At 31.9% G+C, this 259,234-nt stretch overlaps 26 protein-coding genes, 3 non-coding genes and 1 pseudogene across 35 annotated transcripts; 14 read left to right on the forward strand and 16 right to left on the reverse strand.

Annotated features, from left to right (window-relative positions):
- Nucleotides 1-19,956: 19,956 nt before the first annotated feature.
- Nucleotides 19,957-21,269, forward strand: LOC125830864 (zeatin O-xylosyltransferase-like). The gene has a single exon (XM_049510041.1). The coding sequence runs from the start codon at nt 20,048-20,050 to the stop codon at nt 21,260-21,262; it is 1,215 nt and encodes a 404-aa protein (XP_049365998.1). The 5' UTR covers nt 19,957-20,047; the 3' UTR covers nt 21,263-21,269.
- Nucleotides 21,270-23,684: 2,415 nt separating this feature from the next.
- Nucleotides 23,685-25,664, reverse strand: LOC125831130 (probable metal-nicotianamine transporter YSL7). Its single transcript, XM_049510314.1, has one exon. The coding sequence runs from the start codon at nt 25,662-25,664 to the stop codon at nt 23,685-23,687; it is 1,980 nt and encodes a 659-aa protein (XP_049366271.1).
- A 2,356-nt stretch (nt 25,665-28,020) lies between these two features.
- LOC125831364 (dihydrolipoyl dehydrogenase 1, chloroplastic-like) lies at nt 28,021-37,485 on the reverse strand. Of its 2 annotated transcripts, none has more exons than XM_049510559.1 (15): nt 37,148-37,485; nt 35,019-35,165; nt 34,202-34,336; nt 33,997-34,114; nt 33,384-33,508; nt 32,080-32,205; nt 31,921-32,001; nt 29,994-30,056; nt 29,841-29,915; nt 29,685-29,763; nt 29,481-29,581; nt 29,127-29,240; nt 28,801-28,914; nt 28,569-28,640; nt 28,021-28,445 (listed from the first exon to the last, which is right to left on the reverse strand). In XM_049510559.1, exons 1-15 carry the CDS (start codon nt 37,460-37,462, stop codon nt 28,398-28,400), a joined length of 1,713 nt encoding a protein of 570 aa, XP_049366516.1. In that variant the 5' UTR covers nt 37,463-37,485; the 3' UTR covers nt 28,021-28,397. The 2 variants fall into 2 exon arrangements, with proteins under 2 accessions (XP_049366516.1, XP_049366517.1); XM_049510560.1 differs by having other exon boundaries at nt 28,335-28,473.
- A 1,410-nt stretch (nt 37,486-38,895) lies between these two features.
- On the forward strand, nt 38,896-41,843 carry LOC125831370 (scarecrow-like protein 14). The gene is made up of 2 exons (XM_049510565.1): nt 38,896-39,018; nt 39,577-41,843. The coding sequence occupies exon 2, from the start codon at nt 39,598-39,600 to the stop codon at nt 41,839-41,841; it is 2,244 nt and encodes a 747-aa protein (XP_049366522.1). The 5' UTR covers nt 38,896-39,018; nt 39,577-39,597; the 3' UTR covers nt 41,842-41,843.
- A 1,843-nt stretch (nt 41,844-43,686) lies between these two features.
- On the forward strand, nt 43,687-44,221 carry LOC125831148 (dehydrin HIRD11-like). Its single transcript, XM_049510331.1, has one exon. It carries the CDS (start codon nt 43,729-43,731, stop codon nt 44,002-44,004), a length of 276 nt encoding a protein of 91 aa, XP_049366288.1. The 5' UTR covers nt 43,687-43,728; the 3' UTR covers nt 44,005-44,221.
- Nucleotides 44,222-49,047: 4,826 nt separating this feature from the next.
- On the forward strand, nt 49,048-49,620 carry LOC125831367 (cyclin-dependent protein kinase inhibitor SMR4-like). Its single transcript, XM_049510563.1, has one exon. The coding sequence runs from the start codon at nt 49,098-49,100 to the stop codon at nt 49,320-49,322; it is 225 nt and encodes a 74-aa protein (XP_049366520.1). The 5' UTR covers nt 49,048-49,097; the 3' UTR covers nt 49,323-49,620.
- A 12,276-nt stretch (nt 49,621-61,896) lies between these two features.
- Nucleotides 61,897-68,502, reverse strand: LOC125831102 (E3 ubiquitin-protein ligase SDIR1). The gene is made up of 9 exons (XM_049510288.1): nt 68,395-68,502; nt 65,649-65,787; nt 65,481-65,535; nt 65,336-65,388; nt 64,997-65,225; nt 64,757-64,871; nt 64,100-64,145; nt 62,751-62,876; nt 61,897-62,282 (listed from the first exon to the last, which is right to left on the reverse strand). Exons 2-9 carry the CDS (start codon nt 65,724-65,726, stop codon nt 62,157-62,159), a joined length of 828 nt encoding a protein of 275 aa, XP_049366245.1. The 5' UTR covers nt 65,727-65,787; nt 68,395-68,502; the 3' UTR covers nt 61,897-62,156.
- Nucleotides 68,503-69,557: 1,055 nt separating this feature from the next.
- Nucleotides 69,558-71,997, reverse strand: LOC125831131 (glycerol-3-phosphate acyltransferase 5-like). Its single transcript, XM_049510315.1, has 2 exons — nt 71,436-71,997; nt 69,558-70,604 (listed from the first exon to the last, which is right to left on the reverse strand). Exons 1-2 carry the CDS (start codon nt 71,982-71,984, stop codon nt 69,558-69,560), a joined length of 1,596 nt encoding a protein of 531 aa, XP_049366272.1. The 5' UTR covers nt 71,985-71,997.
- A 2,466-nt stretch (nt 71,998-74,463) lies between these two features.
- On the reverse strand, nt 74,464-76,108 carry LOC125831332 (thaumatin-like protein). Its single transcript, XM_049510533.1, has 2 exons — nt 75,956-76,108; nt 74,464-75,302 (listed from the first exon to the last, which is right to left on the reverse strand). The coding sequence occupies exons 1-2, from the start codon at nt 76,014-76,016 to the stop codon at nt 74,629-74,631; spliced, it is 735 nt and encodes a 244-aa protein (XP_049366490.1). The 5' UTR covers nt 76,017-76,108; the 3' UTR covers nt 74,464-74,628.
- A 4,330-nt stretch (nt 76,109-80,438) lies between these two features.
- On the reverse strand, nt 80,439-82,936 carry LOC125831315 (L-type lectin-domain containing receptor kinase S.4). The gene has a single exon (XM_049510514.1). It carries the CDS (start codon nt 82,720-82,722, stop codon nt 80,650-80,652), a length of 2,073 nt encoding a protein of 690 aa, XP_049366471.1. The 5' UTR covers nt 82,723-82,936; the 3' UTR covers nt 80,439-80,649.
- A 3,943-nt stretch (nt 82,937-86,879) lies between these two features.
- Nucleotides 86,880-86,952, forward strand: TRNAK-CUU (transfer RNA lysine (anticodon CUU)). The gene has a single exon. It is a non-coding gene; the product is annotated as a tRNA-Lys (tRNA).
- Nucleotides 86,953-90,679: 3,727 nt separating this feature from the next.
- On the reverse strand, nt 90,680-91,804 carry LOC125831256 (AT-hook motif nuclear-localized protein 15). The gene has a single exon (XM_049510452.1). It carries the CDS (start codon nt 91,744-91,746, stop codon nt 90,823-90,825), a length of 924 nt encoding a protein of 307 aa, XP_049366409.1. The 5' UTR covers nt 91,747-91,804; the 3' UTR covers nt 90,680-90,822.
- A 4,667-nt stretch (nt 91,805-96,471) lies between these two features.
- LOC125831267 (uncharacterized) lies at nt 96,472-98,275 on the reverse strand. Its single transcript, XM_049510463.1, has 2 exons — nt 98,194-98,275; nt 96,472-97,207 (listed from the first exon to the last, which is right to left on the reverse strand). Exon 2 carries the CDS (start codon nt 97,151-97,153, stop codon nt 96,611-96,613), a length of 543 nt encoding a protein of 180 aa, XP_049366420.1. The 5' UTR covers nt 97,154-97,207; nt 98,194-98,275; the 3' UTR covers nt 96,472-96,610.
- A 5,872-nt stretch (nt 98,276-104,147) lies between these two features.
- LOC125831558 (protein phosphatase 2C 37-like) lies at nt 104,148-105,867 on the forward strand. The gene is made up of 4 exons (XM_049510716.1): nt 104,148-104,735; nt 104,813-105,130; nt 105,214-105,319; nt 105,407-105,867. Exons 1-4 carry the CDS (start codon nt 104,235-104,237, stop codon nt 105,739-105,741), a joined length of 1,260 nt encoding a protein of 419 aa, XP_049366673.1. The 5' UTR covers nt 104,148-104,234; the 3' UTR covers nt 105,742-105,867.
- A 4,720-nt stretch (nt 105,868-110,587) lies between these two features.
- LOC125831099 (probable methyltransferase PMT11) lies at nt 110,588-116,397 on the reverse strand. The gene is made up of 9 exons (XM_049510287.1): nt 115,528-116,397; nt 114,726-114,875; nt 114,363-114,633; nt 113,772-113,882; nt 112,997-113,156; nt 111,803-112,060; nt 111,559-111,681; nt 111,201-111,278; nt 110,588-111,089 (listed from the first exon to the last, which is right to left on the reverse strand). Exons 1-9 carry the CDS (start codon nt 116,203-116,205, stop codon nt 110,882-110,884), a joined length of 2,037 nt encoding a protein of 678 aa, XP_049366244.1. The 5' UTR covers nt 116,206-116,397; the 3' UTR covers nt 110,588-110,881.
- Nucleotides 116,398-121,449: 5,052 nt separating this feature from the next.
- Nucleotides 121,450-126,437, forward strand: LOC125831320 (BTB/POZ and MATH domain-containing protein 3). Of its 3 annotated transcripts, none has more exons than XM_049510518.1 (4): nt 121,450-121,951; nt 123,686-124,034; nt 124,673-124,943; nt 125,946-126,437. In XM_049510518.1, exons 1-4 carry the CDS (start codon nt 121,566-121,568, stop codon nt 126,164-126,166), a joined length of 1,227 nt encoding a protein of 408 aa, XP_049366475.1. In that variant the 5' UTR covers nt 121,450-121,565; the 3' UTR covers nt 126,167-126,437. The 3 variants fall into 3 exon arrangements, with proteins under 3 accessions (XP_049366475.1, XP_049366477.1, XP_049366478.1); XM_049510520.1 differs by having other exon boundaries at nt 121,480-121,951; nt 124,673-124,969; nt 125,946-126,170; XM_049510521.1 differs by having other exon boundaries at nt 121,480-121,951; nt 124,673-124,983; nt 125,946-126,076.
- A 3,332-nt stretch (nt 126,438-129,769) lies between these two features.
- LOC125831672 (ultraviolet-B receptor UVR8) lies at nt 129,770-136,075 on the forward strand. 2 transcript variants are annotated; one of them, XM_049510850.1, is made up of 11 exons: nt 129,770-130,035; nt 131,374-131,447; nt 131,533-131,617; nt 132,260-132,379; nt 132,471-132,704; nt 132,858-133,097; nt 133,378-133,421; nt 133,995-134,177; nt 134,498-134,588; nt 135,343-135,386; nt 135,486-136,075. In XM_049510850.1, exons 1-11 carry the CDS (start codon nt 129,813-129,815, stop codon nt 135,606-135,608), a joined length of 1,461 nt encoding a protein of 486 aa, XP_049366807.1. In that variant the 5' UTR covers nt 129,770-129,812; the 3' UTR covers nt 135,609-136,075. The 2 variants fall into 2 exon arrangements, with proteins under 2 accessions (XP_049366807.1, XP_049366808.1); XM_049510851.1 differs by having other exon boundaries at nt 129,791-130,035; nt 132,260-132,342; nt 132,488-132,704.
- Nucleotides 136,076-137,144: 1,069 nt separating this feature from the next.
- Nucleotides 137,145-141,564, reverse strand: LOC125831150 (CASP-like protein 5B1). The gene is made up of 3 exons (XM_049510332.1): nt 141,283-141,564; nt 139,325-139,457; nt 137,145-137,586 (listed from the first exon to the last, which is right to left on the reverse strand). The coding sequence occupies exons 1-3, from the start codon at nt 141,411-141,413 to the stop codon at nt 137,389-137,391; spliced, it is 462 nt and encodes a 153-aa protein (XP_049366289.1). The 5' UTR covers nt 141,414-141,564; the 3' UTR covers nt 137,145-137,388.
- Nucleotides 141,565-142,163: 599 nt separating this feature from the next.
- Nucleotides 142,164-149,493, reverse strand: LOC125831665 (uncharacterized). 2 transcript variants are annotated; one of them, XM_049510838.1, is made up of 6 exons: nt 149,231-149,493; nt 145,819-145,858; nt 145,655-145,729; nt 143,903-144,068; nt 142,762-143,029; nt 142,164-142,599 (listed from the first exon to the last, which is right to left on the reverse strand). In XM_049510838.1, exons 1-6 carry the CDS (start codon nt 149,282-149,284, stop codon nt 142,408-142,410), a joined length of 795 nt encoding a protein of 264 aa, XP_049366795.1. In that variant the 5' UTR covers nt 149,285-149,493; the 3' UTR covers nt 142,164-142,407. The 2 variants fall into 2 exon arrangements, with proteins under 2 accessions (XP_049366795.1, XP_049366794.1); XM_049510837.1 differs by having other exon boundaries at nt 145,652-145,729.
- Nucleotides 149,494-154,791: 5,298 nt separating this feature from the next.
- TRNAV-CAC (transfer RNA valine (anticodon CAC)) lies at nt 154,792-154,865 on the reverse strand. The gene has a single exon. It is a non-coding gene; the product is annotated as a tRNA-Val (tRNA).
- A 662-nt stretch (nt 154,866-155,527) lies between these two features.
- On the forward strand, nt 155,528-165,675 carry LOC125831145 (folylpolyglutamate synthase). Its single transcript, XM_049510328.1, has 17 exons — nt 155,528-155,635; nt 155,758-155,793; nt 156,138-156,289; nt 156,383-156,448; nt 157,339-157,448; nt 157,773-157,833; nt 158,956-159,039; nt 159,162-159,218; nt 159,328-159,388; nt 159,670-159,716; nt 159,844-159,921; nt 161,076-161,240; nt 161,330-161,629; nt 162,882-162,960; nt 163,141-163,290; nt 164,209-164,369; nt 165,401-165,675. The coding sequence occupies exons 2-17, from the start codon at nt 155,784-155,786 to the stop codon at nt 165,458-165,460; spliced, it is 1,641 nt and encodes a 546-aa protein (XP_049366285.1). The 5' UTR covers nt 155,528-155,635; nt 155,758-155,783; the 3' UTR covers nt 165,461-165,675.
- A 7,179-nt stretch (nt 165,676-172,854) lies between these two features.
- LOC125831372 (protein DA1-related 2) lies at nt 172,855-180,373 on the forward strand. 2 transcript variants are annotated; one of them, XM_049510567.1, is made up of 12 exons: nt 172,855-173,218; nt 174,019-174,170; nt 175,933-176,020; nt 176,146-176,275; nt 177,100-177,220; nt 177,378-177,461; nt 177,626-177,745; nt 177,832-178,044; nt 178,119-178,214; nt 178,296-178,411; nt 179,323-179,381; nt 179,769-180,373. In XM_049510567.1, the coding sequence occupies exons 1-12, from the start codon at nt 173,173-173,175 to the stop codon at nt 180,089-180,091; spliced, it is 1,548 nt and encodes a 515-aa protein (XP_049366524.1). In that variant the 5' UTR covers nt 172,855-173,172; the 3' UTR covers nt 180,092-180,373. The 2 variants fall into 2 exon arrangements, with proteins under 2 accessions (XP_049366524.1, XP_049366525.1); XM_049510568.1 differs by having other exon boundaries at nt 172,859-173,218; nt 178,119-178,181.
- A 687-nt stretch (nt 180,374-181,060) lies between these two features.
- LOC125831204 (ras-related protein RABA2b-like) lies at nt 181,061-183,348 on the reverse strand. The gene is made up of 3 exons (XM_049510391.1): nt 183,276-183,348; nt 182,968-183,166; nt 181,061-181,570 (listed from the first exon to the last, which is right to left on the reverse strand). The coding sequence occupies exons 2-3, from the start codon at nt 183,130-183,132 to the stop codon at nt 181,085-181,087; spliced, it is 651 nt and encodes a 216-aa protein (XP_049366348.1). The 5' UTR covers nt 183,133-183,166; nt 183,276-183,348; the 3' UTR covers nt 181,061-181,084.
- Nucleotides 183,349-191,081: 7,733 nt separating this feature from the next.
- LOC125831323 (uncharacterized) lies at nt 191,082-192,801 on the forward strand. The gene is made up of 4 exons (XM_049510524.1): nt 191,082-191,271; nt 192,101-192,203; nt 192,419-192,546; nt 192,727-192,801. Exons 1-4 carry the CDS (start codon nt 191,146-191,148, stop codon nt 192,787-192,789), a joined length of 420 nt encoding a protein of 139 aa, XP_049366481.1. The 5' UTR covers nt 191,082-191,145; the 3' UTR covers nt 192,790-192,801.
- A 12,315-nt stretch (nt 192,802-205,116) lies between these two features.
- LOC125831324 (uncharacterized) lies at nt 205,117-207,342 on the forward strand (annotated as a pseudogene).
- A 689-nt stretch (nt 207,343-208,031) lies between these two features.
- Nucleotides 208,032-208,103, reverse strand: TRNAD-GUC (transfer RNA aspartic acid (anticodon GUC)). Its single transcript has one exon. It is a non-coding gene; the product is annotated as a tRNA-Asp (tRNA).
- A 501-nt stretch (nt 208,104-208,604) lies between these two features.
- On the reverse strand, nt 208,605-211,833 carry LOC125831246 (7-deoxyloganetic acid glucosyl transferase-like). The gene is made up of 2 exons (XM_049510439.1): nt 211,262-211,833; nt 208,605-209,771 (listed from the first exon to the last, which is right to left on the reverse strand). Exons 1-2 carry the CDS (start codon nt 211,785-211,787, stop codon nt 208,849-208,851), a joined length of 1,449 nt encoding a protein of 482 aa, XP_049366396.1. The 5' UTR covers nt 211,788-211,833; the 3' UTR covers nt 208,605-208,848.
- Nucleotides 211,834-213,642: 1,809 nt separating this feature from the next.
- On the reverse strand, nt 213,643-216,763 carry LOC125831244 (uncharacterized). Its single transcript, XM_049510437.1, has 3 exons — nt 216,406-216,763; nt 215,113-215,484; nt 213,643-214,297 (listed from the first exon to the last, which is right to left on the reverse strand). The coding sequence occupies exons 1-3, from the start codon at nt 216,733-216,735 to the stop codon at nt 213,665-213,667; spliced, it is 1,335 nt and encodes a 444-aa protein (XP_049366394.1). The 5' UTR covers nt 216,736-216,763; the 3' UTR covers nt 213,643-213,664.
- Nucleotides 216,764-226,195: 9,432 nt separating this feature from the next.
- On the forward strand, nt 226,196-229,940 carry LOC125831229 (transcription factor MYB25-like). Its single transcript, XM_049510420.1, has 2 exons — nt 226,196-226,524; nt 228,813-229,940. The coding sequence occupies exons 1-2, from the start codon at nt 226,221-226,223 to the stop codon at nt 229,625-229,627; spliced, it is 1,119 nt and encodes a 372-aa protein (XP_049366377.1). The 5' UTR covers nt 226,196-226,220; the 3' UTR covers nt 229,628-229,940.
- A 447-nt stretch (nt 229,941-230,387) lies between these two features.
- Nucleotides 230,388-232,587, forward strand: LOC125831230 (tubulin-folding cofactor C). Its single transcript, XM_049510421.1, has 2 exons — nt 230,388-231,503; nt 232,325-232,587. Exon 1 carries the CDS (start codon nt 230,419-230,421, stop codon nt 231,481-231,483), a length of 1,065 nt encoding a protein of 354 aa, XP_049366378.1. The 5' UTR covers nt 230,388-230,418; the 3' UTR covers nt 231,484-231,503; nt 232,325-232,587.
- Nucleotides 232,588-259,234: the final 26,647 nt, after the last annotated feature.

Genomic DNA, 259,234 nt, shown 5'->3' on the forward strand with positions numbered 1-259,234 from the left:
CCCAAAAAAAAATTAAGTTTGTTTTTTAAAAAATATTTTCAATTTCAAAATTTCATTTTTTTCACCCCTACCCAGCCCCCCCACCCCACTCACCCCCTACCAGCACCCCCCAGCTCCCCCACCCACGCCCTACCAGCACCCCCCTCCCCACCACCCCCCAAAAAAATTTAAGTTTGTTTTTAAAATATATTTTTCAACTTCAAAATTTTATTTTTTCACCCCAACCCTCGACCCCCCTCCCACCCCCTACCAGCCCCCCCCCCACCCCACCCCATTCACCCCCTACCAACCCCCATCCCTCCAAAAAAAAATTAAGTTTGTTTTTAAAAAATATTTTCAACTTCAAAATTTCAATTTTTCACCCCTACCCTCAACCCACCCCCTACCCCTCCCCCCACCCCACCCCAAAAAAATTTAAGTTTGTTTTTAAAAAATATTTTCAATTTCAAAATTATTTTCTACCCTAGTAAAAATAAAAGATATTTCTCAAAAAAAAAAAATCATTCATAAATCAAACACAAAATCTTTTTCGGAAAATATTTTCTACTCACCAACAAAACATGAGAAAAGAAGTCAAAAATCAACTTGTTTTCCAGGAAAACATTTTCTAGAAAAACATTTTCCTTCATACCAAACACACCCTAAATCTCATTCAGAAATTTCATCTGGAGAAGTTGACTCATGTAACGAATTTGTCATATGCAATTTACTAAGTGCACCAAAACAAATCTAATTCATTTCGAGTGTGGGTTCAAATAGTTTTTAAAGTATATATAAAATAATTTTAATTTTAAAAAATTGTCAAAACTAATATTTTGTCTTTGACATATATTTAACAATTTATATTTGTTAGATTTGACGAAAATAGTGAAAAAAATTAAATCATTAAGAAAATTTCATCAAATTCTAAAATATGCAACACAAAAGATTATGTTAAATACTAATAACGGTATACATTTCACTGTTTGTGAACAAAAAAAGAGAATATGTACTACGTTTATAATAACATACCCAATGAAATCTCACTAAGACCTCATTTATTTGCACTTAATGAATGTCTTAATCTAAATTGTCCAGATCTCAATCATTAAGTATGTTTTGTTTTCAAGTTCTCAAATTTTAGTCATTCATATCTTAAGCATTAAGAGCATTCGATTTTCATATTTTACAACCACTTTAATGAGTCTAAGTAAGTCTGAATGATTAAGATCTATAGCAAAGTCTTAATATTATTAAGGTGTCTATTTACAAATTTTTACAAAGATGGCAGTTCACCGGTACACCATTTATTATCATCAACCAGTCACAACCACCATTTAATTCATAACTACTAATACCGCGAATCACCACCATCTACCATCCAAAATAACCATTCTCAGCCTAACCACAAGTACTATTACTGTCAATCACCAAAATCAATCACTATTGTTTGCAATCATCACTATCAACTATCACTGCATTCATTAATCATTGTTACCACCATTAAATTAATATTATACATAGTTAACGGTACGTCATCATTAGTTATCAAAATTATTCGACTACTAACTATCAACCATCAACTATGACCACCACGATTAATTATTATTGTGAATCATTGTACCATAAGATACAACCCACAATCACCATCATCAGTCAACACTATACTAGATCAACATACACAATCACTATCGTTAGTCATCACCATTATCAATTGTCATGTAAGACTTTAAAGAGATTTTTCTTGATATAATATTAGATCAATTGAGTATTTTATTTAAATTTTTTAAATTTATATGTTAATAAAAAATCGTCTTAATTATTTAGTATTCAAATCTTAATGGATATCTTAATATTCATATGTGTATTCAGATTCAAATCTCTAAATCGTAATGCACATCTTAATATTCATATGTGCATTCAGATTCAAACGTAACCTTAATGAAAACAAATAAGGTTTAAGTGAAGTCTGGAAAGGATAGAGTGTATGCAGAACTTATCATTACCTCATATAGGTAAATAGACTGATTTCGAATAATCCTCGACTCAAGAGCATCAAACTCAAGTAAAAGAAAAAGAAAACAATGAAGAAAGCATAACCGTTGATAAGAAAATTAATGTAAAGCCTATAAGAAAGAAAAATAAAAACAACAACGACGAAATAGTGTGAAAATCGAAACAAAATAAATAACATTTGACAAGAACTACTAGGGTACAACTAGTATTACAACATGCACTAACAAGCATGAACCTATGCATGGCAAGACATCACTACTCTCTTATTAACCTTATACCCTGACAGGCGACCTCCACACCTTCTTATCTAGAGTAATGTCCTTGGTAATATGCAGTTATGTCATGTTCTATCTAATCACATCTTCTCAATATTTATAATTAAAATATATTTTTTTCATATATTAAAGACTATTTTAGTTACGTGATGTCGAAAAAACTAAAATAATTATTCGTTTTATATATTAAAAGCTATTTCACTATATGTGTCGATAGTGTCGAAGGATTAAATTGATCAATTTATATATATAGGACAATTTCAATTACTTTTTCTGTGTTTTTTGACTTCATATGATTTTTTAAAAGTAAAGAAAATCTTTAAATTTTGCAGTATTAAAATAAAGTTAGGTGAATTATATTAAAGTATTTTAAAGTGTTGTGATCTTAAAAACATTTCAAGTGGAAAAGTTCATGTTAAAAAAGTTCCCAAAAAAAAGAGATTCTTTTGTCAAATGAATTGTAAACAGATTGAAACGAAAAATAAATAAATAATATATATGAAGAATTAATATGTATTTTAGGGCTATGGCTGAGAATTTATAAGGTATGTAACACGAAGACAAAAAATGCAAACTTGTGCAATAATATCGTAACAAAGTTTAATAAAACAATTCTCGTAAAATATTCTTTTTCCAACGAATGAAAAATAAAAATGACCGTCATAAAAATGAAAAGATAAAGTATATAATATGTTTCCCTATAGACTTTTATTAGAATTGTATATTTAATTTGTATTTTCATTTAAATTTATGTGATAATACTGTTTTTATTTCGTTCCGAGGAGAATAGTACTCTCACTAATTTATAATAAATTTTATTTAGTTGTTAACACATATCCTAAGAAACTATTACTTATAAAAAAAGATTTTTAAGTAAATTAAACTTACTAAATAATATAATTTTAATATTATAGAAATTGGAGTAATTTATCCAAAATGATGGGACTAAATATATATATATATATATATATGGAAACTAAATCTCATTTAGAAATTTAGAGAGGTAATAGGTCCTCATGAAAGTTTAGTATCGCAACAGCAAATACGACCAAAGTTAGGGTATTTTTCAGACCCTTATCCCTTTTTTCAATTTTATACTTTTATACTCAACATTAATTGCTTTTTTTTTTTTGAGAATCTTAGATTTTCAACTGATTAGCTAAATAAAATTTCACTTTATCGGTGAATATTTGATTTTCGAGATTGATAATCTTCACAACTATTTTTCTTTACTCGACCACAAATTTAATTTTTACCATTTAAAAAAAGGTCATGACGTTGAAAACTTGAAAAATCATTCTTAGATACCTAAATAGAAAGATCTGAGAAAGTTTACACATAAAACGCATTCTGCGAATGCGATTTATGTATAATTTTCTATCTCTTCTTATTTATTATAAAAATTACTTTATTACCCCTTCTGTGTAATTTTATTTGTCGACTATTTTTAAAATATATTTCTTTTATTTATCACTTTTATCCTATCAAGAAAAGATAATTATTTTTTCTATTTTATACTCAACATTAATTGCTTATTTTTTTTTAGAATCTTAGAATCTCAAATGATTAGCTACCTAAAATTTCACTTTATCGGTAAATATTTGATTTTCCTGATTGATAATCATCAAAACTATTTTTTCTTTACTCGACCCACAGTTTAATTTTTTATCATTTAAAAAAAGGTCACAGCGTTAAAACTTGAAAAAAATTCTAAGATAACTAAATAGAAAATGCTGAGAAAGTTTACACATAAAATGCATTCGGCGAATGCGATTTATGTATAAGTTTCTATCTCTTCTTATTTATTGTAAAAATTACTTTATTACCCCTTCTATGTAATTTTATCTGTAGACTATTTTTAAAATATATTTATTTCTTTATACTCAACATTATTTGTTTTTTTTTTTTTTTGAGAATCTTAAAATCTCAACTAATTAGCTACCTGAAACTTCACTTTATCGGTGAATGTTTGATTTTCGAGATTGATAATCCCCACATCTATTTTTCTTCTTTACTCTACCCACAATTTTTATTTTACCATTTAAAAAAATGGCATGGCGTTGAAAACTTGAAAAACAATTCTTATATACCTAAATAGAAAGAAAAGAGAAAGTTTACACATAAAACGCATTCGACGAATGCGATTTATGTATAAATCTCTATCTCTTCTTTTTTATTATAGAAATTACTTTATTACCCCTTCTGTTTAATTTTATTTGTTGACTATTTTTAAAGTATATATATTTCTTTTATTAAATACTTTTATCATATCAAGAAAAAATAATTATTTTTACTATTTTATACTCAACATTAATTGCTTATTTTTTTTGAGAATCTTAGAATCTCAACTGATTAGCTACCTAAAATTTCACTTTATCGGTGAATGTTTGATTTTGGAGATTGATAATCCCTACAACTATTTTTCTTTACTCAACCCACAGTTTTATTTTTTACCATTTAAAAAAATGGAATGGCATTGAGAACTTGAAAAATCATTCTTAGATACCTAAATAGAAAGAGCTGAGAAAGTTTACACATAAAAAGCATTCGGCGAATGCTATTTATGTATAAATTTCTGTCTCTTCTTATTTATTGTTGAAATTACTTAATTACCCGTTATGTTTAATTTTATTTGTCGTTTATTTTTAAAATATATTTATTTCACTTATTTAGTACTTTTATCATATAAAAAATAATAATTATTCTCTCTATTTTATATACTCAACATTAATTGCTTATTTTTTTGAGAATCTGAGAATCTCAACTAATTAGCTACCTATAATTTCACTTTATCGGTGAATGTTCGATTTTTCAAATTGATAATCTTCACAAATATATTTCTTGACTCGATCCACAAATTTATTTTTTACCGTTTAAAAAATGGTCGTGACGTTGAAAACTTGAAAAATTCATTCTTAGATACCTAAATAGAAAGAGCTGAGAAAGTTTACACATAAAACACATTCGTCGAATGAGATTTATCTATAAGTTTCTGTCTCTTCTTATTTATTGTTTAAATAACTTTACTACCCCTTATGTATAATTTTATGTCGACTATTTTTAAAATATATTTATTTCTTTAATTAATTAATTTTATAATATCAAGAAAAGATAATTATTTTTTCTATTTTATACACAACATTAATTGCTCTTTTTTCTGAGAATCTTAGAATCTCAACTGATTATCTATCTAAAATTTCACTTTATCGTTGAATGTTTGATTTTCCAGATTGATAATCTTCACAACTATTTTTCATTATTCGACTCATAATTTAATTTTTTATCATTTAAAAAAAGGTCGTGACATTGAAATCTTGAAAAGCCATTCTTATATACCTGTAACGACCCGCTAAGTCGTTTTGAAAAGTAGAAATCTTTCTATCATAAAAGACTCTCCCCGTAAATATTAATTAGGAATTTTAAACTATTTGTTTAACTATGGTTATTTAACTGACGAATATATTTTTTTATAATTAATTTTAGTTGATAATTATGGGTCAAGTTCATAATTTATCTATTAGCCTATATTACTTGGCCCATATATACAAAAATAAATTAGTGGGATTTAGTACTTTAGGTTTATAATTATTATGTAAAGAAAAGGAGAGAAAGGATGGCCGTGGGCGTACGAACATGAGAAGAAAACATCAAACGTGAGATTTCAGATTGGGAACACTATGAAGCTTACGAAAAGGAAAGGCAAAATCTTGAAGATTCGTGACACGTGTTCGGCATTCAAGGTGTGTTAAGACTTCCTAGACTTCGTTGAGGAATGTTTTCTAGTTAAAGATTAAAAATGGAATAGACAATGCGTAAGGGCGAAAGATGGGGGTCTCGTACCAATGGTGTGATGGCATCGGTACGAGTACCAGTTATTAAAGGGAAAGTTTATTACTATAATATGATAGATTGTAAATCGAGAATGCTAAAGCATATGGGCATTAGCTGATGTATTTAGTGATTTTATTTCTTTTGTGTGGTTGTGTTTCTTTATTGAACCCGTATAATTGTGATAATTGAGGTGATTATGTGTCATAGCAACATTTGATTTATTGAGATGTTGCATTATCCCTTTTTATTGATATCATATTGTGTACATGCATTGACATGACATTGAGTGTGAGAAAAGGTCTAACATGTGGAGATCGCCCGTGTTGAGATCAAGTTATAATTATAATTTAGGCACATGGAGATCGTCCGTGCGAGGGAAATTTTATAATTATAATTTGGTCACGTGGAGATCATCTGTGCAATAATTTTTTGATTTTATGATAGTGCATTGAGATCGTCTGCACAGACACGTGGAGATCATCTGTGTCGGTATATGGACCTCGATCTACATCTATGAAGAATTGAAAGGTCTGAATGATCAACTCTACAATCAGTTGTTAGAATCAATAGGTCTTCAAATTGTTCATTTGAAAAAATTGAAACCTTTCTTATTGGACGATCATGATACTTCCCAAAAATCGAAATTCTTGATCAATGGAGGAACAATATCACCATTTTTGTTCAATAAGATACCAAAGTGGATGATTGACTCATTTCATACTAGAAATAATCGCAGGAAATCCTTTGATAACCCGAATTGCTATTTCTCAATGATATTCCACGATCAAGACAATTGGCTGAATCTGTGAAATCATTTCATAGAAGTTCATTGATATCTTCTTTTTATAAGAGTCCCCTATGGGTCATGAACTCTCGATGTATTTCTGAGAAGTATCATGTATATACGGTTGAGAGAGTACCGGGCATTTGAGGCATATCATTTCATGGTGTCACATTGCATTGCGTTACATCTCATTACATCCTTCATTTTTGTTTGAGTATGTGCTTTATTGAAGTTGGACATTATGTGACATTGATTATCCCCATTTGATGGAAACTTGGTTGATAAGTATAAGGTGGACTTGTAAAATTAAAGAATTATTTTCTTATATACTCATGTCACTACTTCTTCGCTATCGGTCTATGACTTATACTGGGTACACATGGTTTCGTACTCATACTACACTTGTTGCACTCTTTTGTGGTGCAAATTGTATTCGAATTTGAGCGCATTTCTTGGAGCTTAAGTCTGAGTTTGGACTATCTTGGAGTTGTGAAGAGATGCTTGAATATTTTGTGGCCCATACCTTCATATATCTCTATTTATTGGGTCGCGTTGGTATTGGATATTTCTTATGTTTAGACTTGTTAAATAATTATAGACTTGTAGTGACTTTAGAAGCTCTTGTACTTATGACACTAAATCTTGGGGTGGTATTTTAGGTTTCCGCATGTCATACTTGTAAATGACTTAGTGTTTGGATATTATGTTTTCGCTTATCTTTCTACTTTAAATATTGAATTGAATTGGTAAAAGTATTAGGTTGATTTACCTATCGATTGAGAACATAAGTGCCATCACGACTTGTGATTTTGGGTTGTGACAATACCTAAATAGAAAGAGCTGAGAAACTTTACACATAAAATGCATTCGCAGAATGTGATTTATGTATAAGTTTCTGTCGCTTCTTATTTATTGTTAAAATTGCTTTATTACCCCTTCTGTGTAACTTTATTTGTCGACTATTTTTAAAATATATTTATTTCTTTTATACTCAACATTAATTGCTTATTTTTTTGAGAATCTTAGAATCTCAACTAATTAGCTACCTAAAGTTTCACTTTATTGGTGAATGTTTGATTTTCAAGATTGATAATCCCCACACTTATTTTTCTTTACTCGACCCACAATTTAATTTTTTATCATTTAAAAAAAGATCATGCCGTTGAAAACTTGAAAAACTATTCTTAAATACCTAAATAGAAAATGCTGAGAAAGTTTACATATAAAACGCATTCGATGAATGCGATTTATGTATAAGTTTCTGTCTCTTTTTATTTATTGTGAAAATTACTTTATTACCCCTTATGTCTAATTTTATTTGTCGACTATTTTTAAAATATATTTATTTCTTTTATACTTAACATTAATTGCTTGTTTTTTTTGAGAATCTTAGAATCTCAACTGATTAGCTACCTAAAATTTCACTTTATCGGTGAATGTTCAATTTTGGAGATTGATAATCCCCACACCTATTTTTCTTTACTCGACCCACATTTTTATTTTTTACCATTTAAAAAAATGGAATGGTGTTGAGAACTTAAAAAATCATTCTTAGATACCTAAATAGAAAGAGCTGAGAAGTTTGCACATAAAACGCATTCGGCGAATGCGATTTATGTATAAATTTATGTCTCTTCTTATGTATTGTTGAAATTACTTAGTTAACCCTTATGTTTAATTTTATTTGTCGACTATTTTTAAAATATATTTATTACTTTTATCATATCAAAAATAGACAATTATTCTTTCTATTGTATATACTCAACATTAATTGCTTATTTTTTTGAGAATCTTAACTAATTAGCTACCTATAATTTCACTTTATCGGTGCATGTTCAATTTTCCAGATTGATAATCTTCACAACTATATTTCATTACTCGACCCACAAATTTATTTTTTACCATTTAAAAAAAGGTCGTGACATTGAAAATTTGAAAAAATCATTCTTAGATACCTAAATAGAAAGAGCTAAGAAAGTTTACACATAAAATGCATTCGTCAAATGAAATTTATATATTAGTTTCTGTCTCTTCTTATTTATTGTTTAAATAACTTTATTACCCCTTCTGTATAATTTTATTTGTCGACTATTTTAAAATATATTTATTTCTTTAATTTATTACTTTTATAATATCAAGAAAATATAATTATTTTTTCTATTTTATGCACAACATTAATTGCTTATTTTTCTGAGAATCTTAGAATCTCAACTGATTATCTACTTGAAATTTCATTTTATCGTTGAATGTTCGATTTTTCAGATTGATAATCTTCACAACTATTTTTCTTTATTCGACTCACAATTTATTTTTTTATCATTTAATAAAAGGTCGTGACATTGAAATCTTGAAAAACCATTTTTATATACCTAAATAGAAATCGCTGAGAAAGTTTACACATAAAACGCATTCGCCGAATGCGATTTATGTATAAGTTTATGTCTCTTCTTATTTATTACGAAAATTACTTTATTACCCCTTCTGTGTAACTTTATTTGTCGACTATTTTTAGAATATATTTATTTCTTTTATACTCAACATTAATTGCTTATTTTTTTTGAGAATCTTAGAATCTCAACTGATTAGTTACCTAAAATTTCACTTTGTCGATGAATGTTTGATTTTCGAGATTGATAATCTCCACACCTATATTTCTTTACTCGACCCACAATTTAATTTTTTGTCATTTAATAAAAGGTCATGGCATTGAAAACTTGAAAAACTATTCTTAAATACCTAAATAGAAAATGCTGAGAAGTTTACACATAAAACACATTCGGTGAATTGGATTTATGTATAAGTTTATGTCTCTTCTTATTTATTGTAAAAATTACTTTTTTACCTCTTCTGTGTAATTTTATTTGTCGACTATTTTTAAAATATATTTATTTCTTTTATATTCAACATTAATTACTTTCTTTTTGTTTGAGAATTTTAGAATCTAAACTAATTAGCTACCTAAAATTTTACTTTATCAGTGAATGTTTGATTTTTGAGATTGATAATCCACACACCTATTTTTTTTTTACTCAACCCACAATTTAATTTTTTATCATTTAAAACAAGGTCATGGTGTTGAAAACTTGAAAAATCATTCTTAAATACCTAAATAGAAAAAGCTGAGAAAGTTTACACATAAAACGCATTCGGAGAATGCGATTTATGTATAAATTAATGTCTCTTCTTATGTATTGTTGAAATTAGTTTTTTACCCCTTCTGTTTAATTTTATATGTCCATTATTTTCAAAATATATTTATTTCTTTTATTTATTACTTTTATCATATCAAGAAAAGACAATTATTTTTTCTATTTTATACTCAACATTAATTGCTTATTTTTTTAAGAATCTTAGAATCTCAACTAATTATCCACCTAAAATTTCACTGTATTGTTGAATGTTCGATTTTTCCAGATTGATAATCTTCACAACTACTTTTCTTTACATGACCCACACATTAATTTTTTACCATTTAAAAAAAGGTCGTGACATGAAAACTTGAAAATTCATTCTTAGATACCTAAATAGAAAGAGTTGAGAAACTTTACACATAAAACACATTAGGCTAATGCAATTTATGTATAAGTTTCTGTTTTTTCTTATTTATTGTTGAAACTACTTTATTACCCCTTCTGTTTAATATCATTTGTCGAATATTTTAAAATTATATTTAACACCCCATTACGAGAAAGACTTAGAATTAGAAAGAAACCATTTTTGGAAATTATCAAATTTGTAAAGTTTGACAAAGTTAAGCTAAGTATGAGTTTTGGTAAACTTTAAACGACCATATATCCTAGCTCAAGATGAGTTAGGTGTGCTACAAGATACAATAGGAAACATGTTTGAATTATCTTTCCAACTCCACCAAGTTTGATCAATTTCGAGTTCGTATGAGGGAGATATGCTCATTTGAAGTTGAGATGTCTTGATAAGGAAAGTCAAAACCGGATTTTAGAAGGGTATTATGGTCTTTTCACTACCCAATTCAATTTTCTCATTTTTGGTAATTACTTAGGGTCTAAACTGAATTTGGTCAGTTTATGCACTCAAAGATTTCACACTAGGGTTTTTAGAGAAAGAACGCAAGAGGAGAAAAGTGGAGAAAGAGACAAAGTTCATCATTCTTGAGGTTTTACTTGTGGATTTTGTCAAGGGGTGATCCCTAAGAGGTATGTGAGATAACATAGCGTTGGGTTAGTTCACCCACGCGCCAATAATGATTTGATTCAGCGTAATTATGTTCTTTAAAGAAGAGTTAATGAGTTCTTGATGAATATTGTTGAAAGTTTCGCTTGAATCTTGATTGTTGAAGTTCTTGAGTTAGATTCATGAAATTAGGTGTCGTTTTGAGTAGATTCTTGCATATTTTGATTATGTAGTCGAATCTAAGTGTTTGAGGAAGAACCTAATTGAATCTAGAGGGTTTAGAGTTGAAAAACGACCAAGAGAATTCATCAAAAATCTGGGAAAAGGGATGGGGGTGCCGCGCCACTCAGAGCGCCCCACAAAGTGCTCTGAAGTTTGGCCTCTGGGGCACCGCGCCAGCCAGAACTCCCTAAGCCAAACTCTGAAGTTTACCCTCTGGCGCCCCATGCCACTCAGAGCGTCAGGGACACTAGGTCTTCTACTTTTTCCCACTTCTTTCCGTACTAGTTCCCTTGAAACGTACTTATGTTTCCTAGTTGATTCCTCCGCTCTAAGGTACGTCTAAACAACATGAAATCATCAATAAGATGAGATCATGAACCTTGAATCCATAATTCAATTCAAGGAAAGTTAAGAGTCAAGTCAAGAAAAGTTAGGAGTCAAGCCAAGAGAAGTTCATAGAGTTTTCCAAAAGTCTTTTACAAATGTTTTAACCTTGTTTTAAGACTTGAGTTTTGAGTTTAGTAAAGAGTAAAGATTGAAGTTCATTTCTTCAAAAGAGTATATGGTGACTTTGTATTCTCAAAGAGTAAAATGTTTTTACATTTAAACATGAAAGGAAACTTTGATTTCCAAAAGAGCTTTTGAGCTAGTTTTTCAGTAAAGAGTAAATGATTTCACAATTAAGCAAGAGAGGAAACTTTGTTTTCCAAGATAGCATTTTAGCTAAGTTTTGAGTAATTATCTCAAACCACAGAAAGAAGTTATGTTTTTAAAGATAAGAGCTAGTATTATATTTTGGGAGTAGTATTGAACACCGATATGGGAGAGAGTTCAAACAACTCTAGTCCCCATAAACATGTAGCCATCATGGGTAGCAAAGGGTCATACTTTTTAGATGATTCATTAGTGCTTTTTAGCATAGATTAGTGGATCCACTTATTAGTCAGGCTTTATACCCTCATCAAGGTATAGGGCGGCCCTGGCAGTGTGAGGCAAAACGTTGTATCATCACAATAGCTCTTAAGTGATGGTTGTCGATTAGAGAAACTCCCACATAAGTATTTTGTATTATTATATACACAACAATATTTTGTATTTTTATATACATTACAGAGTTTATATTGTATCTTTGGATACCTACAAAGTTACTATGGTATTTCCAAATACACAGAGTTGATACCCATGTTTTAAACCTTTTCCTTATAATGCACTTATTTATACTGCTTTATATTGAAATAAGTTCAGTTGAGTTGAGTTGAGAACATGTGTGTTCTTTTAGTTCCTTTCAAACTTATGTCTTGCTTTAGTATTCCCCTCGCATGCTTGTACATTCAATGTACTGATGTCATTTGGCCTGCATCTTTTTATAATGCAGATACAGGTAACCAGGATCAACATCCAGCGCACCGTTGATTCTAGTTGAGCTCCAGAGTTATTGGTGAGCCTCCTTGCTTCCGGGGGATCCCTTTCATTGCTTTCAGTTTACTTTTAAAAGTACAGTTATGTTGAGTTAAGTCTTCCATTGAGTAAGTAAGTCATACCAAGGGTTCGCTTGGGGCCAACAATGGTTCTCAAGTGCTAGTCCCGCCTAGGGTGTACGCTCGGAAAGTGACAATATATTTCTTTTATTTAATAATTTTATCATATCAAGAAAAAATAATTATTTTTTCTATTTTATACTCAACATTAATTGCTTTTTTTTTTTTTGAGAATCTTAGAATATCATTAACTACCTAAAATTTCACTTTATCGGTGAATGTTTGTTTTCCGAGATTGATAATCCCCACTCCTATTTTTCTTTACTCGACCCACAATTTAATTTTTTATCATTTTAAAAAAGGTCATGGAGTTGAAAATTTGAAATACCATTTTTAAATACCTAAATAGAAAATGCTGAGAAAGTTTACACATAAAACGCATTCGGCGAATGCGATTTATGTATGATCAGGACCCTAGCTTTATTGCGAGCCGAAAACCCAATTTATACGCCCCCTTTCTTTATTTAAGGAGATTCTATCCAATTATCAGCCCCGATGCGGAAAGTGTAACATCTCGCTAATTGAAGGACTAGAAAGAAGTTAAAATTTGGAAAAGTCATTTTTTGAAAGAATATAAAAATCTGGGAAATTTGTTAAGTATGTTAAGTTGAGTTTTTTGGTCAACTTCAAACGACGATAACTCCTAGCTCAGGATGAGTTAGGTGTGTTTCCAGATATCATAGGAAAGATCTTGGAATAATCTTTCCAATGTCCCCGAGTTTGTGCGATTCCGAGTTTGTATGAGTGAAATATGCCCATTTGAAGTTGGGATGTTCAATTAAGGAAAGTCTAAACCGGATTTTGGAAGGGTATTTTGGTCTTTACCATACCCAATTTAATTAATTCGTTTTTGGAATTACTTAGGGGTCTAAACTGAACTTGGTCAGTTTACGCTTTTGAAAATTTAGTTAGGATTTTGAGAGAAGAGAAAAGAAGAGGAGAAGGAGCAAGAATCGTCAAGTTTTTCAAGAATCGCTTATGGATTTCGTCAAGGGGTGATCCCTACAAGGTATGTGAGGCTTTCATAACGTTGTGTTCGTTCACCCACGTGCTAAACATGTTTATTTCAGCGTGAATTCGTCTTAAAAGAGTTTGAAAGTTTGATGTTCTTGATATGTATTCTTGAATTTGATGTTGTTCTTGAATTGGGCTGAGATTGAGAAGTTTCTGAGATCATTACGTCAAATCATTGAGTTGTTTGGAGTTAGGTTCTTAGGTATATTTGTTCGGTATCTGTATCTAAAAAGAATTTTGGAAAAGAATCAAGTTTAGGTGAATTAGGGCTGGAAAACGAAGAAGAAAAATAGTCGGGCAAATTTGGGCACTAGGGACGCGTCGCGGACCTGCTCCTCAGATTTGGGAAAAGTTTCTTCACGGAGCGGAGCGGAGCGGTCACGGACCGTTCTGCCTCAAAAAGTATTTTCACGACCAAAAATTTAAATACATCTCCACGTCGCGGACTAGTTTCCAGACAATGATTTCTTGATCTTTTCTCATATTTAACTATCAAAAAACACTCTTAAACATCATGAGATCGTTCTTATCACAATCACAATCCTTGAATCCATAATTCAATTAAAAGAAAGTTAAGAGTCAAGTCAAGGAAAGTTAAGAGAAGTTCATAAAGTTTTCAGCGTTTTAACTTTGTTTTAAGACTTAAGTTTCGAGTTGACTAAAGAGTTATAAGTAAAGTTCATTTCTTCAAAGATTATATGGGAACTAAGTACTCCCAAAAGTTAGAAATGTTTTCACATTTGAGCAAGAAAGGGAGCATCGATTCCAAAAGAGCTTTTAAGCTAAGTTTTGAGTAATTATCTCAAACCAAAGAAAGAAGTTTTGTTTTTAAAAACATATGAGCTAAGTATACTTTTGGGAATAGTATTGAGCACCGATATGGGGACGCGAGTTCATAATAACTCAAGTCTCTATAAACCATGTAGTCATCATGGATAGTAAAGGATCATACTTTTTAGATGATTCCTTAAGTGTTTTTTAGCATAGACTAGTGGATTCACTTAGTTAAAGCGTTTTATATGACGACAAAGTATAGGACAGTTCTGGCAGCGTGGGAAAGACGTTGTATCACCACTTAGGCTCATAGTAGTGGTTGTCGGTTAGAGAAACTCCCACCGAAACTATATTACTTTATTATATAAGTAAAGTTGAGTTTGTTATTGCATTTTCTTTTAACAAACTAAGTTGTTTTCCACTGTTTTACAAGCTTTCCATATATTGCATATGTTTTATTGTTTTATATTGAGTTAAGTTATTCATGAGTTGAGTAAAGCCAAGGTAAGTGTTTCTTTTAGATTCCTTTCAAGCTTATGTTATGTTTAGTTTTCCCCTCGCATACTCGTACATTCATTGTACTGATGCCATTTGATCTGCATCTTATTATGATGCAAACACAGGTAACCATGATCATCATCCAGTGCCTCGTTGATCTAGTTGAGCATTCAGAGTCAGTTGGTGAGCCTCCTTACTTTCCGGAGAGCTCATTTGTTAGCATTTGTTTTTTTTAGTATTTCATTTGTTAGGATGATCGGGGATCTTATCCCGACATCTATCTCAGTTGTTCCAGAGGCTTCTTAGATAATCATATGTTAGTTCTTTAGTCTTTTCATTTTCATTATCTTATGTTGAGACTTGAGTTTGCCTAATTGGCCAGTTGAATGTTTTCTTTATAACATTCTAAGTTTTATATGAGGTTTTATATGAGTTATCTTTGATAAGTAAGTATTCCGCTAAGTAGGCTCGGGGCGTGACAATAAGTTTCTGTATCTTCTTATTTATTGTTGAAATTACTTTATTACCCCTTCTTTTTAATTTTATTTGTCGACTATTTTAAATATATATTTATTTCTTTTATTTATTACTTTAATCATATCAAGAAAAAATAATTATTTTTTCTATTTTATACTCAACATTAATTGCTTTTTTTTTTAAAATCTTCGAATCTCAACTGATTATTTTTTCTAAGTTTATGTCTTTTCTTATTTATCGGTAAAATTACTTTTATTACCCCTTTTGTTTAATTTTATTTGTCGACTATTTCTAAAATATATTTATTTCTTTTGTACTCAACATTAATTGCTTATCTTTTTTTTTAGAATCTTAGAATCTCAACGGATTAGTTACCTAAATTTCACTTTATCGGTTAATGTTCGATTTTTCATATTGATAATCTTCACAACTATTTTTCTTTACTCGACCCACAAATTTATTTTTTACCATTTGAAAAAAGGTCGTTACGTTGAAACGTGAAAAATCATTCTTAGATACCTAAATAGAAAGATCTGTGAAAGTTTACACATAAAACGCATTCGTCGAATGCGATTTAAGTATAAGTTTTCGTCCCTTTTTATTTATTGTTGAAATTACTTTATTATCACTTTTGTTTAATTTTATTTGTCGACTATTTTTAAAATATATTTATTACTTTTATCATATAAAGAAAAGATAATTATTTTTTCTATTTTATACTCAACATTAATTTCTTTTTTTTTTTTGAGAATCTTAGAATCTCAAATGATTAGCTACTTAAAATTTCACTTTATCGGTGAATGTTTGATTTTCCAGATTGCTAATCTTCAAATCTATTTTTCTTTACATGACGCACAATTTATTTTTTTATCATTTAAAAAAAGGTCATGACGTTGAAAATTTGAAAAACCATTCTTAAATACCTAAATATAAAATGCTGAGAAAGCTTACACATAAAACGCATTCGATGAATGCGATTTATGTATAAGTTTCTGTATTTTCTTATTTATTGTTGAAATTACTTTATTACCCCTTCTTTTTAATTTTATTTATCGACTATTTTTAGAATATATTTATTACTTTTATTATATCAAGAAAAGATAATTATTTTTTCTATTTTATACTCAACATGAATTGCTTATTTTTTTTTGAGAATCTTCGAATCCCAACTGAATAGCTACCTAAAATTTCACTTTATCGGTGAATGTTCTATTTTCAAGATTGACCCTTACACAATTTTCTTTACTCTACCCACAAATTTATTTTTAGCCATTTAAAAAAATTCACAACGTTGAAAACTTGAATACCCATTCTTAGATACCTAAATAGAAAATGCTCAGAAAGTTTACACATAAAACGCATTCGTCGAATGCGATTTATGTATAATTTTCTGTCTCTTTTTATTATTGTTGAAATTAATTTATTACCCCTTATGTTTTATTTTATTTGCTGATTATTTTTAAAATATATTTATTTCTTTTATACTCAACATTAATTGCTTTTTTTTTTAGAATCTTAGAATCTCAACTGATTAGCTACCTAAGTTTGACTTAATCGGTGAATGTTCGATTTTTCAGATTGAGAATCCCCACACCTATTTTTCTTTACTTGACCCACAATTTTATTTTTTGTCATTTCAGAAAATGTCATGGCGTTGAAAACTTTAAAAACCATTCAAAGATATTTAAATAGAAAGAGCTGAGAATATTTACACATAAAACGCATTCGACTAATGTGATTTATGTATAAGTTTTTGTCTTTTCTTATTTATTGTTGAAATTACTTTATTACCCCTTATGTTTAATTTTATTTGTTGACTATTTTTAAAATATATTTATTTCTTTTATTTATTAATTTTATCATATCAAGAAAATGCTGAGAGAGTTTACACATAAAAAACATTTAGCGAATGCGATTTATGTATAAGTTTCTGTCTCTTCTTATTTATCGTCAAAATTACTTTATTACCCCTTCTGTTTAAGTCAGTCTAAAACAACTATCTCTACTCGGTCCCGTTCAATACATACAAAATGCACTAGCACAAGAAGTTGGAACTATATCATTACCATAATCAACATAAACTACATATAATCTTGTGCTACAATCGTACCGATGATATGTCCAATTTCCATCGTAGATTGTGAACAAAAAACCTTATACTTATAAGAACCGATGATTTTATCCTCTATGTATAACCTAAAACTCTATATACTAAATCGTCTACTATATAAGTAAACAGACACCATAAACGAATATATGATCTATTAAAAATGAATAAATAATTATTCTATAATAAATATTGATTCTAAACACATAGTTAATAGTATATATCCCAACAATCTCCCCAATACTTTTTCGGCCTACCTCTACCCTCATGCGTACCCCTACAACTAGACTCTCACACCTGTTTATTGGGGCGTCACCGCATCTCTTCTACGCATTTCCAAACCATCTCAGCCCCTCTTCCCGCATCTTGTCCGCCACAAAGTCCACTCCCACCTTCTGTCAGATAACCTCATTCCTAATTTTGTCGCTCCTAGTATGCCACACATCCATCTGAACATCCTCATCTCCACAACATACATCTTTTGAACCTGTGAGCTCTTGACTGCCAACATTTCACCCTTTGCAACGAGAACAATCTAACCACCACTCCGTCAACTTACCTTTAAAAATATTTATTACTTATTTAACGGGGATAATTTTTTTATGGAAATGAAAAGATTCCCTTTTTAAAAAAAAAACAAAATCATTTTCATATCAATAAAAAAAAGTCTTTCCATATCTTTTCCCTCTTTAACCATTTCTATTTTATTAATTAGTTATTGCTCTCTTCCACATTTATCTTTCATATTTATTTTGTAAATAAATATTACAAAAGATGCTAAGCTCCTCTCTTGGAATCAACGTACTATTAAGATAATTTTTTAAAATATTAAGCTTACATTGACTTTTATTTCTTATGATAACTTAAACATCACAAAAATATTTAATGTTATAAAAGATGATAAAGCAGAAATTATGAAATTAGTAATTAAGTTAAATATATTATTTTAAAAGTTTGTATACGAAAGAAATATCAAAATAATAGAGATTTTTTTTTCCTTTAGAACCATTTTCTTAATTTTACCTCTATAATATTTATTTTTTCAATCTATAGTAATAATAGTTATGATTTTGTTGGTTGGGCCTCACCCATCTAAGATGCCGCCTAGGGGTTTTGAATGCATTTCCCTATGTCAATATGGTGTAAGAATATTGTTAGCCAATTATGAGAATAGTCCAAATTTTCATCACATTATTTATTTTCAATGTCTAATATATACTCCCTCCATTACATATTAATTGAATTTTTAAAGTGTTTCACACCCTTTAAGAAAACTAGATTAAGACATAAATTGAACATAGTTTTCCATTTTTACCCTTATTAATTATTGTCAAATTTATTAAAGTTATCACATTGAAAATCCAAATGAAGGATAAAATTGGCAGAACACTCTAAAAATAGTCTTGAAAACTGAATAATTAAGTTAATTTGAAAAATGGAAAATGCCTCAAAAATTCAATTAATATGGAATGGAGGGAGTATAAAATTATATTAAAAAATTGAAATAATTTATGGATTTTTTATATTTATAAATAAAAAATATAATTTAAATAAAAGAAAAATCTTTTTGACCAGAAAATTTGGCCAGAACGATATTTTATATATGTTATTTTACCTTTTTAAACATTTTTACCATTTTCACTTTAATACCTTTTAACTAAAAAACAAAAAAAATATTATAATTTTTTTAATTTTCTGACCAAATTTTCTGATCATTTAACACTTCCCTTAAATAAAATTTTACTTTTCTTCATATTTAATTACAATTTCATCACACAACCAAACTAGGACAAAAAAAAATACCAACAACATGATAGTGAAACTAATTGTACAACATTTATTTAATTGCTTTGGGAAGTGTGGGAAAAAAAAATACCAATTGAAAAAGTTGAGGAAAAAGATCCATGTGCAATGAATGAGTAGACGCATAGTAGGTAAAAAAAGTTCGGGAAAACAAAATTATTGGAATCCAATCAAAATTTAAATTGTTTGAATTTCGAAAAACGAAAAATGCTACTAGAACAGAGAAAATAGAATTTTTTTGACATAGGATGTTCGATTAAACACGTTTTACTATGCCCACACACCTATTGAATGCAGCACACTTGTATCTCATCTTTATAAACGCTATCCAGCGCTCCTATATAAGGTTCACTCTCACTTCCTTTGTTCGCTATACTGAAAATCCAATGGATAACACTGAGAATATTCCAAACTTGAAGAAACAATTAGGTGATGAAGTTGTTGAGTTATGGTTCCATTCCAAACTCAAAGTCATCTTGACCCTTTTCTCCAATTTGCTTGCCTAATCTCTTCTTATGGTCTCTCTGTTCACTATCTTAGCCTTCCTACTTACAATCACGACACTAAGACTCGTGCCACGATGTTAAATCCTTCCGATTTAGCCAGCATTCATTTTCATGACCTCCAATTGACTCCTACTCCACTCGACCCTGAGATCCCGAGTGAAGTACCTAAACATTTCCATTTATTCTGGAATGTTTCCATGCATCTCCGCGAGTCCATTACTTCCTTCTTACGTGATATTTCGTCTAAATCAAGACGAATTGTCATGATTCATGATTGTCTAATGTGTTATGATGTTCAGGATATTTCATCTTTTGATAATGTAGAGTCCTACATCTTTAACCCTGTAACTTCAGCTTTTGGTATGTATTGTGATCACATATTTCCTCATGTGGGATTGCCTATCCCACTTGAACAACAACTACTTCAAAGGCTACCATCCTTTGAAGGATGGTATTGCGAAGAAATCATGCGGATAGGATCTTTTCAAGTTCAATATATAGGGAAGAGCTCCGCGGGTGATATTCATAATACAAGCAAAGTAATGGAAGGCAGTAATACTTTTATTGACTTGCTTGGAATTGGACAAGACAAGAAGCAATGGGCAATAGGACCGGTTCTCCGGCCTACTAAGAAAGAAAAAAACGGATTCCCCTGTTTGGATTGGTTGGACAAACAACCTCCAAAATCAGTTCTTTACGTATCTTATGATATGTTGACTTCATTTTCTGATGAACAAATTAAGGAGCTCGCGATGGGTTTAGAGCTTAGCAAACAAAAGTTTATATGGTTCCTATATGATCCTGATAATACAGATATCTATCTCGAGGCAGACCTCAAAAGAAAATTTGAGTTTCATGCAGGGTTTGAGGAAAGACTAGACGGGGTTGGATTACTGGTTAGAGATTGGGCACCACAAACAAAAATCTTAGCTCATTCATCCATTGGTGGGTTCTTGAGTGCGTGTGATTGGACTTCTTGTGTAGAGACCATTACTATGGGAGTCCCAATAATTGCTTGGGCTACACACTCTGACCACCCAAAAAATGGTTTTTTGTTAACAGAAATATTGAAAATAGGCTTGATCATTAGGGAATGGGACCAGAAACGCGAAGAGGTGGTCACTGCATCCACCATTGATAATGTCGTGAGGAAGTTAATGGCATCAAAAGAAGGAGACGAGATTAGGAAAAGAGCAAAAGAATTGGGGGAAGCCGTGAGGCAGTCCACAGAGAAAGGGGGTGCTTCTCGAATGGAGTTGGATTATTTTATCGCGCATATCACTAGATAGAATTTTCTATGCTTTTTAAATGCTCTTTCAATAATTCTTTCAACCCTGTTTGAAATCTCTGTTGTTTGATCAAACTAGTTCTTAATAAATGAATGATCTTTGAAATGCTTTAGTATCTAAATTTAGTGAAATTTTTAGTAACATCCAATATTATTGAATTTGACAGAACTCGCATATATTAATCTTTATATATTATTGGAGGCAAATGGCATTGAAGGAAGGAGAAATGGTAGTTCCCAGGAGCACATGGCAACTTGACTAATTAATTAAAAAATGATAAAACAAGGGACACCCCCCCTCCCCCCAGGAGCACATGCTTACTCTTTTAATTTTGTATTTGATCGTTTGTTAGTACAAACTTGTAGCATCATTTTGTTCCCCTGAATAATTAGGCCCTAGTCGTTGCCATTTCAACCAAGTGATGAAAAAGGACAGTCCGATGCATGAAACAAGTGACTGACTTATTTCAACGGATGATAATAGTCGCATTTATATATCAGCCTAGGATCTCTGGCATGCATATCGACTTTTGCACTCTTCAGCTCTCTATGGCTAAGGATGCAATATATTTTCTTTTGATCTTTGAACATCATTCGGATCTACTTATCTGAAGTAATATTTCATGATTTCATCAAGTATGGAAACCAATTTTACTGTTTATTCATTCTATTTGCATTTCAATTTATTGATTACTATAACTCGCCATGTTTTATTTTCTACCATGATCAGTGTAGTTATCTTTATTTGAATGTGTTTTGCTTAGTTCTACCACAGTGATGGAGCGGTCTAATTGGCAAAAACAAAGGAAAAAACACTTAATCAGATGAAGGTGGAGATGTGTGTGAGTATCGGTGGCTTTGTGTAGTGAATAAATAGAGATGTGGTAAGTGTCTGAGAAAATTATAGTTGCCTAATTAGTGATATTGTGTGCCTGATGCTGTGAATGAATCACTCTGTTAGGTTAGTTGAACTTCTGGAGTGATTTATTATGTGAATCTGTGTGTAAGTGTGAATATTTGCACACTCTTAAGTTCTTTGAGCCTTTTATTAGTACTACTATCATGTATCAGGTGTATTTGTGTGTGTTGTAGTCTACTTAATGGAACTATATATTTATCACAACAGCAGCCTCATCATCTTCAAATACTAACAATTACTTTTATCCTTCAATCGATCCCAAATGGCTTGAGGAATTTGAGGCATCACAACCTTTCTCATTCTAATTTGTTTCAGGGGAAAATCACAACAGAAATGAGAAATCTCATACCTTTCCAAGTTAGTTTCACTTGACCTTTCTCTGTTCCTTCTTATACGTATCAGTAAAATACATCCTATGTTAAACATTTCGTTGCACTCTGCACTAGCAAATTACATCAATATAAAGCATAAACCAAATAGAGGCAGAGCCTATGAGCCTCCTCTGTTCTGTAATTATAACAGGAAATACATCTTCTTACAACATTTGAAAACACTGCTTAAGAATGTCGATTTTCACTTCACACTGTCATTCCAAGGCCTCAGTAAAATACCCTGGAATCAATTTCTCATTATTGATATGCAGCAAGTTATCCAAATCTCAATGCTTTATTGAAGATGATCCTCTAGCTAGACTGGTGATGCAGTAGTTCCCTCGAAAACTTATAGGTTACAGAATTTCAGACATCAATTGATTCAATAAATGGGCGATATATGGTCGTGACTTGTTATACCTGGTCAATATTTGTCCAGTTCCTTTAGCTAGTGTCATCAAAAAGGTTGTAAATTAGTAAGTTCACAATTAAAGTCTGATTTTTACTTCGTCGCCTAGTTTGTCATATCGGTGATATCAATTATTGAGAATGAAAGGCTTACTTTAGCAGATTTGAATAGTTCATCAAAGAGCGTGCAGCATTTTGCTAGTTATGTGGTGCAAAAGGAAAGGGAGCAACAGATGTAGGAAACAAAATCATAAATTGTCCATCTACATGAAAATGACAGCTAAAAAGACGTGAAAGACGACTAGCAACGAAGGGTCTGGCTTAGTGATCGATAAAGTGAACTGAGCACCATGAAGTCTCACGTTCAAATCCCAACAGAGACAACATATATATTTGTATTTGACTGACTCCATTTGCGCCTTATTTTCATTCACATTGTGAGATATTCATAGACACCCAGAGAACAAAAGTACAACTTAGTATATGTTGAAGATTAAAAGTACAATAGAAATGAAACAAAATTGCTATTAAAACAAGCAAAATACGTCTGTAAATTTGAAAAGAACAAGGGTATATAGAAACAGAACTTGTTTTAACTTTACTAAATAACAAAATACAGATACCTCAAAATAAGATGCTGAGCTAAAATAACCTAATTTGGACTGTTAAAGACAATCAAAAGACTCTGATTAGACTTAAGTGGAAGGGCTAATAGTGGTCTGTGACTAAAGTTTCAAGCAAAATGGAGCTTTGACACCAGCTAGAGCAAGAATAGATGCTGGAATTCCCCACAATGAGTCGCCACAAATTAGACCAGAAGCCACTGCAGGTCCAAAATCTTTAGCCTTCTGCTTGTTATACATTTGCATACCGAATAGGATCAATGAGCCTAGACACATGTCGATGGCAAAGTAGCCTCCAAGGTAAAATGGAATGGCCATGCACATTGGACTCGGAATGAATCGATAAATTCTGTACTTGGTCTCAAATTTCTTCAGCAGTTGAGTCACTAGGTTGATGAGAATAGCAGCGACAAAGAAGCAAATAGAGAGGTTGAGGCAATGTTTGGGTAGACTTCCAAAACCTTCGACGCCAAGTAGGGCGATTCCACGATACATGAGAGCATATGGTGCAGGGTATGAACCTTCTGGATCACCTAATCGATAGGCAGAGTTAAAAATCCAGAAGACTAGAGGGGTTATGACACATCCCATTGCAGTTCCAATGAGTTGGCTAAAGAACATGGAACGTGGGGATGTAAGGGTTAAGTAACCAGTCTTGAAATCTCCCATCAAGCCAGAAGCTGTGTCTAGTATGCTCATCACCAAACCACATGAAGCAAGTCCAGCAATCACTCCACCATTCTCCAAACCAACCCAATAACTAAATGTAAGAATTGCAATTTTTCCGTAATTTGAGGCGAGGGACCAATCAGTGAGGCCTGCTCCATAAGAATTGCAGAAGGCCAAAATAGGTGCAATTAAATAGGCAACCAAAACATGATACCATTTGAGCGAGTGGAAGATCATGGGTACCACAATGATAGATACGACCGCAATACCAGCGTATCCCCCAGCAGCTGCCCAGTTGGGAATCTGATCTCTCAAGAAGTATTCGTTTTGTATCTTTTCATCTTCATCGTCTTCTTCTGAACAATCTTGCTGAGTACTACTCTTCCTCTTTGTGAAACTTGAGATTGTGACCACCAACATGTAGGCAAAATGGAAAAGACCATCACCAAGCATCATGGCAATTGCGATAAATACCCTGTATCCTTGGATACCATGAAGACTCGTTGCAGATAATTGGGCAGAGTACCAGTCGCCTTTCTTTGCTTCAATCATTGGCCACATGAAAGCCCACGAGACTATAGCACCCGTTAGCAATGATATGTTGACCATGTAGGGGCAAAGCATACCAACTCCAACATAGGTGGATGAGAAATCAAAGTATAACCTTTTGGCATATGCTTGGGAACCAAATGTATGCAAGCTAGCAAATCCGCAGCCTTCATCACGTGCAAATATCCACTGAACAGCCCCAAATATAAAGCTGAACCCAAACGATTTGAACAAGGAACCAACTTGTTTCTTTGCGAGCTCTGCTCCTTTAGGAGTGTGGAAACAGTTGATCAAGTATGCAGTTGCGGTTCCACTTGGATACGTCAACTTGTACTTCATTATCATCATCTTTCTTAATGCAACAATTGAGAATAGGCCAGCAAAGCTAACAACAAGAAGATAAGGAAGCATCCAAGTAATAGCAAGATTCTTAGTATTAATAGGTAAATTTCCTGCATCAGCCTGAGATGCTATGTATGGACTCATTCCCAACATATAACTTGCTGTGCCACTGCTAAAAGCAATGCCAGAAGAAGCAACGACACACGTCTGTATGACGGTATTCTCCTGTCTAGTAAAAGGCTGTTTCAACATTCCAAATTTCTGAGTAAGAGCCGTCCATGATTTAATTCCGGCGAATCCCAATAGTCCAGCAGCAACATTGAGAGAAGGGATAACACCAGTAGTGAGATTGAGTTTGCAAACAATGAAGTTGAAAACGACACTGAGGATGAATCCAGTAAACATTGCCCTCAACGTAATTTGTTTGTGCCAGGGAGGAACATATTCGTCTTTGAATGCATTCTCTGTTGATGATTCCCCTGCTGCTACAACTCCCAATTCTAGATCAGTATTTGTCACCATTATTAACTAGTAAGTAATTATATTTGAACGAACGAACGAACGAACAAAGAAAGAGAGAAAGTGAAAAGTAAAAATTTGGTGAGAATAAGTTTAGGTTGGATGTCACATCTATTTATACAGGTTTAGAAATAGCGTTTCCTGATTGAAGTAGGCTTTTGTTTAGTCTAATTTGAAATGGAGTCGGAAAAAAAGTTACAATTAAGTAAATTTTATCCTTGTAAATTTGAATTAGCTTATTTTAAGTGTTTTAAAGCTTAAATTCTTACCATAATTATTATCATTACAAACTATAAATTTAGAAATAACGTTTCCTGATTTGAGATGGAATGGGAATAACAATAATTAAACCACTTTAGATGGTTTTTGTTTAGTCTAATTTGACATGAAATGGGAAAATAAGACTACTTTTCCTCATCCCACTCAATCTGAATGGAATGGGATTACAATTACGGTTTCCTAATGGGAAACTGTAAGAAAAACTTACCAAAATAAACTATATTCCTAAATTAATCAAGGTCTTTTTGTAGAATATATATATAGTACTTTTGACGGTTACAAATACAATTAAACCTTTTTTTATATTTTTTTCTCTCACACTAGTCCTTCCATTTAATATTAGTTGACATTACTATAAATAATTGTATTAAATTATTTGTCAATTTACAAAACCAAAATAGTTAAAATTAATTATGTTTTATCCTTGTAAATTTGAATTAGCTTATTTTAAGTGCTTCTAAGCTAAAATAATTTTTGAATACGAGTATTTTGATAAGTTTAAAGAGTGCTTATAAGCACTTAGTTTTAAACTAAAACGCTAAAAATAAGCCACAAGTTAGAAATTCTAACTTATGACTTTTGGCTTATAAGTAAAAATGAAAAGCCAATCCATATAGGCTATATTCTCATGTTTGATTGGTAAGTGGAAAATATTTTTGAAAAATTATTTTTTAGTGTTTGGTTGGTAAATAAAAAACATTTTCCAGAAAATATCTTTCATTTTACGCTAGACAGTAGAAAATACTTTTTAGGAAAATAGTTTTAGACCTGGAAACCAATTTTGATAACCGATCCAAGATTTGAACCCGGTACCCGAACCAAGACACGAACCCGACGACAAATTCGAGATCTGACCCCAACACCCCATCCAGAAAATGATCCTAACTCTCGACTTAAGATTCAATGTCAACCTCGACACCTAGACCGGGACACGACCCCGACGAACAATATGGAATTCCACCCCGAGACCCGACTCAAGACCTCACCCTAACTCTCAATCGGAACCTCTGACATTCAAATTGGGACTTGTCCCGACATACAAACCTAGACAAAAGACGGACACGAGACCTGAACTTGACTCCCGACTCAGAATTTGACATTCAAACTAGACTCGACCCTAATCCCGACCCCAACACCCGGCCTTGATGAGTGATTCAAGATTTGGTCTCTGCATCCGACTTTGGACTCGACTTCGACCTCGACCATGATCCCGACATCCGACCCCAAATCAGGACCTAATACCCAATCTGAGATCTAATACCTGAATTGGAATACGACACTCGAATCGGGACCCAAAATCCAAATTCTGAACTGGATCCCACCTCGACATCTGACCTGAGATTCGACTTCGAACCGAGACCTAACTACACCATCATATATGAGATCCAAATTTCAAACTGAGACTCGACCCCAACACCCAATGCGTGACCCGACTTTAACATCCAACCCCGACTCTCGATTCAGGACCCAACTTTCAAATCGAAACTCGATCCTGACTCTCAACATGGGATTCGAATCCAATACCCGACCTGAGATCCAACTTTCAAATTGGAACCTGACTCCTAATACATGACCTAACTTTCAAATGTGGACTTGAACCCGACTCTAACTTGGGACCTGACTATAAACTACATTCAACTATTATTTTGTATTTCGTTGCTTTGTGTACCGTGGATTGTATCGACGAGATTTTTAACATACTCTAAATAGATGGAGTTGCATCTTATCTTTATGGTTCATTTAATTTCGATCACTTGACTTGGGACCGTGGAACTTGTTTTTCCTACTTCCACTTGGGAAGTCATTTTCTCATTTTTAATGAAGTTTTTTTTAGAAAAAATGTTTACCAAAGCTTATAACCAACCGAACATGATGTTTTTCTCCGTTCCGAACGCAGAGTTCTGTTCTCATAATTGGTTCAATGACTGCTCTTGATCTTTTATGATTTTATAGATTCCATATAAAATTTATTGCATTGGTACTACTTGGTTTCACTTGATTCAAGTGTCCCTTGTCATAAAATATGGAAAAAGAAAAATCAGAGTCGGAATTTACAAGCATTTGATGGTTACTACACTAAACGTTTCATTGGACTCTGCACTAGCAAATTACACATGAACTATCAATACAAAGCATAAACCAAATAGAGGCAGAGCCTATGAGCCTCCTCTGTTCTGCAATTACAACAAAACATTCATCTTCTTACAACATTTGAAAAGGCTTCCTGGAGCACTACTTAAGAATGTCGATTTTCACTTCACACCAACACTCCAAGGCCTCAGTAAAATACCCTGGAATCAGTGTATCAGTTTCTCATGAAAACCTGATTTGCAACTTAATTGATATGCAGCAAGGCAACCAAATCTATCCTTGTTACATCTCAGTGCTTTGTTGAGATGATCCTCTAGCGAGACCGGTGGTGCAGTAGTTCCCTCAAACACATTAGGCTTCAGAATTTCAGACAGCAACTGATTCACTAAGTGGGCGATGGTCGTGACTAGTTACCTGGTTGAATTTTTTCCAATTCCTTTAGCTAGTCAGAGAAAATGTTGTAAAATTAACAAGTTTACTATTAAAGTGGTTTACTTTTTCGCCTAGTCTATCCTATAACGACACACAAAGGCTTACCTTAGCAGATTTGAACAGTTCATCAAGGACTTCAGACAATGTTGGATGTGCGTGCACTGCAAACTTTATATCCTGCAAGATATCACAACAAAAATATAATCAGAAAAGAGAAAAGTTCAACATGTTTATGGAGAGATTGAAGGAGGTCAAAACTGAAGCTCCCAAGTCCCAACCCAAAAGAGGGAAAAAATAACATAATCTTGAGATAAAATAGCGTCGCATAATGGATAACCTGAATGGACGTTCCCAATGCTATGGCGTTGGACGCTTCATGAATGAGGTCAGCAGCATGCATACCAAAGATATGAACTCCAAGAATTTCCCCATTGTCTGGTCTGTATATCAACTATATATATCAAAGAAGCAGTAAACAGGTTAGGATATCTCAATCCAAAACACAATTTGAATGTGTCAGATTAGTGACGAAAGGGTCCGCAAGTCGGATTATAACCAAATATCTAGCTATAGGAACTCAACATTCGAGGACACATGAATCTCAACCATTATGGTTTCCGATGAAATGAAAACACTATTCAAGAGGTAAAAGACGAGTAGAACCTTTGCAAGTCCTTCCCCTTCATTTTCTGCCAGTGCCTTTGTGTTTGCCTTAAAGCTTGTTTTTGCAATGCTTATCTCAAACCCCTCTTTTTCAGCTTTCTCTCGAGCTTGCGGCTGCAAAATGTAGAAGCCAGTTTAAGAAAAAACTATGTAAAAGAAGTTTGCCACCTAGTTAATCCCATCAACCATGGAAAGAATGATTTGTGAGTATGTTGAAGTATTCAATATCCTCCTCCAATTATTAACAAGTTCGCAAAGAAACTTGAACATAATAAGAGCATTATCAACAAGGAGACCGCAAAATCTAAGTGGTCTCTCATCACAAAGCAGTCCAGAAAGAAATTCAGTTTTCACCTCTGTCAACCCAACCATGCTGATTTCAGGATGAGTAAAACAAGCAGCTGGAATGCTCAAATGGTTAAGCACGTGGTCTCTTCCCGAGACTTGTTCGACAACTATTTCATAAGAAAAGGTCATACTGAGTTGTAATATGATAGCGATTTTAAAGGAAAACGGTTGACTGTATAGAAGATATCCATGACATAATGTAATACACACCAGATATTCCCTGAGCACTGGCTGCATGAGCAAGCATCATTTTACCATTTGCATCACCAATGCAATAAAGGTGAGGTACCTAGTGGTAAAAGTATTATTAGAACAACACTAACAGCCATGTGGAAGCATATCGACAATAGTGTAGTTCCAACTAACCAAATTTCCATCAGCATCAACAACTCGCATACGCTCATCAACAGGGATAAAACCTCGTTGCGTCAACACGTTAATCTGCAAAAGTTGACCATTAAAATGCACAAAATCCTGGTATAGATGAATGCTATTGTATGTTTTTATGCGAAGACATACATTCTCCAGGCCTAGACCATTCGTGAATGGCGCTCTGCCAGTTGCAATTAGAGCTGCATCAACCTAAAAAAAGAAAACAGAGGTCACTCACTTGATTTTTTTCACAAACCTGCAAATTAATAAAAATATCATAATTCCGTTTCACGTTCTTTAGGATTTATGAAGTATAATTGTAAAGAAATGGATCTTGAGTCTAACTCAACCTCAAAAGCTAGCTTATGAGGGGATGATTGCCCAAGTTGATATAGAAGTTCAACTTTTCCTCATTTGGTGTTGTCAAAGCACGCTTAAGCCTTGAAGTGAGGCCATAACGTGTTGATCTCTTTGCCTTGCTTAATGTACGCTTCAGTGTCGTCATCAAGGTTCTAAGACATATTTTTTCTAGTGATTCGGCCACACTAAACTATTGATATTTCACTTTATCGTAAAAAAAATTCAAAATTCTTTGTCCATATATTTGTCATTCATAATTAGTAGTCTTGGACTAAACATATATATTTGTACTTTTCTCCATTTGCGCTTTTTTTCATTCAAATTGTGAGATATTTCATAGACACTCAGGGAACAAAGTACACCAAAGTATATGTTGCAGATTAAAGGTTCAAGTTCATTGGTTGTGCAATAGAAATGAAACAAAATTGTTATTAGGCATAATACATATATTGGACCCTAAACTTGGCTTCAAATTTTAACTTTGACCTCCAACTTTCGTAATGCACAAACAGACACTTTAATTATCCAACTTTTAAATAAATAAACACGCGATTTTTACAGCCAAAGAGCGTGAAATGCAAACGTTCCAACGTGTATTAGTGAGTCACTCAATGGCTGCCAACTAATAAAATATTTTACACATCGATTTTAGAACAAAAAAAATCAAAATTAATTTTAATTTATATACAAGAATAAAATGAATTCCTCCTAATGGTTTTTAGAGCTTGGAGCTCATTGTTTGACGGAGCTTAGAGGTTTGTTGATGGCTGACTTCTTGGTTTAGGTGTTTGTGTTTGTTGGGTCTGTTTTCATGGGGTTTGGGGGGTCATTTGGTTGCTGTTTTGTGTCTGGCTCGAGCTGCTGGTTGCAGCAGTGTTGTTTCGTGATGATTCTCGCCGGAGATGGCGGATCTGATGGGTTTGGGGTCGGGTATTTGGTGGGTTTAGTGAGCTCGAAGCTCGTTCGCTTCATGGGTTGTGCTCCGGTGTGGAGGAAGAAGAAGAGCGGCTGGGTTGGAGGTGTTTGGAGTTGGGAGCTGCTGGTTGTATGAGGTTGAAGCCAGCTCGTTGGTGGTGGCGTGAGCGGAGGGAAGAAGAAGAAAATGAATGGAGGTTTTGGGTGGTTTCAAGTGGTGTTTGTTAGCCGGAAAAGGGTGGAGCAATGGATGTGTTTATTCACTTGTTTGGGGGTCATTTGGTGGTGGCGTTTTGCCTGAAAAAGAAGAAAATGAATGGGGTTTTGGGTTGCCGGAGATTGGCCGGAATCCAGGGTGGTAGAGTTGTCAAATTACTCCTAACTCGCGCAAAATATGTGCCCATTATGTGTTTTGCCAGGTAGGACTCGCGTGTTTATTTATTAAAAGGTTGGATAGTTAAAGTGCTTGTTTGTGCACTATGAAAGATGGAGATCAAAGTTAAAATTTGAAGTCAAGTTTAGGGTCCAATATATGTATTATGCCTTGTTATTAAAACATGCAGAATACGTCTATAAATTCGAAACATCAAGAATATATAGAACACAACTTGTCTTAATGCTACTAAATATTCAAATACACATACCTTAAAAAAACATGTTAAGCAAAATAATCTAATTTTGATTGTTAAAGACAATCAAAAGACTCTAAAGCAATGTCCTCCAGACAAAATTTTGTGAAATGCCTGTACATGTTTTAATAAAAACCAAAAACGAAAAAAGCTCAATAATATTGTATTACCTCCAAAGTGTCCTTTACTTCTTTAGTCTTGGCGTCAGTTAGCTCAATAACAACTGGTCTCCCATCCTTTGCCGGGGTGATCTGTACGAATTATTAGGGAAGAATTAAGATATTTGGAAACTTGTGGTTGAGATAACATAAAACAAGAGAGATCAATACCTTCGTTGCAAACACTCCAGTGTGATAATCAATTTTCCTTGGATTTACCAGAATCCTTTGAGCTAACTTACTAATCTCTGGATCAAATCCAGGCATAAGTTGATCTAGAGCTTCAATAAAAGTAACCTGTGAACAAAATGACTGTTAGTTAGCTGGCGTTTTAAAGAGAACTTCAAAATCATTGTGGTACTTTTAGAGGAAGATTAAGCTCTAAGAACATTTCAAACAAGCAAAGTGCAAGGTTAAATAACTATTGTTGCTAGTGTTCTCTTCTCCATTATGTTCAACGTAACTAATTCATTGTTGTATCTCCCTCTTCATACTTGATTTCATTATGCTTTACTTGAGCCGAGGGTCTATAGTAAACAGTTTATAGGAGTAAGGGCTGCATACATAGAACCCTCCCCAGACTCCATTTGTGGGATTACACGGTATGTTGTTATTGTTAGTTTAATTTAAGAACAACTCCCCCACTTGTGTGAGGTTTGCTAATTTTGTCGGCCCAAGCCTGAATAAAAGAGGTCGTGGTAGGTTGATACGTCAAACTAGTTAATTAATGATGAATCCTATCTATACATATGAAACAGATCCAAATGGAAAGTTACGATTCATATAGCTGACCTCAACTAGTTAGTTTGATCTGACACTTTATTGTTTTCGTGCTTGAAAAAGTAAAGCAAGGCTTGTTCTCTTAGCAAGCAGAGATGAAGTATAACTTCGGTAAAGGTCAAAAGCTAAGCCATTCTGAACCTAGGATATACTAAGATTGCAATCAGCAAAACTTTCAATATGCAAGATTTTAGGATGGCAGTACTGTAGACAACAAGTAACATAAACAATTCAAAGATTGGACAATAAGACCGTCAGAATTTTGAAATGTAACGTTTCACAAAGAATGAAACGAGATGTAGGTACATAGTAACAAAAAAGAGAACAGTCACCACAACATATAGTGTGATACCAGGCAAATGATCACATCACAAAGGAAAGAAAAGACCTATATATTTGAAATGGCACATTTTGGTTCAGGTTCCTTTTCAAATGGCAAGTTTCGGTTTCAAAGGTTGATGACATTCTGAAACAAATTGAATAGCAGAATATTAAGTACATAAAAATTAGATTTCAGTTTTCACAATTGAAACAAAATTACCTGCGAAAATGGTCAAACCTTTTCGAAAAGAGTCATCAAGTTTTAGCTAGAGGTTTGATTTGGCCAATTTTGCCTAACAACAACATTCAAAGGTGGAAAGATGGAACAGCGGTCTTAAGAAAATGAATTAGAGATTTAAAAGTGGCGAAACTACCTCACTACCAAGTGCGGTATACACATCACTAAATTCAAGTCCAATATAACCACTTCCTACTATAGCTATCCATTCAGGTACAAACTCAAGTTTGAGAGCATGGTCGCTGGTAATCACAGTCTTCCCTGAAAATTTATATGAATTGTATGACTTAATGGTGAGGATGCACCTTCCAAAAGGTACCACATCTTAAAAGAAGAAGGCATAATCCTTAAACATACACTCAAACTTGGTCTCAGCTAGCAAGTAAACACTCCAACTTTGAGTATGCACATCTAGACACCTCAACTCATCTCTACTATGTCAGTTGAGCAATCCAACTTACAAAATGATCATCTAGGCACCTCCAATATTTATGTGTCACGTCAGTGTCGCGTGTTCCCGAGACACGGTGGGGACAATTTGGAGCATTTAGTTGTCAGTTGAGATCAAGTAAAGGTGTCTAGATGTGCACTCTCAAAGTTGGGAGTGCTCACTTGCTAGCTGAGGCCGAGTTTGAGTGTTTGATTATGTATTATGCCACAGAACAAAGCCTGCAATATCAGACCACACGTAATTTTTAAGGAATCTTGACAAAAATGTAGCAAGAACGGAAAGAATAAAGAAAATTTACCATCAACTTCAATGCCTCTAGGAACAAAAGGGACAGAACCGGTAGCGATAATTATATCCCTTGCGGTAACTTCACTGCCAGAAAAACCAACTTTTCCATACTTCACCCTTTGAGGACCCTGAAGTATTCCATCAGCATGTAGGTTAAGATTGAAAGTAGAATAAGTTCTTAATGGATATTTGTTTCACAGCACAGATTGACTTACCGTTATAGTACCCACTCCTGTCAAAATGTCCACACCAAGTGCCTTTAGAGAGTTTGTCAAGTTATTACGAATTTTCGAGGCAAGATTATTAGCATGATCAGCAACTGCTTGCCTGTCATAGCCGGCACCAGAAACCTGTCATTGACATGGAAGAGATTGATCAATCAGCAGACGCTCATCAATCAACAGACTTGGCCACATTTATGAGGACGTCTGGAACTGATGTGGATTATTCAAGAATCAAAATCGATCTGCTTTATAAAAAGGGAAATAAGAAGCAAACTAAAGAAAGTGGATTGGAAAGTGTATGGACAACAGACAATATTTGCCAATTTTCAGATTAGTTCTTTAAACGGCATACCAAGTTCTCCAAGACGATAGTCAAATGATAAATAGGATGTCATAAAACCATAAGTAACCAACTCTGTATGTTCCCCCGGTTCCTTTTTGTTCCAAACTTTTCACATTTTGGGACATATAAAATGTTTGAAATCATTCCACTAGTTATAGAACTCCGTACAACTTTCAAGAAGTCATATCATTTACATATTCAAATTTAAAACTGGATATGACGTTGCTCTATTAATCTTTTCGCCCACTATAATATTTTCTTCTGCTACCACAGCTATAATACATAAGTCAAATGGAGTAATAACTTAAACAATGTGTATATTGAAACAACTTACTATGTAATGCAACAGATATATTAATTTTTGGTCCAGAGTACTAATATAAACGAGGTCGAATATTTAACTTCTAGCTGCTGCAGATACATCCCTAATCATGCAGAGACATTTAGCATAATAAATGGAATCACCTGTATACCCAAAGCTTTCAAGTGATGCTCATTCTTAAGTTCCCGCATCCTACCGCTAACTGCAAGAAGTGCTTTAGATGGAACACAACCTCTGTTTACACAAGTTCCGCCGATTACATCTCCTTCAATGATAGCTGTTTTAAGACCCTGGAAGGAAAGTATAAATTTCCAGTCATCACAACTACGATAGAAGTAACAAGTAACTGTGGGTAGACAACATGCTCAATGGTCAATAATGCCATTTATGCGAGTGAAGTGACAAAGACATGAGGCAGTCGAAACTAACTACAAAAGCGCAGTGTGGATTGGTGTCCATAAAATATTTCTCTTTCTTCTACAGATTAGTATCCTTCCTATTCCCTCCACCCCGTCACGCAAATAAGTGAACAGTTAGTCATTGTTACTAGGATTATGTTCGTACAATCAGTTTGAGAAGGCTTAAAACCAGTCCTTTAGCCTGTAAAAACCATGTTTAAATGAGAATAAGAGACGGATCGTACTAGTGCTAAGAATCCTAATGCCAGTTAGGATATTAGTAAGAACTATTACTTTGCAGCAGTTTGGTGATACCCAAAGAACAAAGTTCTACAAATGTGAGAAAACTCTACAGAACACAAAATGAGAAGGAAAGAACTTGCACACTCAAGGTCTAAACGAGGCACAAGAGGCGGCCTATCAATTTAGTCTTCCTTGGCGCTCTTTACACTGGGGTTGGTTAATCACCCAGCCGGCACATGAGCACGCACCGGGGGTAGGAAGGAGATGCGCGAAGGGGGGCCAAAGCACCTCAACCCCACCACTCACCCGGTGGTTAAACAAGTTCGCTGGTCATTCTGCTTCGCGAGTTTCAACAATGACCATTCTGCAGGTTTACCTACATAAACCTCGTTATGAATTCTCCTTCCTTTAAATGACTATTTTGCATGTTCACCTACATAAACCTCACATGACTTCTCCTTCCTCTAAATGACCATACTGCACGTCCACCTACATAAACCTCGTTATGACTTCTCTTTCCTCTTATACGCGATGTCGCGGGCAGCCGTTCACATTGCTGTGACCTATGACTACTCATTTCCACTCATGAATCCCCTTTTCCCTACGAAAAATGTACAAAATTCATACTCCCTCTATCTCAATTTTGAAATGTCAAATTAACTAACTTTTGGAGTTAAATCAAAACCAAACTAATTTATCTTCTGAAATTAAAAGAGAGATATTCAAAAATTACACAAAGCAAAGTTCCAATGCTCCTAGTATCCAATTGAGAATTTTATTTTTATTTTTTTTTAAAAAAGACCATCAAAGTTACTTGGTTTGAATCACATGAAACAAAAAGTACCATAAATATTAGAGGAAAGGCCCAAAATAGTCCCTCATCTTTGGATTAAGACTCAAAGTCACCCCTGAGTTTTCACATGAAGCATTAATAGTTCTTCATGTTTGCAATATTGGTGCACTTTGGTCCTCTTTCAAAATTTTGCCTATTTTTTAACATTGATTTTATTCGTAATTTATGTATGAAATGTTTAATCGTCATTTTATATATTTAGTAGAAATAATAACTCCATGTGAGAGATTGTGTGAAAGAAACATCCTGTTTTGTTTAGTAGAAATCGTATTACAGGTAAAGTCAAGAGGTTCATCACGACAATTTCACGTGCAATAGTATTTCTTTTCTTGCAATGTCATATGTTAAAATATTCTTAGTTTAGTTGCAGTAATATTTATACTGAACAAAACAAAGTGTTCTTCTTTTCACCTTCTCTCACATAGAATATTATTACTACTAAATATATAAAAAGACGATGGAACATTCCTTACATAAAATTATGAACAAAATTAATGTTAAAAAATAGGCAAAAGTTTAGGGGACCAAAAGTGCACTAATATTGCAAACATGAGGATTATTAGTGGCCTATGTGAAAATTCAAGGATGACTTTGAGTCTTTAACAAAAAAATAAGGACTATTTTGGGCCTTCTCTCTAAATATTACTCCATCTGTTTAAATTTAAAAGTTTCTTTTAATTCTATCAAATTTCGTGTCAAAGTCAAAATCATAAAAACAAATTAAACCAAATAGAGTAATTAGATATGATCAAATTGCAAAAATATATAGTACTCGTACCTTCTCCACAGCATGTAATGCAGCACCATGACCACCAACACCAGCACCAATTATAACTAAATCATAATCAAACGACGTCGGAGCATTACCATTTTCAGCTACCGAAGCTGCTACTATCTTATTCCTTAGAAAATTCCTCACTCTCTGAGTCTCACATCGATTAAGCTTCAAAAACTCAAACGCTAAAATCTCATTTCTCAGTCCACAGAACCGAAGATTCTTCAATGGCGTAAAAGACAATTTCTCGATTTGATTTCTGTGTGATCTCTTTAGTACTGAGCAATTTGAAAGAGATAAAACAAATGGTGAATGCATTTTCAAATGGTTTTTATAGTTCAAAAATTCAACATGGAGAGAAGATAATAGATATTTTTTTTAAATTATATTCAGACAGTGAGATAATGGATGAAATGAGGGAGATAAGTCTAAGTGGATAACAATGGTGACGTGGCATGCAATTTATACGTAGTTCAATTGATTATACAGAGTTTAAGAAAGAAACACTTTTTGTCACACGTCCTACTTGACAGTTTGCGTGAATTGTACTTGAACTGATTTGTATGTATCAAGTAGGATATATATATTTACGTATTTAATTTTATATAAATTTTAGTATCGACTTATACATACCCAAAATTAAAAACGTAAATATCAACTGAAGTTGAGTTTCAAAAACATGTTTATGTATAATGCTTAGGGTACACAAAAATCGAACCGAACAATAAATTGAACGGGAAAAATGTTATTGCTTTATTGCTATTTGGTTAACAGGTATTTAATGGTTTGATAAAAAATAATAATTACAGGGTTATCGATTCAGTTTTGGTTTCTTAATATTGGGTTATAGGGTAAATCAATAACACATTAAGACCGTAGTAATTTACTACTTTACCCCTACTATATATAAATATTTATCTCAATACCTTACTGGTTATTGTGTTTTGCCTTTTGGCCTTCAATTCATACTTTATAGTAATTTTGAGTTCACAACTTTACATTATACAAAACGTCAAAACCTAAAGTAAGAACTTTATTCCTTTTAATTTCTCTTCTGTGTAGCACTTGTATAGTTTTTTTCAGGTAAGTGTTCTATAGAGTTACATTAACGTCATCTCGCATCAAATTGTTAGAGAAGTCATATATTTATTTTATAAGTATTTTCTTGTTTGTTAAATAGAACCGTTAAAAATCAAATTTAATAAATCAAAAATTAATAAATCAAATTGATAATATATAAAATCGAAACGAATGAACCGATGCACTTCAAATGATAGTCATACTTAAATGATTCAACTCCAAATGGGTAAAACTAACCAAAATTGACTAAACTTTTATCATTGATTGGAACAAAGAAAATTAAGGACACTTTTTTTTTCATTTTTATTCCTTTCCATGAAGACCCCATCAGTGGAAAATTTACAATGTCACTTTGTGGTGTGTTTATATTTATATTTTAAGGAAAAGATTCAAATATATCTTCGAATTTTGAGAAAAGATTAATTTATGTCATTTGTTATAGTTTGACTGATCTATATCATTTTTGTTTGAGCGAAAAAAAGTTCATCCATGCCATTATTTATTAACTGAAATGACTTAGATGAGCTATATTTAAAAAATATGAAATTCTCAAATCTAAGTATTTTTGAAAATTTTAAAATTTCATCTCATAAAAATCATATGTTGAAATACTAATGGGTAAAACTAACCAAAATGGACTACACTTTTTTCCATTTTTTTTTTCTTTTTGTGAAGACCCCAACAGTGGAAAAATTGCATTTGTGGTGTGTTTATATTTATAGTATTTTATAACCAAGAAAAGTCAAATACTCAATACCCTTCTTTCTCTTTCTCTTCTTTGATCAAAATTTCAGGTAATTTCTCTGTTCTTAATTTCTTCACTTTTTGTTTTTTTGTGTGTTGAACATAACGTTATCTTTTTTTTTGGATTGATAATCAATTGAGTTCTGGTGATGTAGTTTAAACATTAATTAATTTTCATTTTTTCTGGTTTTTAGTCTTATAGGTTCTTTGTTCTTTCGATTTTTTGTTACTATCTATTGTCTCGTGTAATTCTTTTATCGTATTATTCTGTTATAGTTACTATTCCTTTATTTAGTATGCTTTGTAATGAGTTGTGTAGTATTTTGTATTGGCTTCTTCACTCTTGTTATTTTACTGAGCTAGAAAAAACTTCTCTACTTCCTAAGAAAGTAGGGTAAGGTTTGCGTACACACTATTAACTTCCTCAGATTCTACTCGTGAAATTATACTGAGTATGTTGTTGTTGTTGTTTCCGGGGTTTAAGCTCCGGGTATTGTATTATTAGCATGTTGATCTGAAAAATTCTTCTTTTATTGATAGCTTTATGGTTGAAAAGGATTTTATTTGGAGATGACATTTTGGGGGTTTTGAATACTTGATTCTCGCAGATTTAGTTGAAAATTGATATAATGGGGCAATATCATGAAGCAGGATCTGCAATTAAATTAGAGGATGAAGATTGCTCATTTTTCCCTGATCCGAATCTGATTAATAATCTCAGAGTTAATGACTACTTTCATGAGGATTATGATCCGAATTTGATTAATAATCTCAGAGTTAGTGATAATTTAGTCAACAGGAATGTTGATATTAGTAGTCCATTTCAATCTGATTTCGGACGAAATACTTTAGTCCCATCAACTGCAGATGAATTTCATGAGGATTATGATTTCAGTGATGGGGTTCTTAAGTATATAAATCAGATGCTTATGGAAGAGGATATTGAAGAAAAGACTTGCATGTTTCAAGAATCTGCAGCTCTTCAAGCTGCAGAAAGATCGTTTTACGAAGTTATTGGAGAGAAGTACCCTTCTTCCGCGAATTGTGAGAAGCCATCCAGTTTAAGTCAAAATGAACGTTATGCTATGGACCACTATAGTGGAAATAGTGGTCGTGACGGCTTACTATGCCCAAATTGGATTCTTGATCTTGGTGAGGATGATGTGTCACATGTTCCCGATGGTGTTGCTTTGCATTCAACTTCTCGGTCATCCAACAGTTTGTCAGGCACTGTCCCGGATGTGCCTGTGGATTCTCCTGTGAGCACACTTAGGATTCCTGACATATTTAGTGACGGAGAGTCTGTTATGCAGTTTAAGAAAGGGGTGGAGGAGGCAAGTAAGTTCCTTCCTACGGGCAATAGCTTGTTTGCTGATGTGAGGTATAATGTAGAGGGAAAGGAGCTGCAGTATAAAGAGAGAAAAGATTCAGTAGTAAAGGTTGACAAGTATGGGGAAAAGCAATATACTGAAAGGTCGAGAGGGAAGAAAAACACCCTTCATGAAGGTATAGTAGATTTACCAGAAGGGAGAAATTACAAGCAGTCTGCAGTGTTTTCTGAATCAACTGTTCGATCGGAAATGTTTGATAGGGTGCTGCTATGCAGCGCAGGGAAAAATGAATCTGCTCTTCGTGAAGCCTTCCAGGCAATATCAAGGCAAAATGCATCAAAGAATGGCCCTTCAAAGGGATCTAACGGTAAGAAGTTACAAGGAAAGAAAAAAGGGGGTAAAAGAGATGTAGTAGACTTGAGAACACTCTTGACACTTTGTGCACAAGCTGTTGCTGTAGGTAATCAACGGACCGCAAATGAGCTTCTGAAGCAGATCAGGGAAAGTTCTTCTCCTATGGGGGATGGAATGCAGAGGTTGGCCCATTATTTTGCTGACGGTCTTGAGGCACGGATGGCTGGTTCCGGTACTCATATTTATAGAGCCCTTATTACACGACCTGTATCAGCAACTGATGTCTTGAAAGCGTACCACCTACTGCTTGCTGCCTGCCCGTTCAGGACTATCTCTAGCTTTTTCTCAAATAAGACAATTATGAATCTAGCTGAAAAGGCTTCAACAGTACATATTATAGATATTGGCATTATGTGGGGTTTCCAATGGCCTGGCCTCATACAACGTCTCGCTTCTAGACCAGGTGGACCTCCCAAGCTTCGTATAACTGGGATTGATTTTCCAAATCCTGGTTTCCGACCAGCAGAAAGGGTTGAGGAAACAGGGAAGCGGTTAGCTAATTACGCTGAGAGCTTCAAAGTTCCTTTTGAGTTCAATGCTATAGCACAAAAGTGGGAAACAGTTAAACTCAAGGATCTTAAGATCAATAAGGGTGAGGTTCTTGTGGTAAACTGTCTGTACCGTTTTAGGAATCTACTTGATGAGACTGTGGTGATCAATAGTCCAAGAGATGTTTTTCTGAATCTTATCAGGAGGTTGAATCCAGATGTTTTCATACAGGGGATTGTAAATGGTGGTTATAATGTCCCATTCTTTATCTCACGATTCCGCGAGGCTCTTTTTCACTACTCATCCTTGTTTGATATGCTTGAAACTATTATTCCCCGGGAAGTTCACGAGAGAATGCTGGTTGAAAAGAATATACTTGGTCAGGAGGCAATGAATGCCATCGCGTGTGAAGGTGCTGAGAGAATTGAGAGACCAGAAACATACAAGCAATGGCAAGTCAGAATTCTGAAGGCTGGTTTTCGGCAGCTTCCTTTAGATGAGGAGATCATGAGAATGACAACAGAACGATTCAAGGTGTATGACAAGAATTTCATTATTGACGATGATAGTGAATGGCTACTGCAGGGATGGAAGGGTCGTATCGCATTTGCACTTTCAACATGGAAGGCAGCTTATTGAAGGAGCACATTCAGCAGCCATGATACCCCTCTGCCCCTTGTAAACAACGAGCTCATGAACGGTACTCACTTTACCAAGTGCTAGTTATTAATTTGGTCATTTCTCTAGTGTTAATTCAACAAGCACAAATGTGAATTGCTATGTTCATAACACTGATTTGCTTATGGAGCAGTGGAAGCAGAACTTCATTTGCTGTCTTCCTCCCCTAACGCGTTGAACTGTGGCATCAACAACAGGAGAGAGGAATGACAAAACAATTTTTGAGCAGCATTTGTGTCTGGTACTACTCGTTTTTCTAGAACATAACATTATAAAGTATTGAGCAAATAGGCGATGTGTATTGCAATTGGTTTCTCTTCGTTTATGTTTCTCCAAATAATTCCAGTATGTTATAGGCCGGTATCTCTCTACTAATAAAGGTGAGTTCCGGCATGCTTATTCTTCATTGGCTTCTTCTTATCAATCATGAGTAGCATTTTGATATTGATATTGATGTTTAATATTTGAGCCGGGGGTTTATAGGAACAACCTCTCTACCTTTGAACCGAGGTTTCTATGATGAATTTTTTTGATGACCAATTAATTAAACAAAATTTGTGATGACCAATTACCTGATGTATAGATGATTTTGCTAATGTGAAAGATAAATAGGTAGCTTGCATATTGATCAGCCTTTTAGATTTGGATAATATGTGTAGTACTTTTTTTTTTTTTAATTTACCCACCCCTAGGAGCTCCCATCCCTTTTGCTCCCTTGGTGATTCGAACTCGCAACCTTCGAGTTGGAAGTGAGGGGTGCTTACCATCCGAACAACTCCCTCTCGTCATATGTGTAGTACTTAACTTACTCCTTGTCACAATTCTTTGGTTCATTCTTGGGCTCTTCTTTCACGATAAGCATCTTAATGCACACTCCTTGTCACAATTCTTAAGATCATTCTTGGATTCTTTTTCTAGGGTAAACATATTCTTGATCTCTCATTAAAGCTCAATAGTCTTGTCTTGCATCTCCTTAATTTCCAAAGCTTCTTCCAAGTTCTTTAATGGAAGTAGGACACCACAGATGCTATAAGGTCATTAGACAGGATATGACATATCTTCAGCTTACCGAGGACATGATCCTAAATATGAGAGCATGTAAGTGATTAGACAAGACACGATACTATTACTACTATTATCACATGAGAGCATGTAAATTATTGGACCGGCGATGATACTACTACTCGAATATTTTCTCTCAAATAAGACAAGTCTGCACGTAGCTTTCGATCTCCCCTCTAATTTGTGGCCAATAACTTGCCGACTCCAAAAGTGCTCGCGTGCCTTGTTGGCCCCGGATAACCAGTCCACTTATAACAAATGTCATGACAATTTAACTAAACAACAAATAAAAGTCGATTCGATTACATATTTTATTTTTCAAATTTGATGCCTATTTTTACTTTTACGAAATTATATTAACTATATTGTTCAGTCAAAAATTAATTTCACGTTTTGATTTATATAATATAGTTTGAATTTCAAAAGTACATATTTAAAATTTACATAAAAATACTACATATTATTAAAAAAAAATCAATTCAAATATCTAAACATGCATATAACCTAAATTTACGTCACATAAATTGAATGAGAGAGAGTAATTAAAATGGAATGGATTGAATGGAATTTGGAGGGAGTATCCATTTTCTTTTTTTAAAGTAGATGTTCGTGTTGGAACCATGTACACGTAACAAGGTTAAAAATGTAAATTTGTCAAATGAAATATCGTGCCGACGAATCTCCCTTTTCCCTCAATAAATACCTCGCTCTCACTCACCATTTTCCTCACACAATTGACAATTCTGCTGAACCCCAAAAAAAACTCATTTTCTCATCTGATCAAATATGGCAGGAATCATCCACAAAATTGAGGAGAAACTCCACATCGGAGGAGGCCACAAGGAAGAAGAACACAAAAAGGAGGAACACAAGGGAGAAGGACACAAGAAGGAGGAGCACAAGGAAGGATTTGTTGAGAAGATAAAAGATAAGATCCATGGTGAAGAAAGTGGAGAGCATCACAAAGATGGAAAGGAGAAGAAGAAGAAGAAAGACAAAAAGGAGAAGAAGGAGAAAAAGCATGATGGACATGATAGTAGCAGCAGCAGCGACAGTGATTAGATCTGATCTGCTCGTATCTGAACTGATTGATTTCCTATTTACCTAACAACAACTCATCTATAGTATTTTCTGCTATAGATCTATCTATCTATGTGAGAAAAAGAAAAAAAAAACAGAAAAAATGGAAAAGAAGATCTCGTGTTTATCTGCTTTTGTTGTGATTTGTGAATGTACTCGTCTTTTGGACGGTTTGTGAATGTGGTGATATTATAATAAAACTTGCAGTTCTTAAATAATTTGACTTTGTTTCGAATTATAGTATTTCTCTGCACGTTACCAAAGAAACTGATGTATTGACATCACAGACAAACTGATGTGTTCACGTTGGTCGGAATGACTCAGTTAATTTGGAGGATGATTATCTACACTATAAATCGGAATTGATCCCTCTGTCTTTCGAGTTGAGACTATCGCATAAGATTTGTCTCTAATGCACAATTTTATCATCAACTCTATCAATAATTTGTCTTTTGAGTTGAGACTATTTCAAAAGATTTGTTTAATATCATCAACTCGACCAATAATTTGTATCTGAGCAACTATAACAATTAATTCATTTATATGACACCTTATATCAATCTTCACAATATTGTCAAAGTTTCAAGTTGCCCTATGCCTAAGAAAAACACAATTTTATGTAGAACAAAGGCGTGTAGTAAGAAAAATTAGTACCAGAATCAAATGGAAACTCACTACAAACAAATTCAATTTTTATGTTTGATTGATGAAAAGAATCATCTAGTGTTTTTTGTCTCCATTGAATATTAAACCTGAAACCTAAAGGTTCTCAACCCACGCACTGCAAATTGCAAAATATCTACAAAATGGCTGAAGTTGGAAAGGATTTCAATTGCTCAAGTTAGCAATATAGTATATCTAGTTTTCTTGAGAAAATGATCAAAAATAGTCCTTATTATAAAGGGTTGTTTTCTTTTGGTCCTTAATATATTTGACATGATTGATATAGTCCTTATAAAAGGGGTTCAAGATGATCCTTTGCCCTAAAAGTAACAAATTATCAAAATTTTCTGTTAAGTTTGACCCTAGGTCCCATTAAAAATAAATCCAAAGTCTTTTTCCTTCTTCTTCATTCTCTATGTTTTCCTTCATAAGCTCCGGTTCAAAGAGCTTGTGATTCTTTTTTATTTTTTGCCTCAGCCATCAAAAGAAACTTTCTTCTTCTCTGTGAACAACAAATGTCAAAAAGAAAGGTATTTTTCTCTTCTTAGTTCATCAGTTAAGTCCTAATTTTCAAAACCTTCTCCAATTCAAAGGTGATGAGTGAACTCTAATAGAAGCAATTCTTGAAGCCTTTAGTGTCATTGAGAAAGTTTTTGAATTTAATTTTCGGAGGAAGCCAAGGTTAAACTTAACAGTAAATTTTGATGAATTTGAAACTTTTAGGGCAAAGTATCAACTTGAACACTTTTTATAATACATTAAGGACTATATGGATCATATCAAATATATTAAGGACCAGAATAAAGCAACTTCAATACATTAAGGATCATTTTGATCATTTTCTCTAGTTTTCTTTCTAGCCTATCTTCTAAAAAAAGATGAAAGCAGCCTATATAAACTAATAATTATTTTGGGAAAAGACACAAATATGCTTATTGAACTTCAAAAAAAATGTCCATTTATGTTATCCGTTGAAAGTTTAGTTAATTTATGTCATTTTTGTTTGAGAAAAAGATATGTTATTATTTGTTAACCGTAAACAGTTTCAATTTTGCAAAACCTTTTTTGACATGTGGACAATTATGATTCGATCACGTTATTAATTAATCATTTAAAAAAAAAAAACTCAAATATGTCATCAAACTCTGAGAAAAAACTTATCTATTCATCCATTAAAAGTTTGACTTATCTACGCTATTTTAATTAACCAAAAATGACATGACCGAATTTTTTCTCAAATAAAAATGACATGAGTTACAACTTTTAACTAATGACATAAATGAATTTTTTTCAAAATTTGATGACTTATTTAAGCATTTTCTCTTATTCCAATTTGTATATCATTTAATGTTGTGATTTTAAACATTGTTGGATTAAAAGTTGAATGAAAGAGAGGGAGAATTAACTGAGGATATAGAAAAATTAAGAGAGAATTATGCAAGTCTATTTAGGAAGAATCAAATGATTAATATTACTTCACCATTATAATCTCATATACAAGGAAAAACAAAGAATCAATAGAATAATAGGATCAATTACAAGAATAAAAGCCACCAGATCCAATCTCAATCATCCAAGCAAATAGAAAAAACATACATCTTTAATGCCTTAGTACAGCGAACAGGGACATGAGCAAGGAAGTTCCGATCAAAGCACCGGAAACCGGCAAAGAGAAAGCCGCACCGGCATCAGGCGCCGGAGCCGGAGCTAGACTAGGTTCCTGAGCTGAGACGACGACGGCAGCGAGAAAGACGGCGAGGACAAAAGCCTTGATGATGCTAACAGAAGCCATTGATGAAATAGAAAGGAGAATTTTGATGAATTCGAAGCGAATGATGAGAATTGAAATGGAGGAGGAGAGATTTGTGCAAAATTGATGATGAAAATTGAGTGTAGAAAAGGAATATTTATAGTAAAAGACAACAAAAATGACAGCTGAATTTGTTGAAGAAACAGCTCATGACACGCTATAATGGCTGAACTAGTCATGTTGTTAGGTGGGGTTAAACCAGCAAAGAGACGTTGTAAAAAGATTCCCACCCGTTAATACTTTTGGAAAAGGTACTAATCTTCTTTATAATTGCAGGCATTATACTTGTCAAAGGAGTATTAAATAAAGTATTAATAATTTTTAATTAATTAAAATGTGTTTTTTTAGTTTTTTTTAATTAAAAAGTATGTTGTATTTAAAAACTATTTTTTATAATTGTTCTCGAAAAATAGTGTGTATGTAGATCTTATTCCTATCTAATGATATGAAGATTGTTTCGGATAGAACTTTTGGCTCAAGAAGGGATGACATAGAAGTTGAAGTTGACCTTCACACCCTCCCATAAGGGTACCTAATAAGATGAAGTGGTATGATTTTCGGCTTAATTACTTTTTCTCAATACTTTTTTGGCCTGTCTTTACCTTTTATTTGGTTTGCTATATATGGACAATCTCTGATACGTGCTCACTGGAGTATTCATGCATCCCCTTTGCCATGGTCCGAATTGTCTCAACTTTTCTTCCCTCGTTATATTGATCACAAAAGTCACTCTCACCTTGTCTCAAATATTTTCATTCCTAATGTCCACATACATATTCATCTCAATATTATCATCTCCACTACTACTATTTTCTGGATATGAATGTGCTTAATTAGTTAACACTCTGTCCCTTGCAACATAGTTGACCTAATTATCACTATGTAGAACTTGTCTTTCAGTCTTGATGGCACATCCTTATCATACAAAATAGGGTTGGGCATTCGGTATTTCAGATTTTTTTATTTATTTTTTCAGTTTTTGATTCTTGTACCATGTGTACCGAACACCGAACCGAACCGATTTTTCGGTTCGGTTTTTATTATTCGGTTCGATTTTTTATTAGTTCGGTTTTTTGTTGCAGGAGGGTAGATGAAAAGAGAGTTGGTTTCAGATTCTTCTTCTCTACCTGTTGTACTAAGATGCCGCACTACCTGCTGGAGTGCTGCTGTTGATTGGCTGGCCGCTTCTGCTGGTCGATTGCTAGTCGGTCGGTCGTTGGTCGACGCGACGCCGTCGGAAGTGGAAGTGGGAAAGCGGATCAGTGAAAGCGGCGCTGAAGAAGAATGAAAACTCAAGTTAAAAGTGAAGCGTGGATTATTCAGTGACATAATTCAATTGTGCATATACTAATATTTATTATATAATAATTAATAGATATTGTAATTATAATATAATATATTTCGGTAAATCGAAATACTGAATAATACAAAGTCACATACCGAAATACCAAAAAATATGAAAATTTATACCGAATACCGAACCGAAATACCAAAAAAATTCGATTCAATTCGATATTTCGATATTTATGCCCAGCCCTAATACAAAAAACAAGCCTCTATTTCATCCGCCCATTCCAATACCATACATCATTGTCAATCTCTTTATTATAGATATAAGTTCCTTGAGGGAAAATCACAATTGACATAACTTTTTGTTCAATATGAGCAAACATTATATGCTCTTTAAATAGCATTAAGTGACTATTAAATTTCTTTTGGAATTAGTTAACCTTTTGGCAATTGACCCATATTCTTCATTGTTATTAACCCTATTTATTTCTTGACAATTAGTTGTTGGAGCCAAAAGCTAAACTCATGTTGTGATCTTCATCTATATATATTTGTTAGTCTTCTTCATTTGGGAAGAGGAGATCAAGATAAATTCCTCCTATTTTAGTATGCTTCGTCTCTATTTAATCTTTGTTCGATTCCGGCTTCTAGTTTATATAGAAGAGCTTGTCGAGTTTTGAGGGTTAGGAAATACATTTATACCACATGAAATATTCTTAAGGACACTGTTTTTGCTTTCATGAATTCGCTATAGTGTCTGTCAATCAAGTATTTTACATAAGATTTATGAAAATTTTCTTTTTAAGGCAAAATGGGCTAAAATCCAAAAGGATCCAACATTATCATCATGGGCCCATAGCCCATTACTTAATTGGGCCCACAAAGAAGGAATATGCATCGAATAAAGCCCATTATTCTCATCAACTTGACTAAATTCACATAATCACATTCCCTATAAATAATAAACCATAAAATAATAAAAAATAAAAAATAAGTGGTCCATATTCAAACTAAAAAATTTCTCAGCACTTTCGCGGGAATTTAAAAATTTCAATCCAACAAATCAAAATCAACCACGTGTCTAAACTTTATGCCACGTAAGATAATCAACAATTATAATATATAGCTTCCATCACACGATTAAATATAAGTCAAAATAACAGCTTCCTGAAGAAGTCTGTACTATTATAAAATCTCACACACACATACTCCTTGTTAACTCAATTTTTTCTTGATTCTCACGAGTCTATTTATAATCACGACTGTTATAACTATTTCCAATTTTTGGGAGAGATTGGCGCGTTACGCGATTATGGTGAAGAGTGATTATGAATTGGTGGAAATAGATGAAGGATGCAAGACACCAAGGCATGATAAATATAGGATTATGGTGAATTCTATGTGCCCGCCGCCAACGCCAAGGAAGAAAAGAATTTATGTGAAACAACAAAGTTCTCCACCTAAGGAAGGTTATTTTCACCCTCCTGATCTTGAGATTTTATTCGCTATCGTCCCAAGGAGGGAGACTCGTGTTTAAATATTGTCTATTGAAAATAACCTTTCTAGGATGATAATTTACTCTGTTTGTTTTTTTTAGATGTATCCAAGATTTTGTACAATGTAGAATTGGTTTAGCACTCTGTGAGGGGGGGGGGGGGGATTATTGTTATGTCTAATTGTCTATTATTATATCTATAGTGTGTTTTACTAAGCTTATGTGAAGTTAAAAGTGTTTATTTTAAACTGTTGAAGGTTTTACCTAAGATTATAAGAAAAAATGTATGTTTTTGTGATAGCAAAAACTGTCAAAAGTTAGAAAAAAGAAGTTTTCCTTATAAATGCTCTTAGAACCAACTAATTTTGTTTGTGCAATTATAATATAGTCCAAAGGAAATAAATTTATAAACGATTAGGTCATAGAAGTTGTTCGAATGATAAATATTCTTTGCCTCCAACCCCAAAGTTTATGGGTTCGAGTAAACAAGAAAACAAATCCACAACGAGTCATGAAACAATGGGCCTTAATCCACAAGTCAGTTCATTTTTGGAGTTCTACTTGGACCTTAATTGGACTTTGTTGTATACATAAAAGCCCATTTAAACTAGTTTGTTGCCTGCTCATTTTGCTCAAATAGTTTTTTAAGTGTTCTTTAATTGTTTAGAAATTTGCAGACTTTCTACCGATGTTTCCGTCGGTAATAAGTCTATCGGAAACAGTTTCCAACGAGCACATTTTTCGTAGATTTCGGAGGAAATATACGTATTTCTAGTAGATATGAGATTTATTTGAAATGAATTTGAGTTAATCGGGATCATTGAATTTAGAATAATATATATATATATATATATATATATATATATAATGGAATTAGTATATGAGCATGCTAGTCATCCATATGAAACTCTAAGATTCTCTATAAGAGAAATGAAGAGTTACAGAGCACAAGAGTATTTTGAATATCAAGATGCTCTAAATATCTTAAAAAATTATAGAATTTTTAATGCTTAAAAACAGTATTTCAATTAATAATCCGCAACCCTGTTTAATAATAAGCAGCGCGAAAATAATGGTATCAGAGCCTAGTTGCTAAATAAACATGGTACTAGATAGAAATCTAGTAGTTGCTAAATAAACATGGTACTATATATATATATATATATATATAAAAAAAAAGTAAACACGGACTCAAAAGTTTCTTTAAAGTTTCTAATTAGATGGCTATTGGGAAAAAATTGAATGCTAAGACTAGGAGTGCATTTCTATTGTATATGTTTAAGAAAGATGATATCATGTGGGGGTATATTTGCAATTTTGCATCTATTTTGTATTGGTCTTTAATTTTTGCTCCGAAAAACAAATAACGTTTCATAATATATAAATTTATATTTTCTCATCATAATATCTCACAAGTTTATCCCGCGCTCATAAATGACTTTTGTTCTCTTAGGCATAAGTTTGAGGGATAATTGTACAGAATGACAAACTTATAATCTAAAATAAATGGAGTAGCTACTGTTTGATTTAATTGCGTCCCGTAGCAAACGTTTGTCAGTCGCCTCTCTCCCTCCGAATTCTCGCTCGCCACTCTTCCTTTCTCGATCGCTCCCTCTGTGCTCGCCTCTCTCGCTTTATACAATATAATTGTATAAATTGCGTTTCTGTTTGTATAAAGCGAGAGAAAATTGTATATACACATGCAAATACATATATATTCGTTCTATACACTTATAATTATACAATAAAAATATTCCCCTACCCAGTTCTCTTTTGCCTTTCTCTCTTTCTCGTTTTATACAAACACAGATTATACAATATATTGTAAAATTTATGTTTGTATAAAGCGAAAGAAAATTGTATATACACATGCAAATACATATATATTATACTCTTATAATTATACAATACAAATATTCTCCTGCCCAGTTTTCTTTTGCCTTTCTCTCTTTCTCATTTTATACAAACACAAATTATACAAATATAATGTATAATTTATGTTTATATAAAGTGAAAGAGAGAGCGATTTTTGATATACAAATATTTTTGTCAACGATTTATACAAATGAGAGGCTAACAACAATTTATACAAATGGCCTGTCAGCGAAATTATGCAAATCTGAAGAGGAGCCAATGAATTATATAATTGCTTCTTTTTGTATATATGTATAGCAAAATAGACATAGCTTTTAATTGTATATGTATAGCGAATTATACATATATATGTTTGCTACGGAGCGCAATTATGCAAACTTTGCTATAACATACAAATATGATTTTTTTGTTTGCTATATGTGAAAGTTGCTCAAGGATAAATTGTGCAATTATATGTTGTATAACACTATCATCTCTTTATAAATTTAATGTTTAAATATTTATATTAATAGATTTTTTAATTAAAAAAAATCTCACTAAGGGTTCATTCTATCCCACCCCGTCAGCTTAGTGGGATGAGATGGGCCAACATTTCGTCCCTCTATCTCGTCCCACTAATGTCATGATCTCACCTATCATGTCAAGTCCTTATACTATCATGTCCAGTCTCATCCCACTACAACCCTCTCATGAATATTAACACGACTAGGAATAATATACATATAACGTCCATCCCTTCCCAGCTTAGTGGGATGGGACAGGCCTAGTGTTCATCCCCCTATCCCGTCCCACTAACATTCGGTCTCCCCTATCTTGTTAAGTCCTTATTCCGCCCCATCCCGTTAGACATCGGTAAGTACCCTATCACAAATATTCAAACATGACTAGTAACACATATAAGGTCCATCAAACTTTCCACAAATTAGGCCAATCAAAAAGTAAAATCTCATATAACTTTGACTATCTTTATTTTGATGTATGTAAGATTTATGACATGGACCTAACAACAACTAGTGCAATAGTAAAACCTTTAATGAAATACACTATTTCTCTTCTAGACAAGTCATTTAATGTAGCACGTCCAAACCTTCGACGAATCAAACAACCAAGCCAATGTATACTAGTGTTCCATTTCACATATCTCATAATCACAAACTCGAGGTTTTACGGCTTACTAAAACTAAAACATATGATTAAAAGCTACAATATATTTTAAGCATTAAATAATTTATGTAATGAGCTCTTCAGAATTCACATAAGACATTTTTCGTCACAAAAAAAAGGTTTTGCAAGCTTTATATATAAAGAGCTCAAAATTCTCCTTAATTCAATAACATTGATGTGTATTACCAAATATCCCATCTAAAATTCTTGTCCAAGCTTTATAACAAGATTTTGATATATATTTTTATATGATTGAAAAACCTGATAATTCTTAAAACCAATCGCAATTTATGAAACTTGAAGACAGTGAATTTATCTATTTTATTTTTCTTCACTTAAATATCAAAATTAGTATGCACTTGAAACCTATATAACAAACCCCTCTTTGTCACTTGACCTAAGGCCCTGTTTGGATTGTCTTATTGAACGTATTTTAATCTAAAATATCTTTTAAGCATTTATGAAGTGTTTGAGTAAATTAAAAAAAAAGTGTTTATAAACACTAATTTTTAAGCTAAAAATATAAATACAAGTCAAATGTCATAAATTGAAATTGGCCCGTATTCATAAAATGATCCACAATTGTTAGTTCAATATTCATTAAGAACATCGACAACAATAACATAAACGGTACACAAGTGCCTTAAGCCTCCAAATTTTAAGGGGGCTCATTTTTTAGAATCATAGGCTTATAAGATTTCTTAGTTTAAAAAAGAGATAACTTGTAAGAAAATGCATATGAATTATTAAGTTTTTGTGTGTTTTACATCTCGATTATCACTTATTCCTTTTTATAAAATATTGTTTTCTTGAAAAGACAAAATAAAGGACTTTAATTGAAGTTTGACTTTAGTTAACAAATAGTATTGGGCAGCTATTGATTTTATGCACAATTTTCCTTATCTTGAAATGTAAAAGGGTTGTTTCTAATACTATAAAAACTCATCTCAAGAAAAAGCAATTCAAGTAATTCTCAAGATATAACATAGTTTCTCTATTCATACGAACACAAATAGATTATGTAAATATTTGCTCGAACTCAAGATCTTACTTATCAAATATTATGGTGAAAGATATAATTTTTTTTAATTCACTGTGATATTCCTGATTCATACATAATATCAGAAAAAATGGGATACAAATTTAATGATGATTCTATAGGCTAGGTCAAAATATAATAACAATGAGAACAACAGCAACTTCAAAGTTTTTCTCAAAATCTTTGATGCACAAGAACAAATATTTTACAGGAAAACCCTAAAAATTTAGCAATTCACAACTCTTCATAATTTTCAAATCATGCATTTTAAGCCCTTCTGATAACCACAATTATTACGACAATATAGTCATCCCTAATTGCACTCCATAACTACATAATGTTATTTGGTCATTATAGTTCCTAATGAAAGTCGCGACTTTGTTAAGTTATGGGGTCATTAATTATGAGTTATGACATTTACGAAGGGTGAAACCCTCTATTTTTTTTAAAGAATTGTTTAAAGAGGAAATTCTATTCATGATCTTCAATACACTCTAATTGTCAAAAGAAAATGTTACAAACATTAACTACTTACTTTTTTTAGGTTGTTTTTTTCATATATAAAAGGGAAATTTGAAACTATTTAGCTTCAATCTTTATTTTACCATAAAGACATGCTCTTATATTCATGAAAAAATGTGACCTTTAAGGGATATATATAAGATCATGAGAAAAGCTTAATTCAAAATTTGAAGTACATAAATTTTGAAATTTATTTTTCCATCCATCTCAGTTTATTGGTCCTACTATTTCTTTTAGTCCATCCAAGGAATAATATCTTTTCTTTCTGACGACTCCTTAATTCTAACTTTCTCTGTTTCATTTCTAAGACCACAGATTAAAAGATATTTGAGGACATTCAACACGATCTTAGTTTAAGATCTCAAAATTTAATTATTTTTTTATTTTCTTAACATAGTGACAAAACAAAACCAGACATATAAATTAAAACAAAATATTACAATTTTCCAAACGAAAATGTCTAGGTTCTGTTGAATCAGGATTTATCATATCATATCAAACATCAAAAGTAATTCAGTATTTGATATCTACTTTTAATCAACAAATGGCCAAATTACCAAAAATAAATTTTGAAAATATCGAATCAAATACCGAACATCCACCCTAATGTATAAAATGAAACTAATAAGAGAATATTTGACTGACCTAATGAACTGTAGATGGGACTGCCCCATATGCAAAAAATGTGAAGGTACCATATGCCAAAGGCCCAAAATAAATCATCAACTGTAACAAACAATGACAAGAGATACTCATCAAGCAAAAGAGCTAGTTAGTAATGACAAAAAAATCAGAATCCAAAGAGACAAGTAAGATGCAAATAACACACACAAAAAATATATAAAAAATTCCTTTGTAAATAATGAAGTATAGACATCGCACTATTAGAAACAAAGATTTTTCACACGCTAATCAATGAAACATTTTTGTTACAAACATGATTTTTTTCCATTCATTTTTCATCGAATCAACTCAAAAATAGATTCTCATTGAAATACAGAAAAACTTTCTAATTTTTCTATCGAATCAAAAGATCTATGAAAATAGTCACTAAATATTATTCAAAGGAAAATAGTGATATTTTAAAAGTGTAAGATGTTGTAGCAAGTGTATATAGGTTAGTGAAATTCTTTCCAACCTTGCTAACGTGGGATGTTTTTTGTGTATCTACCTTTTACATTGGAAGTGCAGACATACTTACTGCAACATCAGACAGTACGGTCAATTGTTCAGAAAAAATAATTATTATGAACAAGAATAAGAGACAATTAAATGAAAAAAAATACATTATATATCTAGGCTATTTTTTTTTTCTGAAACAAAAAATAGATGGACTTCACTTTTATGGAGAAAATAAATATTAGATCGTAAAAAAAATAATCAGACATTCTTTATCTATAATAATTTTGATAAATTATAGATTATTCGTTTCAAAGGCGGATCTACAATGTTAATCTTTTCTAGAGGGTCAAAAGATGATTCATTCAAACCTCCTTTAACGAAAAATCACAACATATGTATTTTAGTGTAAATTATAAGATAAGATATTAAATACTTACATTATCACACGATCTGGATTCATGAATATTGAAAATTGTTTCTAGTAAAAAAAAATTAGTCATTATTTGCCGCTGCAGCATCATCAAGATTCCCACACATCGCCATAGGGCTTTTAAAAATTATAAAAGCCCTAATATAGCTATGTGAATCTTGATGATGCTCCACCCGCAAAAAATTGACTTGGAACTATATCATCACGATCTTTATCGATACAATTATAATAATAATAACATATTAGATGTAACTCGAACATGAAAATAAAAAAGGTACTTGACCAAAACCCTAACCCTAGGAAAATATTGAAAGGGAGAAATGGAAAAAAAAATAAAAATATTGGAGTGGTGATGAGAAAAATGTGTTAAAGAGTGGATGTATAAATACTAAAATATGTGATGATAAAAAAGTGAATATTATTATTACGAGATATTAGGGATTGGTTGGTGTGTGGTACACTGCAACAGTTACACATCACAATCTTAAGTACCAAAAATTACTCAGAAATTTAATACTATACTTTTACTCAGTCTGTTTAAATTACAGCTTAATATGGAAAATAAATATATTTACTATATTGTAATTGCGTCCTGCAAAAGAATTTTATCAAATTGATTGATGGTGAAGTGTATGTATTAAAGGAGGAAGAGTACTACACGTCAACTATTGTATAGGGTTTAAGGTTTGCATGTGTTAGGCTCGATTAATTAAGATTCGTGCTGAAAAGTTTTGTTCTAAGGGTAAATCATGTGATTCCGGCATAGTGATCTTTTTTACTCTTCAAGTACAATTTTTATTTTATAGAAGTTCTTTTTTTAAAAAAATTTATTAGAAGTCTATGGTTTTTAATACATATATAGGTAGGTCAAATATAATATACGCCACCATCATAGTGATTACTATTACTATTCCTTTATTTTTTTATAATTGTGGTGTGCGAAATTAATTTGTATCAATCTTGATTAATTTTACAAAATATCTATCTTCTCCCATCAACAATAAATATCATGAGATAATGACAAAAGAAAATACGAGATAATTTAATGTTAATGATATGATTTGTCCATAAAGTATAATAGATGACAATATTTAAATATAATACACAGAAAAATTTGAATATTTTCTCTAACTATTTGTATTGTTAAAACAAAAGGTGAAAGGACCTACATAAAATGTAAAATCATTTGATTGTTGAAAAAAAAAATATTTTACATGTGATGAAGATTCGACTATCTATGAGAACGGTCGATTGTGAAAAGATTGGGTGACATGACAACAGATATAATTAGGAAAAAAGTATAGTTTCTTGTGTACAATCTACTCAAAATATATTGTTATTGTATTAAAATTGCGTATAAGAAGTTGTATATAAGAATTATAAAATTATAATTGTCAAGTATTATATTGAATGTATTAAAACTGCTTATTATGAAATTTTATTGAATTATATTGTTATATAAAACTGCTTATTACAAATTGTACCAAATAGTTTCAAAATTATACTATAATTAAATATTTTTACCACGACTTAGTCTATATATTTCTCAGTTTCATTTTATATATCTTATCTAAATATTCATAAAGTTTAACAACGTAAAAGAAACTTTTTTTCAAACTTTCAACTTTAATGTATTGAAAAATGTTTTTTGCTATTAAAACATGTCATATATATATATACAAAAAAAAAAATTAAAAAAATAAATAAAATATATATATATATGAAATCCTAGGTAAATCCAGCTAATAGCAAGGTCAACACAAGTCTAATCAAATACAGTCTAATGTCTTTATCAAAAGCTAAATTACTAATGTGTATTAGTGGACCATTCGTAATGTTAAAAGAAATGAATTTTGAATCTAATATAATTGTCATAGAAATATTCACTCTTTAATTAATGTAGTGAAACTTTAATCTACTCTAACATTCTACAACACGTATTAGATTATTAATTGAAACTTGAACAATTTATTGGGAAGGAGGAGGCGAGAGGATAATATTTAGAAAATATTTAAACTTGATTTCACCTCACATCTATGCCTTCCAACTTTAGACGTGCATAAATAGATGCTTAAACTTGTATAAAATTGAATCAATAGACACACGCGTCCTACACAACATCCTACTTGGCAATTTGAGTCCTATATGACATTCTACGTGTATTATGTCACGTAAGACTCATATGTCTACTTCTTATTCAATTTTATACAAGTTTAAGTGTATACTTACTCAAAATTTACCTATTTTTAATTTAAGATCATAAAATTTATTTTTTTAACTTTCTTAAAATTAAACTTATCAAATTAAAATCTCGAAAAGTTAAAAGACAGAGACATTGATGAATGATGGGGGCGGGGAGAGGGAAACACGGGGTAGTGGGGAGGGCCATGTTCAGATACCCAAAGCCCAACTCTTCACATATCCTCTCGTTTCCGTACGGATTCTTCAATTATTATTACCCCATCCGTCGTATTTTATGTGGTATCGTTTAATCTAATATCAAATATAAAAAAAGAAAAAACTAAAAATATGTGGTATGACATGATTCTTAGATCATTAACGATAAAATGAAAATTTTACAGTTAGATTATCTCTAATTATAATAAGGTGATATTTTTTTAACAAAATAAAAGGGAGGGAGTATTATTTTTTCATTTGGTGTATGGACACCCACTTTGGACATTATTAATTCAAATTCGTATCGAAAATTTTCATTAAAGGTAGTAAAGTGCTTCTTGTTAAAGAAGAATATATATTCAGAGCTGAAATTCGAGATCGGAGTAATATTACCACAACTTTAGACGATACTCTTCAATTATTTCTCCGCTTTCTACGCCAACACTGAACTAACTGACGAATGTCTTATGCTCTCTAAATATCCACGCTACTTTGTTTCATGTAGGGATAGCATTATCACTTTTTTGATCGTGGTTGATTTGGAGGTGAATTATATCGATATTAAATTTTACGTAAGTTATATCAAGAAACGTGCGTAATAAGTGATGAGAAAAATTTATATATTATTTCCTGCAATGTAAAAAGCAGATTAACTAATACATGAATAACTAAATGTTGCAATTGCATAACTAATACCTGCATAAAATGATTTTTCTTATTACTAAACCCTATACTACTAATAATATCATATTCTTGATAGAAAACACTACCTCCCCAATAGATTTTACACACGTAATTTTGAATTACTCGAGCTGCAATGAGGATACCAAACACCAGATAGAAAATCAACACCGATAAGAAAATTAATAAATTAAGGCTAGCTATAATAACCTAAGGATTCTTATGAGAAACCTATTTTTGATTTCACAACCTTTCTTTCATGTCTTGAAAGGACAATTATATATATTGGTATGTCAAATCAATTTATTTTTACCCCATTTCATAGCTTGTAGCTTTGTATACGTCCTCAACTTGTATGTCCTCAAGGTTGAAATTAACTTGGATTTTCCTCGTCCACACCTAGCCATGACCAATTTTGATAGATACTTACACTTGATTTTTTTTAAAATCTCCCTATAATTTTAGGTCATGTCAAATCATTTTTTTATATACACTAAATTTTAGAAACGTGTGTTGCACATGTATATCTAAGACCAATTAACTATTGCATCAAAATGTTCCTTCACGTGTATATCAAAGAAGAATAGTGGTACCTCAAATTTTGATGAATTTCAAACTCACTCAATGACTACAAAAGTTAGAGGAAGAAGAGTAGAAAATTAAAAACATGCATAGTTTAAAAGTTAGAGGAAACCACTTTATTTATAGCTAACAATTAACAAAAGACATTATCAACAAGTGTTTATCGTGTCTTATCAAAAAAAATCACAACCCTTCAGAAAGTCACAATCCTTCAAAAAAAAATCACAATTCATCAAAACAATCACAACAAAATAGTCGGAGGTATTATAATAATTTAACATTCATAGCTATAAGAAATTCATGTTTTTAAGATATTATTATAGATTATCTAATTAAGACGAATTCAATGCATTAAACTTTCACAAAAGAGCCGTAATATTTGAGCGTACAATTAATTCAAAAATTAAAAGTAATGATTGGAGTAACGTATAAACAATATCAATTTCATTAAAAAAATAAAATTTTTTTACACTTTAAGCATGTGTAAATCAGAAAAGTGTAATATGTTTAAAGGTAAAAATTTCAAAATTCTCCATAAAAGATTGAAAATAATATTGTTTTTCTAATCGAATGAAAGTAAACATATTGCAAACCTTCACCATTAATACGAGGTTTCAAATTTTATTCTCGGAAATAAAAAAAAATCTTGAAACCCCTAGGTAGGAGTAAAGTCTACATATACTCTCCGCTCTTTAAACTTCACTTTGTGAAATTATACATCATAGCAATTTTAACAAGTCTTGTGCATTACAAATTTGAATTAGTCGGGAACCAAACATAGGTAAAAGAATCAAATTTTGAATTTTTTTTGCATTAAAAAGATAGCCCAGAAATCTCGCTGAGAAAATTGACAGCAACAGAAAATTAAATTCATAGGCAGTGCCCTATATATATGCTTGCTATTTAGCTTTCTTAATTTAGAAACTAAATTGTCCTTTTTTTTCTCAATTTTATTTTTATGGTAATTTTCACTATTTGTCCTAGAAATATTGATAAAATTAATTTTTTAGTCCATGTGATCTAGTTACTGTTTATCAAATTTTAGTCCTTGTGATCTAGTCCTTATCAAATTGGTTCAGTATTATCCTACAAATAGAGTATAAGTAAATTGTATTCCTATATTAGGGATAAAGAAGTTGTTTTCAATAGATCCTCGGCTCAAGGGAAAAACAGTTCAGAAAAAATAATAATACAAGAACAAAAAATAACAGATATACCAAAAAAATAAATCAAATAGTAACGAGAAAGTAACTACAACAAAATCATAAGATAGTTGAAGTACAAGACAACAAATAATAACGGAAATCGAAGAATCAGAAACTACAAGAGCAATACTATAATTACTAGTATAGACGGATAACAAGACAATGCATTGTAACCTACTAACTTTCTACGCTAATCTATATCTCCATAACCTCCTAACTAACGTTTGAACTGCATAATGTCTTGTGTAATCACATTTCCTCAATATTTCTTCGATCTACCTCTTCCTCTCTTAATAATTAATATTATCTATAGGCAGTCTTTCATACCTCCGCACTGGGACATTCAAACACCTCCTCTTCACATATAATGTCTCTGATTTGATATTTATTCATGATTTTCAGAACAATGAATCAAACCTCGAATTATTGTATTAACGATTAATATTAATATAAAACATAATTTTATGATACTAATAAAGTCTTCCAGATAAACTTCTATTTTTTAATCAATAAACTAAAGTCTTAACATAATGATGAAAGAACGTAATACCCCAGTGACGTGAAAAGGACTAATTCATGCATCTGAACGGAAATATTGTGAAGAATATTTTTAGGTGGTGCATCAACTCATACCAAAGTTCAATGATACAAATTAAAGGTGTTAAATAGATGGATTGAGTTGAATTTGAACAGATCAAACTGTGTTGAGTTAGTTGGAAAAAAAAAACGAAAAATACCGAAAAAAAACATTTATTTTAACTTAATAATAGGTGAATTTACAATATTTGAAGTGGAACAATAACATAGGTCATAGGAAGCATAATACAAAAGAATAAAAAATTCTTATGGTTCAATTATTTTCTTGTTTTATGTGATGATGTGAAAGACGAAAGTCTCTCATTGATTAGGAAAAAGTCATTTGTTCTCCTTATATTAAATTGTCTTTTATTGAGCTTGTAAAGAACTAACTGAAATGATTAGCCTCTCTTGCTACTAGACGGGGTTCATGAGTTCTTCCTTTTGTAGACCTTATATTTGTATTAGAAAATTAAATAAATATATGTATATTTGCATGTGAACTCCCCCCCCCCCCCCAAAAAAAAAAATTGATTTAGAACCCCCAAATTTCTAACCTTGGCTCGCCTCTGACCACAGTAACACCTAGTATGGTCAGCACCAATAGTGTGTCCAGGCAACAAAGCTTACACCAGGGCAGAGCCACCTTATACTAAGGGGTTCATCGAAAATTATCTTATTTATATAATTTTTTATGTATATATAGTAGATGTCGAACCTCCTGCGAATACTTTGACTGTCTATTACAGATTTTGAACCCCCCTTATTGAAAATTCTGGTTTCGCCACTAGCCTTACACTCATTCACATTGATTCATCTGCTACGCCTTGAACCTCATACACATAAGAAATGGGCTCAAAGGCAAAACTGATCGATTTGATAGTATCAAAACAAAATATATTAGTCATATCTCTTGAGGGTAAAAACACTAGATTCAAATCAAACTAAAAACATAACGAAGCTTAAGCAACATGAGTAGACAGAAGGATCAATTTGATGATAAATGTGACAAACATTCTTGACACAGCTAAAATTTCCAGATACGATTTTTCAGTACAATACAATGATGGGAGGAAACAGACACATTTGACGAAACGATTGTTCAGGCTCATGGGCTGTGTACCTCGAACGAGGGATCCCGCCTCTGTATCCTGATAAAATTTAAGACTAAGCTAATATTTACTAATGTGAGATATTTCTGCTAGTTTGCACAATTGCAGAGTGCCATAACAGACGTTTGACGATACAGGCTATATATATGTATGTGTGTATCGATGCTGAAACTACACCATATCATAAGCATCTTCTCCTCCTAGTCCATTCTCATCCCACCTGGACCCGGCCCTAAATTTGCAGACAGGGCAAGTTCCCCGCTGCCGTAGCCATGGGTCAATGCAGTTTGCATGGAACTGCAAAAACAAAGATAAAAATTGAAAGTATGTAACTTCTCTGAAAGATTATGTCCAAATAATCATACTGAACTTTACTAACTTCGCTGCTAGAAGGTTAAATTAGGCAAATTTTTATCCTCAACAACCACCCCATTCCTTTTCCCCCACACCCCTAAAAAGACGGAAAGAGATGATATTTAGCGGTTCTCTATGCAAGACTTTCTACAAGTTCTTCTAGATGCCTGACCATGTAGGTAACTAAACCATAATATTTTCTTGTCTAATACACTTGAATAATGAAGTGAGCTCCCAAATAGTTGAGATGATTGTCGATACTAACTAATTAAATTGAAACAAAAAATCTTATTGATCTATGGAAATGTGCTCAAAAAGGGATTTATGAAGGTAAGAATGTGTGATATACTATTATACTTGCATGTATAGAAGACTACCACAAGAATAAACGTAACTATCAAAATACTTAACCTGATGTAAGCAAGGCAAGCTACGAATGAGTTCACCATCATTGACTTGCTCCAAGCAGACACTGCAAGTTAGTTCGTCATCTGAGTTCTTTGTAACTCCTACAGCATTTGCAGGTTCTTGCTTCTTCTGCTTGAAATACAATAATAAACTACTTACATTTCTTGTGACAAAAAAATGAAGTTTTCACAACTACATTAGGCAAATAATAAATGAGTCTAGCACAGATAATGCAGATCGCTGACATGACTTGATTTTTATTTCATCAACAATGAAGGATGCCAATGCAGCAAGGTAATTTGTCTTCTGTTGTATTTATGAAGCTTATGTCTCCTTCAAATTTACTCCTCTTTTTTATTCCTTCTTTGATGGTTATCTTTTTATTCTCTAGATGAAGAAAGAGCTTCATTGCTATATGCTTAAATAGTCATAGAACAAATTGTCCTCCAATCTTTTGAGATTTTTGGTTTATGGTTGAGTTGAGGAGAAGAACCTCAGAATATGAAGTAATGAAAACAATTCTCATAGAGTCGGGACTCTCCTACCTAAGGTTGAGAACTTCTTCCACGAGGCTCTTATTATACTTTCTTTTCTAATATGAGCTCTAACATCTCTGGAGGTGCCTTTTAGAAAGACTAGTTTCAATATGAGGAGGAAAAAGACATCGCAAAAGGAAAAATCAGAATTGGCCAGTTTAGGGACACAGCTTAGGGTCTGTTCAAGGTAACGAGCATGGGATCAGCATCTACACTAAAACATGAAATGAACTCAATAGTTCACTTGAATGCAGGTGAAACACTTCTTTAATATTAGAATTTAATTTTGCGTATACACTATGGTGTCACTGGATAAGAATCAATTTGTCATCTAAACATACATTATGGTGAAGACATTTGGAACTTACCCAAAAAGTCATTCTCCCTACATTCCATTTTATGTGGCACTCACTCTTTCGTTTTTAGTCTGTAAGTCTGTTGTGAAAAGAATGGAAAATTTCTATAATTGGAAACATCGTTTTATATGTCCCATTTTACCCTCAATGACAAGCTTTTACAACCAAAACAATGTCTATGGCACATTTAAGACATAAGTTCCAAAAATATTCTTTTTTCCCTTTAAACTCCGCGCAAGTCAAACATTGCCCCATAAAATGAATTGGAGGTAGTAGTAAAAATAGGACGGATCATCACATTGTGTCTTATAGATAAATCATGTAAACACTGTTCCTGCAAATCAATTGTGCAAACGAAAAGGACACTAGAATGCGAAAAGTCAAAAACAACTCCAAAAGACAATCAATTGGGTAGGCATCTCTTTTACAAGCTTCGAGAAAGGGCTAGAAAATGAGGTACCTCAGTGGACCCTGAAGAAGATGTTGGGTGTGTTGATGTACCAGCACTGCCAAGAAGAGCAGTCATCAGGATCAAGAGAAGCCAAGATATTACTAAAAGGAGAGACATGGCACAGTACCAACAGATATACAGTTATACACTGATCTATAACAAGATTATTGCAAACCATATTACGAGGAAGGGAATCCCCATCACAAAAAAAGAGACAGAACTGACATACAGATAATATTGTCCTCAACTTCATCGGAGAAATTGAGATATAAAATTCCTAAACTTCCACTACAGAGCAAGAAAATGCAAAATGAAAGAACATCAGCACTCAATAACATAGCTCGCTGTGCAGAAATTATACATTAGGATTACATATAATACAAAATTATGTAGTTAATAAATTCCATCATGTATATGACCAAATCAAAGCACACCAGCAACCTAAAAAATCATCACAAGTTGACACCATGGTTCGGTAATCTTCAGAAACTGATTAAAACTGACAATAACCTCCTCAATTCCATTAATCACAAGCCACAGATGGAAATTAACAAAGAAGAGAGGAAGAAGACGTAAACTGATTTAGGAGTTAAATTGATATATCAAAAGCTGAGAACTCATAAGGGTGCAGAAGCAAAAACTAGAAATGAAATCAACATGACAGACCTTTGGGGTCCAGAAACCTTATACTTGTGAACAGGAAGAGCATTTATCTCTTCCTCAGTCATTGATGGGGTTGTAGGAGCATCATCAGAATCCAGTGCCCTCAACGTTTCATAATCTGCTAGTACCAAAAAATATCAATAAACTTCCCACACCTTTTAAGATCATTACAAGATAAGTTTTGGTTTCTGGATTTTCAAAAAGCCAGAAAACGCTCAAGATCAGAGATGCATGCATTGTCACCTAAGTCATCAAACTCCCTGTCAAGAAGTGCAAGCTGTAGTCTGAGGCCTCGCAACCGTCCTCTGGTTGCAAGTGCTAGTGATGGGGGCATATGCAGCCGCAACTCTGTAGGACCAAGAAGGCCACTTGCAGCAACAGCGTGAGCTTGTGCCTGGGCTTGAAGCTGCTGACATGTTGCATACATCCTTAGGGTTGTTGCCATGAAGAAGACACCAAGCACCAACCACAGCTGCAAGGTAGATTTAAGCCAAAACACACAAAGTTCCACATAATCAAAATAAGGGCCAGATTTAATTCAATCACACATAATCTGATATCACTCTTTAAGAGACCACTAACCAGAAAGTTCGGTGACATTTGATGAGAATTCAGAATCATGAACAGCAAGAGCACTGTCACAACAAAGTGGTTACATTGAAAGATCTAGGTAAATAAAACACATGACAAAAAAATAATAGAAAAAATTGATATAAGCTAGAGGTACCTGTGACAAGAAAAGCTAGTGAGTTAGTATTAACTGGACGGCCAGCATGGACTCGCTGAATATGGAAAAGGAAGAAAGTAAGGGTACATAAGTATAACAAATGTAACAAGCACTAGAAGGATTTAGCAACCAAGACCAAGATTATTAAAAGGAGATGTAGGAGACTACCACTGCACGGCGCTCAGGGATCAATCCTGGAAAACCAGGTTCTATATCTGCTCTAGCACCTCGGAAAACAAAACTCATGTTTGGAGTTGTACAAGATAGAAGGTCCAGCAACCAAATCCCACTGAAGAGCTTGAATTAACTGAAAATCCAGAGAATAGCAAAGTGAGAAACTTCTCCAGTACAACTATTAACCCACTACACTTTGTTTAAGAAGACAACACTAAAGCGAACTGTCATAACTGAAGATTAATGAGAATAGCCAAATGCCCTGCCTCCCCACCCCACCTAATCTATTAGCCCATTACCAACTACACACCTTTACATCATGGAGTCCTATTAACCCGCTGAACTACATTAAAGTAGAAAAATTATCTCTCATAAAGTCATAACCTTTACACTGTGTATACAATTTTAATATTTTTTTCTTTTCCTTTTTTTCTCTCTCTTTGTTTTCTTCTTTATTTGATTTCTTCCTTGCTTGCCGGAGCGACCATTGATGTAGAGTATATTCATTTGATTTATATTTCTTTCCTTTCCATTTGATCTCTTGAAATTCATGAAGTGCCGCCAGTTACTTTTATCACAAAACAATAGTGGTAAATGGCAAAAAGTTGCATATTGCAATATTTTCATGGCTGACTTTGGCTATATGATTCTACATATAGATCTCTCGAAGTTCGTAGCTCAAATGGGTCACAAAGTTTCCTTTAATTTCTACTCCTAGAAACATTGAACATCTCCCAAAACTTCCCATAAATCTTGCCCCTTCCCTAAATTTTGTCAAACTTCCGATTCCTCACATCGAAAAGCCAGCGGAAAATACAGAAGCTACTCTTCAATTTTGCTTCTTACAGGTTCTTCAATTGCTTCAAATTCAACACTCCGACAGCCCATTTCAACATATTCATCGCTGTGTTTCTGAGTTTCATCGGACTTGTGTGGGAATTGATCAACGTTAATGAAATTTAGAGAACCACCTTTGAAGGACTTCGAGAAAAGCTTGAAGAAACCATGAAATGAGTATGATGATTTTGTGATATTAAAAAAGGAAAAAGAGAAATTTAAAAGATTGAAAAAAAAAAGAATTAATTTCACAATCTCCAACTAGAAACTGACACATGGAGTATTTAATTCAACTTTAGCCATTTTAGACTTCTCCATCAACCCTTACGGACTTCCAACAGGTGTATTCACCTTCTTGGACAGATCAGCGTTTAAGGGTTACAAAATTCCGAAAATAAAAGGTTAGGGGGCTAATTGGACTCCCGTGAAGTTTAAGTGTGTAATTGAAAATTGGCTAATAGATTGAGGGCGCATTTGGCAATTTTCTCAAGATTAATAGCGCAATTCACAAGAAGAAACAAAGTATGGACTTGGGACAAAAACTACTGAGAAGAAAGGGAACGTCTTCATTTATGTAACTAAGGGTAAAATGGGGATGCTAAGAGTAAATTGTTCTCAAAAAAAGAAAGGTGTCATATTTTTTTGGTACAGACTAAAAAGAAAAGTATCACATAAAATAGAGCAGGGGACATGTATATGTGTAGAAAATTGGTATTATACATGCTTTACTCTTCTTGCATACCATTTATATACTGTACATACTCGTCTAAACTATCACGTCAGTCAAACACCTTCACACAGGATGAAAAGGAGAGAATGTGTTCATTCATGTTAGAGGAGTAGCGTATGTACATTAACTCGGCTTTATTGCATGTATACACATATTCCCCAATTGACAACACCCCTAACTGACTAACTGAATAACATTGTCTTCTATCCTCCCTCGCAGCCATCATCTAACAACAGAGCCATGCTAATGTATTTTCCAACACCAGCGAAGCTCGAGCATATTTAATACCTCCAGGCTCCAGGTCTAAAATGGAGTAAATGTAAGCTGACGATAGCAGCAGGAAGGACATTCACATTGACTTCCAATGTTATAGAGAACGAGGGACCAAGTAAACCACGTAGTATTAGCATTGCACTCATAGTATACATGAGTTCATACAATTCATATCATACACTAAAAGACGTTTTTTTTAGTATAACTGTGTTGTCTAACTTGCGCTCACCTCAACTAATTCCACAGGATACATATCGCCTCCTACCAGCAACAGATAGGCCAGATAGAAAGCAATCACCTAGTGTTTCGTCTCTACTAAAATTTGAACGTGAGATCTCATGATTCTTAACCCACTTCATTCACCACTAAGCCACACCCTTAGGGTTACACTAAAAAAAACTTGCATACTAAGAGACTCATAATTGGCAGCTAGAGATCCTCTTTACCAGAAAAGTCTCCTTTTTTGTCAATACAATATAAGAACCCATGTAATCATAATGTATAAAAATCAGAAACAAGTTAGAATCCCTGTACTTCCCACAACAACAAAAAAAGTAAGCTTTTTTAAGAGTCTCACAACATCAATTTTTACAACATGTTTAATGTTAATTACAGTCTGTACAACTAAAAATCAAAATATAATTCCGCCTAAAACCCCCAAAATTCATCAATAAGCAGCTGAAAATTTGAAATTCGCTCAGATTACATCATTTCGAGGAGAACAAACTAAACTTTAACAACTCAAAAAATTAATTAACATACCAGCAGAACCAATGCATATCCAAAAGTAAATTCAACAAGATTACAAAATTGTCGGTGCATCTAAATGAATCATATATGCTAACATATACAAAAATGGACAACATTTTTAGATAGAGAGAGCGAAGATCAATTACTTACAAGCTTGATTAATGGCGATTGATCGAAACACAGAACAAATTTATCAAATTTGATCGATTATGAGCGAACGAGTCGACTCTAGAAAGATCCAGAAATTGGACTCGAACGCCAACGCTAAAATGTTTGTGTCTTCAAATTAGAGAAAAAAAATGGTTTATGAATGTCGGGTTTGCTATATGAAACGACGTCGTTTGCATGCAAAAGGTCCGACTCCGGCCGAATTAACCAAATCTGTTTACTTTTTAACAGTTTGGATGGTTGGTGGTACTTATTATCTACTTGTTTATATATATTTATTTCTTTAACTGAGAGATTTTGTAATATTTTAACTTTAAAAATGTATATTTTTATGGGTTATATTTTGTAAAATAAGTGGGATACTGGGATTTAAGTGGATATATTATATATAAATAAATGATAATATTATTAAATATATGTTAAATAAGGAAATGTATCTTTTTTAGGATTGATTAAAAAAGTATATGTCATATAAACTGATATGGGGGAGAATGTTATTTTATTATATCATGTTGAATTAATTATTATGAAACATTGGAAATTAATATGTCATATTATATAATGATAAATTTGTTGTAGTTCGTGTTATTATCTCCCTTTTTTTTTTCACGACTATCAAGATAGTTGAATAAGATCGATGGAATAGGTAGATAGTTTGAAAAAAATGATTTTTTTCACCTTATAAATAGATTAAAACTTTCTCATTAATTTGTTTCTAATATATTTTTAATTCTCAAAATACCTTTTTTAGATAAGAATCTCACACTTTCTTTTCATTTCATTTCATATTAATTTGTTGTTCATTCTATTCCTTACAAGGAAACTTCTATAATTATAAATTTGTACAAATAAATTAAGAATATTTTAATTATTTTATAAACAGAACAACTTATTATTAATATTTTATCACAAAATACGTTAATTATTTATTATCAATTTCACTAATTTTATTCACGTAGTTAAATAGGAAACAAAAACTGTTAAAGAAAATAACAACATCAATTGATAAAAAAAGAATAACAAAACAAGATCTCTCTCTTGATGAAAAATAGTAGAAATAAATAAAATTCACACCCTAGCCATATATAAAGCAATTATAATCCAATATATTATTCAACATTTCCTTAAAAAAAATTAAAAGAACATTAAAAAAAGACAAAGAATGCAAACCCCTCCTTCAATTTGTACAACAAAAAAAAACATAATAAACTTAAATAAAGTATCTCAATAATCATCTTATTTCTTGTGCCTACCACATTTATGAAGGTGTTAATCAACTTCTTAATCCCATAATTAGTGTTAGAATTTTTTGTTAATACAATTCCATCATTACCAGCAAGAATTCTATACTTATCTTTTCTTGTAAAATTTGTACACTCAAATCCTAATGTTTCACCCAAAATTCTTTGCACATAATTTGCAACATCATGTGGACTTTTCCCAGATGAACACGTGGCATCTTCTGATAATTTATTCAAGAATGTTACCTCATAAATTGGTCTAGGATTCATCAAGAAAAAAATTGGATCCATAGTTTTCCATCCCCTAGCTGTTGTTCCATGAAAAAACCCTACTCTATAATTCATGGCCACTGGGACAATACTATTGGTTAGTTCCGCAAAAAGTGCACTGAATCTCAATAAAAACGGTTCCCTACATGTTGTCCCTTCAGGGCACATGATCAAATCTCCTTTTTCGAGCTGATGTTTGATTTTCCACGTGTCCACGTTTCGAACCCTCGTCAGACGTATAGTCGGTATCGGGGATAGGACCTCGGTGAGTCGGGAGACTGAGTAGGTTACGGCCGGGATTTTACGTTGGAGTACGGTTGAGAGGATGACAGGGTCCATGAGGGTGCGGTGAGTGCAGACGAATAGTACGCCTGGATTGGTGATAGTGATAGTTGATGATGATGGCGGTAATGGTGGATTTCCTTTGACTATGACTTTGCCACCAAATAAAGGTGTTAAATAGGGAATTGACCATATTGGAAATATTAAGCCAATGAGAATTCTTATTGTAGCTATAATAATGCCTAGTGGAATCCATAAAAGTATTATTAGGGCTAAAAATGGTGTTGGTCGAATAACAAGTCGACCATCATGGAAAATTACTGGTAATGGATTGATAATAATTTGTTGTTGTTGTTGGTTTTGATTTTTGCTTCTCAAAAATGGTGGTTGTAATTGTTCCTGTTCCATACAACATTTTAAAAATGAGTTAAAATACACTATGAGCTAGATCATTTGAACTAGTGAGGTAAAAAATCATTATTTTAACGATATCTATAAGTTAAACTTAAATATATCGATAAATTTAAACCAACTGATATATATAGCACATAATATTTCATATTTTCTAACATAAAATAAGAATAGTGACTTAGAAAATATGGCAGATTATGTGCTATATATATCAGTTGATTTAAATTTATCCATAGATTTAAGTTTAACTTATAGATATCGTTAATATAAATAATTTTTACATCACTAGTTCACCCAAAAGATATTTATAAAATGAAAAATTTATAATCTTGAAAAGTAAGCAGATTTCATGCTAGTCTGCAACAAGAAGTAAAAGTAATATGATATATATAAGTTCAATTCATAGATTTTCTTACAATCTTATTTTATATACATTATTTTTTTAATTTCAATTTATATGACATAAATGAAATTTAAAGAGTCAATTGAATCTTTAAATTGTTAATTATTGTAAGTTTAGTACTTTTATATAATAGATTAAAAAGAAAAGTAAGACGATTAAATTGAAAAGTTGAATTTTCATAAATACCATTGACTAGAAACAGACATGTCGACGAACAGTTGACTGCTTTTAACTAGCCGCTTATTAATAATATAGTTAAATCCTTTACTATATTTACGAGTTTAACTTCAATATATCAAACAGAAATTAATAACAACCCGATAAAAAGATAACCGAAGCGAAAGAAATAACATAAGGTAGTTATTGAGATCTAAGACTAAGAAAATACCAAAAAAAATAGGTTTGTGTGTACTTACCTTGCACAAAGAAAAGAAGGAAGAACCACATTTTGGTCTACCAAGACCTAAACTTGGTTGTTTATCACCAAATAATTCAATAATCCCATCTTTAATCTTGTCAAAATCATCCTTAATTAATCCAATTGCAAATCCATATTTACTAACAACAAGTTCACTACCAACAACTTCATCACATCTTAAATGCACTTTCACAAATCTCTCAACCATAATTCTTGGAATTTTAGTCACCACAACTTTTTTATCATACAAACTAAATATCCTCCATGCCTCCATATTAATATCATCAAAATAAAACTTAGGTAAGACAGCTCTAGACACTGATTCAATTTCGGATATTTTTACCCCTATCGTGGCTACGAAAATAGTAAGTTTTAATCCGTATTCCTCTCTCCCTAAAAATTCGAGGAATCGAATTATTGGCCATAACATTAGTAAAAGAGCATATCGAACTACACCCGATGCCTCGAAAGCTAATAACATGAAGTAACAAAAGGGATTAGGGTTTTTCAAAAGAACTCCTTCAAGCTCAGAAACAATAGAATCCATTGGAACTTTTGTGTTTTTTGTATAGTGTAATGTTTTTATTAGTGTGGTGTTATGAGAGAATTGAGGTTGTTTATTTGTTTCACAACTAATATTTGATGCATGGAAGACTTATTTATATTATAAGATCTATGCTTAATGTTGATACTCCCACCGTTACATTTTATGTGGCACTTTTTGAATTTCGAGATTCAAACAAGTCTATCTTTGACCGTAAATTTTTCATAGATTTTTTAAACATTTTGAATTATCAATATTGTAATTTATACTACTTTTAACGTAGTTTATAAATATAAAAATTTCATTTCAAAAAAAATAAAAATTTTATGTACAAATTTCCGATCAAACTTAAACTGTTTAAATCTTGAAAAAACAAAAAATATGTCATAAATGAGTACATAGGGAGTAACATTCATGGGATTGTTTAGACTATACGACACGTTTAAACGCAAAGATTGGTTACTTAACTCTACCAACTTTTTTAATCTTCTCTCATTTTTATAATATATTAAATTTAGAATTTAATTACTAACATTTAAAAGTGTTGTTCTAAAATTCAGAATCTATAAAATTGAAATTTTGAATTTGTCTTTAATCTCAATCCAAAAATGCTTTGCTCAATTTTAGGTGGCTAAATTAGATCTTTTCCATCGTGTTAGGTCACTAAGAAAATACAAGGTGAAATACAAATTTTTACTGAAATATCGAAAAAATTTCTATTTTTTCCGTATGAAAACACTACTATTTTTTCTTTTCTCATCAATTCAATTATAATGTAAGTATAAAAAATACTGAACATTTTTCAATGGTAAAAATAGTGATTTTTTTTAATTCAATTTCCCAGTAGAGCCTGGGTGTTGTATTAATCCCAAAATTCAGCACCAAACATATACAAAGAGGTGAATAGTCTTATCTTTGCCTCCAAAATCATAGCTGCACCTGAACAACTAGAGCTAGTTATTTACAATGATTTTAATTACCAAAAAGTAAGCTTCTTGTGCTTGAATCTTAGCGAGGGCATATGTGCTTGATCCATTTTAAAAGGGACTCTCGCAGTTTGCGGTAAGTCCTCCATGGTAAAGAAATTGTGGTCTTGAAAAATAGTAGTGATTTTTTAATAATGACCTTACATTAAAGAATTATGTCTTTTTAATAGTGTTCAAATCTCGAGAAACGTTTAATAGATTAGGATAAAATAGTAAAGTATACCTTTTATTTATTATTTATTGTTTTAATTTTTTTTCATGAGCCAAGAGGCAAAATAAATAAAGAAAATAAGAATATGTAAAAAAATGGTTGACCAGCTGCTTGATGCATAGTAGACTAGTAGTTAAATAAATAGTTGTACCTAATTAAACTTTTACATGAAGATAAACATTGTACTTGGAATATCAAAATCACACTTAAATATCACTAATTAAAATTAGTACTTTCTTGTAAAAATTACCAGCTGCTAGTTGCCTGGCTATGTCCATTTAGGAAAACTTTGAATTTGGAAAATCTAACCTTAGTTTTTAAGTGAAGTATCCTACGTTTCATATTATGTGACCTCCATATGTAATCTAACGCACTTTAAAAAAAATTGTTTCAAAGTGTATTTTATTAAACTAATCTTATTAATGACGTTTTGAAAAACTTTAAATTTGACTATTGCTATTTTACGTAGTTATTTAATGCTAAGAATAGTATGGAAAAAAAGCTATATCGACTACTTAATTCCTTTTTTTTTTATTTTGCTTTAATCACTACTAAAAATCACTATTTTCTCATTGAAAAATATTTAGTGGAAATTCGGTATATGCAATAAAAAAAAATCACTGAATTAACACTTGAACATACGTACATTGCGATTAAATATTTCTATTTTCACGAAGAAAATGGATCTTAGGCGTAATATGTATGTGCAAGTGTTAATTCATAACAATTGATTTTTTTTGTTGTTACATATATCGAATTGACACTTGAACATACGTGTTACTTATGAGGTCCATTTTCTTAATGCGACAATAGAAATACTCGCAGCTATTCAAGGGTATAACAGAAAGGGTGAAATTCTTGCCTTAATTGGGCCTGTACTATTAACAATTCTTAAGTATAGTAGTTTGATAGAAATAGCTTATTCATAAATAGACAGATCAATACATAGACTTATAAGTAAAATGGAAAGAAAAAAAAAAACTGCATACATTTGAATTAACACTTCAACATACATGTTACTTACATCCAAGGTCCATTTTCTTAACGTGACAGTAGAAATGCTCATACTATTAACAACTCTCAAGTATAGTAGTTTGATAGAAATAGTTTGTTCGTTCATGAATTGACAGATCAAAACAAAGACTTGCAAGAAAAATGAAAAAAAAAAAAGTTGCATAAATTGAATTAACACTACTTGAACATACATGTTACGTTCAAGGTCTATTTTCTTAGCGCGGCAGTAGAAATGTTCGTACCATTAATAACTCTTAAGTATAATACTTGGTTTGATAGAGATAGTTTGTTCATCAATAGACATATCAATACAAAAACTTGTAAGAAGAATGGAAAAAAAGAAGTTGCACACATTGAGTTAACACATGAACATACATGTTAATTACTTACGTCCAAGGTCCATTTTCTTAACACGAAAGTAGAAATGCTCGTACGATTAAGTAGGAGGGCAAAAGGTAATGAGATAGCGCGGCGCCTTACAACTCTTAAGTCCAGTAGATTCATCAAATGCATAGCTATAAGCCCTAGGACAAATAGTCTTAAAAAACTGCGAAAACGCAGTTGGTTTGCAAGTGTTTTTACTAGCAAATTCCCCTGTGCAGCAGTATCTTGGTGAATTAGTAGCTAAACAAGCACTTTTACATCCCACAATTTTGCCTTGACACTTGAGAGCTAAGTATTCTGGACAAGATTGATTCAAATCAGCTTCACAAGCAGCAACACCACACCCAATGCTACCGCGAATTGGTATCATTGAAACAGGAATATTGAATCCATCAACTAAACTTACATCATAGTAATGTTTTTGATTGTTTGAGGTTCCTAATGTCATTTCCACGAGCGTTGCAGGGGGGATTCCTCCGGCCCCTGAACAATTCAGGAGGCCGGAGCAATCCCCTGTTTGACAAGATCCTTTACCATTTTCGTCGAAACAACAACCTTGTCTGCCCCATAATCTTCCTGACCATAGGTTAGGAAGTTGAATTACTACTTGTTGGCCAATGTTGAGATGAAATCCACCATTGTTTGGTGTTTTATGCCCTGCTGTGCCAAGAATTCCTGGCCATATACTTTCTTTGCAATTGTTCACTATAATCAATTGAGTTCCATCTGCATATATCATAACAACATTAGACAATTTGTACAAAAAGACAACTCAATTCACAAAGCATTCTACATTTACGCTAGGTCCAGGGAAGAGCCTGTAATCTAGACAGCCTACCCTGACACAAGCATTTCCACTACTCAACCCACATGGAGACCATTATGTCAAGGTAGGCTGCCTTCCCTTCCCTAAACCCTGCATAACATAAGTGATTGATTCCACAAGGAGACAACTGTACTATTGCTCCAAGGCTCCCCTTCGCGACTTAACAAACACATGCAAATTTTGTGGATTGGGCATAATTCTAAGCAATTTAACAAGCTAAGATGAATAGAATTGAGATAATACCAATTAGTCTTTTTAGAATTTTCTTCGAGGAAAAAGTTTACCAATATTGATCTATGAAAAGTTTAACAAACATGACAAAAAACAACTTAGTGTACGAAGCATTCTGTATTTACACTAGGTCCAAGGAAGGACAACTGATCTAGACAGTCTACCCTGACGCAAGCATCAATAGTTGATTACACGGCTACCTAGATCATATGCCCTCGCTAGACTCGAACCGCAGGGAGACAATTGTACCATTGCTCCAAGGCTCCCCTTCGCGACTAAACAAACATAAAAAAAAAACTTATATAGGCGAGAGAATTATTACTTGAGATAGATAGATAACAGGACAAACAGAGGAAGAGCAAGAGATGTAAATTAGTTCTCATATTCTTCTGAATTTTTTTTGTTCTTGATTTTGAACAAAGTGAGAAAAAAATTTAAAACAAAGTTTTTATTTTGGAAGAAAAAATATAACTGCAAATATAATGTTGAAGAAGTGGTAGCAGTTAAAAGGGAGGTACTCGATGAGCAGTTTCTCCATGTTCCACTTTTCTAGAGAATAAGTATTATTATTATTATTATTATTATTATATCGGAGTTTAAGTTTTATATACTGAATAAAATTTTATTAAGGATAATATAACTTTTGGTCGATAATTGGTTATTGATAAATTTTTATTTTTGGTTCTTGTGTTATATGACTATGTATATTTAATCTTTAATTGGTTAAAAATGTGTTCTTTTGGTTCTTTTTTATAAGAAATATATCGAATTTGAAACTATTTTAAGAATTATAATATCCTCAAATATGTAGTAATACTACATGCTAGACTAAAATATTTTCAATTTATATAGTAGAACGATTAATAATTATGAAAAATTATTAATATTTACTAGCAAAGGGATTAGAATAGCATATTTTTAATCATATATCATTGGGATTAAAATTAGAATTTACTAATAACTGAGAAATCAAAAGAATAGAGAACCCTTTATGTTAATTGACATGCTATCACGAATTAAAATTCACCTGATAATGTAAAAAGTGTGTATGGTGGTGTACATTGTTGCTTAAATTCTTATTCCAAATTAAGGATAAAATGAGAAAAGAATAATTAAATTTATTTTAATCTTTTATATTAATAAATAATTTAAATTAATTAATTTTAAAATTCACGATAGATAATTTGAGATGAACGATATATTTTGTTTCAATAAGTTTGGAGTATTAAATTCATCTTTATTGGTTATCTTTACAGAATAATGTGTCATGATTGTGTCTACTTTACTTTTACTAATTTCTTTTATCTAATATAATTGGTTCATGGTGGATTTGGAAATGGTTTAGTAGCTAATTTTGCATTTTGGCATGTGAAAAAGTTAAGAAAAATATATTCCTTAAAATCTCATCCACTAAAAAAAGTGATTAATTTTCTAATGACACCTCTTACTTTTTTTATTTTTTAATATTAATTGGTGGGTTCTTGTTAATAAAGGAGTTTTTTAGTGTGCAAAGTGCAATTATGATTTGAGATTAATAAAGTAATTTTGCACTTATTCCTACAATTATAGATCTCGAGGAGAAAAAGAGCAAATTCTTGAAACTCCAAATAATTACAATTTACAATCTCATGGCAATTTAGCCTACTTGTACTTTTTTTTTCTTTTTTTATTTGTGTTATAGCGGTAGAGTTAGAATATCGCGTATGCATTTTCATGCCTCTAATTATTTTTGCTTAGATTTTTTATTTATATCGAGAATTAATTAAATATATAAGTAATTTATAGTAGAGAGAACTTATATCAAAATGGGTTGTTGATTTCATGATAAATTAAGTTGAAACTAGCTTATGCTTAGCTATGTCCTCGACATGCGCTTAATTTTGCTTCTTATTTTGTTAAACAAAGAATGATGAAAGGTGAAATTCATACCGTTCAAATTTTTAATTTATCTCTGATTTAATGCACGACCTATGTAAAAACATTTAGATATGGTATGATAAATGTTAAAGCCTGATAAAAATGGTTAAACTATATTTGATCCCGTAAAAAACTTTACATTATTCAATTTCATTTAATAGCATATAAATCAACCTCACATATATTCACTTTTTTAGCACAACTATTTAGTAAATAATCTCATTTTTCATTGTGAGTCCAAACTAGCCTCTTGAACCAAACCCTTCATTCACTTGAGTAGATCTAGATCAAAATTTCATTGAATGAAATCTTGCGCTATTTTTCTAGCAAGTTAAAGATTTTTAGACCATTCTTTGGAATATACTAAAAATTTTAGGAGAAAAAGTTAACACTAGTATCTATAAATTTTGTAAATGTTAGACCACAGTCTAATAATTTATTAGTCTCAAGGACAATATTAGCACTAAGCTTTAATACTATGAGCAAAATCTAAACAGTAGGTTAAAAAAAGGAGTATTTGCTTAAATAAGCCCTTTTCACTTGAAGCTAAAAATAAGAGGCCTGCAAAAAGGATAAAGTTTCATGGGCCGGGACTACAATCTAGCCGGGTCAACCCATTCAAATTTAGGTAGATTAATGTTCGTTTATTTATTAGTTCAGTCTATTTTAATCGACACAATACATCCATCTAAAGTTGAATTGATTTAGCTAAAACTATAGCTCAAGTTGACTCATATAAAATCTTATCAAAATTAATTAATAATATTTTTTTATTTGATATATTATAATAATCAGAGGTGGACTCATCCCTCCAGAATCATGTATATATATGTATATCTATCTTGAAAATCTGACAGAAATTATATAATTAACAGTGCACCCATGAAAAGCATATGAGTGTCATTATGCTGCTAGCACAAGCTAGAGAATCCACTCGCGAGACTTGGGTTCGAGTCCAGGTAGAGTGTTTATTTCACTATTTTTATTTTAAGTTTATTTTAGAGCTCATAATTGAGCTAAGGTAATATTGGTACACCTAAAGTCTTCAAATCCTGGGTTTACCTCTGTTTATAATAGCATTTACCCATTGTTTAGCTCATCTTGACTCAACTCAACTCCCATAACTTAATGAATCTGCCTATTTTATTAACTCAATCCCTTTTAACCCGCTCAAATTTAACCAAACTCGATCATTTGACACCCCTTCCCTACTTTATTCTTTATTACTCCTACTGAAGCAAGTCCCAATTATGTTCTATAATAGTAATTTCTTCTAGTTGTAAGGGTCCATTATAACATATTTAGCACAGTTTGGGCTTGGTGTTTTTCAAGGCTTTAAGCCACATGGGCTGTTAAATAATACTCCCATAAATTCTCCCATGTTCCAGCATGATATTTGGCTCTGCCCTTCATTTACCAACATGGTTTCTGGTCCATTCTTAATCAGAGATTTCGAGTTCGAGTCCTCAGAAAAGAAAAAGTATGAGCCCTGCAATATACGATCTTCAATGCGAATATCAGACTCCGAGTGGGGGGAAAGAATTCATTCATTTGAGAAAACATAAGAGATTTGGTGGAGGTTATATAAGCCTTTGGTCTTGAAGTCATTGGTTAAATACAAATATAATATTAGGGCAAAATCAACCTAAATATATTTTTAACATGATGTGATATTGTCTGTTTAAAGCTAAGTAGCCCGTGCAATTTTTCTCCAACATGTCTCACGTATCATTCAAGAGTATCATACCTTAGTATGTAGTTTATTTTTCATATCAACTTTCGATACTTTGTTTGCACGTCCAAATCTTTACTAGGAGATTTGACAACTATGAAGAAAGTTCTGTTTTTTTTTTTTTTTTGACATATATCTTAATCTTATCTTCATTTTTGTAATTCCCAAACGTGCTTATTTGACTATAAAAATTTGATTCTGTACAATAATAATTAGCTGGTGGAAACTGTCATAAAATGCCATTATTGACTTAGCTGCTGTTCTTTTGTTTTCTTCTTTATGAATATAATGAAGGTCTTGAAAGACAAAGAAGGAGAATAAATGGCAATATTTGCAACTTAACGTGTCTTACTTTTCTTTTTAGTCTGTTTCAACAGGAATGTCATTTTCTATTGTTACTAGCTTTTCAATTTCAACATCCTATCTAACATGTTTATGACTACAAGATTCAAAAGGACATTTTTATACATTGTACACATATTTAGTAAGATCACGAAATTTAGAAGCCTCATTTACTTTCTCAAACTTCACGCTCATTCAAATTAAGACATAAGAACTTTTATCCATTGATATAACTTGTGTGTCACCAATAAATATCTCTTGTGCTGCTGGTTTGTCCATATCATTTCAAGGTGGAAAAGAAAAGATTTGAGACAGTTCACCATATAACAAAATATTGCCATAATAGTTTTAAGGCATAATGCATAAACAAACACTCAAATTTGGCCTCAGTTGACAAGTAAACACTCCAACTTGACTATTCACATCTTAACACCTTAATTTGTCTTCATTGTGTCGGTTGAACACTCCAACTTACAAAATAATCGTCTAAACACATGTAAAATTTATGTGTCACGTCAACATTGAGTGTCTACGAGACACAATAGGGACAAATTGGAGGATTGTTTAGTTGTTAGATGAGACCATGTTGAAGTGCCTAGATGAGCACTCTCAAAGTTGGAATACTTACTTGTCGGGTGAAGTCACGTTTAGTGTTTGTTTATGTATTATGCCTTGTTTTTACATCTTAGTTATGATTGTTATTAACTTATTTTGCTCAATTTCCATAAAAGTGATGGATTGAGAACAAGAACATTAGAGAAATAGAAAAGGAACAAAATGAAGTCAGAATTCTTCTGAAATGGACAAAGCTTCATCAAGATTCAAAATTGACTTGATTGCAATAATATATTCACATCCTACTAACACCAATATTCTCAAAACCATAGAAATGGTTGATACTAATATCATTTTCATTTCAAAAGCCATAATTTACATTTAAGTCAAAAATCAAACCATAAAAAGAAGTACTAAAATATAGAGGGAGTTTGGGAGGGCAAGTAGAATGGTCCCTCCATTTTGCATGGCTACCTGTTGTCCTCTCTGCCAGAATCCGTTAATGGCGTTACTGAATTAGCTTCAATATCAATATCGCCTTCACCGTCATAACCTGATGACCATGTGCTTACTTTCTCAAAATAAGACGAAGACGGATAGGAATCTATGAAGACCTCTAACTCCATACCGCTAGTACCACCCTTCTTTCCATCATATTCATCGGGAGCTGCCAGCGTCTCTGGGAGCGACAGCTCCCCTTCCAAGTATCTCACCACTAGCCTCATGCTAGGTCTCTTAGATGGTGTATTATTTGAACACATGAGTCCTAATTTAAGCACCATTATGGCCTCCATCTCATCATACTCGCCATTTAATCTCGAGTCAACCACTTCAAGAATGGCACCTTCCTTCCATTTATCCCATACCCAATCCACAAGGATTAACTCCTCAGGCAATGCCTTTGCCTCAATTGGCCTCCTCCCACAAGCAACTTCTAGCAGCAATGCACCAAAGGCAAAAACATCTGAACTTGGTGTGGGTTTTCCGGTCTTGGTTAATTCTGGAGCTAAGTAACCCAACGTACCGACTACTCTTGTTGTGCTAGGATTTGCTCCATGCTCGTATAACTTAGCAAGTCCGAAATCTCCAAGTCGTCCATTCATATCGGAATCTAACAACACATTCCCTGCTTTAATATCTCTATGAATCACAGTTTGTTCCCATTCTTCATGTAAATACAACAGACCAGAAGCCACACCTTTAATAACCTTGAACCTCTGATCCCAAGTTAAAGTAACTCTCGGTTCATCATAAATGTATTTGTCTAAGCTTCCATTAGGCATAAAGTCATAAACAAGTAACAAATCACCTCTTCGCCGACACCATCCTAAGAGCTGAACCAAATTTCTATGTCTAAGGCGACCAATAGTCGCGATTTCAGACACAAATTCTTGAAGACCCTGCTTTGCTTCATGATGTATTCGCTTCACAGCTACAACGGTATTCGTCTTAGGCAGTGTTCCTTTATAAACTCGACCAAATCCACCATACCCGAGCAACTCTTTATCTCTAAAACCCCTTGTAGCCTTCTTTAGCTCTTTGTAAGAAAACCTATGTGGACCTATCTCAAGTTCCCAAGGCTCAATCACATCTATGTTCTTGATTTTCCAAATGACATACAAGGCTAAAATGAGTCCGAATACAAGAAACACAACAGCCGATATCGTGGTAGCTACAATCAAGACTGTTTGATCCTTCTTAGGCTTAGGGAGAGAAGGCAATGAATCAAGATCCAAAGATTGAGCTTTTCCATTCATCTTGAAACTCCAACCAAATATATAATGTGAGCTAGCAAGCAAACCAGTTGAAGCAGAAAATCCAACATACATGAATTCCTCAAAAACTAGAGAAAGGTCCAAAGGGAAAGACAAAATTGAAAAAGTTGGTTTTGTTGAAGAAAGTGAAAGTGTAACATTCAACACATTTCTACTTGAATCATAATCAATCCAAGCCTGAATTGTCTTTCCACTCTGAAGAAAAAGCTTTTGTTTACTAAAACTTTCTTCAGAGAAGTAACTAGCATTTACTGAAGCATTAGACTTCAAATCATTCACATCAATACCAACATGATTATCACTAATATCACCAAATTCAAAATCTTGAACAGTATCAAATTCAACAGCAAATACATGATTTGAAAAATTCCCAATATTACTTGAATTTAAAAGACCTAAATACTGACTAGGAAGAGCCCCTTTCATCTCTTTAGTACTTGAGATTGTAAAAGCAAAACCATGCCCACCTAACTTAGCATATTCAGGAACAATCCCAAAAGCAAAAGCAGTAGAAAAGGAAGAAACTTTACCAGATTGGGAATTCTTGAATTTAATTGGATTTTTGTAAAAGGCATGACCAACAACTCTAGATGTTTCATTTGTAAGCTTTAAAGCACCATTCTTTAAAATATGAGCAACCCCATTTACAGTAAGATTACTAGCTTCAACCCCATTAAAGCCACTATATACAAATTCATCAGAAAAAACTGTTCTTGACAGCAAAATAAAGAGAATCAAGAAAAGGGTTGGTGTAATTTGTTTGGCCATGGCATAGTTAGATTGAAATTTGTTTGTAGAGTTGAAGAACTGTGTGGGGTGATGATTTATAGCTGAATCTAGACATTCCTTTTGTATAGTTCAACTTTGATTTGCCACATGTGATTTGTCTGTGTGATTACAAAGGAATGAAGAAAGAGTTGGGAAAGTGAAAGAGTGGGGTTTAAAGGTTGTGGTGGGTGATTTTCAAATGTGATTTTTATGTTTTTTTGAATTTTTCGTGTTTAGTTTCTTATATTCGCATTAGAGCTTGATTAATTCCAATTAACTTATTGTACGGTTCATTTCTAAAGATGATGCTATTCAAAAAGTTTTTTCATTTCCAAAATTTGAAACGATATGTTTAATTAAGAAATGAGAGTGGAGAATGGAGAATCTCAATCATCAGTCAAATTGAATTGAATGTAGACTTACCACAACAACGTACTACAAGTCCATTGCTCTACACCTTGGATGTATTGACACTTGTTTTCAAGTTGAGTGGATAGTTGACTAAGTTAGTTCGGTCCAGTTTTCGCATGCTTCAATTATTTCATAAGATAATAACCATCTCTCATTAGTGGTGGAGCTAGAATGTCAACTTTGTAGGCGATGGAATTCAGTAATTTTACCTATATTTATTTTAGATATTTACTGAATATACATTAGAGTATTAATTAAGAATTCAGAAACTTATAAAATTAGAATTGATAATTCATAAGTTTCTAATTCGGACTTCACCTCTACCTTCCGCCAACACAGCTATCAAGTAGTAGCATTATCGTTCATCAGATAAAAAGAAATCACCTATTAATATTTTATGATTCTATTAAAATCGAACTTGAGATTTCATAATTTTTTTATAGTTTATTGACTAGTAGATTATACTTTATAATATTGTTGGACAAAAAAAAGTTGAATATTAGAAAGTAGAGTTGTAACCATTATACTGTTACCTAAACTCCTTTTTTTAAAAAGAGAGCTGGTAAGAGATCAATTCCAAAATAAAATGTCAATTTGCAACCTTACTGCCATGATTAGGAGGATAATTGGTCAATCTAACTAGGATGAATTAGTTGGTTAACTACTCTATTGTTACAAATTGAAATGTAATATTTTTCTTTCAGTGAAGTCAAATCATTTAAAAATTCATTTTTTTTTTGGTTTTGCAAATCTCTCAATTCCATCTTGAAATTATAACTCCATAAACTTCTAATCTAACTAATTTGTAATGTTGATGAATAGCTTTCTTTATAAAATACGGGAGAACAACAACATATTCAGTGTAGTTTAACAAAATGGGATCTGAAGCGTACGTAGATCTTACTCCTTTGAACTTCCTCAAAGACAAAGAAATTATTTTTCGATAAATTGTCAGCTAAATGAGATAAACATATGGTGTTTGTTAATAAGTATATTATATATTGTTTAATTTTGTTAAAATCAACTTCAGGTCAGTAAAGTTGCATTTTCAGTAGTATCATCAAGATAAGCCATGCCATCATATTATTATTAAATCATTGCGCCAATTAGAATAACACTATTTGCACAAGGAATATTATTAACGTGAGTACCACCTTGGCAATTTTGACTTCTTCATTGTTAACAAAAGGAATTTTGGTTTAACTTGGGAAAGGAAGAGGCGCGCACTCGGGGCGTAAGAGGTTTACTAGAATTTCGACGTTAAAATTTTATATATAGAGAGTGTTTATAATTTTATAGAAAATAATAATTTTTATCTTGTGTGATTGCATTAAATTTGTTATTATTATTATTTATTATATATTTTAAATTTTTTGCTGAAAATTCTAACTCTACGGCTAAACGAAGAGAGGAAATGAGAACAGAAGCTAATAAGTGCATTAGTATTAATTTATGAGTTTCATTGACTTATACGCCAACTTAACCCATTAATTTATTATCTGGTCCCTTATAAATTAGTTATAAATCTTTTTCCATTAAAAAAATTAATTGAAATAATGAAAGGATGCTGAATTAAAGTGCTCAATATTAAACAATTAATTACGTACTTAAAACTATAGGTTTGTAGATTTTTATACTAATTAATTCTTATTTGGCGTGTTAATAGGAAAAAGCACAATTGCACTTTCTTCCAAGGTATAACTGAATCTTTGTTATATAATCATATGATATACTAGGTGTATGCAAAAATCGAATCGAAAAAAAAGTTATTGGGTTATTTAATTGTTTTATAAAAAAAATAAGATTATTGGTTTGATATTGGTTTTTTAATATTGGGTTATTGGGTTAACCGATAATCCATTAAGAACATAATAATTTACTATTTTAATTTTTAGTCATACATAAATATCAAACAAAAAATATTAGACTATAACTATAAGGACCTTACACAATTAACACTACTTAACTCTGCTCTCTACATTTACCCTTTAGGTTTTAGTATTACTTTAGTCTTTAGGTTAACAACGACAAGACCTAAAGAACTAAGAACGGTGATGGCTAGGGTTTACAATGATGATAGCAAGGGTTAGGCAACGACTAGAGTTGTGAATTGTAAGCATTTGCTATACTTTAACTATACTAAGAAAAATGTTTGCACTCAACGAGTAATTTGATTTGTCTCTTCTTCTTTTTTTTCGCGTCAAATTGTCGGACAAGTCATATATTTGTTTTGAAAGCATTTTCTTATTAGCTAAACCGAAAACCGAACCGTAAAGATCAAAAAACGATAAACCGAAAATCGATAACAAATATCTTATTGATTTGGTTATCAATTTAGCACATTTAAAAATCGAAAACTGATAAATCAAATCAATAATACTTAGAACCGAACCAACCGATACACACCCTTATAATATACAGAGAATACTAACAATGATTTGATTATTATTATTTTTGCGTTCTCATTCGTCTATTAGGTAGTTATTTACCTCAATAAGTTTAAACCCCTAACATTTTCACTTAAGGTTAATGTGTATGGTTAAAGAAGATGACATATTTTACTTTGTCTAACTTAACTATCTAATAGATGAATGAAAACAAATGTACTTATTTTTATTTATTTTTTAAAAAAGCTTAAATTATCGAAAGTGCCTAGCTGGAACATTTTATCGAGAGTTGAATTGATTGAGTATATATAATTTAATTTGAATATCTAAATGAAATAATCGAACACATCCGAAATAAATTAACAACAATGGAAGTTATTTTCATTGTCCCCCCTCCCCACAATCCAATTCCAAAAGTAGAAAGTCAAGTGTAGGGATGAAATTTTCGTTTAAAATGTTTAGTGCAACTCATTTTCACCTATTGGCACCACATATTGAAAGGGATAAAAAGAAGAGGAATTTTCATAAATACAATTATTTATGCTCCTAACAAAAAAAAATTATGGCGAGAAATTAGTTTTTAAAAAAATTTAATCACTTCAATTAAAAGATAATTTAAGAAAAATACTATAATTTTATTTGTGCGGTATAATTTTTGAAGAAAGAAATTCGAATGAACCATTTTCATTGTACATATTCCCCCCCCAACCCAACATATATTTCATGAAGGCATATTATGATATCAATCATCTCACTATAAAAAGTAGCTTTTTCTAATTATGCAATACATTAAAACCTTATAAGTTCATCCTTTTCAGATATGTTATTAGGGCTCGTTTGGTGTGAGGTATAATAACAAATAGTCCCGGGATTAAATTATAGTACCGCTTATTTTGTTGTTTGGTTGGCAAGTTCGGGATAACTTATCCCGGGATTAATAATTAGTACCGGGATAAGTTATCCCTCTCCTTGGGTGGTATAGTAATCCCGGGATAACTTATCCCGGGATAAAATAGGTAAATGACAAAAATGTCTCTTTCAACCCTTTTGTTATATCACTTTTTACATTAATGAAGGGCATTTTTGTAAACAAATAAATTGTTCTTAAAATTTATTATTTTGAATACAACAAACCAAACACTCAATAAAAAATAATCCCAACACAACTTATCCCATCATAACTAATCCCAACATAACTTATCCCAACATAACTTATCCCATCATAACTCATTTTCAAACCAAACGACCCCTTATAGTATTATAATTATTTCTTTAAGGAAGTTATGCTAGCATATTCATACATTTTTCCCCCTAATTCCTTAGAAATATTTCTAAGTAATAAATGTATTACAATGTGTGGCCCGTCTAGCTCAGTTGGTAGAGCGCAAGGCTCTTAACCTTGTGGTCGTGGGTTTGAGCCCCACGGTGGGCGTCTAAATAGCCTTAATCCAGTCTATCCTTTTATTAAAAATTCGCATGCATGTATTTCACAAGGATCTTATTTCATAGTAATATCTGAAGTTTTTTCTTAGTCGAATGAGTCTCTATCTATCTTCTTGTTGTTTTTTTTGGGATCTTTACGGAAATAGCCAAACAAATTTACTATTTTTCTATATATATATATTATCACATTATACACAAGCACACACATATTGTACACGAATTACACATATATTATATCGCCAGCTATTTTTAATTTAATCATTTGAATGAACGGCTATTTAATTAGTTTAGTATTTTAGTTCCTCTCTCTTTTGTCCAGTTTCTCTTTGCTCTTTCAATGTCTTTCCTTGTCCATTTATTCAAAGACCCTTTTTTCCCTCTTTCTTGAAACTTATTTTTCTTGCTTTAATCAGAAAAATCACTTTACATATTTGAAGGGCTTATTTTTCTTATAATATTTTTCAAAACCTTTTTAATACTGAAACATGAAAAATATAAAAAATATTTTAATGTTTATTTCAAACCGACATGAGGCCGTATCCATATAAGCTTAATTTGCTCAATATTGAACCCTAGCCCAATATAATGTTATCAATGTAACTCTCAAAATATCATGTGTAACAAATATTATTAAAACGTACGATAAAAATATAACTACAAAAATATTTAAAAATTTAATTAATTCTCTAAATTCTATCTATGTTACATAAATTAAAACAGATAAAGAAATAGATAGTGGGTCCGGACTTGCCCGATCTTGTGTCTAGTATAAACTACTATAAGAGCCTTTTGAGATATTAGTAAAAACATACTCCCCTTATATTTTAGAGCAACTTTCACATATAGCAAACAAAAATCATATTTGTATATTATAGCTATAGTTTGCATAAATGCGCTCCATAACATACTTCGCTATACATATATACAAAAGAAGCAATTGTATAATCTGTTTCGGTATACATATATAAAAGAATCAATTGTATAATCTGTGTTTGTGTAAAGCGAGAAAAGAGAGAAAGACAAGAAAACTGGGCAGGAGAAGATATGTATTTGTATAATCATAAATGTATAGGATGAAAATATATGTATTTGTATTTGTATATATAATTTTCTCTCACTTTATACAAATACAAACGCAATGTATACATTTGTATTTGTATAAAGTGAGAGAAGCGAGTGAGAGTGGCAGCGAAATCTGGGAGAGGGGAGAGAGGGAAATGAAAATATATGTATATATACAATTTTCTCTCGCTTTATACAATCACAAACACATTTTATACATTTGCGTTGTATAAAAGCGAGAGAGGCGAGCGAGATTCACCAGTGAGAGAGGCGAAATATCAACAGTTTGCTACGAGGTACAATTAAATCAAACAGTGGTTATGACATTAATTTGAATTAATAATTTGCTATTATATACAATTTTTCCTATATTTTACTATTTATATGATATTGTCATTGATAACATGACTGGAAAACAAAAAACAAGAAAGTTCGCCTTTCTTATTATGCTAGTCTTCTAATCGATTAAGGTTGAATTTACTTTTGCTTTAGTTATTGTTGAGGAACAACCTTTTGTTCTTATAGTTGTGTAAACCTTCCACCTCTCTCCTAGCTTTGCACCTTTTTCATTCGATCCAAGAACCAAGAGTGGTCGAAATTCAATCTAATCAAGCTAGTGGTCATATTAGTCGTTTAAGGGGAAATTCCTTTTTCAAGCCCATCTCATTTGCCTATTGCTTTCTAAAGTGGCAATACGTGACAGGTGAATGATATGATTCTCAAGGATGACTAACTCATAATTTCACACTGGGCCAAAGTTTTATCTATGAAAAAACAAGATTTGTGTTTTACTTTAATTTTGCTATTTAACCATGAAGTAGTAGTTGGCAATATTGACTATGACATTTTATTTTTAAAAAGTCAATTACATGTCCAAACAATGTACAATAAAAAGGACAAATTAAGGGTCAAATAAAAGATGAAACGCCACATTTATTTATCATTAGTCAGATGATGTCAAAGTTGGTTGAGCAAAAAATGTGGATATCATCTGCATGTGTTTTTCGATTGAGCTCATCGTTAAAAGACCTAAGTAACAATTGGTCGCATTTAATGAAATACAGATATTAGTACTACAACTTCCCAACGTCCCATTTGCAGTTGCCAGATAAAGCCAATTTAATTGACACACAAATCTAACATTTTCTTCTTTCCTATGTAGCAAGACATTAGTACTACCAATTAATAGCCATACAGAAAATATATTTTCCCCTTAACAAGACCAAAAGAATGTACTAGGTAAATCTCGCTTCAGTGTAGTGCCCTCACAAACCATACATAAGAAGTAATAAACCACACTAGGCAAGCTGAGACGAGCTCAATCGAAAAGACATGCAGAGGATTTCGAATCTAAAACCTATTATTAGTACCCTTTTAAGCTAAAAGTGAGACTTTTTGGCAAATATGTTCAAATAAGTTAAAACCCCAAAACGGACACTAAATACTGGGAAGGAAATAAAGAAAAAACTATATTACTAAAATAAGCTTCTTTTTTTTTGCTTCTCATCTGGTGTACGATAGCCGCATTGAAGCCCAACTATTTCAGATTCACTCCATGTAAAACCCCATTCAGGGGAAACCACTACATCAAAAATGATTTTATAGCTTAATTGCTGCTAAATATGTATTTTTAGCGGCAATTAGCACTCTATGTATATGTCCTAAAGCCTTTAGCGATACTGGATCTAATGACACGTAACTAATGTCAGTAAAGACTTTAGCACTCTTTATTAATGTGTTTATTTATTACCGCTAAAAGTTATTTTTGTTGTACTGAACACTCCCTACCAAGAATTTTTCACTTAAGGCTCAAATCCAAAATCTCTAATTAAGGGAAAAAAACAATCTCATCCACTACACCACGTCCGTGAACCTCATCCACTACACCACGTCCGTGAACGGTACAACCATAACTAGTCTCCAGCCTTCAATTAATCTACTATGATAATCACTTTTAATTTAAAGCCTGGAAAGGTATAGATACTGGCAGTTTTCATTAACAGAAAGCTAGTACTCAATCTTTAATCAAAAGTCTTCGATTTGAACTATGATAATGGAAAATAAATTCTAGTAGATAGTAGCATTTCTCCCCTAAATCGGCACTATACGACGCAAATTTGAATTAATTAATACCAAATGATTAAACAAAAATATCAAAAATATAGTTTAAGTAATAGCTATAATTCTACCTAGATATCTATTCACCAAAACTAGAAGGTGTACTAGGAGCTAAACAGTTCTTTATCCAAGAGTTCATGAAAATCATCTTTCAGAAAATTAGGGTAAGATCTGTATAGACCCAATCATCCCCGACCTCACTTACCCACTTATGGAACTATATCGAGTATGTTATCATTGGTGTGGCACTAAGAAACTTAAATAAGAGAAGTATTAGAGATTTCAACCAATATTAAATCCTTAACTTACATGGTACATTCCGTGGTAAGAACATAAAGATTGAACCATCAAGTTTAAATTCTATATCCATCTTCAAACATCATATATTATATATATATATATATATATATGATAAATTAAATCAGTAAATGATACCTGAATCACAAGATGAATGTATCTGAATCTTCTTCCATGTCTAGACAATATTGTCTAACCTACATCAAGGAAAACTCAAACAATTTCTACAAAAAAGATAGTAACTTATAGAACAAACCAAATTGATAAAACTTCTAGGGATTCAAAGTTACAAACATAACCTACAACTTAATTAAAAGGAAAAAAATTCACAAATAGTAAACAACATTCTAAAAGTTTCTAATTAAAAAAGATAAACTAATAACTAACTATATGGAGTAGGCCTTGAAGGAGGAGGAGTCCAAAAAACTTCATGGTGCATTTGGTCATTAGGCAAAACATTAGTGGCTAAATTGTACATAGGCATAGAAGTAGAAGGAGATGGATGATCAACTTGCAAATTATCAGAATTAACATTACCAACCCCTGAAGCTGTAGGTAATTGCATTTGCATCCCTTCATTTGCATTATTCTCCTCTTCTTCTTCATCATTATCCACTATTGGTAACCTTTCAAATGTTGCATTTGTAAAAGATGCAGCAATTACAATAACTGGTCCAGATGCTATTAATTCACCCACAACATTTCCACCAACAACTTGTCCTTGGCTACCAGCCAAGTACACAGTTAGTCCAGTTGCTCCAACTGGACTATTCGGCGCGGGTAAAAACGCGCCGGATAATGACAAAATCTCAAACCTCCCGTGAAGCGTAATTACGCCCCCGGCCACGGTCACCGCGGCCGGCTGGCGTAACGTAACATTCGTTACAATACCGCTGCCGCTCAAAACGGATACGCCGCAGCTGCGGCGATTCGCGAAAGCGGCTATGCTTTCTATTATATCGCTTCCGGATTTAATTTCCAAAACGTGACTTTTGAGGGAATTTGGGGTATCTTTAGTTACCACTATTGGTGGTTTGGGCTTGTTTTTTGAGCCCATAGGTCTTCCTCTGGGTCGCCGTCCAGCTCTACGCGGTCCAGAGGAGAACAGACCTTCGGGACTTTGTATATTTTCTTCTCCTTCCTGACTCATTTCATTTGGGTTTTCACTACTGTTGGTGGTTGTATTCATGAACTCTTGCTCTTTTCCGGGGCGGAGTTTGTTTGATTTTTCTTCTTCTTCTGGATTGTTACTTGATGAAACCATTGGATTCATTGCTGTATTTCCATCCCACCATCGATTAGCCATTTTTTTTTCTTGTTCTTCACTCTATTCACCTAAAATTCTCACTAACCTAGAGAGAAAAATTCACTAAAAGTTATCTAATGTACTGTTTTTCTCTCTCTAAAAGACTAATTCTCTCTCTGTTTTATAATTTTAAAGAAAAAGAAAATACCCTCTTGGCTTAAATTTAATCTTTACTTTTTTTTCTCTGTATTTTAAGAAAGAATGTTTTTTTTTCCTTTTTGACAATTCTTTAATTTAAAAAAATGAAATTTATCGATAAGCTTTAGTTAATTCGTTGCTAAAAAGCTTCTAATTAATTAAACTTTGTCATAAATCATAATGAATAAGTATATTTGACTTTAGTTGAATCTATATCTTTTGACTTTGAAGGCATAAGTAGGCATTATAAGTTGTATAAAATTGAATAAATAAATATATGTTTTTTATATTATATAATACATGTACAACTTCACGTAAAACGCAATTAATTATCTTATAGAAGGCTACATAAGATGCATGCATTTATTTATTAAAATTCATATAAGCTAAAAGTTCAACTAATTATGTATATTTAAAGTTTGAGAGTATAGATGTCATTTGATGTCAAGTTAAAGGACATATTAATTTTTTTTTATATAATTTATCACTAAATAGCGAAATGTGATTAATATAAAATTTTCATTACTAACTTTTTATCTAAGGATGTTTGTGCTAAATTAAAATCAGATAAATAAATTAAACGAAGTGAATATGTCTTTTTTTTTTTTTTTTTAATATCAGAAAGAGCCAAAAAAGTAGTCTTCTTGGAGGCACCAACTAACTCTCCTCAGTTTACATTGGAATAATAAAGATGGAGAAAAACAACACCACCAACAAGCACTTTGCTGCTTTTGTAACTGAGATCTAACAAGAAAAAATCCTTTAAACCAAAAAGACGGAATGATCTAGAAGACTCTGTAATTAATTCAATTCGTCATTTCAATCATATTGTATTGTACATTTCATAGAAAAACCCTATTACATTTTCAAGAAAGTACTAACCTTAACATAATATATTACTTTTTCATCTTTAATCAGAAGTTTCAAATTCGAGTCTCTTCAAATACGGAATCATCTTCTTCAAAGAGTATTTTATTCTTAAAATTTAAATTTAATGAGACTTTAATATAAATATGGAATATCGAATGAAAACCTAAAAATATAGTATTCAGATGGTACTTTGTGGGGGGCTAGGTTTTTTGGGTTCCTGTGCAACTCTGGGGTTTCTTCAGAACAAGTACATCAAAGATTTTCCTTTCTTGGTTCTCAATAAAGTTATTTCTTTTTCTTTTTTTTAATTTTTAAGTTTGTTTTACTTTAAGATAAAGTATCCATCAAAAATAATTTTGTTATTTTTATAGATAAAAAAAGAAGCTGATGTATATTAATTCTTTTCAAATTTTTGTATATTAATTTGTTGAATTTGAATCTCAAAATTTTAACCGTGTCACGTAAGTTAAAATAGGAGACTACAAAGGCAATGTTTTCATATGTTTATTGTCAAATGGTAAGTGGCAATCATTTTGTGCTGTCAAAATATTACGCTCCCTATTTTAATCTTCTGCCTCACATTTCCCAAGAATTAGACACATGCTCCCTCCGTCCGTAATTACTTGTTTATTTTTTTATTTATCCATATTAATTAATTAATCAAGAAAGGATAATTAAATTTTTAATTCATCCACTTTATAATTAATAGGATAAAATGATAAATTTATTATATAAATTATTATTTTTTTAATAGGTATATCAATTTTAAAATGGATAAATAATTAGCGACGGAGACGATATTGCTTTCCAATGTGCATCCAATTAATTTTTTTTCCTCTCCTGGGGCATTGACAAATTGAATTTGGATAAGGATGGTTAGAATATGGAGTAATAGAATGTTGAAGATTGGTTATATTGTTATTATTGTTTAGTAATTATTTAATTTGTTGTATTAAAATAAAAAGTTATTTGTGTATCTTATATTAATTGTCAAATTTTAATTTTTGAATTAGTTTGATTAATTATTTGAACCTAAATTGAGTAAGATTGAATTTAGCATTTTTTTTAAAAATATCATTTAGATATTTAAAACATATACGAAGAGAAATATAAATTGTAATTTTTTAATATTAATTTGATATATATAATTATATATATTATGATGTTGAACAAAATTAATGCAATTTGACTTGAAAAGTAAAACATGATAAGTATCAAGAGAAGGATGAAATATTGAATAAGATGTATTAGTATAAGGATAAGATCTCTTATTGTTGATGCTACTATCTAATTTATATAAACTAAATAAAGTGTATAACTAATATAATTAATATATGTATTAATTATATATAGATTGAAAATACTATCAAATAAAAATTAAATAATATTAAAACTAATACAAGACTAGCCAACTGGTCTCACTATTAATATGTTTATGTGGAGACGACATTATGCTAATTTTTTAAATTATATTGATACCATATTTATAATCACATTTTAATATATACAAACAGTATATGTCAAAACATAAATCAACGTACGATAATTTAACTCTCGAAAGGATAAATATTTCGAAACGGGAAAGTAATAGTTTTTCCCCTCAACTTTCACACAGAAAAGATGTAATGATAAACATTGGATACGCAATATATTGAACATAATCTAAATATCCTGTTGCTTAATTTTACCATGAAATCATTAGCTCAATTTAGGTTCATTATTATCATCCTTATACCTCCCACAAATATGTCTTTTTCAATGAAATAAGAATCTGTTTTTTATCGTGCATTTTTAACAATTTAATTTAGCTAAAAAAATCATGTATTATAATATAATTATTCCAATAATGAATTATGTATTGATTTTGTTACTCCCTTTGTCTTCATTTATATAACTCGCTTTTCTTTTTAGTCAGGTCAAAAAAGAATGACACATTTCTATATTAATTAACAATTAAACTTTAAAATACTCATTTTACCCTTAATGAAATGATTTATAGTCATACAAATTTCTACCATTCATTTTAGACCACAAATTTTAAAAGTCTTCCTTTTTTTCTTAAACTCCATGTCGATTCAAATTACCTCACGTAAAATGGGATGGAGAGTATATTTTAGTTTTAAGTTTAATGACAATTGAACATAATGATGTGTCATTTGATGATTGGTTGCATGAAGGTCTAGGGTAGCTCTTGTATTTGGTAAAAATATTGGACTTTCAACCTTCCAAACATTTTAGGGAAGTGTGTGTGTGTGTTGTGGGGCCAAAGTATGCATATTGGTGTAGTGGATGACCCATCACCATCGACAAGTTTTGACACAAAGTATCGACTAATGTCTAAACATCCCCCTTTTCCATTTTCCATCCCCCAAGCACAACTATATATGAACGTGTCTTTTAATTTGATATCATTTAATATTTATGTTCTTTAATTTTAGATATGCATAATGAAACAGATAAAATTTAAATAAAATTGAACAAATAGACATATATATCTTACATAGTAATACAAATCAGTTTGAGTGTATCTCACGTGAATTACCATACACGACGATGTCGTGTATGATATGATGTCCCGTTAATTCATGAGCGAAGAATAAGTTGTCTATTTCATTGTGGAGCATTTTATCACAGAATAGTTAGCTATTACTATTGCTGATTTGTTGGACCGTTAAATCTTCGTAAAATTATAATTATTTGAAAGTTGGAACTTTGAAATAACATGAATCCCAAATATTTATTTATAGAAATATGAAACTATGTGATTTATTAATTCAGCAAGTCGTGAAATTTCAATACCTTATTTATAAATTATGATTTACTTATTTGATAATAGTTAGGAAAGTTTTGATAGTATTCACAAATTATATATATGGTGTTTTCATCTTTAAAAGAAAAAAATACAAAATTTCAAAAATCCAAATTACATGTTCAAATAAAATTTCGGCATGCTGCTCACTGAACCTCCATAATATCTACTAACGAGTTGGGTCTTATGGCAGCCATATAGTACACCGACACATTAAAAAAGGGTTGAACCTACGACCAATCGATTAACAACCGACCGCTATACCACTGAGCTACTAAGGAACAACAAGAAATTCGATCTCATAAAGTTCAATTCCCCTTCTCCGGATTTACCCGGTGAGCACAACTCTTGCTCGGGTAGGTGGTGCCAGTTTCCGACCTTTAAAACAAACATGTATTTGAAATCATATCCAAACGAGCTGGAACTACATAAATAACCAATCAGGACTAGGATTGACAATTGGGCCAATGAAAATGGGGTTGCACAAGAGTCGCTTACAATTTTCTTCAATCATGAAAATTTGTGTTTTCCATATATATGTCAAAATTCAATTTTTCCCATCCAAAAACTCACATTAATTCGAGTCACTTCTTTCTCATAAAAAAACAGACACAATCGTTATGAGTTCATTCCTAACCTGACAACTCGATGCACTAAGTATTTCATATTCACATATAGTTCAAAAAAGGATCACCCTCCTAAAGAGTATGACATAATCATCAACCTTCTCTCCCAATTCATATTATAACTTATAAATTGCACAAAGATAACTTTATTGTTACTCCAACACTAATAGTTGGTTCATCAAAAATTTCTAATAAAGATGTAAACATCAGAATAAATAGAGTTTTCCGAAAAAACCAACTAGTAGAGAAAAAACACTTAAAAGTAGAGACAAATAAACTTTAAAAAAAAACATTTTAAAATATCAAATTTAGATATTTATACAATGTCCAAGTTTGCATTTTGGGATGATAGAAAATAATCAAATATAGTTAATTTTTTTGTTAATGGATTAAGTTATTAATTAAGTATACATTGATCAAATTAACGAGTGAAAGCATAAAAAACAGTACAAACATAAATAAGGAGCCCTAATGGCACAAAAATCACAAGTGGAATAATAGCTCCATAAGTATGCATACTTCCACATCCCAAAATTCCAAGTTTGATTTGAACCACATTGATCAAACCAAGCATCAAAAACACCGACCCGAGAACCGACCCCGCAGCCGAGACCAAGTACCCGACCCGGAGGGCGGTTTTGTTGATGGAGGCTAAGTCAAGAGTGAAGACAGTGGGGAAGTGTGCTGACTTAGCCAATCTAATAGCCTGCTTAAGGCACAAGGCAATGAGGCTAGAAAAGAGGAAACAACTAAATGAGTAGACATGGAAGGCTACAAGGTCCTCCATGATCTTGGGCTCCGCGATACAACTCGGGTCTTGGGAGAGACTGTTACCTTGGTCATGCGGGTTCCAAGCTAGCCCGATGAACACGGCTAATGTGAAAAGGGAGTTGACATTGATGATCCCATTGAGAGCTGAGATGTGGATAGTGGTGCCAAGTTTTGGGATAGCTCCCTCGCACATTATGTCTCACAAAACGAACCAGAAGAGGATTCAAGATTTGAAGTTTACAAGTTCCTACAACAACCTCAAGTTAATGCGATACTAATAAATATTTTGAATTTTTTTTAAGATGTGGATGGTGGTGCCAAGTTTTGGGATAGCTCCCTCGCACATTATGTCTCACAAAACGAACCAGAAGAGGATTCAAGATTTGAAGTTTACAAGTTCCTACAACAACCTCAAGTTAATGCGATACTAATAAACATTTTGAATTTTTTTTAAGATGTGGATGGTGGTGCCAAGTTTTGGGATAGCTCCCTCGGACATTATGTCTCACTAAACGAATCAGAAAATGATTCAGGATTTGAAGTTTACAAGTTCCTACAACAACCTCAAGTTAATGCGACACTACTAAACATTTTAAATTTTTTAAATTATATATACAGAATCTGAGTAAAAGCTACTGAATTCACGAGCAACTCAATTCAAGGTTTTTGCACAAGTGAAGCTTTAAAATATTACTTAAATTTGAATAGTTCTTTGCAACAATTCTACATAGCACATTGCTCCTATAACAACAACATGAAAATTGAATGTATATGTATATATATTACTACTTACTTATATAAATGTAATATATATTATGAACATCAAAATATTTATTTATTTTCACAATTCCAATTAAAATTTGGTAAATATTTGATAGGATAAAAAATGTTAACCTTTAATAAATTAAAAGGACCAAACCACTATTTTGAAGTTAATACAAAAAAAAATATGAGACCATTTTTGTCATTTTCTATATCGTAATTTGTTGTATTATTCTTCCCTCTTTTTTGGGGATTTCTTTCTTATCTCCGATATTTATATTGAACTCGATTAAATTTGAATTCACAACACATTTCTGACAGAAAACACTGAATCAATGTATAGCAAATAAAAAAGTGATAAACACCAACATTTGAAGATTTATTGCAAATAAAAAAGTGAAAAAAAAAAACAGAGAAAAAAACGCAGAAAATCTGAGAAGGTTATTGAAGGGAAAAAACGCAGAAACTTACCGTTAGCCACTGAAATGGTGAAGAAAAAAAACGCAGAAACTGTGTGCAGAAATGGAGGAAGGGAAAGAGGAGACAGAGATCTAGGAGGAGGAACAAAAGGAAAATGAAAAGGGAACTTAGATTTAGGGATTTTTTTGTAATTGAGGGTAATATTGGAATTATGAAAAGGTAATAGGGATACAAATGTAAAAATTCACTAGTAAGCTAAATTAACTTTCTTTACAATAATATATAAACATTCTTTCTACCTTGATTTGTTGTATTAAGTATCTTTTGGAAATAATTTTTCTACTTTGATAAAATAGAGATAAGATTTGAGTATATTTTACCTTGTTCAGATCCCACTGATTATATTTCACTAAATATGTTGTTATTATTATAATTTAAAGATAGAAGTATCAAAAACACCTCGCAAATTATTAGTTTGATCCTCGAATTATTGACAGCCTAAAAAATACTCATTTACTTGACTAACTAAAGCTAAACACACCTCTAAATTGTCGTCAAGTGTAGGGGTGTTTTCAACATTTCTCTCGATTTTTATCAAGAATTTGAGACCACTTACTATGTCATGTTGCATATCGAGAGTGTATCTAAGTTTAGTTAGTCAAGTAGAGGGGTGTTTTTAAGGTTGTCAATAGTTCAGAGATGAAACTAATAATTTGCGCAAGTTTATGGGCGTTTTTATACTTCTCTCTAATTTAAACATATATACTGCAGATGGGTTCCACTTTCAATAAATATTATTACATATATTTTTAATTACAAATCTTGAGTTTAAGCTAAAAACTTCTATTAAAAGTGTTACCTTTGAAAATAGATCCTACAATATATAAATTCGTATTTAATTAGATGTCACTACAAATATCGATCTTCTAGATAAAAAAGTTTAAAAAGAAAAACTGTTGCAACGAAGAAAGGATATATGTAGGCAAATATTTGGGCCAAAGTCGAAGGCTAATCTGCCTATTAAAGCCCAAATTCATTTTCACTCTATTATTCATAGATACATTTGATATAATTGTGTTTATTGATATAAATCATTGTATTACTTGTATTTGTGATACAACATATATTTAAACTATCTCTCGCCTCCTTTTAACATGTAGCTATAATTTGTAATAAATTAAATTATAGCTATAAATTTCTAATTAAGTCTAAACTATAGTCATTTTTTAAAGTTCTTTACTGAAAATCAAAACTTTTAGCATAGTGTTTAGTTTAAGTTTTTAATAGATTGTACATGACAATTAAGAAAATATGAACGCCAAATCGAAATACATACTAACATATGAAAATTTTAATTCTATAATGACTCCATTTTGTAACTTGATAAATATTTTAAATTTTTAATAATATTGACAACTATTAATATGAGATGAAGAAAATAATATTGAATAAGAAAAAAGAAAAGCGCAACTTAACACAAATCCCACTTTATTTGAGTGATAAAACACATTCATCCCACTTTACCTATAAGTTTTGCATTACATTTCCCTATATGATGCAAATCTTGTTCCATTACCCTTTACATTACTCTAGTTAGAGTCGAAATTAGATTTTTTAAAAAACAAATTTAAAGTGTATATACTTATGCCATTTAATATACTTTAAAATTTTAGTATATTTTTATTTGTTTTATTCTTATAATATCATCTTCTTCTTTCTTTCTTTTTTACCTTTTACCGTTTATCTATTTATAATATTTTAATTACATTGTTGTTGTTACCTTTTCATATTAATAGTTATGTCTTTTTCATGTTCATTTTTTTTTTCACACTTATTTTGATTTAGTGTACTCAAATTGAGAGTCTTCCAAAAAAAATCACTTTACCTCTATAAGGTAATGATAAAATTTACATATACTTTATTTCCTTCAAATTATATTTATATAATTTTATTAGATATGTTATTATCGTTGATATTGAATATTATGAAAGGATACATATGTATGTGTCACCGCATATTAGGTCCCAATAGGTAGAACGTCAACGTGAAGCCAGGGGCGGAGCTACCCAAGGACAACGGGTGTCAAGCGCCACCCCTTTGTCGGAAAATTATATTGTATATATATGTTAAAAGTTTGGTTTAATAAATATATATATATATATATATAAGTGTTGACACCTCTTAACACAAATTGAAGGTTTAGTGTAATGGTTAAGGAGTTGTAAAAGTTACTTGAGATATTCTATCCCGATTAGCAACACTTATACATTTTTACTTTATATTTTGACATTCCATAATAAAAATCCTGACTCCGTTACTACATACATTAACACTAAATTTGATTTCCTAAGTAATGACAGTATCATATACTCTCTCCATTTTATATTTTTTATATATATATATATATATGTATATATATTATTATTATTATTATTTCATATTAAATTTGATTATTATTTCATATTATTAGAACATTCTTAATTTGAAAGCAGTGAGATAATGTGAAAATGAATGGAATCAGAAGAGAAGCAATGAAATAAGGACATCTTTGAAAATCAAATTCCAAGTGAGTTGTATTAATTTGTCCATAAGGAGACGTGTCATTTAATATTATTTTAAATGACAAAAAATGATTATTATTATTTTTGTCATCTTATTCCTTGTATCAAATAATCACATAAAATAATAGGAATCAGTTTTAGAGTCTAAACTATAAACATCGTTAATAAAGTTATTTTTAATAAAATACACTTTTGATTAATATAAAAAAAAATTGCTAGATCATTGACTATTTTTTATTTTTTTTAATTAAGGACTTATCGAAAATAATTATTTTTTATATTGTTGAAGAGTTGTGTTACTTTAACAGAGGTGGAGCTCTGGTGTTGTCAGAATAGTCGATTGGACACTCTTTGTTAGAAAATTACATTATATATAGATCAAATCTTACTTTGTAAGATATATATAATATTTTGAGTATCTTTCAAAATCAACAGAGACTAGCGTAATGGCAAGGGTATACATGAAACTTACATGACACTCATGTTTAATTCCTTGCTTTCGTATTTTGTTTTTTTTATTATAATTTGCTTAAAATTTGTAAGATATTTTTTAAAAATATATAGTATTGATGTAAAGTGAGCGGTAGCTCGATAGCAGTTGGGTGCAGAAATATACAGGGCATTCAAGATCAAGTTCCTATAAAGTTACTCTCTCTATTCCATTTTATATAACTTATTATTTTTTAGTCAGTTTAAAAAAAAAATAACACGTTTCTATATCAAGTAACAATTTAACTTTAAAATGTCTATTTTATCCTTAATGAAATGATTTATAGTCACACAAATTTCTATCATTCATTTTAGTCCATAAGTTTTAAAAGTTTTCCTTCATTTTTTAAACTTCGTTTCGAGTTAAACTACCTCACATAAAATGAAACGGAAAGAGTACTATTATTTGTATTTACTATCCGAAATCTGGACATCCTTCATGAAATTTTCAACTATGATACTGCTTTTAACATGAACCAAGTAATATAAAATGACGAAAACACATCGTCTAACTAATTTAAGACACGTAAGATGATACAAACTTATAATCTAATACAAATAGGTGGGTGGGTGGGTGGGTGGTGAGAGATAGATACATCTTCCCAATTCTTCTTTTTTTGACAATTTCCAAAATGGTGAGAAGGTGGCAACAATTCAATAAAAAGAAAAAAGTTTTCTAACTCTAAACGTGTCGAGTTAAGGGATAAAATAGGTTTTTTAATTTCTATTTTGCATCTTCAGCGACACGTCAAAATAGAGACACGCGTTGTCATCCTGGGATAATCAAAATTCAGATACTCCGAGCGTCAAGTTGATGTTGACATATGTGGTCCCCACATTTATAATATTTCATTTTAAAAAGAGAAAAAGGATAAATATACCCTCGAAATATCGTAAATAGTATGCAGATATTTTTCGTCATGCTTTTGGGACATTGATGCCCTTGTCATCCAAAAACTAGAGCATATATGCCCTTCACTCTAACGAAAGACTAAATAGGAACACGTGGCGCAATTTTATCCGTCGATCCGATATTTAATAAATGTCAAATCGATGGATAAGATTATGACATGTATATATCCGTTAGTATAAAAGGTATATATACTCTAGTTTTTTATGGCTGGGGCTTCAATGTCCCAAAAGTATGACAGAGGGTATCTGTATATCATTTACGATAGCTTAAGAGTATATTTATCCCTTTTCCCTTAAAAAAATGATAATTCATCGCATATTCATCATTCATATTGTAATTCGACTAAATTTGAAATCTCACATTTTCAAAATTCACATTTCTCACAATGAAATTATTTAGAATACAAAACATGTAAATAAGGATGAAGATATCTCATCTATCGGACCGCAACAATTGTAGTCAATATCTCCGTTTGTTACGTAGACGCTTTTTAGTGTTTCACAACTGGAGTGAATGGAACAAAAGAATTAATGCAACATTTTTTTATTTCTATTTACTCCACTTGCATTACTATGGACGTGTTTGTCACGCTCTGGTATTGTGTAAAACTACTTTTTGTGGCACACAGCAAATTGTGACTCAAGATGGTATAAATATATTGTAGTTTTATGAAAAATAATAAAATAATTTTATGTTCGTAAACCAAAAGAACTTTTAACTCATGAAATTTTGTATTTGAGTTGGTCTTAATCATTTATAACGAGCAATTGGCTTATGTTTGAACAACATAAATTATTTTATGTTTATATCAATAACGATAATAATATATTTAAAGAATAATTTTTATTATTATCTTATAGAAATAGAGAGATTGCTTTTGAAAATCCTTCAAATATTACAACAATCAATGTAAGTATGAAAAATAAAATGACAGAGCAAAAAATACAGTTACTACTATTGAACTTGTAATAGCAACAAATTAAAAATAATGCAATAATCAAAATAGGGGTAGAAAATAAAAACAAGACTACTAAAATAAGCTATTACCATGGTAGACTCCACTAAACCTAAACATCCAAAAAGCAAGAAAACAAAACACACTCTATCATCTATTAACATTTTTCCTTAAGTTGGAGCATTTATATCCTCAGTGAACTAAAATAACGTTAAATGTCCATAATAATATTATTTAGGGAAAAATGATAAATGTACATCTAAACTATCGTAAATGATATGCAGATATCCTTTGTCATACATTTGGGACATTGGTACTCCTGTCATCCAAAAACTAGAACATATATGACATTCACTATAACGGAAGACTAAATAGGGACACGTGATGCAATCTTATCCGTCGATGACAAATTATTGGGCTTAGAACGAATAAAAAGAAAAATCGATTCGATATTTAATAAATACCGAATCGATGGATAAGATTATGACAGGTGTATGTCCGTTAGTATAAAGAGTATATATCCTCTAATTTTTGTACGGCAGAGGCACCAATGTCTCAAAAGTATGACGGAGAGTATCTGCATATCATTTACGATAGTTCGAGATATATTTATTTTTTTCCCCTATTATTTATGTTATCTCTCATACCAAACGATCTGATCCGTACAAGTGGAACGGAGTTGACCTTTAGCCTAGGAAGGTGGTATTCAAACGCTAGGAAAGGCGTGTGGAACAAACACAGATATGATATCTTAATATGTTGCCACGTATTGTATTCCTCCTTAAATAAAAAGAAAGAAAAAGTCGAATAATCGGCGTGTGGTTGTCCAACAGGCCACATGCGTGTCAGAACTGCAAGCTACATCGTGTCCACTTCTCATTGGCCCACGTGAATTCAAAACAATAAAATCTGCTTCACACGTGGTTTCTATCTGTTAAACAAATGGACGGTCGTGATCATACTATTATTTTTTTTCGCAGAATCATATGTCACAATAGTAATACGTGTCTCATTCTGCCCAAAGACGGTGACGGGCAATAAAGGGCAGCTTGCCCGAAATTATTAGCCAAAATAAAGCTTTCAATTGATGAGTTATGAGTCTTACTTCCTCTTGTGTGTAAAACTATAAAAAAAATATATACATTGAATTTATTCTCAATTTTTTTTTCCGACAATGGCTGGGATGTGTTGTGGGGTTAATATAGCTGAAACTGAGGCTACTGCACCAGTTGAGCCAAGTTCAGAAGCTGCAAGGAGAAGAAGAATGGGAATTCATCAGTTCCGTTTTGTACCCACCGATGCTGCAGCTGTAGCATCGGTTGCGGTACAGGAAAATGGACGAAAAAGGCATAGAATTGAGAAAGTTATTGATAATAAAAAGAGACAGAAATTGGAAACTAGTGTGACGATTTCGTTGTCACCACCGCCGGTGGCGGTGGTGGTGGCGGATGAACAGAAAGGAAAGGATATTGAAGTGTTGGATCTGTCGGAATCTGGTTCTCAATCTGTTGAAATTGAGCCTGATTTACCCAAATTTGGTGCGACTTCGGTATGTGGAAGAAGAAGAGATATGGAAGATGCGGTTGCAATTCATCCTTCTTTTTGCAAAGAGAATAGTGAAAGCTCAAGCAATTTACATTTCTTCGGTGTTTACGATGGCCATGGCTGTTCCCATGTAAATATCCCTAAATCGACTGTAAATTGGTATTATTTAGGTGAAATTTTAGCTGAACTTGTTTGATTTTTTTGTAGGTGGCGATGAAGTGTAAAGATCGAATGCACGAGATAGTGAAAAACGAGGTGGAGAAGGAAGAAACTCCATGGAAAGAAGCAATGATTCAGAGCTTTTCTCTAATGGACAAAGAAGTTGTCAACTATTCTGGCGCACTCCGATCTTCTACCTCAAGTTCCAATTGTAGATGCGAGCTTCAGACTCCACAGTGCGATGCCGGATCAACTGCTGTCGTTGCCGTTGTAACTCCGGACAAAATCATCGTCTCCAATTGCGGTGATTCTCGTGCCGTCCTCTGTAGAAACGGCGTCGCTATTCCTCTTTCCGTTGATCATAAGGTGCGTTTTCAATTCATTTCTTCAAATAAGTGTTCCAATAATTTTGAAATTAAGTAACTGATGTTGAATTTGTGTTTTTTCAGCCGGATCGACCTGATGAATTGAATCGGATACAAGAAGCCGGTGGCCGTGTTATATATTGGGACGGAGCTAGAGTTCTCGGCGTTTTGGCAATGTCTCGAGCAATTGGTAGGCATATAATCTAAAATTCGAACGCAAAAATGAAAAGTTAACTCGAATAATGTTCTAAATCATCTTTATGAATATTTATTTCAGGCGACAATTATTTGAAACCATATGTTATATCAGAACCGGAGGTGACGATAACAGATCGAACCAACGAAGACGAGTGTTTGATATTAGCCAGTGACGGATTATGGGATGTGGTATCGAACGAGACCGCGTGTGGCGTGGCACGTATGTGTTTGCAATCGAGACGGCCACCGTCTCCGGCGGGTTCGCCGGGAAATGACATTACGGTGACCGGCGCCGGAGAAAGCTCCGACAAGGCCTGTTCAGATGCATCAATTCTGTTGACGAAATTAGCCTTGGCTAGGCACAGTAGTGATAATGTTAGTGTTGTGGTGGTGGATTTGAGAAAAAATGTATAACATTATGATTAAGGGTGGATTAGTACTAGTTTTAATTTTAATTAATTAATCAAGTGTATAATTAAGGGGAAACTCTAATTTTAGGTTTTAATTAGCATGGGTTTTGCTAATGAAGCTAAGATTGAAGATTATGTTTTGATTTATTAGTTTAGCTGATATAGCTGCCTATGTTGATGATTAGTAATGCTAATTATTATTATCATTATTATTACTATACTACTATATTTTAGAGAAATGGAGATGGAAATTGTAAAGAGGTGGATCTTTTCTCCAACTGTCCCAGATTTTATGTGAAATATAGAAAATACAAAATCATATTTTTATTTTTGTTTATTATTATTGTAATTACTGGACAACAGCTGGCTCAAAGTTGTGAAATGTGTAATGCACAAACTATTCCACCCCCTTCAATAAAAAAATATTATTAATTTTATGTGTTTAATTATATAAATTATAAACTCTATCATGACTTCAGTGATCAATTAGAATAAGTTGACTAGTGTACTAATCAGGTTGTGGTAGAGTTCTAAGTATTTTTTCGTCTTTAATTTGAAGTTAGAGTTCTAAGTACTTCTTTGTCTTTAATTTGAAGTTCAAGTTTGAATTAAATATGGAGTTGCCTTTGTAATGAGGAGTTGTTTTTGTTATAAAGTATTTTAATCCCTAATATGAGATTTTCCAGTGAATTTAAATTTAGTTGGGTTTTTATATGGGTCAGACATGGAGTATATATATATATAATTATTTTTTTAAATAAAATAGCAAGTATAATACAATCAATGAACTTATTTTTCGTTTTATTTCAGATTTTTTTTTATCATCACTTTATTAGGGATTTGACTTTAAAAACTTGAAAAGAAGCCTACCTCTTTAAATATAATATGCAAGATTTAAATATATTTGTAATCAAATTTAACAATAAAATTGTTTATGTAAATATTATTCTTGGTTATTCTCCACTATAAAGGTCAAAATATAATTTATTTTCAGTTAAAAAAAAAGAATAAATGGGTGGTGATAATGTAATGGGAGGACAATAAAGATAATATAAGTGGAAATATGGGTCATCTATCTGGGGACCATAATTATATAGTATGTTTATATAGGATAAGATATTGTCAAGTGGACATTGATGAGGAAAGTAGCAGCCTACGATGGCGAAATCAGAAATTTCATACGTACTAGAAATAATTTGTGATCTATATAATGAAGGATATTCAATTGATTATTTATCGTTATATATGATTATGCTATTGTTTATGTAGTGTTAAGATATCGGTTTAATATGAATTAATAATTTTTAAAATATATTTAAAATTATTAAATTCTGAATTCGTCTTTGATGGTGAATTTGGTCCATGATAGATAGTGGGGCTCCACTTGCTGGATTCGAATCAGCTTTTGTTGGGTTTGAAGTGTACACTCCAATCAATCTTTGCCTTCCACGTATAGTGTTTTCAATCTCATATGCCCCACCTTGCTCACTAATGCATACAAGTGTCTTTTTTACCATCGTGGAAAAGTGAAGAATCGAAGGCTCACCGATAAAGTTAAATACTAGATAGTTAATAAATGGAGATATGAAGGTTTTTTTAAAAAATAAGTATGTAATTATTATTGAGTATATAAAAGGAAAAAATAATTATTTTTTCTTAATATGATAAAAGTAATAAATATATTTTAAAAATAATGGACAAATAAAATTAAATGGAAGGGGTAATCAAGTAATTTTAATACTATAAATAAGAAGAGATTGAAACTTATATATAAATCGTATCTCCGAATGCATTTTATGTTTTTCTTTCTCAACTCTTTCTATTTAGGCATCTAAGAAGGGTTTTTTCAAGTTTTCAACGTCTTGATCTTTTTTTAAAAGACAAAATTTAAAATTATGGGTCAAAAAAAGAAAAATAAAGGAGGGGATTAACAATCTGAAGAATCGAACATTCACCGATAAAGTTAAATTTAGGTAGCTAATCAATTGAGATACGAAGAGAAGATTGAAATTTCTCGAATTCTCGTTTTTTAACGATAATTTATTGAAAAAATGTTCTTTATAATATAAAGATTAGATTCAAACGCTCATATATACGATATAACTAATGCAGATTTATGATTTGATTTTGATAAATTTTAAATTTTATATTCTTGATAAGAATGAAGAGATTTATATGGTCGACACTATCAAATAAGCGAGATTGAGATGGTTTAAGCATGTGATTAAGAGGAGGTGCACAAATATCATAGTGAACGACGCATCTTCAATTTACGGAGGACATAAAATAAAATTATAGATATATATGAGATTTACATCGCAAATCAAGATAGATAGTTACTATGTAGTTGAGTGTTGTCTTGTTTTTCAGCCGAATAGATCGACTTGGTAATAGTATGCACATCGTGTATATTTTTGAGTAAAAAAGAAATTGACGTCAAAGATATTTGGAGACCAAAAGGCATACATAAGATAACTTTATATTAATTTAAATAATTAAGGGATATTTTACGCCCTTCTCCGTAATTTAAATATCATTATGAAATTCTGAATCATTATTATCTATACATTTGTCAAATTAAGTTTTAAGAAAGTAAACTAATTAACCGACCATTACAAACAAAAAAAATAGTAATTAATGACTAGATGACTTAATTAAATCCACATACTTCCAAATCAGATTAATAATCAAACCTAAAGTATTTATTTTTTAATTTACATAGTTTACTTGACCATAGCAATACAGATCTTTATTATTTATTTTATTTATTTATTTTTTGTATACTTTTTTGGTCCCAACTTACAAAATGTTTTCATTTAATTATTTTTAATATATATTTAATTGGTGGATTATTGTGTGGTGTTAATTAGTGAACAAACTTTGGATAAGAAAAAATATGTAACTAAAAGATAGACAAATTCAAATTATTTTATCTTTAAACATACTTTTAACCTATAAGTATTTTTAAGCTCACTAATATACTTACAAATAAACAATTTTAATTTTCTTTTAGGTAATTTAATAGTATGAAAATATTTTACCCAAACGTATAAAAGCTAATCTCGAAAAAGTAAAAAACATAATTGTGGGAAAAAGTAAAAAACATAATTGTGGGTAGTTATATTACTCATTGTTTATTTGAAAAGGAGAATTTTTTTATTTTGATTTTATAATTATTTACACGTTTGATATCACGAATCTAAAAAAAAATTGTTTATTCAATTTGTAAGTATCATAAGAGATCATTTCTTTCGAAAGAATCATACTCTTCATAGTAAATAATTTGTATAGTGAAGTGACATGGCATCATTGTTGGAATTTGGACAAATCAAGTTAGACCCACTTCTGTTTTTGGTTGGGCAATAAATCAATAAGGTCAATTCTAATCATCTTTTAACAAGATGTTGATTTATGATTTGATGTTTATAAATTTTAAATTTTTACTATTTTTAGAATTAGAATTTATAATTTATAAACATAAATAGATTTTTTCAAATCAATATAAGATTTTTAAGACAATGAATAATTAGATATTGATTCCTAGATTATTTATTTATTTAAAAAAAAAAAGAAATTTCAGTATTAGATGTTTTAATAGAATTACAATTTTTTTAAAAATATTTCAAAGATTTTTTAGTAGTTCCCTATGAATCAACTCGATTATTTGATATCCCAACTCATTCTTTCTGATATATTCGTATCCTAGGTTAGATTTGGATATTGAAGGTTTAAAGAATAGCATCTGATTCTTGAAAATTGCTTTTATTTATTAAGTGAATTTGACTACATTTTGTTCCATTTTTTTAAATCTCATCCCACTTGATATATATTCAACCAATTCCCCATCACTCATTATTATACAAGATTTTCTCATAATCTTTTTTAGATTTTTGACTGTTTTTGTCTTTTTTTGAAATATAAAATGAAATTTAATGAAAATATTCTTGGCTCTTGGTAGGTGACAAAAGTCATTCAGTAGAAATGACATTAGTAGTCCCATTTGTGGTCAGTATTTAAATTTTAGTCAAACTTAAAAATTATTGCAAATCTAGCCATAAAACAATCAAGTGGTGAAACTTTGGGGCTCTGATGTATATGCATACCCTAACTATGATTTGGTGAGATGAATTGTCAATAGGACTCAACTTCATTTCTATTAACTCTGTCTGTGTGTATAAGCTCGCTCACATTGTCGATTTCAAGTTCGAATAAACAAGGAAAATTGTTGAAGGTCAATTGCAAAACAACTTCTCTATCTAAACCATATAGGTAGAGGTAAACTATACCATATAGGTAGAGGTAAAGTTGTGTACATACTCTTCTTAAACGTCACTTATAAAATTATAATGAATCTATTATATTATTGTTATATTCATATCATCCAAAAAGTTTGAGAACAAGAGACACAATGCAACTTCAATTAACTTTATAAGATCTTCTAGCTTCTAATTCTTGTTGCAACTTTTGCAAGCTAAAACGAAACAAAATTATGTAGAAATTGGATTAGGAAGGAAGTGCTCCCTAGCAAGAATTTTTCCATACCCAAAGCTCGAACCGAAACCTCTGGTTAAAAAAAAAAAATGCAGCTCCATCCATCCAATGGACCACATCCTTTGATAGTGTAGAAATTGGAACTTCAATTCCTTTCTTGTGTGTGTGTGAAATTGGCTGCAATTAAACAAATATTTATACTATGACTATATTTTAAAATACACCAATAAAAGTGGCTAGTGGTGCAATTAGCCTAGTCATCTGACCATCCAAAAGCAAATTTCAAAGAAGGCACAACTCCTACTTAAATATATTAATATGTTGCATAGTTTCTTTTTTCTGTTCTTCAGTTTCTGGATTTATTGTTTAGATTTCTCAGCTCAAGTAAACAGCAAAACTTGTGACTAAAAGAACCCTCATAGTCACAGAACAATCAATGGAAACAAATACAACACTGAGCTATACCATATGTCTTCGATCGTGTGAAGCTATACCATCTTCTGCTGTACATTTTATATGGCTACATGGTTCAAACAACAGCCCTGGATCTTTCTTCCATGTTAGCAAGCATTCGATCTTTCAGGTCCAATTAACGTAGAAACATGAGTTTTGATGTGTCCGTGGAGTGTTGGCTTCTCCTTTCTTATCATCTGTTAGGCTCGTAAAAGGTGTTTGTCACCTGTCAATATCTTGTAACTAGCATGAGGACCCTCAGATGTGTCTCTCACAGTTACATGCCAACCCATGGCTTTCCCAATATCTTGAAGTTCATCCATGACAGCAACAGAATCACGGACGTACGCTCGTCCACCTGGCCTCAATATCCGGTCCATTTCAAGCATGATTGTGGACATGTTACATCTGGTACATAGAAATCAAACACAGAATTAGGGCATCGTAAATCTATCCTATGAATGCGGAATTGGACCATAATATCATTTGTGAAGCAAATAATCAGTAAGGAACATATACCTTTTTTGTTCAATGGAGAAGAGACCATTTGCGTGCAATAAGTCGTAGGTTCTTGGGTAAGTATCAAATGGTTCACACCTGGAAAATTGCACACATCTTAAAGGACGATCCACTTGGATAAAATGATAACCACATGTCGAGATGAGAATATCACAAATGTATTTCATGCAACCTACTTCTCAAAGAATCCATTGTATGTTCTCTAACGATTTGTATTTCTTCATGTTGGCATAGGATAGGATGTAAATTATGCCAGACTAGTATATCTTATAGGTTATACGTACAGAAACAAAGAGCCACAAGTATTGTCTCCTTTCTCTTCCATAATTAAATGCGGTGAAGGATGAGCAACTCTTACCAGTCATGCATGACTCCAAGTAGTCCACGGTCAAAAATGACAGGTAAGGTATTTTTACCACTAACAGAGACAACATTCAGAACCCAGCAATCCAGTTGATTTTCAATCATTGCTGCTGCAAATCTGTTGAACAAAGCAATTGATAGGACATTATTCTTTCCACTAACTTTAGAAGCATAATGCTGATCAGACGATTGAAATGCATAATGACAAAGATTTAACCAACAGAGATGGAATACAGTACCCTCCAAAACCAGCTCTCATATCCATCACATTTCTAAGTTTTAACTTTTTCCAATGCCAAGCACGGACGTAGCTTTCAATTATTTCTTTCCAGAATTTTGACTCTGCATTGAAAAGCTCTTTCCTAGACAGATAAGAATCTACTTGTATGCTCTGGAGTCTATCTGGAGGATACTGGAGGCGTGAAGGCCAAGTGGTAATATTTGCGCCATATCCCTCTTCCGGAAGTCGTGTAATACATGCTTTCAGATCAACATACCTAAATGTGATTGTGAAAAAAGAAATCATCAAGTGACAGAATGAAGGAAATGTCTACATAAAACGAGAATCATTAACGTATGGCAAGCTACTCTTTCAGTTTGAAATGCCTTCAGTGATGTTTACACTTCGAACATGCCCCATTGATTTATCAACAACCAACTTATAAAGAACAAAATTGTTATTTTCACTAAAGGGCAAGTACTTTTAGGATTATCAGACTACAAGTAGCAGATGTGCCAGTTCGATTTGTTATAACTAGGAAAAGATGAAGCAAAACAACTGAGCTTGATAATCATTTTTCAGTCTTCAGACATGCAATTGATCAAATAGTGTGATGAGTAAGTTGGAGCTAATTTATAGGCCATTACTAAAAGCACCATTGGAACTTCTGCTGACATCATTATAATCTTTTTAGTTTTAATCCCAATAAATTTAACAACAACTATGCCTCATTCCCAAGAAAATTGGATAGGCTTTATGAATCCTCACAGCTTATGTCGCTCCAATTAAGCGATGACTAATCAACATGCATGGTCCTAAGAAAATGCCTAATCTACAGAGGAATCCTATCAAGTACAGACGCCAATCTCCATTCCGTCCTGAACACTACATGATGAAAAAACAGACAAACAGATAAATACAAATTCTTATTTTGCTCTCAAACATGAAAAGGTAAAAACGGAGCCCATCTGCAAAAATGCCTTAATGAACCTTGATAGAGAATGCCAACAAAACATAGATGATTTGTACTGTGGGTACTTCTCATGGGGAACCACAGCCAATTGTTTTTTCAACTTAGACTAAGCCATTGACATATGCAGTGGAAGGGAAGAGCACAGGCGGATTTGGGGGGGGGGTAGAAATTTTGGAACTTTTGTCCACTTTGATGGAAAGAAAATAAAACTTTAAACCAACAAGATAAGTAGCCTATTACCAAACATCGTCTGGGTCATCATGTGGATCACAGAGAGGTGGTTGGGTTCCTTCCTCTCGGCTTAAATAGCAACTGTTATTTAAGGGTTTCTGCCATATAGCGATATAACCTTCTTTCTTCACAAGATTCCAGCAAAGACGAGTGGTAAGATTAACCATCTCTGCATGAAAAAGGACAAGAACAAATATTACGATTTGTTATAGCACGTATTTACCAAACCTGCAATGCAGAAAGTATTCAAGAACTAGAAGGGCATGATACAGTTTATACGGAAAAGTCACCACAGTTTCAAAAGCTGGCTAGTATTTTTAACTTAAACAATTGGAGGGTGGACTAACAGTTCAATTTTAAAGAGAAGAAGGGCACAAGTTGTAGTTTCAGCAACTAAATTTTCCCTATCATTTTATTCATTAGTCAAAATTTTGTTTTATTCATCAACAAAGTAGGAGTTAAACTTAAAATGGAAAAAAGAAATAGTTAAAAGAATTTGATTGTAGTCAATTTTCTTTAGAAGTCACTTCACTTCTGTCTTAAGAAACGACGCACTGAAAGCTGATTTTGACCTTATCATTAACTTTCTTTTTTTTGATAAGGGACCCGATCATTAACTTTCTTGAACATTACAGTCAAAAGTTTATCTTAGGTATGGCCTTTAATAGGAGCTTTTGTACAATCATTAAGGAGTTGTCTACCAAAAAGCGGAGAATTGCCTACAGTCAGGTGATCCCTCCTCTTTTATTTCATTTTAAAATTGCTGCAATAACTCTGTACTTACCTTCCCATTGTTCTTCAAGGGCTGCTTCATGCTTATAAACAGGTTGTGCAGCCCAAACAAAATATCCACCAGCACGGAGCAACCTGTTGACCTCCAGTAGTAAAATCCCATCTTCACAAAAATGCATTATAGGATAAAGGCATGAGTTAGAAACTCTCTTATACATGAGCAGCTAAATAAAGTTCAGCTGACTTGGTTAAAATTAAAAATATTTATCTCATAGTAAGTTCACAACATATCTTCTAACAAAGAGAGGGAATCCAAACAAAGGAAAATCATATCTTGAGCTAAATCTTCGCTTTTCCATTCAGGACTCTAAAGGGTATGGTGCTCCTAAGTCCTAACCTAGAAAAGATAGCTATCTATAGAACACTAGAATATAGAGATTAAAACCATAAGTTGTCACCTTAATGAATGAAAGTGAGAAATAAAGGAGCTCTGATAGAAATTAAAAGTGCAGCACTTCAATTTTCACACAACCTACAATGTCAAAGGGGAATATGCATCTAAAAACTGGTTTTCTGTACTCTTTGTTAGGTTTCATACTACAAATAAGAGAAATAGATAATAGCATGATCTAAAAGAGCATACCATCACGAGTCCAATTGATCCTACACCTTGAACAATGGATTAGTTCAAAAGCCTGACTTGGATAAAGTAAACGATGTGTCGCAATTGCAGCTACCATTGCAGGCACGCCACGTTCGAGAGCAAACTGAATCTGGTTTTCATGAACGTCTTTTGGAGCCACAGACAGGGTGAGCACATTCCTGGATAGTAAATAAGCACCAAAGCTTGCAACACCACAGCCAATATCTAAAGCAACTCGGACATGACGGCCAAATGCAATTTCAGGGAGCATCTGGCGGATAACACCCAAAACAAAATTAAAATAAACAAACATCAAAATGTGTTCAATCTGTTACCAGCTTGAATTAAAAAATTATTAAACACCTTTTCAATCTGATCCAAGTACTGATCAGCTCCATGAATGAACTGGGTGCCACCTCCAGGAAACTTGAACTTGTCCTTGTCTATCAATATCCAATTTTGACCCCCCTTATCCTCAGCTAGACGTGCGTGAGGAACATTGCTGAACCAAACCTGCAGTACAGAAAAAAGTTTTAGAATCCCACAAAATGGATCTTTGGAACTTCCTTTTTTCCTTTGTCATCCTCCCACGAGTAATTATCCAAAAGTACACAACTACACTGGACAAGTGCTTCAGAAATTAAAACTTTGAGCTACTCATCCCAAAATAATTCAGGAGAACATTACACAACTCATAACAATATCGAACAAATGCTTCAAAAAATAAACTTTAAACTTGTCAGTTAACACAAACCAACTTTAATATACAACAACTTTAAACTTGTCAGTTAACACAAACCAACTTTAATATACAACAACTTTAAACTTGTCAGTTAAAACAAACCAACTTTAATATACAACAACAACAGCAACATACACAATGTAATCCCACAAGTGGAGTATGGGGAGGGTAGAGGTTGTTCCGATAGACCCTCAGCTCAACTAAAAGCACCAACTTTAATATCCAATTAGATCATGTCTGAGATAAAACAATTTACCTAACTAACATACACAAATCCAAGATTTGAAGTTTATGGCTTCCTACATTGATCTCAAGTTAATAAACAGTTATACTTTGTGAATTTCTTAATACATATACAGGATTACACTATTGATCCACCACTAATAACTACATTATCCTCAAAATAAGTAGACTATAACAAACCTCATCGCGACTTTTAGGCCATGTAATCGGAGCTCGATAACCTCTTGGTGGAGGAACCAAGCAATTCAATCCTTTACCTTTTTCAGGACAATGCCGCTCAAATTTCTCCCCTCTCTCAGTTGATTTCAGCTTACTAATTGCTTCTACATTATCCAAACATGGAATATACTCTCTCATACTATCAGGACACAACCCAAACTTCTTAACCCTAAATCTCTTAACCCCATCACCTTCCTCTACATCCGTCTCATTCCCAACACCCCAATTATCCACAACTTCCGGATCAAACTCCCCCACTTCAAAATTATCATTCATCACCCCATTCTCATCCAACACCCCCATCTTCTGAACCGCCGGAGGCGGTGACGGTGGTGGCGGTGGAGGAGATAAAACAACCTCCACCGACGGCGTTTTTTCCAGTGGCTTATCAGAAACGGTGGTGTCATTAATTATGGAGGATAAATCGAAAGATTTGTTGAAATTAGGGGAAATTGAAACAAATTGAGAAGAGGGGTTTGTTGGGTTTGTGAGAGAAGCTGAATCTTGACGTGAATTGAAGAAAACAAGCTGTTGAGATCCATCAGACCAGTGTTTCCCGAAGTAAAAAAAAGCTATAGAGAGTAATGCAAAGGCTAAAACTTTGATTACTGTAGCAGATTTGAATGCATCTCCCTTCATTGTTGTCTCCTTCTTCTTCGACAATGAAGTTGGCAGAATCAAATCATCTGAAAATTGATAAGCAAAACGAGAAATTGCAGAGTTATAGTAAAAAATAGTAAGAGCAAGAGGAACTGTTCCTTTGTTAGATCTGGAAATCTGAGTGTTATAAAGAGTTTAAGTGTCGGGGACGTTATTCTAGTATTATAATTCGAGGATTTTATAAATCCCACAAGTTTAGGTTCAAAATTAAGTGTAATTTATATTAGATATATTGAATTCGAGTAATATGTATCTAACTCTGTCATTTGTGTCTCTCCTATCTCGCTCGTCTTTCTCCTTTCTTGTTCAATCACTTCTCTCCCTATGTATCTGTCTCCTCTCTTGCTCGCTCGCTCTCTCCCTATGTATTTGTATTTCATAATGTATCTGAAATGTATCTATTGTGATTTACATATATCAAGGAGACATAGACTATCTCGCTCTTTTCTTCTTTGTCTCTCCTCTCTCCCTATGTATATGTATTCAGAATGTATCTAATATCACATATACATGTATTTAGTGTGATTCACAGATGTCTGAGATATATAAATTCTTTTGCCGCATTTTCTCTTTTCTCGCTCACCTCTCTCCCTATTTTCAGTGTATATCTCGTAGCAATATCTAGATGTAGTTAACTTAAAAATTTGGTGAAATTATTAATAGTGAGACACGATGTAATTATTTCAAATTATAGAAAAAATTAGTAAATATGATAAAAATATTTATGTAATTAGATTGTTTTTCCAAATAATTATAATTTATCAATCATTTAGGAGCTCAGAATCGAGTTCAGACAATATTCTCTAGATTTTCGATCAATTCGTCATGTACTTAGTTTGTCTTAGAGTAAAGCGTTCGATATCAATAATCAATACTTATATACGATAAATTTTACTAGGTAATTGATTAAAAAAATAAAATACACAACAATGATTATATATTCTTTTATGTGAGGTAATGACAATCATAGACAAGTAACTACATATAAAACATTACTTTAAGAGTAAGATTATAAATACATTCCTTTTCATTACTTTTGTATCTAATTTGATCTTTATTATCTCTAGTGTATAAGCTATTTTATTTGTAATAACTAAAATAAAATTTACTTTTTCGGTTACATTATTTGAAGAAATCAATAAAGATAACTTAATAATATCTCTCTTACTCTTTTGCTTTATAATTTGTTTTATTATTTTAAGCAACTTCTTAACACGAAGAAATTAATATTTTATAAAAATAATTTACATGTCTTTGATCTCAAGTATAAATTTAACTTTAATATTAATATAAGCTTCAAATTTTAAATTATACGAGGAAAGATTTCTAAAGACGACTCTAACTTCTATGGAGGTAGGGGACAAAATATAGGTCGAAAAATGAAATTTTTATGAACGTAATACGCATATTTTGTGTAAGTTATGTTATAAAAGTGATGTGTGGAAAATACATATAAAAATATTTTATGTATAGTGACTTCATGAATATCGTATTCATGAGATGGGTGAGGAGTTGATGGGGATGGGGGCTTGGAGTGGTAGCGGGGATGCAGACAACATGTGGAATAAAGCAGCTAGTTGCATTAGGGAAGTTGCTTCAAAGGTGTTAGGGGTATCAAGGGGTAACTTTGGAGGACATAAAGGAGATTGGTGGTGGAATGGGGAAGTCCAAGGCAAAATGGAAGCGAAAAAGGCTGCATACACAAAATTGGTGGAGTGTGTAGACGAGGAAGAGAAGCGGACGCTTAAAAAAGTCTATAAGACGACAAAGACAGAAGCTAAGTTAGCAGTTACGAAGGCTAAGACGGCAGCTTTCGAACGCTTGTATGCCGAGCTGGGGGACAAAGGTGGGGATAAGAAATTGTATAGGCTCGCAAAAGCAAGAGAGAGGAAGGCGCGCGACTTAGACCAAGTGAAGTGTATCAAGGATGAGGAAGGCAAAATATTGGTGGAAGAGACCTCCATCAAGCAAAGATGGCGAAGATACTTTCACAAACTTTTAAATGAAGAAGGGGAACGAGACATTGTGTTGGGTGATTTGGCACACTCTGAAAGACTTCGGGATTTTGGGTACTGTAGGTGCGTTAGGATCGAGGAGGTTATACGGGCTATTAGTAGGATGAGCCGGGGAAGAGCGACCGGACCCGATGAGATTCCGGTGGAATTTTGGAAGAGTACGGACAAGGAAGGCATAGAGTGGTTAACTGGGCTGTTTAATGTTATTCTTAAGACCTGATGAATGAAGGTGGAGTACAATGGTTCCGTTGTATAAAAACAAGGGTGATATCCAAAATTGTAACAACTACAGGGGTATCAAATTGTTGAGCCATACTATGAAGATTTGGGAAAGAGTGGTGGAGATGAGGGTGAGAAGAGGGGTGTCCATCTCTGAGAATCAGTTTGGATTCATGCCGGGACGTTCGACTACCGAAGCCATTCATCTTATGCGAAGACTGGTAGAAAAATATAGAGAAAGGAAGAGAGACCTACATATGGTGTTTATCGACCTTGAAAAGGCCTATGACAAAGTACCGAGGAATGTCCTCTGGAGGTGCTTGGAGTCTAAAGGTGTCCCGATGATTTATATTAGGGCGATAAAGGACATGTACGGTGGAGCCAAGACTAGGGTTAAAACAGTTGGAGGAGACTCAGAACATTTCCCAGTTGAGATGGGGCTGCACCAGGGATCAGTCCTTAGCCCTTTTCTATTTGCTTTGGTGATGGATGAGTTGACGCGGTCTATTCAGGAGAAGGTCCCATGATGTATGTTATTTGCGGATGACATAGTACTGATTGATGAGACGCGGGACAAAGTTAATGCGCGGTTGGAGGTGTGGAGACAAACGCTGGAGTCCAAAGGGTTCAGGTTGAGTAGGACCAAAACAGAATACGTACTTGGGGTGCAAATTCAGTGATGCGTTGGATGAGGCAGATCTGGAAGTGAGACTTGCCACACAGATCATTCCTAAGAAAGAAAGTTTTAAGTATCTTGGGTCTGTAATCCAAGGAAGTGGTGACATCGACGATGATGTCACACATCGCATTGGGGTTGCTTGGATGAAATGGAGGCTTGCCTCTGGAGTCTTGTGTGATAAGAAAATTCCACCTAAACTTAAAGGTAAGTTCTACAGAGTGGTAGTTAGACCGACCTTGTTGTATGGAGCGGAGTGTTGGCCATCAAGAACGCACATGTTCAAAAAATGCATGTTGCGGAGATGAGGATGTTGAGATGGATGTGTGGGCACACTAGGAGCGACAAAATTAGGAATGAGGTTATCCGGGAGAAGGTGGGAGTGGCCTCTGTGGTGGACAAGCTGAGGAAAGCGAGACTGAGATGGTTTGGACATGTGAAGAGACGGAGCGCAGACGCCCCAGTGAGGAGGTGCGAGGTGCTGGTTGTAGAGGGTACGCGGAGGGGTAGAGGTAGGCCTAAAAAGTATTGGGAAGAGGTGATTAGACAGGACTTGGCTCAGCTTCACATTACCGAGGACATGATTCTAGATAGGAAGGAGTGGAGGTCGCGTATTAAGGTTGAAGGTTAGTAGGGTTAGCGTGTTATCTTCCCTTGCGAGGGTATGGGTTGTTAGCGTTGTAGTAGTCCTAGCCTTATGTTGTTTACTGCGTTTCACTTCTCACATTACTTTCTTGATGTTATTGTCTCATTTGTTGATTATACACTATTTTCTTTATTGGATGTTATGTTTTATATATTTCTCTCCTTTCACTTAGATTTGATGTACTTGAGCTGAGGGTTTTCCAAAAACAGTCTCTCTACCTCCTCGAGATAGTGGTAAGGTCTGCGTACACTCTATCCTCCCCAGACCCCACCTAGTGGGATTTCACTGGGTATGTTGTTGTTTGTTGTTGAGATGTGCCAAAGAGATTTATAGCTTATTTGATCAAATGTCTTCAAAGTCTTGAAGTAATTTTTTTTCTTTTAAAAAAAGTGTTTTATTTATTGTTATCAAGTTTTTAAGAGAAGAATTTTTTTTTGAGTAAAAACAAAAAATATTTTTGAGAAGATGAGAAAAATAGCTTCTCTTTGTATTTTTAGAAATACTTTTTTTTTAAATTGATCAAATATTAATTATTATTTAGAAATATTTTTTAAAATGAATAATCAAACACAAATTATATCTTAGCAAAAATACTTACTAATTTATTCTAGCTTAAATAAAGCTAGAATAACACTAGACTTTCAACCCCACTGCCAACATAAAGTCAGATTAATGTTTTCTTTTCATATAATATCTTCTACCTTTTAATTTACTTGGCCATACTAATTTGATACTTCCGTTAAAAAATATTATTTATTAAATTAATTATGCTAGTATTAAGATTTTGTTATAGCTACTACACTATTTTATTGTTGTTTATAGTTTTTTTTTCTAGATTTTGCACTATTTCCATTATTAGTTATTGTATTTTGTCTCTATTTTATTCTTCTTTGTACCTAAAATCGTTGCACTTGAGCCAAAGATTTATTGGTAACAGTAGTTCTACCTCCACGAGATATATTGATAAGGTTTGTTTACACTTTATCCTCCTCAATTCTCACTTGTGGTATTTCATTGGAGAAAATTACCAAAACGGTCCTTAATGTATGTGTCAATGCTTTATTTTAATCTATTTACTTGATTGAAATGGTCCTTAATATTTAATAAAGTTGTTCATTTTTGTCCTTAATAAATTTCACTTGAGTCAAATGATCTTTAATGTATAACAAGAGGTGTTCATTTTGGTTCTTAATGCATTTACTTGATTGAAATGGTACTTAATGGATAATTAACACTCTTTGTTATATATTAAGGATCATTTCAATCAAGTGAAATATAATAAGGACTAAAATAAAACATTACCCGTTCATTAATGACCAAAATATGTTATTGTTGTTGTATTAATATTGAGAAACTTACAAAGATCTCACTAATTTAGGACTTAATTATTTAAATATACTCTACTTTGCAATATTATGAATCTTATCAGATTTTTGGCGTTCAAATACATTCTCGGTGTAATTTATTTTAGATATGCGTCTAAATATATTTTTGGTGTAATTTGTTCTAAATATACCGTATCTAAGTATTATTTATTTTTTTGTAAAAAAATTATTAAAAGAAAAATTTAAAAAAATAAATAAAAATTTAATAACAAGGTCAAATAAAATAACAAAGCCTAAATCCCAAAGCCTATAAAACCTCCCAAAACAAAATAAATTCACCTTAAAATCTCTTTCTTCTTCTTTCTACCCTTTTCCTTTATCGTTAAGCTTCCGCAATTTTCAATTTTCCGTTTAGGGTTTCCTTCAATTCCCCAAATTCTCTTTCAAATTCCGATGAAATGAACCAAATTTCCATCGACCGTGCCGGAAACGATTCATCATCCAAGTCTGTAAACGAAACGGTGAATGGGTCTCACCATTTTACCATCAGGGGTTACTCTTTGGCCAAAGGAATGGGACCTGGAAAGTACATATCTAGCGACATTTTCACCGTTGGTGGGTATGATTGGGCAATTTATTTCTACCCAGATGGTAAAAACATAGAGGATTCTTCCATGTATGTGTCTGTTTTTATAGCATTGGCTAGCGAAGGAACAGATGTTAGGGCGTTGTTTGAGTTGACGATGTTGGATCAGAGTGGAAAAGTGAAACATAAAGTTCATAGCCATTTTGATCGGGCATTGGAAAGTGGACCTTATACTTTGAAATATAGAGGAAGCATGTGGTATGTTTTCTAATGTTTATTTTGTTGATTAATTGTTAGCTATGTGTTGAAGATTGGAAATTGTTGTTTGTGTTCGTGTTAGGGCTTAAAATTGTGCAATTAGGGTTTTGAATTGTATTCGATTCCCTATTCTGGATAGTTCTTGTAGGTTGATTGTAGGTGTAAAAGGTGTCTAATCATGATTTTTATTGAATTTGATCTTTGGTTCCTGGTAATCATACCTGATTTTGTATGTTTTACTTGAGCCTGTGTAGTACGGTCATAGAAACAATAAACCCAACAAAGGTTGGGGTCGATCCCATGAGGAGTAGGTGTGAGTCAAAGTGTCGAAGAGTATGCAAATTTGTGAATTTCTTTAGTTTTCTTCAAATAAAAGAGTGATTAAGTAATTAAATCTTAAACTAGACTATTTTCTAAGATAGGAATGCAAGAAAATGTGACTTGTTGTTTATTTATTAAAGGGACTGGAGTTGTAGGCTTGTAGCCTCAATATGGCATAGCTATGCATGGATATAAGTATCTTACGATGATTATGATTCAATTGAAAGCTACCTACTAGAATTTTTTAACTCTAGCAAGTTAATCCCTACTAGTTCTTCCGAACTCAAAGAGAAAGAAATATTAAGACACAATTGATAGACCCAAGTAGGGATTTCTTTATTCCTAGTTTGATTCCATTATCAAGCATAAATTTCCTTAATATATTCTATTCCTTACCACCTGTCAAAAATCCAATGCAATTTCCACTCTTCCAAGCAAGAAATAGATGTGTACGGCTTAATCTAGTATTTGCAACCACCAAATTGACAAATAAGAATGTAAACAAGTAGATAATCAAAATCTAAACTAATACTCATTCATATTAATGCCATAAGAGTCTACAACCCCAGCTAGTGGGTTTAGCTACTTATACTAGAAATGAAAAATACAAGATAATGCAATAATAAACATAATTAAAGATTAAGCAAAGAAGAAGATGTGAACTCTATGGTGAAATTCTCTAGATCCTTCCCAAGCTAGCTATAGATACTTCTGCAAGACTTAAAAAGATCAATAACTGCCCAATAAAATGACCTAATTCCTCAGTGAGAGCGAATCAGTTGTCAATTGTGTACCATCGTACCTAATTAATAAACATTTACCTTATCAATAAAAGAGAGAAAAGAAAGTCAATGATTGTGAATCAGTTGTCAAATGTGCTTTCTCAAGGTAATCATATCTCGTGCGTCATGCGTCATGTGAACTAAGCCTTATAAGGAGGACTCGTTATTCCAGAGTTTTGAAGGTTGCAGTTGGTCCTAGGAGTCGACACAGCCAGGTTTCTTGCTTATAAAAAAGAAAGATATTTGACCCTCATGTGTGGAGATCAGCTACCTGACTCAGTTTTCCCTTGAGTGGTGTCTATTTGCCTTTTTGCTTTCCATCTCCTCTCCATTGCTTTAATTCCAGAGATTTGTGATGCATCCGCCACTAATTTGGTACTAATTGCCTTCTATACATACATTGTGTGTCGATGCAAGAAATTTTTCATTTGCACCTGGTAAGTTTTGATTATAAATATGGTAATGAATCTGATATATTGTGGGTACACTCAGTAACAAGTAGGAGCCTCAAGAAAGTTCACCAGATTTTTTAGTTGGTGAACTGTATGTCCTTTTGAATCCAAGGTGTTGAAATACTTTTGGAACTGTTTCTTTTATTGGTCTTTATGAGAACATCTTGTCTGTATTTCAGGGGTTACAAACGATTTTTTAGAAGAGCAAGTTTAGAAACGTCTGACTACCTGAAGGATGATTGCCTTTCCATGCACTGTACTGTTGGAGTTGTCAGAACTCGTGTTGAAGGCCCAAAAAATTATAGTGTTACAATTCCACCATCAGACATGGGCCAAAGTCTCAAATACTTACTGGATGCTGAACTTGGTTGTGATATAGTTTTCTGGGTTGGAGAAGAGGCATTTAAAGGTCATAAGTTGATACTTGCTGCTCGGTCTCCTGTGTTTAGAGCCCAATTCTTTGGCCTTCTTGGGAATCCTAAAACGGACGAATTGGAAATTGAGGATATTGAACCCTCAGTCTTCAAGGTAATTAGTTCATGGTGGAAACATATATAATTAAAGGAAGGTGTGGAAAATGGAGAATCTGAGAGATGAAAGGTCTTTTAGGCACATTCCAAATTTAACTTTGATGTTCAACTGGTGTATATAATTTTCTTTTGGGTGATGTGTGGGGATGAAAGCAACTGGTTTATCAGATATTACATTGTTCATTATTAAGCAGTAGCATGTACCAATACTTTTGATTTTTTTTTTCCTGAATCAGCATGTAGCAGTATGATGAGAATATTTGATCTAAAGTTGTTAGAGCACTAATGTTTGTGCAAACAAAGCATTTTTAAAAATAAATTTACCATTGTTTCTTCAGCTGGTAATTTTATGTTTTAGATAGTTCTTAGTATTCTTAGTTGCTTGTGCGCCAGTCAGTTTTTTAAGGGCAAAGAGAAAAACATTAAAGGTAGCAAGTATTTAGCTAAGCAGTGTCATTCCTTAAGGTTTTATGCTCAGGCTCTTCTTGTTTTCGGTCATGGTGTTGCACTTAGATTCTCCAACTTCAGTTTCTGTCTGCTGTTTTCTATATCTAAACTATATATATTACTTGTGCTAACATAACGATCCTTTTTTAGAAGCTGAGATGATTAAGGTGGACTTATTTTGTTATGTAGGCTATGCTCCAGTACATTTATTCTGATGAGCTTCCAGATTTAATTGAAATTACTGGCTCTACTTCAACTTGCACTTCTACGATAGTGATGCAGCATCTATTGGCAGCAGCTGATCGATTTGGTTTAGATAGGTTGAAAGAGTTATGTGAGGCGAAATTGTGTGAAGAAGTCAATGTGGATACTGTGGCAACAACTCTTTCTCTTGCTGAGCAGCATCGATGCCCACAACTCAAGGCCATCTGTTTGAAATTTGCAGCTACAAACTTGGGAGGTGCGTGTTCTCCATAGATGTGAGCGGTGAGGCATTTCAGGTTATGTCATTTTTAGTTTTTGTTAGTCAATTTAACGACAGCACGTTCTTAACTCTGCTTGTTCATGTCAAGTTTGTGTGGCAAATTTATTTTTCGGTTTAAATGTAGATGCCAGGAAAAGTACTCTTTTGGTAAATTTCCAGACTGGCAATAGTCTCTTGAAATACTCCTGTTAAGGACCCAGCTCCTGTATGAATCTGATCGTCTTAGCTTGAACGTGGTTGCCAATGATTAAAGTTTATAGAGATGGGTATCCGTCATTGAGGCAGTTTCTTTTTTACCTTGGTCAAAATGCACTGTTAGCGTGTCAACGGAGTATCTCAAGTGAGGTTCCTTATTTGATCTGAGCTTCCTGATCAGTTAGTTGATGGCTAGCTTGGAAGATGTGAGAGAATATTTGAGTGGTTTTGGTTTCTTCAAATTTAGTGTAGTAATTTGCACTTCCAATTGACAAAAGGAGTCATGATTGATGATTCAATGTGTAGTACTAGACAAAAGTCAGTTGTTTTAGGCAAAGTTGCAAATAGCACAGAGTAGCAATAATCTGCTGCCACTTTATCATACAGACACTGTTAATGTGATTGTTATGTTGGATAAATGATAAATCAATAATAATAACTGATAAGTAACTTTTCTTGTCATACTAAGTTTGTTTTAATTGTGGAGAAGTCTGGCTTCATTGGAATTTGAGTAATTGAAGTGCTTTATGAATGTTCTTTTGTATCAATCCATTATGTTTATGATCTTATAAATCATTGGGGTGAATTTTGAAAAACTGGGAGGCCTTCCAATACTAGAACAGGAGTATGTGCCACTTTGTTTCAGATTCTTGGTTTCATGCAAACATTCAGTCATTCACTATATTTTAAAGCATATGCTATAGCATGGATAAGGTATTGTGGAATTATCCGGGCTATTTTCTTGCAGTTGCTGAATTGTTTGATTTCTTTTTTACTAAACAGTGGTCATGCAGAAAGATGGATTCAAGCACTTAGAAGAGAGCTGCCCCTTACTGTTGTCAGAGCTGCTGGAAACAGTGGCATCCGTCGATGAGAAGCCAAGTCTGACGTCTAGCAAGAAAAGGAGTAGCAGCAGCAGCATCTTTGGACTAGATCTGGCTGCAGATGGCGCGGCAGCAGATTCTGTTAACCTTACCGTTAGGCGGGTGAGGAGGAGGATGTAACCTTGTGTAGTAGTATAGCCTTTGAAGTGCAATGAGAGTTAGGTTGAGAATGTGTTGATGGAGAACTCAACTAATGAATAGTTTTCTTATTATTGGATTTGAGAACAGTTTTAGTGATCTGCATGATAACTTGTGGTGTTAGCCTCATATGTTATTTCAGACAGCATAAGGTAGGATAGGTGGGGAAGTGAAAGTTTACTAGTTGTAACTTTCAATACTTTCAGCTTATGTGAGATGCAATATATGAATGAATATGTAAAAAATTCTCTCCGATTAGTAATGTTGGAATTAGTTATGCTGACATTATTCTTTATCGTTTGTTTGGTTTGTTGTATTGAATGAATAAGGTGTATTAGAATAGAAATAGTATTGTTTTGTTCACAAGATAGATTCAAACTATATACACATCACTCTCTCTAAACCCAACCTATAAGATTATATTTTATATGTTGTTGTCAAACCCTAGTTTATCATATCTTTCAAAAAATTTAGAAGCAACTAAAATATTATGGTTTGGCAAAAAAAAAAAAAATGGTTTCGAACACTCTTTAATTATTATTTTTCCAAACAAACGCTGAATATTATTAACTCCTAGTGGTTCCACGAGATGGAGAAAATGATATCTTATAATCGAAATAGTGAGATTTAAAATTATCGATTCCATTATATGCACTGGGACATCTAAAAGGCCAGCTTTTTTTGGAATATTACTTATAATAACGCTACCAATAATTATACTACGTCTTTTTCTTATCGAAAAATAAAAATAAAAATAAAACTATCCCCTTTGCTTTGCCAATCATAACTTCAAAAAATATTAGTGGGCCATAAAAACGGGTCGTCCTCACAAAATTGGACTCCGTACTGACAATCCATTTGTCACACGGATCCAAATATTTCAGATCTTCAACCACTCGATTCTATGGCCCAATCATTATATTATATGGCCCAATAAGCCCAATCATTGGACTCCTACGATGATAATTCCCGTGATCCTGATGTCGTACTCATGTCAAATTCTCTAAAAATGCATTACGTTGGAAGGATTCAATATGTATTCGCTACCATTTTTAAAGAGTCTGAATAACGTAATCGCAAGGTACTTTTCTTAAATAAAAAAAGTGTTGGTTTAGCATATTTCTGTTTCTTCATTTTATTTCAATTGTAATCTTGTATTTTTTGTTATCTTGTAAGTTTTTCACTAACAAAAAGTGAACAACCTAAAATCTCTTAATAAAAATCAATTTTTCCTATTTGTTTTCAAAGAAAAATAATCCTCAAAAGATATTTGGTGCACCTAAAATTCACAAATAACCTTTTTTCTAAAACCTTTTTAATTAAAAAAAAACGTTATTATTATCACGACATAATAATGTCACAAATTTCATTTGTGAATTCTAAAAATTTATCATGATAATTATTTTTTAAAGACGGAATTGAAAAGAAATTTTTTTTATCAATATATGCTACTCCCTTCATTTTAATTTGTTTGTCTTAATTTTATTTTTAGTCAACTTTTGATGAAGAATGTCTTCTTCTTTTATTGACAACACATTAATCCTAACTTTCCACCTAACATGTTGAAAACCAATACATCTAATATATCTTTTGTTTAAAACTACAAGATATAAAAAGTCTTTTTTTATTTTCTTAAATCTTGTGTTAAATCAAAACTAGACAAATAAATCGAAACGATGGAGGATATTTGCTTACAAAGATGTTTAAACTCTAAAACAACCACACAATGTTTTTTGAGGCAAAAAAAATGTTATGTTATGATCATGTGGCATTACGGATCCGTAACCTCAACGCCACTTGCTAACAATGTGGGCTTTGTTTTGTCTATTTATAGTCTTGAAATCATTGGGCCTATTAGGTTTTCATTCATCTATTTGGGCCAGTAGGTGAATATAGGCCCACTGATCCAGCCATTGTCAACATCAACTCAATGGACTGCTCATTGCCCTTCTTTCCCACCCACCAACTCCGTCACGAGAATCAATAATGTTTTCACTTATTCCTCAATCTGTCGATTGATTGTAGAGGAGTTGAACCACTTGAGCAAGCTCGCTCGCTCTGATGGGATAAAGTTTAAAATAAATTAAAGGGCAAGCTAAATTTGTTCGATTCGTCAAAAATAATTTTATTTACGGCCAAGATATCACGAATTGTTATCCATTCGTCAAAAAGTATTCCAAAATTGTTTTTTCATCATGAATGTTGATAAAAATAACATTACAATTACGAGATAATTAAACAATGGAATTAGTTATTTCAAGATTTTATCTCAATTAAACATGAGATAAGCTCATCATAAAATTAATAAAAAATTCACTATTCCTTATTCCTCGTACCAAACGAGTGTTAAATACCTAATATATATAAAAATAATAATTAAGAATCAAATAAGATAATCCATTATTAAAATCTAAAATCCACAGTCCCACTTTTTTCTCACCAACCATTCTGCTTTAGACGTGGCCTTAATTTCCATGACAAATAAAGTAATTTGGCGGTAGGGGCGGTGCTTGACTTTGACTGTTATCATAAAAAATAAAATATTTTAACAAATAAATTAAATCGAAAGGAATATTTTTCTTGAGAACTTGATTAAACTTCTCTAACTTTTTAAAATAAAACATTACTAATATCTTAAAAATTTGATTAAACATGCTATGAGTGACAGATTCGATAAATCAAATTAGTTGAAAGTATGTATATAAAATAGGAAGAGAGGTGAGCGAGATGAAGAGGGAGGCGAGTGAGAACAAATATTTCAAATACATGTAAATCACATTAGATACATATTGTATCTGCAATCAGCGACGTAGCTACATGATTGTCATGTGTCTAATTGGACACCCTTTATCAGAAAAATAATAATTCATACATACAAGTAAAATGATACATGAAACGATTAAATAACATATTTTAGACATCTTTAGGACTTAATACAAGAAACTGTTATAACCTAGTGGTTTCAGTAGTGCTCGCGTGTTCGAAGATCACTAGCAACAAAAAATAATTCCGCCACTATCTGTAATTCTGTACGTATTTAGTGTGATTCACATGTATCTGAGATATCATATACATAGGAGAGTGACGAGCGAGATTTGTTATGTATCTCAAATACATGTGAATCCACTTTGATACAGTGTATCTAGAACAAACTACACATAATTTTGATCTCAATATCCTGTGATACATGCATCTAAGTAATTAACGGCTAAACGAGGTACAACTTGAAAACCGAACCTACCTCAGTAATTTGACACGTGGTAAATATAATGATTATTGACGAATAAAGCATGGACACGTGTCAAACAATTGGTGAAACACGCCATGAAGCACTCAAATGGTCTATGGAAGGTATAGTTTTGTAAGGCCGGAAATTCCAGAAACTTCGAGGCAACTCTTGGTTGTAATTAAATGGCGCAAAATCATCTTAGCGGCCTATATCATGCCACGTGTCCTTAAATGCCACATCAGCATCCGACGTGGCATCCTCATTGGCTCGAAATTGATTCGCCTTTTTTCTCTCATAAAAACCTTTAGGTCACCTTTCAAATATTTTCACCAACAAACACAGAGCAGAAAAATCTGAGATTGTTAGTGAATTTTCATCAATTTTTGTGAAGTTGTGGGAATGAATGGAAGTGAATTAGGTGAAGGAAGTATGAAAATGGAGGTAATAGAGAAGGAGAAATTAGTGTATATGTGGGGGTATTTACCGGGAGCTATGCCGCAGAGGTCGCCGTTGTTGTCTCCGATTGTTGTGGGAGTTCCACAGCAGGGGATTGTTAATGCAGGAAATTACTCATGGAAGGATGTATGTGGTGGTGGTTGTGGATTTGCTATGGCTATTTCAGGTGATATTTCTTCTAATTTTAGTTTGATTTTGTGTTTTCAATTGAGCATGTGTTCGGGTTAGCTTACGAGCACCTCAATTAATTTTATGGATACTTGTGCTTGTGATGTTGACAGAAGTAAATGGAGAAAATATGTTTCAATTTTCTCATGTTTGATTCGTCAAATTTTTTGAAATGAGGAAAATGACTTCGTTAGTAAAATTAGTATAACTAATTTCTACAAGTAACTTTTCACATTAATTAGTAAAACTATGGTGTTTGGTAAAATAGTGCTGATACATTTTTTGGTGTGTTTGGTAAAATAGTGCTGATACATTTTTGTTCTATTAAATGTCCTTGTAATTCTTTTATAAAAAAATATTACTTACATTAAATTGTATAAATAACAAAAATGAAATGCAGAGGCAGTCAGGAGTTTAATTTCAAAAAGAGCATTTTGGGGATTATTAAGAGTAAAATAGTGAAAAAGCTGATTAAAGATAAGTGGAAACTCCCTAGCATAAGGAGAATAGTATATGTTGTTTCATTTGCTTTGTATTTTACTATCACATTTTTCTTGTAAGCTTGTGTCGAAAATTTTCCTTTTGAGCAGAGGGTCTATTAGAAATAATATCTCTATCCCACAAAAGGTAGGGGTAAAGTCTGTGTACATCCTATCCTCCCCAGATCTCACTTGTAAGATTACATTAGGTATTTTGTCTTTTGTAATGGTTATCAAAAAATATATTTTAGTGTATAAACACTTCTAATGTTTACCAAATGTGTAGATAAGCCAAAAAATGCTTATAAACTGATCATACCAGCTTACAAGCTTAGTCATGAATATTATTTGAAAAGAAAGTTTGGATTATTTTATAGTATTTACTCTGCACCAATTTATGTGACACTTTTCACTACTCGAAAATTCAAATGTATTTGACCAACACCTTTTGTATAGTTTTTTTTTTTTTTTTGATAAAGAACACCTTTCATATAGTTTTTGAATGTCAAAATTTTATTTTTAAAATATTGAGTTAATCTAATCCAATTTAGGTTAAAAAATTAGTCAAATTAGCTCTTATGAAGCAAAGAGTGCCACATAAATTAGGATGGGGAGTAACTGATTGTTTCATCTAAGGTTGTACTGGATATTACTTCTCAGAACTTACTTTAGTTTTCAGTGAATTTCTGATACACTACTTCGTGGCAGAACTTGGAAATTCTTTTTTGTCTTCATAGTACTAAGTCCTAAATTGGATTTAAAATAATCATCTTTACGGTTTCCCATCTTGTTATATCTGTGCTACTTGACTAACCTAAATTGCACCTACTATGCTGTTTTATACTACTCTTTATCAGATTCTGGAAAGATCATTACATGGGGTTCAACTGATGATTTAGGACAATGCTATGTGACATCAGGGAAACATGGAGTAATTCACTAACTTTGCTTACTCAGCTTAATGACTACTTATACATGACACATCTAAATTTACATGCAATTTCTTACTTTTGAAGGAAATTCCGGAGCCTTTTCCCCTTCCTGATGAAATTTCTATAGTAAAAGCCGCAGCGGGTTGGGCACATTGTGTTGCTGTTACAGGTATCCTAAGCAATGTTAATGTTAGTGGTGCCACTAATCTTTGAGCAACTTGAAGCTTGTGTATTTTGTGACTTGGGATTTTTAAATGTGAAAGTACATCTACTTCAACTTCCATTATGTTCTCCTCCTTCACTGGATTAGGGTAATCATAATTCTGCTAAGTTGACTAAGATATAGGATTGACTATGTTATGTGTCCCGCATTGCTTGAGGGATGGGTTGTTTGTCACCTCTTCAGCTAGATTTGAGGATTAAGTTAGGCCTAAAGTGCATTTTTTATCATGATATTAGTGTCAAATCCATCCCAGTTATCTTATTTCCCGATGTTGGGCCATTAAGTTATGTTATGTTATCTATACTCTGGTTGGCAGGGGTTGCAGGGTGTTAAGTGTCCCACATTTGGTTGAGGAATGAGTTGTTTGTCTCCTTACATGGTCTTGGCAATCGTCACCCCTTGAACTAACTTTTGGGGTTGAGTTAGGCTCAATGTCCATTTCTTTTCTGATTAGTGAGCTCTGGCCTCTAATATTTGTATATTTGTTACCATAATTTATAGGTTCTCTTTTTGTTTGTTTTCATAATCCCTCATTCCAATGTGTTTATGGAACCTTGGAATGACATTCTACTCAAACCTTAAATGCAGAAACTGGAGAAGTTTATACATGGGGGTGGAAGGAATGCATTCCTTCTGGAAAGTTTCTTGGGGAGCAAGCCGTAGACAAGGAGGTAAGCGACGGGCAGACTTCATTCCCGTCACAGCAAGGTATTTTTGGATTGGCTTCACTGTCACAAAGAAGCACAATCTGCTATTTACATTTTACAGAGTAATATTTTGAAGATTAACTTTATCACAGTAAGCCGTCACCCCCAGGGATCGAGATCCAAGGTTGGAGCAGCACCTGGTATAGAGACTAGAGGGGGAGAGGATGGTGCAAAACGTAGACGGGTATCATCAGTGAAGCAACCAGCTGAGAGTTCATCCCCAGGTGATGAAGGTCCCTCAGCATTGCCATGTTTAGTCACACTGAATCCAGGGCTGCGGATTGTCAGTGTAGCAGCTGGTGGGCGGCATACACTAGCATTATCAGGTAATTTTGTATGTCTTGGATAAACTTCCTTCGATGCATCATACAATTGTCTTTACGTTCCTGGAACATCATTTGTGTACATTGCCCTTTATGAATTATACCGTTACATTGCCAAAGATTTTCCAAAGAAGAATAACATTTTTCTTTTTTTAGATATAGGACAAGTGTGGGGTTGGGGCTATGGAGGGGAAGGACAGCTTGGCCTAGGCTCCAGGATTCGAATGGTGTCCTCCCCACATCCTGTGCCATGCATTGATTCTTCTTCTTTGCGGAAAGACAGAGCTATGGGCCTTTCTCATGGATGTCCGGGGTCAGAGGGACAAGGCCTCAGAGTTCCTGGGAATTACATCAAGAGAATTGCCTGTGGGGGCCGACACAGTGCAGTAATTACAGGTTCGTTTTCTAGTTTTTGGGAAGATTATTAGGATATTTGGTCAGTTGGTTATACTAACATTTCAGCACTTGCTTATTACAATGAACATTAATTATCAGTAATCAATGTGCCTACTTCATGTTGACTATACATGTGCATTCTTCATATGACTGATGTTTTGTCTCTTTCTATGTGTTCTCTATTGGTACATTATCATATACAGTTTCCCTCTTGCAGTCCTATAATTTACTTCTACAATAATTTCTACTTATAATTTGTTGCTGCTGAATTTCAAGGTAGATGCTGGAGCACTGTTAACTTTTGGTTGGGGATTGTATGGACAGGTGAGTTTCTTGGGATCAGTCTATTGCACAGTGGATTTAAGCACTGGAGTTGTTTAAAATAAGCTATATTCTTGATGAAACAATAACCACATTTTTTTCTTTGCGTGTGCGCGCGTATGCGTACATCCATCATATGTGTTGTGTACATCCATCGTATGTGTATAAAGTAAAGTAACATATCTCATGGCATTATTTTCTTCTGAACCCAATTGGACTGAACTTGAAGAAATTTGCATCCACTATGTTGTAGCACGATGATCTTTTGAACACTAGAAACTTGACCACAACAATACTTATGGATTTCCATAAGAAAGAATGTGTGTGTATATATATCACCTAACAGGAGAAAGAAGAAGGAATAGCCACTCTGTGAGCTCCTTATGCCAATGTCTGACGTTGATTTCGAATTGAGAATTTTCATTAAGGTGCTATGAACTTGGGAAGGCATAGTAAATTAATGGTAATTGTAGGACCTCCCTACAACAATATATACTCATATGTTCCCTTTTGATGTATTATAGGATTCTTTTATTTATTAAATAGTATATTAAGCATTGATGCTGCATTTTCCAGTGTGGTCAAGGGAGTACAGATGATGAGTTAAGTCCCACGTGTGTATCTTCATTGCTTGGCATCAGGATAGAAAGTGTAGCAGCAGGGCTCTGGCACACTGTATGTAGTTCTGCTGATGGTGATGTATATGCATTTGGAGGGAATCAATTTGGGCAGTTAGGCACTGGCACCGAGCAGGCTGAGGTACAATTTTGAACCTTTGTTCTTTCCCTCCTATCCAACCCTGTAGCTCTGTTAGTACTGTCACAACTGTTAATATGAGAGGCTTCCAAAAACTGGGTAACATATCATACGGAGAAGTGTGGCTTGCTTACTTGGAAATACTGGCAAAGTTCTTAGTGACCGGGGATTTTCCTCTGGTAAGGGTTGTCACAATAAACTTTACATAAGTGCACAGTAGGACATTATCCCTTCAGTAGCTTTCCTATGTTATTTCACTATACCAAGACTCCTGCAGATCTTTTACAATCTAGGAGTTAACTTTTACTTTTTACCTATATCAGACACTACCTCGGCTCCTGGATGCTCCAAGTTTGGAAAACATGCATGTGAAAGTTGTATCATGTGGAGCACGTCATACTGCCGTAGTCACAGGTATGGCTCGTATCTGTGTCTCAAAAACTTTTCTCCTGCTAGACATACTATGTTTAGACTCATCAGAAGCTTCAGTAAATTGATGGAGCTAATCAGATGAACATTAAGGTGACAAATGAGCGTGTCAGTATAGGGTCAAAGAAACTCCAATATTGAAGAATACTCGGATATGTAACACAGCCTGCTAATTAGTCTAGTGAATATGATAATGGGAAAATGATTTTTGCTGTGGAATATTTTGGTGAACGGTTTCAGAAACCTCTAACAAATGCCTATATCTATGTAGCAGATTCTCTGTTTGTCGTTATGTATTTTTTAGGAGACCCCTTTCATCGATCAATAGAGTAGACTTGATGGGGGTCAACCCATGGTAGCATAAATCTTGATGTACATTAACAAAGGACTTGTAAAAACTTAAAATTGGACAAGCTTGGGCTACTACAAGGTCCTCAACTTGATTGGCTGAAGGCGCACATTACCCTTTTTTTCTCCAAAATTCATTTTCTTTATTATGGTCAATAACTTGGGGTTTAAGCACTAGTATCATCATGGTTGACTTTCTTGATTTGATATGTAACTGCCATAAATATATAGCTGAGATATCTGCTCAATTAGCTTACTGTATCGTTCTGATAAGCTGCTCAATTAGCTATCTTTTGGACGTATAGCAACTAACGTCTTAACAGTTGTTCATTCTAGAGAGTATTCTTTTTTTTGTTAAGCTCATAACCTTTCTCCTGTTTGTTTTATGAAGGTGATAGCAAAGTATTCTGCTGGGGGTGGAACAAGTATGGTCAGGTAGCTATAGGTGTTCACTAGTTTGTTAAGTTCAATTGTTTGGCATTATACAAGTGGTTATGAGCTAATGAACAAATGAATTCATTCATCTTTGTGCAGCTTGGACTGGGTGACGTGATCGATCGAAATATTCCATCCCAAGTCTCAATGGATGGTCATGTACCGATAAATGTCGCTTGTGGATGGTGGCACACACTTCTACTAGCTGAATCACCTACTTGAACTATTACTCATCTTATTGATGCAAATTCACCAGTTTTGCTAGGTTAGGTGCCTTTGGTTCTCTATTCAAGATATGATATATGCATATGGTACATATAGTAGTTTGCTTGCATATATATATATACTAGCATGGAGTCAAATTCTTTAGTTGCAAGAATAAGGTGGTCATCGTCATCCTACCAAGGCAGCAACATGCAAAGAAAGATATCGTCTACCTATCGTGTCATGTCAATTTAGGATACAGTGTAAATCCTCTTCGCTACTGGATTTTCTGATGTATCGAAGATACTCTGGTATTGTTTGTTAGAGCAGCAACTATTATAGCTTTTGGGGGTACTCTTTTCGGGTTCAGATGTTGTTAGACTGTTGTAATTTATCAATCTTGTGTCTCTGATGTTTAGAGTTTGTGCATGTATATAATGGTGGTTTGAAAATTTTATGGGCAAGTTTGAGTTACTTTTTTCTTATTTTTTCATTTAGTTGACAGTTTCTGCCAAAGTTTATTTGCAGCTGTTCAAAGCTGATATTATTTGCATGTATATACTAATGTCTCACAGGCAGGCAAACGTCACTTGTGAGATAACACTGGATATGTTGTTGTAGGCAACAAACGCCAGTACTGCAAAAATTGAAGTGCACAATACTTGGCCTAGAAAATCCTCCTCCTCCCAACACTATATCATCGATCTTTAAAGTTTAATGAAAGGATAATTGCATCTTTGGCCGATTAAACGTTTGTGATTTTTTTTTTTTGATTCTTGTATTATTTAGTTATGCATATTTAACTTGTGGTTAATTTTAATTTGTCTTTGCCCCTTTATAAGGGAGCTTATTACAATATTCTTATTCTCCAATATGTGTTACTGTTTATTGCTTCATTTATTTTGTATCTTGTTGTTTGCTATCATGTTTTTTTTGTAATCATTCTTCAAATGCTCCTCTGTTGAGTTGAGGGTTTATCATAAACAACTTTCCTTCTGTGGAGGTTTATTTACATTCTATCATCTCCAAACTCCGCTCTTAGAATTACAGTTTTGAGAGAGAATTCCAATACTTTGTGACTGTTATTATCCAAACACCAAAAAAGAAAAGTTTGTTATCTTTAAAAAACAGTACCATCAAAGGAAAAAGTTTCTTTTTCATAGGTGGTTTAAAGATAAGTTTCCTTGCATCTCATGGAAAACAACATAACTGAGTGTACTTTCATGAGTGGAGTCTGGAGAGGATAGAGGGTGATGTGTACACAGCCGTAACCTCCTACTTTGTGAAGGTAGAGATATTTTCGATACAATAGAAAAGAAGGCACGTTGAAGTTCCTTTCTTTTGGTTAAAGCAAGCACCACATATGTTATGATACGACTAAGTAGAGAACACAAAGTGTTTCTCCACTTGGGCCTAGCACCAAAATGCAACATCTATAATGGTTTTTGTGTGTGTCTTCAAGAAGATATCATCAATTTATGTGTTTACTCTTCGATTGATTAGAAATAACAAGGCAAGTGAATTTGTTTATGAATTAAGATGTCAAAAATCATGTCAAAAGCAATGAAAGATAATCTTGAATGACATCTTACTTCATGAATCCATGGCATACACTTTGTATTACACAACCAAAAAAAATGGTTTTAATGAGAAGAAGTTCATTGCCAGATATGATGAACCTCAAAACAAGCCACTAAAGGAAAAACATAGTTACTACTTCCTGTACATAAGTTCTCAAAGTCAATAATATTCACATCACCATATGAATACGTGGTAGCATGGGGTGAAGGGACCTTAATCAAGAGGCCGCGAGCCAAAACATGACGCAGGAAGAAATGGCAAGGAAGAACCATGAGATGAAAGCCAAAGCTACTGAAATTTGAAACATATGGCAGGACAGCTTAGGGGTGGATTTGCACATATTTGTATCTTTAATGATCAAAACTACCACGCCGGCTGATGAGCATGCAGCAGCAAGTGATAAAATGGCTGTCACCTGCATCATGATAATATTTACAACATGAATGCAAAATATGTCCAGAAATTACATGCAAAAGATAAGCTATAGTCTTATTTAACATAAGAGGAGTCTTTTCTTTTTAAATAACCGATTAGTAGTATGCCCTAAGAGTGCCATAAGACCTTCTCCCTCTTGGAAACCGGCTAATCAAAAGGATTTTACTTCACTTTAAGGAAGTCAACAATCAGCACTACATTGACTTGTCTAAAACTACCTATGCTGATGCGTAGAGTATAGGATAACATAGGATGATAATTGAGTGAAGTAGCATTATTTTGGTTTAGCCAGAATTGGCTTTCCTTTAGCACACAGCTTATTCTGATCAAATGAATAGAGCAGTTGGATTAGATATGATGCATCTCCATGTTAATTTTATGTAATGTTCCGGTATCTACTCTCAAAAGATTCAACAATTGGGAAAGCATTCCAATTTTCTTTCCTAGAAGCTCATATATGCAAGACTAGAGTGAGCAACATCATTTTACTAGTCACTCTCAAAAGGTCTATTATTAGTGCAGTTACCAGAAACCATAACTTCTTCCCCTGATATGAGACCTTTTAAAGGCATACATTAATGGCAACAACACCATACCCAGTATACACACGTGGGGTCTGCAGAGAGTGGAGGTGTACGAGACCTTACACCCATAACCCAACCTTTGTGAGGTAGAGACTAGAGAGGTTGTTTCCAATAGACCCTCGGTTCAAAGCATTTTAATAAGGATAACTTAATAATTTCTTTGAATCCAAAAAAGGACACATGATTCAAAAAAGGATATGCCACAACCATTCCTAGTCATGTATTAATCAAGCTACAATATCCATAAAACATGTTCATAGTGTATCTTATTCCAGTGCTATGGGTAAACCGAATGGTATTAGAAATTTAGACACACATTCAGGACAGGGAAACATAGAAATGATGTGTGATGGTAGGTGGAACTCACATTAACCATAAGTCTGTTCTCTATCTCATAACAAATCAATGAAGTTGGCTCTTTTGACTCCAACAAGCTTGATGGAATGGATACAACCTTGGATCTTCATGAGCGATATGAGGTGCTTTTTTTTTTAAAGAGAAGTGCGACATGACGTGTTAAAGCAAAAGGGAATAATAGTACTACATACTAAAGATATAAATAAACATATTGAAGAGAGAAAAGACATTATCACATTTCATATATAACCTATATAGACTGGTTTGCTAGTTTCTACTACTTGTACAGGTCAAGTGCTAAAACTTAGTATCCAAAAATTTACTCTGGTCTCCCTAATGATGGTATATTTCATGTAATCCTGATCCTGCTTTACTATGCTTGTCTTAGGAGTTGCTATTCAGTTGTTGTGTGCTAAAACAGCTGCTGACACTGCTAACTAGCTTACAGCCTCCTTATAATTGGAAAAGATGATTCCGTCTTTGAATTTAGGAGCTTTCATCAATTAATTCCCATTATACTTGGAAAGTTTTCTAAACTCAGACACATAAAGTCATCTTTAGGTTATAACAGTTGCATGTATCACCACCGTGCACACACATAATTTTTTCTTTTCCTTTGAGTGGGAATGTTGATGTATTTCGAAGTAAGTTCTTATACTGATAAACTAGAAAAGGAATATATATACAACACTTCTCACCTAATTGGCGTGAATGCTAAAAGATTACCCACTGATAAGCATCTATGCATAAAATAGAAAATAGAAAGGAGAAGATTACCCAATCACCGATTACAAGCAAGCTCAAAAAGACGTAATTCCTTAGATCTCTTTTCAATCTTAAGGCATGAATATCCAAGCAGGCAAGTGAGAAGCTCCATATTACTTGCAGCCCCATTGCTGCAATTAAATAGCTGAACCAAGAAAATCATGTAGTTAGAGCATGAGCACAACTATAATCTTATCGAACAACATAAGAGACAGAAGTTACTACATGAAACTGAATGCATTTCACTTAGCAAATTGTCAAAGGCAAAGCAACTTTACTGCTAAGAAAGAGCGTTCAGCTAGAAAGTCATGATTTGAAAAGAAAATTAATATGAGAACAGAACCAAAGATAGTAAAAAGAAAGAAACAATAGGAAAGTTGCTAAACATACTGGAAAATACTAATGGACAACAGACTAATACTTTCAGAAGCAACTAGTCAGAAATCTTAGCCTATAATGGATTTCCTAAGTGTTCAATAACAACAATTCAAATCACTCTTTAAAGTACAGCGAGAACTATTACAGTTTCTCAAAGGTGAGGCAAGTTAACCTACTATCGAATTGTAGCTAATAATTAATTTGGTCCGATAGATGGAAAATCCTGCTAGACTGATTACTGAAGGCTACCATCGCTAAGGAATATAAATGCATTTAATCCATGAAATCAGGCTCTCATGTAGTCAGAGTCCAAGTTCGAAAACAAATGTGTTTTTCCAATATTTGGAGAGCAAATTATGACTTGAAGCCAAAGACTGAAACCTTCAGCATTCAAAGGGACACAACTTTGTTTTTACGGAGAGAAAACTGAAAGGAGGATATGAATATGTTGAACGATTACAGAGGAAAAGTTCAGCAACTGCGGATAGATAAGGCATGTTCTCTCATGCTATAATACCCTATGGATTATAATTTTTCCAATAAGGGTGTGTTTGATAAGGAGGAAAACATTTTCCAGAAATGTTTATCAACTTCCCCATTTTTGATTGATCAAATGTCTTGGAAAATATTTTTTCTCAAGGAAAACAAGTTCCTCAAAAATTAGGAAAATGACTTCCCTGGTGGAATCAGAGAAAATAAGTTCCAGAAGTGGCATTTGCTTATTATCTCCACCCCCACCCCCTCCCCCTCTCCTCCTCCCCCACCTTACAACACCCTGAACTCACCCAAACCCTTCATCTCCCACTACCCCACCAAGCTCTTGGTACAATATTTTCTATTTACTTAACAAACACTAGAAAATAAGTAAGAATGCCACTTATCAAGAATTCTTTTTTCCTAGGAAAACATTTCCTTCATACCAACTACACCCTAAATCTACAAACTACCAAAATTTGGCATTAGCACCAACGTTTACCAAAGTAATGTAATCTTTAGCTCAGATTGATTGAATGACGCTTTGCTAGGTCTGATGAAACTAACTAACAAGAGCCCCCTTCACCCATCCAAAGAAAGGTAACCAATAACAAAATGTTTAATGCAGCACAAAAACTGGAACTGTAAACATCACTTTCACAAATTAAACACTAAAACTCCCAACAACAACAAAAAAAAAGCATCCATAAATATAGCCCCATATATTTGTATGTGTTTGTGTGCATTACCACACCCACTTCAATATATAAACATAGCCCCATATATATGTATGTGTTTATGTGTGCATTTTCACACCCACTTCAATCTATTCCACTTCCTTTTATCATCAACAACAACATACCCAGTGTATTCCCAAAACTGCAGTCTGGAGAGGGTAGTGTCGGAGCTAGGATTTTCGCTATTTGAAACAAGTAAATATACGATGAGGCCGAAAACTATACATATATTTTTAAAAAAAAACAATTTATATAAACAGTGTAATTTTCTGAGGATGAACCTCCTTAGTCCTACCTATCTCCGCCCCTCCAATAAACCCATCACAAATCAGTTCATTTTATCCAAATAGTAAGAGAAAGAGAAAGAGAGGGAGAAAATACCAGAAAGCAGTACAAGTGGCGAAACCATGAGAAGAGGCCATTACAACCATAGAAGCAGCAGCAAATAAACACTGACCCATTCTCAATACCAACCCACTCACTTTCCCTGGACCCCCAAACAACTCCTTCATCCTCTCTCCCTCTCTCTCTCTCTCTCTACAACTGCTTGTTCATTTACCACAAAATCACATACACACTCCTTTACAAAACTAGAACCCTAGATCCGAGATCAAATTGATGTTGATTTTTTTATGGGTATTGATTACTAGTACAGTTCGAATCCACAAAAAAGGAAAAAAAAAATGGAGTAACAAAGGGATATGTTCGCAAGGTCTTCAAGAACAACTTGAGTATGACTGCTCCGACTGATACTATTTTATTTTCAACACAAAGAATATTTGTTCTCATTTATATTTTATTCCCCATTGAAATATTATATACAATATAATAACGAAATAGTATAAAGTATAATTTTTTGACAACGAAATTCAATAATACATGGCAATGTGAGTGTGTTGAACACGGCATTAGTGATATAACGATGTCGATTAGTATACAAGTTCTAAATGACTATGGGCTATTTTTCTGTAAAATAAAACATATATTAACAATTATAATATGAGAATAAATCGACTCTAAAATTTAATTATTTAACGATGTCGATTAGTATACAAGTTCTAAATGACTATGGGCTACGTATTTAAAAATATTTTTCTGTAAAATAAAACATATATTAACAATTGTAATATAAGAATAAATCGACTCTAAAATCTAATTATTTAACAACATTCACACTAATATTTAGATTTATTTATGCAAAAAAAGTAGGAAAACCCCCCCAAAAAAAAAACTCCACTTCAAAGCATGTGGGAAAAGGACAATTTTACTATAAGCTTCATTCATGAAAAACATAATCATATACCTATAGACCAAAAATACATAATGCAACATGACTTCTCTACAAGTTTCCTCTGTTTGTACTGTCCACTCTTTGCTCCACACAACTATGCAAACCACTGATTAAATGGTACACCAAACACACCAGAAAAGGGAAGAAAACAAAACTCGAACTACACTTTTGAAACTGCGAGTTGAGCATACAACTGGCAGAGTAACGCGAAACTTTTAAGAGAAGAACCACATCTTGATGAAGATTGTCAAAGCTGCTTGCAGGGCAAAAGAAGCAACCAGTATAATCATAAGATCATCTGACTGTACATATGTTCTGAGGTTTAAAGCAACGAAACTAGCTGATGTTGTGGCAGCAGCAATTGTGATGGTCCACCTAAGGAACTCAACGGGGATGATCAACAGAAACTGAAAAATGGAGAAGACATAATAGGATCTTAGTGAATACATGTTGCCAAAAATTTTAATTTTATATTAAAGTGAAAGAAAACCAGTAATTCTCCCTTATTATTATGTCAGCAATAAGATTAATAAGGGTCTGAGTTATCCAGAGAAAAATTATATACTTACGGAGCTCAGAACTAAAACAAAGAGTGAATATCCCCACAAGCACCAGAAGCGTATCAGGCTAGCACTTATACCCATATACCGAATCAAGAAGTAAAACCCCAACGGCACTAGCAATGCATAACCATATACTGAGCAGGCTGCCACATTCACATAATTGACATCAAAGTTCCAAGAACTATTGCTATCGCTCTGCATCAGGTATGTGGCACAGTTCCCAATGGAAGAGAGGACAAATACTAAAGTAGTAGATATCCAGATAAGCCCATAACTGAAATATGCAAGAACAGGAGAAAGAAGAACAGTATTAGGTGGAGAAATTTAAAAACTCACATAAGTCAAGGAAAGCACACTAATCCCACATTACAAGGAGATGCAAGATATTAAACAGAAAAAGAGAAAAAGGACACGCTATTGAATTGCTACTGTACAACATCATATCTAAGAGAATTGCTTTACCAGCAGCTTGAGAGGCTCCAGAACTGAAGCAAAGATTATTTTGGCTTGATACATCAATAACGTAATGGTTTTATGTCTCAAAAGACAAAAACTAATATACCAAATTCCCTCATAGAAGAACTAAAAATTTGTACATCAGAACTGCAAGATACAACATAGGACACCAACATGCAGAATTAATCATTATCCTATAATGAGGAAATACTATACACAATCAAACAGCAAGAATATGGACAAGGTTTCCCCTTGAAACTTCACCTCATGAGAAATATACATGTGATCAGCATCCCATTTTCTAATAAGTATGTGTTGAGAATCTTATTACAAAGACTTCACTTCTTTTCACCACAAAGGTCCTTAGCAAGCTTGAGTTTCACTACTGAAACAGAAGTTTTTTTTTTGCATCTTTTTTCAATTTATTATAAAGGATTATAAGCTTCAAGAACATAAACTGGCCAACGTTAACAGATAAAAGAGAACGAAGAACGAGCACTGAAATAAGAGTTAAGAACAAAATACATATAGATGCATAAGTGTATGTATATATGGAATATGGAAACTTCTGTCCTGTTGTTCGAATTAGCTCATATTTCCTCAAACCTAGTTAAATAATCTATATATTAGCAACTGACAAAACTTAGTTGCTTTCTCACCATGTTTCTACAGTTATATATGTAGGACTTACAGGTCAGGATTAGCATCAATTTTGCTGAAGAAATCTCCAGTAGTAGGATTCAATGAACTCATCAATCTGTTCAAGACAAGGTCTGTATCCACATTAAAATATTCTGTATAAGATGACACACTAAATACTCCATTCCACTTGTTTGTTGATTGCTGCCCATCTCCTTCTGCATAAAATAGGTAGGTGTTACTTGAACTAATGGAAGCTGCACGTCTATTACTTCTGATGTGCTGTATGAATTTGGATTACATAACAACCATATGCACACCTTAAAGCATCATAGATGCCTAGCAGTCATTACAAGAAGGTAGGTTTAACAAGTCAAGGTTGGTGAATGCCATATGGAAGAAAGGAAGCCCAAGAGGGACAATAGCATGGAAAGGAAAAGGAAGCAAGTAAGAAAGGAAAAGATCAATGTCAATCGTTCATGCAGATATGCAGAAGTAAGCTGCACAAACAGCCTCTTTCTTTATTTCAGACTTCAATTACATGAACCTAAATTGCAGCCATCCCTTTCCTTAAACAGTGTGATGTTAACAATGGATTCCTCTCTGTGGTCTACTAAATATTACCTAAATAGATCCCATCACTATCACTATATGGTCATGTCTCAGAAAAAATTTCAATCGTAGCTCCATCCTATAAGGTTTTCCCCTTTTGTCCAAATGTGGAATGGCCTCATAGATCCTCAGTATGGAGCCTTATATATACAGGTAAGTGATATTGTTTCTAAATTAGCTTCTGTGGAACCATAAACAAGAAAGAAACAAATTCATGTGATGAATGGTTATTTAAGGGTTTGTTTTCTTTTGGAGACATGTTAGTCAAGGTAGTAATAAATTCATGTTACCATGCTTTTACAGACACTCAAAGTCTTTCAGTTCATTTAGGTTGTTTAAGAAAGAAGCCACCTCTGCTATATTGTAATACCCAGCTAGAGATCTGCTTGAGTTTTCTGATTTCAATTCAATATTTACATTCACAAAAATAAGGAGGAAAAATTAGGTTTGGTAGAAAGTTATCTGCACATTTGAAAATACATATACAAATTGCAAGACCTAAACACATAATGGACTTATGTGATTGTCCAAGAAATAGAAGATAAAACCGATACTGTAGCAATCACCTAGGGCTTACCACCAGTGGCAGTTATTTCCTGGTCTGCTATATAACTTCAATCAGAACCCATTAGTCCTATCTTATGTACCATTCTCTCTTTTCATGATTCGTGGTGTTTGGCACAATTTCATATAATAACCTAAAACGATCCACAAGTCTCAGAATCAATCCATTAATAGAAATGGAACTTATAACTCAGAAACAATGCTTTGCATTGAAGGAGTTCTATATACATTTTTCAATAAATAATATATGTTTGCTAAAAAAAATTCAAGTCATACTAACTCTACAAGTCCTCCACAAGTCTCAACAGTAGATATTTACTAATTTGTTTTCAAGTCATACTAACTCTACAAGTCCTCCGCAGGTCTCAAAATCAAATTCATTAAAACAAATTGAACTTCAAACTCATAAATGATATTTTCTTATTGAATAATTCTATTTGCATTTTTCAAACAAGTAGTTCAATGTATTCTTCATCCCTCCAGGGACATCCAATAAAAAAGTTTAATGCAATCATCATCCACCATCAAAATGACATGCAAGTCCCACCAACTTTCTCAGTATTCAGTAAAAGAAATTATGCCATATATCAGGAAGAAGGAAATACAAGTATCTTGAAAGACATACCACCTTCAAGAGTTTGATACCCTCTTCCTGCATTTGAACCATTATTTGGAGGAAGTATTGGAGAATTTGCTGTAGGGGCTGCTAACAGCATTAATAGATTAGCATAAGTTTGTTCTTCAAGAGAGCAATCAAAAGAGTTGTAACAAATTCCTATTACAGGAGGGTACCTTGTGGTTTATAGCTGTTCTTTTCTTCAGTGACAACTGCCTGTACAATATATAACAACTATAATGTAAAAGAAGTGTCCTAAGCAAATACTAGAGTCAGTTAAAGGTATAGTTGAAATTACTTAACAAACAATCAAAACTGACTCTAGATAAGACGTTTGGGTTTAAACTTTAGATTCCTGGAAAGAATTAATTCCTGAGTATTGTTGTATCACTAAAACATAATATTTCAAGGAAGTCAGATCCTTCAAATTAGTTGTCAAATAAAATGCATTCTATTGTAGTTATATTAAGAAAAAGTTATTAATCCAAAATCCTTTATTTATCATTTCAACAAAAAAAAAATAGTAGTCTTCATTTCAAAAAGGCTCTTTTATAATGTCTTTACAATTTGAGCAACTTTGCATCCTAACTGTGAACAACAGCAGACCCGGTATGATCCCACAAGTGGGGTCTAGGTAGGATGTACGTAGACTATACCCCTACCTTTTTGGGGTAGGAGGTTGTTTCCGATAGACCCTCAGTCAAAAGAAGTGTAACTAAACCAGGATTGAAAGGAAAATAATGGCAACAAAATAGCAAGATATACCGAGCAAATGATGCAACAGATAGTAGTGAAATTTATATAATAAGATACTACACGAATACTTTTTTTTTTTTTTTTTAGATTGACCCCCCTGTCTCTTCCACATAAAAGTATGACAACACTCGCTTACTTACTACCCTTCTACCCTAATCCTCGACCTCCATATTTTCATATATAGAGTCGTGTCGTCAGTAAGCTGAAAATGTGTCATGTCTTGTCTAATCACCTCTACCCAATTCTTCTTTGACCCATCTCTATCTCTTTTAAAACCTCTTATAGCTGATCTCTCACAACTCCTTACTGGACATCCGCGCACTTCCTCTTTACATGCCCAAACCATCTAAACTTCACTTCCCTCATCTTGTTCGTCTCAAAGACCATTCTCACCTTGTCATGTATTAACTTTGTTCCTATTCTTATCTCTCCTAGTATGCCCACACATCCATCTACGCATCCTCATTTCCACTACCTTCATGTTCTGAACGTGTGCGTTTTTGACTGGCCATCACTCAGCCTCAAACGAGAGTGTATTTCCCCCCACTCTATAGAACATACCTTTAAGCATTGGTGACACATTCTTATCATACAGTACCCTAGACAAGAGCCTCCATTTCACCTACCTTACTCCAATATGGTGTGTGGCATCCTTGTCAATCTCTATGTTTCCTTGAATAATAGAGTCAAGATACTTGAAACTTGCTCTCTTCGGTATGAATTGTGTATCGATCTTCACTTCCACTTCCGATTCATGCATTGTGTCACTAAACTTGCACTCAGGTACTTTGATTTAGCCCTACTTAACTTGAAAACCTTTGATTCTAAGACCTGTCTCCAAGCCTCTAAGTTATTGTTAACTCTACTACGCGTCTCATCGATCGATATTATGTCATTTGTGAATAACATACAACATGACACCTCCCCTACAATATGTCGTGTCAATTCATCTATAACTAAGGCAAATAGAAAGGGGCTAAGGGTTGATCTTTGATGCAACCCCATCATGACGGGGAAATGTTTTAAATCACCTCCCGCTGCCACTGCTCTTACCCAGGTCTTGGCTTCATCGTATATGTCCTTAATAGGACTAATATAAGACACATGAACACCTTTAGAATCCAAACATCTCCCTAGAATCCTTCCTAGAAACTTTATTCTACTTCTTTTCGAGGTCAATGAACATTATGTATAAGTGTCTCTTCATATCCCTATATCGTTCCATCAGTCTCCTTACAAGGTGCATCCAAACTATGAGGATTCAAAAAATACTCTATCCGGAATCAACTACCATGTTCAAGTGCAGCTAGCTCAAATGTGTTAAAATATACCCATCTTATGCTTATTTCCTATATTTTCCAATTATTAGTAGTGTCACACAATAGAAAGAAACAAATTTATCATAACCAATCACAAAAATCCCAATGTAGTTAGAAATTTTCAGTACTAACCAATAATCAGTTTCCCAAATGTTTTTTTCTTTTTTTCCCCTTAGTCTCGAGGGTCTATCAGAAACAACCTCTCTCTCTCACCTCTGAGGTAGAGGTAAGATCCGCATACATTTTACCCTCCCCAGACCCCACTAAGTGGGACTAAACTGGGTATGTCGTTGTTGTTGTTTCCCCCTTAGTTCGCAGTCGAACATACTTTTACAAAGAAACAAATAATCACAACAACCAATCAATAAACAAGCCTCAATCACGAACTAGTTGGTGATCAACTGTGTGGATATAGCAAAATTTCACTCTTCAAATGGAAAAATCTCTCTAACACAAAAGGAAACAAATTAACCACAAGAATCAATCAATCAACTACGCCTCACAACAAACTAGCTAATTTCTGGTACATTGAATCCTCAATACCAATTCCACTCTATTTTAATCCATTTAATCCCAACATTGATAATAATTTGTCTTTGAAGGATCATTAATTGTTCTTTAAAGGAACTAATTTAACACAATGAATAACTAAAGTCTCAATGTAGAGAAAATCTCAATAAATCATAAATTTCCACTCACAATCACTCCATTAGGGAAAACAATCAATCAGATCATCTATGCCTCACTCCAAACTAGTTGGGTTTCTACTACATTGAATCCTCATCATTACCAATTCCACTTATTCGAATTCAATTAACCCCAATATCGATAATAATTTGTCTTTTAAGGAACCCTAACCATTCTATAAACTTAAAGGAATCTAATTTACCTCAAAGAGTAACTAAAATCCGAATGTAATGAAAAATCTCAACAAATCGTGTATTTCCACACACAATCAAATAGCAATTCCACTCTATACAAATCCAATTAATTCCAATGTCGATAATAATTTGCCTTTTTAAGGAACCCTAACCACTCTATAAACCTAAAGGAAGCTAATTTACCTCAAAAAGTAACTAAAATCCCAATATAGTGAAAAATCTCAACAAATTATATATTTTCACACACAATCAAATGTCAATTCCACTCTATTCAATTCCAATTAAATCCAATATCGATAAAAAAAATTGTCTTTTAAGGAACCCCTAACCACTCTATAAACCTAAAAGAAGCTAATTTACCTCAAAGCGTAGCTAAAATCCCTATGTAGTGAAAAATCCCAACAAATCATACATTTCCAAACACAATCAAATACCAATTCCACTCTATCCAAAACCAATTGATTCCAATATCCATACTAATTTTTCTTAACCCTAATCGGTCTATAAACCTAAAGGAAACTAATTAGCTAACTAAAATCGCCAATGTAGTGAGAATCTCAACGATTTGGAAAAATCCACAGAAAAAAACAAAAGCTACCGGCAAAAACAAGTGCGAAGTGAAAAGTACGTACCGGTACTGAGCCAACAAGGTGACTCGTCGGGAAATTGGTGTAAGAATCGTCCATCGGATTGTATAATGAAGACAAATACGAAGGAGATCAAGCTGTACCTATTGTTTATGAGATGAACGGTGAAATTTCCTCTTTGAAATTCGTTTTGGATTACTTAATGAAGAAGCTTTTCGATTAACGAAAATGGAGGAGGAAAGTGACCGGTACGTCTGAACAGCGACGGAGTCACGCGTGTTTAACGAACATTTACCCAGCGCGCCATTGAGAATGGAGAATGGGCTTGGAGCACATTATGGCCCATTACTTGATATCTCCTAGGCCCAAATGGATGTCAATATTGTTTGAGGAATTGACACAGATATACAACTACTATATACAATTGGCAACATATAGCCCAATATTAATTAGTAATTAATAGTCCAAAAAAAGAAGAAGCACGTAATAGCGTAAAGGAATATAATGATTTTTTATAGTTTTTTTTTAAACCATGTGCAACCAACCAGCATTAATTAAGGAGATGTGAGATTATTTTTTCTTCCTTATTTTTAACTCCTATAATTAAGGAAGTTAGCTTTTCAGTTTCTTTAAATTCTCAAACTCAACTTTATTATCACTTTATTTTTCAAAAAAAAAAATTAAACACAGTTTACAACAACATAAATATATATTTGATTGTAATTTTATAATTTATTTTTTTACCAACCGATAGTAATTAGTTTATTAAAAAACGGTTGCCTACTTTTAAGAAATGAAAAAAAATAATTATTAATTAACCCATTAAAAGAAGGTTATATCAACTTTCAAGGAAGGATTTTTTTAATTCTTTAATTAACTTATCAAAAGACGGCGACTACTTTTAAGGTAAAAAAAATAATATTATTAGTGCTCAATTAACGTGTATTAATTATCAAATAATTGACAATAATTAATCAAATAATATAAGAGGCAATGCTTTTTATTAGAAACTATAATAACACGTATGTAAAAATTATAAAATAATTGAAGTTGCAATTACATAATGTATACATAAAAAAATTCTATATGTATACACAAAAAATCATTCATAAAAATAGGCGTGTAAATTTTATTGATGTATACAATAACTGTAGCATGTATACATAAACTTATAATGTATACATAAGAATGTTACCAACAATTATAGGTTATAACTATAATGAATACAAGAATGAAGTTAATATGATAAATGTACAAATTAAATTTTATTCATAAATTGTACATGTGATTTTTGTTATGTATACGGTAACTGCACTATGTATACATTGGTTCGTATCATTTATGTATTCATTGGTCTGTATTTACCTAATAAATTTGTATACATTTATTCAAATTGAGATTGACATTTATTGGTATACATTGGTTTGTATTCATCAAAATCAACATTCTAATTTTTTACGAGGATCTTATGAGAACATTTATTACCCATGAAATTGAAAACAAAAATTCCAAATACTATAACTTGAATTTTTGCAAAAAAAAAAAGTTTAAAATATTTTAATTTCACAAATCACGAAATTTCAAAATTAAGTGGAAAAAAACACTACATAATTATATATTAAAAGAAGATTTTGGGAGGACCAATGGATAAACATACATCTGATTTGCATAAACAAAGTAAATTAAGGAGAAAACGAAAAAAATTAGAAGAGCAACAAATATACATGTGAAAAAGATTTTAGAGTTAAAATAAAAAAAAGGATTAATAACCTAAATTTTCGCAAAAACAAAATTGAAAAAACCTCAATTCCACAAATCATGAAATTCAACAATTAATTGGACAAGCACAAAATTATATATAAAATAGTATTATTAGAAGTATTCATGAATAAACATATTGTTATATCTGATTTTCATAAACAAAGTGAATTAAGGAGAAGAATTAAAAAATTGGGAGAGAAACAAATATACGTATAAAAAGAATTCTAGAAAGAAAATAAAGGAGACAAAAAAGAGAAAGAAGTCTATTTTAAAATGGTTGACAAACAAAAAGGAGAGATAAAAAAGGAATAATAAAACATTAAATTTTACCTTTTCAAGAAAAAAAGAAAGGAGCAATCAAACGTGTTTAGAGAAAAATAAGGGGAACAAAAATACATTTTTTAAGAAAAAGCAAAATAACTATTGAATGCCAAATAAATAAAAGAAAGTCCTTTTTTTGCCAATAAATTAAAAATGGGCTATCTTTTGCCAATTTAGTCTATAGGTTGTCATGTTGTGCCATTTATTCATATTTTATGACCTATTACGAATTGAATAGAAGAAAGGGAAAAGGGTCAAAAATATCATTAAACTATGTGAAGGAATAAAAATGTCTTCCGTTTATAGTTTGGCTCAAAAATGCCTTTGTAGTCAATATTTTGATCCAGAAATGCCCCTATAGTTACAAAATGGGTAAAAAATGCCCTTTTCCGTCTTTTAAAACACATCTTCTTCCTAATTAAAATATTATTAAGGGAAAAAAGACAAATATATCCCCGTACTATCGTAAATGGTATGCAGATACTCTCCGTTATATTTTTGGGACATTGGTGCCCCTGCCGTCCAAAAACTAGAGCATATATGCCCTTTATACTAACAAACATACACGTGTCATAATCTTATCTATCGATCCGATATTTATTTAATATCGGATCAACGGATAAAATTGTGTCACGTGTCCCTATTTAGTCTTCCGTTAGAGTGAAGGGCATAGATGCTCTAGTTTTTGGACAGCAGGGGCACCAATGTCCCAAAAGTAAGACGTAGGGTATGTGCATACCATTTACGATAGTTCGGGGGTATATTTTTCCTTTTTCCCTATTATTTAAGAACACTATTCTTGTTTTCTTTCTTCTAAAATTACTTTAACAAATAAAAATGTAGGAAATATTTTTTTCTTCTTAATCTCATTTTATCAATTAAATAGAATACCTTCTTGTACCCGTTCGACAGATAATATATATAAGATCATAGTACATCCATCATTAATTCATATTTATATAACGATAAAAAATAAGAAATATTTTCATTTGTTATTTTTTTTCTGAATTGAAGTAAGATAAACATTTTCTATTTAAAAAAAAAAAAAACATTAATTGAAAAGGAATGTGTAAAAAGAATAATAATAGATTTATTTGGAAAATGAGCATTTTTGACCCATTAAATAACAATAAGGGCATTTTTGGACCAAAGTATTGACGATAATGACATTTTTGGACCAAACTACAAACGGGGGCAATTTTGTTCCTTTAGCATAATTTAAGGGCATTTTTGAACCAAAGTATTGACGGTAAGGGCATGTTTGAGCCAAACTATAAACGGAGTGCATTTTTGTTCATTTCACATAGTTTAAGGGAATTTTTGACCTTTTTTCCTAGAAGAAAATAAGGGAAACTAAGCAAATGCCTCAAAAATAGAAATTAATTACAAACATATACCCCATACGTTGATGCCCCGCTAAATAATTATAATAAATGCCCTAACTAAAAATTTTGTTTAACATATATCATTAAGATTTCTTGTTCACACCATACTAATTAGTCAATAATACTATACAATACAAATATATGTTGTGGTATCATGTTCATATCCTACTCATTAGTCAATGATACTATTCGAGTATATATATATATTTGTGGTATCATTAAGGTTTCTTATTTACACCCTACTCATTGGTCAATGATACTATAATGCCGAAACTTGAAAACAAATTGAGTTTATACTTATTATAAATATGAGAAAAAAAGCACGGGGTGGGGGGGAGATGGGGTGGGTGGGGTTGGAAGCTTATATATATATACTAGTTTTGATGCACGTAGGTTGCACGTGAATGCCAAATCAATATATGTTGATTGTCTGTTTGAATCCCCCGTATGCACATTTTTGTTGTTATAAACTACGACACAATACCACTATAATCCCGATGACAATCGGGACAAGTCATATCTTTGACCTTCCTCTCTACTATACATTTGTGATGGTAGATATGACTACAAGGTAACATCCTGACATCTTCATTTCCCTCAAAATATGTTAAACTAATATGACATTCTGTGTGATCGAATTTCATTGGATGTTGTGTATTGTAGTAGATCAAATGTCCCGATCACCCTACGGATAATGTTCGAGGCCCTCATAATAATATATCGTCTGATGTAGTGTTGTACCAAATCAGGAAGCACGAATATGACAAAGTTGATCCAGAGTGCAACTAACAAAAACAGAGTAACGGTATAGGACCAAAATGGTCAAACAATCCTGACATGACTACGGGCTTAATCAAAGAAAGAAGTGCAAAACACTATCACGAAGAAAGAAAACAAATTACAAATTATATATCCATTATTCATATGAACTTATACTTTATTGTCCCGTTTATAATCGTTTACTTAAGTTTTTAGTTTACTAATATTGACATTATTTTAAAAATAGTGTACTACATGGTTTGGCTTTCATGTGCAACGTACGTGCATCAAAACTAGTATAGATGATAAAAATACGTTAATAGTTATATATACTTACAAGTATAGTCGACTTAAGGTCCATACAATGGATGATTGTTGCGTTGATAGTGAATCAAAATGTAAAGCAAATAATGACTTTTGTTTTGATGGCAAATGAAAATCAAAATGCTTTGATGGCAAATGTAAAGCAAATAGCATATTCGATACACACATAAGTTATATATTGAATAACTTATGTATTAATGTGGGTATCAAGAAAGGCCATTGATTTATTATTTCTTTTGAAAAGATGTATGTGTCGACGACCAAATACTAATGAGTGGAAGTGTGAAATTCCTTGAATTCATGAACAAATGACCATTTTTTCACAAGAATTTACCATTTTCTCTTTGAGGTTTGTAAATGACCATCTTTTTATTTTTGGCTTACCATGAATAAACTTTCTAGGCCACAATCTAAAGATATATTTTGAATGAAATACTTTTTTTATGAGAAAATGTTCGATCATGATCTAAATTTTCCCAATAACAACATTGTCACTTGGTTCATCGATAGTGAATAAACTCACTTAGTTTTAGTTGACCTTTTATATAGGAATTTGATTCTAATCAAACATATAGTTTAAAATATGAATAAATTAAAACGGAGAGAGTATTTTGAAACAAGTTAGAGTATATGGGCTGATATATAGCATACACACAAATATACATAATATACGAAAAATACATACAACTGAATATACAAAGAACTTTTAAATCATGTTGTGTACATCATATTTCATTGATTATTTTTTTTTAAAAAAAAGAGAAAGTTGCACCATATTTGGAAGGAAAAACTGATACTCCACCATTTATTTAAATTTGTTTGTCCTATTTTTATTTGGTACAAAGTTTAAGAAAGTAAATATGACTTTTTTAATCTTATGTCTTAAATTAAGGATATATCAAACACATCAAAGTATTCTTTAATTTTTGTGGTTTTTAACCTATCACATGGAAAATTATAATTAAAAAGTTACTATAAAAGAAAATTATTTAAATTCAAAACTATAACACGCGAGCCATCGATTATAATGGAATTAAACGGCAAAAAAATAAAATATGTCTGAGCCCGGGTTCGAACCGGGGACCTCTAGTGTGTGAGACTAGCGTGATAACCGACTACACCACCCAGACAATTTGTTAATGTTTGAAATTTAACATCCATCATTGAACACATTTCTTGACAATTCATGTGTAACACTCTCGTACACATATTCATTCATGTATAAAATTGGAAAAATCGAAATATTTTAAATATGTTTTTGACCTTTCATTCAATTACACATAACTTGTTTGAGAATCAACTTTGTATAAATGGAACCAATATGAGTTGTGCTGCAGTGATGAGATTGCTTCACTCTTAATCAAAAGTTTCAGATTCGAACCTTGAGTATGGAAGAAAATTTTGGGAGCAGCACCCCCAAATAAGCCTTACAATATGCGCGATTCGAATTTAGTCGGGAATCCAATATGAACTCCGGACTCCGGGTGAGAAACCAAAAAAAAACTTTAATAAATAGTATGCAATTTATTTTACTAAAAAAAGGTCGATATTCAAATTATGTACTTAAATCATTTTCATTTGTAACAAAATTTACATAGTGCATACACTTTACTATCCTCAAATCTACTCAGTATAGTATAAAAAGTACATATAATACTCTCTTCCTTTTATTTTACGTATATCACGTCAAATAGTGTCACATAAAATGTAACGGAGTGTGCAATTGTTTAAAGAATAAGACAGTGCATGGAGGCAAACTATAATTATACTACTTTTTTTTTCTCCACTATACTCCAAAGCCAATTACCAACCCAGTTTATCATCTCACTCTTTTCAACAACCGCTACTTCTGAGTTCTACTTCTCGGCTCCACGCTTCAAATCTCCATCTCAGATTTCTGGTAAATCCTCTTCTGCTGCTGCTACCTTTGTATCAATCTCCATCTTCGTTTAATTCGTGTTAATAGTAGTATAATTCGTTCCTTTCGTTGCTGATTTTTGTTTCGTTTTTTAATTTGTTCAGGTTTCGCTATTGTGTATCAATCGAAAATGTCACAAGGTACATGCCCTAATTTTAACTCCTATCATATTATTGTTCCAGCAATTTTCAAGCTTGGATTCAGGATTTGAAGTTTATGAGTTGTTAATATGACTTCAAGTTGATATAGTATTGTAATATTGTAGATATTTAGTGAATTGATTAATATATGTATCGGGTTTGAGCAGACAACATGCTGGATCTGCTTGTATTGATAGGTTGATTAGTTGATAGGAAGAGGGAATAGTGAATCTCTTGAGATTAGATAGAGCAATTAATTGGATGCATAGTTGATTGCTTTGTTTTGGTAATGGTTAATTGTGTTTGTATGTGAATGTATTTGTTCTGATTGGATTGAGTAATAGGTGAAGCTGGTGAAGGTAAGGATGAGATAAAGCCAACTCTTTCTCCATATGAAGAGGCAATGGAGGCGTTATCGTCATTGATTACGAAACGGAGTCGTGCTGATAAGAGCAATAAAGGGGATAAATATGAGTTGCTCTTTGATTATATCAAGGTTGTTTTTCTTGTTCTTAACCTTTTCCAGTGTTATATGCTGGTGAATTGTTAATATGAAGCTGAGTTAAATTTCTACTGAAATGGGTCACAGATACTGGAACTAGAAGAACCAATTAAGCAAATGAAGATTATCCATGTGGCAGGTACCAAAGGAAAGGTAATGAGTTGAATGGGATCTAGTCTGCTATAGATAGGATCAATTTTGAATCTGTCACGAGCACGACTCACATCTTGATTGAATTTTTAGAATTTGAGTAATTGAGGTTTGTCTAACATGTCAAGGCATCCTACTAGACCTTGTTGATATCTCATTTCGTAAATGTTGTTGTATCTCCAATAGCTTTGGAAGAATATGGCTTATGCTCCATGTCTTCTATTTTCTAAGCACTTCTCTAGTTGTTTTCCTGGAGCATCATCAGTTCATTTTACAAGTATGTCATATTTCTTTCTTTCTTCTGTCCGTTTCTTTTTGTTTTATCCTTTTTGTTAGTTATTTTCATTGGAAAAGGATTTCTAATTTCTTGATGTTTAATCCACATTATCAAATGCCTTTGAAATCCTAAACTATATGTATCAACTATCTTACACTTACCTCTTTTGCCTGTTGCAATCTTTGAATCAATTGACAAATTAACTTGCTGCAGGTCAAGTTTAAGCTCTATAACAATCTCTAGCTAAAAGTACTCTTGATATTAATCAGAATCAGATTCAGTGATACTGCTCTGAAATTGTAAAATAAAATATCTACAAATATGCTGATTATATTTGGAAATATAAGGATGCTCATGGACATAAGATGAATGCAGAATGGATATACTGTCTAATGTGTGTCTATTTCTAATTTTCTATTAATGGTAATGTTCTGCGTAATTTCTGTTAACACATTTTATCTACATATGTTCCTGCAGCTGGGCTTGCATTGGATCCTTTAGTTGACGCATATTTGCAAAAAGTTTTTCTTTTGATATGCAAGAGAATTACACTATTTTCGACCTTGTTAACTAATGGTTTATATCCCTGACTTTTTTTGTTATGGGTTTCATGAAGGGTTCAACTTGTGCCTTCACAGAGTCTATATTGCGCAACTGTGGCTTTCATACTGGTCTTTTTACATCTCCTCACCTCATTGATGTTAGAGAAAGATTCCGATTGGATGGGTGAGTGAGTTTCAGCTCAGATGTTTGGATCATCATGCTCTAGATCAGTTAAAGCTGAAAATCTCTTTCGACTCTTTTTTTTAAATAAAGGAACTTAACATTATTTCACTCCCTGTGAAATTTTGTTGGCCCTGTAGGAGTACTTTATTTCCCGCTTTATCAATCTCTTTTGGTGTGATCGGATGTTCATATACGATACAAATGGCTAACAGACTCTTGAAATAACATCTACTTTACTTCTTTCCACCCGATATCAAATTTCAATTTATAAGGTTATATTAAATCTCAGTTGATAACTCTGTCACTAAACTTGGTGCCTTTCAGAACGGACATTTGTGAAGAGAAGTTTTTGGCATATTTCTGGTGGTGCTTCGATAGATTCAAGGCAAGTAAAAATTGATGTGTTTCTTGGAATGTCAACTTATTTGATAATTCCATCCTATTTTAAGTATTAGGCGCAATGATAGTTACATGTGGTAGTTCTCTGGAGGAATTAATATTTTGGATGAAACCTCATAACACAAAGTAGTCTTTTAAATACGATCCATGAGTAATTTGACCATATTCAAGAGAATCCTAAGATGAATATGCAGTCATACAAGATTAAAATTAAAAATGATCATATTCCCCTGAAGGTGCAAGTAGCATGCATTGAGGAGAAAATGAGAGAAGGTCGCTTGAGATGGTTCGTTCATTCCTGCGTCGACCTACATATGCACCGATCTATAGGTGTGAAACTATGCATAGTGAAGTTGGTAAAATAGGATGAGGTAGACCTAAAATCACATGGAAGAAAATTGTCTCGAAAGACCTACAATTTCTTGGGATCAATGCAAACTTTGCTAAAAATAGAGCACAATGGAGTAAAAGATTCTAATAGGTAATATCTCCTAGAGGGGAATATGATTTATTCTTTCTAGGGAAATTCTAATATTATTATTGCTATTATCATATATATTTAACTTATTTTCACTTTAATTTTTATTTGGTATAATGATGACATGAGTGGAGCTTAAATGGAGAAGTGAGGATTCATATAGGCGAGATCCTAACTTGTTTGGGAAGAGACACAATTGTTGTTGTTGTATAAGAACAACTCAGAACTTGTCTAACTAACCGTACTGTCACTCACATTTCTATACCACTCCTCTGAGTCCATTTATCTCCTCCAATTGGTTTTGGGTAAGCCACAAGTTGATTTTTCTTTTCATTTTGACCAATTTCAAAATAGCTAATGTGTATTGTATGTGGTCACTGCAAAGCTGATGATTGGAAGTATTATAATCCACCATTTGTAGCATTTCAATTCAAGTAAACAACATAATTTCTTCATAAAAAGGCAAACAACATGGATTAGTCCTGATTTTATTTTAACAGGCCTTGCATAACATGTAACTATGGTCTCAGATCTCCCCAGCCTGGGAGAAGAAGTGTCTATTTTCTGCTTCTAATGTTTGGTTTGACCTGGAATGTTTATATAGGGTGATTTTCGGTATTTCTTGTGCAGGAAAGAGCGACTGACGAGGTCCCAATGCCCACTTACTTTCGCTTCCTTGCGCTTTTAGCCTTCAAAATATTTGCAGCAGAGCAGGTGGGTCCTGGTGACTTTCCATGGCAAATCTGGCAACTGAATATGCATTCATTAATCTAAAATTGAATTTCAACTGTAATTTATCACAAGTAGTGATTCTTTTGTGCATTTTCTGTGAGCAGGTTGATGTTGCTATTTTGGAGGTTGGACTAGGAGGCAAATATGATGCAACAAATGTGGTATTTAATCGACATAATGGACAATGTTTGCTACAGTGATCTATTCAATACTTCAATTTCTCAGTCATTTTAGGACATCCACTATGATGATGCGTGTTATTCTTTTCAGGTCGAGAATCCAGTTGTTTGTGGCATAGCTTCACTAGGGTATGACCACATGGAAATTCTTGGTTAGTGTTTCTTCTTCAATAATTTTTGGTAGAAATGTGTTAATAATTGAATAGAATGTGCTCGGAAATCTGTAGATGGCATCTACCTCAAAAAATGCTGCAAAATGACACTAAAGCTTTTTCTGCAAGCCTTACTATTAGATGTTTGATCAATCATACCTTCATTTACATTTAAATTTGATCCGGAGATCTATTGTGTCTATTTTATGATATTAACTTGGTGGAGTATCTTGATCTTGTTTTGATTGCTTTTATCCTCATGCATGAACTACTATCATCAGGAAATACTCTTGGACAAATTGCTGGAGAGAAGGCAGGAATCTTCAAGGTTGAATAAAATATCACATCTTACAAAATTGTGCCCCTTGATTATACAATATCATCCTGTTTTAGGCTTTTCATTTCATTTCTTGTTCATTTGTTTTCTTCCTCATCTGTGTTTATGCTTGAAATAGCGAGGAGTGCCGGCATTTACTGTTCCCCAGCCTGACGAAGCAATGCTTGTGCTTGAAGAGAAGGCTTCTGAGTTAGATGTAAGTCAAAATTTCTGTTATATGATATAAGTGTTAGTTTCCTTTTGGTCCTAATTGTTATACCCACTCTCAACTGTGACCTTGCACTTCTGATTTCATCACTGAACCTTTGGTTTGAGCGACTTGCAGCTAGCATTATTCAAAATATTTACTGTGAGATGGTTTTGGTGTGCATCTAGTTGTTTTCTGTAGTAATCTATTGATGTAAATGGTGACCATTTGGATAAGTATGGTTTTTTGCCTGCTTAAGCTTGAATTTTGAATGATTGTTAGTTCGTATTTGGATCTGAGCATATGTTTCGATGGTGGCAAAGTTACTGATGTCAGTTGCTGGGGAAGACAGACCGATGTTTTATCAGAGTGCTCTGTTTCAGCACCTAGTTTCATCATTCTGGAGCATTGATGTTGATGTGCAGAGTTTTCATTTCCCGCATTTTAGTTTTCCAAATATTATTATGATTTTTCTAATACAGAATCTCTTGCTTAGTTCTTATTTTATACAAAGAACCAATCTATTCAGGTTGTCAAACATGGCTTCTATGGAAGTAGATTCACTCAGGAACTTCAATTCAGATCAATGTAAACTTTTTATATGTCTCAAGCTTAAGTATGAGTTCAGGAAGTGCAAAATGAAAGCATAGTTATAACCAATTAAGTAGCTGTAGGTATAAAGGTAATGTTTGCATCAGACAGAATATAAGTATTTTTTTAAAAATGAATATAAGTATTGGCTTTTGTAATTGGTTGCAAAAATATTGTGATGAGCATTAGATCTATATGTATTTGTTCAAGTAGATTGACATGTGGATTTCCATTAGATCAGCAACTAAGGTTGCAATATCTTAGCTCGAAGGTGAGAGGAACAAAAAGAAGCAGTAACTAGTTACTTGCTGACATCCAAGGGGGACTTCATCCAAATTCGTTAACTGGATGAATAAAACTGTCTCTCCAGTTGGACAGAATGGTACTGAAATGAAAGGTCATAGTGGGATTTATTTTAGGGAGAATTCTCATATCAGATATCTCTTATCAGCTTTTCCTTCTTTAAAGGGATGAAATTTTCATCTTTGATCTATGATGAATTTTCCTTCTTAACAGGAACATAATTTATGTTAAGAAGTTTCTTGTTGATGTGAACATGTATTGTTGTGCAGGTACATCTTGAGGTAGCTGCTCCACTTGATGCCAGCGTGCTGAGTGGTTTGCATCTTGGGCTAGAGGGTGAGCACCAATACATTAATGCTGGGCTTGCCATTGCATTATGCTCTACTTGGCTACAGAGAACTGGCCACGTTGAAATTAATTACCTAAAAGAGATGGTAAATGATATCTCATGCATAGTTTTTAATGTGTATTCCTCCTTTCCCTCCTTTTAACTTCATTCTTTTGTTTTCCCCCTTCGAAATAGACACATCTACCTGAACAATTTGTTAAAGGGCTAGCAACAGCTGCCTTACAAGGCCGTGCTCAAATTGTGCCTGACCAACTCATAGAGAGTGAAAGCTTAGGGGACCTTGTGTTCTACTTGGATGGTGCCCATAGTCCTGAAAGCATGGATGTATGTGCCAAATGGTTTTCTCTGGCAATCAAAGGAGATTACAAGCAACACAATTCCTATGAAAGTAATCATGGACATAATGAATTGGGACCCTCACATGATTCAGTAGAGATTAGCCATCATGAAGCATCCAAGAAAAGTTCAACCCAGGTAAGCTTAGCTCAATGTCATCCAAAAGATTTCTTGTATGCTTCTTTGGACTACATGCTTCTTATTAGAGTATGAATTTTAAAAAACTTGAGTTTTTCTTGAGTTAAATATATAAGCCGAATTATTGAACAAACCTGAAGTTTCTTTGTCATATATACACACAGATGTGTGTGTATCTGTAACGTTGAATTAGCATCTTATTTTGTGTTCACTCCGGCAGCATTGTATAGAATAAGACAGAGGGAGCTCATTCTAACAGGGATAAACCCATCTCTAATTTATGTGCCTAAACTATTTCAACCGATAAACTATTGAGAACCCTCAAGAAGTTTTCCTATATAAATCTCACCTTTCCTGTTGTTCTGAATTTTATAGACCCTCCCTTGTTTTATGGTTTGTGAAACCTAACCTATTTTTTACTCTCACCTTTCCATTTGAGTATTATAGAACCTCCTTGTTTATAATTTGTGAAATCAAACTTATTTTTACATGAATTGACCAACATGCCCTTTTATTTGTACTTCCTGAAAAGAAATATATTGGTCAATCTACTCTAAACCTATTTAAGAGAGATTTATGTAACACTCAAAGCTAGGTGAGGAAGTTGTTACGCAGAAGCTCAAGGGAGGTCTATGTAATTACCCTTTATATTATCAGTATAAATCTTTTTGACATTAAACCCAAAAAATATAGTCTTTTTGACAGGCCTGAATTTCAAACATAGTTGAATAACTTTTATGGAACGAAATGTGTCTAGCAAGGATGATCAGAAGACTATTCTTTGGATAGTTGTCTCAGAAGTACATTTTGATGCAAAGTACACCCTTCGTTCTCATTCAATCATTTAATAAATAAGTGATGCTGACAACTCAAATATATTCCTGTATGATCTACAGGCAGGTGAATTTTATTTAAATTTAAAAAGCTAATCTATCAATTTTTGTTTTAGTAAAATATTCTAAAAACTAATCTATGTTCAATTATCCTTCCAAGTCTTGATCTAATATTTTTGATCTCTAGTGCAAACAAAATAAAACAGTTGTTTTATTACATAAATATCTACTGTCTTGAATTTGTCCATCGGGAAGTTGGGAAGTGGTGGAAGTTAAGCTATGACTCCTGCCTGTATGTGATAAGGAGAGAGCAAGTACATATAGACTCAGTCATCATTTATTTTTGAGATGCTGATTATTATTATTTATTATTATTATTATTTGCCCTGCTAAATCTGGGAGTGTTGTCAAACCTGCAGTTCTTACTCTTTAACTGTATGTCAGTGAGGGATCCTGAACTACTTCTTCCAAGGCTGGTGAGGGCGTGTGCTAGTCATGGTAATTACTTGGACGCAGTCAATCTTACCTTTGAGTCCCTCAGATAAATAGCAAGGATAAAATTCTTGAAATCTTGTGGTCATTACTGAATGATAGTGATACTATAGCCCAGTGAGCTTAATGGTTTCTTTGCAACTTTTTATGTAGTTCAGGAGTTTGACATAAAGTCTAATATTTCAGGAGTCCACTTCCAGAAAGCACTCTTTGTACCTAATGTTTCAGTATATTACAAGGTGGGTACAAGTGCCTCAACTGCTGATACTCAAGTTGATCTGTCATGGCAGTTGACTCTACAAAGAATATGGGAAAACCTTGTTCGCGGGGAAAAAGGTTAGAAGTCATATTAAACTATAGTCAACATTTTAGTAGTTAGTATTTTGGAAGCTAACAATTCTCATTATTGACAAATATCATGGAACTAATTGTGTTCCAAATCCCATGATTAATATCTCTGAGACTTAATAATAGTTTTTGAAATTATCCCCCTTTATATTAGTAGAAAATTTGCTGGCATACCTCAGCCACTAGATATGTTTAATGTTAACTTACCTAATTCTCATCAATTATGGATACTTCATTCTTTAATGCTAAGACCATACTAGTGCAAAATGGGGATCGAGTGATTTTTCAGTTATGCGTCTCGACTTAAGAGGACACCTGATCCATGCTCTCTTCCCTTGGTAGAGAGGAAATTTCTATACCTTGCATCTACTTAAATTGTGGAATATGAGTATCTAATATTTTTGAATTGAAAGAATTATAATCTTACAAATGCTTATTGAAGTCATTTTCTGTCATATGTCCAACCATACTGTTCGAAACATGCAGGACAGTGAACAATCCTCTTATATCTCACCAAGTATGATGTGGTCATCATTATTGAATGAGTTAAGAAAAATGTGGTTTAGGGGTCATATTGAGCAACAATCTGCTTTAATCTTCCTTTTCCCCTTTCATTTTTACATTAATGGACTTCTAAGAAACTAATAGGGTGACTAATCTTTCTGCATGTTTATGTACACAGAATTAAATAGCGTACTGACATCAATTAGATAAATCTGATGTGCCACATGTCTCTTGAATGTTATCATTTTATTTATCTGTATAAAAGTCTCAAGTATTGCCACAAGTGTGAAGAGATTGTTTATACGATTGGAGTTAATGGTTTTCAAAACCTCTCCTGAAATGGAAGCATAATTGATTGCTAAAAGATAAGTTGTGCATTTACCTGATCCTATTTAGTTACAGGCAATGATGTGAAGAATACAGACCACACATATGAAGAAGTAACAGATGATTCGGAAAAAGGAGCTCAAAGTTGTGAGAACAGCAAAGTGTTTCCTTCACTCCCAGTAGCAATAAACTGGCTTAGGGACACTGTTCGTAAAAACCGATCTGGTCACTCCCAGGTAATGCCGAATCATGCATGCTTACTGTGCATCAATGAATAGAACAACTTCACCCGGTGCAAATCAAAAAAAAAAAAAAAAGAATTAAAGGAGATCAATTTTTATTGATTACGAGATAACTCTCTGACATACTTGAACTGAAATCTGTAGAAGTCAAATACCATTCCCTCCGCTCTCCATCCAAAATTGAATTTCACTTTTCTTTTTGTCCTGTGATATGATATCATCTCCCTGTTTGGTAGTGTGTGTTAGTATTTCACGTAGGATCTTATTCTACGATCTTTACTAGTACCTGTCGCTTTATATGTTGTGTACTTCTTGTTATTTTGCTGTCATTATTTTCCTTTTTTCCTTCTTTGATTACTCTGCTTTTGAGCCAAAGGCCTACCGGAAACAACCTCTCTACCTTACAAAGGTAAGGGTAAGGTTTGTGTACATCCTATCCTCCCCAGACCCCACTTGTGGGGGTTTTTACTAGGTGCGTCGTTGTTATTATTGTCTTGTGGTAAAGCAATGTTCACTTCTTCAAGTAACACCTGTGTAACACCAAATATTAATATATAATCATTAGATTTACTTTTAGCATCTCCAACACAACTTTTCCCCTTGTCTGTTTATGAAAATGAAAATGTAACATGTAGGTCCTTGATGTTCCCGCATTTAGCACTTAATAATCTTGTTTATATCTTCTCTTGATAATAATAATCATGCAAGTCTGAATTGGAAAAGTTATGTGGCAAATTAAGTAACAGTGAACTAGAATTTCAGGGCAAATACTCTTATTGAGGTCCTTGTTGCATAGTACTTTCTTGTTTATTGTTATTACTGCAAAAGCGGTACTAATTGTTAAGATTTTCTTTCTAGAGAGCATTTACACTTTCCAGTATGCATGCAAGAAATCTTACTAATTGCAGAACAGATATATTCCTCGTCTGCCATAAGCTTAACTTCTCGTCTATTTCTGTAGAGTAATATAGCATTGTCCGATCCTGTATATAGCAAACTAGTTAATGTTTCTGTTGTTTATCTAGGTCCTGGTGACGGGGTCTTTACATCTCGTGGGTGACGTTCTAAGATTAGTCAAGAAGTGAGCTGCTAACGTCTATCTATAGTCCCTCGGTTTTTCCAATTCATGGTTGCTTATGATGTTCCAACGAAGAACAGAAAGACTTGATAAATTTGTTTTCTGTTTACTGTCCTGAAGCATCAACCTCTCAGTTATACCAGCTCCAGTTGATCCCCAGCTCTCATGCTCTTGGTCAGAAGTTGGAGATTGATTTTTTATGTATTGATTGCATTTTCAATAGATCCTTGTGGTCCGGCCTTGCCCTGAACCCCGTGCATAGTAGGAGCTTGTGCACGGTGCACCGGGATACCTTTTTTTAATTGCCCCTTTTTAAGCTCTCATGCCTTTTTTATGTATTAAGAAAATGAAATACATAATATGCATTTTCAATAGATCCTTGTGGTTCGGCTTTTCCCTGAATCCGTGCATAGTGGGAGCTTGTGCACGGTGCACTGGGATACCTTTTTTTAATTTCCCCTTTTTAAGCTCTCATGCCTTTTTTATGTATTAAGAAAATGAAATACATAATACGCATTGTTTTACACTGATAAATAATAGTATCAATTCTGCTAGTTTCATTTCTATATAAAAGGGAATGGGGTTCTAACCTATGATACAATCTTGTGTTATAACTCATAGCTTTAATCCCCAATTCCTTGGTAAAAAAACTCATTGCCTTTAAATTATCGAAAAAAGAAAAGAAGGAACCGTGCAAAAGTTATTTTTTGTTGAGATGAATTAATTTTACGTGAAAAAAATGTATAACGAAAAACTTATAATATTTGTGTTTAACATGTGATGAAGAACCTTGGTTAATAAATTGACGCAACAAATTAGTCAACAATAATATCCTAATGCAAGTTTAGAGATTCTTCATCTAATTTATTTGAGGGAATTTTTTTTCTAGGTAAACGACTGTTCAGAATTCAGCTAGCCAATAAAATATAGTTTGTAAAAAAGAACAACTAATTAGTTGAATCCATTCAATTCGTAAACCCCATTTTATTATTTTGTTGATCAATTTTTTCCTTTTTCAAAAGTGATACTTCATAGTGAAAGAAGACAGTTTATCCTAAAGATATCCTAAATTCATTGTAATTATATTATATTAAAAGGATGCAACTGCTTAATAGAAGTCTCACTACTAACTTTTAGTCTTTAAGCTGACGATCTTTGATAACTTGACTTTTAATGCGAAATATAAAATTCAAAAAAATGTATTAATAAATAATATATATGAACTTATTATTGAGATAAAATCTAAATCCACCTTTTACAACAGATCAAAATTAATATCACGTTAGTAAAGTTATTCTTATGGCTATATGAAGAGAAGCAAAGCTTCATATACAGCTTCACTTCCTCCTTTCTTTTTTTCATGTTACTTTTATAAAACTTACAACTAAGTAATATAAAGTGCATATAAAAGGCACTTGACATGTATCAATTGGTTTGACATTAAGTAATTAAAGTGTACTAATTCTTTTTTACCTTAACTTTATGTATAGAATGTGCAATATGGTGCTTAGACAATTCAAAAGTTGCAAAAATTAACCACTTTTTAAATCCTGTCCATAATGTCTCCCTACACTACTCCCCCACTAAAATCTGATCCCAATTGCAAATTTTATTGGGAAACAGAAAAAAAAAGGATTTTTGTATTTCTGAAGAAAGAAAAAAGCTGCTAACTAGCTAGTCATTCAACTTTAATATAGTATTCCATATTATAATAATGCGGTCGCAGTGTGATAAATATTTCTTTATCGTTAATTAAAGCTTTTGGATTCAAGTTCTGAATACAAAATCGTCTTTACTAGAGAATTATACAACAAATTTGAGATTTATGGACGACTATAACAAATAACGAAATTAGCGGCAATAATATAATTGTTGTTATATTGTATTAAGCGACAATCCTAATATAAATATTTATAACCAATACTTTATATAAATACCGTTGAAAACTTTAGTGACTTTAAATATAATGACATTAGCTCAATTTATTACAAAATATTTTTATGATAATAAATATTATTGCTAAATTTGTTGTGGTAACTCGAATAGAAATATAAATATCAGACAACAGGAGAAAAAAAGATGAACATTTGCAGTAATATTTAAAATTCAACCACTATTTAAAATAGTAAATTAATTAGTGAAATTGTTTAATTAATTAGGACTCAATTTGCATCCACTAAATCCTGATGTCGGCATTTGATGAATAAAAAGTAAATATATATACTAGTATTTTTTTTTTCTTTATTTATATTTCTTGATCGATATCAGTATTCATAATAGAATTTGATTAATTATACATTACAATATTAACACTTCTAATAAGATTTTTTTTTATTCTCGTAGGCTCAAACCTGAATGCTCCCAATAAGATTTTCTTCACGTGATATCATATATACTCGTAGGCAATTAAGAAGGTACTTTAATTAATCTATTTTTTTTAACCTTATATGCCTGACAACAAAGTGAGTGCCAACAATTTATGCCTTTTCCTTTTTAATAACCCAATCAAGATTTAAATTTCCAATAAAAAGAATATTATGGTTATGATTTATTAATTAAAATAATATTGGACTTTTATTAGTTGTAATGACAACACTAAAGAAGAAGAGTACTGATTCTAATTAACTTTTTTAACGCATAAAATCGCTGGAAGAATAATTCAGTAAAAGTTGCTGATCACCAAAATAAAATAAAATACTAAAACAATTATGTTTCATCTTTAACTTGTGCTAACATAACATGGAGTAATTTTCAATTATTTTCTTACTTGATGTTCGATATTATATTAGAGTCCTTATTCACCATGTAAAATCATAAATATAATAGTTTTGACTTAAATTTTGTATTTATATTTAAGAATCCATTTAACATGTATTTTCTGAATTATTTTCGAAGATATAAGACTTACATTAATAATATGGTTATTAGCTTATTATGAAAAAATATTCATATTAATTATTGTTTTTAAAGAAAAATATCAAGTTAAAAATGGATAAGTAAAAGTAAATCGGTGGGTGTATTTGGGAAAACCAGTCATTTTTTTTGGTTAGCCTTTAATTAATGATGAATCAATATTGCTACAAAATGATAAGACAAAAAAATTGAATAATAGTACCACTCAAACCAAAATGATCTGAAATTGAATAAAAGAAAAAAAAAACCAGATGCTACACTAATCCTCAAACAAAGAATCTCAACTACATTTCATTTTATATATATATGAGAAAATAAAATAGAGAAAAAAAATATGTAGAAATGCTTGCTAACTCCTTTTCGAATTTTTTTTCAGGTTCGATATCCGCATTGAAGTCCGATTATTTTAAATTTGCGCTACGTAAGACTCTATTCAGTGAAAAACGTTCCATACTAAAAAAATTTCATAATCAAACTCAAACTCGAGACCTAGCAGCTCCAGCCGTTGCACCACATCTGGTAGTACTCCTTTATGAATTTAAGATACCTCAACTAACAAGAAATGGTATAACAACAGTCATCAGTTAATGACTCATCACAATACTAAATGTGAATTTGAGACCGTTAATTGCTTTGCTTGAGTGATTCTATAGTATAAGAATTTATTCTATTTTATTATATTATTACACCATCTTTACTTGTTATAACACATAACCTATCTTATTTTCAAGATTACAAATTCATATTTCAAAAAGGATTACCAAAACTATTTTGCTCAGACTCTTCAAAAATATATTTAAATGCATATCAGATCCTTCAAAATAATATATTATATAATATTTTCGAGTAGTCCGAACAACATAACACAATACAATCTTGTATATTAACGGATGGTGTGTATATATAACTTTAAGCTTTTTTTTAAAAAAAATTAGAATATTTTTGAATGACTTTTGAATGGACAGGTGCTTGGATATATGATAATATTCGTTTTAGTAATTCTTTCTAACTTTTTATTATATTTTCATAAAATGCTTACCAAAAAGCATAAAGGCATAATTTAATTTGTATATCAACTTGTTGACAATACATTAGATAGGGAAAAATTCTCTTAGAGAAAACACACAACCGTTAGAAGTTGGCATGGCCCAATGACCAAAAATGGTAGGGGGTTAGGGGGACTTTTGGAAATAGGACATTTGCATGCATGGTTGACTTAATATTACTCGCTCAGTCTCAAATTATCTGTCGTGATTTTGAAAAATAATTATCTCAAATAATTTATTGTTTTAGAAGTTCAAGACAAAACGAGTAATTATTTTTTTCATTTAATCCTTCGTAGTAATTGTTCTTGAAGATTACAAATATCTCGATATATAGAGTAAATATTTAATAAAGAGAGATTATATCTTAAGACATAAATGAGGATAAATATGGATTTTTTTTTAATAAAAAAATTCTCCTCATTAATGTTTTTTAAGAGGCGTATAAAAGAGAAACACGATAGATAATTTGAGATGAAGAGAATAACAAACTATAGAAGTAGATATTGTGATTTGTTTTGTGGGCAAGATAAAGTTCTTTTCTAGTGAGTCCGACCTCAAAATGGACACTTTTAGGCATTATATATAAAAAGGGGTCCTTCCTAAAAACACAGATCAAAACGGATCCTTCTTTGCCCACAAATGGGCGAATTATCCACCCTCCGTCTATAACTCCGCCCTAAATTACATAGAAAATTGATCACTTTTCATTTTGCACAAGGCTTAAGAAATTATAAATAAAAGATAATTTTACTAATTCACCCCTTAAAAAACTTCTTGAGAATTTTACAAACAAATATGAACACTTTCAAAAAGAGTTAATTGCAAGGGTAATATAGAAATTTTTTAATTAATGCTTTCTTGATTTAGTAAGGTGGACAATTAATATGAAATAACTATTTTTAATATAATAATCAACTATTATGGGACGGAGGGAGAAGTTCGTCCACAAATGGGCAAACTAACTACTTTTTTAATTACATTTTCTTAACTTTTCACGTGAATGATATCTCTCCTTCAACAATAAATATGTGTTCTTCTTAATTTAACGTTTTCTCATTTATCTTTTATCTTCTTCTATTATAGTTCGTCATAATTCAAGCTATAAATTTATAAAAATACTTAGGTGAACCTCCATCGTATATATCTAATGCTTACCGAAAGGCAAAAGGCATCATTTGATTTTGTTCATCAACTTGGTGACAATACATTAGATAGGGAAAAATTCTCTTAGGAAAAAAAAACACAAGCGTTATAAGTTGGCATGGACCAATATGACCAAAAATGATAGGGGGCTAGGGGGACTTTTGGACATAGGACAAGGTTTTTATTAAAGGAGGTTAATATATATTAGTTATATTTAAATATAATGTAAATTTTTGGCGAAAAAAGGATTTTGAAGAACTCTGATTTTATCGGTGATTAGGAGACTTTTGAATAGTGATGTACATAAAGTATGAAGAAGGATACAAAATATGCCCCTAAATTGGCTTAAATGCCCCTGGTTAGGGTTTGGTTTGATGACATTGTGTTCTTTCGGGTTAGAAGTGAGAACTTGAAAATGAATATAATTCAGTGGTGCAGTGATCATAGAACAATAGGTCTCATCTGAGGAGTGACGGATTCGGATGGAGTCTCGCTTGTAGAGGAAGAGTAAAACGCGCTAAAAATGCCCCAATGGAAGGATATTTTTAACTGTAAAGGATAGCTGAGGTTAAATAAGTGGAAGGATGAGCAATTTTAACCGTAAAGGATAATTGAGGTCCAATAAGTGGAAAGGGAGTTGTTTTAAACCAAAATATTAACGCTAAGAGCAATAATTAAGATCCAATTGGTGAAAGGAGAACAAATTTAAACTATTTATGCTTTTCCGTAAAATGTATTATACAAGGGTGTCACTTTATTATGATAACTAAATTTGCTTGTTTTCTGATATTTCATACTCATGTTGGATCCGACTAATTCTCAGTAAAATGAAAAGTGCTTCCTACTAGGATTTGTAGAAGGGTGTCTTCTAGATAATGTACATTAGTATATTCTGATTTTAGAGTTCACATTCATTTTCATAGTGTTACGTTTATATTTGATCCTAAACGTATGCTTCTACATGAACTCATTCTGCAATTATACTATCTTAAGAGTCAAGTAGTTTCTTCCTTTTCAAATGATTTTTTCAAAGAAAATACTCATTTTATTGTTAATTTTGGTCAAAATCAGTAAAGCTAATGGTCAAAAATACATTTGAATTATTAATTTTTTACGAGTTTCATTTTCTCAACTATTTTTTTTATCTATCTGGACTATCACCATCTATGCATTTTTCCACGTGAACTATCATATATGTGTATGAAAAGGCACCTAGTTGAGTAAATAGTGATAATTTAGGTAGGAAAAGAAAATAGTTGATAATTGGCGTGATCAACTTTGAGGTGTGTTTTAATACATAGAAGGTGGTGAATTCAAATAGAGAAAACAACAACTGATAATTGATAGTTGAGATATGAAACTCGTGAAAGAATGATAGTTTTAAAGTGTGCGTTTGACCATTAAATTAAATTCGTATCCGAATCTAGTTTTATAGCTTTTAAAATTTTCAATTTTTTTTGGCTAAATTAATTTGATGAGATTTAACTTTATATCTTATATAGCATGGTAACATTTCTAATGCTAGGTTTTACGAAAGACTTTTTATGTCATTCCCATCTAGGTTTGATTCGTAGTCATTTGTTGTTTTCACTAACAACATAATTTTCTCTTAGATCATTGTATTATTGAAAAATCAACAACTTGTAATTGTCTATAACGAATGAATTAGTATATAGAAAACGAAAATCAAATGGATTTTTTTTAAAAAAATAAACTAACTAACCGATTACTAAATCGATATGAATATGTGCAAATTCTCATATCTATCACATAATGCACCCAAGAGTGTGACTTAGTGGTCAATGAAGTGATTGAGAACCTTGAGGTCTCAAATTTTTTCCATCTGTCATAGTCTTGTGAAATTAGTCAAAGTGCGAGAAAGTTGACCCGAACACCACAATCATCAAAAATAAAAAAAATTCAAGACTATAACTTAACTTATTCCCCTTCTATATAGAAAATTTTCAAAGCTTATCGAATTTATCTAATACCTTCAACTAAACTCCAACAACATGAAATCCACAAGTGAAGCACAAGACAAATTTAATTCTAAATTTTATACAAGAATAACTCACCTAATCTCTTGAACCAAATTAATATATATTAAATTACCATATTTAATCAAAAATATAATAATATTATGGGACCTTGATGTAATTTGTAAGAAAAGGAAGTCCCATTTGTCAATAAAACTTCTTTTCCCTCCTTTGCAACCAAACCTTTCAAAAAAATAAAAATAAAAATTCAATGAAGAATGTTTTTTTTTGTGAGAATTTTGTGTTGTATAATTAGTTGTATGAAACTTCACTCACACCCCCCAATTTGTCAGCCGTTCAAAATTGCAGCTTGCCACTGCCAGTGTTTACCTTTCCATCACAATCCTTCTCAGCAGATTCCCAAATTTCCTCTTTCTGTTCAAGCCAAGAATCTTTCTCTCACACAAGATTCTCATAAAAACTTAGGCTTTATACATGATGCCATTGTTCCATTTCTTTTCTCTATACACCCTTCTTTCTCATCCTACTTTGTCCTCTTCATTTTTAAGCCACCCTTTTCAAATCTTGAAAAATCGCAACAAATTTCTTCTGTTTCTATACATATTGCAGTATCCTAACCCATGTCTTCTTCAAGTGTCAATCATATATCTCAGCCTTGCATATATGGTAATGTTTTAAGGACTTTAAAGATAGAGTCTTTTTGTAATTGAAAGAATACCCTTTTTGAGTATTTTTCATGAAGCTTGAGTTGGTTATGTGAAAAAAGTTGAATTTTTTTGGTTGGTATTTTGTTGTGGGATTTAAGGATTACAAAGATTGAATCTTTTTGTAATTAAGAGAGTACCCTTTTGAGTATTTTTCATGAAGCTTGGTTTAGTTGTTTTTTTGGTTGATATTTGTTGTGAGGACTTCAAAGATTGAATCTTTTTGCAATTAAGAGAGTACCCTTTTGAGTATTTTTCATGAAGCTTGGTTTAGTTATGTGAAAAAGAGTTGGAGTTTTTGGTTGATATTTATTGTAATTGAAAGAGTTCCCTTTTGAGTATTTTTCATGAAGCTTGGTTTAGTTATGTTAAAAAAGGTTGGATTTTTTGGTTGATTATTTGTTATGTAAGGATTACAAAGATTGAATCTTTTTGTAATTGAAAGAGTACCCTTTTGAGTATTTTTCATGAAGCTTGGTTTAGTTATTTTTTGGTTGATATTTATTGTGGAGTTTAAGGACTTCAAAGATTGAATCATTTTGCAATTGAAAGAGTACCCCCTTTGAATATTTTTCATGAAGCTTGGTTTAGTTATGTGAAAAAAAAGTTGGCTTTTTTTGGTTGGTATATATTGTGGGGTTTAAAGACTTCAAAGATTGTATCTTTTTGTAATTGAAAGAGTACCCTTTTCAGTATTTTTCATGAAGCTTGTTTTAGTTATGTTTGAAAATAAAGTTGGCTTTTTTTGTGGGGTTTAAGCAGGTCACTTTGTTTCTTCAACTACTGAGAGAAAGTCAAGATTAATGAAATGGCTGAGTAAACTTTTCAAGGGTGGTGGGTCAGGTAATAGGGGACAGCAACCACAGTTTCTTGGGGACGAAAATATGGTTTGGCGAGCTCCAGCCAGATCAATGGTGATTTTTTTCTCTTTTGTTTACATCATTTTTTACTTTGATATTTATGATAGACCCTTTAATGTTCTTGTAACACAGAAAACTGTTTTAATGTGTCTCTTTTTGTATCTGTAGTGTCAATATATGTTATTTATAGTATAGGAAACATAATAAAAGAGAGAAGAGGAGAGCAAAGGGTGTATTTTGAGAATTATAGATTTTCTGCAGCTTGGTATGCACATGATCTCCTTGAAATTCGATTTCGCCTTTAACAAAATAGCTACTTTTTGTGGGAGAGATTTTTGCTTTCTAGGGACAAAAGAGATTAGTAAAACTTTTTGAGGTAGTTTTTCTTGTTTGTCTTCGTTTTTTTTTTTTCAATTTTTTTTCTGTAAAGGGAGGAGAGAAAGAAGTTGGTGTTTTCTATTACTAACAAGAATTCTTATTTTGGATGCTGGATTATTGAGAATAAAGATTCTTCATTCATCATAGTTTTAACTAAAACTGTTTTATGTATACTCAATGATAAAGCCAAGGAAGTGAAAAATTTCTCAAATAGGAGGCTGGAAAGAATGCAGCTTATTGTATTTGTATTCCTGATGTGGATGATGACTGGCATCTTAAACTTTTTTTAAATCCGGTGAATCTTTGGAAAATGTGATAGGCAGACCTCTTTATCGTCTAATATTTATCTTGATAACGATATGACATAATGTATAGGTGCGCAAAAGTAGTGGACCTCTTTGTGATGGACTGTTTGAATTCTAATGATTTAGTTTGTTCTGTTTCTGATCAAAACCAATAGCTAAATTGGTTTACTGGGAAAAGAATAAGCTCTTCATTAGCCATGCTATTAAAATGCTACTCTGTTTACTTCAGGGGTATCAGTAGAAGTTTCAACTCTCCTTTTCTGTTTCTCTTTCTTTCTTTATTTTTTGGGAGGGATTTTAGGGCCATTTGACCGTAAAAATGTGACTATTTGAAAAAAGTAGTTTTTGCTTTCAAAGTGAAAATATGATATTTGAAAATTGGTTGTGTTTGACCATGAATACAAATTGGAATTGTTTTTGAACTTTAGTGAGTAATTCCGAGTGAAAAAAGTGAAAACAACTTTTTTGGTGTTTTTTCAAATTCCTGAAAAATCCAAAATTCAACTTCAAGTTGAATTCCGGAGTTTTATGGCCAAACGTGTTTGGATCCGAAGTTCAAATCCAGGAAAAAGAAAAAATCCATGCCTAATGCTCCCTTAGTCTCTTCAAGAAGCTTTGTTTATGCCCTTCTGAATAGGATTCCATATATCCTGAAATGTGAAACAGTATATGGACTCGAATTCATGCCTAATGCCCCCTTAGTCTCTTCGTGTCTTCAATGTGCCATTCTAGTCACTCAAACATTAATCCACATCACTTGTGACATGCAAAGCTGATCATTTTATAAATTAACATCCTCCTAAATTTATGCCAAAAAGTCGTCAACTTTAAGCCATATTGTTAAGGTTCTTCAAGAACTATTGCCAACTATAATTTAAGGAGAAGCTCTTCGATGTTTCAGCTGTACTACTTGTTCTAAGGGCACTAGGGCAGGAATATTTGGTTGCCTTCAGAAGTTGATGCTTGAATTCTTCTACTGATTACTCAAGTTAGGCCATTTGCTTTCCATTAACTATCATCAAATAATTCATGGCTACTTTTTTCTCTTCTAAAATTAACTTAGTCATATTCCTTCCAATCAAACTTATCTCCTTCAATTGAATGATCTCTCAACACATTTAAAATTTCATCAGGATGATAACTCTAGGACCAATAAGGAGAAAGAGGAACTAGACCGTGCAATTGCACTCTCTCTTGCTGAAGATTTGAAAAGACCAAAAGGTAATTATATTTGCATTCATGAAATGTTCAAGAATAGTGAAGCTACTCTTGCATTTAGCATTACCATTTCCAAAAATGTTGATTTCACTCTTTTGAGGAAGAAATGAAAGGTTTATGTTTCTCAGGATACAGATGGAGGACTGACCAAGATGAAGATCTAGCAAGATCACTTCAAGATAACTCGAATTCATCCTCATATCCTCCTAAGTATGCTCCTTCATATGCTCCTTGGGAATATAATCCCAATAGTTACAGGTATTAGTCTTGTGTTACCTAGATTGTTGAGATATCAATTATTATACATTGTCTCAGCTGAAATATAAATAGTTCTAGCAATTCATGTCGTGATCTCTTTAATGCATCGCTCTCATGGCAGGCTTAGTACCTCTGGTATCTGTTATAATGCTGAAGGAATAAAAGAAACGAAAATATATGTTGTTGCTACTTTTTTGTTGTGAATATGTTTACTTTGAAAGTTAGGAGAACTAGTGCATTGATGTTTTAGATATGTCCTCATTCATTTTATGTGTCTAGGTTAATTCGAAGAGACCAAATATTGATCAATGTTTGCTTGAAGATGAGACTGTAACATGCGGCATCCTAAATATGATAAATTTATGTGCTCCTTGAATGTTGGTGTAAACAAAGAAAATTCAAATTTTGAGCTTTATTCTATTCCAATTGCAAAAAAATAAAAAAAACATTTAAGACACTGAACAGATGTATGCGTTTAGTATATATATATATACACACACACACACACATATACACTTCCTTAATTTGAGGTCTTCAAAGAACCATGCCCTGATTTTTGGTAGTAAATTACTGCTTGTAAAGTCAAATGTCTAGGCTACAAACAGGTTGAGTAGAATTGTGCGCACCCGGAGGGTAGTGGCTGCAAGTTCCCTTGTCAACAACAAAAAAAGAACAAACAAACAAACTGGTTGAGCAGAATATTAGCGAAGTGTGTGTTTGTGTGTTTGCGTGCGTGCATGCACTTTTCTTGATGATGAAAATTATGTCAGATTGCTGTTTGTTAGAGTAAGAGAGAACTTATGTGCACATAAAAATATTCGCAGAAAATGTAGTGGCTGCAATAAGGATATCGTCTCTGGCAATTATTTGGGATGCATGGGAGCTTTCTTTCATCCAGAATGTTTTCTTTGTCGTGCTTGTGGTGTCCCAATTACTGAATACGAGGTACATTCTTGTCCTTGCTGTTGCTTTCATTTTCCCAACACTCAACCCTTTGCCAAATATGAAACTAAAAAATAATACCAATGGACTGTTATTTTCATACAAAATGAATATTTTCGAATATTTTGACATGTTAGCTCATTGGTTACGTTGATTCAAGTTTTCTTTGTCAGGGAACAATACATATCATAAGTCATGCTTCAAGGAAATGACTCATCCAAAATGTGAAGTCTGCCATCAATTTGTAAGGACATACTGCTTCTGTATAATATGACTTTTCTTACTGGAAGTTATTTAATAGAACTCCAAGTTACGGTTCATAGTTCTATTGTGAGGCCATTTTGTGTATTTAAGCCCCTGTAATATATTTCACATCCCTCGTGTTATGACCTACCATTCACATTGCAGATCCCAACAAACGGAGCTGGCTTGATCGAGTACAGATGCCACCCATTTTGGTCTCAAAAATATTGCCCTGCACATGAGAATGACAATACCAAACGGTGCTGTAGTTGTGAACGTCTGGAGGTACGGATGTCAGCTGACAGTAAACATGTTGGATCACACCTCTCATTCAACTCACATTCTCGTTTATTGTTTTTATCTTCTTGAAGTCACGGAATGCAAGATATATGTCACTTGGAGATGGTCGGAGCTTATGCTTAGAGTGCATGGAATCTGCAATCATGGATACCGGGGACTGCCAGCCACTTTACCATTCCATCAGAGACTATTATGAAGGCATGAACATGAAAATAGATCAGCAAGTTCCTATGCTTCTTGTTGAAAGACATGCCCTTAATGAGGCCATTGAAGGGGAGAAACATGTATGAATGATCTCTGCCTATATTTTTTTCTGTCCTTTACTCTCGGAAGATTACTAACTCGAGAACTCTTTTAGGGTCTCCATCATATGCCTGAAACCAGAGGTCTATGCCTATCAGAAGAGCAGACAGTCACCAGTGTAAGATCTTCAGTCATGAGAAAATGTTTCCATGTTAGACTCGCTTAAACACGTCTTCCCGTTCTTCTAGTGAAACATGTGATAGGTGCCATGACAATTTTTTTAACAATGCAGATACTCAGAAGGCCAAAAATAGGTGGTCGTGGATTAATAGGAATCAGAACACATCCTCAAAAGCTAATTAGAAGATGTGAAGTTACAGCTATCCTAGTAATATACGGCCTTCCAAGGTGACCTCCTTATTTTCATTCCTTCCTTTGAGTTTCATTTAGCCTCATGGTGAAAATGAAAACCAATGTGGCATGTGGTGCTCCACGCTCCCTGAGAAAAAGAAAAGGACAAGAAGAAGACGAGGAAAAAGATCCATATAGGCTATACCAATTGCTTGGTACTTTAATTTTATTATTGCTGGTCTGTTTACTTTAGGTTCAGTGCTCATTAGGAGTCTTTTGGTCTTGTAAGAGATATCGCACTGGAAAATATAAAGAACTTCCAGTCTAGCTAGATAACCTAAAGTTTTTAAATATTGGATTGAGATGGATTTAAATGGAGCGACATGGACAGTGAGGATCCATTTAGTAGACCCCAACTAACTTGGGAATAGGGCCAAGTTGTTGAAAAAAAACTAAGCTTTTCGTAACACGTCACCCAATCATTATTCTTTTAGATATTTTGAAGCAGAGGAAAACTATGGTTGATCTTATATTTCAAGTGAAAGAAAGTAAGATGTGCTTTGGCATGAAGCCACACTATTATATTATTCTTAGACTTTGAAACAGAGAGAGACTAAAGTCAATCTACATGTTAGTAAGAATGAAACATTAGTACTCTCTCTGTTTCAATTTGTTTGTCTAGTTTTGACTTGACTGGGAATTTAAGAAAGTATAGGAGACTTTTGATTCTTGTGGTCTTAAATAAAGATACGTAGAATGTACCAAATTGCCCTTTTAATCTTGTGGTCTTAAACATGCCATGTGAAAAAAAAGAAGGAAAGAGACATTCTGTTTGAAACGGACTAAAAAGAAAAGTAAGGCAAACAAACTAAAACGGAGGGAGTACTGTTCTTTGTCTATTCCCGGGACTTTTTTTGTGACAATAATACTGTATGGCAAAATTGGCTTACCAAATCTTTTCTATGCAGATTACTTACTGGTGCCATTCTAGCTCATGAACTGATGCATGCCTGGTTACGTCTAAAAGGTAAAATTCGATACTTCCTTTCAACTTTGTCAGTCTGGACCGAACTTTAAGAACATGAACAATCTTCAAGAAAAGAAAGATATCTGGATGCTTCATCACCAGAACTTCGTTGTGCTTGATCAACCTACGTTCTTGTTAGGATTATACAACAATGTACCCATGTAGTCACACAAAATGGGGTCTGGAGATGGTAGAGTATATGCAGACCCTACTCCTAAGTCCTACCTTAGAGATAGAGGTTGTTTCCGATAAACCCTTGGATCAAGGAAAAACAATCCAAAGTAGTCTACAAAAAGAAGTAACGGAAGTGAAAGCATAACAAAGCAAAATGCTACGGTAATCAAAGTACACAAATTCTTGTTAAGATTATACTTTTGTAATTTGCAGGATATCGTAATCTCACCCCTGAAGTAGAAGAAGGAATCTGCCAAGTGCTTTCCCACATGTGGCTTGAATCAGAGGTAGTGCCTGGATCAAGAAATATGCCATCCACATCAACTGCTTCGTCATCGTCTACATGGTCATCATCGAAGAAAGGAGGAAAATCTCAAGCAGAGAGTAAGCTCGGTGAGTTTTTCATGCACCAGATTGCCCATGATGCTTCTCCAGCATACGGTGGAGGATTTAGAGCTGCTTATGCAGCCGTGAATAAGTATGGTTTACGGAGTACATTGGATCACATTCGCTTGACAGGAAATTTTCCTTTATGATATGTTCGCTGTGACCTCTTTGACCTCGTATGCTCGTAGATGATTTCCTCTCCTGTGTGCCAAGTTAGAAGTCATCGATGAGGAAAATGAGTTGATCATGCAGAGCTGGTTTAGCTACCCCTATTTTTTCCGGGGTCCTACCGGAGATACTGATGGAATACAACTTGAATCTTACAAATAAGTCTACATATTTTGCAATTAAAATGAAATATATAGAAAATTCTATCTTGTATTGGAGACTCTTATCAGTTTAAAGGCAATAAAGATCAGATATTTGAATGATCCCAGGAACATTCCCTTCATGCAAATATTGTGAATACATTATTTGATCTCCTCATTGCCTTTTCGCCTCTGAAAGCGTCCTTCCTTCTCAATGCTCGAGCATCCATTCAATGCATTCTTTTCGATCTTATATCCTATGTAAGCTTGTTAAGCCTAGGCTACACATTGAACACCAACTTAATCCTTTATTTCCTGACAAAATGATAAAAAACCTCTTTTTCTTAAAAACACACCTGAAGTATCATTTTTTTTGCGAGTTTCCTACCTTAACTATCAAGTGTTTGTATTATCGATCTGAACTATCACCAACTATTTATCAAAACACGCCTCGAAATTAACGAGTCATCTGCCACGTGGACGGAATTTTATGGACAGATTAAGATGTCACACACTTTTTGGCGATTGTATGCAATTAACACTTAGTCTAGCCAGCTTCGAGGTGTGTTTTCACAAATAGTTATCGATAGTTCAAATAGGAAACACAAACACATGATAGTTCAGATCTGAAACTCGCAAAAACAATAGGTATGTATTTTGACCATTTAGTAAGAAAAAAAGAACTATGTGTAAGTAATTCCATACTATACAAAATCATACTTCTTTCATCAAAGTAACCAAAAAAAAAAGTATTAGTACATCATTTTCAACCCTACAAGTGTTCGTGTTTCGGTTTGAATCGGTTATTGGCTAAAATTTCAACTTTTTTTTCACTTAATTAGAACAACATGGTCTCTTATTAATATTATTACCAACATACTCTCCAACATTAATAGCAGTGCCTTGTCCAGGAATAGCAGCTGCTGCTTCTTGAGCAGCCAAAGCTTTCCTACTTACAATTTCATATATGTCCAATAAAATCGTCTGGAACGCTTTCTCAACGTTATATGCCTCGAGAGCAGACGTCTCGAGGAATGAGAGCCCTTCTTTCTCAGCCAATCCCCGAGCATCTAGCTCGGGGATTGATCTGAGATGGTTCAAATCCGACTTATTACCAGCCAACATTATGACAATATTAGAGTCTGCATGGTCACGTAGCTCGCGGAGCCAACGCGTTACGTTCTCAAACGTTTGTCTTTTGGTTATGTCGTAAACTAAAAGGGCACCAACAGCTCCTCTGTAGTAAGCACTTGTAATGGCTCTGTACCTTTCTTGACCTGCAGTGTCCCATATTTGTGCCTTAACTGTCTTGCCTTCTACCTACACCATACATCCAAAGCATATACGTATCAGTGTTGCAGTCAGGATTTTCTAGAACGTAATCGAAGCATATATATAGACATAAAAAGTTGTGTCGGAGTCATGATCTTTCCTATATGAAACGGCAACCAAAGCATTTATAGACATGAAAAATAGTGTCGGAGTCGGAATTTTCACTACAGAAAACACAAGTGAAGCATATATATAGACATAAAGATTAGTGTCGGCGTCGGGATTTTCACCATAGAAAATGCAACCAAAGCATATATAGACATGAAGATCGGTGATGGAGTCAGGATTTTTACTATATGAAACACAACCAAAGCATATATAGACATAAAGATCAGTGACGAAGTCAGGATTTTCACTATAGAATACGCAATCAAAGCATATATATAGACATAAAAAGTAGTGTTGGAGTCAGGAGTTTTCCTATATGAAACGCAACCAAAACATTTATAAACATGAAAAACAATGTCGGAGTCGAAATTTTCATTATGGAAAACACAAGTGAAGCATATATATATAGCATAAAGATTAGTATCAGAGTCAGTATTTTCACTATAGAAAACGCAATTGAAGCATATATAATAGACATAAAGATCAGTGATGGAGTCAAGATTTTCACTATATGAAACACAACCAAAGCATATAGTGTTGAAGTTAGGATTTTCACTATATGAAATGCAATCAAAGCATATATATACATACATATTAGTGTTGAAGTTAGAATTTTCACTATATGAAACGCAACCAAAGCATATCTAGACATACATATCAATGTTTGAGTTAGGATTCTCACTACTGAAAATGCAACCAAAGCATATATGGACATAAAGTTCAGTGTCGAAATCAGGATTTTTACTATATGAATACCGGAGTTAGGATCTTTCACTATAGAAAATACAATCAAATTATATATAGCGATCGAGAGACATACATATCAATATTGGAAAGTCAAAATAAAGGTACGTAATTGCTAAATGCAAGGCAAATGAAAAAGAAATGTAATTAACAACATTTTCTAATGTGTCACATCATTGCAAAGAGGATATGCCGACATTACTGTTTTATTTGATTTTAATTTACGTATCATACTTTTCTTATTTTATCGATGATTCATAATCACAAAATATCTAACTTATTTTATATCATAATTTCCCCCCCTCAAACTACATATCTAATCCAATTACACCGCCACATAAATTGAAAGGAAATGTAACTATTATCCTTGTCTCTTCTCAAGTTGCCAAAGTTTAATTACTTTCATAAAATTGAGACGTAAAAAGTGCTTCACCCTTAAAAATTCAAATTTTTGGCTCATATTCGTGTTAGTCAAATCTTAAATTAACAGATATTGAACAACGATGAAAACTAAAAAAAATACGAAAAATTACCTGAAGGGTCCTTGTTGCAAATTCAACACCAATAGTAGATTTAGACTCCAAACAAAATTCATTTCGAGTAAACCTAGAAAGTATATTAGATTTTCCAACACCAGAATCTCCAATTAAAACAATTTTGAATAAATAATCATATTCATGATCCACCTTATATGCCATTTCCACTTCTCTATATATGTATATCAATATTGACCTATACAAATTCCCAAAAAAAAAAAAAAATTAAAAAAAAAATCCAAATCTAAATCAAAATAATTATCATCATAATATATAAAGACAATGTTAAGAAGAAGAAAATTCACCATTAATGGTCAAATTCAAATTTGAGAAATGGGAAAAGGCACTTGGCTTTGGTTAATTAATTAGACATGATTAAAATGTTTTTGCAAATTTGTCTTGAAATTTTTGAAGTCACAAAAGAAAACCGAACAAAAAGGAATTTGAATGGCTATGCCCAAATTATAAATGTTTGGAGTTATATCATTTTTTAATAGTAATATTGTTCGGATCAGTTTGATCGTATCTTAGACTATTTCACTAAATATTTGCTAGTTTTTTCTATCTACATATAGAATTTAAGTAAATAATAAGAAATTACCTAATTTTTTTTTTATTGTTATTGAAATTTGTATCATCATAATTTTTATTATGGAAAAGGGTCAAAAATGTCCTCCATTTATAGTTGGGAAAAAAGACAAATATACCCCCGAATTATCGTAAAAGGTATGCAGATACCCTCCGTTATACTTTTGGGACATTGGTGTCCCTGCCGTCCAAAAAGTAGAGCATATATACCATTTATACTAACGGATATACACGTGTCATAATCTTATCCACCGATCCAACATTTATTAAATATCGGATCGACGGATAAGATTGTGTCACGTGTCCCTATTTAGTCTTTCGTTAGAGTGAAGGATATATATATATGCTCTAGTTTTTTTACGACAGGGGCACCAATGTCTCAAAAGTATGACGGAGGGTATCTGCATACCATTTTACCAGTTCGGAGGTATATTTGTCCTTTTTTCCTTTATAGTTTGACTCAAAAATGTCTTTGCCGTCAATACTTTGGTTCAAAAATATCCTTGCCGTCAATACTTTGGTCCAGAAATTTCCCTATAGTTACTAAATGGGTCAAAAATGCTCTTTTCCGAATAAATATATTATTTTTTTAAAACACATCTTCTTCCTAATTAAAATATTATTAAAGAACACTGTTCTTGTTTTCTTTCTTTTAAAATCACTTTAACAAATAAAAATGTAGGAAATATTTTTTCTTCTTCTTAATCTCATTTTATCAATTAAAATAGAATAACTTGATAGACCCTTTCGACATATAATAAATGGCACATATATAAGATCATAGTATATCCATCATTAATTTATATTTATATAACGATAAAAAATAATCATAATAAAATAAGAAATAGTTTCATTTTTTATTTATTCTGAATTGAAGTAAGATAAACATTTGCTAATTTTAAAAAATTATTATTAGAAAAAAAATGTGTTGAAAAAGAAAATAAATAATATATTTATTTGGAAAATGAGCATTTTTGACTCATTAAATTGGACCAAAGTATTGAAGACAAGGGCATTTTTGGACCAAACTATAAACGAATGACATGTTTGTTCCGCTCACATAGTTTAAGGACATTTTTGACCCTTTTTCCTTTTTATTAATGTCATAAACGGTTGAAAAATATAAAAAAAGATATACGATGATTATGTTTTTTATTTGAGTTTAACTTACTCATGGATTGATCGATCGATTATTATTTAGAAGGTTGTAATTTATTAACTGTCACAATTTTCTATTTCTGCTAATAGTTTAACATATTCATTGTATTCTTCGACCATGCCAAAACAACTTCCTTTCTTTAGAGTGAATCATTTCGATTTATATATATCACTTATTTGTATTTTACATTTAGTTATTTAATTGTATTTCACTTTTATTGAAGATTTGTTATTTCTTATACATTCTTTTCAAATCAATGTAACTATTTACTTTTTATGAAAAATTATCAATAAATCCATTTCTTTTGTATGACTTTGATAATATTTGAAAAATTATTATACTATCAATTATATAAATTAAACTCTTTCTTTATAGTTTATCTTTCCTTTAATTTGGACACAATTTTTTAGTCATGAATGGATGAGGATCGTGTTAGGATGATATTTAATGATCAAGTGTGTCAAAATCTAAAACAAACATTATACTAAATTAACATTATTGTCCTTGAGATAATCATTATATTATTTCCTTTTTATTATCTTATCTTATACATCCATAATTACTAGGAGGAATTGAAATGTTATTGGAACAACCACAAAAGAATAATTCTACAAAAATATTATTAGTAGCTTTTGCTTTTAATTTCCTTCGTTATTTAATTAATGTCCTAAAGGATATATAAACATGGCTAATCATAAGAATCAAAGAACATAATCCGATAAACTTTTTGAGATTATATAGTCATTAATTATCTTAATGCTTTAACTATTTTCGTAATGATTAATTATTGTTAGCCCCACTAATCCTATCATTATATGCATATACATATAACATAGAGATTTCGGATTAGATATGAAAATTTTGGTTTGGGTTTTTTTATCTATTTTCAAATTCGATAAATTATAATTCAAATCCAACCAAACAAGTTCGGATGGATCAATTTTTTAAACTTTTATCAAATTTTGAGAATCAAATAATTTAAGTTTGACCGTAAATTTGAGTATGAAATCTTCAGATTTTTTGAAATAAAATCTATAATTTTAAAACTACATAAAAAATATTATACAATAATTAACCATTCAAAATACATAAAGATATATATAAACAAATTACGGTAAAAAATAGAGTTATTTGAATTTCGAAATCCAAAAGATTCCACATAAATTGAGACGGAGGGAGTAATTCTTATTTTGTTGCTATCAGTTGTTTCTTAAACTTTTGTTACTCCCTCTTGGGATAGCTTTAGACTATTTTTCCTTAACTCGAGGATCTATTGGAAAACAACCCTCTCTATATACCTCTCTGTCCTCTGAGTAGGGGTGTTCATGGTTTGGATAAAAACCGATTCAAATCGAAAAATCAAACCAAACCAATTAAATGAACCGATTTAATTTGGGTTTTGGTTTAGTTTGGTTTTAGATTGTTAAGAACCGATAGTATTTGGTTGGTTATGGTTTTGTTCGAAAAAAATCGAAGAAATAACCGAACCGAACCAACAAGTTATATACATAAATTTTTTTTTTTTTTGGAACCCCAGGATAACCCGCAACCGCTTCAACCTCTGTCACTGCCTCTGCCTTCCGGGTGAGCACTACATAAATTTTATTAATATACATACATAATATATTAATATTCATAAACAATTTTAAAGATTTTATATATGTTTCATCAAAATTTATTTATAATTTACTTATGAAAGAAAAAATGTCCAAGGTGAGAACATTTTTCTTATTGGTTTCATGTATATGAGTGTCTATGGAAATTCTTTGTGGGACTGGAAATGTCATTGTCTCTTCCTTCTATGCCAAAATAGTGAATTTTGAAGTTTTATTCAGTAAATTCAATGATCGAAAATTCTATAATGCCAGTCATTCTAACTATTTTTTTGTTTGAATGGATTGTTGTCACTTTTTTCATGTTTTGAATGAATTGTTTCTTTTATTGTTATGTATGGTTAATAACCGAATAACCAAACCAAACTAAACCAAAATCGAAAACAACCAAACCGATAAATGTATATTATATTTGGTTTGATTTGATTTTGATAATTTTGAAACCGATTAAGTTGGTTTAGTTTTGGTTTTGATCAATAACCGACCCAAACCAAACCGTGAACACCCCTACCTCTGAAATAGGGATAAGGTCTGCGTACACCTATTATTTTCAGACTTTATTATATGGGACTATATTGAATATATATATTAATATTGTTGTTGTTGCTGCCCTTTGGAAATTAACTTTTTTATTTTTTTTTATTTATATATATATATATACACACATATAGATTCTCCAAGTCCAACAGTAACTAAGTACTTAGGTGATAGTCTTCACACACCTAAAAGGAATAATTCCCCAAAACAAAAAAATGAGGTCGAAAGAAGAGAGGCACTTTTGACGTTTTGGTCACATGGCTATATGCCTATATCCTTATCTTAAATTTAAAAAAAAATTATTCTATGCTTAGCAAGATTGTGCCCACGTAATATAATATCTAATTAATTTTTGCCATTGATAATATATATATCTATCTTTTGGAGGCCAAAGAGAAGAATGGAATCAAAAGGCAAAGGTAATGGAGAAACAGGAGTCAACTGTTGTTTTCATGAATGGTGAGGGACACTCCAACATATTCGAATAGAATTTAAGGTATATATTTATATATACGCTGATGGTATCAAGATATTTTTGGGTTATTGGAATGCCACCGAAATGATAGTTGTCATAGTTATTGAGTTAGTAGTTATATATTTATACATTTCTTAATATATTGGGTTCATCTAAATTAAATTACATGTATAACTGATACTCTTTCTCAGATCCTGTAAGAATTAATAATGTTATTATAACTATCTCCATCATTGTCAACCATTAGAATCGTCGCTTATTACAAGCCGTCATTATCAATCACATCTGTCATCACAATCACCACTGACAACCATCATCATTCGTTGTCAACCACTATTGTCAGTGGCTACCCTATCTATAACTTTCATCATTATAATAATTATATTCACTACCACCATCACCGCCGTCACATCCACCAACAATATTAGTCACTAGCTATAACCACACGATCAATCTCTACTACTAACACCTCCACCATCACAATTAGTATTGTTGTTAACTACGACCAACGCATCGCCATTCGTCAACTACCACACATTATTCAGCCATTACTATAAACATTATCAACTACACGCTAAATAGAAAATCAAAAAATGTCAAGCTACAGATAAAAATGGTTGTTCCCATAGCGTTATGCAGGCTTAGCTTAGTCCCTCTCCGAAAAAACAGCAGGCACGCATTCCAAAAAAGGCATGCAGAGTTTGCTGCCATTCGCGCTTTGCATTTTCAACATTTAGAATTACTTGATTAATTTGAGAAAGTCTTTTAATATTGATTGAAATTTCCCTCTTCAGTTGGAGGCAGAATCGGCTCCCCTTGAACCATCCTCGGAAGAGTAATTAAGAAAGAAGAAGGGAACATGAGTTTCTATGCTACGCTCCGTAGATGTTTTTACGATTCGAAAAGAAGAAACAAAGGTGAAAAAACTCAAGTGATTTTTCCTTTGACTAAGGAAGCGCTCTTCGGGCTGAGGTCCAATTGAAAATCTGGCTCCCTTGTTTTCCCAATTTCCTAGCTATTGTGTTGATAATCCTTGGTTTGACCTTCTGTAGTGGTCCTGCTTTTAAGAAAGCGGAGTGGGGCAATATCAACCAATTAACTTCCCCATAAACCAAAATAACTATCAAATTTGACGCCATCACGTCAGTAACTACAATACCAATCACAAATCACCACAATAACTAGTCAAGAATATTAATTATATAAATATTTTTTTATGCAATTAATTAACCCAACATGGAAGACAGATATAAACGACCTTATCCTTCTATCTAATTAGTATCTCTTTTGGGCGGCTCACGTGGTCTTACTTCCCAAATACCCCTTCTTCTCATTTGACTTTGTAAATTATTTCCACAAGTGCTAAGAATATTTCTAGTATTTTTGAATCTTTACATTTTTTTAATTTCAAAACATAACTTTATATACATCCAATTTATACATTCCCCCAATTATGGCCTAAAAGATACTTTTTGTAATGTTATTTTAAATATCCCACAACATATATATGACAACAAAAACTCTATTAAGAATAAAATAAGTAATGTATAGTGATATTCTATCGACGTATATAGTGTATTGGATGAGGCTATTTTTTCTTTAATCAGAGGTTTCGAGATTTCAACTCTAGATATGGAAAAATCCTTAATAGAATGGGATGGTTAAATTTCAATGCGGATATCGAATATTGAGTGAAAAAAAAATAATGTAAAGTGATACTTGTATACACAAATGTGACCTTGTTAGAAGTGTTGGGGACAAGCAACATGCCCACTTGCAGCATTTGTTCTCTATGTGTGAGCATTATTGAAGTGATAAAATGGGTCCCTAATTCGCATAAACCATCTTGTATCGTTGACCCTTCCCCTTGCTAGTAACTTAGATTGTGAATTATGACATTCGGGCATCGTTGAAGAGTTTCACATCGGATTAGATGAAAAAAGGTATATGTGATTTTAATTTCTATATGATCTTAAATAATTTTTATTTCTTAAGTTTGAAATTGAATTAGTCTCAATGTTTATTTAACATGATATCAGAATCAAACTTTTGACTGTCCACGCCCTGAGACATGACAGTGTCAGGTATGTGGGGTGATGACATAAGCCTCATTTGTTTTCATTAAGATTAAGACCTCTGAATCTGAATACACGTATATTAAGATTTGCATTAAGAGCTAGGTGTCTACATCTGAATACACATCTGAATATTAAGATGTGGTCTCCAAATCTGAACACTGAATGATTATTATTTGTTTCAATAGCTGAATGTGCATATGAAATCAAACATTATATTAATAAAATGTTATAAAAAATTCATTTCAGCAAAAAAATATTACTTTTTGATTTTAAAAAATCATAATCATCAAGCAGAACATAAAAAAAAAAAAAATCACGAATAAAAAATATTTTATAGGCACAATATAATATCAAAAAATTCAATAAGTATGATAGATACTAGTCGAAAAATAATAAATAAGGTATCACATTATAAGCACCTAACATATATTTTGGCTAATTAGAAAAACTAAATAATTCTTATCTTTTTTCCAATAACCTTAATCCAATTCTATTAACTTGTGAACCTCTAACGTTATTCATGTTTTTTTTGTAGCGGACACTTTCACAAAATATACTAACACATGTACTGTATAATGACTCTTCTCATCCAAGTGCATCTAATTTTTTCATATATTCTTCAAATGTAGATGCACTATTTTTTTAATTAATAACTCCATTGCAGTAATCATCTTCTAATCAATTTCCAATTCAGACGAATAAGTCTTTATTCTTCCCCAAAACTTTTTTTTCCCAGCAGAAACTAAGATTGAGATGGAGAATTATTAGGAGCTCCATTATTCTTGTCATCAACTAGTTCAACAACAATAATATATCAAAGAGTCTCAATAAAATTATTGGCCTAAGACAAAATTCTAATAAGAGACCTCAAATATGTATACATAGTTATTATTTTTAATTATAACTTATTAAATAAGTCTAAATGGTGTTAAGACTCTCTTGCAGATTTGATTCGTTCAGACCTTTTCAGGTCCATTAAGAGGTTTTTGGAATAAGAAACAAATAGACTTAATGGGTTGAATCTGAATCATTCAAATTCAGACCTAAAAAACAAACACACTTAATGGACTGAATCTGAATGATTAAGATTTAGACCTCCAATAAGTGCAAACAAATGAGGCCTTAGGTTTCCTTAATATGACTTGGACAATATCTAATTTTTGTGATTGAGTTCAGCTCAAAGTTAACTTATTTATGATGGTATCAAAGCACGACTCTTCTAAATTCTTGTTCTTGATATTGGCTCCATACTAAATAGTACACACTCCAGATATACAGGTCTAGGTGTGACGCGGGTATTGAAGAGTCTCACATCAAATAAAAAAAAAAGAAATATGTGGTCTGCTTATATGATTTTGAGCAATTCTCAACTCTTGAGTTGATATTTAAGTTTTTTTTTTTTTTTGCGTTTGAGATTAAGTTAGACTCAAAATCGATTTAACCGGAGCAGACGTGGTATCTGTCCATGTGCATGGGGTAAACGTATCTTATGTTTTTCTTTGGCACTATAAATAAGAGTGACAAATCTTTATTTCTTATCACAAAACACACAAGAAAATCAACTTCACGTGCAATACTCCTCTCTCATTTCTATAACACCAGAATTTGTGTTTTAAAAAAAAAATTGAGTGTCAATTAAGACAAAAAAAGAAGAAGAAGAGTTTTTCTCTATTTTAAAAGAACCTTAATATATCCATTTCTTGTTTAAATTTGTATTAATACTATATGGAAAAGGCAAAGCAAGTGATTGGTTCCTCCTCCTCTTCTTCATCCTTCACCAATGAGCTATTTGGTCCCAAAGAGCCTTCAAACTCCACTCTCTTTGCTTCTGTTTTTGGTCCACCTTCCACGGTATTGTCTCGTATTTGTCCTTATTTTACATGAAATAAGTGGATTTTACGTATTTTTTTTAATTATAAGGAGGAATACAACACTATAGATAATTCGTCAACTGAGCTACACTCATTATTTTTATGTTCATATACATTTTGGCATGTATATATATATATAATTCATTAGTGATCAATTCAAGGGCAAAAGTGAAACTTTTTTTTTTTCTAACATTTGATACTAAATTTAAGTTACTCAATTTCATAGTACAAGAGCAAATTTGACTATTTTTGCCTCCTTTTGGTTCTTTTCTTTCTTTTCATAGTTTCATTGGTTATTTTTAAAAAAAGTTTTCTCCTCGTTTTAGATAAAGAAAATTAATCATCTTTTTTTTTTGGCATGTTTGTATCAATTGTTCTTTTGTTTACTCAACTAATAGTTAGTATTATCTTAAAAAGTCATTTTCTTAGTTAAATTTACTCAACTAATAGTTAGTATTATCTTGAAAAGTTATTTTCTTAGCTAAAGAAAATTGAAAGAAAAAATGACTTTCTTAAACTCAGATAATAACTATTAGTTGAATTCGGAGAACCCTCTTAGACCTTAGCTTATTAATTAAGCACATAATTAAAGAAAGTAGTTAGCAAAAGCTCAAGTTTATCCACTGGAATAACTAAAAATCCAGGAAAAAAAATGAAGGACTTGCTTTAGATTCTTTTTTCATTTTATTTTTTTGTGTTTGATATTCTTTAGCATCTAACAATGTGATTAACATGTTATTTATTATTTTTATCAGATTATTCATTAATAATAATTAAGAAATTTAAATATTTTTATTTGTGACTTTTAGGGACTTAGAAGGGATCCCATTCACTCAGGGGATAATAGAGGTTCATCAACAATCCAAGATCCAGGGAACCAGTATGGCAATAATACAAAATATGGGACTTCAGGTTAATTTCTGAAAATATATTTATATTATATAATGTCAAACATCCTACTCTATGACAAGACTCGATCTGCTACGAGTCGGGGTCATGATTGAACATGACATATGGTTATTTGACGATTTTAATTAAGAAATAAGAAATGAAGTTACGTCTTTGTTATCACTTATCAACTATAGTTTCTGACATGATTTGATTCAAATGTTATTTATATTTTACAGATAATGGATCTAAAAGAAATCAGAATGAAAAAGTAGAAGCTCCATGTAATTTAAGTTCATCTATTTACTATGGTGGCCAAGATGTTTATCCTCCAACTAATCAGAACACTGGCTCTCAGAATAATATTGTAAGTATATATATATATATATATATATATATATATATATATATATATACACACTTATTTCTTTTTATATTATTATTTTAATATAATTAAATAATTAAAAGTGTTCTCATTTTATATTAAATAGATTTTTTAAAAAATATTTTGTAAATTTAATTTGCAATTTTGTGGTTATTTGATCAGGTAAAGAAAGATGGTGATGGTTCAAACTCTGCTTCAAGAGGAAATTGGTGGCAGGGTACGTAATATATAACGATAAATATATTATTGAATATTGTCACGTTTTTTTTTTTCTTTTTTCGATTAAACTTTTTATTATTAAAAAGATTTTTTCAATTGATGTGACGATTGTAAAAAGGAATTATTCAACTCTTTTTTTTTTTCGTACATGAAGACAAAAATTCGATAGAAAGAATTTTATTAATGGGAGAAGGTGTTAGGCATCTCCAAATCACGTGATTGTAGCATATGATATCACTACAATGATAATATATTATTATTTCTTTAATTTGAACATGATATCTTTTCTTTCCAATATCATAAATACCAATTTTTATTTTTTATTTTTTGCAGGATCACTGTACTACTAAAAAGAAAGTGGAGAGTAGTTGATGAATATTACAAAATATCACTCTTTTTTGTGTTTTTTTTTTTTAGTTTGTAAATCGGTATAATATTAAATATTAGTTACTATTTACAGTTATTGAACTAATTTTCTTGTTTTCATATCTAATAGTTTTTTTAGTTTACTAAATATTTTAATTTATATTTTTGGATAAGATGAGTAAAGGAATACATAATTACATATGAACGTGACACACACAAAAATAAAATAAAATTGGAATGGTCAATACTCAATACATGCAATTCATTCTTAGAGTTTAAAGTAGGTACATCGACAATTTAAAGAAATTTTTATACTATCAGATAAATTATTATCGGTAGAAAATGTCTTTTCGAAGAGTTATATATGTTCAATAAACCATCAAAGGGTATTGCATCATGCACGAATCCATCGACACTTATTTAAGTATCTCAGCTTCGTTGTGCAAGATCAAATTTACACGTTTTATTTTTTAAATGAGCTGGTCTTTAATTTTTGTCCTTCAAATGGATTGATCTTTAACTTTTGTCTTTTAGCAATCGAACTAATGTTTAGTGGGACATAAATTCTTTAGAAATTGATTCCATTTTGACTATGACTTATGAAATATTCTGATATAAGAATATAAACTTACGTTCCACGAAAAAATATTTATTACGAAGAATATAAATTATTAAAGGCTAGCACAAACTATAGTTTGCTATAATTACCACTCGCGACTAACATTATACATTAATTACGTGGGCTGACTTCGAGTTTGTATAATTAGCCACGTTCGTATATGTATAATTCGCTAGAATATACAAATACATATGTATAATATACAATTATCTAACTGATATACATATACAATTCACCTCTCTCCTCCCTCTCCCAATCTCGCTTGCCATATATACAAATGCATATGTATAATATACAATTATCTAACCGATATACATATACAATTCACCTCTCTCGCTCGCCTCTCTCCTTCCTCTCCCAATCTCGCTCGCCTCTCTCCTCCTTCTCCCAATCTCGCTTGCCATATATACAAATACATATGTATAATATACAATTATCTAACCAATATACATATACAATTCACCTCCCTCCCACTATTTGCCCTCTCTCGCTCGCCTCTCTCCTCTCTCTCCCAGTCTCACTCGCCTCTCTCCTCCCTATGACATGTAGCTATGAATTGTAATTATCAAACTATAGTATGAGAGTAATTAGGCTATTTTTGAGTGACTGTTTGTCACGACCCAAAATGAGTCGTGACTGGCACCCACACTTAACCTCTTAAATAGGCGAACCAAGGAATCCAAACCCCAACATAAACCAATAATTCAACTACGAATAACAACAATAATGCGGAAGCTCAAAACTTATTAAAGTAACCAATCAAATAAACCTCTAAAGTCTAACACTTATTATCCCCAAAATCTGAAAGTTATCACATCAAGGACATCTAATCTTCAACTACTAAGTCTAAGAGTATTAAAGACACCAAAATAAATGAATAAAATAGTTTATGTCCGAAAACTAAGGACATCATGCCATGACCAAGAGAATCCAACACGAGCTGGAATGAATAGCTCACCCTGGAGCCTGATGTGTTGGAGACTAGCTAGAGCTGAGGGCGAGTCGAAGTCACTGATACACTCGCTTAGGGGTGGGCGTTCGGTTCTTCGGTTTTCGATTTTTGAAAGTGTGCACTGTATAAATAATAGTATAAAATCAACTATGACACTTAGTAGGTGGCAAGCAACAAACACATGAATCAGTGTCAACCACACTAAAGTAAGTACGTAATCAGCCAACAATATCGAGATCACACATGAGGACTCGTGTCTCCAAAACAAACTAATTTGGGAATTGAGCTCTTTGAGATTGAGTACATTAAGTTAATTCAATATCTTTTTCCTTTAATGTTATCGTGTCGGAACGTGACACTCCGATCCAATTATACCGTGTCGGAACATGACACTCCGATCCAATAATACCGTGTCGGAATGTGACACTCCGATCCAATTATACTGTGTCGGAATGTGACACTCCGATCCAATAATATCATTAATTTATCATTTATTATCACCACTTTTCAATTTATTAACAATATTTCATCAAGCCTTCTTTATTCAAGGCATCACTTCGATAGAGAGAGTTCAAGATTATAAATTTCACGGTCTCAAGATTTCACACCAATCACAAACCACACAGCCAAGCTACACAATCACACAATCAAGTACATAAAGAATTTCACAATATCATTCAATGCATATCAATCACTATTAAGAGTTTATCTATCAAATAGAATAAACCATAACCTACCTCCACCGAAGAACCTAAGTCAAGCAAGCTACTTCTCCAATGCCTTCCATTTCCTTAACGTCTCAGAACCTTTCCAATCTATCAAGTATATATATAACTTGTAAATTAACGAGTATATTAACACTCATGCTACTATATGTCTAGCCTAGACCCAAAACTCACCCAATTCTATAATCAATTTCCTCAAATTCAAGCCCTAGGGTAAATCTTATGCTTCCATTTAGCATAACTTTAATGTAATTCATATAATATATTATACCTTATATTTAATTACCTATATAACATAGTAAATAATTAATGTTAAACCTAGTTGATTAGCAAACCATGGCGTACTGCAAAATGAATGGCAAAACTAACATCTTTCTAATGGTTTAAAACTATAAGCATTGCTCAACCTAATAATTAGCCATAATTAGGCATAAGGACCAATAAGAGTCGTTACTCTTAAGTTTAAGAACACCACCGCAGTAAGACAAATTGGAACACCTTAGCATTGCAATTATTCTAATTCCAACTTTCTTTCTCAATTCCAATTTTTTACAATATGAATGGTTGGCCTAACTTTTCTCTCATCATTCATCTAACAACAATACTATACATATGCACACTTCACTTTATAATATAATAATCATAATAAATAAATAACAATCAGCACTTTAATTCATGAATGCAGTGAATCCAATTAAGTATTTTGCACCCCACCAACAAAATCAATCAACTTTATGCTTAAACCATGGACTTCACTTACTGCTATTCAACCAATTATTAAATTAATTACACCGCCACAATAGTCAAACTCAATTCATTAGCCTTTACTCAATATACTATATATGTAATTTGCCAATAATATTTTCTATGAAAACCCAATTGAATTGCAATACGGGAGAAATCACATACACGATAAGTTTCAATAGCATCTACCATTCCCTAATCAATAAAGCATATGCATCCCATTAATATAACTACGAAAACGCTTCTTGAATTTGCTTTGACAATCGTGCGGCTCCTTTCTATTTTTCCTCCTTTCTACAGATCAGTTATCACCCTAATTGTATATCTTAAAATTATAAAAATGGTAAAAGTGACCCTCTATTTATTTTAATTCTATCTTCTTTAACCACCAACTAAATTAATTATTAAAACTATCCCACTAATTTCATAATTGTAGTTCTGAATAGTCCAAAATACCCATTTAAAATCTCTCGAAAAGTATTTTATGAAATAAAAAGCTCTAGTACTCAAAAAAAAACAAAACATTTTTTCCCCATAAAGATGACTTAAATGTCTTTAAAACCATTTATAAAACTATAAAATTAAAACAAAATTACTTATACATGGAAAAGAACGAATCAAAAATGAAATAGAAAGGAATAAAGATTTTGTTTTGAGATGGTATTTGGTAGATTAAAAGCAAAATCAGAATATAATAGTACCAAAAGTTTGGTCAAATTGAATTAAAATTACATATAAGCTCAAAAATCATAGGTTCCCCAACGTATGACTGATCTTAGCGTATAACATACTTTTAATATTTCTTTTAACGTATAAATAATCAATAAGTTGGTTTTAAACCACTCAAAATATTACCTCCAACTCATCAAGGGTCGTGGTGAAATGAATATAATCCTCTACTGGAGAAGATAATTTCAGCCCAAATTTATAAAATCATCTTATTTTATTCATATATTAATGAGTTAAATTATTTATCTTTCAATTGGATCAAGGTCGAGTCTAGGTCCTAGGTTGGGTCGGGAGTTAGGTCTTGAGCAAAGAGTGTGATCGATTTTCAGGTCGAGGTCAAGGGTCTGGTCCCAAGTCAAGGTCGAGATCGGGTCTGGTCCCGAGTTGATGTTGGAGTCAGGATCAAATCTCGGGTCAAAAGTCTATCCCATGTCAAGATAAATGGGAGACAAGGTTTTAACTAAATACAACACAAACTACTATTCTATCTATCATATCACTCAAGTTGATCCAATTCATTCTTATCTATAGATAACATATGAGAAAACTTATGACCTCGCGAGTTGAGAGAGATTCAAACTCTTAATATTTCTATAAATACTTTAGCTATGGAAATCATGATCGATCACCATCCATAAAAAAAGGTATCTTTCAAATATATTTTGTGTCAATGGATCGTTCAAACATTCAAAATATGTCGAAATTGAAAATGACATAGCGTTCAACTCCTTATAACCGTTGTTTCTATCAATTATCATCTAATTAATGATAGGACGAAGGTCTTTGGTTTGATCCCTTTTATGCATTTGATCCTAATAAGGAGAGTCTCTCCCTTAAAATTTAGATTAGTTAGGGTCTCACTATAGATATTGAATACTGAGAACCAAAGAACATAAATTAAAACTAATACAAATTTTATTTTGTTTTGTCAAATCTTTCTTTTACTTGTACCTCCAAGATAACTACAAATGAAATCAACCCTTTTTCTATTCTTATAGATGACTTTAACCAAAAAGACAAATTAAATAATTAAGATATAAAGTGTAGAATCAAAAGATATGAAGATCTAGTTAAAAAGTTAGTTATTATCAGTTAGCTTTTGAGTTTTTTTTTTTCCTCCAAAATTTCTTAGATAAATTAGGCATTTTCAAAAGCCTTCAAGAATTTCTCTATTTAGAATAATTGACTTTTTGAAATTCTTTTAAGCTAAAGATAAGAATGTGAAAGGGGGATATCCAAATAGTTTGAATTCAATGCACTAGTGGTTTAAAAAAGATTTTTTGTAAGCTAAAAATAATAATAATTTAAGATCGATGAATTCAAACCGTATAAAGCATAAAAATCTTGTTCTTTCCACTTGAATAGAAAAATCCATAACCAAGCACAAATATGAAAATATAAAAAATTCGGTGAAATGCAAATAAAAAAAGTAGTTCATAGACTCAAGCGATAAATTCGGTGAAAATTAATTTCATATTCTAAATGACTGAACGATAATATAAAAAATAATTACACTATTAATACATATAAAAAGTTATAACATATGTGATAATAAATAGTAGTAGATCTTCCTTAACATTACTTTTATTCTTATAATGGTGTCATCCATTATAATATTTACTAATTTTGGTTTTATTCTTGAATTATCCATGTAATACTAATCTAATTCATAGATGCTTTGTAAGAATATATATATTTTTATCATGCTTTATCTCTTTGTGATCATCATTCCCTCTTAGTTCAGCCACAATGCAACTTCTAAATAAAGTATTATTTTCATTAAATTACTTTTATTATTTATATTTTTAAAACCTAAAATAAACAATTGGAGTAATATTTCCATCATAAGTTTGGAAAGTGGTTAGTTAGTGTCTTAGTGATAAAGGTCAAATTGAGAAAAAATTCTCTCTTAATCTACTAAAATAGACAAGTAAATAACATGTATTATTAACATATTGAACAAGTAGAAAATATCGAATGAAATATTTATGAAGATGATATCCCACATCGACAAGAGATAAGATCTCAGAACTCTTAAATATGACTTAGACAATGCTCACTCATTGACTTGGCCGCTTGACATGAATTAGCCCAAAAAATTCATTCAGCGAATACAATGATAAAAAATGAAAATTGGGCCTAATACATGTTGAGTGGTGAGTTCGTAGGCGAGAAATTTCTAAAAAATATAAAAAGAAAAATAACTCTATACCCAATCGATGTGGTACACCAACCTATATTGATATTGATGGAAAGTAATGTATACCTAGTAGAATAAAAAAATAATAAATATTTTAGTCGACTTCTTCTCATTTATTTAAGTTTTGTTGAATAAAAATTCTGAAATACATGTATTAATGAAGAGTAACTTATATCGATAAAATAATTTTGACACTATTATTATAAGAAAAAACATAAATAAGGAAAATTACATTCAATAATAACCAGGAGGAACTGAAATGTTATTGGCACCCCAAAAAGAATGTCACAAAATAAGTAGGTGTTTGGTTAAAATTTTGAAATATTTTTTATTTATAAAAAAATTTATGGAGTAAAAATTGAAGATAAATTATGTAATTTAGTGGTACGTTTGGCAAAAAAAATATTTGAGATAATATTCAACTTTAAATATACTTAAATTACTTTTATTATTTATATTTTAAAAACCCAATTTAACAACTATTATTTCCATCATAAGTTTGGAAAGTATTTAGTGATAAAAGGTCAAATTGAAGAAATAAAATAGTAAAATAGACAAGCAAATAACACGTGTTATTAATATATGGAACAAGTTAAAAATATCGGATGAAATATTTATGAAGATGATATACCACATCGACAAGAAGTGAGATCTCTAACCACTTTAATATAACTTTGACAATATTCACCCATTGAATTGGTCGCTAGACTTGAATTTAGTCCAAGATTCATTTAGCAAATACCATGATAAAAAATAAAATTTGGGCCTAATTTAAGTCAAGTGACTAGTTCTATAACCGAGAAATTTTCAAACAATATAAAAAGAAAAATAACTCCATACCCCATCGATGTGGTACACCAACCGATACTAATTGAAAGTAATGTATACCTATAGTAGGATAAAAAATAAATAAAATCTTTAGACGATTTCTTCTTATTTGTTTAATTTTTGTTGAATAATTTTTTTGAAATATATGTATTTATGGAGAGTAACTTATATTGGTAGAATAATTTTGATGCGTGCAATTTAATTTAGGTACAACTATTATAAGGAAAAGAAACATAACTACAAAAAATTATATGTTCATAATAGGATAATGTATCCCCCCCCCCCCCCCCCCAAATGTATTACATTACCTAGTAGGCATATTTGGTCATATATTTTAAATATTTTTAACTTTTTCAAAAGTTTATGAAGTAACATTTGAAGATGAAGTTCTGTTTAATTATACGTTTGCAACAAATATTCAACATAATATTCAAGCTTAAATATACAACTTCAAAAGCCATCAATAAACTAGAAAACATGTTATAAGATATTTTTCAAATTTAAAATATAACTGTAAGTTGAATTTTGAATTTTTATTGTTAATACTGAATTTCGAATAAAATAAAAGACATTCTTCCCATCAACTTCAAGGTTGTTTCCCTTGGATTACAATACAAACTTTGCTTTCTTTTATGTTCATTGTTATTCATTTACTTGTTTTATATTATTATTTCATCATAGATGATTTAATTCGCGTTCCATTATTACACTACGAAATTTTAATTATGTACCTATTTTAGGATAAGCAGTATCATATAAACTCAAGCAATTAAAATTCACTTCGTATTTCATATGAATCACTTTTCTTTTTTAGGAGGCGGCAAAGGATGGTAAAGCTTTGAAGTCAAGCAACTAACTATTGAAAAATTTAGAACCTTTGCAGAATAAACCTTTTAATTGATTGAATATTTAAAATAATAAATACATCTGACATGATAAGTTAAAAATTAGTGATAATATAAAAATTAACTACACTATTAACCAAAACATATTTATATCATATGGGATAGTATATATAGTTTGAGATCTTCCTTAACGTTACTTTTCTTTTTATAGAATCTATCTAAAAGTGTATATATATAAAAAGTGTTTGCATTATAATATTAACTAATTTTGGTGCTTTGTTGAATTATCCTTGTAATATTAATTTAATCCATTAGATGCTTTTGAAAGATCAAATTGAAAAAAAAAACTAGTTCTCTCTTAATCTACTTAAAGAGATAAGTGAATAACATGTGTTATTAATATGTTGAATAAGGAAATAATATTGGATGAACTATTTTCTAAACGATATTAATATTTTGTTAACTGGTATTGAAGATGATATCCCACATCGACGAGGGATGAGATCTCTGAATTCTTTAATATGGCTTGGATAAGTTGAAATCATTGAATTGGCTGCTGGACTTGAGTTTAGCCCAATATTCTGTGATAAAAAAATGAATATTAGGCCTAACTCAAGTCCAACGGACAATTCAGAAATTAAAAATTTCTCAAATAATATAAAATGAAAAATAACTCCATACTCGATCGATGTGGTACACCAATCGATACCAATACTGATGAAAAGTAATATATACCTAAAAATTTTAGGTGATTTGAATATCACTATTATATGAAAAAGGGGCAAAACATAACTACAGAGAATTATATGTTCATATATATAGGACCATACTTCCTTCTTCTTTTTTGCATTTCTTTTTCTTTTTAATGCAAAAACATTACCTTTGACACAATTTTTTGGTGAATAGAGGATCATATTAAAGAATGATATTTTTAAAGATAATGTATATCAAAATCTTGGTTGGATATGCTAAATAATTAATGGACCTCTTATTATTCTCCTTGTGATCATTACATTTCCTTTTGTTATCATATATATATAACCAATAATAACCTAGGGAAATTAAAATGTTATTGGTACCCAAAAAGTAATGTTTCCACAAAATATTTAATAGGTGTTCGATCATAGATTTAAAAAAATAAAAATAAAGTTAGAGTTAAAGATAGAATTTTGTTTGATTATATTTTTACAAAGGATATTTGAAATAATATTTATGCTTAAATATCGTTAAATACAATTTCAAAAATAACAAGTGAATTGAAAAGTATGATATAAGTTATTTTTCAAATTTAAAGTAAAATTTCAAGTAAGATTTGAAATTTCATGATGCCAACTCTCATTTTTCAAAATTTTTAAAATAAAATCTGACAAAAAAGTAAATAATTTTTACGATTCTTAGTACTTTTGATTTCTTTCAGTACTTAATTATTCTAAAGGATATTTCAAATGGATAATCATAAGAATGGGAAGAACATCATCCATTAATTTTTGCTTGATTAGTATAGTCATAATAATCTTAATGCTTTAACTATTTTAGTAACCATTAATTATTGTTAACCCCACTAACCCTATCTTTATATAGTACTATAATATATTACCTAAAATGAAGTGTACCAATGATGACATAGCGACACTCCTAGTTCTCCAAGTCTTGCCAACTTAACACTAAAAGATGCGGTGCAGTGAATAAGATTGAATCTTTCTTAATCACTTTTTCAAATAAGGCCCTATGTGACAAGAATTTAAATATAATTAGACTCTTATTCAAATATCAGACATTGAGTGGGAAAAAAATTATTACCAACTTTAAGATTATTTTTTTTCTTTTATATTCCATCTATTCAACAATTTAAATTAATAGGAATAATTGAGATTAATTGGTACTCTCAATAGCTTTAATAATTCATTGAAAGTCTTTAGTATAATAAATCGCATTCCTTCACTAAAAAGATATAATATAATAATATATTAATTAATCAACATTAATAGTTCAAAAAAAAATTGATTGATTAAAAACTAGATGTGAAGTTTCTAGCATCTATCCTAAAGTTTCTTCTCCGTCTCATATTAGTTAATCATTTTTTCAAAAAGTAGTTGTTCAATATTTAAAGATAGTTGTTCCATAAATTATATACAAATATTTTTAAAATGATATTTAACTTAATTACATACCAAATTCAAAAACAATAAATGAGAAATTTGCTTATTTTTCTAAAAAATATTTTTTAATGATTGAAATATTCAGTACATTAATAAAGAGGAATTGCTTCTGGATTGGACTAGACTATATTATAGATCAACTATTTGGAAATATATTTTCCTATTTAAATCTTGCTATATATTATTCCCTTTAAAGGAATAATTCTCCAAATTAAAGGAGAATTATTATACATTGAAATGAAATAAAGTTTTGACATTTGGATCACGTGTGGGCCGTTCTGTCCTTCTCAACAAAATCAAAAAATTCTTGAGAGGTTGATGCAGCATTAATTCCATCTTAATTCAATATTTTTGACGTGAAATATTAATTTATCTGCTTCAAATTTTGTAGAAAGGAAAATATTCAAAAAAGTTATTCTTTTTTTTCTTCATATTTGATAGATCAAAATGTAGCAACATAATAAAAACAATAACTTTCTCGTGAAAATTAAATTACAAATTGATAGTATAAAGATTGTGGTGAGAGTGTGTGCTCGTTCATTTTATAAGAGGTTGTAGTATTATTTTGTTGTGGTACCATTCTTTTATTATTTGTTATTTTTATTGTTATCTATTAATTTTTGTATTTCTATTACTATATTTTTTTTATTATTGAGAATCTATCAAAAATAATTTCTCTATATTTAAGATAAGTTTATATTTTTGTACATCTTGACTTCTTCATACCTCACTTTAAGATCACATTGAATATTAGTGATTATGATAGTAATAGTAAGATAGATAAAATTCTTCTATTTTAAATCATGAATCTCAAGTTTGGACTCTAAATATGAAAAAAAAACTATGTTAAAAGTGTTTTCCTTCAAAAGTTGAAATTCCCATATAAATATTAAATAAAATTGATACTTGTAACCCCCTTACACCTTAGAAATGACACGTAATTACAAGTGGCAACAACATGTTCATCCACTTGTCAGCTATATTTGACCTTTAATTAATTAAATAATATTAAATTATGGAATAGGGAATAAGAAAAATAAAATGGTCCATAGCACAAACTATATTGATGACAGAACAGTTGACCTTTAAAAAGGATTATAGTGGTTGAATGAAAATTGCAGGGAGGGATCATGGAAATGTGTGATATATATGGTATGATCCTAATTTTATTTTTAATCGGAGATCTTGAATTGGAGAGATTTGAATTAGTTGAATTTTGATTCATTGGATTATCTAGTGTATTGATGTATAACTAGGACTTATTCCGACGCAATTATAAGTGGCTGACATTTTTGCATAAGGTTTGTCACTCAATTAAGTATTACTTATTATTATGGAAAAACCAAAAAAAAGATTATTGAGAAAAAAATTAATTTATGAAATAATAACTAAATAATTGAGTGATCATATGAGAAATCAAACCTGAATACAACAACTAAGCAACTAGTTCATTGTCTAGCATAACATTTTCGATGTATACACGTAAAAATCAACTCAAGTATATAGTTTATTTACCTTTAAATATGTCCAGATACATGTATCTTGAATATATGAGGTCAAAATTAGGTATAATTTATTGCATATATATTTATCCAAATGGATTCGGATGTATTTGGGATACATAGCAAATCTCTCCAAATACATATAAATACATCTATTTAATATCTATCTAGTGTAATTCGCATATATCTGTGATATGTATGAATCTCGCTCGCCAATCACCTCTCTCCCTATTTTTATGTACCTGATAATAAAAATATATATATATTTAATAGTGAATTATGTCTAATTACATAAAAAAAAAAAAAAAATCCCAATAAAAATAGTGTAGGCATATATGGTCAAATAGTCCCCATTCTTTTTGTCTTTGGGTGGCCTCTATAAATAAGTCTCGCCATTCTTTGTATTCTACACTGAAAACTTCACGTGCTCTCTTTTTCTTCTTACATCTCCCCAACTACTATAATTTTGCTGAATTATCTTAAAAAAACATTAAAGTCCTTATCCCATTTCTGTTTTCTTGGAAACTGTGTAATTTATCAGTTAGACCATTATATATGTTTGCTACTCAACCAAACCTCCAAAGGTAGTTAGTTAGTTAGTTTTGAGAGACAGTGGATAAGAGATCTTATTTCCTCGTTTAATTTGGTGATTTTTTCAACATACATGGAGAAGGGAAAGCAAGTGTTTGGTTCTTCGGCTTCGGCTTCTACTTCGTCCTTTACAAATGATTTGTTTGGTCCGAAAGAGCCCTCGAAAACGTCGCTCTTTGGTTCCATTTTTGGCCCACAATCTACGGTATTATCTGTTTTGTTTTAATTTGTTCGTCTTAGTTACTATTTGGACTTATCAAAAGATGGTTAAAGCCACACTTAAAAGAATTATTAACTATTAGTTGTTTATTTTTTTTATTTGATTTATTATCATCAATTACTATGCTTTTAATATGTATGTGGTGATAGTTTAGGTAAGGAAAAAGGAATAACTGAATATTGAGGACATGAAACTCCCAAAGAAAAAAAAAGATAGTTAATTCAAGTCTGTTTTTGACCGTCGATTCTATTTATTTTTAAAAAGAATTTGAAAATTTTATTTTTGAATTTATATCTAACATTAATTAGTTTAATCTCGTACGGTAAATGAAGCCAAATATCTTAAACAAAAGATTACAAGTACAACTTCTCTTACTCCATCCTGCATGCATCATTGCATCTATAGATATTCCTTTCTATATACGAAAAGTATATTGACCTTTTTAATTTTATTTAGAAAAACATTAAGGTAACTTTTCGATCAAGTCTGATATGATAACTTGAAAAATTGTAAAAATGATCATATTTTTTATCTAATTTTTTTTTCTATTTTATATATATTATTTTAGGGACTTGGAAGGGATTCCACTCACTCTGTAGCTAGAGGTTCATCAAGAATCCAAGATCCAAAAAACCAGTCAAGTGGAAATGCAAAATATGGAACTTCAGGTTAATTTCTCCTATATTTTTTCACTTTTTTAATAACCACTTTGACATAAAATTTAAGAAAATAAAAATAAGAATTGAAAGTATGGTCAAAAACAAGTCATGAAATTTATGAAATTATAAAAATATGTCATTAAGGATATAACAACAAATTTAGTGTAATTTCACAAGTGAGGTGTAGAGAGGATGGTGTGCATGCAATCATCCCCCTATCTCGTGAAAATAGAAAAGTTATTTCCAATAGACATTAAGGATATAACAACAAATTTAGTGTAATTTCACAAGTGAGGTGTAGAGAGGATGGTGTGCATGCAATCATCCCCCTATCTCGTGAAAATAGAAAAGTTATTTCCAATAGACACTCAGCTCAAGTAAATCATAAGATAAGAAAATGAAATATAAAAAGGTACTATCATTCTTCTTCTTTTTATAACCGACGAATAATTAGAAAATAACGTCACATAAAATGAAATGAGAGGGAAGCACATGCCTTTAATTATGATTTTTCACCAGATGCATGTATTGGGTCCAATAAAATTTGAATGCCCATCTCAGGGGAAAGTGCTCCTTGACAAAAACAATTTTATTCTCAAGGCTCGATCACGACATTTTTGACTAAAAATGAAATACTTACTACTCCACCACAATCCCGTAAACATATATATGCTTGCTTAAGTTACAAATCTCTCTCTTAATTGTTGTTCATTAATGTCATGACAGTTAATGATGAGAAGAATAATTCCATATTGTATCAGAATGGAACAACAGAACCATGCCATTTAAGTTCATCAATATACTATGGTGGCCAAGACGTTTATTATCCACCTACTGCCTCAACTGTAAGTATATTTTTAGCGGCAATAAATATGCATATTAATAAAAAAATATAAATTTTTTATTAGTATTAGTTAATTGTTATTAGATCTAATATAGTTTTAGGCTTTAGAGATATTTACAAAGAGTGTTAATTACTGCTAAAAATACATATTTAACGCAACTGTTATTAATTACCGCTAAAGATTATTTTTAGTGTAGTAGCACTATGTTTTTTTTTTCGAACTTCTTCAGTGAAAATCTTGAATCCGTCGTGTAGTAGTTGTTTGTTTTTCAGTTTCTAAATAGTTTCTTTTATGTTCATGACTTGATCAGCTCAAGAAAAATGTAGAAGAAGATGATGATCAAAATGGAAACAATTCAAATTGTGCTTCAAGAGGAAATTGGTGGCAAGGTATGGAAATTAATTTTTGTAGAAAAGAATAATTATTTCTATGATTAATTATTTCTTTTAGCAATGTCATAAAAAAACTCAACTATATATTTATTTTTTTGTCCCACAGGATCATTATACTATTGAGGCCTTGCTTTTTGCCCTATGCAAAGTGGTTCAACCTTTTTTCGAACTCAGCGCATATAGCAAAAGTTTAGTGCATGCACCGATTGTCTTTTTAGTCAAGGCCCATTTCAAGCACTTAATTAGTTAACTTTTTTTTTTGTTTTATTTTGTTGGTTTGTCTTTATGGTAATTGGCAGGACCTTAAGCCAATTTTGTAAATGTGTTTGTCCCAATAATTTTAACACTTTATTAGTAGACACCTTGTTGTAATTAATTAATATCCCTTCTCTATATGGGACTATATATGTGTGGAGAATATAATGGTTATTATTTTGTAAATAATTCTAAGAAGTTTGATTTTTGAGATGATATCCAACTACATACCAACGAAAAGTCATTACAATCGTATTCCATCATATTCACGTATCGTAGGCATATAATAGTTACGTCGTTGCATCTAAAAAATTTTGGCCAAAGGTCTCAGGTTCTCCATAATAACTTATTGGTATACAAGCATATCATACAGATTTTCCAAGTACTTATAAAAAGTAAAATATAAATAAGAATTGTGACATTCAATCTGAAAGCCCCAGCACGAACAAAAATGTTTGAAAAGTGATTTAACTATAGTTATTATTTTAAAAAGTCATATTTATTTTAGTCCGTTCCAAAATTGAAAAGTGATTTAACTATAGTTATTATTTTAAAAAGTCATATTTATTCTAGTCCGTTCCAAAAAAAAAATGACATATCTTTAAAAATTATAATTACGCCGTTGCCGGGGATCGAACCCGGGTCACCCGCGTGACAGGCGGGAATACTTACCACTATACTACAACGACTTGTTTGTTATCGAATTTCTATGATTTACTATTTGTCACATTTTTCTGTCTTCTATAGTATAAATAAAATAATTTGTATATTACTAGCAATTACCATATTCTATAGTCTTGCACTTTTATTTAGCAGTCAGCAGCCCACACCTACATTATATAGTAAACCATCAATTAGGGGCGGAATTAGAAGCTCATATATGAGTTCGACGGTAGTCAGTATTTTTTGTGTTAATTAAATATGTATAAATATTAAATTTAGAATCAGTTATGAACACTTAAAGTAGTCAATCCGCCTCTGCATACAAGCATATGGATTAATTCCTCCATCCACTATACAAAATAAATATCCATATTTATTTGTCTAATTTTATAAATCTAAGAGTTAAATCACTATTTTATACCTAGCTTACCTTTATTATTAACTAATCATTTTTAATTCATTTCTCAATATTTAGATGACTTTCAATAAATATAGATAATATAATACAAGTATCATTTTATTTGTTGTTTCTAGAACACACACTATGTGTGCATAACCCAACGGAAATAAAAACAAAAGGTACAACTTCAAAAGCAAGATTAAAGTGTCTTCTTGAATAAGTAGATCTAAAACAACACTCGATGAGAAAGTCAGGTACATAACATAATAAATCTCCTCTTGTGATTCTAACAACGATTGAAACTTCCATCTTAAAGGGTTGCACGACTTTTATCTCCTTGAAAAAGAAACGAACTGTCATTTCAGCGACGCTTAAACCTTATCACTTAAAGATTTAATATCCTTCACGAGACGATCGAAATTAGAGTAAGATGATCCACCTTCCATCAAACAATTCTTAGCTAATTTAGACATATGATTTGCTCTTCCCAAAAACTCTTCTTTTCTCAATACCATCAAATCCTTCACCATTTTCTCAACAATTTCTCTATCACATGTATCCTTCATGTCAAGCCCAATTCCCCAAACTTTTTCAACAAATCTACTATTCACTTGTTGGTCAAAAAAATAAGGCCAACAAATCATGGGCTTCCCCTCATAAACGCTCTCGAGAATCGAATTCCATCCACAATGAGTCCAAAATCCACCTACTGCGGGATGGGCCAATACTTCTTCTTGTGGAGCCCACTCCACTATATATCCCCTTTCTTTCGTCCCCGTTGCTAAATCCACCGGAATCTTTGATCTCCATTCTTCTCCGGCGATGGAATCGGGTCGGATTACCCACAAAAATTTCTGCCCACTGTTAACCAATCCGTACCAAAATTCGATCAATTGATCGTTCGTCATTGTCGCGATACTCCCAAAACTAACGTAAATTACTGAATTGGGTAGCTGATTGTTGAGCCAATCGATGCAAGTTCTGTCTTCTGCCCACAAACTGTTTGATGATGGTCGCAATGTAGTTTGTTTCTTCTTTAAATGCGCGTGGAGCGGTCCAATTGGGTAGAGATTTGGGCAAATTGTTCGCATTTGATTGAGTATGGGTTCATCTAATTCTTCGAATGTGTTGAGTATTAAGCCATGAGCTCGTGAATTTTCTTGACCCTCTGTTTTGTAGAGCTGGATATTTGAATCTGTTAAGTCGCCGGAGCGGCAAAAACTCGGTAGATCACGTCGCCGGAGAAATGTTTCAGCTCCCGGAACACTTTTAATTGGTTCATCCAAGTTATCATCTGCAGATATTTGAAATTGAAGAATTAGAAGATTGTGTAAACTTGGAGAAATCATAAGTTATGATCTATTAGAGTCGAGTCGTGAAATCGGTTATTGATACTTGAATTAGAATAGGCGAAATGTTGCTAACTATGTTACTTCACATTGAGGTGTGACCTTTCTTCAAATCTTGTGTGAACGTGGAATGCTATATACACCGAGTGTCTCCTAGCTCCACACCAGGTGTGAAAAATGTAATTCTAGCTCATCATCTCAAAAGTAGAATAAATTTCAAGATTAACATAACATGTACTCAACTGATAATGCTAATGCAAATATATATGCCAACCGACTTTCAAAAAAAGAGTAGAAGAATGAAATCTATTATGGGACGGACATAACAGATCATTAAGCTTCAACCGAGTTAGGGCTTCTTTGTTGCCAACCATACCTGATAACGGTGTGAGAAGGCGTAAACAGACCAAGAGCCATAGTAACAAAAGACTATCCATTTAAGAAATCACTAAAATTTCAATAAATACTAAATTTCAATAGTAAATAAGTTCAATATCAAATAACGTTACATAGACGGACATAAAATTCTAGCAATAACACAAATCTTAAGCTACAACACTCGAAAGAATAATATCATGAATTATAAGTGGATCTTAACAAATTTCCCATCAAAATAATAATACGATTGCAAACAAATTTGTCATGAATCATGAGTGGATCTTAACATACAGATCATTACACTTCAACCGAGTTAGGCCTTTTTCATTACCAACCATACCCGATAACGGTGTGAGAAGGCGAAAAGAGACCAAGAGCCACAGTAACAAAAAGGCCATCCATTCAAAAAATCACTAAAATTTCAACAAATACTAAATTTTGAATCTAAAATCTCAATACTAAATGAGTTCAATATCAATAACTTTACACAAACGAACATAAAATTCTGGCAATTACACAAATTCTAAGCTACAACACGCAAAAGAATGATATCATGAATCATGAGTGAATCTTAACATACAGATCATTACACTTCAACCGAGTTAGGCCTTCTTCGTTACCAACCATACCTAATAACGGTATGAGAAGGCGAAAAGAGACCAAGAGCCATAGTAACAAAAAGGCCATCCATTCAAAAAAATCACTAAAATTTCAACAAATACTAAATTTTGAATCTAAAATCTCAATACTAAATGAGTTCAATATCAATAACTTTACATAAACGGACATAAAATTCTAGCAATTACACAAATCCTAAGCTACAACAATGATATCATGAATCATGAGCGAATCTTAACAAATTTCCCCATCAAAGCACTAATACAACTACAAACATCATCCCTAAAGTACTTAAAATCACAAACAAGAGCGTGGTTACATACAAACCTGACATATAAGATAACAATAATCGTTTTCAAGACGATCAACCAACACTAACTATACTCATAACAAATTTGCATTATTCAAGTTCAATAAGTTCAAACAATCATATACTAACCTTCGAAAGGATATTCTCCGGATTCAATGAGTTTAGGAAGGCAAAAGAAGATCCAAAGACAACACGGACTAATAGTTCGAACACAAAAAATAGGTACACTAATCTCATCAGCAACATCACAAGTAAATCCCAAAACTCCATCAGCTATAATACAACTAACTCGTCGTCTTTCTTTCCCATCAAGATCAAAACAGAGCAAATCAGAAGTCAACATATCTTTAAACAGAGTCTTTGTTTTAGTCCTCAAAGAGTCAAAAACCTCTAAAAACTTTCCTCCATCTCGAGGATGATCATCTGGTAGTCCATCTGATATCGTCTTGATTTGAAAACCAGGACATTGATCAAATCTTGAAGTTATATCGGTGTGAAGAACGAGACGATTGTGAATGTTTTCAGTGAGAAGGATGGTGATATGTAAGCCTGAAAAACAGAGGAGTTCAGCAAGTTTGAACATTGAGTTTACAGGGCCTTGTAATGGTAAAGGGAAAATGAGTACATGAGGAGGAAGTGATTCTTGTTCATCCATGGTAGGCTAATGTTGAAGAGTTTCAATAATGGTGATCTTGTTATACAAAAATTTGGAACTTATTGACTAGCTAGAGTTCATCCAAATAATTTACACCTTTGAAAACGCTCATTTACTTAATTAATTAAACTTAGATACATTTCTGATCTGTTATATGACATAGCAAGTGATTTCAAACACTTGTAAAAGCATGACGAAAACACGCCTAAATTTTGTGAGAATTTAATAGTGTATTTCACTCATGTTATAAGATTGAGAGTGTATCAAGTTCAGTTAGTCAAGAAAAATGAGTATTAAACTAATAATTCATGCCGAGTTTAAAAGTGTTTTCAATTCTTCTCCTTTAAATAAAAATATGTAGAATATATCAAAATATTTTTTAATGTTGTAATCTTAAACCTGTAACATAAAATAAAGTAAAATAAAATAAATAAATTAAAATGGAAGTATTTGTCAAGTTGATAGAGTTAAGAAATATTATTTGCCGAGTTTAAAAGTGTTTTCAATTCTTCTCCTTTAAATAAAAATATGTAGAATATATCAAAATATTTTTTAATGTTGTAATCTTAAACCTGTAACATAAAATAAAGTAAAATAAAATAAAAAAATTAAAATGGAAGTATTTGTCAAGTTGATAGAGTTAAGAAATATTATTTCTGTTTTTTCAAATATAATAATGTGATGTTAATTAATTAGTGCTTCTTTTTCATTGGAAAGGGAGTAGGCAGGGGTAGGTAGTGAAATCGAACTTTGATACTACTATTATTAATAAAAAAAAATTATTCTCTAAGTGGCTATATGATTTTTTAAATATATCTTTTCTGTGTTTGCACCATTATTTCTATCGCCAATTCGCCAAATCACTTTTTCTAACAAAGATCTCTATGCAGATACATATGCATTCAAATAAAATAATTAAATATTATTTTTCTGTTTCAATTTGTTAACACATTTTTCTTTTTTAGTCAATCTTGAACAATAGCGGTAAAAAGAGCAAGGATAAACCCAAAAAAAGAAAAATTAAAAATTGTGGGGAATGATTAAATTTACTTTTAAACGATGTGAAATAGTTTAAATTGACCATAAATTATGCGAAAAGTTCAAACTTTACCCTTCGTTTAAAAATATTTAAAAATAAGGGAAAATTTGATCCCGACTTGTAAAGATGAGTGCGTATTTAACTTAACTATTAACGGAGGACAAATCTATTCCATTTTTAAGGAGCAAATATAACCATTTTCCATTATAACGTATTAAGAATCTAAACTACAAATCACATCCTCCAAAGCGTACTAAATACTTCTCTTTGAAATATCGCAGACCCTTCCACTTAAACAAGTGTAGGGGATATGAAAGTCATTTTACAAGATATAAATAATCATAAACGGATTCAAGTTAATATTATAATAATAACTAAATTCACAGTCTCCATACCGTTCAGCTTTTATATACCCATAGTCCACATAAGATTTCATAAGAGTAATAATTACATGTAATGATCTATAATAAGTGAAATTAATTAAGAAAAACCTACTTGATCAAGTAAAATAACATTGATAGCGTAAATTTTTTTTATATTATCAGAGTATATTATACAATTATACAACCCTAGTAAGTTCACTATCAAACCAAAGTTACTGAGATGTGTATGTATATATGAAAACACTTTACACAAAAAAAAAACCATATCCTATGATTCTCTATGTACAAAAATGATCACAGAATATTAATACATATCTACTACATATATATGTTAATTAGACTCTCCAAAAATGTACTTTTAGAGGAACAAACACGCACACATGACACGCTGAGCATGTTTTGAAGAGTCAGATCAACATAGATATACTATTTACAAGTCTTCCCCTGCCTCAATACTAGTCCTCTGAATCTTCATCAATAGCAACAATTTTGGCAGCACCTTTTATAGCAGTTATAAATCTAGGATTATTAACATGATGAATAATATTCTTGGATTCAAGCCTTGAATTCTTGTTTATATCATCATCATCACTAATAATTTCTTGATCATCATCTTTTTTCATGTCACTAGGTGGTAAAAAACAATCCAAAGATAGTCCCTTTATGTTAAAATCAACTTCTTCAATTGTCCAAACTTCTTCCATCCTAGTCCTTGTATGTCCTTCTGAGTTTTCGCCGAATCTGAATAAGGAAACACATGTCTTGCCAGCATGTGCTATGTTAACACCATCGATTGTTCGATATTCTTGGATTAATGACTCCATTGTTGTTTCCCAAAAGACATCATCTTTTGGAGATTTTAGTCTTAGAAGATGTGAATCTTCAAGTTGGACTAATAGTCCTGTTCTTTGGCTAAAATAGCCCCAAACAGTATGTCTCATAATTTCAACATTGCTACTACTTCTTGCTTTTAGAGATGAGGGATCTGCTTCAAATTTTAGTACAAAGCAATCTTCACCATGCACTGGCTTTTCGCCTATGCAGATTGAATCGGAGAACATATCAGCAGTAGACCTTGGATCAAGACCCTGTCAACATGATCAATCGACATAATCAGACGTTGTTGAACACATGGTATCAGAGCAGATACAGACTTTAACATGGTATCAGAGCAGATACAGACATATGACATGTTGATGACATAATTAAGTAAATAAAAGTGTCATTTTATGCCAATTCACAACTAGTATCCACATAAACAGAGAACCATATTATTCATTCAACAACTATTTTCTTTTTCCAATTTAGTGGCTCATAGTTGAGTAAATATGTCATTTTCACTGGTGCTGACTTTTTTTTTTGGGATCCGTGCTAGTTTTCGCATCAACTTGCCTATAGAACAACTTGAAGGGGTCAAGTTGTGAATGAGATTTCGAGTTTATTCAAGCCATGTGACACACAAGTGACAAGACTAAGAAGTGTGTACATTCACAAAATTGTCAATTGAACCTAACTACTAGTACTCGAGGTTGTGTCCTAAAATCCAGAACTCATAAGGTTCAAATCCCGACTCTAATTTTGCTTGAAAGGGTCAAGTTGTGAATGAGATTTTAAGTTTATTCGAGTCATGTGACGCACAACCTAGCCTCTTGATAAGTAAGACTTTGACAAAAAAATAAATAAAGGAAGGACTCCAAATAACATTAATGTTGACTTCTTGACAACAACTTTTTTTCAAAGGCTAAGAAGTGTGTATATTCACCAAATTGTCAATTGGACCACTTATCTAATCAATTTTATTGATAAGATAAAATGACATCCTAGGTCCACATTAGGTGTGACATGACCATATGTTTGTGATACGTGTGAGTTCAATTCTTATTGTCTGAATTGAAAAAAGTACCTGTAAGGAACGACGAAGAGGCCTAGCAGGGCCACGAGATGCGTGAGAATGATGCCATGGAGTTTGTCTCCAAGACACCTTACCATCACTTCCAGCACTGATTTTACATCCTGAAACTACAAGCTCAATGCTCCAAAGATCAGGTCTTTTTTGCCACAACACAAATCCTCCCATTTCCCCTGTCCCATTTTTCGCGGTTTTGATCTTCATTACTTTGCCATTGTTCAATCCTAGACCATCTCCTTCAATAAATTCAGACGCAATCATCTTCACCTTCCCCATCGCGTACATACTATTGATTGAATTCAAAGCATGTTCTCCTCCCGCGGCAGCTATATATTGTTGTACTATATATTTTGCCATCGAAGCCTCCTGTATAAATGTATCAACCATTGATTAAGTGAACAAATAAAGTATCTCGAGAACTCTATAAAGATTGAATTAGGTTTCATTGTCTTAATAAGCAAATCCATACATAAATTTCATTGTAAATTTATTTCCATTTGTTTAAGTACAAGAGCCTAGAGTTGGTAAGAGGTAAAAAGTGGTACCTAATAAACTAGTTCAAGTATATGCAATCTCACCAAACACAAAGTTTCATCTACTTGTCTAGTCAAGAACTTGTATCTAAAGGCACACAAAAATATATTACTGTTCCCTCTGTTTCAATTTATGTGACATTATTTTCTTATTTATCCTTCTTCTGATTCAGTTTATGTGAACTATTTCTTATTATTCCTTTCTTAAATAATTGATACATTTTTATATTTAAAAATAATTAACCTTACACTTCAACTTTTTTAACTTTAATTACTCTAAAACCTTTATATCCCCAGAAATGTTATGATATGTTTGAGTTCACGAGCATCTCAAAAATTTCACTTTTTTTACTTAAATTATCTACCGAGTTGAACTCACATAAACTGAAACAGAGGGAGTTTCCTATAACACACACACAAAAAAAAGTTCCGTTCATATATTGTTTGTCTTTCGGATGATTCCTCTAGTTATTATTTCTCAGAAAGTCACAATTTCTTGATCTTTTTCAATTTTATTCAACAAATAAACCGACTTTTCTGACATAATAACTATTAATTGAGTGACCATATGAGAAATCAACTCTATCACACTAACACATATTCTTGATTACTAAGTACTATACGTGGCACCTCTGGTATTTCGAGACTCAAACAAGTCTTTCTTTCTTTGACTATTTGACTCTCGAAATCCGACCCGTACCATATAAATTATGCAGTACCAAAGAAGTTAGAGAGAATTGTAAAAAGAACTTACAATAGGATGATCATTAATCTTCTTATTAAGAGAATGCTTGTTGCATTTAATAGGATGAGGAATCAATGGAGCAGCAACAACACCAAGCAATAGTTGAATCTCAGCATTTCTTCCACCAATTACTGAAACAGCACTTGATTTATAATAATAATTATCATGATGATGATGATGATTATTACCACTATGAGATTTAATCCAAGATTTCATATTTTGCCATGACTTAACATGATTCTTATGTGATGAATTAACAAACATTTCTTCTGGAATTGGTACTTCAAGTACCGTTTCCAGACCATCTTCGTTATCCAAATTAGGACACAACGTTCTCATTTGTTAACTCGATATCAAATTTGAAATAAATAAGCTTTGAGCTTATGAATATTGGAGATTTTGGATATGAAAGAATAGAAGAAAGAAGAGAGAAAGTAATAATAATACAAATGTATGTAATGTATTATTGGAATTATATTACAAAGTTTTTTTTTTGAATAATACAGAGAACCAACCGACCAATGAGGAGTCATCCACACACAACGTGCATTTCTTTGTCTAATATTGTCGTGACAGCACGAATTTATTTATTTTGTTTATTTTTTTCTGTTTGGAGTTTTTTTTTAAAAATAATAATAATTATATAATGTACTTTTTGTTGTATATTTTTGACTAGTGGTTGAAAAATATGTTAGGAGTGAATTTTAGTTAGGAGACTTATGAGTTTTTCTTTTTGTGAAAGCATGGATTGCGCCTTAATGGATTCCTAACTCCACGGCTTAACTATCATATGAATCGCGGAATAATTTTTAACGGCAATAAATATGTAAATAGTAAAATTTTTATTGGTATTAGTTAATTGTTATTGGATCGAATGTTGCTATAGAGTTTAGGAACATTTATAAAGAATGTTAAATGTTACTAAAAGGGCATATTTAGTGGCAATTAAGTTATTGTCATTAATTAATTGTCGCCAAAGATCGTTTTTGGTGTAGTAGATCATCAGAACAAAAATAATTTTTTTTAATGGCAATAAATATGTATATTACTCCCTCCACATTTCATATTAATTGAATTTTTGAGGTGTTTCACACCCTTTAAGAAAAGTAGATTAAGACATAAATTGAACATAGTTTTCCATTTTTATCCTTATTAATTATTGTCAAATTTATTGAAGTCATCACATTGAAAATCCAAATGAAGGATAAAATTGGAAGAACACTCTAAAAAAGTCTTGAAAAATGAACAATTAAGTTAATTTAAAAAATGGAAAATGCCTCAAAAATTCAATTAATATGGAATGGAGGGAGTAATAAAGAGTGTTAAAGTTTCCATTGACATTAGTTATTTATCACTGAATTCAATGTGGTTATAGGCTTTGGAGACATTTACAAAATAATATTAATTATCACTTAAAAATATATATTTAATGGCAATTAAGTTATTATCGTTAATTAATTATTGCTAAAGATCATGTTTGGTGTACTGTGTTAAAGTGAAAATTATTAATACTTTCACATATAGTAAACATAAAATCATATTTGTATGTTATAGCTATAGTTTGCATAATTGCGCTCCATAGCAAATTTTATGTTTGCTATGGAGCTTTTGATTTGTATAATTCGCTACAAACATCCAATTTTATACAAATTGTTCAGTTTTGTATAAATTCATTTATACATTGTAATTTGTATAATAAGATCTGTATTTGTATAATTATAAGTGTATAGAACGAAAATTTGTATGTGTATATCCACTTTTCTCTCGGTTTATACAAACACAAACGCATTTTATACATTTTATACCTAAATGTATAAAATGACTAATTGTATATCGAATCAGATGGCAAAAAAAAAAAGATATTTGCTACAAATTACAATTAAAATAAACTATGACTATAACATTTAATTTGAATTAATAGTTTGTTATTTCATATAATTTTCCCAAATTATTATCTTTATCTCACTTACTAGACGATGAAACATACATAGTTGTAGGTTTCAAACTTAACCAATCCGATCAGACACTCATAATGTAATCTTTTAATTTAAAATTTGTCATCATCTTCTTCTTCTTTTCAATCATAACTAATAATTATACTAACACATGACAGGCTAATAAAATCTTTCCATAATCCAATTTCTTTTTCCCTTTCGAATAATGTTTATGGTTTGCTGTTTAACAGGCATAGAGATTTTGGCTTGTTCTCAATATTTATCCACCCTTCACTAATCGCCTATGCACTATGATTATAATTAGTCGCAGGGCGGATTCAGAATTTAAATTTATATTATCGAATAAATATTTATGATTTTTAACATAATCGTAAAATAATAACAATCAAGTTATTAGTTTATATTTGTTATCTATTGTAATTTTCATTTATAAATTTATATTTTACGATTTAGATGAATCTGATATTAATATTTTGTATTCGTCTCTATTAAAATTATTATAGACTATGGTACTTAAATTGACTTAAAAAAAGACCTCAATCATGTCATGCACGTTCACACACGAATCCAATCCATTTTAGTAATTGCCAACACTAACAGGATTTGTAGAGATTTACATTAATAAAAATTAGATTTATCACCAACTACTTGGAATTAATTAGAATCAATAAATTCATATTGTTATATTTTATTATAAACAATAATAATAATAATAATAATAATAATAATAATTGTCTTTCAATATCTAATTAAAAGGGTGCTAATAAAGTCTTTATTCTAAGCACCCAAACTTTTGAGACCTTAACGGAATAATAAGACTATCTGATTGTAATTGATAGATAGAAAATATTCACCGATTATTTTCACAAATATATTAATTGAACTGATGAGGAAAGAACAAATAATAGTGTTTTCACATGAAATTTTTTTAGCGAAAATTTGTTTCTCAACATGTGTTTTCCTAGTGAGCTAATTTGATGAGAAATGAATGCAAAAATTATATTTTATAGCATAATTTTTTTTTTACCTCGATTTCTAATAATAATTGAGTGACCTTTAATAGTTCATCTAACTAAAATCAATAGATATAACTTCATTAATTAACAACTAGCTAATATGGCCACTTGAAAACATGTGCAAACAAACATCTTTTCAAAATTTGAAATAAAAGTGTCTTGGTAAAAATACACTTTATCATGTGTTCCGATATTTAATTCGAACAATCCATATTTCGAGTATCAGAATAAAACTTATTGACACTTTAAGAAATTGACTATGTATTAAGCCTTACTTTTAACATACTAAAATAGTTTAAACTATAATACTATATATAAGTAACTTATAAGTTATAATCCAAATTCATAAATTCTTAGACAACCTGAGAACTAAAGTTTCTTGTTCAAGTAGTTTCTTCAATGAGAACAAAGTGTTTGCCAAGTTCACTTAATGTACTCAATTTCACTTCACTTGCAAAGAAAACTAGTGTTTCAAAAGTTAGATATTTTACCATAACATGAAGTGACGTATTTCCTTTTTTGGCCTATACTATGGGTGTAGTTTCACTTTCTTACCTAAATTGAAAGACAATATATAAAGCCTATTCTTGCATAAAAAGGTAAGAAATGAAGGAAAAAATCCAAAAGGGACAAAATGAAAAATTATTGGGGGAGAAGAAATCAATATATCCATCCACTTCAATTTATATTATATTATGACATTTGACTAAATATAGAATTTAAATAATTAAAAAAATTAAAACTTGTGGTTTAAAAAACATTGTACTTTTTCCTTGTGTTCTCTTCTCTCCCTTAGTATCCAACCTAAAACAAAATAATTGAATGAAAAAGCGAATTTAGAATTTTGAAATTATGTGTTCTGAATTTTAGAATTTTAAGCTTACTAGGTTCAGGATTAACTATAAATATAGAATTTTGATTAAAATTATTGGTTCTACCGAACTTGTATCAATAGAATTCTAGTTTCGCTCTCAATGGTCCAAATAAAATAAACAAAATACTTTTTTAAAAAACAAAAATCATATTTATTTTGAAGTGTAGTTATGCCTTTAATTTGTTTAGTATTCTCAAGCAAAGTAGAAGGATATTTGAAACATAAAAAGAAAAAAAAGGTGATTTTGTTTGCTTAAAAGCAATGACACCATAGGAGTGTAAATCAAAGAAATTACACTTTAAGCTATGCCCAAAAGCTTGAAAGAGGAAAGGGACAAAAATAATATTTTGGGTCAACTTGGGTCAGTCGATTGTAAATAATCGATAAGTATTATATGTTTGATAAATATTTTTACGTGTGTAGTTATTTAATTGGATAAAAGAGTTGAAATTTATAATAAACACATGATGTGTTTGGTAAAAAATATATTGATAAATGTTTCTTTTAATAAAATGACTAACATACACTTAATTTATTTTCAAAAGAATAATTAACTTAAAAGTATATTTGTAAGGTATTTCGAGAATTAGAAAAAAAAAATATCAAGGATAAAATAATAAAAAATATTGGTCAAATTAAATTTATTAGCTGCAAAAAAATATAAATTGAGAATGATTAACTTATAATTTTTTGTTTGATTTTATAACTTCGAATATTTACCAAATATATAGATAAATCAAACTATACATATAAATTAATTTGACCAGCTTATAAACTTATCTAACTACCTTATTTGTACTTGTAATAAGTGGTTAACATAATTTGATTGAATTTTTATTTTATTTTTAAAAAATTATTCCAAGTGCATATATATACACTCCTAAGTGGAACTACTGTTTCATCTTATTTTATTTTTTTGGCTATAATAATATAATATTTTGCAATGATAAGGATGAATATTATAAACTTATCCATCTGTAAATATCAATATATGCCAACCCACAACATATCTACAAGGATTTCATTTTGTAGTTAAGAAATTTAAAGGGAGGATTTTATTCTGCAAATCTCATAGTGATCTTCCTATGGATGATACTCTCTAATTAAATACTTATAGAATAATTACAATTCTAAAAACTTCGACTAACTAGTTTATAAAATATATAAAATATATAAATAGTTTATACTTATACAAAATATGTATATAATATACGTGAAAATTGATGTTGTAGATTATTTACATTTTTTAAGCTTTATAATCTTTTTATAAGAGATTATTATTTTTATACATAAAGTCTAATATATAAGAAATTGATGATATGGGCTTCATATGTACAAGACTATGAAAAGTTTCATGAATAATTTTTTTGGTTTTCATGCATAGATTTGAAGGTTTTCCTATTGTATTGAGTAGGTGGAAAAAAAAATCTTCCGTTTCAATTTATGTGTCATTTTTTCATTTTGTGAGAGTCAATTGACTTTAACTTTACAGCTAAATTAGATTAGATCAACTAAATAATTTAAAATCAAATTTTGATATTATAAAACTATAAGAAAAGTACTGCTTATAAATTGCAGTTCTTTTCATATTAATATGATGAAAAAATATATTTTGAAATATTAATTAAAATTTACATAATTTGAATATCGAAAAACGAAAAGTGGCACAGAGGCAAGGAGTATCATTATTACTATTTACACTTGTTCATCTTCCATTGGACTTATTCATGGAGTAACTATAATTTCCTACTTGTCCTATTCTAATATCTAGGTATATCTTGAAGGTATATACTTGTAAAATAAAATAAAAAGGTTGATCTTGAAAAGTATAATACCTATAACGTATTCAATATTTAAAAAAAGTGTTAAGCACGTTAGCACGTTAATATTGGTTTTACCCAAAACTTCTTCAATACTTCCAAAAATTTCTTTCAATTTTCTATAGAAATTGAAAATAGTTTCTTTTCTTTTCATGTTGTTTGATTGAAAAGAAATTTTCAATAAGCCTTTGTTTCACCTATTTTATATCTTGCCGTTATTGACTTGAGTCTTTGATATAAACATTGAATACGAATCTGTTACATAATTAGTCATTCGGCCAAAAAGTAACAAAATTTCGAAACTCACTACTTTTAGCCATAAAATAATATGTACTAACTAATAAAATCAGATCAATATTGCTCCTACTTTCCTAGCCGTCAAGATCGAAAAATAATTATCGCGCTTGGATCTACCATTTCTACTTTCCTCTTCATCGTCAAAAAATCGATCACTCATTGTATACACTTATTATACACTTTCTTTCCCTGCCATTATTGTATATAATGTATATATTTATTATATATTCGATGTATACTCACCGAGTATAGATTATACATTGAAGATACAATCGCCTCTCCATTAACCATAAATACTATATATACTATATAAATAATGTGTGTACAGATTATTCGTATATACACATTTTACACATTATAACACAATGTATATGTATAACTTTTATATAAACAATATAGGAAAGGGCCCTGATATACCCTTCAACTTTGTCATTTGGAGCTGATATGCCCCTTGTTATCAAAGTGGCTCATATATACCCTTACCGTTATACAAACGGCTCACGTATACCCCTATCGTTACAAAATGAGCTCACATATACCCTTCATTTAACGAGAGTGAAAAAATTAGTTTGAAATTTATATTTTTGACTTTTAATTTTCTTATAAATTATTGAGGGGTATATGTGATTCTTCTAGCAAAGTTCAAGGTATATTTTAATCTTTTTCATACATAAATTGTTTTTTGATTTCTTTGATTATAATTATTTGAGTTTCTTATTCTTATTTTATTTTTTTCTTTCATTTCTTAGTGTAAAGAAAAAAATTTAAAACTATTTTTTTGTGGCTATATTATAGTTAAAACTATTTTTTTTGTCTATATTGTAATTTAATTTTTGTATTTGAAGAAAAAAATTCGGTCATCTATAATAAGTTTTACAAGTGAAACATAAATAAATTTGACCATCAAAATAATAAATCTAAATTAGTCATTGAAACAAAAAAAAGTCAAAAAAATATGTTTGAGGAGGATTAAATATACTCATATGGGATTATATTATTTTTTTTAAATAATAAAAAATAAACTTATATTAATTTTTTTCATTTCCATTGGAGGAAAAGGGTATATGTAAGTCATTTGTATATAAGTATGAGTATATATGAGCCACTTCATAACAAGAGTTATATTAGCTCTAAATGACAAAGTTGAGGAGTATATCAGACCTTTTTCCCAACAATATATATATATATATATAAAAGTCAAGCACCTATTGACTTTCATCATATTTAATAGATTTACAATTAGGAAAAAAAAAAAGAGAAGTATTGAATAGCACTAATAGCTTTCCCTCTTTTAATTTATTGGAGTTCTCTTCTGCGATCATTCATAACTTTCAAATTTTAGGGTGTGTTTGGTATGAAGGAAAATGTTTTCCATGGAAAATGTTTTCCTAGAAAATGTTTTCCATGGAAAATGTTTTCCTAGAAAATGTTTTCTTGGAAAACAAGTTAGATTTTGACTTATTTTCCCATGTTTGGTTGGTGAGTAGAAAATATTTTTCGGAAAAGATTTTTTGTGTTTGATTTATGAATGAAAAATGTTTTTGAAAAAATTCTTTTATTTTTACTAGAGTAGAAAATAAATTTTGAAATTGAAAATATTTTTTAAAAACAAACTTAATTTTTTTTGGGGTGGGGGCTGGTAGAGGGTCGGGGGGGTCAAGGGTAGGGGTGAAAAATTGAAATTTTGAAGTTAAAAATATATTTTTTTAAAAAAACTTAAAATTTTTTTTGGGGGGTGGGGGGCTGGTAGGGTGTGGGTGGGGGGGTCGAGGGTAGGGGTGAAAAATTGAAATTTTAAAGTTAAAAATATTTTTTTAAAACAAACTTAAATTTTTTTTTGGGGGTAGGGGGCTGGTAGGGGTTGGGTGGGTGGGGGGTCGAGGGTAGGGGTGAAAAAATGAAATTTTGAAGTCGAAAATATTTTTTAAAAACAAACTTAAACTTTTTTTTGGGGGGGGGGGGCTGGTAGGGGGTGGGTGGGTGGGGGGACAAGGGTAGGGGTGAAAAAATGAAATTTTGAAGTCGAAAATATTTTTTAAAAACAAAACTTAAAATTTTTTTTGGGAGGTGGGGGAGGGGGGCTAGTAGGGGGTGGGGTCGAGGGTAGGGGTGAAAAAATGAAATTTTGAAGTCGAAAATATTTTTTAAAAACAAACTTAAATTTTTTTTTTTGGGGAGTTGGGGGGGGGCTGGTAGGGGGTGGGTGGGGAATGGGTAGGGGGGTCGAGAGTAAGGGTGAAAAAATGAAATAATATTTTTTTAAAACAAACTTAAATTTTTTTCTTTTTGAAGGGGGTGGGGGCTGATAGGGGCTAGTGAGGGGCGAGGGTAGGAGGTGGGGGGTAAAAAATAAAAAATTGAAATTAGAAATATCTTTTAAAAACAACTTTTAATATATTTTTGGGAGGGGTGGTGGTAGGGGGTGGGAGTAGGGTGAGGGTGGGGTAAAAATATTGAATTTAAAAACAAACTTTAAAACTTTTTTTTGGGGGGGGGGGGGGGGTTGGTTTGAGTGTAGGTACAAAATAAATTGATTTTTTCAACAATTTTTTTTTTAATTGGAAGTTGGAAGAGAGTTTGGAAAATGTTTTCCTTAAGTTTTGAATGGAAGTCATTTTCCTTAAATTTGAGAAAAATGAGTTGATTTGGAAAACATTTTCCAAAACATTTAACCCAACCAAACATGAGAAAATTGGAAAACATTTTCCGGAAAATGTTTTCCTTCATACCAAACACACCCTTAATCTTCGTCTGTGACGCTTGGAGCTCCTATAAGTCAAATAGTAAATAAAAGTATACATACGATAAACTCAAGTGCTCATAAACTTTTTGTCATGTGTTACGTTGTTATTACTAAAGTACTAATTCAATAATATGGGGCAAGAGTTCTCAAAATTGGGATCATAGCATTCTTAACATGAAATGTGTTTATAAGTGGTAGGTTTCCAATTATCTCAAAAGACAAAAATGCTTTTTCTGGACATTTATTTTCTTTCTTTTGGCAGCAAAGCATATATGATAATGTATTACTTTTTTTCATAAATAATTATAATGTATTATCTAATTGTGAATATGTGATGTGGTGATTTTTTCATTATTGTTCAGTGTATTTAAAGTTGTATATTAATTACTTAATTGTTAGAAATGTGAAGTGAATGAATCTCTATAGTTATGCAATTTAAACATGTAATTTTAATAGTAAAAAGTAATTTGTTGAATTCTAATACTCATTTGAAATAGTTATTTTATGTCTATGTTTTTTTTTTTTTTTTTAATTATTATTATTATTATTATTATTATTATTATCAATTAGTTATAAATAAAAAAACCAAACCAACCCGTCTTTTTTATTTTATTGGATTTCAAAATTTTAAAAATCAATTAAACTAAGTTGGTTAGAATTATATCTAGAACTATATTACCATTAAATATAAAGTAGCACTACAAACTTAACATAAAACACGAGTAATTAATTAAGTGGTGAGACGAACATTCACAAGTAAAAGGATCAAAAGTGTATATTTCAATTAATCGAAGTTATATATGCTTTGGATAATATTACAGAGACTAAAATTACCATTTAGCGATAAATGAAGGACTAGAAGTAATATTAACCAAATGAGGTGGTTACCAAGGCAGTTCAAAGGGCCGACTTTGTGATGTTACAATTATACCCCTACTACACATGACGAAATACGACGTCGTAGTAATGAAATATATACCTAAACTAAAAAGAGGATATCGAAGTCATTTAAAATAAAGAATTTTACAAAATCGTAATTTACGTGAACAACTTTTTCAGTTAAAAAGGCACTGTTGTCTATACAAACTGAAAAAGACCTGATAACAATAAGCAGAGAAGATGAATGAAAAGGCGGAGCAGAACGGTTACGCCGCCGCCGGCGATGGCGGCGACGGAGGATGTACTTTGGTTGATGCCGGTGATGCGATGTTGCACGGAGGAAGAGGAAGTACAGTTAGTAGTGGAAGAGTCAAAGAGCCCTGGTCGCCGGAGGAAGATGCAATACTGACTGAACTTGTTAGTAAGTTTGGTGCAAGGAATTGGAGTATGATAGCGCAAGGGATTGCAGGTCGTTCTGGGAAATCGTGCCGACTTCGGTGGTGTAATCAGCTTGATCCGGTGCTTAAACGCAAGCCTTTTACTGGTAAAACCTTCGGCTTTTTTTTTGGTTTAGCTTTCTATTGAGTTTGTTAGTTTTTTATAGATACGTCATATGCTGTTATTTTATCCTTTTTTGTTTGAAGTGCTTTCGGATTTTTGAATTTTTTTGTTCGATGGCTTTTTATTAGGGCACATTTTTTGTTAGCAAAGGGAGGTTTTTTGGTGCTTATATTGGATTGTGTTTATATATTTGAGTTTCAATTAAATACTTATTCTTCTGCATTGGTATATATCTGTGTTTTCTTAACTATGTTGCTTAGAGTCTCCGAAAATGTTGCTGCACCTGTGTTGGATCTTTCAAAAATGCATCCTTTTTGAAAGATGTCCGAGCAATATAAGTTTTCTATTTCACATGCCCTACGCCCTCCCTTTACAAACACACACACCTGAGAGAGAGAAAAAAACATGGGCGTCTCCTTGGCTGATAGCCCCTCTGGTAGCTTAGTGTTACACTAGAATTTCGAGATTTAGTGCCTCCTTACTCCCTAGTATAGGACTAGTACTATAAAGTCTGATTTTCTTACAGTGGTTTACTGATGCGTGCTTGTGTCCTCGGCAAATATTACCCAAGTTTACTAACAAGTAATATAGTGTTATGTTCGAGTCATTAGAGATGTTCAGCACCCAATTTGTTAGAATCCCCTGTATAAAAATCATTGAATGGTAATTATAAATGTAAATGAAATAAAATCTTGACGAATGGTGCACGAGGTCTAACTATGTGCAATTTAGGTTTCTTTGCCATCTGGTGAATATGTTATTTTAGATTGGTCTATAGTTGCTTTGTTACTTGTGTCTATGCCTGAGATACAATAGGTCTTCAATCTCCAAGTTCTTTGTTACTTGTGTCTATGCCCAAGAGACAATAGGTCTTCAATCTCCAAGTTCTTTGTTACTTGTGTCTATGCCCAAGAGACAATAGGTCTTCAATCTCCAAGTTTAACTCAGACATAGCTCCCTTCACTCCCTCCCTTAAGAGTTATTTGCTTCAAGTGAACATACCTTGCTAATGCTTGCAAATGATTAACATTTTCTTTTCATGATGAGGAAGAATTTGTTCTAGCTGAGATTGCTTCTTTATCAAATGTTGTCAAGAGTAATTGCTTACTCTGTCTCTATCTCTTTCTACAAGATGAACATGCAATTTGGAAACATGAAATATACTTGTCTCTAGTTGCACTTAGCTTTAGGCATCAACTTTAGTGGAGTTCACAGTTCACCTTGTGTCACTTTGGTGTTACCATTTGCTGAAGGTTAGTGGAAATGTGGTTTCTACCTAGTCTGCCACTGGCAATGTTAGAGATAATCTTCTTTGTTAATAATTTTCTAAAGCATCTAAAAATGTCCTTTTGCTGAGTTGTTCTTTGCATGGTAGTTCTTGCTATTGCTAGTTGCTCTGTGCATGGATGGAACCACTACATTGTTGAACGGCAAGAAGATATGAGGATGGTCTAGTAGCTATTTAAGTGGCCAGATGACGACGTAGGTGATGCATAGAACATACTAAACTTTAATCCCAAGTCAGTTGTGGTGTTTGCTATGTGAATCCTTTGCTATTTATTTTGCATCATTCTCACTATATATTTTGTATTGTGAGGAAGGAGGATTCATCGTAAAATGACTAGTTTTATGATGTTCATTCACCTTCTTTCTTTATCAAGATTTAGGGCCGGCAAATGAGCAAGCTCCCACTGGCGGAGTTACGTGATGATGCATGATTTGCTCATTTAATGAGTGCTTGGTGATGCAAAGAGTACAAATGGATATATCTAGGCATAATTGTATTATCATTTTTAGTGACCAAAGCTGCTCTTCATTCATGTAGCTTGTATTACTTTTCATGGATGTCTATTTATTACTTTTATTAACCAAAGCTGCTCTTGTAGTTTGTTTTACTTTTAGTCTTGCAATGCTTAATGAAACTTAGAACTTCACATTAAACTCTTGATTTGATGCATAAACTTTACACTGAAGTATGAATATTGTGATGTTTCTTTTCAGCAGCACATCACAGTTTTGTCCCACTGAGCAAGTGCATTTTCCTTAAAAGGCGATAGATTATACAGTTAAAATAATGCTTACGAGTTTTTCTTTCTGTGAATTTGTTTAATAGTCAAATTATCTTGGTTTTGGGACTTATATTCATATTTAGTTTAATTTAGTAGAAGCAAGTGTAATCATTTGCATTAAGAATCTCCTCGATCCATGTTATTTTAATGAGTCATGACCATATTCTTCCCTGAAGCCTAATCAAAGCTTTCTTTGCTGCAGATGAAGAAGACCACATTATAATTAATGCGCATGCTGTCCATGGAAATAAATGGGCCGCAATTGCAAAATTGCTCCCTGGTAGAACAGACAATGCAATTAAGAACCACTGGAACTCTACACTAAGGCGTCGATTTGCAGGGCTATGGAGGGTTAAACCAGTATGCAGCATGATGTTAGATGATAGTAGCATTTACAAAGCCAGGGCATTATCTGAAGAAACTATGTCACGTGAAGATGTTAACCAAATTAAGCCCCTCGAAATGCAAGAAGTTAGTCGTACTGAGTGCATGACCAGCCAGTCTGAAGACAAAGATCAAATATATGGGACGTGTGGTATTCCTGAGAAAACTCCACACTTCGCTTTTGAAAGAAGTCGTCCTACATCTATGGGAAACAGTGATCCACCTGCTTCTCATCCAACTGAGAAAATTGGCGCATTTAATGTTTATAACCCTTCTGTAACTTCAAGAATAGTGCCAATGCAGGGGCCTCTGATCCACACTTTCTCACCAGACTTTGATATAAGCAAATTTCTTGAAGGTGTATCTGGTGAAACCATAGTTCCTCAGGGGTGTGGCCATGGTTGCTGTGCAGCTACCACCAAGAGCACCTCCAAAAGTTCATTGTTGGGTCCTGAGTTTGTTGATTACGAGGAACATCCTCCTCTCCTCAGCCATGAGTTAGCTTCTATGGCCACAGATTTGAACAACATTGCTTGGATCAAAAGTGGACTAGAGAAAGCTGGCAAATTATCCAGTCTAGCCACAAGCCAAAGAAATTCTCAACGTAGTTCTGCTCAAGTGGGTTTTGGATAACAGAACACAAAATTAGATAACTCTTTTTGGAAGGACGAAGCCCATCAATTGGGATGATGACCGATGTATCTTCGAGACTTCAACTCGAATGTCTATACTAAATATTGGATTGCCAGCTGAAGTTGAAGGCTCGAGCTGAAACTTGTATGGTTTTTCTGTTTCTTCTTTTTTCGCGGTTTATTTATGACATACATATAAGAGCATGTACCCTAAACTTGGGGATGAAAAAAAAGAAGCATTTTGTGCTTGAAAATTGCAGACTGGGAAGGTGCTCATTTTGTAAAGTTGCTGTATGGCTGGCAAATGAAATGGTCGTGGTGACGCTTTTGGCCTATGTTTATTTTAAATTCCCATCAACTCTATTTCCCTTAATCGTTTTCTGGATTGGGTGCTTCTCTACCCCCAACAAAGGTAGATGTAAAGTTCGATTACATCCTATCCTTATTGCAAAATTACATTTAACCAACCTATAGAAAGTTTGGCTGGAAGTTATTTTTCTCCAACTTATTACACTTCCAAATTTGAATCTTATTCTCGTTTCAAAGAAGTTCGAATGAGCCCCTTCCATCTTACCTAACTCCGCCTATGACAAGTTTGAGATTATAAGTTTCGAATTTATATTTTTAAACACGTAATATTTTAAGCGCCAAAAGGTGAGGTCTAATTCCCAAATATTAGAGAGACCAAACTGCAATTTGTCTAAACTCTAAACCAGCAGTTCATTAGACTTGTAATTTTCACTTTTCAGTCAAGTGGAGCTCCGAACAAAGTACTGTGCAACTTCTTCATCTATGGAAGAAGACGATAATCTCCCGAACACCGCCGCCGCCGCCGCCGAGGCGTCGGATTCCGCTCTCCAAAGGAAGCATGCGGCGATGATCGAACGCCTTTCGAACTCGCACCAATCCCGTTTGGCTCGCAAACCCAATTCGGAATCGAACTCTACGTTCATCTCCACAAGTTCCTTTCTTTCTCGTTTCTCCGAATCCAAAAACTCCATTGAATCCACACTCTCTCGCATCCGTCAAACGCCCGACCCGCATTCCAACCCGACTCTTAAATCCGAACTCGACAACGTCTCAATATCCATCGCAGATCTCGAAAAACTCGTCGCTGAAAACTCTTTTTCCCTACCGTCCTACGAAGTCCGTACATGCCTCAAAACCATAACCGATCTAAAACAATTAGTCGAACAGGTTATGTGTGAAGTAATCCCAAGGAAGAAATTCTCTTTCAAAAACAAATCAACGAAGAAAATCACAACGCAAAACGACATCATATCAGAAGTTCCAAATGTGGAATCAAAGGATTCAGTGTTAAGGGTTTTGGATTCGCCAGGGTTTAGGGGAAAAGAAAATGAGGTATTAGTGAAGGAATTCGGTAGGGGTAATGATGAAGAGATTAGGGAATTTGTTTTATCGGATTTAAAGGGCTGTGATGTGAGATTAATGGGGAATGTGAGGGCATTGTTTGTGCATAAACTGATTGATTGTAAGGTATATGTTGGACCTGTTTTTGGGTCAGTGTTGATTGAAGAAGTGACAAATTGTGTGTTCGTTATGGCATCGCATCAGATTCGGATTCATCAAGCTAAAAGATGTGATTTTTATCTTCGAGTAAGGAGTAGGCCGATAATCGAGGATAGTGATGGTGTAAGGTTTGCACCGTATTGCTTAAAGTATGACGGGATTGAGAAGGATCTTGAGGAAGCTAATCTTGGTGAAGAGACAGGGAATTGGTCGAATGTAGATGATTTTAAGTGGTTAAGGGCAGTGCAGTCTCCAAATTGGTCAATTTTACCAGAAAATGAACGCGTTGGCACAGTTGATATTTCAAATCGAGAACCAAAAATTTGAATCTTTTGTCACGAGGAGCGGTTAGTATGTTAATCCTCTTTGTTTAAAGGAGATAACTTTTGTTAAATTATCTTCTTATATGTACTTGAATTTGTTGATTAAATGCATTACTTTTTTTTTTTGATGAAGTTGTTGATTAAATGCGTTACTGATTATTATTCTATTTTAAGAGGTGAACTAAATAGAACAGAACAGGAATATTGTGATAAAGGCCTAGTCGTCGTTGTTGTTGGTATGATTCTGTATTGCTGTCTATCAATCAATATGAAATACCTTTTTGTATCAATCAACTTAGACACAACTAGTTGGGGTCAGCTATATGAATTCATAATATCTATATGTATCTGTTGCTGGTTCCATAATATCAATGTTCTACGCATAGCTCCGTTTAAGTCTATCAACTTCTATTCTTATAAAAAATAAAGGGACTATCTTCATTAATTAACTGATACTGAGGAAGCAACTAATCTCGAAAGATTTGTTGCTGGTGCTGCCGCAGGAAGTGCAGCCACTGTGCTCTGCATGCCTATGGAATTGTGAGTGATATTTTAACATTTTTCAGTATTTTTGCTTCTTGAGTTCTTTTTGAAAAGCATAACAAGTTGAACTCTGTTGTGTTATATATATATATATATATATATATTTGTATCTGTATCTGTACTACTAAATCAAAGGAGAGAAGTTAAAGTTGCTATGCAAGTTGGTTCTAGACGCGGAACTTATCTTTCTTGTTGTGTTATATGGTGAAACTAGCTCTTAGAGTGCCTGGATTGTGTGCTTGAAAAATAATGCAAGTTGATACTGGTTTTTTAAAATTAACTTTACCCATTGACATTTTCAGACTGCTTAGCTTGATAACTTATTTTCTTTAAGTGGCACCTACTGCTTAATCATACAAAAGTTTCTCGATTTTCCTACATCGTCATGCTGATTGCTTTGACTCTATGTCACTGATTTGAATGGACTCAGCAGAACTAACAAAGTTTAGAGAATATGGTCTGGAGGCTTAATAAATCTTTAAAAAGCCGCTAGCATAATTGCTGGACACTGTCTAATGAAGAAGCTGTGGGAATTGCTATTGATGATTCAGTTTATCTGTAATGACTTATGCTAAATTTGATCAGTTTAAGTATTTCTATGAGTTGGGTAATAGAGCTCTATCCTTTATATATTTGCGAGTCCTGTAGTATGCAAAATACTAGTCTTTGGCTCTCTTCTTTATGGCTATATTCAAAGAACTATCTCAAGTTCTAACCATTCAACGATGATCCTATCACGTTTTTCTTGGAACATGTCAATATTCCATATTAAGATTGGAATGTAGCATCATTGGGAGGCTCAGTTGGTGCTTTCATTGACATGATGCATGCTGCGGGACCTTCTTCTCTCTTTACAAGGGCCTAGTTCCCTCCATCATAAGCATGGCACCTTCAGGCACAGTTTCTATGTAGGGGTAATAATGAAGAGATTAGGTAATGGCTAGCAATGGTGGTTGTAGATGTCAGTCAGGATAATGGTGGCTAATGGTGAGGTGTGTTAGTAGCTCGTGGTGATGGTCATTGAGAGTAGAGGTTGATGCTAGTAGTTGGTGATGGCGGTTGATAGTTGTGAAGGATGATGGTAATAGCTAACGATGGTCGTGATGTAGTTGCCGATTTATACCGTGGTGACTAAAGATTGTGATTCATGGCTATTGTGGTAGTTTGTGATAATAATTGTAAATGGTGGTTAGTGTTAAACGGTAGTTAAAATCTGAATAATTAAATGTAAATAAATGAGACCTTAGAATATTATGAAGAAAATACATGTTCAGTTCATTCAGCAAAGTAAATAATGGACTGTAACATGCATGTTCATCCAAGTCCTATAGAATTAATATTTAGTGGACACAACTCTATGGGCCAGTTACAACTTTAGTTGAACTGGAGGTTTATGAATATATTGGACCACAATTCTTCAACTATTTTGTGTTAGGTAAAACTACAGAAGATGGCAAACTACATTTTATATTAAAATAATATAGCTATAGTATACTTTATTTATATTTTATGGATATATTTAATTAATAAATAGCAAATAACATTTCACACGCATAAAAAAAAATTCCCACTTTTCACGTTTTTCTCTTCCCTAGTTCTACTTTTTCAGCCTTCATTCATTATTCCCAAATCAAATTCTTTATTCCCAAATCACCTCCATTACTCCTAAATCAACTTCATCTCTTCGTAGTATCCACATCTCTTCGTCCATCAAATCCTTACAATCAACGATATTGCTTGATTTTCGGAGGTTATTTGTTGTTTAGATTCGACAAGTATCTTCTAATCACCATTTTTTAAATATTTTTTTCTTTGAAGGATTTATATTGGTATACGTTTATGATATATTCCTAGTGTTGAAGTTGAAGGTTGTTTTCAATATTGCAATGTCGGAAACCATTACTCACAGAAGGGTCACAGGAGGTACACATTATTCTGATAATTGCTTGGAGGGAATACCCTCGTTTGATTTGTGTATAACTCAAATGCAATCACAAATTTCAAGCTCTATTGTTGCGATGGAGATAGAGAAGAAATCAAAGTTTCTTAGTAACCCTATAACATTGAATCTGAATGATGAATTAGAAAGGGTTGGTTCTTCTAAGAGGAAAGAAGGTTCAACACTGATAGTGGATGAAACAAAAATTGATGCACTCTGCAATACTCAACGTCATCATCCAACCCCGAAGAACTGGTGCATACAACCTTACCAACTTCTCATATTCAGCCGACTCCAAGTAGTTATTCACTCTTACATCAAACTGCTCAACCCTATTCATTAGCCTATCAAAATCAGTTTGAGTATACGTTTTTGCCATAGTGTAGAATACTTCACTCAATTGCTCGTTTGATTTTTGAAAATTCTTTTATACATTAGCCCACAAGTGTCATATGCAGGCGAATACTGCATATTGTTGTATACTCTAGATACATCCTTTATTGTTCTCTCATTTCGGTCAGATACCACACACATATTCTCTCTTTCCCACATAAGCTTCTTTGAATTGTTCAAAGAACCATGTCCAAGCAACATCATTTTTCTGAATCAATAATAAAGGTTGTGTCTAGAGTATACAACAATATGCAGCATTACGCTTGCATTAGCACTTGTGGGCAAATGTATGCAGGAATTTTCGAAAATCAAATGAGCAATTGAGTGAAGTATTCTACACTGTGGCAAAAACGTATACTCAAACTGATTTTTATAGGCTAATGAAAATGGTTGAGCAGTTTGATGTAAGGGTGAAGAATTATTTGGAGTCGGCTTGGATATGAGAAGTGGGCAAGGTTGTATGCACCAGTTCCTCGGGGTTGGATGATGACGTCGAATATTGCAGAGTGCATCAATTTTTGTTTCATCCACTGTCAGTGTTGAACCTTCTTTCCTCTTAGAAGAACCAGCCCTTTCAGATTCAATATTATAGGGTTATTAAGAAAAACTTTGATTTCTTCTCTATCTCCATCGCAGCAATGGAACCTAAAATTTGAGTTATACACAAATCAAACGAGGGTATTCCCACCAAGCATTTATCGGGATAATGTGTACCTCTTGTGACTCTCCTGAGAGTATTGATTTCCGACATTGCAATATTGAAAATAACCTTCAACACTAGGAATATATCATAAACGTATACAAACCTTCAAAGAAAAAAATGAGTAGATACCTGTCGAATCTAAACAACAAATAACCTCCGAAAATCAAGCAATATCGTTGATTGTAAGGATTTGATGGGCGAAGAGACTGTGATTTTGTGGATACTACGAAGAGATGAAGTTGATTTAGGAGTAATGGTGGTGATTTGGGGATAATGAATGAAGGCTGAAGAAGTGGAACTAGGAAAGTGGGAATTATTTTTTTTATGCGTGTGAAATGTTATTTATTAATTAAATATACTATAGCCATATTATTTTAATATAAAATGTAGTTTGTCATTTTTTTTGTAGTTTTTCCATCTAATTAGCATTCTCTAGTTTGAAAAATCTTACCAACTTAGGTAATTAAGTGCAAACATTCCTAATAGTAGTAATTAAGCTTTTAATTTTGTGTCTCTAAGTAAAAATTCTCATATTTCCCTGGTTTTAAATTCATATCCTAAGGATATAAAAAAAATCAATTATAAAATGATGTCATTTTTGTAGAAGTATATAGTCAATCTGATCCTTTGTAAATTTCTTTTTTCACTCAAAGCAAGTGAGCAACAAATAGAAGGACCACATTTGCAACATTAATTGTGCATTGCAAGTAAGCAATTGGGTCATCTTGGTTTTAAAACTTTATTTTCCCTATTAAATGCTTGTTGAATAGCATAAATTATTTAATTTTGATCACAACGTAGTGTAAGGAAATACGAAAACAATTAGAAAATTGACGTTAGTAGAGTGCCCCTGATAATTACGTCGTTATGCTTGGACTTTGAAGGCTTGAAAGGAGATGAAAAATATGTTCAATATCATTTAATTGTATAGTTAAGTTAAAAAATAAAACATAGCCCAATGATCTACTTTTTCAATGTGATAGGTTTAGTTTGCTTTCAATTTACCACTTGATCATTAATAAGTGGCGTAGTTTCACAACTAAGGTTGTAAGGGTGTTATATGGATAGGTTGGGCTTAATTTAAGAATGTTAAAATGAGTTTTGTTAATAAATGAGTAAGTCATTGATTATTTGATCTGTTTTAATGCTACGGGTGTTGAAGCAGGTTGGGCTAAAATGAGCTAAAAATCAGGTTATAGTCCAACCCGCCCAATGCCTTTTAAGTTCTATATTCAAAATTTGATTTCTCATAATTTGTTTGAGTACCTAATAAATTTCTCCCCCCTTATTTTATGACTATAAAATAAAACAAAGTATCTTTAAAAAAAATATTTAGACAGATTCTCATGAGTCAATCTCGATGCATTATGCATATCAATCTAGTTTTTTAAAAAGTTGAATTAACCGAGTTAAAGTAAGTCTAGTTAATAAAATGAACGATTAATCCATTCAAATTTAAACAGAGTGGATAGGTCATGATTTTATGAGCTGATTTTATCACCGTTATTCATAAGTAAAATCTAAAAAAAATAAAAATACGTAAATCTTATTCCAAACCAAAGAACCTCTCAAAGTCACATGGACACAATTAGGAAGTTGTTCACCAAAGGACAATTAATTAAATTAGTGCAAAAGGACACATGTTAGTCCCACCACACCATCCTATTGTCAAGTTGAAAAGTTAATAGGAGTTGCTTTAATCAATTTTGAGATGAAAATACATTGTTGGGCCATTGAATTAATGTCTCACCAAGAAATAGCTAATTAAAGACATTCTCACAACACTTACTCAAATTTCTTTTGAGGTTGTTGGCACAACAAAAGATAAATCGTGGAACTAGCAATACCACTAGCTTTGGTTTGTTTAATTTTGTACATTTTGAAAAGAAAAAAAATACAAATAATTACTGATGTCGTGAGTTTTATAAGTATAATATATAAACGTGCTCTTTAAATTGACATCAGCTGACATCTGTGACCTTCAACTTTACTTGTATAAAATTGAATAATAAACATATACGTTCTACATGAGATAATATCCGACAAATCCTTCAATTTATAGAAACGTGTTTTCTAAGTTCTTGCATTAGAAAGTATATTATATTTGAACTGATTTTAGAAAATATGAATACATATAAACCTAACATAAACTATTGGTAATTAGGTAGTGAAACATACTAATCATAATTAGGTAAAAAACATAAGTTGATACCTAAACTTATTCAAAAAATCTTTTGCGCATCTTTAACTTTCTGAACAACCTATCATTTTTGTTTAAGGTGAAATTATTACTCTCTTGAAATATCGTAACCAATGTTAATTTGGCTATGTACGCAAACTCCGACGCATGTTGTTTTTCTCATTTTATTTTAATTTATTATTTTTGAGCTAGACTGACACTGATGATGATGGTGAAAATTTTTAGTTTAAATTAAAGTGTTTAAATTACCCTTTTCATATAAGTTTATATACTTATTATAAAAATTAATTTAGTAAATTTTGTGATACTTTATTACAGTATAAGTTAGAATAAACTCAATGCAATAAAGTAAAATATAAATAATCATCGATTTATAATAATTCCAAACACCTGTTAGATGAGATATTTCATTACCAGGGGCCTATCCAGCAAAGCCTGCAATGTTGCTCTTTGATGTTTCTTTAGTGGACAAGTTAATTTAGCAGTACGTGGGAGCGGAGTTAAAAGTTCAGATAGACCTAATTCGATCGAATTGGTAGTTTTTGCTTAGGACATTTATGATTTTTTTATAAATTTATAATTTAGTTATGATTACTTAAAATATTCGATTTAAAATTTAGAATTCATAAAGTTGAAATTTTAATTTGACATTTGATAGAGTGGGGTGAAGTTAAAACTTCAGATGCGGGACGATTCGATTGAATTAGTAGTTTTTGCTTAGGAAATTTACAAAAAAATTATAAAATTATTAAATTTATAATTTAGTTATAATTATTTGAAGTTGTTAGTTTAAAATTTAGAATTTATAAAGTTAAAATTCTGATTTGACTTTTGACAATCACCTCAAGAACAATTTATATCTGAATTATTAAGTTTGGGGCTCACATGGTTATCAAGTCGGAATCAATTTTTTGAATATTAATTTATCAAGAATTGAAAAGAAAAAAAAACAATCTGATATTTCTAATTACTAATCTTTGCAATTTCTAATTTTAAGATTTTAAATTTTCCACATATTTTGTCCTAAAGTTTTCTATCCCATCTTCGTATCCTTAATCAAAAGATTTGAATTTCGAATTTTAATTTATACGGAGAATGAAACATTATTAAATAGATATTGAGTTTCACTTAACCTTAAAACTAGTTTAAGAGAGAGGATTTCTCAAAATCATATAAAGAAGTCCAGGATCGATCTCCAATATGGAATTCTTTCCATTCAGTATCATCTATACCTTTGAATCTGATTCCCAAGATGTGCATGCCTAGCTAGACATTGGTTGGTCACTGCAGGGTGCGGACAATCTATCCAGAGATCCACGTTGAAAGGTCTAACGCTAATACCATGTTAAATAGAACGTGATTCAAACTCAATCATTAAAGCTAACTTAAGAAAGGGAAGGAAGGAGGAAGAAGAGGAATTGCCAAAATCATATAAGAAAGCGTAGGACCAGATTCTTTCTATTTATCAAAAACCTTCTTAGAAGGAGCCTTTCACCTATGGTGGGTCTACTCAACATGATTTTGAATGAATTGTCTTATAAACTTCGAATATTAAATAATTAATGAAAAAAAAAGAAAAAGATATTCAAAAATATAATCCGCACTTAATTAATGTGCACACACCAATGATACATGTATTATATATCAAATATACACCATTGACAATTACAAAATATTACATAACTCTGTGAAATATTTTTTTACACGACTGACTAAAAATGTTAAGATACCAAAAAAAAAAGTCAAATTACTCCTTTTCTGGTCAGTAACAAACCAAATAACAAATTAGATGGCAGAAAAAGTAGCCATAAAAGGGAACAATTACAAAATCTAGTCAAATAAAATTCCAATTAATATTGATATAAATGTCCCTCATATATGGCCCAATATTATGTACACTTTTTCCATATTTTGTTTGCAACTCATAACAATTTTTTTAAATTTTTTTTTTTTCCATCTGCTCACTAGAAGGGGGACCAAAAAAAGTACTACTAAAACTAAATAAAATTAAATAGTAGAAAGGGTTTTTAGTATTTTCTAATTTTCTTACTTTTGCTTTTATATCATTAAATCTTTTTATGATCTGTCATTGAAAGAGATGCATTACAGCTGTGGCACAGTTGTAGGTAGCAACGGGTACGTTATGGCGTTTATACATGACATTTATTTACCATTAAAATACATTGTCGAAATATTATGATGAAGTGGTAAGTAATAAAACGTGAAGTATATACATGTATAGTTTCAAAATTATAACTAGAATATCTTTTTTCTGAATCCACCTCACATTAATAGCTTGAATACCTAATCTCTTCTAATCAATAGATTATACAAAAGCAAAGTCATTAGATGATAATGGCATTGATTATGTTTAATGAGGCTGAGTGTTGACCTGTCAAAATTCTCATATCGTGAAAATGTGAGTGGCAAAGATGAAGATATGCTGAGGTGGACATACTGGGAGAGATAAGATTAGGATTCAAATATTCAAAACAAGTTGAGAGTGGCCCTCGGGAGAATAATATGGGAAAAATAAGACTGAAATGATTCAGACATGTGAAAAAAATATGTCGTATCCATAAAGGAATTGACAATAGTTTTCATGCCAAAGGCAAGACTTAATACGAATAATTACAGAAAAATCATAAGGTCCCCCTTTCATTATGACATTTTTCAATTCCTAAATATTTTCCCCTTTTTAGCAAGAGTAAATCTACAAAATCCATCCACATAATTGCTACTATACGGTAATATTAATATACTTTTATTGTCCAATAGTTTTTCCATAAAAAAAATAAAATTTCCTATTTCAAAAAAAAAATAAAAAATGGTCCACAATAAAAAAAAATTAGCCTTTCTAAAATAAGTGATTTTTTTTAAAATAAAATAAAAAAGGTATACCTTCTTTTTGGCTAAATTTATTCTTATCTAACAATTTACCTCAACATATTTCTAAGAAGTCTTTCAATATTTTTCTATAAGTAATTAATATAATTAAAGTAAAATAACCCACTTAATATTATTAAGCAACTTTTTTAATGAGAGAGTCGAATTTTTAAAAATCAATTATTATATTATGTATATACCCAAGAAAATATCACACACTAGTACATAAACAAAAATTGACTCTTAATTACCAACATCCGATCGATCGAGCAGTTAGATAGTTGAAATTCCTCTATTCTTAATCAAATTCTGAGTTTGTGCCCTTAAAATAAATTTTTTTTTTTAAAAACATGTTCAAAACATCGCCTTCGAAAATAAATATTGCATCCGATCGATCGAGCAGTTAGATAGTTGAAATTCCTCTATTCTTAATCAAATTCTGAGTTTGTGCCCTTAAAATAAAAAAAAATTAAAAAAAACATGTTAAAAACATTGCCTTCGAAAATAAATATTGCAATGTGCAAACTTAAACTTAATTGAACTCTAACACAAGTAATGGATACCGAATAAATTTTAAAAAAAAAAACAAATTTGACCCTTTATAATTTATTTATTTAGAATGGACATGTCTGTATGAGCATTATGAAGTTTCATAATTAGTCTTCCATATACTTTGTAAAGGAAATAATAAGTGTTTTGACATACAATTGAAAGTGTTTTTTTTTATGAACTTATAATTAGTGTTGTCTACAAGGCGTGGGAAAAAAAGCAAGATTACTAATATTAATTACCTGAATTAATCAAAACATTTTAGCTACTAAAGCTGTTTTATATACTTTTTCGATCGTTTCATTTTAACTGTCGTTCAGCTCTTTTTATTCATATATAGTTTATTAACTTGCCTATATTTAAAAACTAAAATTAAAACTTGATTTCAAAATTAAAGAAAGAGTGTAACAAGTTACTATTTTATTTAAAGGATTTTATTGATGATAAAAAAAATATTCGCACTTATATTAATTTATTTATATTACTAATGAATATTGATATGTCTTCATACACAATACTTCTCTTATCAATAGATCATAGTTTATTAATTATACCTTCTCACTTTAATTTATAATTGATCCATAATAAATTAATATTATTTGAAATTGTCGAGCGGAAAATTATTCTTTACCTTTTTGCGTTATTTTTTTTAATATAAGAATACTAGGAATAAACCTTAAAATATACTTTTGATTCCCTTATTAATAAAAAAATATTTTCAACCCTTTTTCCTCATAAATTGTTCCTTATTCTTCCTTTCCATATCACTACTCACCACTATTACATGCTTGTAGTTTAATTAACCTCTTTTTTTCTCCATGTTCAGTATTCGTAATGAGATTTGACTAAAATAATTTTTTAACACCTCAAAATCATATCTTCTTCAATTATGTATTTCTATTTCTCTAACCAAGATTATTTTTTTTTGGTCAAATGTGTTTTAACTACAAACATGCATGAGCTATGGAATAATTAATTTGTAACTTAACCACTTTCTCATCATTAATGTCCTTTGTCCCTTTTAATTAAAATATCTTACTTTTAATGTGTGACAATATAATACATTTTTTACGCTATAAAATCATTACAAAGTAAGTATTCATAATAAATGGGGTTATTTTCGTTCACGATAGGAATCGAGCCAAATCAATAATTTTGAAAAAAATGATCTTCACTTAGGTCGATTAATATATCTCTATAGAGCAACAAATCACAAACATATACATCAGATCAGATAACAATAATAACATATTTAGTGGAATTTGAGAATGATGATATTGTATGCAACACGACTTTTACTATTATCTTGTGAGAATTAAGAAATTATTTCTGATAAACACTCACATATCGAGCAATATTATGTCATGAAATCTTTGACCACCATAAAAAATTGGATATTATTTAGCACCTTAATTAATTAGCTAGCCATATGGTCAGATCTAACAGTATCCATCATTACATGTGTTTCTGACTCAATTATATGATAACATCATTACAATGTCTCTTTTTATTAGTTTAAATAAATTAACCCAATTTTTTTAATTTGTAATAATGTGATTAGTTACGTAAAGAAAGAGAAAGAGGATTCATATTCCTTAAGAAATAAGCATAGTATATGGAAGTTTCAAGGATTTAAAGAAATAAAAAAATAGGTTCTCATTTGGTGTCTGATTCTTGCTTTTAGTTTGATTAATTTCGATTCGTTCAGAAAAGCACTTTGAGACTAAAGTGTTTTCAATTCAAAATAACTCTATTCTGACCAAAGCTCGATATTGATACATCTAATTATGAACTAAGGATATTAATCACTCCATGTCCCCCACCACATTTATTAGTTAATACAAAATAAATAATTATTTTTTTTATTTTTAATTTGACTAATTTGAATTAGAAGCATTTTTTAACAAAAATAAATGACTCTATTTATCAAAGTTTGATCTGTAATTTCTAATTAATAATGAAAGAATACGTATTAACTACTCCCGCCATCACAACCAGTAGTGACAAAATAAATAATTGACTAGGAAAGGATGGTGACCCGCTATTGTAAACCCTTGCTCCCATGTGGCTGTTTAGTTTGTTAAGGAATGGGGTCTACTAAATTAATTTTATTTATTTTTACCTGTATGGGTAGACAAGAAAATTCTTCTCATGATTTGCCAAAAAATAATAATTTGAAAGACTATAAATTAAGTGCAAGTTAGACTAATTTTTAGCATATAATTCAATGTTGCTAAAGCACTTGTTTTTTTTTTCTTTTATATATTAACTCACTCTTTGGCCACTTTCTTATGTCTCCAATCCCAAAATTTCAACTCTCCCTTTTTTTTTTCTCTTTTAAAAGTTATGAACTTTGAAGAAGAAGAAGAATATGAAGATATTTTTTCTTGATTTTGACAGCAACTTAAGGAGGCATCCAAAGGGATCGCATTGATCCAGTTTCTATCTATGTTGTTCGGATTCTTCAAAAATATTAACAGGTACGTGTTAAACTCATCAAACATCTTGTATTTTGGAAGGATTCAATATGGTACAACAATGTTTTTTTAAGGGTTCGAGCAACAAAACTTTCTGTTTGTTATGTTGTTTGGTCTTTTCAAAATGTTGTCACAATTGTATCGATCAGATCTTCCAAAAATGCATTACCTTTTGAAGGATTTAACACGTAATTGACAGAATTTTTGAAGTATTCGAACAACATAATTTATTACTTCAAAAAATAAAATGAATTTGGATCATGCTATCCCTTTGGACTCCTCCTTTTGGAGCTACTAATAACTTGGAGATGTGATGAATAGTAAAGAAACATCAATGCTGGTAGATGAAACCATTTCAATGTGAAGTAATATCACAAGAGAACATGTAAGTATAATTGAAACCACACATTAGTCAAATATTTTTTATATCAGTTTGTGTGTATTTTGATTATTTCATTTTTCAAATATATGTATCTTCAATAATTACAGATTGTGACGGAGCAACATAATATAAATTGAATGATGGTTATCTGAATATTCTTCTTTACAATCCTTTATTCAAAAGTTATATTATTGGGTATATAAAAAATTATATTGCCTACATGTAGAATCTTCTAGAAATATGAGATTTTTTGTATCAGGTAACTCTATGCACATTATAAATACATTTAACATCAAAACCATTTTTTAAAATCTTCATATGAAGAATTATCAACCTCCTTTTACTTTCCTTTTATTACCTCTAAATTTATCTTTGCTTGAACAATCTATAATTATCTCAAAGGGACCACAATAAATTGCTACAAAAGTTGAATTTTATTTATCTTCTTAAAAGTCAATAGTGGGGGGAGGGGGGGGGAGGTCATTGTTGATTATGAGTGGGATGGATATGTTATTATGGCCATGATATTCATAACTTTAGAAAAGTGACAATTAATTTCATTAGTTTGGTATTTGAGATCTCAAATTCAAAGTCAATAAATAAAAAATATCTTATTGGAAACGTCGTTTTCACAAAATGAAAAACTCTAAAATTGTGTGAATCAAATTAATCGAGATTCAATACAGGTATTACACTCTCACTGAATGGTAAAAAAAGTTGGAAACTTTTGATGATTATGTAACATCAAAAAAAAAAGTAGATAACTATTGATTATTGCATTAATAATATTGATAGTTGAGCAAAATGGAAAATGAGAATGTTTTTTACATGTGAAAGTATATAAATTTAGGGTAAATTATTGTTATATATATCATAAAGTATCATTATTCTTTTTTAACTTCTCATAAGAAAGTAGTTGAGCATCTTACTCTCTCTTGATCTTTTTAACTAACTATCCATTCTCTCAAAACAAGGGTTTGAAGGGCAGGTTGCTTATAAGATGGTTTAGTTTGATTTTGAATATTATCGATTCAGTTTGTCAGATTTTAATTCGATTTTGAAGCATATTCTTTCTCAAAAATTAAGCATAGTAACAAGCAAATTGAGTCAATGAAATTTTATTTTAATATCAAGTACTTCTAAAATCAAGTCATGTTATTTTAACTTTCTATCATATTTTTTTTATAAATTTTTTAATTTATTATTTTCTTTAAAATACTTCTATCACAACTCTCTCTTTTTGAACATGTTCCCAACATATAAGCATTTGAAAGAACAAAAATATGTCAAAAGTTATTGTTTACTTGTTTTTTTCTATTTCTTTTTTTAAATTACTCTAGAAACACTGTGAGATTATTTTATATCGCGTTTGGTTGAATATATACGAGATTAGTAGTGCTATATATTTTTTTTATACCTCTTTTATTGTGTGAGGGTATGTCTATCTTTGAAAATTACATTTATTCACCAAAAATATATATGAATCAATTAAAAAACACTTGAAAGATATATTATTGCCTTTTGTTTTTTTCCCATCTTACATTTTGAAATTTTAAAGAGGGATGAGACCAAACATCCTTTTTTCTTTTTAAAAATTAATTTTCCTTTTGTGGTGGGAAAACTTTAATAAACCAATTAATTGAAACAAGAGTACAAGAAGGATGGTGGAGTAAGGGGTCCATTGTCAATAAGATGCAAGAATTTTGGACAATGGATTGTCTACAAATGAGAAATATGTAGGCCCAATTGTCTCCTTCTTGGGCTACAACAACATGGGCCATGGCACTAGAATGAGTCCAAGGACACATAAATTGCCAAAGAAGGACCTAGGAATTATTTTTTTTCGAAAATTTCATAAAAAGCGTTATCAGCACTCATTTTGGTAACTATTATGTGTATGTATAGGGGTGTTCATGGTTTGGATAAAAACCGATCCAAACCGAAAAACCAAACCAAACCGATTTAATTTTGGTTTTGGTTTGGTTTGGTTTTAGATTGTTAAGAACCGATAGTATTTGGTTTGGTTATGGTTTTGTTCGGAAAAAATCGAAGAAATAACCAAACCGAACCAACAAGTTATATACATAAATTTTATTATTATACATACATAACATATTATATTAAAAAACAACTTTAAAGATTTTATATATGTTTCATCAAATTTATTTATAATTTACTTATGAAAGAAAAAATGTTCAAGGTGAAAACATTTTTCTTATTGGTTTCATGTATATGAGTGTCTATGGAAATTCTTTGTGAGATTGAAAATGTCATTATCTCTTCCTTCTATGCCAAAATAGTGAATTTTGAAGTTTTATTTAGTAAATTCAATAATTGAAAGTTTTGTAATGCTAGTCATTCTAACTATTTTTTTTTGTTTGAATGGATTGTTGTCACTTTTTTCACGTTTTGAATGAATTGTTTCTTTTATTTTTATGTATGGTTAATAACCGAATAACCGAACCAAACCAAACCAAAACCGAAAACAATCAAACCGATAAATGTATATTATATTTGGTTTGGTTTGGTTTTGATAATTTTAAAACCGATTAAGTTGGTTTGGTTTTGGTTTTGACCAATAACCGACCCAAACCACACCGTGAACACCCCTATGTATGTATATGTAGCGAACTGTATATCATGTATGTGTAGGAAGTGACGATTAAGATTTTTAAATATACAAATATATGTATATGTGTATATATGTTATAAAATTGCATGATATCACTAAGTTAGGTAACTTTTTAAAAGTATCACTACAAAAAATAATATGTGGACCAACATCGCTAGATCGAATAGTTTTTCCTTTATTTTCAAGTCCAAACAAGTTCTTTACATCTTTTAATGGTAAGGTTTATGTATACACAATTTTTTTTTTATACTGCACTTATGGAATACAGTAGGTTATTGGGGTTGTTGTTTCCAAGCCCAACAGAACTATATATATGTGGCCCTCACCATGGATTCCAACTGCCCAAAAAAACACACAACTCTATGAACCCCACTTCTTCTATAATGAAACCCTACATTGTCCTTTTGAGTGAACCTTTTTTCCAATCAACTCAAATTTTTGGCCAAGAATTTGATATCATATATGTTGATGGAAGATAGTAATAATGGTGGAGTCATCATTATTTAAGGAGAGTCAATTGATATTTCTTAATTGTATAGGCTAGTTGAAAGTTCTTTTTTGTATATATAATATTTTAAGTTTTCTTGATTTTTTTTATATGCTTATTTCTTTGTATTTTGATGTTTCTTTGTGAAAACTCAAGCTTTGCTAGCTAGTAAGAGTAAAAACATTGAATATTTATACCAAATCAATATAATATATTGTTTGGTATATTTTTTCAGTCTATGTATAACTAATGTTTGTATTATTTATACATTGTTTTGTGTATTAATACAGTTTTCATGTTATGATTTTATTTTGTTTAAATTGTAAAAATCAATTAAATTGATGAAAAATGGCTATTGAAATGGTCATTTAAAACAAATAAAGAATTTTGCGGCAATTATTTAGTGGCAATAATATAATTGTCGTTATATTATATTTAGCGGTAATAATATAATATAAATATTTATGACAAACACTATATATAAATGTTGTTAAAGGCTTTAGTGACTCTGAATGCATATTTTTGCAAGAACAAAAGAAAAATTTGTTACCACATAATATATTTTTTTATGGGTAGAAAATAGTATAAATTATAGGAACCACATATTATAAGTACTAAATAACATCCTATCCCTTTTAGTTTTCTATTTACCAAAAATCCCTTAAAAATGATGTTTGCGGGATACATAACGTTGTGCACGGAATACATTAGGTTTGATACATTTCACATAGCGGGATACATAGCGTTGTGCACGGGATACATAGCGTTGTGCACGGGATACATGCGGGATACATAGCATTGTGCACGGGATACATAGCGTTTGATACATTCCACATAGCGGGATACATAGTGTTGTGCACGGGATACATGCGGGATACATAGGTAAATAAGGGATTTTTGAATTTTTTGAAATAAGTAGGGATAAATTGATATTAAGGTAAGTAAGGAGTGTAGTTAAGTAATTTGTCCTAGAAAATAAAGCTGAGTAGGGTTGTCAAATGAGCAGGTTGAAATTGGAGATATTAAAATGGGTTGAAATATAAATTGGGTTGGATCATGACCCACCCAATTTGACGTGCTTAATCTAAATAATTTTAACATATTGTTATTTAACTTCTATAACCACAATTTGAATTTCACTCAAGAAAATTAAAAAAAAAGTTACAAATGGATAGATAAATTCTAGAAGATGTAAAATAGATAGTAATTCATACCTTCAATATGGGAACATACATTACATCAATACAAATAAAGAGTCTTAAAACAGGTTGAAATTAGAGATTAAATTAGCCTCAATTGTAGATTCTTTTAAAATGAATTACAACTTAATAGGGTTGAGACTAAACCTAATTCAAACTATATTGAGCCCAATCCATAAAATTATGAACGTGTTACATATATTTGTGCTCATTTTGACACCATAAAGCTAAATATTGAAATTGGCTTGAGTTGATGAAGTCTTAAGGAAATTTGAGCCCAATATAAGTGATTTTGGGTAATATGTTTCATAATGATAAGTGTTTGTCGTAATCTCCATGTTTTTATACTTTCTCCGTTCATTTTTATTTGTCTAGATTTGACTCGATACGCTCTTCAAAAAAATAAAAAATAAATACTAGATGAGCAATATTGTTAAAGGTTCTCCAATCAGCTATGTATGCCTTTACCCTATAAATTGTGATTTGGGCTTGATTCTCTATAAAAGTTTATCAAATAGCCAATTTAACAACTCATGTCAAATATTAAAGTTTGGAACTCTTACACTACTATAAGTTCCTTTAAAAAAAATATTCTCCACCATAGTTTATAGGAAAAATTACACGGTTAAGCAAACTTATACTACTTAATTACTCATCATAGCTATAGTTTGCTATAATTACCACTCGCGATTAACATTAACCTTTAATTACGTGGGTTGACTTCGAGTTGTATAATTAGTCAGGTTTGTATAATTCGCCACATTTGTATAATTCGCAACTAGCAATTCTTTGTTTGATTTGTATTTGTATACGATGGTTTATATTTTTATATGATGATGATTTTCTTTGATTTTTTCAGTTGTCACTATATACATTCAATTTTTTTGTGTATAACTTTATAAAGTTTGTATAAACGTGTAGTTTTCGGATTTTGTATAATATAATCTATATAATGTAATTTGTATAATATATTTTGTATAACTGTTTAAAGTTCATATGTTTATGTTTGTATCAATTTATTATTTCAAGTTTTATCATATGTGTATAATTTCAGACTTTATATTACTCAATTATACAAACGTAGCCACGAATTATACAAATGAGATGCGAATTATACAAATTATTTCTCTCTCTCGCCCGCCTCTCTCCTCCCTCTCCCAATCTCGCTCACCTCTCTCCTCCCTCTCCCATTTTGGCTTGCCATATATACAGATGCATATGTATAATATACAATTATCTAACCGATATACATATACAATTCACCTCTCTTCCACTCTCTGCCCTCTCTCTCTCGCCTCTCTTCTCCCTCTCCCAATCTTGCTCGACTCTCTCCTCCCTCTCCCAATCTCGCTTGCCATATATACAAATTCGTATGTATAATATACAATTATCTAACCGATATACATATACAATTCACCTCTCCCACTCTCTGCCCTCTCTCACTCACCTCTCTCCTCTCTCTCCTAATCTTGCTCGCCTCTCTCCTCCCTTTAACATATAGCTACGAATTGTAATTATCAAACTATAGTTATGGAGCGTAATTAGGCTATTTTTGATTGGCTATATGCGAAAGTTCCTTTTTTTTATTGCGAGTCTTATTCGAATTTCAAGACATAATATGAAATTGAAATTTATAAGTTTAAACGGTTCATCAAGCTTCTCCGATAAAGTTAATTCAAGCACATAAAAGTCTTTAAAACTTTTTTTTTATGTTCAAATTATTTTGATTTGAAGTATAAAAATTAAAGATCATGATTTTAAAATAAGGCATTCATGAGAATGACCTCTTGAATTCAATACATTTGATTTAGTGTGTATAAAAGAATTTCAACCATTTTATCGTAACGTTGATAGTCGATTCAAGCATAAAAGTCTTAAAATCATTTGCTTTGTTCTTATTTTTGGTGGTCGAAGTTATTTTGATTTCAAATACTATCTAATTTTCTATATATGTAAAATATATGCCTCTCTTTTTTAGCAATTAAATATTCTCACGTCATTCCATTTTCATGTTCACAATTCTTAACATAATTTACATTGATAATTGTTAGGTTTTAAATGTGCTAAACACCATCTTCTTGGAAGCTTCTTTTGATTGCTAACTCAATTTTAAACGGAAGTTAATTGTTAGGTTTTAATAAGGCACAATAAACACATTTGTATTATCCTTTGTTATTTATAAATAGAAAGATTTTCAATAATAATTTTTCTAAGTTTACTACTCTTTTCATTAAAATTCAAATGTGATTTATAGCCATTTCTGCAAAATTTGAGGTAACTCTATTTTGTTGAAGTAAACTGTTCTATCCTGATCAGATGATATATTTTTATTACCGTGGGTGCTTGAGGGGAATATAATTCCCCAAAAAAATTTCAAGGCTTAATACTAAATATTAATTAATAAGGTAGTTTGATATAATAGTCATGTTAATCATTCTTGTATTAATGGGTATGTCAATAGAAATGTGACAAGTAAAAGTTAATAGAGAAAATATTTTTTTTAGAAAAATAATTTTTCGTGACTTTCTTGGTAGAAAGTTAAAAAAAAAAGTCACATAAATGTTATTTTCATACTGTTTGTCTCCTCCCTGTCAGAATAGAGATTAGGATTTCAATTATGAGTTAGATTGAATTTAATAGTGATGATCAAAATTATAAATTGTACAACCGAAAAAAATCATCAAAATATGCATAAATTATTATTATTTTATTTTTTATTCGATGTTTGGTGTCTATATTGAAGCCCGATTATATTTGGATTCGCGCCGGAAGGTCCCAGATTGTGAAGGTAAAGTTCTTTCTAACAAAAAAACTTCGTACTCAAAATATTTGAACCCGAGATCTTTGATTAAGGATGAATGAAAAAAAAATAATTACCTTTAATTTTGTATTTGTTGTTCATATTATCAAACTTCTATCTTCATATTCTTTTTCATATGACTTTTATTTTCTTTATATATATTTTTCAACACTTTTTACCAATGATTATATGAAAGCAATCTGTTTGGTAAGAATATCGTCTTGATCAAGATCTAGCAGCAACTTGCCAAGTTTGGTGGTTGTATTAGGTCTTGAAAAATAATTTGAAGAATTAGTAATTGATGCTAAGCGTAAAACATAAAAAATAAATTATTTTTTCTTAATATGTTAAAACTAGTGACAAGTAAAAATGAAAATCTATTTTTGAAATAGTATACAAGTAAAAGTAAACAGAGGGAGCACAATTTCTTTTTTGAGAGTCAAATAATATGAATTTTAAGATATATTTTTCATCACATTGGTATGAAAAAAACTGCAACTTATAGTACTTTTTGTATTGTTTTTGAATATCTAAATTTTGATTTTAAAATATTGACTTAACTTAATCTAATTTAACTTTGAAAATTAATCAAAATAACTTTTTGACAAATGAAATGTGACAACTATTTGGGATGGACGGAGTATCACTTTAACAATAAAAAATTGTCTCAAAACAAGTATTAAGTTAATAACACCCTTTGTCTCAAAATAAGTGTCACTATATGTCACGACCCAAAATGGACGTGATGGCACTCGTCTTAATCCACCAAGACAAGTCAGCCTAAAACTCAGCCATTACAATAAAATGCGGAAATTTTTATAATAAACTCAAATATACCCCCAAAATTTGGTTGTCACGTGTACAAGCCTCTAAAGTATTACAATTGAATCAAAAGAAAAATACAAGTCTCATATGACATTGTTTCTAGAGTAGAACAAGATTATAAACAGGAGTAAGAAGGATCGCTGAGAAGACAAACAACTACCTTACAAATCTCCCAGAAGCCTCGAAAAAGAAGAGAATAACAAGTACCACAAAAATCCAGGCTCGTAACCTACAAAAATTTGTAGAAGCAAGGGGTGAGTACCAAACCACACGGTACTCAGCAAGTAAACCTCTAAACACGAGCTAAGGGGATAGAATACAAGTACTCCTTACACCCCAACCGAACCTTCACAACTACGATCTGTATAAAACCAGCCCAACCTAACAGTTCACAGTTTACAAAGCACATAGCTCAACACAACATTCTAACAATTACATATCTTCAACAACAAGCTCAATATTCATCAGTCACAAGTTCCATAGAAAGGCACTCACAAGATCAGCAACACACAAGATCAAGTTCACCAATAATAAAGAAGTGCAATGCAATGAGATGCAATGTCAAGTATAGTGATGCATGTCTGACCTAATGATACACACTCGCTGTCTCTCAGTCCGGGACCCATGGGGGACATATCTGTCCATGCATCCATCGCGGCGCGCGATACGACCCTCGATAATAGTAACCATCGCGGCGCGCGATACGTCCCTCGAAATATAGTATCCGTCGCGGCGCGCGACACGTCCCTCGAAATATAGTATCCATCGCGGTGCGCGATACGTCCCTCGAAATGGTACATCCTCTTTATTTTCTTATTCTTTCTCAAAGCACATAACACTTGTCACAACCATGTCTCAGAACAATACAAATGACATGTTCACACAAATAATAAAGAGATGACCATTTTCATAACATTGCACAATTCACAACAAGACAATCAGGATACAACATCAACAATGATTCAACAAGCCTTTCAAACAATTCTCAACACATCACACAAACAACTGATCACATTGCCTTTTATTATCCCTTTTTCATCATTAGAATTAATCAATGTGGACAAGTCAACCCATCACCAAACCTCATTACCCTAAACACATATTACAAGGAAATACGTGAATTCCATACACTTAACAAGGGTTTAGAAATCCACTTGCCTCAAATAGTCGAACAATCACTCCGGGACTTGAGCCTTTCCCTTTCGTTGGACTTCCAAATCAATACAATCTATCCAAATAAATGACCACGATAAGATTTCGAAACTAACAACATTCATATTACTCTATGTCCAACTAGACCCAAGAACTCATTCAAACCTAAAATCAAATTCCTAAATCTTGATGTCAATTAACATGTCAACTCATATTTTCAAATTTCAAGTCTAAGATTATGCCTCAATTTCGTTAAATAGCATAAATCTAATGATATTCATATAATATAGTATACCTAAAATTTAAGTATATCACACCAATACGCTGGAACATGGATCATAATGTGATCGCCATGAAGAACTTTGCAACTCCAAAATCAATAGAAATCAGTAACATCTTATGTCAAAATAATATTTTAACCCATATTACTTCCATTCAACTATCACTGCCAATGCTAAACAAGCATATTCTACTATCACTGCCAATCATTGCCTTATCATTGACAATGATTGTGTCCCTCAATTATTTTTTTATTATTATCCTCGGTCACAAAGCACGGACAATTCACTCAAATTGCAACAATTCACCTCTTAATTCTTCAATCCAATAATATTATAATACTAATTCCATATGCAACAATAATATAAGTAGACACCATTTGAAACTCACTTGAATATTACCTAAAGTTTCGTCGCCCTTTTCCGGTACCGCAACAATAGTTTTGTTCGACAACAGTTTCTCCCCTGCTGCACTTTGATCGGTCGCCGATGAAGTCCTCTTCGAGAGGCTAACTGTTTTTCTTTTAATTGATTAGGGCAAATAATTATGACCCGCTGAATAATTAAATAAATGTTAAATCTCACTAGCTTATATTAATATATATATATATATATATATATGAACTTGGCCCATTAACCACCAACTAATTCAGTCTAGTTAAACAAATATTCTAAATTTCCAAAAATGACATTTCGGGTCATTACACTATACCTCGTATTATTATTTTTCATACTTGATGTGTAATGAGCACAATGACACTTATTTTGAAACAAAGGGAGTAATTAACATAATACTCTTTCAGTCTCAAATTATTTTTCATGATTTCTTAAAATAATTGTCTCAAATTCTTCTCTAGTTTTCATTTTACTAGGCCCTTATATTAAGATTTTTTTTTTTTTAATTGTTCATTTTAAGAATTGGCTTTTTATATACAATATAATTTAAATGAACCTCTTCTTCTATAGAGCATCCGATTTATACGAAAAATTAGATTGATTGTTTAATTCTCATACTCCAAATCACATCACATAAAGTAAAACATAGGAAGTACCAAATCACCTCCCTACTGATGGAATGGAGGTGTTTGGGTATTTCTTATTAAAAAAACATTTTAAAAAAAATCCTAGAGTAGAAAAAAAAAATCTTATTTCTAAAGAATAGTCCCAAGTCTAGGCCTATTCTTTGTGTGGATAGTCCCAATTCTTATCTTATTTATATTAGAGTTGACTATTGTATGTAAATTTGTAATAAATGATTTATTTTATTTGAGAAATTTGATGATGATTATTATTATTGATGAAAACTTGCAAGCTATATTTTAATGTGAAATTTATTCCTAGAGTAGTGATACTTTTTTTTCTCATCCGGTGTTTGGTATCTACATTAAAGCTCGACTAAATTCGAATTTGTATTGAAAAGTTCTACATTGAAGGGTAAAACACTCTCTAATAAATGTGACTCTGTAACCAAGGGGATTTCGTACCCTTAGTGATACTTTTTTTTTGTTTCCCGCCTGGTGTTCAGAGCCCGCGTTGGAGACTCGACTAAATTTGGATTGTGCACTGCAAGGCCCATTCAGGGGTGGCATTCCCAACAGGATTTTCTCCCTATCCAGGGTTCGAACCCGAGACCTCTGGTTAAGGATGAACAGTCCCACCACTGCACCACAATCAATGTTGGTCGTATGATACTCTTAACTCTTAGGGTCGTTTGGTTGGGACCAAGTTATCCCATGATTAATTATCTTGGGATTAGTTATCCTAAGATACTTATCCTACCACGTATATGAGATAACTTATCACATCATTATATTATGATATAAATAGTGCGATAACTTATCCCAAATTTGACAACCAAACAAAACATCAAAATTTTATCTTAGGACTATTTATTTTTTATCCCTCGTACCTGTAACGGCCCAATCTGCTAGTGATATTGTCTGCCCTGGACCAAGGCCCACACGACTTTAAAACGTGTCACTAGTTGATAAGACCTACTTACATATACACCCAACATTTCTCATGTGTTTTGCCGATGTGTGACTTCTTATCTTAAACTGGGGCATCACATATACCTCCTCATGGACTCAACATCCTCGCTGAGACCTGCCCCACCGAATGAGATTTTCCTAGACTCAGCACTGAGTTTTTACCTTGCCTTACTAGAATTTGCCTAAACTCAGTTGAACTCTGCCCTACATCGACATGGCTGACACAAAGTGGCTCTGATATCATTTATAACATTTCAACTCGCTAGTGATATTGTCCGCTCTGAGCCTAGGCCCGCACAATTTTTAAACGTGTCACTAGTTTATAAGGCATGCTTACTTATATACCCAATATCTCTCACCGATATGAAACTTTTTATCTTAAGCTAAAGTGTCACAATACCAAACGAACCCTTAAGGATGTATTTAAATTTCAAAGTCCCAAAGTAGAAAAAATCTTATTTCTAAAGAATAGTCCCAAGTCTTAAGTCTTTTCTTTGTGTGAATAGTCCTAACTCCTAAGTCTTTTACTTTAGGGTTAACTATTGTAAATTTGTAACAAATGATTTATTTACTTTGAGAAGTTTGACGGTGATTGTAATTATCGATGAAAAACTTACAAGCAATACTTTCATGTGAAATTTCTTCCTAGAGTAGTGATGATACCATTTTTTTGGTTTCTCATTTAATGTCTCATATTCACATTGAAGCCCAACTAAATTCGAATTCGCATAAAAAAAAATTCACATTGAATGATTAGATGACTTCGTATTCAAAGGAACTCCGTACCCGTAGTGATACTCTTAACTCTTAAGGGTGTGTTTAAACTTTAAAGTCTTAGAATAGAAAAAATCTTAATTCTAAACAATAGTCCTAAGCCTATTCTTTGTATGAATAGACGTAACTACCAAATCTTTCATAAAATAGGGTTGACTATTGTAACCATTGTTTTAAAAGGTGGAGTGCGTAATAAGATATTTTACATAATATAGGGTGAGGCGTAAATTTTGTAAGATCCATAAATTTACGGGACATATATTTCATGTATCTTCAATTTTATCATTTTTTCACTAAGAAAGTAAGCAAAAATAATTTTTGAATAATTATGCAAATAAATTCAAATAAATCACCAATAATATAGAAAGAAATATTATAATTTTTATTTGAGAGAAGTAACAAAACAAAAAATTGTCGTAGTCGTGATAATCTTTAAAAATGAAATCTTCATCCATTTCATCATTGATCTCCGCATCTACTAGTCTTTCCCACTCTCAACTATATTTGTACTTATTACTGTATATATTTCAAAGAAGGGGAAGAATAAAAATTATAAAAACACTAACACAAAAATTGATAAAATTACTTCGAAAACATATAGTTCTGTGAAATTCCTATCTTATCAATTTCGGACATAATCATCTAAAAACTACTATGACAGTATTATTTTCTATGAGACTCGCTTTATTTATTTATATATTTTAAGAAAAATCACTACAACATGAAAACACAATAGCATAAAGTATAAATATCATCACCAATAATAATAAACAATAGGAAAATACTTTTCGAACAACCAAAAAACAAATTTATATGCTTTTGTATCCGGAGCTTATGCTTTTACGCTTGAGACTTACACCTCAAATTCTAAGACGTACATCCTATAAATCTATGCTTTTCATTTGCACCCCAAAATATTATTATTTGCTATTATTTGTAAAAAAAAAATAAAAAAAAAAATCAATTTAAGTCGATAACAAAAATAACTACATAATACCAACACACAAAAACTTAAACTATTTATAATCATATGAAAATCATAATGCCAATGTAAACGGTCAACGGCCGTAACATATTATTGTATTTTTGGCTACAACTACTTAGCCTACACCATTAAATAATCATGGTCTACCATGATACAATTTAAATTTCCTTAACGTTTATATGTTCACATACATAAATAGATATAGAGCTGGAGTATAATATATGAATTTACGATAATTTAATAATTTTTGCATAGACTATATATACAATGATAGTTTAATAAAATGACGTGAGTTATTATTAGATAATAACCTAAATCGTTATAAAAATCTATTAAATTCAAATAAACTCAGTGATTTTTATACAAATTTAATCAAATATTTATATATTTTTATTATATCTCTAATTATAATTATTAATTTAAAATTATTATAAAAAATCATAAACTTTAAATTTTAAATTCATCTCTAATTGTGATCGCCGACATTATTGGAAAGAGAACTCCCAAAACGATCTTGATATTTTTCTATGCAATATTCTCTAATTGAAAACGTGGAACTCCCACTACACATATATAACTTTTTTTTCTTACTAACTTTAATGTGAACTTTGTTGGCACTCTCAAAAATCTCCTCCTCGACCTAAGATCCACATGACGATCACAAATTAAATTCCACGTGATCAATCACCTTCTAATTTATTTTGGAAATTAATTATGTGTTACCCAATTTGAATATTTATGGCACAAAGCTACCCCTTCAATGTCTTCATACTTGTCCCCACCAAATTATTGGCTCTAATATATTTATAAATAGAGAAAAAAGATAATATATTTTCGAACTATCGTAAATGATATGTAGATATCCTTCATCATATTTTTGGGACATTGGTGTCCTTGCCGTTCAAAAACTAGAACATATATACATTTTATACTAACGGACATACACGGGTCATAATCTTATCCATCGATCCGACATTTATTAAATATTGGATCGAAGGATAAGATTGTGCCACGTGTCCTTATTTTGTCTTCCGTTAGAGTGAATGACATATATGGTCTAGTTTTTGGATGGCAGCCGGCAGGGGCATCAATGTCCCAAAAGTATGACGAAGGGTATCTGCATACCATTTACAATAGTTTGGGGATATATTTGTCTTTTTTCCCTTAAAAATATTATTAAATTGATATGATGCTATCCTTTTCCGATCAAAATCGTATAATTTTTCTAAAATATCTCATGTCGTTAAAATTATTACTTCATTCATTTTAATTTATAGGAAGATTTAATCAGATATGAAATTTAAGTAGGAAAGAAACTAGTTGATCGAATAATATATCCGTAAATTTTCCGTTCATATTTTTCATATAGTAATTAATTATCTTTAGGACGGCTTTAGAACGGATATAGGTATTTAATTCAGGAAACATACCAATTTTGGCCTAATTTCTTTGACTACTAATTTTAATTTTTAATATTATTTCATCAAAAAATCATTAAGGAAATAATCCAAATATAAACAACAACAAGAAAATATTGTGAATTACTTTCGCTCGTATATAATATCTTTTTGTCAAAATATTGAATTCGAGTGAACTCATAGTTACTAATTAATTATAGGGAAAAATGTATGAAATAACAAATTATTAATTCAAATTAAATGTTATAGTCATAGTTTATTTTATTTGTAATTCGCAGCAAACATCCCATTTTTTTGCCATCTGATTCGGTATACAATTAGCCATTTTCGGTATACAATTAGTCATTTTATACATTCCGGTATAAAATGTGTTTGTGTTTGTATAAAGCGAGAGAAAAATGTATATATAAATACAAATACATATATTTTCGTCCTATACACTTATAATTATACAAATACAGATCTTATTATACAAATTACAATGTATAAATGAATTTATACAAAACTTAATAATTTGTATAAAATTGGATGTATCTAGCGAATTATACAAATCAAAAGCTCCATAGCAAACATAAAATTTGTTATGGAGCGCAATTATGTAAACTATAGCTATAACATACAAATATATTTTTTATGTTTGCTATATGTAAAAGTTGCTCTTAATTATATCCTTCATTGGTTAAACAAATAATCATATGATACATGTTTTATCTTTCTTAAGAACTGTGCAAAATCTTAGATAACACATATATTGCTCATTTTGGCCTGACAAATGTTTATATGAATTGAGCACCGACGACTATGTGAAAAGCCTTTTCCACTATAGCAAAAAAGATATTAGTGGTAATATATATATATATATATATATATATATATATATATATATTTAGTGGCAGTTGAGTTAATGTTATTGTATTTAGAGTCACTAAAGCTTTTAGCGACATTTATATAGATTACTGGTTATAAATACTTATATAATAGTATTACCGCTAAATATAATTTAGCAACAGTATTACTATTACTGTTAAATCATCACCACAAAGTTCTTTATTTATTATAATGTTGACTTTTATCCTTCAAAAGTTTATCAGCCAAAAATCTATCGATCAATTCTCTTCTTTATACTCCTCCTCGTTAACTTG

The sequence above is a fragment of the Solanum verrucosum genome, unplaced genomic scaffold (assembly GCF_900185275.1).
Source record: "Solanum verrucosum unplaced genomic scaffold, falcon-dt-bn FXZP01000049.1, whole genome shotgun sequence".
Taxonomy (NCBI): Eukaryota; Viridiplantae; Streptophyta; class Magnoliopsida; order Solanales; family Solanaceae; genus Solanum; species Solanum verrucosum.

Bases quoted from the DNA above. Each gene is read 5' to 3' on its own strand.
- LOC125830864 (XM_049510041.1), top strand. From the start codon at position 20,048: ATGTTAAATCCTTCCGATTTAGCCAGCATTCATTTTCATGACCTCCAA.
- LOC125831130 (XM_049510314.1), bottom strand. From the start codon at position 25,664: ATGGTGACAAATACTGATCTAGAATTGGGAGTTGTAGCAGCAGGGGAA.
- LOC125831364 (XM_049510559.1), bottom strand. From the start codon at position 37,462: ATGCATTCACCATTTGTTTTATCTCTTTCAAATTGCTCAGTACTAAAG. The intron at 30,057-31,920 runs GTAATACAATAT...TTCTTTTTTTAG, and splicing joins AAGTAAAGGACACTTTGGAG to GTTGATGCAGCTCTAATTGC. The intron at 29,241-29,480 runs GTGAAAACTGAA...TACATTTTGCAG, and splicing joins GCATGGTTGGGTTGACAGAG to CCGCAAGCTCGAGAGAAAGC.
- LOC125831370 (XM_049510565.1), top strand. From the start codon at position 39,598: ATGGGGCAATATCATGAAGCAGGATCTGCAATTAAATTAGAGGATGAA.
- LOC125831148 (XM_049510331.1), top strand. From the start codon at position 43,729: ATGGCAGGAATCATCCACAAAATTGAGGAGAAACTCCACATCGGAGGA.
- LOC125831367 (XM_049510563.1), top strand. From the start codon at position 49,098: ATGGTGAAGAGTGATTATGAATTGGTGGAAATAGATGAAGGATGCAAG.
- LOC125831102 (XM_049510288.1), bottom strand. From the start codon at position 65,726: ATGAGTTTTGTTTTCCGAGGTGCTAGAGCAGATATAGAACCTGGTTTT. The intron at 64,146-64,756 runs GTCTGTCATGTT...TCTTCTTGGCAG, and splicing joins AAGGTTTCTGGACCCCAAAG to TGCTGGTACATCAACACACC. The intron at 62,283-62,750 runs GTTAAGTATTTT...TTGTTTTTGCAG, and splicing joins GCTTGCCTTGCTTACATCAG to TTCCATGCAAACTGCATTGA.
- LOC125831131 (XM_049510315.1), bottom strand. From the start codon at position 71,984: ATGGATTCTATTGTTTCTGAGCTTGAAGGAGTTCTTTTGAAAAACCCT. The intron at 70,605-71,435 runs GTAAGTACACAC...TGTATGGAACAG, and splicing joins CCTTCTTTTCTTTGTGCAAG to GAACAATTACAACCACCATT.
- LOC125831332 (XM_049510533.1), bottom strand. From the start codon at position 76,016: ATGAGAACTAATTTACATCTCTTGCTCTTCCTCTGTTTGTCCTGTTAT. The intron at 75,303-75,955 runs GTAATAATTCTC...TGATATATGCAG, and splicing joins CTGTTATCTATCTATCTCAA to ATGGAACTCAATTGATTATA.
- LOC125831315 (XM_049510514.1), bottom strand. From the start codon at position 82,722: ATGGCCAAACAAATTACACCAACCCTTTTCTTGATTCTCTTTATTTTG.
- LOC125831256 (XM_049510452.1), bottom strand. From the start codon at position 91,746: ATGGCTAATCGATGGTGGGATGGAAATACAGCAATGAATCCAATGGTT.
- LOC125831267 (XM_049510463.1), bottom strand. From the start codon at position 97,153: ATGTGCGAGGGAGCTATCCCAAAACTTGGCACCACTATCCACATCTCA.
- LOC125831558 (XM_049510716.1), top strand. From the start codon at position 104,235: ATGGCTGGGATGTGTTGTGGGGTTAATATAGCTGAAACTGAGGCTACT. The intron at 104,736-104,812 runs GTAAATATCCCT...ATTTTTTTGTAG, and splicing joins ATGGCCATGGCTGTTCCCAT to GTGGCGATGAAGTGTAAAGA. The intron at 105,131-105,213 runs GTGCGTTTTCAA...GTGTTTTTTCAG, and splicing joins CTCTTTCCGTTGATCATAAG to CCGGATCGACCTGATGAATT.
- LOC125831099 (XM_049510287.1), bottom strand. From the start codon at position 116,205: ATGAAGGGAGATGCATTCAAATCTGCTACAGTAATCAAAGTTTTAGCC. The intron at 113,157-113,771 runs GTAAGTACAGAG...TTTTTCATGCAG, and splicing joins CCTTGAAGAACAATGGGAAG to AGATGGTTAATCTTACCACT. The intron at 112,061-112,996 runs GTAATAGGCTAC...AATCACATTTAG, and splicing joins GATGACCCAGACGATGTTTG to GTATGTTGATCTGAAAGCAT.
- LOC125831320 (XM_049510518.1), top strand. From the start codon at position 121,566: ATGAACCAAATTTCCATCGACCGTGCCGGAAACGATTCATCATCCAAG. The intron at 121,952-123,685 runs GTATGTTTTCTA...TCTGTATTTCAG, and splicing joins AAATATAGAGGAAGCATGTG to GGGTTACAAACGATTTTTTA. The intron at 124,035-124,672 runs GTAATTAGTTCA...TTTGTTATGTAG, and splicing joins TTGAACCCTCAGTCTTCAAG to GCTATGCTCCAGTACATTTA.
- LOC125831672 (XM_049510850.1), top strand. From the start codon at position 129,813: ATGAATGGAAGTGAATTAGGTGAAGGAAGTATGAAAATGGAGGTAATA. The intron at 131,618-132,259 runs GTATCCTAAGCA...CCTTAAATGCAG, and splicing joins ACATTGTGTTGCTGTTACAG to AAACTGGAGAAGTTTATACA. The intron at 133,098-133,377 runs GTTCGTTTTCTA...ATTTCAAGGTAG, and splicing joins ACACAGTGCAGTAATTACAG to ATGCTGGAGCACTGTTAACT.
- LOC125831150 (XM_049510332.1), bottom strand. From the start codon at position 141,413: ATGAAGGAGTTGTTTGGGGGTCCAGGGAAAGTGAGTGGGTTGGTATTG. The intron at 139,458-141,282 runs GTATTTTCTCCC...TTCTTGGTTCAG, and splicing joins GCCACTTGTACTGCTTTCTG to CTATTTAATTGCAGCAATGG. The intron at 137,587-139,324 runs GTAATCTTCTCC...ATCATGATGCAG, and splicing joins TGCTTGTAATCGGTGATTGG to GTGACAGCCATTTTATCACT.
- LOC125831665 (XM_049510837.1), bottom strand. From the start codon at position 149,284: ATGGACGATTCTTACACCAATTTCCCGACGAGTCACCTTGTTGGCTCA. The intron at 145,730-145,818 runs GTACCCTCCTGT...TGCTGTTAGCAG, and splicing joins GAACAGCTATAAACCACAAG to CCCCTACAGCAAATTCTCCA. The intron at 142,600-142,761 runs GTAAGTATATAA...TCCATTTTTCAG, and splicing joins TTGTTTTAGTTCTGAGCTCC to TTTCTGTTGATCATCCCCGT.
- LOC125831145 (XM_049510328.1), top strand. The intron at 159,922-161,075 runs GTAAGTCAAAAT...ATTGTTGTGCAG, and splicing joins AGAAGGCTTCTGAGTTAGAT to GTACATCTTGAGGTAGCTGC. The intron at 161,241-161,329 runs GTAAATGATATC...CCTTCGAAATAG, and splicing joins TTAATTACCTAAAAGAGATG to ACACATCTACCTGAACAATT.
- LOC125831372 (XM_049510567.1), top strand. From the start codon at position 173,173: ATGTCTTCTTCAAGTGTCAATCATATATCTCAGCCTTGCATATATG. The intron at 176,021-176,145 runs GTAATTATATTT...TATGTTTCTCAG, and splicing joins AGATTTGAAAAGACCAAAAG to GATACAGATGGAGGACTGAC. The intron at 178,215-178,295 runs GTTAGACTCGCT...TTAACAATGCAG, and splicing joins TCATGAGAAAATGTTTCCAT to ATACTCAGAAGGCCAAAAAT.
- LOC125831204 (XM_049510391.1), bottom strand. From the start codon at position 183,132: ATGGCATATAAGGTGGATCATGAATATGATTATTTATTCAAAATTGTT. The intron at 181,571-182,967 runs GTAATTTTTCGT...TGTATGGTGTAG, and splicing joins TTGCAACAAGGACCCTTCAG to GTAGAAGGCAAGACAGTTAA.
- LOC125831323 (XM_049510524.1), top strand. From the start codon at position 191,146: ATGGAAAAGGCAAAGCAAGTGATTGGTTCCTCCTCCTCTTCTTCATCC. The intron at 191,272-192,100 runs GTATTGTCTCGT...TGTGACTTTTAG, and splicing joins TTTTTGGTCCACCTTCCACG to GGACTTAGAAGGGATCCCAT. The intron at 192,547-192,726 runs GTAAGTATATAT...TTATTTGATCAG, and splicing joins CTGGCTCTCAGAATAATATT to GTAAAGAAAGATGGTGATGG.
- LOC125831246 (XM_049510439.1), bottom strand. From the start codon at position 211,787: ATGGATGAACAAGAATCACTTCCTCCTCATGTACTCATTTTCCCTTTA. The intron at 209,772-211,261 runs GTTAGTATATGA...AAATATCTGCAG, and splicing joins CGGAGAATATCCTTTCGAAG to ATGATAACTTGGATGAACCA.
- LOC125831244 (XM_049510437.1), bottom strand. From the start codon at position 216,735: ATGAGAACGTTGTGTCCTAATTTGGATAACGAAGATGGTCTGGAAACG. The intron at 215,485-216,405 runs GTAAGTTCTTTT...ACATTTATACAG, and splicing joins AGATTAATGATCATCCTATT to GAGGCTTCGATGGCAAAATA. The intron at 214,298-215,112 runs GTACTTTTTTCA...TCATGTTGACAG, and splicing joins CTCTTCGTCGTTCCTTACAG to GGTCTTGATCCAAGGTCTAC.
- LOC125831229 (XM_049510420.1), top strand. From the start codon at position 226,221: ATGAATGAAAAGGCGGAGCAGAACGGTTACGCCGCCGCCGGCGATGGC. The intron at 226,525-228,812 runs GTAAAACCTTCG...TCTTTGCTGCAG, and splicing joins TAAACGCAAGCCTTTTACTG to ATGAAGAAGACCACATTATA.
- LOC125831230 (XM_049510421.1), top strand. From the start codon at position 230,419: ATGGAAGAAGACGATAATCTCCCGAACACCGCCGCCGCCGCCGCCGAG.